Source organism: Aquila chrysaetos, chromosome 4 (genome assembly GCF_900496995.4).
Source record: "Aquila chrysaetos chrysaetos chromosome 4, bAquChr1.4, whole genome shotgun sequence".
NCBI lineage: Eukaryota > Metazoa > Chordata > Aves > Accipitriformes > Accipitridae > Aquila > Aquila chrysaetos.
Window position 1 is genome coordinate 31,838,633 of NC_044007.1, and position 288,358 is coordinate 32,126,990.

Genomic DNA, 288,358 nt, shown 5'->3' on the forward strand with positions numbered 1-288,358 from the left:
GGCAGGTTTTGATTTGCTTCCAAATACTTGCTCTGTGGTCAGGCTAGACATTTGTAATGGGCTTCTCTGTGGTAATGGCTTGGTTTTCTTGATGGGGTTTGTCGGTGTGTTTTTAAGGATCATTTCAGCCTCTTTACACACAATGCAGCAGCATCTCTGTTGATATTTAACAATGGGAAATTGGTCCTTTATTCACCAAAGCCAGCAGTGTGTCCTGAACTTTGCTGCAGCAAACTGAAATTGCGTGGTTATCACATTTTTAATGCAAAGAGTGGGAGCTCAGATAGACTAAGTAATTTGTAGATTCAAGCATGATGGTTGTGACATTAGAAGCCAGTCTGCCATCCTAGTAATTATGTTCAGATGGATTTTGGTCAAACTCACTTACTATATTGTTTCTCCTAGAAAATGAACACTATGATCCTACATGTTCTCAAATGGCAGTTTAAAAAATATTGACAGAGGATTATATCACAGCAGTCTTAAAGATTTTATTTAAGGTAGTTATGCAGGAAAAAAAATAATTAATGAAAATAGTTTGTAACTGTGAATGTAGACAGTCATTACTTTTAATACTAGCAACCAATTTTCTGACTGAATAATTCCTATGCAGACTTCTAATACTTGTGAAAAAAACTTGATTTTGATGTGATTTTCTGAACCAAAATATTTTCTCAATCAGTTACGGTCATTAGTTTTAATTTATTATTTTCATTCTCTTTCCCAACCATCATCTATAATCAATGCTGCAGATGAATCATTAGTACCACTTCTCCAGTTTCCTATCAGCACGCTGAAAGTCTGACGGATGAAAGTCAGTTTAAAGGTGCAAGTGTTTTCCTTTGTCTCGTTCAGGCCATTCCAAAAGCTAAAACCATGTACAGTGGTAAAAAATCACCATCTTTTCCAGCAACGACTGAAGATATAAAGAACAACCAAGTGCTCCTGAATAGCAATACTGCAGCACTGTCAGCTAAAATGCTGCCATGGACACCTGCTCACTCCCTCTAAAAACAAATTGCTGGATTGTGTCACCAGAATTGATGAGCCTAAAAAATCTAATGTCTCATGACAGTAGGATTCCTGGCTGGAAAGCTGTGTGTGGAAAAGTGCTGGGCAGATGCACCGCAGACCTCGCTCTGCTCCCCTGTAGCTGTGCTGCTGAAGAGCAATCGCAGCCCAGTCAAGGCACTCCAAGGCTGGCAAAGTGAGTCAGAAGCCACTGCCAGGGTCCCGGAGCCCACCCCATGGTGGGGAACAGTGGTCATTTGCTAAAGCTGATCATGGGTGCAGGTGCTGCTCAGCAGATACAGCAGCTCCTTTGGTTTTCTCTCCTTCCTCCTTGACGAGAAGCGTGGAACTGGGCTTCCCTGATGGTGGCATCACAAGGAAGGACTTTGTCCATTTAATAAATTCCTCTCCTTTGGAGGAAGGCTAGGCCCAACACTTCTGTCAGAAGATGGCTTACTTGCCAGCAAGGCCTCAGCGTTAACCAGGAGGCAGAACTAACAATGACCATCTCAGATCAATGGGCCACACTAGGAGCCATTCCTCTAACAGAACTATTTTATGCACCTCAACCACAGTGCGATCTGTCATTGATTTCAGAGATGTGGCACGTAGCCATCCGGGCTTTCACGGGATTTTTTTTGGCCTGTAAGAAAGTTCTGTTAGATTATTTATTTTGTTGCCTTGCCGATGGCAGTTTCTTACTGATGTGCTCCTTGAATGGAAGCAATGCTTTCCTACCAGCCCCCACACCTCCTTTAAAGTCCCCTTCCTATCCCTAATGGCTTGATTTCCAGAGGTGATGGTACCCTCAGGTCCTTTTGCTCCTTAAAGAAGTAGGACTGCTCAAACCTCTTGAAAACCAGGCCAACAATGTATCTATAGAGGGGTAATTGTTATCTCTGTGGGCAGCTCCAGGCAATGTCATAATACGCTCTGTTAAGTGAGAATAAAGTCCACACTAGATGGAGTGGGTGAATGAGAGGCTAGGAGCTGAGGCAGGACTGGCGTGAAGAAAGAAACACATGCCAGCCTGTTCAACTTTTTTTTTCAGTGTGCAGGGAAAGGGAGCTGAGTGAGGATGAGCCTCTCCCCTGTTGCAAGGCAGACAGAGCACATTAAATCACACAAAGTGGCATGGGTGAGGGACACTGGAAGGGCTCTTTTAAGCCCACGGTACTTCTCTGCGTTAGTCACCTATGGGAACTTTACACTTGTGTAGTTTAAAGTTGCATTCTCTTTATAATAGCTTTGCTTATACTATATACAAATGAGAATTTGGGGATATACCTCAACATATCTTCAAAAGAAACTTCTGTTTCCCCAAACCACAGAACCCTGCAGGCTGAGAACTCAGATTTTTCCCCAATTACTTACTAAAACTTCTTTAATGAGTATTTCTACATGAATAAGAGATGTGGAACTAGGACCACGCTATATACTGTATAAAATAAGAATGAATTTAGGGATTGCAGCAAACTGCAGAGCTGCCTGCTCCCGCAGGGCTTGTGCATTCCTGGGTTAACGTGCGTAAATTGGCCTCTCAAGATGCATCTGTGAGCACCTAAGCATATCCAATGGCTTGCTCTTGCCATAAGGGGGAAGTCTTGTTCCTTCTCCTCCTTTTCTTTCTCCCCTAATCCAGACCTCTTCCCAGCCAAAGACCCTGCCTCCTCACTTGTGGTGGCTCTGGAGCTTATTTGACTTTTCTGTGAGCTGATTCAACTCACTGACCCAGCAGAAAACTAGGCAGCTGGTTCTTTCGGGGTCACGTTTCTGCTTGGTTAGTGAACAGCACTGGTGAGTGAAGGGCTTCATCCATTCACAGGTAGCAGAGCTGATAAAAGAGAGACGATGGGATCGCATGGCTGGGAACAGGGCCTCCTCCTTTTGGTGGAGGTGAACTGCCGTCTTAGTGCATACCACCCTACGAAACTGAAACCCGAGGTGTCTAAATTTGAGCACCTAAACCCATTTTAGACATCTGAAAATGCAGTTTAGTAAAACCACCGGCTTTGCATGAGCGCAGCTGAGGCCAATACTGTGCATCTGGAGCGTAATGCTTCCAGCAGCTTGTACAAGTCCCGCTGCCCCCCTGCCCGCCCCCCCTGCCTGCCCCCGCCACTCCTTCCCACACTGGCCGGCCGGGCGGCCAGGGTACTTGTATGCCTACACTGGGACCTGGGCTGGGAGCTGATCCCACTGAAAAATAACTTCTGCATCCAGCTCACTTACAAAGAGTTGCGCCGGTACGATGCGGGGCAGCGCAGGGGCTGAACAAGGGACAGGGGTGGGCTATTCCAGCCAGGGTCAGAGTGAAGGTTGTACATGTCCAGCTGCTCCCTGCCGCTGCTCTCTCAAAATGTTACAAGTCAAGGGCTGTGACCTCCAGCAGCTCATACGCCTTTTGCTTCAGCTATTACTGTGTTAGCCTGCTGCCCTAACTACTACCAACAACAGCCGTTTGGGCAAAAGGTTAAATCGGGTGCTTGATTTTTCCTGGTTCTCAAATGGGGAAGAAAAAGCAATGGAAGTGCCTGAGATGGAGGGTGGGCTGCTACTACGTATGTACATTATTCTTATATTATTAGCATATGATTATAACCACGAAGTTGCGTAACGTAGGCTTGCAAGGTTTCAGCTGCCCTTCCTCTCCTGGTCCCTTATGCTATTTTTTACATTCCTTTGTTGCATTTTGCCTCATGCTAAACTGTAAGGCCCTTGTGGCAGGGACCACGTCATTTATGTAGCAGCGCAATGCCTCAGATAATGGAGCTCTAGCAGCGATGGGTGCCTTTGGGAGCGCCTGTCACAAAAATGACAGGAGGGAATAGTTTCACTCTTGTGGAGTGCTGAATTAATCATGTCTAAGAGTGCTTGATTTTTGCTAGCCTTTTTGAAGGACTTCATCTTTGCCTCTTGCCTACCCAGTTCCTTTCCCTCCATCTCTGCCAGCTATCCATTGCCTTTACGCCCTACCCCTGCATTTTGACTCCATGGCTGATCTTTCCCTTTTGTCAAAAGATTGCAGGCTGCCTCCTTTCCTTCATTCTCTGCATCTCCCCTTTCCTTCCTCAGCTTTGCCTGCGTGCTGAATAGGGCTGCAAATAAAGGTTAGTTAATGAGAAAACCACTTCCCTAGATTTAAAAGAGAAACATCTAATAATTGTTTTCTTCCTAAATACAGAGCAAGATAAATTAAACCAAATGGTATTTGGAGCTGGAGGGCAAAGGAGAGAGAGGAGGCGGGAGAGAAGAAAGGGAAAGGCAGAGGAGGGCCACCCCTCTCCTTTGGAGCTGTCTTCAGCTTTGTTTACATTTGAACAGGAGTATAGGTTAAGATGAGAATACAAATTGTTACAGCAATACCCCTTTTATGCTATATGTAGTGACTCTGGTTCAAAAGCAAGTATATGGTTTTGATTTAGCTTATGTTTTTTGGAAGGTTTTTCAACTAATTAAATCCAAATAAACTAAGTATCTGGAGGTTCTGGAATGTCTACAGTAGGTTTAAAGAGATGGAAACTTCCTGTGGGTTTCAGTGTACTGGCATGCTTTGTGCATCCCTTGTGAAGACTCGAGGAAAATTACATTTTGCTGATTACATCAAACTGTGCCAAAAGATACAGCTGAAGGGGAGTAGCTGCTAGAGCATTGGTTCCCAGTCTTTTTGGACCTGCACACTACTGTTGCTCTCCAAAATTTCCTACAAATCAGAATGTGATTTCATACTTTAAACTGAAAACACTACGGAGGCACCAAATGGCTATGATGGCCTACCAGGGCTTTATAGGACATCTGTGACCCTTGAGCAGAGCTGGGGAACCGCTGGTCTAGAATGAGGGAGGACAGAGGCAGAACAAAAGTGCTCCCTGCGTGCAAATCTTCATTGACTACAATGACGAGAAACCAACACAATTGGAGGGGAAAGAGTTAAAAGTCATTCAGATAGTTGGGCTCATTGCAGAGTCACCATGTGGGATATGGATGCAGATGTCAGGGGTTTCACAAAGCCTGCTTGTTACTAATGGAAGGATTAGATGGGGAACTCTCTGCAAGAAGGATGGGCAAAGGAAACCAGAGAACAAAGTCTGAGAAAGACATCATTAGGTCAGCTACAACGTGCCAGTATAGTGGCACATTAGGAACAGAGAAGAAAAGCAACACCAGATTGGTAAAATGACAATGATCAGCTGGATATTACAAGGGCTGGCAGGCTACATGATAGAATAATACACATTTTGTTGCAGGAGCCATGCGGATGAACTGAGATGGGCTGGACTCTGCTAGACGTGGACTACGTTGCCCAGTGAGGACACAAGTTGTTGGACAAAGAGCTTAAAGAAGGCTCAGAACTAAAAAAAAACAACAAGCAAATCAACAGAGGAACCCAACAGCTGGCAATACTGAAAGATGATGTGAAGAACGGATCAGCTCTGAGGATTCGTTGGGTGGATGCGCATGGAGATAATAAACTGAGCTACAATCTTGCCAAAGATTAGATGAAGATGAAAATGCTGATGATAGTGGTGTATTTGGATTATTAAAAAAAACAAACAAACAGGCAAACAAAAACCCCAACACTTCCCTGCATAGGTAAATCCTTGCTTGCTAAGCATCAAATGCAGATTCAGGCTCAACCCTTGAGCCCGCCACGTATGTGACGTGTGTTACTGCAGAATGGAATACGGGGTTTGAACTTGTTCTCAGGAAGCAAGAAACTCACTGGGTGTTAGGTCAGTCCTTACATCTGGGTGGAAACTTATAGTAATTGTGCAATTTCCCTAAAAAATCCCCAGAGATCTAAGTTAGGCGTTTTGCCTTTGCAGCCTTTCCTGCCTTTGCTCTTACAGCGCTTTTCACTCAAAGTCCTTGCACTTCCCTACGTCGTGTAAAATACGGTTATTTCTTTCACTTAAAGACCTCGGTACCACATTAAAAAGCCACCAATAACTACGCAGAGGTCCCTTTTGTCATAACACCTGTCTTCATTAGTCATGCTCACTTAACGGGGACGGGACACGGGAATAATAGGACGCCTGGATTCATCCTTTTTTCCTCCTTTTCCAGGCTGCCCACCGGAGCACCCCCCAGCCCAGCAGCCTGCAGACGGGGCGCCCGTGTGCAGCAGCCGGGGGCGGCGGCTCCAGCAAGCCGCTGCTGCAGCCCCGGCCGCCGGCCCCAGCCCTCCCTCCGCCGGCGCTCTCCGCTGCTCGGCGGCGGCCGAGACCCCCCTCCACATCCCCCTCCCCTGCCCGGGGCCGCCGGCATCGCTGCAAAGCGGGCAGCCCGGCGCCGGCTGGCACGTCCGTGTCCCGTCGTTCCCCCGCCTCCGCGGAGCGAGGCGCTGCGGCGGCAGCCTCCGCAGAGGCGCGCTGCGGTGCGCGGGGGGGCGCGCAGGGGGCGGCGGGCCTGCGCTGCCGCCGCCGCCGCCGCATCGGTCGCCTCTCGGCGGCGGGCGCGGGGACATGCGCACTGCCGCGCGGCTGCCCGCGCCGCGCTCCGCGGCCGCGCTCCGTCCCTCTCGGCCGCCGGCCCCCGGCCCGCCTGCCGGGCGGAGGAGGGGGAGGGAGCGGGAGGAGGAGGAGGGAGAGAGGGGAGGGGAGAGGAGAGGAGAGGAGGAGAGGAGAGAGACGCGCCGCAACTTGCTGCTGCTCCTCCCTCGCCGCGCCGCGCCGCTGCCCGGCCCCTGCGGGCTGCGCTCCGCGGGCAGCGCTCCGCGGGAGGCGGCATCCCCGGGCGCGCCTCTCCGCGGGGCCGGCGCCTCCCGGTGAGTTGGGGGCGGTGCGCGAAGTTGCCGTGTCTGTGGTGCTGGTTTGGGGGTTTTGGGGGGGGGGGTTGGTTTTTGGGGGGTTTGGGGTTTGTTTTTTTTTTTTGGGGGGGGGGGGGTGGGCGGTGGGTGCTGTCGCTGCGGGCGCGGGTCGCTGCGCGGGTGCGGGAGGCTGGTGGCGGGGCTGCCGCAGGGCTGCGGGGCTCGGCGCGGCGCGCACCGCAGGGCTGCCCCTGTCCGGCCGCGGTCCGCGCTGCGGGCGCGGCGGCCATTTGGTTCTCTGGGGTCTGATTTGGGCCGGAGCGGTGGGAGGTGCGGGGCACGGTCCGGGGCGGGCAGGACCCGGCCCCCGGCCGGGGTTCTTGTGCGGCATCCCGCGGCGGCGGGGCTCTCCTCCGCGTCCCCCGGCTCTGACTGCTGCGAGTCAGCCCCTTAACTGTATTTTCATTCAAATCCTATTACATGGTGACAGACTCCAGTTTGTTTCGCAGTGGCATCTGCTCTTGGTCTTGGAAACTCTTTAAGAGGAAGGGATCACCAGGGGAGAGCAGGGGCTGCTTTTCAAAGCGTTGCGAAGAGAGCTGCAAGCACAAATTAGTCCTAACACCTCATTTGCCGTGCGTGCTGCTTGGAGCATTTATTTACCTTAGTGCTTCTAAGGGGGGAAAGAAGAAACTGGCAGCGTTCATACCAGAAAGTTGTGTAGCTTGAACGTTACCTACGCCGGTGGCCCAAATTATCTAAATAAACAAACATAGTGATTTATAGGTGTCTGAACCATAATGCTTTGAACGATAGAGCTCTTTAACCTTTCTTTCTAATCTATCCCTCAGAGATTTGGTTTTAAGGAGAGTAATATATCATCTGTGGTGCTGAATACTTGAGTTGATTACGTTTGTAAAAGGAATGGCCTTTGAAACAATACCGTGCCATTAAGCAACAAATGCAGAAAAAGAGCGAGAGAGAAAAAGCAAAGATAAAATTTCGGCAGAAGATTTTTTCCCCCTTCTTAGCAGCCGTGCTCGATTAACTTTTATCCGGAGTTCTTATTTTATTAAATTAAACTTCAAAAAAATAAGTGCGCTGTGTAAAAGCAGAAGCAAATCCTCCTTAGTCCTCTTGAAGTCTGTCTGCGTTGCAGTTAAATGATGATCGGAGCAGTGTCTGTTAAGAGAATTTGCAGAAGCAAGCACTGCTAGGGATACCCGGTAGGTAAATGGAAGTACGTCGTCATTGTGTACGTTTCTCTTACCTAGACAATACAGAAGCAGAAATTTCAAATTCCAGCGTTTCTTATTTTACATCTTTAAAAATGTTGCCCTGATAAATATACCTATATGTGAGGTGCGCAGCTTCATTATAGCAAAAATGCTTCCTCTTACTGGAAAAGTGATTCATTCAGGTGTTAGCTTATTTAACACGGGGCCAAATTATGCAACCTGTGGAGCATCTCCTGTAAGGGGTGAGCATCTTTTGCCCTCGCTGAAAAAGAAAATAGTGAGTACAGTATGTGCAACATCATGCAGGCCTGAAGTACAAGAGCAATTTTATCTTTAACCAGTATTTCAACACAGGATCTTATTAACATAAAATCAATATTCAGGTCAGCAGTGGGGATCTGCAACTTTCAAATGAGAAGCTGATCTGAAGGCAACACGTTGCTCATATGAGTAAAGGTTGTGGGATATGACACTCAGCAAGCTCACCTATCTTTTGTTCGGTTCCTTTCATGAAACGTCATTTAATGAGGAAAAGAAACAGGTAATCCATTGCATTTTAAGGCACAGTGCTCCTCATAAGCCTCATCACCATGCATTTGAACATGAGTGTGGCTTTAGATCATGTATTGTATACAAATGACTGCTGCTAGATAACTTAAGCTCTAAATTTATCCTACTATTAAAGTTATATTGATCAGAAAGTGGCAACTGGATTTCAAGTCCTAAATAAGAAGTGCTCAATAATCTAGAGATAATTTATATTTTAAGAAGCACTGTTCTGAGGAATCCACAAGCAATGCAATCGAGTTTTCCTTACTGGCTGTGCAGTGGCATTTAGTTAAGGAACACTTTCCTGGGGCCGTGCAGGCTTCATTGACACACAGAGGACTTAAATCTGTTTATCAGCTCATTGATGCTGATGGTGAAGTGCTGTAGAGTTCAATGACTGGAACAGGACACAGTCTTTTTCCTTCCAGTAAGGATGGGGATGGAGAACAGAGGGGCTTTTTCAAAGTAGTTCCAACACCGTATCATTTGTAACTGCAAAATACAATGTAAGAATAAGATTAATAGACCAAGAAGGCTTGAAAACATTGTTTAACACTTAACTGAAACAATAAATCATTCAAATAACATCACCCAGGCTCCTATAGTGATGCCTCTGCTTCCAGGTGTTGAGAATGGAGCGGATTTCGGGTGCGGCGTGCGAGGGTAGCTGAGCCCCAGAGCGGTGGCGGGAGGGCAGGCGTATTGCAGCCTGGTGGCTGTGCTGCGGCCGGGGGGGAGCCCGGGAGGGAGCCCAGGCGGGGTGAAGGGGCAAAGAGAGCCCCCTCCCAAGTTTGAGTATCTGCTGAATGAATGGCAACTGCTGGCTCAGGACCTGCGTGGAGCCAGCAGGGAAGATGTGCTGGATGAGGCCCTGGTTGTACAGCCTGTAGCTTGCAAGGAGGCTGCACTGGCTGCTCGCTGCCCATCCCTGCATCCCAAGGATGCTATCAGTTGCAGGTCTTATATTGTGTATAACGATGCCAAAAAACTTCTGTTCTGGGGAGGGGAGAAGTTCAGGACGGCTTCTTCCTTGGGAAAATGGTGTGTTTCTAAACGTTTGTATCATCAGATACTGCTTACATTGATTAAAACGTGGAAGAGGCAAGCAGTGCACACTCATTTGTGTAATACTGCTAGTAATAAACTCTAGACTTTGAAATCGCTGTGCATTTTTGAGGGCTCTTGGAAGTCCTGTAAAATCCTGCTATGCAGATGAAGAAGCTGAAGCCTGAAGATTCAGCTGCAAATTTACCGAAGGGAGTTGAGGTGTCCTTGATTGCTGTTCCCCCATCTCCATCCTGATATCCCTCATGCTCTGATTTGCCACACTGTGCCGTGGCTTCTCTGTAGGTCTCACGGGCGCGTGTGCCATGTCCGGCTCACCTTCCCCCTGGCCCCTCACCTCCCGAAAACCCCGTGTGCCACGCAGGCAGCACTGCCCTGCTCATGAACTGGGGTAAATACCAACCCACAGGTGCTCGATGACTCACTTGAGGCCCCAAGCTGCAAACCCCTCTGAGTTTCACTCTGCTTTTCTTCTGTGGTGAAGTGGTTTTTACAACGCTTTGCCCGCAGTTACCTGGGCTGGGGAGGGTGAGCTGCAGCTGGTGGGACCTCCAAAGGTTGCTCCTGCAAAGGTGCACCAAGCACAGCTGTCAGGTGAAAATGATGAGTGACGGGAGGCGTTCCTTCGCTTTGTGGATGTGATATAACCAAGTTTTAATTAAAGCAGTGGCGGTAGATTATTAAGGCAGATAAATACTGCCTTGTTACAGCCCTCTTGGGTCGTATGTAAGCAGTACTCGTTCTAGAAAGGATGAATGAATAGTCAGTGTGAAGGATAAAGATCAGCATTGTTAATCACTCTGGAAGTCTTCCGTGGGAAAGTGTAAACTCACGAGGGAAGATACTGTCCATAAATGTCATTTAAATATTTGTATAACTTGGGGATAAAATTTTGATACTAAAGGCATGCAAGTACCAAGTCATGTTTGGGTTCCTGTCACCGATAGCTAGGACTTGTACAGCTGGGGTTGGTCAGTAGTGGGCTGTATTTCTACCTAATGGTTTGCTAGCAGTTATGAAGAGCTCTTCTTCAACTATGAAAAAAAAATCAATTGTTCTTGTCAAAGTGCAGATAAAAAAATTAGAAACTTGTGAGACTGCATTTGCTTAAACTCTTGTGCTTCAGGTGGGGTTAACCCTTCACTTCTGGTGTCCCTGGGTAACCAGCGTGCCAGTCACCGTGATCTAGGCTAGGGGCATGGTGGCTTGTCGTGGTTTAACCCCAGCCGGCAGCTAAGCCCCACACAGCCGCTCGCTCACTCTCCCCAGGTGGGATGGGGCAGAGAATTGGAAGAGTAAAAGTGAAAAAACTCATGGGTTGAGATAAAGACAGTTTAGTAGGTAAGGCAAAAGCCGTGCATGCAAGCAAAGCAAAACAAGGAATTCATTCACCACTTCCCATGGGCAGGCAGGTGTTCAGCCATCTCCCGGAAAGCAGGGCTCCATCACCCAGAACGGTTACTTGGGAAGACAAAGGCTGTAACTCCAAATGTCCCCCCTTTCCTTCTTCTTCCCCCAACTGTATATGCTGAACGTGACATCATATAGTCTCGGATATCCCTTGGGTCAGTTGGGGTCAGCTGTCCCAACTGTGTCCCCTCCCAACTCCTTGTGCCCCCCCAGCCTCCTCGCTGGTGGGGTGGGGTGAGGAGCAGAAAAGGCCTTGGCTCTGTGTAAGCACTGCTCAGCAGTAACAAAAACATCCCTGTGTTATCAACACTGTTTCCAGCACAAATCCAAAACACAGCCCCATACTAGCTACTGTGAAGAAAATTAACTCTACCCCAGCCAAAACCAGCACTTGGCTGATCATCCACTTACAGTTTGTGGCTGTTGATACATCTGCAAGGTGAGAAAGAATGACTCCAGGTGGGAGGGGGTGGGTTTCCCCCGCCCCCCATAAATAACTGGAAATGGTAGGAAATGTTCCTGTGCTGATCCTTGGTTTTGTAATTCTCGCAGAAGTTTCTTTTGTCCTTTTCCAGCTCTCAGAATGTGATACAATCATTGAAAAAAATCTGCGTGCTTTCATGTGAATGCAATGAGGATGAGCCTTTGAAAACATATCTTAGCTCATGTTGATGAATAAACAAACTTGGCCAGAGTAAATCTTTTCATCTAACTTCAAGAGCCACACTGTAATGAAGTAAATATAGATGTACTTAATGGACTCCTTTCATCCAAATACATAACAAACCCTCCAAAGTAATGCAAACAAATCCAAAATGGATTTCTAAGTGGTTGGGGTTTTTTTTTTTTGGTACTGAAGCAGTTTAGTCTAGCCAGGCTAGGACAGCAGTGGAGCTTGTTCTTGGAGTTGTGGAGGTGCTGGGGTCCATCCTGGCCTAAATGTGAGGTGGCAGAGAGCGCACCAGAGACCCAGCTCTTCTCCTGTGGTTGTTCTGCAAAAAAGGCGGAAAGTGCTTGTTCCACGTGTGGTTCGAACCACCTTATTTGATGAGCTTCTCCCTGAACTCATCCGGTTGGAAGGCAGCTTGCGGATGAGGCTTCGAGAGGCCGGGGAACCTGCACTTGCTGCTGTCTGCTCCCCCTTGGCCGCAGCCCGGCTCAGCACCCCGTCGCTGAGCCCAAGCTGCACCAAGAGAGCCCCTGCAAGCGCGGGACGGCTGGCAGCCCGCCTCTGGGGCAGCCTGCGCGTGGCGTGCCGCCGCTTGGCCAGACCCTAACCTGTGCGGGGGGCTGCTCTGCAGGGCACGTCCTGGCGGTGCCCCAGCCTGGTTCCTGGGTTCACGGAGTACCTGAACTTGGTGTTAAAGGTGGCCTCGGGGCTGTCGTGGCAGCTGCCGTAGACACAGTCCTTGAAGTATGACTGTGGTGGTGGCGTTGACTTTGGCAGCGTCTTGTTGGTTGGAAGCTGTGGGGAAGAGGAGCTCAAAGAACAGTTCCGCGGATCCGGATGTTCACTGTGTGACGGTGGGTTTGGTTTCATTTTGAGACTTGCAGGATGACTGTTTCCAGTGACAGCGTTGGCAAATAGATTAACGACTTCTTGTGGAAAGCGTGCTGAGCAAATGCAACTGTTTGGTTTCACCGTCCTAGCTTCATGGAGAATACCAACGTCTAATGTTTGTATTTCCCATATCACAGAAAGAGTCTTTGGATCTTCTCTTTTTAAAAGCACAGTTATAAAACAATTTTACTTTAAAGATGAGTGCTTTGTTTTGAAAAGGAGAAACCCTGTTTTGGAGAAAAAGACCATAACTTGGTCTTATCTTTTCTCGATAGGAAAAGTTCAGGTCCTTTTCATTCCGTTGTGGAATAAAATTCCATTCAGAGCTGGGCAATATGCTTGTAAGAGTTCGAATATTAGACTGTTTAGACAACTATGTCAGCATAATTACAGAAATTCTTCAGTATGAGCTTTTCCTTTGCTGAGATCTTGATGAGTGGGAAATACTATAAAGAATTATTTCTGTGAGTGTTGGAGGAATTTTGTGAAAGAGCTTTAAATATAGGAGACTGTTGTACTTTAAAAAACATAACAGTGATTTAGTAAAGTCCAGATTCAACTCACTATTTGACACCTGGAATAGTCAGACATCCAATTTAGCTCGCATCTGGTTGTGTTGTGCCATGTGTACAGAAGTGAAAGTATTAAAAGCGGTTCAGCTTTGGATGTGTTCGTCTGGGGATTTACTCATAAATAATTGATAACCCTCTGGAACAAAATCTCTTCATTACTCTGTGGATTGCTCACCTCTTCCCTCCCGTGCTTATTGTTCTCGCAGGCGCGGGGGAAGAAGGAGGCTCGGCTTTAATGAAGGTGTACATCAGCCTCCACTGCTCCTTTCAGAAGGTCACCCAACTAAAGAGCGGCAATGAAATGCATGACAAAAGATAAACATTTTATTGTCCTACAGAGATATGTGGCATTCCAGTGTTTTAGAGGAACCACTTAGCTGCTGTATTTAAGACTTCTTTTCATCCTAGCATAGAAGCAGTGCTTATGATGAATTACTAAATCAGTGAAATGTTTGCATCTAGTGCACTACAGGATAGGACATCAAATTAAGGGTTGTTTGATGTGCAGTACCAATCACAGCTGTAATATTCGGGCTTGATCTTTCAAGATTTTACTGCTGTTAAGTATCCTTGCTCAGACTGCTGACTGCAATGGGACAAGTCTTTGAGAGCAGTGGTTTCTCATTTGACCAAGGGTTTGCATGACTGAGCTCCTGTTTACCAGACATTGTAGCGTAGTGATGAATTTCCTTTCCTGCAAAAAAGAAGAGCTGTTCTGCTACCTGCTGACTTAATAAAGTGTATCTGAGTTGATCTAACAAAACCTCATTTTAATGGAAAAAGTGTCTTAATGTAAGATCAGTTCATCTTTCTGATGACTTGATTGCTTTAGAGTTATTAGCCAAGTTCTGTAACAGTCTTTAAAGGTGCTAATACTTGCTTGCAGTTTAATAGCCCTAACTATGGCTAATGTACAGGAAATGTTCAAATCACATCATTGAGAGAGAACCCTAACAAATCTTAAAGCTATTTTAATGTGAGGTTTCAGATGTTACTCTTGTTTAATTGAAAAGTGAATGGTATAAAGGCTTTGTCAGTCTGCTGTTTCCAGGTGACAGCACTTTCTATGGAGTAACTGTAAGTCCCAGAGTGTTGATCCCAGCTTTCCGCTTCAGGATTCATAGCTCCAACTCTTCCTTTTTTACCTGGCAGAAGTGTGCATCTGTGGTATTGTCTGGATTTGTGTCTTCCAAAAAAATACTGGTTTCAATCAAATAAAATGAGAAAAATTTTCTGAAATAATAGTCACATTTTGCCTGATATTGGGGAAAAGGAGGCCTTTGCTCCTTCTTCTATAAACCAAAAGATTAAGCTTGCTTATAAAGGATTAACAGAGCTCTCTTCTGTTAATTCGTAGTGGTGTAGTCGAAGTGCCTGATTCTACATCAGTGGAAAATCCATTATCAATCAATGCGAATTTTGCAGCTGAAGCCAAAGGGATTAGAGGCTTCGTCGTTCGGAAGTGACTGAAGGAGAGAAAGACCTGGATATGCTTGTTGCCACATGGCTGTGAGCCACCACTGGGGTGTGGCCACAAAAAAGGCAAAGGAAAATCTTCAGTTGCCTCAGGTGGGCTATTGCTAGAGGTGTATGAAAGGGCTAGTGCCACTGTACAGGGCTGTAGAGAAACCTCACCTGGGGTGCTGCTGATAGTGAGTTGTTACGTCCAGGCAAGATGATTTCAAAGTAGAAGAGGTACACAGAGAAAGATGACCTGAAGTCCTCTTCTAGGGATTGTGCCATGGTGGGGGAGTGTTGAGGAGGTCAGATGTGCAACAAGAGCAGGAGTTAGGAAGAGCGGTGGAAGAGGGGCACAGATTTAGCGGTGAGGGGTGTGGAGAAGTACTGGTGCCTATACCACGCTCTCTTACCCGCTGCCCCTCAGGCTTCCACCCAGGCACGCTGGTTTAAGAGACTGGAGTGTAAGGGAGATGCAGGAAGAAATTGCTAATGAATTTGCTACTGACGGTGTTGAGGGTGATGCTCTAACAAATTGCATTGCTTGCAGAAGTTTCTTCCTTTAGTAAATAATAGCTACTTTTCCTTCTAGTAGAGTATATAGACCAACACTCAGACTGTTAGGCCCTGCACTGTAAGAAAACCTGCGGTTCCAGACTTACTTTAGTAAGGAGTGTTCACCAAGCACATTACAACATATAATTTCACTTTCTTTTGAAATGCTGTCATAGAGCTTAGCTTAACAGTAGCTCTGATCCAGAGCCTAGTTTTGGAGAAAAGCATGATCTCCATGACCACTGCTGCAACATTTGGTATGTGCTTTTCCAGGGATGGAAGCTATTCAGAGTAAAAATTACACTTTTTACAACAATTTGGTAAATGTAAATGTATTGGTTTGATCTGTTATAATAGGCAAGATTGTGTCATTTAGTTTGGCAATTACAGAGATTAAATTAATTTCATTTTCCTTTACTCTTGTTAAATGCAAAATAATTGAGCACTCATCATGGAAGGTTGGGGCTCCCTTGTTTGTAGCTTCATCATTTATTAATCTAACACATTAGATGAGAGGCTTTATAGATTTGCTTGCCTAAGGAAGAAGAAGAAGAAAATATAGAAGGGCCAAACTAGATATATGTATTCTGTCTCACACTTTGAGGTACTGTCAAATATTGCCTCATTTTTAGTACACTTTGTAAGAAAGGACACTGCTTTTCCCCCAGAAGGGTAAATTGTGACCTAATGCTTAAATAGTCTGAATAAGCTCATATTTGGATAGGCAATGTTGCTTGTGCAGTTCCTCCCCCTCATGATATATAGGGATATAACATTGTAATTGGGCAGGCAAAATAAACTACAAATAAGCACGCTGTGAAAAGATATGTTTGGGCACTATCTTGGCCATGTTAGTTGGCTGTCCTAGTTACAGGAGGAAGCCGTTTGTGACGTGTCTTCCTCTAATTTAGCCTTTTCAGAAAATGGTGTTTGCCTAATACAGGCAGCGGTGCAATAACAGCTCGGTGGTGGCAGAAGAGCTCTTCTTTCTTACCTTTATGTAGCTGGAGGGGATTTGAAAATTGGATATTTCTCTCCGTCTCTGCAGCTCCAAGTAGCCCTGACACTGCCAGCCATGGATTAGTGAAATAAATCCCTCGCGTTCATAGTGAAGTGGAAAGTATAAAGAGCATTTTCTGCCTTTTTTTTTCCTTTTTAATGTGTCATTTGCTAGCTGGCACAGTGACCTCCATTTCATGACTCTTGTGATGTGACTTGTCACAGAGCTTTTCTGTGTGGATTAATTCATCACTCAAGGGAGTAGTAGCATGAGACATTATGCGTGTGGACCTGAGGTAAACAGTTACCTATAGACCACCTATAATGAATCTGTACTTCAAATATTATCTGTTAATGCAGTTTGATTTTCTTTTTGATGTGATTTCCTTTCCTTTTTGTTTTATCTCTTCTCTTAACTATGTCCTTGGTAGTCAAATGGGATGTATACATATAGTCACGTTCTAGTGTTGCCAGTGTAGCTGAATTTGGGGAAAAAATATTCCTGGCAATTTAATACATGGAATTGCCAACGCATTGGGAAATGGTTTTATGCTAGTTATGTAGAGGTATGGTACAACAGTTCAGTTTTCCAGGGTATCTTGGTGAACAGTCTGTCAAATCTTTTAAATTGTTGTTCCAGTCAATTATATTGACTGAAGTGAAAGCAAGAATTAATCTTTTTTTCCCCTTCTTAACATGAAGATTTAATTTCATACTCTTGATTTACATTTCAGTATCAATTGTGTATTGTAATTTGTGTGAGTGAACCCTGAAGCCCTTACTCACTTGTGACTCCATCTTTAATTTTGCCTAACAAATCAATCTCATTTCTGGAAAGCACGTACACCAGGAACTGATTAGTGTTAACAGTCGGGTAAATGGTAGGGAAAGAAGTGGTGTCTGTGTCTGGTTATGGGAGCGCGTTATGCTGTGGGGTCTGACCAGTTACGATGAATTGATGGATGCTGGTTTCCAGGTGATTTCTGTTATCATCCTCCCCAACAGGTTTGGTTAAAAACACCCCTAGGGAAGTACTGGAGAAAGCAAACTAGCCCAGAAGCAGAGGATTGATTTCCCACCAAAATGGGAGGTCATTATTATGAGGAAATTAGCTGAATTATTCACTTGCCAAAGCAGGCAGATAGCCAATAACTCAGCATTTATGTGTTTCCCATTTATTCAGCGCTCAGGCGTAGGGTGGACAAATAGCACGGTGCAGTTGGTTCCCGACAGGGACATCAACACCTGTAGTTGGCCTGGGAGGAGAAGCCTGGTCTATGAAACAAGTGATGGGACCCCCAAACTCCTGCGGGGTTGGTCTTGACAGACCTGCCTGGCCATGTTCTGGTTTCCAGCACCTGCAGAGATGTTGTCAGGGTAGGGCAGGTGCCAGACCATGGAGCAGGGGGAGTCTTCTCTTACGGGTTTTCTGGAGGCAGGCAACCTGGGGGTTCATCCCCAGCTGTGGAGCACAGAGCCTGAAAGCGCTGGAGTCATCCGGCACCATGGGACTTGGGTCCGTGCAGAAGCGAGGTGGCCTGAGGAGCTGGTTGTAGCTACTCCGGGACATCAAAGCCCTGGATGTTTCGACCTCATGGTTGGCAGTCTGGGAACCTGGAAACCCTTGGCTGATTTTTGTCACTTCTTTGCTTCTCTCAGCTGTGAGAATTACTGAAATATTAGTTCTTGGGCAGTGGTAAAATTAGCACGAGTTATCAGTTTTAAGCAGCAGTAAATAATATTTTATTCAGGAAATACAGTAATCAAGAAAACTTGTTTTCACTTAGTTTTCTGAACTAGGCAGAAACTATACATTGCAGTGCAGTGATTCCCTGGGAAGGAGAATTTCCAAGTCTTTGCAGTTTCTGTGTTCCACCCGGCACGATGTGTGCCCTGCTCCACATAGCAGTTGTATTTTCTAGATTAAGTATTAGCCTGTATAATTAATGACACTGATGCTTAAAAAAAGCATGAGCTTTAAACAGAAAAGGCTTCCTTTCACTGGAGTCTAGAAGAATGAAAAAAAACAAAAAACCCTCAGGAATTTCTCTGCTTAAGCTATCTGTCAATAGGTGGTAATCGATTTTCTGAGGTGTAACTCTGAAATGTTAGTGTTCATCATTTAATAAAAATCATGCTCCCTGCAGTTCATCAGCAACTGGCACTTAGAAAGATTGAATTCAGAAAAAATAAGTGTGAAGATTGCTGTAGGTAAATGACCAGAGTTGAGAGATTTATACCTTTTAAACACCTAGCTACCTGGTTTTGTTAACACTCCAGTACCTGTGGCGTGTGTCTGTATCAGCCTGATTTTATGCAGATAGGAGCAAGCTCTTGCAAAAAAAATTAGTGCTATTAAGTCAGTTGTATGCTAAAGAGCGAGGGTTTGGTGGCAGGGAGAAGTGCAGTACTGCTTTCTCTTCCTGCAACTGGTGTTTCAGTTTAGCGGTAGAGGAGTGTTGTGGCTGATGGCATGCACTGCAAACTTAAACTTGCCTTTTTCTCACTCTCCTGCATGATCCTCTTTAGTGGATTTTTGTCCCTCAGCCCTGGTAGTGATGAGTGTTTGGTACAGGAAGGGGTTAACTTCCAAAAGTTTAGTCTGGCAATTCGGTGCACGTGGAGCTTCAAATTAGGGGATGCTGATACAGTGCAGATTGTAAAGTGGAGCTTGCAGAAGGATGTAGCCAACATGGGATTGAGGATCACAGGTCATTTACATGCTGACACGAGTCTGGCTTCTGGTGGGGCAGCTGTACCTGTGGCTGGCCGCAGCTGATCAGTGCTGTGTCCAGGGGATGTCACCTTCTGCTCTGCTACAGAGAGCAGCTAGGAGTTATCCCACATCCAAAATTTGAATTTGTAAGTGGTAGGTACCAGAAGCAAGGGGAATTGCAGAGTCCTGCCCCTGGGGAGGAGCAGCCCCCGGCACCAGTACATGCTGGGGTCTGACCGGCTGGAAAGCAGCTTTGCAGAAAAGGATCTGGGGCCCTAGTGGACACCAAGTTGAACTTGAGCCAGCAATGTGCTCTTGTGGCAAAGAAGGTGAATGGTGTCCTGGGCTGCATTAGACAAAGTATTGACAGCAGGTGAAAGGAGGTGATCCTGCTCCTCTGCTCAGCACTGGTGAGGCACCTGGAGTGCTGGGTCCAGTTCTGGGATCCCCAGTACAGGAGAGACATGGACATACTGGAGGGAGTCCCACAAAGGGTCCAGGATGATAGAGAGGCTGAAAGAGCTGCGTCTGTTCAGCCTGGAGAAGAGAAGGCTCATGGAGAATCTCATCAATGTCTATAAATACCTGAAGGGAGGTACAAAGAGGACAGAGCCAGGCTCTTTTCAGTGGTGCCCAGTGCCAGGACCAGAGGCAATGGGCACACACTGAAACACGGGAGGCTCACTCTGAACATCAGGGAACACTTTTTCACTGTGAGGGTGACCGAGCACTGGCACAGGTTGCCCGGGGAGGTTGTGAAGTCTCCATTCTTGGAGGTACTCAAAAGCCACCTGGACATGGTCCTGGGCAGCCTGCTCTGGGTGTCCCTCCTTGAGCGGGAGGGTTGGACCAGATGACCTCCAGAGGTCCCTTCCTACCTCAACCATTCTGTGATTGTGTGACGGCACCAACTACACTCTTAAGCAGCTGTGCTGGATGGGTGGTAGGACCACCTCTGTGCCACCTTCTTCGCAGACAGACTTTTTTTAAGAGACCCTGTTCTAAAATAACAGTTCTCTAGTTTGTTCTTTAAAAATTTGAAAAAGATTATCCATTTTCACCGAAAAAAGGATAGCGACGTATTCTTGGTACCTTATGTTGGCTTCTCAATTCACTCCCACTTTTTCATATTCAGTTTTTAAAACAGAAAATCTCTTATATGCTCCCTGGATTGTACAGCAGGGATGCAGTATCCATTGTTGTCTTCCTGTTCCTGCAGGATGTATGCAAAAGAGCAGTTATTTCATCTGTTCTGACCATGTGTGTGAAAAAAAGCAAAAATCTTATTCTTTGCAGCGACTTGAGCCTGTAAATGTTGGACAAATAATGCTTATGCAAGCCACTTGTCTTGCTTTTTCTATTTCCTTTCCTTTAAAGCTCAGTTCTTACTAGCTCCATCTCCGAGCCATTTGTAGCTAGTGTCATGTCCCATGTGCCTCCACAGAACAGCAGACAAGGTGCTGAGCTTAGCTGTTGTACTAATAGGCCTTAAGTGGTATCATATCCAAGACTCAAGGCCGGAGACTTTTATCAACACAAGCCTACAGAGAGGGCTTTTGTTGTAAACCACAACGGTACAGTGTGCCACTGTGTGTTTCCTCCTCCTGGTGAGTTAACAGCCGCCTGGAAACAAACCCCACCAAATGTGCTGCTTTTTATGCACGCGGGAGCAGTGGAGCTGTTATCGGTGACCTTAGCCTTCTTGTTTTGGCTTGCAAGCTAATTTTGTATTAATTACAGACATAGCTTTAATCTTTGTCAGTGGGGCAGCAACAGTAGAGTTATCCTTTGACTATTGATGTCCAATTTGTTTTTATCCCCTGACTCTCTGTTTGCAAAATAAAGACTGAAGCATTTTTCGTATAAATTTATTTCCTATTCATGATTTTTAAAATTCACAAAGAGCCTGATCTTAGATATACTGGTGCTGCCTTCTCAGTCTAAATGCTGTTCCTCTAGTGCAATCCTTGGAGACCGTAGGAGGCTTTCCAGGTCAGGGATGAAGTTTTTTGAGGTGAAAGAGGAGCAGTCTTAACATAAGTTGTTTGATTTTCCCCAAGGAGGAGTGTTCTGGTTTTAGGAGAGGATGAAATCCAAGCCGTTACAGAGGTCCTCCCCAATTAAAGGCATGCAGGAGAGCTTAGGTACCATTTAAGTTTTGAATATCAGAGACTTGAATAGAGAAACAGCTGCATGTGTGATAGAGTGGCTAAGACCTTAGTGAGCTGCAAAATGGGTGAAAATTGCTTCTTTTAAAATCTGACCTGGGAAGTGGATGTAGACTTAGGTAGGAGCAAGTTTAACCAAGAGAGATATTCCTTCCTACAGAAAAGAGATTTTGTTCTTTGGTTTTGGTACCTAAAGTCTGTGGTGTGGGAAGAAAAATGCTTGGCAGGATAGGAGTTCACACGGCATTTTAATTCATTTTAAAATATTTAGAAAGGTTCAGAAATAAACTCATTGTTAACCAAAAGGTTGCAAAGGTTGACAGGCCAAAGTGTACATGAACAAGAGCTACTGAGAAGATTTCCATAACTGAAAATGTAGATTTCTTACCACTTTGGCATTTGCATGTTCATACCTGTCCTGGTTTCGACTGGGATAGAGTTAATTTTCTTCCTAGTAGCTGGTACAGTGCTGTGTTTTGGATTTAGTGTGAGAATAATGTTGATAACACACTGATGTTTTTAGTTGTTGCTAAGTAGTACTTAGCCCAAGTCAAGGACTTTTCAGTTTCCCATACTCTGTCAGCGAGGAGGTGTACAAAAAGCTGGGAGGGAGCATGGCCAGGAGAGCTGACCCAACCTAGCCAAGGGGATATTCTATACCATAGAATGTCATGCTCAGTATATAAACTGGGGGGAGTTGGCTGGCGGGGGGGGTGATCGCTGCTTGGGGACTGGCTGGGCATCAGTCAGCGGGTGGTGAGCAATTGCATTGTGCATCACTTGTCTTTCGTGGATTTTATTTCTCTTTTTTTTGTTATCTCCCTTTTCATCATCATCATCATCATCATCATCATCATCATCATTATTATTATTATTATTATTATTATTAAATTATTAAACTGTTTTTATCTCAACCTATGAGTTTTACTTTTTTTTTTCTGATTCTTCTCCCCATCCCGCCAGGGTGGGGAGGAGTGAGTGAGCAGCTGCGTGGTGCTTAGTTGCTGGCTGGGGTTAAACAATGACAATACCCTGTTGTGGCTCCAGAGGGATTATACATTCAAACCCCTGGTCCAGAAAGGTGACTGCATGGATAAAGTGACACTTCGTGCTACATTTGCTCTTTTTTATACAAGAGGTATGTTTATTTTTAGTTTTGCTTATGTAAAAAATGCGACACTCCTAAAACTGAGAAGAAATATTCTGGTATTTCTATCTTTTTATTGCAGCTAATTGGTATGAGGCAGTGATGCCAATATCTGTAGCTAATAAGAAAATAAATCAGGGTTTTTTTTCAGTTTTATATTTTAATTGCCTTATACTGCATGTGTGGCATGAGCAGTGAACTCAAGAATTACATTCCTGTTGCATTTAGGCAAACTTACCATTTATAATACAAAGAAAATATACACCAAGACTTCAAAGAGTTTCAGAAGAGGTCTGAATTACATGTGTACATATCTGTCTTTTAACTTTTAGGGGTTTTTAGACACTGAAGTACCTTTCCCACACCTGAATAACAGCAGACCAGTTGAAAACAGGAGAAAGTCAGGGGGGAGAAAATTAATATCCTCAGGTTTGGCACGGGAGGCTGCTTAAACACATTGTAAAAAGTCACATAAGGCATCTGCATCTGTATATAAGCAAGCAGAAACAATGGCCAGCTGAAAGCACAAATCTTAGGAGTTACTCAGACTACAAAGATACCCTCAAACATATGGGTATCGGCCCCTAATGATTCCAACAAAAAAATCAGCCAGACTGTGTTGAGTCAAATGCAAACTGAGTGTGAAGATCTGTAAAGGACTTTGAAGAGCAAAGAATCTGCAACATAAAAGTAAATGATGAACTGTATATATATCTTTCAAAAGTTGGATACCTGTAAGAGCACGGGTGGGCATGCAGGGTCACCAGGCAGGACATCAGAAAAATGAGAAGTTAGTTGAATTGGTCATTGCAGAGGAAATTGGGCAGGTGCTGTGTTGTGTAATGAAGATGAGAGGGTGTCAGACTGCTGAGGTATCACAACAGAAGTGCTGAAAGAAGCTGGAGAACTGAATATGGAGGTGTCACCATGTGTTGTACAGAGCATAGCCAGTGCTCCAAAGAGGCAGTGCTGCTGACAGAAAACACGCCACGTGCATGGATGCCACAGCTGTGATTTGTGAATCTGAGCACTGGATTTCACTTAAAAAAACCTGAAATTTTTGGCAGAAAGCAAGTGGTGATTTTGAACAGGCTGGCAGTGACAGTCCTGGGAGGGTGTGAGCTCCCAGGTGGACAGCTTCTCTCCTCAGCCCACTCCTGCTCCCTCCTTTTGACTTCTGCTGCTTTGCTCCCAGGTGGGTGGGCACAGCAGTCCTGCTGCCTTCAGTTCCTGCCATCCTGCCTGCGAGCCCCTAACTAACTCCACCATCTAAGTCCACCCTGCCCCAAAACTAGCTCATTCTTGATAAGGTATTCATCTTCAGCTTCCCTCTGATTTGTGAAAGTGGAGAAAAATAATGGGAAAAATAGGTGCTTGGCCTTTTGGATATGTCATGAGAAGGCTGTATTATTTATAAATAATTTATGACTTTGAAGCTACACACTGTCTCCCCAGGTTATATGTCTTGTATAACTGAACTGTATGATTTACCTTAAATTGCCCATCTGCCATGCATCATGAATCTCCGTACAGAGCTGTTTCTTCTCTCCTGTATGGCCTTCGCTCGTGGATAAGAGATTTGCATAAAATGATTTCTTCATGTAAATGCGATTGGGCTGCGACTCCAGCATCTTGTTATAACGCATGTACCAATCCTCTTGAATTGGGCTAGCATCTACTTCGGTAATTGCATCTATTTGTTTGTTGCTATAGTTTTGGGAATTAGCGGGGAGCAGGATGCGTGTACTGACATGCTGTTGCTGCAGCCTTCGTAGCCTTACCTTCTCCTAAGGCTTCTTTGAAAAAAACAACAGGCGAGGGTTGGGATGGGGGTCGGCAGTGCTGCAGCTCAGGCGGGGGCCGGGGCGAGAGCCAGGGGCTGAATGGGGCTCCCCAGGGACACCCCGGTTATCTGCGTTGGTCCTGAGCCAGGCAGCCGGCCCCCGCGGGGACAACCCGCCCAGGGCCCGGACGAGCGGCGTAATTAAAATGGTGCATAAGCCAGAGAGATAAGGAGCCCTGCCGTTTCGGTCAGTGTCATTCAGGCTATGATGTGGGGCTTGCTGGGGGTCCGTGAGATGGCGGGGGGTGTGAAGCCCCTGGCCAGGAACGGAGCAACCAAAGCACCTCACAGACCTTTCCTGCACCCTTCTGCTCCCTGCGGTTTTAGCCTTGCATTTGTATTTTTTTTACCCCCAATTACTCTTCTTGGCTGAACCTCTTCATTCGTGGTCTCTCCTCCCTGGCCTCACTTTCCTTGCTCTGTTTCATTTGTCTTTCCAGCTCCTTTTGTAGCCATCTTGTCCCAGCTTCTGCGATCTTCCTGGCACCTCCTTGTCTCCCTTTACCTGAAGCATGAATAAATGAGATAATGAGACACAGGCCAGTCATCCCAATTACTTTGTGTACGTATGCATATGTATGCCCTCACCCTCTCCCTTGTCTCTCATCTTTCTGTCCTTTTCTACAGCAGTCTCTGGAGAATGGGATTATCTTTTGGTGTGCATTTAGCATGTTGACGCTGCTGCAGTATGAATAGCACTGACTATTGGTATACTTATTTTGAAAGACTAGAGCTGTATTGTAGTGTTCATTTGGGCTAGTAATGCCCCACAAATTACCATGTAGCCTAGCTTGTCATCACCATCAGTAAAATGTTTTCCTGCATTCAGGTTGTCGTTGCATAGCTTTATATTTTTGAAGTTGGAAGGGAAGATAAAATATAGTCGGTACGGCCTCTAATAATTATTTAATGCTTTTTGTACTAATGTTAATGTGTCCTGAATAATGGTTTATGGGAAAGATCTGCTAATTTAGGTAATGGTGATAGTATTTTGATCAGGTATGTAGTAAATGCAGAAGTTGGAGGGTATTTTTTTTGAAAGCTTCTCCATCTTTCTATAATTACCAGATAGATAATATGAACTTGCCAGATCCAACATATTAATGATTGCCTTCCAGCTTTTAGAGAGACAGAAATTATACACTAGCAGCGTCTGAACAAGATTCTGCTTTGGTAGTGTAATAAAACATACAATACTGTGCTCTCTTGCCATTGCGTAAACATCCGTGAATGTGTCCCCAGTCTTTCAATAAAGAAAATAATGAAGATGAAGCTAAATTTACTTTAGGAGTACTCGAATGGCTATTGATGGCTTGGGAATGCTGGGTTATCAATAGTAGATGAACTGCTTTGCTGTTGTCTGACACTTTGTACAGGTGTCTCATGAATCATTTTCAGATAAAAGGTAAATGCTCTTACTGTCCAATTTTGCTCCTTTTAAATTGCTGCATTTTTCAGCTTCGTCTGCAGATTTCCTAAAGCAAGCTCTTTGTGGCTAAGATCCAGGGTATTTTCTTAGCGAGATGCCTTTTTTGAACTGGCTCTGAACTGTGCTGCCTGATGAAAAGCAAGTCTGCTAAGATCGTAGTGTGCGATGATCGTCTGCTGTGCTCTCTGTTTCACAGGCAACTTAGCGTTGGTCTGTGCTGGGCCATTAGAAGGAAGGTAAAGAGAACTGTGTTTGGGTAATATTCTTAAATATATCACATACCCTCAGTGCCTTGCAGTTGGACCTAGACTAGTAAGGAAGAGAGCACCTTGGCTGTTGTGCCACTAGCCATTTTATTAGTTGCATCTTGCTGTATTTCACTTTAAAGGAATAATTTGCAGCCCACTAATCCCTCTGTGATGAAGAGAATTCTTTCCAGTATTTCTTTTCTTCTAAAATGCAGTCGGTATGAGAGATTACTACAGAGGAACATGGAGACCTTTAGTCTTTCATACTTAACTACCATCGCATAGGGACCGTGTAGGCAAAGTAGCAGTCTGAGGTAGCAGATAAGCCTTTGGATGAAGAAGGAAAAAAAGCAAAAAGTGGTAGAAGCTGTAGCAACAATATTCCTGAATCTGCAGGAAATCATCTAATCCCTAGTTAATATAAAACACTCCTAAAATTACCAGAGCTTTTGAAATCGGTTTCTTTGTTTCAGAAGTAAGGTGCAGCCCCAAGGCAAGGAGTGGTGTGAATTTACAGGGATAGTGCTACACAAAGGTCTCTGGAGATATGAGACATCTAAGTGTATTGCTGAGTTGCTTTAAAAACTACTTCCGTACTGGGTCATGGGAAAGGTTTTCAGTGCAGTATTTTACCCTGATGCATCTATAACTCTAGCAGCAGCCATCAGCAGTGTCACTTCTGCAGCTTTTTCAATAAAGAAATAAATCTCACCATCATTTTTCCTGGGCTCTGCACACCAGTTCCATGAAGTAAAATGTACAAAGAGAATACAGCATGAGGGGGGTGGTTGTATACCTGCCAGTTACCATGGAAATAATTAAGGGCACACTGAGACTAGTGGACCCAGAAGCACTCAGATCTGGGTATACAATGTGTGTGACCCATCAGGGTGAGATTGGGGCAGGTGTCCCCCCGCTTCTTGTCTCTCTCCCTCCCTTGCAGAGTGGTTTCTGCAGGAACAGCACCTGGGAGTAGGGTTCAAAGGGAGCCCCCCACACCCCTGCTTCGCTTGTCAGCCTCTGGAAACCTGGGGAGGTCAGCAGTGACAAGAGCACCTGCGTATTTCTGGCAGGTTTGGGACCTTTGTTTACTTAGGTGGGTGGTTTTTCTTCTTCAGTCACAAGCACCGAAAAGATCTGGCCACCCATCTTGCTTGTCTCTCATGCGGTTTGCGAGCCTTGTCCCTGTCTTGTCCAGCAGAAGCTGAGGGTCATTTATTCCATGCCCCTGGTTGTTCCTGGAGAGCACTAGCTGTGCTGGAGGCAATGCAAGGATGGGAGGCATCAACACCCTGCAGAGCGGTAGCTGACTCCTCACAGCCTCTGGCAGACACTGAATGTGAGAGATTACAGGGCAGGCCAGTCTGGTTTTCCACTGGGAGTAAGCACTCCCTATGGCAGACCCTTGAGCTGTTGGTGTGTCTAAAGAAGACAGTTTGAACAAAATCCACAGCTCGTATGAATTGGTATCGCATCCTTAACAGGCACAGAGCGTTATCATTTCATATTTTGAAAGAACTATCCTGTAATATCAGTCCATTTTATTACTCTACTGCTTTGTGCTATCGGTGCCAGCAGAGCTGAGAGATGAGGTAACGCAAAAGATATGTTCTAGCCCATTTGTCCCCCAAGTGCATATTTTGCTGTGGCTGCGTACCTGCACTCCATGGACTTGGATTGGGAGGGGAATATGCTTTAGTGGTACAGACTCTTCTGCGTAGTTCTGCCAAAAGATGGTCTCTTCTGACCTTCTGCTTTTGACTAGACCCGTTTCTTTCTACTTCTGTGTTGCTTGTCTTTTCCTAAGCCTTATTCTTGCCTCTGTTCTTCACTCTTACAGCTCCCCTAGGTGTATTTCCCTCCACAGCCACTCTTCCCATCTTTGCAATCAGTACATTTTGTCTTTTTGCCCAAAAGGACTTACATTACTTTCCTGTCATTCACTTGACTCTCTCTTGTTGCCAGTGTCCCATCCAACCTCTCAGGCCTCTGCTACTGCCTCCTTAGCTTCGTGTCCTCTGGTCTCAGCCAAGCCAGTATCGGTCTCCCCTTGTACCAGCTGCATGTTGGATGGGTCTCAGCTCACCCTGTTTTCATCCAAGTAGTTTCCTGATCTCACTCTCCTTTTCCACCCATTTTTTTCTCCTTAGCTTTTGTTTAGATTGACTGACTCTCTCACCCTCCTTCCTCCCTACTCTCTCACCCTCCTTCATCCTGCTTTTCTCCCTGACTCCCCAGCCAAATTTCCTTGCCTGTTCTTATCCATCATCTTCCCCACATATCTCTCAGTCCCAATTTTCCCCATTTTTCCTTACTCTTCTCCCATTTCCTTACTCTTGTTCCTGTTTTCACAGGATTACACCTTTCCCATTTCAGAAGGCAGTAAAAAGCATTTCTCTGACATAAAGTTTTTTCCTAGGTCATGTCAAGTCCCTTCTTCAGAGAGTAGAGATACTCAAGCTTCTCAAAGAAAAAGTATGCCAAGACCTTTTAACTTAGGCAGTGAACAGTACTTTTCTTTGGCTTTATTTTCAGAAATATGTGCATCATTTCAATGGAGATACCCAAAATTATATTTAGCATGAGCATGCATTTTTTAACAGTAGAAAATGGCTCTGGAAAGGGGAAAGTGCCAGACAGCTGTAATAAGCAGCGCTGCTGCCAGCCTCACCTCTGGTACTTATCATCAGGAAATGCCATTACAGTCTTCAAAGTCCTTTTTCTCAACATGTTGGCAAATATGTAGCCTTGGGAAGATTTAATACGATGCTGCAAATTTTACAAGGCTCCCAGTAGAGTCAGTTGTCCAAGGAGAAGGAGATGCATGAGCAGTGAACTGCTGCCTGCCGTGCTGGTTTGTAAGAGTTAGATGAGGAGTGAGAGCCTCACTTTGGAGTTGGGCATTGTTTGGGAGTCCCTTGATGGTAGGACTGCATGTGTCTCTGTGTGTGTGTGTATATATATCTCCTAATCATCATTCCAAGACTAGTTCTATATATGTAAATCAAAAAAGACACCTCACAAATTACAGGAGCCTGTATCACTGTAGGCCTCCCATTTTATAGAAGGGTCAGACTGGGATGCTGATATCCAGAACAGGGTTGGTGATACTGCAGAAAATTTGCAACTCTTGAAGTAGATTTTTGGATTTTTAATGGCTAAACGTGGAAAGCAGTTCCACCAACCTTATATTATACAAGTTCTGTCTGTCACGTTGTGCTTTTTCCCAGATAGTAAAAGGAAGACATGATCCCCAGTGAGTTAATAAGAATAATTCTTTCATGCCGGGGAAAAAAGTGAAAGGAAAAATGAGCTGCATAAGATTTGCCTGTGACATTTAAAGTCTAAATCTGAGTTTGACTGAGTAATTTATCCTTGGGTATTTGCAGGAGGGAGAGCAGGAGAATATGAATGAGTGCATCTCAGTTATGTCTGAGCTTTCTGATAGATTAAGAGAATTTTTGGTGACTCCATCTGGCTGGAAGGTCTATCTGTGTGATCTCTTCTCCGGCAGATGGAAGATAACACTAGCAGGAGTCCTTTGATTATCAAAGCATGGGAATTACTCCAGTGCAGTATCACCCTGAGACACCACTTTCTTTCAGAGTGACAGGTGATGTTTCTGGGATGTTAGAGAGAGCTCATTTCCCCCTGCTGCACTGAACATGTGTACACCAGATTTTCTTTGGCAATATTAAACCTTCTGTATCTGTTGCTGGTGAGGAAAGAAATGAAAATACAGAGTATCCATGTAGAGAACATAGCAGGTACAAAGAGACTGAAGGAAGAGGATATGTTTATCAACTTCATTAGTATTTCTTTTACAATCTGCTTGGATTCTTGGAGTTTCTATGAACTACTTTTTGAAACATGTAAGAGATGATTAAGCTGACATTAATTGAAGTCTTTCCTGAATGTAGAGGTTCTGTCTCAAACCATGTAGCAATTTTTATTTCCCACTGCTGTTGGCTTTCTGCTAGCACATGTCTTTGCAGTATCCCACTGAGCAACCTCACACTTCTGTCAAGACTTCTCTTTGCAACATGCAGTGTTGCATGTGAACCTACCAGCAGTCCTGCATCCAGACCTTTCTTTAATTTCTAAGAATAACATTCAGCTTATTCTTATGAGTATCAGGAGTTAACTAATGGAGCCAACATCAGCCTTCTGTGAATTGCTTACCACTTTGGCGTGTTACCTCTGTTTATCTGTCAGAAGGCAGCTGTGAGTGTCAGTCCTTGCTCGGAGGGAGGATGAGAAAGGACTGTGCAACCATGGAAGTTGTGGTTCAGCAGGGTTTTCTCTGGTGCCCAGGGAGATGTGGGCTGGGGAAGACCGTCTCTACCCTTTTCAGCACTGGAGCATGTTCTGGTCCATAGGAGGAGGGTCCGCCTGCCGCATGGCAGTTCTGGGGGATTGCTGTGTTTCCAACAGACGAGACTGGAGCACTGTGTTTATTCTTCAGCCTGTGCTTGTTTCTCATCTGCTTTTCCCCACAGTTGCACATCACGTAGAGTCACTTGAAATACAGCTGTTTTCACCAGCTGATTGCTGGTGAAAGGGCTGGAAGGGATGTCCTGTGAGGAATAGCTAAGGACTTTGGGCTTGTCTAGTTTGGAGAAAAGGAGGCTGAGGGGTGACCTCATTGCTCTCTACAGCTTTCTGTGGAGGGGACATGGAGAGGGAGGTGCTGACCTCTTCTCCTGGGTATCCAGTGATAGGACGTGTGGAAATGGTTCAAAGCTGCATCAGGGGAGGTTCAGACTTGACATTAGGAAGCTTTTCTTTACCAAGAGGGTGGTCAAACACTGGAACAGGCTTCCTAGAGAGGTGGTCGATGCCCCAAGCCTGTCAGTGTTTAAGAGGCATTTGGACAATGCCCTTAAAGCCATGCTTTAACTTTTGGTCAGCCCTGAATTGGTCAGGCAGTTGGACTAGATGACTGTTGTAGGTCACTTCCAACTGAAATATTCTATTCTATTCTAATATTTTACAGTCTGGACACTGGCTGTGCAGTGGAATTCACCTGTGCTAATGATAAACAGCAGACCACAAGGTTAACAAAAGCTGTGCTTGTGAGAGCATGTTTGCCTCAGTCACTGCTCTGTGGAGGAGGTTAGGAGTAAGTCATCTGAGGTGGCAGTTTCCCACATGCAGACTGTGCCTTTCCCAACTTATCCATGCATATCATTGCAGATCAGGGTAGAGAGTTAGTGATCTGAGTCACACCTCAGTGCAAATTCATAAAGATGTGTAGAGGTCATCTCTGTTGATAGGAAATACTCAAGTCTCGCTGTCCATCCATGTGGGTCGTTATGTATGAACTTGCCCCTTTTTTACCACATAACTACTGTAGCCTCATCTGTGACATTAACTTATGTTTGTACAAGCAGTCAGTGCTTTGTTCCTCAGAAACCTGGGGCAGATCAGGAACAGTCAGGTTTTGGGTGTTTTCTGAAGTGAGATGCAGAATTACTTTCTGTGGAGCTTCCCTGCATAATTCACAGGTGCATCTTGCTATCTGCCCGATCACTGCCTGTTTCATTTCACCTCTTGCTCAATCCTGGTTTTCAACATGAAATTCTTAATCATAGCTCATGTCATATCTTCAGGAAATGCCATTGTGGTAATCTCACTGTTGGTCTTTTGCTGTCTTTTGGTGCTTGCCAGCGCTAAACAATACAGAGGGGACGCTGTAAACATCTGAGGTTCCAAATGTCAAACCTCAAGATCCTGTTACAAAGAACGTAGGACAGCAGCTGGGTTACTCTACAAGCTTTGATTAAGATGAGCATGTTTACTGCTTCTTAAATATTTTCTTTGTTTTATTTTAATATTTATCAAACTTTTCCTGCCTTAAGTAACTTTTGTAAACTTATTTTTCTATTAATACCCTAACATGGCTGTGCATAATTGGCATGTGATTAATACATTTAATGGAGTTTCGGTCTTGAATGTGATTCCTTTGGCAGTCTTTCTGGTTTTTTCTCTTTGCTATTCACGTTGGCCACCTGAGACACTTTCTGATTTTTTTGGCATAACATTCGTTTTGATTTCATAGTTGATAGCATTATTATTTTATCAAATAACCTGATAAATTGTTACAGCAAGACTGCAGCAGCAGCCAAAGCACTGATGCTTTCTAATGGCGCACTTTACCTCCTCTCTATTATCACTGCCCATTTCATTATTTGCAAGTTGATTACAGCTGCGTTTCTCAAGGGCTATGAAATATTCAGCAGCCCGGACTAGCCTGGGGAGAATCGGAGTCTTTGCAGTTGAACACCTGCCCTCAAAGGCAAAGAGGAACCAAAAACTTCTCGTGTTTAAAACTGATGGGGAAATTCCTTCTCTGCTTTAGCTTTCCCACAACACTGACTTAGAGGTGCACGCTAATTTAAAGTTGCCACTTTACTTATGCTTGTCATGGGATGGGGGAATAATAAGAATAAATATACAACTACTGCATTTCTGCCATACTTGCCTGGCTACAGCAAAGAAGGAAAGAAATGTTGGTATAATTGGTTGCCTGTGTGTCAGTGTGAGGCAGTTGGCATTTTGGGTGGAGTTGGGAAAAAAGCTCTCCGTTAAGGGCAAAAATTAACACTACCGGTTATGTTCTCACACTTTGTCTCTCTGGAGGACTAGCCCGCAATGATTGACTGAAATGTGCAATATTTTACCAAGTAGGAAACAGATAAGATTTTTATAAACAGGATACTTCATCATTAAAGTAAAGAAACAATTGCTTTGACCTTGACACTGAATGAGCAAGGCCAGCATTGTGATAATTGAGAATGTAGCTAAGCAACAGTTCTCCAGGAGCTTGCACTGCTTTATTTTTAGTAGACTACACCAGTAAGGGGGAAGGAGGGGGGGGGGAGCCAAATGAGCAAAGCAACTGGTTAATGCTTACAAAAAAAGAAACTATTTCTGTCTTTGTGCAAAAAGTTTGAGTTGTAATACGCGCTTATACAGATTTTATTTGGGTTTACATCAAAAAAGTAATTGAATCAGTGTATCCTCCTGTGGACTGAACAAGCAGATAGCCTGACAGTATCCCTGATTTCTTAAGCTGCTTTAGAGACTTGAGTCTCTTCTGAAAATTAATGGTGTAGAAGAAATGGCATATTCCTCCAGAAGTAGTCTATTTTATATCTATTTCTGCTTGCTTTGGCAGTAATTAGATTTCCTAATCTTACTGGTTAGCACTATACAGCCTAATTTATTTGAAAAGTTGGACAGTAATTTTAACTAAATTAATTTGGAAAGTCCTTTAAATAAGTTCTTGCAACCACTTGCTGTAGATATGCTCTAACTTTGGTTTAAACTAGTCTTACAATACTGGAGCAAGCCAGTTCCCTACAAAGTAAACAGTGTATGACCCTTTAAATCTGAAATAAACATCCAGGGAAAGGAAGGTATTTTCTTCTAGCTAAGTCAATTTACAAACCAAGTTGTTAGTTTAATTTTTCATTTAGACAACGGAAAGAAAATCAGTCTGAGAAGTTCAACATTTTTATTATGTAGGCATTGCAGGATTGATTGCAACCACATGGCTGCTCCATTATCCTGTAACTAAAAGTATGTGTTGCAAGGCTGGTGCTAATGGAAAGTTTGCAACCTCTTTACCTCTCCCTGTTCCTAGTAAATCTCTCATCACTGACTTGGATGATCTTTCTTTAGATACCAAACCAATACAATTACTAAGTAACAATGAGTTTCTGCTCGTAAAACCCAAGCAGTTACAGAAATCTCTCTGAAGATACTGTCACTGCAATGGTATGAACTACCCTAACTTTACATATAGGAGCCTTTAATTCTGACTTGGTCTATGAAATCCATTACTGGCAACATCACAAGTGAGAGAATAAAAATGTCCTAATTCTCAGCCTAACTTCTTTACTGGATCTTTGAAAGTCAGAAAATAGTAAACACAAAAATAATTAAAAGGAGTTTAAAAACTGTATTAGTTACTCTCAGGTATTTTAAATACAGGAAGGAAAACTTTTTTTAAAGTACTTTTCTCTGGATAGGATTTTAAATTTGAAGAAACAAGAGATAATGTATATTGTCTGTTATATTCTCGTAGTGGAGCATAATTGAATTCAGAATTGTGAACTTCTTTTTTTTTTGCCTAGGAGGAAACGTTTGTCAATACTGTACAGCCCTTGAACATCAAGCTCTACAGAGAATCCAAGGTAATTGTTTATGCAACTGCTTTTTGTTTCCTGTGGTGGTCAGCTTGGCTTTAGTTCAGTTTTGTGAAGACCTCTGTAATTTATGAAGGTGCCAGTGCAAAGCAATTAAACTGGGTAGCAGCAATGTTAGAAGTAGCTTTTGCAGAAGCTGTTGCTTACAGCTTCATGATCCATGATGTGCTGTGTGAGGTGCCAGCGTGTGTGTGTATAAAATAAAGATGTGAAACATTTTGAAAATGCAGTTGTTGTTTTCATGTCTTAAAAAGCAGCTGTACCAGTCACAGCTAAAAGGTAGAATCAGCTGGATATGGTTTAGTATATGGTCATTCAGAAAGCCTTTCCTTATCCCTCAGCATTCCAGTCTTCTAGCTGGTTGTCTTCCTAGAGCTGTGAGAGGCACCACGTGCTCTGCAGCGCTGGCACAGGCTTTCCTGCCCTGGATGATAGCAGTTTTGGTCAGTGGATCTGTTTTCATCAAGCAGAGCGTTGACTGCCTCATTGGAAATTGCCATCTTTGCTCACTTTGCCAAGTTCTTAAAAGCTGGTTATGCTGTTGCAATTGCTGTAGATGCCACAGATCTATACATCGCATTTGCTTGTTCCAAAGCCTGTTTTGAAAGCATAGCAAATGAGGTCTTCATTGGTATGGACAGAAACTAAATAACAAAATAGACAGCTGGGAGTTCATATTTCATATTTAAGTTACAAAGCTATCCCACTGCGGAGGGTATGGAAAAGAATACTGTGGTTAGGAAGTTAGTCTGGGCATGCAGTCTGCAAGGCACATCTGGTACCTTTGCATGGAGACCAATCAGATCCTGTCTTCAGTATGTAGACTGGTGCTGCTTGCATTCATTTACTGGAGGTCTGATGAGATTTGAGCAACATCAAATTTATATTGGGTTGCCACTTAAATAATTAACATCTCCCAACACCTGGCAGATGGTGAATTTTCAAACACTGCAGTTATTTTTTATTCCAAGTATCCTGGCCCTTGCTGGGTGGCTGTTTCTAATATGTAATGAGATGGTACTGGACTGGATTGCATTGTATGTAATGTACTCAATTTGTGGCTGAGTTGAGAAATACTGGGAAGATTTCAAGTCCCTTCCTTAGCGCAATGATAGCCTTGAAACTCTGTGGAATCAGTGCTTTGCTAATGCATACCAAGCAGGTGGTCTTTACTTACAACATGTTGGTAAGATGATAAGTGAAGAACCTTGAAGGTAACCACATTGCACTAACTGACATGGTGCATGTTCCTAGCTTTTCCTAAAGGAAAGTTGGTTTGCTCAGACAAGCTTACTGGTTTAACTTTGCTTTTGCAGAAGCTGTGAGCACACCTCTGGTAACATACTGGGTTACCACAATTTGTCTGACCAGGTACCTCCTAAGCTACAGTGACTGGTTGTACAAGTTTGTGTGAATATACTCCGAGTCCTCCGAGTCCCTCTCAGTCTCTTTTTGTTATCTGTACAGAGTACAGACATGCTTCAATCCCAAATCTTGAGCCCATGAGAAGTGCATAAATATAACTGACATGACTGATGGAAACATTGCTTCTTGGTAGTATTTATCTTTAAAAAGAACATAGAAATCAACGAGCTCGACCAGACACCTTAAAGGTGGTGTTAATGTAAAATCAATTTGATATCACACATACTTCTGGAATCTTACCTTGAGGAAGCCAAAGGACTGTGATAGTTGTCTTTAAATCTGTAAAAGATACTCAGATCTGGAAATGAAACACCTCTGAAAGGTCAGGGGTTTTTCTCTCTCTCTTCCCTGTTGAATAGCTCATCATTTTGGAAATTCTGTTTGCAATAAAAATGTGTTGATGACTCAGTTGCATGTCTAAAGGACCTGCGTAACCTGAACTCTTGCACAGGAAATCAGAAATTGTGAACAGGTTATCATGCCATGTAATCCTCCATCAGCGTTAAGGCAGCCACACGGTACCCTCTGAGGACAGCTGTAGGTCCAGCAAATTCTCCTTCTAGTTCAAAAAAGTTGGGAATCTTAGAGCTGAAAAAAAAGATTGTTTTATTGGGGGTTTAAGGTCTTTTAAAATTCTGGATTTACTTCTCTGATCCCATTTATGGTACAACCCAGAGACAGTTGTTTGGCCTTGAGCGAGGCTGGAAGGTGAAGACAGGATCCTTTCAACCAGCTTTGATGGTGTAGAAATAGTATCAGACTTTAGCCTGGCAGTGTGGGATTTTTGACTGTGTAAAAAACCAAACAACCCACCCATGGATCACCTTACAGCTATGGTGTAGAGAGTGGCTGAAAGAAGTACCTTCAGATGGAGGCAAGTGTGGCCAGTGAAAAAGGAGGTGGGTGGACTGAGGATTTCTTTCAGCCAGTCAGGCTGCGGAGGGTCCTTCAGTGTGGAACCACATCTCAAGGTGCTGCATGCGTACAAGGGTCTGGGTATTTCACTGAGGGGTTCCTCCCCCAAGGTTGGTATGGCTCTGCCACATCAAGGTCGAGAGGTTACAGCCAGTGTCAGTTTTAGGAAGCATAATTATTCATTTGAATAGCAGAAGAAACGTTAAGAAAGTGTGTATCAAGTAGTTGTTGGTGAACTGTCCAGGGTGAAGTGGTCCTGTCACCCGAGGGTTGGCAGAAATACGTGTTGTGCAGTCATTTGGTTAGAAGTGGAGGAACGGCGGTTTCCTGCAATAGGTGTTGTGGGGGGGTGGACATGTGAGGTGAAGAGCAGGGCAGGGGTCTCTTGGGTAGGTCTCTGTGGCAGGACAGGTGTTTGCAGGCCTCCCCTGCAAACCTATGTCTTGCGCAGGATACGCAGGCCTGGTTTGACACGTGTGGTGGTCGTGTCTGGGCTTCGCAGTGGTCTGCCATGTTCCCTGTGTCTCTGCTCTGGGCTGTCTGGCCTGGCGTTGGCTTGGCAAAGGCACAAGGCATGTGGCTGAAGGAAAAGTTGTGAGCTGGTGAGCCAGGTGCCGGTAGGAGATGTCAGGCTTGCTGACATCTGAGCGCTCATCAGGACTGAGGGAGCTCCATCAGGAGCTTGGCCATGCCCGCCGCCAGAAAGGCAACAAGAAGGGGTGAAGAGGAGCTTCTCTCAGAGCTGCTTCAGTGTGCGGGACACGTGGTTTGGTGCTTAAAATTTACAGCTTGCCTGTGTTGGAAGTAATTCAGGAATAGCTGCTCTGCTTTCAGTTTCCATCCTGCCTGTTTCCCTAATAACGTTCACATGCAAATGGTCCACCGCCGCACACAGGGGTTGGGGTTTGTATATATTCAGCATGAATAAAAACCATACAAGCTTCACCCTGAGCCTTCTCCTTTTTGCTTAAGTTGGGTTTTGGGGTTTTGTTTGTTTGTTTGTGGGTTTTTTTGTTGGATAGGATTTTTTGTTTCTTTTTTTCTGGAAAGCCCCCTCTCTTTGTCTTTAGCACTTTACTTTGTTTGAGCTGGTAAAAGCATTTTCTATCTCTGTTGATGCTAATAGGCTCCACCATGTTGGCTAGTGTGAGCCTTAAGACACCTCTTATCTCCAACGCCGTCAGTGGTAGCTTCTGCATGTCTGCAGGTTTCCTTCCCTGAGATGTCAGGTTTTCCCTCTGCTTTCTTTAGATTGCCCTTCCAGATGGCCGGCTCTTCTGCAGGAGTAAGCACCCCTGGGCAAGGGCACTCAGCTGCGGCTCCTCAATCTGAAAGGGTCATAAATACATGAAGTTTGTGCTTTTCATTACACTGAACGTAACAGGAGGAGCTGCCTTGTCAGCATGCTCCCAAGGGAAGGATCTGCACTAAAAGGTCTGCATAACAGCGGAGGGGGGGCAAAAAAAACCCCTCTGAGAGCAATGTCCCTGGGCTGGATGTTGGTGTCTTGGAGTCAGTGATCTCACAGGTCATCCGTGGGTCTGACTACAACTTGCCATCTTGCCTTTACCTCTTCGTTTTCTTCCTCCTTTGCTGTTTGCGTGGCCGTGCTGCTGAGCCTGGATGCCCAGGGCTGTTGTGAGGCTTGCTGGCAATGAGCGCTGTAAGCTTGCCCCCTGTCCCGAAATAACCCAGCCACCTCCTTACGGGCTTCCAGCATGAGGTCGGTGTTTGCGAGGAACACAGTGGGAAGCAGGCGTTTTTGAGGAGGTGAGGATCCGTGAGGCTTCGGCCCCGCTGGCCCTGGGTGAGCCGGGAAGGGAGGTGACGCGCTGTCGGCGGGGCTGAGCGCTGCCGCCTGGCACAGCCCAAGCCTTCCTGGCGCTGGAGGACACAGAGGTGGAAGGAGAGCAGTGCAGGAGTCAAGCTTGTGCAGGTCCACCTTCAGTGAGGTACAGGAAAACAAGCGTGTGGTGATTCCTACTGATGCTCCCCACTATATGGTGCGTTCAACAAAACCCACCCTTCTCGGATGTAATGTAAAGGAATTAAAGAACCGCCTCGCGACAGGAGTTAAGGTCATTTTATGTAGACCCGTCCTGTAGAAATGGAGCGATTCAAATATTGCTGCAGCGGGTTTACATCTGTGGGGCGACAGTAGCAGTGTCAGACCAACGAACTGCGCTGACTGCGAAAATAGGCTAACGTTGCAGGAGTGACTAAGGCGATTATGGAGCTGCATGAATGATTAATTGACCGTGCTTTTGTTTCAGTTTTGATCCCAGGCCCTCTGCAAAAAAATAATAAGGCAATTTTGGAAGAAGGTGTTTTTAAAATAAAAAATAAGTCAGTTGTAATAACAGCTTTATTATGCACATATGCACCAAAACTACTCCAAGAGGAAGAGAGTAAAAAAGCAGTTGCTACTGAATCTCTGTAATATGACTATTTGAAATTTGTAGATAAGTATTCACCAGACACTTTGCAGTCAGAATATCTATTCACATTTTAAGAGGACAATATTACTGTTCTTCAGATAGGATATGCAGCGACATAGTGGTAGTGCTTTCTTAATAACCCCCCTTTAAGCTCAGTTTAGAAAGCATTTGTTTTGTTATTAAAATTACCCTACATATTTGAGACAGACTTCAGCTGAACAACTGCCTAACACGTGCTAGACACATATTGATTTTTTTGTCTTAGCCTAACGTTTCTCCTGGGCATCATATTATTTATTCATAAAGCAGGAATGATGTCTGACAGGCAGTTAGAGGGGTGTAGAGCTGTACTCCAGAAACAATGTGAAAAGCTTTGCAAGGACCCCAAGAAATCAATGTGCTGATGCTAAAGAGCAGCCTTTTAATTCTGAGCACATGTTCATGCAATCGTTCAGTGTGGAAAAGGAAATTTAAATAACAAATAGTTACTATTAAAACTGCAGGCCTAAATTTTCATTCATCTTTATTCCAATTATCCGAGCCAAGGTGGAAGTAGGCAAAGGCGGCAACTAGCCAAGCCCAGACACCTCTCAGCCATAAAGCTGTCTCACTACTCTAGCCCTAATTTGCACATTTGTATGTAGATTTTTGTGGGAAGTAAGACATTTTTATCAATAAAGATTTAAAACTCAAACGTTGTTCAGAGCGCCAGATACTCCTAAAGCGTGCATGATTCATAACCACTTACTCTAATTGAGTGTTAGACTGATGTCTGTACAGCAGATTAAAATAATAAATAGCTGGTATTTTTAGAATGTGAGTTGAAATATTTTGATAAGCCAGTCATTGTGATAGACCTGTTTGAAAAAAATTAGGCAAAAGGAGATTTGTTCTAGTTTTGTTCATTCAAAATTAGATCACAGCATACTATCAAGCAGTATTTGCTGGTGGAAGATATATTTTATTTCCAAAAATGTTTTGCCTACTGAAAAAAAAATAAGTGAACTCACAGGTATTCTTAGATTCTTAGGAAAAATTTTATCTGACCTTATATGTCTCTCAGCAAGATAAGTAACTTTAATTATTGAAGTATTATATTTGAAGTGCAATAGACATCTGAATATCTTGTCAAATCAGGCGACTATGGAATTTGTTTCTTGTTATTTAAAACACAGATAATGCAGTCGAAAAAAGGAGCACGTCATCATGTAATTAAATATTTCATTTTAATGTATAAACAAGGGAGCTGAACTAAATTTGTTCTGGCATTTCTTGACTTTCTAGTACTTGACTTTGAACCTGAATGTTCTTTGATATATAGGGTTGGGAATTTCAAAATTTGCTTTGTGTATTTTGAGGGGGGAGGGGAAATGTAAGAAAAGAATACATTTCTACTCTATAGACATGAAAGTTATCGTCTTTCTCTTGGTTAATAAGAAGGTCATGTTATTTACGGTGAAACCAAGGCACACATTAACCTTGTGAAGCTAAGAACTTAACACATATTCCTTAAATTGGTCTGCAGAACACCTTATAGCTGTTTTCTCCAGGGAAGGCTTTGACCTCTTCAATCATGAAACATCACAATAAATGCAATTTTAAATCACTCAACTGGGACAGCATAATCTGTGTCCATCCAGAATAAGTAAGAGTGCCTGAAGCATGCACACGTTTATATTTTTTTCCCAGGAAGCGGTCTTTAAAAAGAACGGGAAAATGTGATACCTCACTGGTATCTTCTACGAAATCAAATGTATGAACTTTCACATTTAGTATTCTGACATATAAAGATGGCATTGGGGAAGCACTACAGTGTTTTCAGATGACTGTCTTTCATGGATTTGAAAATCTAATTTCATTTGACTTGATCTGAAGAAAGTGTACCAAAAATGATGTTTTTCTGAGCTATTGTACATGTTGCAATGGGCACAGTTTTTATGGTTGCTATCTGATGAGAACATGAAGTTTTGAAAATACCTCATTTCTCAAAAATGGATGCATTTTGATTTGCTCTTGCCAATACTTTTGAATGCTGCTGTTAAGTCGCAAGAGTTACCATGTATTTACAAGTAGGTTTTAAATGACAAATTTACTGCATAGAGTTAAGGATGTCTGAATGTTAAGTAGTGACTTTAAATGTCACTTTTCCAAATTGTTAAACTAGAGCTGTAATAATAATTCTTTTAATCTATTTAGATAGCTGGTAACTGGTCAGTTAATAAGGTTTGTTCATCCAAAGCTCAACTGCATCTTGCTGCCTCTCTGAGCTCTATTTTCTTAATTTAGTTCTGTCATTACTGTTGTCAGGAACATAACTCTTTGCTTTTGACAGCAGAAGAATACCCAGCCCCAGATAAAGCACTAAAACATGAATGCATGCATTTTCTGCTTCACCAGCCTGGAGTGCTCTTCAGGACACTCAGACAGAGGATGTCTGCACCAGAGCTGGTCACCCGAGGTCTCCCTCTAGTCAGGGGAGGGAAGTACCTACTTTTAGGACATGGTCCATTTAACTTATAGCGGAGGCTTATTTTGTTGTACTGTATGTTGCATCTTGTAAGAGCCTTATAGGATGCTGTAGTCTGAAGGGAGTGTAGTTACCCAGTTGTGGGGTAGAATTCAGCTTCAGGCTGAGACATGCACGTTGAGTTACTTGTGAGCAGCTGGGTCCTCACGTGAGCGCAGCATCCCCGTTCGAATCAGTGGAGATGTCATCCCTGTAGCTGGCGGAGCCTGGAAAGCAGTGCTGCTCTCCCTGAGCCAGGCTCTGCTCTGTGGGGTCGCTTGCTACGGACGACTGATGGGGCTGGATGGGACACAGTGGTCTTGTTATCATGATGCTGGGACTCAGCGTGCTCTTCCAACCTACAGTTATTTAGGATAGTCGTACATTAGCAAGCTAGTATGTTACCTACTGGCTTTCCTTTGGGTGTTGATTCTTACTAGTTTTTAAAAGACATAGTGAAGAGCACTAAGCAAAAAAATGAAAGGTAAGCCATATTTTTAACAGGCATTTCGTTGTTAAGGTTTATCTAAATACAGTACAGCAAAAAGAGTTTCCTTAATTTTGTGATGCTGTTGTGTTCCTAAAATTGCTTTCTTCTGATGCTTTGTTGGAACTTTTGATGAAAAGTGATTGGTTTGGAAACCACCATTAAAAAGGTCGTGTATGGGGAGAAGACATGTGTTGCCTTTTTCTGTTTTTACCTTAAACAATAATTTACCTAATGTCAACATGTCTTTGGTGAAACACCTTGCCTCACCAAACATATTTTCAGAGGCTTACTAAGAGGTTGGCAGATGCTGGATAAAAGGCAGCACTGCTGTTGACACTGTCATCTACTGAAAGGCAAAAGTGTTTTAAGATCAAGGTTTGTTACTGAGCTCAAATGAACCCCAGATGCCTCTGGTCTCTTAACTTTGTAAAATGGCTGAGCTAAGGAGACGACAGAAAAAATATTATCTGAAATATTTTCTAACATAATTAAATAGCAAGTACATATGTAAACTAGTTTATAAAAGACCAAATTAGCTGTGGAACACAGAAGTTTCCAACTGTTGTATACAGATATTTTAGGAGCCATTAGAAGATAGTAACTCATGAAAACAATCAACTTAGCTAATGATGTCCTGGGCTTAAAAAATCAACTGTGTAGGATGTTGAATAAGGCATGCTTCTTCCTTCAGAGATGTCTGTGGACTGAGAGGTGTTTAGGAGCCAGCCCTAGGAATGCCTGTGGTCATGAAGCAATGCCACCCCTCAGCCCACTGTCAAGCATGGTCCACATACAGCTTGTGTAGCTTTTACCTTGTTCAAACTTGCTGTAAAAAGAAATTTGTTTTCTTGTGAGCATTTCTGTAATACTCATCTATCTCTCTTGTAATAATGGTAGTAAGAAGCAGCCTGATTTCATATCCAAAGCCCTTCTGGCCCATCCATCCACACATCCCTCCGGTTCACCAGCAATATCAGCTTCATCACTGACCTGCCGTGTATTCAAACTGGCATCTGTGGGCTTTATTTGTTGCTACTGCTGAAGTTAAGGATGACCTGTGGGCAGACATCAACACATTTAACCTCATTTTCTCCTTTTAAATCCCTTCTTAAAATCTCCTCTGCCATAATCCCTGGAAAAAAAAAAAAAAGTAGGTTACTGATGTGTTACAGCCACTGGCTCGTGTGTTGACTGATGCTGTCTCTTTGTTTCCTCCTACTTCCTTGTCAACCATCCATACCCACTTATTGGACTTATTTTTATGTTTAAATGTGACTCTCTGAGGCAAAAACCATCTTTTCTGTTCTCTCTGAGCACAGCCTCCAGCATACCTGTATCCTGACCTGGGACTTCTAGATGCTACCGTAACACAAGGAAGAGAAAATAACTGTGATGGCTCAGTGCATCACAACTTTCACAGGCTTTTTCACAGCACCATGTGAGGAAAATTAATAATGTTATCATATGGCAAGGGTGAAAAATGAAGGCATATGTCCTTAATAAGGAATTCTTAAATTCTTAAAATATTTCTATTAATTTTGAATGTCTGAGCTGAAATACAGATATCTTTTTTCTTAAGGGCTTGTGGCGTTCCTTAGTATTTAATATCAGATCTCCCAGCGCTCCATTTGCAGGTGTACGTTCAGCATTGCTGCTGATCAGGAGCTTGGGAAATGGGAGGTTTGAGTATGGATGGGATGTTTGCTCAGTGTTTTCCCAAGCATCCATAGGAGCTCTTTGCTAGAACCTATATCACCAGTTTAATCATAACAATTCCTCGGGTCTCCTGCCCTGGTGACTTTATGCCTTCCAGATTATGGAATGAAGGCAACGTGATCCTATGGGCTGGCAGTGCTCAGAAAATCAGTAATACAGGAGCCCCTCCCCTATGCCTCTGTTCATATACCGCTGCTGCGTAGACCATCAGCTTCACATGAGGGCATGGTGCGTGCCCGGGCCGTAAAGACAGGCTGGGGCAGGACCGCAGGCATTAGGAGCTGTGCTTTTGGGGCAGCGTGTGTTCTGTGGCAGGCCGGCAGGCGCGTGTGGCAGAGTCGCGGGCTCCGCAGCCTGCCGCAGTGCTCGGCTGAGCCCGGGTGGCCGCTGCTGTTGCGGGAGCGACAGCCTGGGCAGATTTGGATGGGTTTGTGCTGGGACCACAAAAAGGTCCTCCATGCCTGCCACATGTATGGAGGATTTTTACACCAGTACTATTGAAATATAAATAGAAATCTAAAATATAAATATACATATACGTATAAATGAAATTTTTTTACATAAAATACCATACTGCTGTTACTACTCAGTAGTTTTCTTAAAATTTAAGTTAAACTTCAGTATCTTTTATCATTTCAATAAAGGTCATATTAATTGGAATAGCACATTTAGTCAACAAATGTTTATTGAGGGACAGTAGTCTTCCTGTAGATTGCATATCTCATAAAAACTCTCCACTGTGCTGTTAAAAGCATTTGCTACCTTTTATTGAAATGTAGGGCCTACACACAATACATGCCAGTATAGGGTGGGATAAAGTTTTAGCTACCATTTGGGACAAGAATATTGTAATTGCTGTTGAATCTATTTTTTAATGTCTCTGTTGGCAAATCTGGGTGTTGTACTCTTATTATACAGGGTTTGATGGCGTTCCCTTCCTGAAATCATGCTAAATCTCAATGTATGACCTTTTTTGGTATACAGGAACATCATGATTTTAAATGTCACTGTCTGTGACACTTTTGAGACAAGTAGCATATACCAAGGAGAAACTAAACTTCCTTTTCACTGGTGTAAATCCTCTTTGCGATATCTTTAGATGAGCTGTTGCTCTCTCTCAGTAAAGCAGGTATTGTTGGAGGTCCAGGTGCTTTGCGTCTTTGGCATGGAGTGTATCTCCATTTTGCATGATAGACAAGAGGAATGTATCCATGACAGGTTGACTCATTTGATGATGGTGGATTGATGATTCTGGCATGTGCTGCCAGAAAAGTTAGTGAAAAGGAGATGTACATAAATATTATTTACCTATCTTCCATATTTGTGGGATGTTTGTCAGTATGTGCATGCATAATGCATTTCTAATTGGTGCTTGAACAAACATAGATGGGGCTACACTACAACACTTTTTACTGGTGTGAAAGAGGTTGTAGAGTAAAAAGTTAAAATATACAAAGCTCAGTCCCTAAAAATACATTAAATAATACATTTCTTGCTTATTGAGGAAGTCATATAAAGAATCTAGAAATAGAAATAATTTAAAACCACAAAACCAGAAGTATTAGGTCAAGCTTTTCCAAACTGAATTAGAATATATTTGAAAGGAGGAACTCTAAGATGCAGCAAAGTTAGTTTATTTTTGTTTCTCCGGAGAGTATGACCTGGACATCCATGTTCAGAGTGGAACAGAAGTTTGGTACCTGTAGGACTCCAGCTGCAAGGACTTGCCTCCCTGCAGACACTGTCAGCAAAGCTGCCCATTACAATGGGACTTTCTGTAGTGCGGGCGCTGGGCTACTCTCTGCCGTGCTCAGACCATCCATTCTGCTTAAGCAACTGTCAGATCATAGCAGCTTGGTTCAGTAGTGACTTGACCCCTCAATTATATTCATTACTATGACTAAAACCTACTATATTCTCTTCCAGTTATTTTATACATGTCATAACTTAACTGCTACTTAGGAATTTAGATTGACTATTGTTAATCAGTTTGATCAGTGAAATATCCACATAATACTTACCTAGTTCTTCTAAAGAAAGTGTTGAGTGCACTCTGCCTTGACACCACCAGGAATGGATTTGGGCTTGGGCTTTCAGCCTTACCTCTGCATGTTCTTATGTCTGTATATTAAGAGACTATATCTTGTCTGAAGCCATCACAACCTTTTAACTTAACTTCATGGCCATCCATTGAACTAAGCAAGCTGCAAACCTCCCATTGAATAGAAACTTTCTTCAGAGCTACCGATGGACTTGTTTCAGAGCTGGTGAAGCTGTAGTCTGCAACTTGCTTTGAGCTAACTGAAAAAGAAAATGGGAAGAATCAGTCCGATCAATATACCATAGCTATGTTTCTATTTAGAGGCCTTTTAAGCACGCGTTTGCAAATGATTGCCTTAGAGCTTTTAATGTTCTTGCACTGCAAGAAGCTGAGCAACATTTTCAGTTCTTATTCACAGCATATACTCTTGGCATATATTCCTGCAGTCCACATCAGGCAGAAATCCCCCTCGAATTAAATGGGCTTTTTGCCTGATGCAGTCTCTCATTCTAACTAAATTAGCAGTAACAGACTTAACTATAAATTATTTTTTGCTCTGGGTACATTCCCTAGTAATTACCCTCCACTAGTAAATACTTCACTGTACCAGTGAGATACAAGAGCTTCTAATTCTTTAAACTCAGCAACCTTCTTTTATTTCAGGACTGGTTCCATTGGAAGAGGAGTTTGATTTGTTTTTATGGTGAGAGAGATCACTCTTAAAACCAAGCTTGAGTGTATAATTAGGACATTGCCTTATGAAATTACTACCTTATAATATGTGAAATTTGAAGTTCTTCCCCACTGAGCACCTTCTGCATTAGAGATTGACGTGGCCAGGTCTAGGAGGGCTGGGGTCTTTTTTAAATGCTTTTATTTTCCAGGTATGTATTAATATTGAGTAGAGGCTGATTCATGTTAGACTACATTTTTAGTATGGATTTAATTCCACCAGGAATCAGGGTAGTGAAACGTGCTGCATGGCAGCTGGCACAACAGCTTTTTTAATCAAATAATAGATTCCAGCTGGTAGGGAGTCAACTGGGTTCTGAAGCAGACGTGACTTAATGCAGATCGTCCTTATTTCTTCAATAAATTGCATTACCTTTGCATATTAAGCAAATGTAAATGGAGGAGGGGAAGTGAAGGAAAGCAAATTTGTAGGTTTGCTAGAAATAAAACTGATCATTATAACCTCATAAGGTGAGTTAAACAAGGGAGAATAGGGGGATTTGTGTTCTGCGTGATAAATTATCATGGACTCTTCTCGCATATCATGAAATGATTTCTGGGTTGCAGGTGTGCTGGTGATTACAAGGTTCATTTTCTATACTCTGTCCTTGAATACCACATTTAGTGCTCTTCAGCTACCTACTACTGTCACTGTCACCAGAAGTCATCCTCACATTAGTTGTCAGTCTCTACACAGTACTTACCTGGCCAGTGGTGTGAACAATTAACCCCAGCAGCAAAGTGGGGGTCTTTCTGGTGTCACTGAACTGACACTTGTTTCAGACAGACCTTTTTCAGTAATGTCTTTCTCTCTGCTCTCACTAAAAGTGTAAAGATTTTGATAGGATTCAGATAATGAGGATCTTATCGATATGTAGAGCTGAAACAATGTGATTGTACTGCACAGCCAAATGTAATGGTACTAGAAAGGTCAGTGCGTATTGGAAAATGTCAACAGGTGCTGGATTTTCAATGATTTTTCTTGATAGCTTTTATCCCACGATCTAAGCTCAGCACTTAACCAGGACAAACAACTCATTCATCACTTGATGCTTACCAGGGCTTAGTTCATGGTGTTGAAAGAAATGGCAAATGCCACAAAAAGAACGTACAGTGGCTAAGGCTTTTTCTTCTCCTAGTTTTCTCCCCATCTGGAAGCTGAAGCGATACGCCAGCTAGTTGCCTTTCTGTTATTTTGCTGTTGGGTGTTCCTCACAGAACTGAAGTAAAGTTCAGCATCACCCCACCAGAATCAGCAGGGTCTCGGTGCGTGAACCTTTGAGGAGCTGCTAACTCCCATCCCATTAGCTAGAGCTGCAGAAATCTGGTAGTTCACACAGTCCAGGCTGAAAGTAAATACAGTGTGAAAAAGCATGTCTGATGTGAGGAGAGCCTTTCTGAGTTCAGTGATCCCCACTCCCTCCCAACACCCCTGAGGTCACTTGTTTCAATCAGGAGCCGCTGCATGATAGCAAGATCAAAGCCATTGGAAGCAATCACACCTCTTCATGACATCTGCTGGAAGTGTGCTACAAGGTAAGTTTTCTTCTAAAAAAAAAAATCGTTTATTTTTACTTTATCTGTGTGTTCAGAACTTCATCCTCAGTAAAAGTCCTATGGAAGAAGAATACTAAGGAGTGGTTTTATGTATATGGCTGAGATTAACATAAATCTATTAATCCAGGCTAGCAAGAGAGTATTGATTGCAGTGTTTTTGCACTAGCTTCTGACAAGATGTAAGTGATGAGAGAAAAACAAAGCCAAATTGATCTCATAATTTCAGGAGGTGTCTTGAAAATAAAAATAAATATTCACATAGCTTCGATTTATTGCCTTTATTATTTCCATGATGTTTCTGTAGTTATTGCCTGTTTCTGACAAGATTACAGTATATATTAGAGACTTTTTATGTTAGGTTTGGTTTTGCCACATCAGTCGCCTTGTTCCTCATGTAGCTTATTGATGCCATAAGTAAGTTAAAAATGGTTCTGAATCTGGAAAATGCACAGAAAAAGAAAAAGTAATCTGAGATATGGCAAATATTAATAGGAGTTTGAAGGAGATACTTAGGTAAGCTATGTTATGAAAAGTTCATATTAAGCTTCTGTTGTGCATTGTATAGTACAGGAGGTGCACTGGAAGCCTGGTTGCTTGTGTCTGTGACTGGTCAAAACCCCAAATTTATTTTGGTGCAAAATGCTAGATTTGAAACTTGCTTTTTTTCATACAGAAGCAAAACTGGGCCTTTTGGAAGCATTAATGAAACAATATGGAGAAAAATTCATCCCAGAACAGCCAAGTGTATTTTGGCCTGGCACTTTCCTATAGCACCAAGAACCCAGCCTCAGGTCTCTTGTCTGGCACATCCTGGACAAATGCTGTTTAATGAAGTCAGTCAGTAGCTTTTGGTGAGGAACACGTATCTCCCGCTTTCTCCTGCTCTCTCTGTTAATCTGGAAATCTTAACCACATCTGGGAAGTACTTCAACATCAGCTTTTTTAGGAAGTGACATATTACTGCAGAACATTTGAGTTGCCTTCAGTTTCAAACTGAATTTGATAAATTTAGAGCCAGCTTTGGTAATTTAAACTAACCTGGGTGAGCACTGGGTATGTTCTCATTTTTAGAAGGACCAAATGAGTTAACAGGCTTTGCGTTCTCTAAGGTATATGCTGATGTGCATCAAACAGTTGAGGTTGTGATGACCAACTTAAAGATACGGGTTTGTCTATAGCCTTATTGACTGGAATGGCAGGACACTGGTTTTCATTTAGATGCATTGAGTTTCATGTACCACCTGCAAAGATTTGACCAACAATCTGGTGGTGTTAATGAAGTTGTGTCAGATTTGCGGGATTCATTTCAATGAAAACTGATAAATGAAGGGTAACAGATTACATATTGGTCATGTAGTTTAAGAAAGCAGCTATTTCAGAACTAATTAGTCTATTTATGAAATAATCTAATAAATATTTAATGATTTGTTTGATTCTTATAAACGAATACTTGTGCTTGTAGACACTAATTACGTGAGCAGAGCCCTTCACTTTGCATGGGCAGAGTTACATTTGTGTTGAAGTGTTTGTTGTATTTGTGCCAAAAAACAACCAAAAAACCTCATTAAGATCTGATCCTTCAGACGTGCATGTGCTTAACTTGACTGCTCAAATAATGTTGCTTTGGCAGTGTTGATTTCAATACTTTGATCATGAAATACCTCATGTAAGGGGGTGGTGGTGGAGTGGGAATTAATACAGCGGTAGTGTTGATCTGTATAAACAGTCATTAATGAGTACGTGTTGCACCTGGAGGCAGAAAACCATGTTTCTGCTGAGTTGACGAGTAAAATGAAAATGCTCTCCAAAGATGCTTTTTGTCTTGAGATCCATTTTGAGGCTGCTATCTTAGCCTGAACTCAGACTTCAGAGTGACTGTTTCTGTATTTTCCTGTTCACGGATTTCTCTGGGTACTGCTCTCTGGTGTGGAGTCTCTTGCTCCTGTTCAGGCTCAGTTCCCTGAGCTAGACTGCGGATAGCACTAAGACATTTATAAAGGTAAACAAGAATATTACTTGAGTGTCTTTACAGATAACAGAAGATAATTTGTGTGCCCAGTGGAGGAGGAATGTTTATTATCTAGCAAGGAAGGGAGAAGTACTTTCCCTCCAGGCTTTGCTAAGGAGAAAAAATTACTGCAGCTTAAAGCTGACTGGAGCTCCTGAACTTCCCATGTTAGATAGCAGCAAATCCTCAGCTGAGGTTTTTGGGGTACAAAAGAAGAGCCCTGGGATCTAGCAGGGGATGGTCTAAGGCAAGATTAAAAGCAAAATACGGGAAAAAAAAAAAGAAAAGCCATATAAAATTCATGAGGGGTGGGGAAAGGAGACCCAACAAGAAGATGACAAGGGTGGATTTCTGTGTTGCTCCTGAAGGATAGTTGGCAAACACTCCACCTGACAGCATGTCATATGCCTTTCTGCCTGGCCAAGATCTTATTTATAATTATAATAAGGTATTTGAATTTCTTCTGCACTACTCCTGTGTGGAGTTCTTCCTGCATTGGTTTTTATGTTTATTTTCTCAAAGGAGAAAAAAATTTGCAGGCTCCCCAAATATTCTAAGAAGAAAAGCCAGCCGTTTATTTAAGCTGGCTCTCAATATGCAGAAAGTTGCCTCCAAAAGAAAATGCTAATGTTTAGCTTTGGGCTTTCCTGGGAACACAAATAAACCGTTGTTTATTTTTTGTCTTTGGAGATTTTGTAGGTGTTTTTATTTCTTCCTTGTTCTTCTAAGCCTGTTTTGCTACTTATCTAGCATCTCACATAACTTTGATATTTATCTTTGCTATAGAGTAATTTACATGAAGATATGCAGGGTTTTGAGAATGTTGTCTTTACCAGTAGACAGAATAGGAAGTTAAAAATCATCTGTTTTCCATTCAGTGTCTATTTTGTAGTGCATGTTGAAAGAGACATATGCTGCTGCATGTGTGATGAGGCTAATTCTGTCTTTGCCTTAGTGGAGTCGTTCACACTGAGCTTCCATTCTGATGAATTAAATGGGAAATTATGAATTTAGGTTCACAGTGGGCTCTCAGGAGATTGCTTTGTTACAGCACTGACTCCTTCCTCAAAGATCTGTGAAACTCACCCAGCCCCAGGTCCACGCCAGCCTGCTGCTGCCACTGTGCTCTGTTTCTTGGGGATCATCCAAGGGAAGCTAGGGCTGATAGAAGGCTTCAGGAGGCTCCAGCACTGCTTCGGGTACAGCCTTGCTGTGAAATTAAAATGGAGTGTTGGTAAAATGACAAAAACTCATGTAGGTCAGAGTATCCCAGTCTATGCAGTTTTGTTTTCTGAGGCTCCTGATGGCACTCCCAGTACCTTTCAGCATCAGACTCATGGAAAGGGAGTAACTGCAAAGGTGAATTTTTGAGTGGGTAAGTTCATCCTCGACTCCACAGTATTTGCAGATTGTCTAAGTCAGGGATATTGCTGAGGGTGGGCTGTGGCCAACCATATGGTCATTTTGCCTATCTGCATCTGAGTCTCAGTGAATGGCATTGAAAGATTTCTTTTTAATGGGCATGTTAAACATAGGACAAATTTAATTCTAGTATTGTCGTTTGAAGTCATTTCTGATACAAACGATTTGTTGGCAAATGAGACGTTAGGTCTACCATAATTTGGGACTCATCCAAGTTTCCATTCCTCTGAACACAACTGATCCAAGTGATGGTTCAGCTGTGCACAGTGCTCTTCAGTACTTTAATGCAGATGAGTTGTTCTGACCGTGATAATGAGTGCAATAGCTAAAACCCCTATACATTAATAACAAAACGTGCCTGCCATCACCTCCTTTAAAAAAACCTGAAACCCCAGTGTGGTAGGCTGTTACTTTCATCCGCTGCAAATGGAAGCTGCTTTATACAAACACATATCTCAAAGCTCCTTGTGGGCATTTTTAGTGCAGAATATAGTGTTACTATTGAATATCTGAAAATACCACAAAAATTTTATTTAAAAGAATAATGAAAAATTAGCAAAAAATCCAAGTTGGTATTGAAGAAAAGAAACTGAAGCTTAGAATAAAACCCTCTATAATGAGGCATATCGTATTTTATACAGCAATCACAGTGTATAAAATATTCTGGCAAAATTTCCCAATTCAGGTAGTTCACCATGCACTGGTATGTTCACAAAAATACTCATCGCAGCGTTACTAAAGTAACGACGCTAAAATTCTTGTAGAACGTAAATGTGCTGTGCATGTATAGTAGAAATGTCTATCATGAGATTACATTGCATTTAGGTTCATGATGACCTGTCTTTTCCTTTTACTTTGATTTTCCCCTGACTTGTAGTTACTGAAGTCCCCAAAGATTACAGGGGCAGAATGCCTAAAAGTGCTCTTTAATGCGTGACAGCAAGGCTCTGACAGTGTTACTCACACATTTTAAGCGGGCTAACAATTGAAGGATAATGCTGTATGCGGTGTAGAGGGTTTACAGAAGAGGTAAATGGGGATTTTTGCGGCTTATGATGGAGAGTCTTTGATATAACAGTTTCAAAAATTAGATTAGGGTGTATATCATTTGAAACTCTTTTTCAGTTGTGCTGTAAATTTAATGGCAAGGTTTTGTTGAAATGAACTCTTGTGGTCTGCAAGGAAGAAAATCAATCAGCGTGCACCTTATCATTTTTCTGTATCCGTGGTAGGGATGCAATTAAATTCAGTCTGAAAGGTCACAGTGTGGGGTATACATTAACCTCGCACTAACCCTGTATATGATACTGCCACTGAGAACAAGTTAATAAAGTTATCAGTTGGAGCTGTACGTTTGTTGTCTTTTTTTCAAATGTATCTGTGTACACACACACACTTCTAATTACATCTTTGTGCATAATATTAGCAGATATCTAGAATATTTGCAGTGCTGCTAATTAGGTTGTGGGCTAGCGTACAGTGGAATATACAGCAGAGTTCCACAGTTGGTGGCCGAAAACAGTTAAACTGATTTGTTGAACTTAACATTAATGCAGGGATATGTCAATGAGACAAGGCTTTGTTTCATTTCCAGGCTGATGATGTTTAAAACAGCAGCTGCAAAAAGTGGGTTTAATTCCAAAGTGCAGTAGAGTTTCTGAATGCCATTTGCATTACACACATTTGCTCTAGATGAGAGAAATTAAATTTCTTATTGAGAATTGGACAAGTACCTTGGTGGTAAAGAGAATCTTGACCTTTTTAACCTTTTAAATTAAGTTATGAGGAGGTATTTGATTTTAGGTTTGATTTGGGAGCCCTCTTTAAAGAGGAACCACATGTTTCCTGTATTAGCTATTAAAAAAACCCCAATGAGTACAATGTGACATTAAGAACAGCAATGCAGTTTCAGGACAAGTAAGAGAAACATGATATCCAACACTTCTTTTCCAGAGACTAGCAGCGAGATGTCATCAAATTTTACTTCTAAAAACATTTATGCTCCTCCCTGGAAAGACATTTATTGTTATATGAGATTGCAGAGTTTCTAATGAATATATTGAACAATGGGGCATGAGAATGAGAAATATAAAATTTATACTTCAATTTATGAGATAGAGCCAGGGGAAGTGGGTTTGAGCAAATAACAGCCTGTTAGGCCAACCTGTAGAGTATGTAATATTTTCGAGTAAATTTTGAACAAGATAATAAAGTCAGGGAAGCAAATGGAAAATGGAATAAAAAAAAATTTATAAATATTTTGTGCCAAGGGTAGCTGTTTCATCTTCTTCAGTTCTGTTGCTGAAGAAAAGCAAAAGATGTAATCCATCTCAGTTTTGATAAAGAATTTGAATATGGTACCCACATGGAGATTTATCAGTATGGTAAGAGAAGGAGGAGATTTATAGAAGAAACTTTAAAGAGGTAGAGAATTGAATAAAGAGGAGATGGCAACATTGGTCTTGTAATGGGAGTGTTGGGCCAAAGGGAGGCTGCTAATCAAGTTCCTCAAAGGAGATGAAATGTGTTTAATATCTTCCTATCATTGTCACAAATAAGCAGTAGTACGCTTATGAATTTGCAGATGACTCAAAGGTAAGAGTCACTGACATTTCAGAAGAGGATCATAACATCATACAAGAAGGATTAGGTTTTCTTCTGAGTTGGTGTAATGGATATGGCATGAAATGTAATTGTGCAAAGTACAAGGCCGTGATTTCGGGGAGTAAGCATCTGAATTTAGTCTGTGAGCTGGGAACTCATCAGCTGAAAAACATGAAAAAATAAATACAGCTATATGAGGTCATCTAGGACCAGGATCTTAGATCTATGGCCTATTGTAGATCTAGGATCCTAGGACTATCCTACCTAGGATCAAGCAACCAGTATGATGCTGCTGTTAATAAGATAAATGCATGCCAAGAGGATAGCGGGTGCGGTATTTCTAGCAGGGAAAGACAATATTAACAACATATTTCGAAGCCTTGACAAAGCGCAGTGAGAATAGTGTGTACCATTTACATTAAAGAAAGATGAGTTCAACCTGGAGCAGGCTCACAGAGGGGCTGTCAGGACGATCAAGGAGACGATGGATTGCGCGTTGTACCAGAAAGCACTATAAAAACCTTGGCTTGTTTGGATAGCAAAGCAGAGGCTGAGATACTGCTGTCTTCAGGAGGGTACATATACAGGAGGAGAGTAAACATCAGGGCGTGAAAAGAGCTAAGTTTTAGGTTAAATGACGGAGTGGGCATCAGGAAAGTAAATGGACCATGGATGAAGCGAGGCCAGGCAATAGAAGACAGTCCCTGGTTATCTCTGAGGTTTGTGAACAACCTTTTCCCGGTGTAGCAGAGGTGAAAATAAAGAGCAGCTCTAGGATGGAGTTTCTTCAGCTGATGGAAGGGACTTGGGAGTTTTCTTGCAGTCCTGTGCTCCTGTATTTATTTAAGGTGTTTCTCTTGAGGAATGGGATGTGCCCGTGCCTCTGTGTGTGTGTATGTTTTAATTAAATTGCTAGCTGCTTCCATGTGTTTGAAGCATTTCCCGGTGGTGTATGTGTCCGTGCGCTGAGGGCAGCGTGAAAGATGCGTTCTTGCGCACGCAGCTGCAGCCCACAGAGAAGGGGAACGCTTGAGGCAGCAAACCCTGCATCTCCTGAAGGGATGGCTGTCAGTCATGTCCACTTATCCCAGGTCCTTTGCCGTTGTGGGAATGTGCTGAGTTTCTGCTCCTCTTTGGATGATCAGTAATCACTGCTTGTGGGCACAACCTAAATATTGATCTGCCTGCAGAGAAATAGAAAATCTCCCTTTCTACAGCATGTAGGTTGCCCTCTTGGAAGACTAATTATGCTGTGAAGGAAACTTCAGCAGTTTCACAGAATCACAGGAGGGTAGAGGTGGGAAGCGACCTCTGGAGCTCATCTGGTCCAACCCCACTGCTCAGGCAGAGCCACCTAGAGCCGGTTGCCCAGGCTTTTGAATGTCTCCAAGGATGGAGACTCCACGACCCGTGGAAGTTTCTCTGTGGAGTTGGATTGAAATCATGCAGACAGGCATTAGATGGGAAGATTCCCGGCAGTTGCAGGAAGGTTTGGGGTTGGAGTGAGGTTTGGGTAGCTCAGACGCAGGAGATGAGACAGAGCCGAGTCCTGATTCAGGGTGGTAAGTGCCGTGTCCTGCATCTACATCGTTCCCAAAGGCAGGCTGGAGCTCTTAAATTGACTCTTTGGTCAAGTTGACTTTCCACAGCAGGCACACTATGGGTAGGTACCAGCTCTGCTGTGCCGCCTTCCAGCAGCGCGTGCCGCCAAGAGCAGGCACGCAGGTACCCTTAGGTACTGTAGTTGTGCCATCAGTGCTCTGAGCAAAGCATGCCTTCTCTGCTGCCTAAATGCTGCCGTTGGGAGAGGAGGACCTTGGGCACGTGAAGGAGGGAGCTTGAGCGTGAGAGGAGGACGTAGCGGGTGGTTTGCTGGGCCCCAGAGTCAGCCTGCGGCCGTAGGGGCAGGCCCGGGGGGCGGCCGCTCTGCGCCGGGGCCTTGCTTGTGATCCTCGGGGCAGAGCGGGACCGCTGCTTCTCCGCTCTCGTCACTGCTCCTCTCCCCTCCTTGCATCTGGTCCTCCGAGGTTCGTAGGGCTCTGTGGGTTTGGGGATAAAGCTTGTGTCATGATTTCTGTTCTCCCTAATCTTGAAAAAGCAGAACTTAAGATTTCGCAGGAAATCCAGCCGTTTGTTTCATTCGTTCATATGCTAATGCTTGTGTTTCCTTAACTGCCACACAAGGAAAGGGTGGAGGTGACAGTTTATTCCACGTAGGGTATGTAAAGCTTGCTTTTTGGATTAACCGTAACAATGTTCATCGGTAGTGGGGTTGTATCCTGAAGCATCTGCTTCATTTTTTTTCTTAAGATTATTCTCACCCAGTTTCCATGCTTACCTTGTTTACCCTTGTCATGAATGACTATTTCTTCCAAATATATTAAACACTAATCACGTTTTCGCGGCTGAAGCAGGTTTAACATGCATTTTTAGGAAAGCGTTGGACAGATTTCACTATTGTTATTCCAAGAATTTTACTTGCTGATTTACTCTGCTTTGAGAGTAAGATTGTCTTTTGTGTCAGACGTGCAGCATGGCAAGCCAACAAACGTGAGAATCGAGAGTGACTTGATGCTACAAACAAGAATGTGCGATTTTCTTTCCTTCATCTAGTTGTGTTTAATACCAACAGAAATGGCACATCTCCCACCTTCGTGTGAGTACAGCTTCTGCATTTCTGCAGTGAATCCAGAAAAGTTTGATGAGGGCTTTCCCCAAGGGGACAGAGGAAGCTGTGGCACTGTCCACCAAACCCACCGCTTCTCTGAGAGAAAGCTGCTTCACAGTCCAAATGAGCAAAAGGGCGTAATTTTATTTTTCATGGCATAAAGACCTATGAACATGCTCAGGGATTATACACTTCACTATGTAATTTTCTGGTTGATAATGCCTTAAAATTGTAGAGCAGTTGTATTAATTTTTATATAGCAGGATGGTGAAGGTTCAAGAATACTACTTAACCGGTATTGAACTTTAACTTGAACACTGAGGTTCATGGGTTTATTCACTTATTATCTCTTGAATTTAGTACAGGTGATAATCACTGCCAGCCTTGTCATTGCCTCTTCTCGAGGAAAGCAGAAGGAAATACAAACTAGCTTGTTGAAATGTGAGAGATGAAGTGATGATGGTCCTCATAAATTCATTACACAAAATGAAGAAAACTGGCCCAAAAGTTCACATCCTAATTATTGCTGCAGTTATAATGTAGTGTGGGAACTATTCTGTTTCAGGGAATAAGGGAATACTTGCTCTTTCAGTCAGAGGCCTTATTATTTTTGTATTATTACTATCAGCATCATGATTCTGCCAAATGAAAATATGTGTCCAGACATTACGTGGTCTTCTGCTTTTCACAGTTCATTTTTTCTGTCTGTTGATGAGTGCAAGTTCTTTCACCATGATTTGGAACTTCTTAATGGTGTCGACAAGGAAATGTCCATTCCCACACTGTTAAATGGGAAATTTGTGACTATCCTTACCCTTGGGGTGGGAGAGGATCTAAGAAGATTATATTATGGAAGTCTGATTTCTGCTCTTCATGTAAAAGGGAAATCTGTTTTTAATCTGGTTTGAGATATGAATTCGTAGTGACCATCTGCATGAAAATTTTACCCATAGTAATTTAATTTAATAAAAAAAAAAAACCTGGCTCAAAATAGGAGGGTTTGTTTTTTTTTTTCCCTCCCTCAATAAAGTTTCCTAGTCTGGCATCTCACAGAGGAGCATCTGCTTCAAAGATGTCTTTGGAGGTTCTGAGTTATTACTCTTTACCTTTTTAAACAAGTTTTTCCATCATGTTGCCTTGTACAGCCAGTAAGAAGTCTCCAGCTGTTGCGGGCAAGCTCTGTAGTATAGACATTGTCTATTTTCATCTGACTTCATTAGAGATATAACCACACTTCACTCCTTAATATGAATGTCTTTGTTCATCTTTCTCCCTAAAAAAACCACATTTGACATTGTGATTTTCTTTCATTCTTCACAGTTTTGACAGAATCTTTTTACTGAAAATGATTATGCCTCACATTTCAGCCTACTAAAAAGAAAATTACAACAGTCAGAGTCTAATACTTAGAAAGTCCAGTCTGCGCTTACATTTTTCATTATGTTTGACAACCCGTTTAGAAATTCTGTGTTTGTAAGTTCCAGCCCAGATTTTCAGTAGGTCTCAATGAATATATTTATTGTGATTTGCAAATACTTTGTACTTAGGCTGTATTCTATCACCACAGGAACTTTTTTCTGCTGGACATTCAAATAATTATCTTTTATTCACATAAATACTTACACAAATATTTAACATTAACATTACATTAAATAATGTACTTACATTAACGTAATATATTGGCATTAAACTCAATACAAATGTAAAATGTTAATTGCATGTGCTTGAATAGTCTCACTGCAGCACTGTATTAGGTTAAGGATGCAGCCGGGTATCAGAGGGGAGCAGTGTTCCCAAAACTCCTTGACCTGGTTCACTGCAAGAAAGCAGTTAAAAGCCGATTGAGGAGATGAAAATATCTTTCACAGCTGTGACAGTACAACATATGTTACTACTTTGTGTGAAAATGAGCAGAGACAATTTAAAGTCTGCATTTGGCCGATTAGTCTTATGGTGTCTTTTCTTTGACAATAAAGATGCCGTTGGCAAAACCTATCCAGAAAGGATGGAGTGGGTATTCCTGCAGAGACTGCCTAGTAGATTGGGATGCTTCTGGCATACAGATATTTGTAGCAGATGTTTCCAATTAACTGTAATAATTCTGAAAAATAAATGAACTTTCTTCAGGAACTCCTCTATGAATATTGATGTGGCAGTGGTCTCCTCAGCCTGGAAGGGCTCACAGTATCGGCACTCAGGATGGAGAGGATAAGAAATGGAAAAACAATGATTTGGCTCAAAAGCCGAAGCTCCAGGTCCTTGTATGGGGGGAGAATGAGGAGAGAACTTTTGTCTCAGTTTCTCTCTATTTCCTGGCTTTTCTCCTCCGGTAAGCCTTCCCTCGTGGTCAGCCCCAAGCGCCTGCCCAGGAAGGCAGCCTGGCTCCTGAGGCAGTGCCTGGGGACGGTGGCAGTGCCACCGCCTGTCCACGATGCATCATGCCGGGGTGTCGTGCCCAGGAGAGATGATAATTTCTGCAGGCCAGCATGGACAGGTGTATTAAGCACCTAAGTGAGCTTAGTGCCAAAATTAAAGGATTTTTTCCTTGGGTGCTGGTGCTTCTGAAGAGCGGTCTGTCTGTAGAGACTTGTGAGCTCCTCAAGCGTCCAGCAGCTCTCCACGTGGAGCTGCTCGGTTTGCTTGGAAACATTTTCAATGACATATGGAGAGCTGAACTTGGTGTGGCTGTGCTGTGGGACTCCAGAGTAAGTGTGGAGGTTTCTGGTACGGATCTCGTCAGGGCCTCAGGACCCTTGTTGTCTGCTGCCCACAAGCAGATGGGAAGCTGTAGTATTTAAAAAAAAAAAAAAAAAGGCAAAGAGTCTTTCTCAACTTGCACGGAATTTCATATGGCTTTATTTTAGCATAATTATATTTCTTGTCAAGTCCGTATTGCTTTATTTTCTTCCTTATAGGTGTATTTATTTTCATACCTGTAGCTAAGTCTAAGTAGTTTTAATTTGAACTTGATGATATAAATATTTTTATTGTTTTTATTTTTTGGAGTGCACCAGTATGTTTGCTGGTTCTATTTATTACTCTTTTCATAGCTTTGTTGGAAGACACATCTTTGCTCTGATTTCACCTAGTTCTTCCTACACTCTTAAACTCTTATGTTATAGTTTTAATTTTTCAGCTCATATGGTAGATTCCACTTTTTGGCAGTGGTTGCAAGCATCACTAGTGTCATTTCTTTGCTTTTATTTTTGCTCCTTTCAAAAGCTGAAGCCATGAATGAGATTATTTGAACTTGGTATGCTCTGTTTCAAGACTCCCAACACAAGCTCCATGAGAGAACGTGAAAGCTTTGGCCTTGTGGAGTTCAGAAGTGTTTACCAGGCAGAAGCTGGATCTCACTGCAGAAAGGGAACTGGTGCAAGGTTATCTTGAGGTTTCTGAACTTTTGTTCCGGTAGAAAGAGATTAAATCTTGTTTCAGGGGACTTTTTCCTAAACTATGTCTGGAAGGCTACTGGACAGAAAGCTCCAGCCTGGCGAATCTCAGGTGGCCATCCAGCCTAGCCACCAAGCACATTGGTCTCACTGCTTGTTGTTTTAGCACAGATACACATCTAACCTGCTTATCTTGAGTTGCCTCTATCTTTCCAGAGGCTCAAAAATCCATCTTTCTCCTTTCTAGCTGCCATACCCTCCTGCAGTGCTCCAGGTAGTGCGAGCCTGCAAGAAATGTTTCCACACTGACGATGGAGAAATGATGGGCTGGTCCAACAGCTAGAATCAGGTATCCTCAAGCGACAAGGAGAGTGCAGCATCCTTATATATTTTCCACATTCAGCTCTCTGAAGCCTCCTCATCTGTAGCACTTGCGAGGTGTCCTGCGTGCAATGCTGCAGAGTCAAGGTCCCAGTTCGGAGCAGGGATCAACCTAGCCATGGAGAAAAACTTCCTGGCTGATGTTGCTGCCCCAATGGTATGCCTGTTAGCTGTAAAAGCCACCAGGAATTAATCTTCCCTTTCATTCCCGTTTATCGCTCCTGCCCTTTTATGAGACGAGGGTATTAGTGTGGTTGCAATGCAAACCCATTGTACGGGATCCTGCTTGCTGCTGTCCTTTGACACAAGCCTTCAGTTACTCCACACTTCTTCTTTTAGCTTCTAGAAACTTGGCTTCACAAACTGTAAAGGGTCCGTGTAATGTTTCTTTAGAGAAAGCCCAACTGACTGTGTATAATCTTAAGCCACTTCATTTTCCGGCACTTTACTTCACATTATCCGCTTTCAGTAGAGAAGTGCATGTTTAAGAGACAAAACCTTTAACACTACCAAATAGTTCCTTGCAAGGCCTTTTTAAGGGAATTGTTCGCAAAGCAAACTTTCTTGCTAGTTTTCACCATTTGGGAGTGTCTTTAATTTACCGCAGAGTCAGGAAAACACGGAAGATAAAGCTCTCTGCAGTGATAGGAATCCTTCATGTTGCACGTGTGCAGCTCTGTTTTGTTTTCATGCATTCATCCGCCCTTCAGACACTATTAATAAGAACATAAAATTATATGGAGTGGTAGGACTTTTGCTTTTGTCTTTTTTTACGTTAAGGCAGAATTGAGGATGGCAAGATGATGCTGAGTCAAAATAATCATGTCTGTAACTCTTTTAGGGCTAGCACCAAAATAAGAATGAGACATGACAAGGAGTCTTGAGCAAATGGAAATGATAAAGCAGAAAACACAAATGTGAAGGATAAATGGTTCCTATGAACTCCGTCTGTATTGAAAAAGACTATGTCAAGAGCAGGGTTTAAATTTTTTTGGCTGCATGCTTGCACGGGACACAATGTAGTTAAAAGAATTCCTGTAGAAGCTTCATCCTAAGCAGGCGGATGTCTGGAGAAATAAATTACTGAAACAGCCCTGCAAGCTCATGGCAGGTGAAGCAGTGGTGCTCCTGCACACTGGATCAGGTTCTGGGCTTTTCCACCTGCACAAAGCCAAAGCGTTTCTAATTATTTCAACAGAGCAGTATTACACAAAGGTTTATATAGGCAAAAATAGGATTTAAAGTGGCAAACACGATGGCAATACAATTTTCAGATTATTTGCAGTGGTTTTCCCCATCCATTTTAACCACTTCCTGGCTAAAGTGCAACAAGAACAAAGCCATGATCATTTGCAATGATTTTCTAGGCATTTTGAGAGATGCTCTTGCAGCGCAGCTGAAGTATTAATGTAGTGTTGCTTTGGCGTGCCTGGGGGATTTATGTTGTGTTGATTCAGTAATGAATCAAGTAGGCAATATCCAGTGCTGTGAGTGGTACTGCTAACGCTGTGAGAGGAGAGGGCTGGAGCAGCCAGCGGGGGAAGAACAGGGATGCGGCTGCAGCAAAGGGGTGGCTGAAGGATGGAAGCACAGAGCCAAAGTCGGAGGTGGTGGGGCACAGGTAACAGTGGTCCTTAACTGGTCTTGTCTTTCTGTGTGTTAACAGTGGGTTTGTACATGCAGTTATACTGGGTGGTAGATACGTACTTTATCTGGAGGCATAAATTCATCTGCTTATTCTTTTATGCTCTCCCCCATGTTAAATATTGTTTTAAAAACCCCAAATAGCACTGGGAGTATTTTACTTTTTAAAAAAGAAGCTATTGGCAATTATAATATCAGTAAGAAACAACATGAAGGCCAAAGCATTTGACACCTCCTGTGCTTACCGACAACATTAAATTCATGCAAAGAATGGCCTCCTATTTAAAAGAGCAAATATCTAAAATGACTGCCTTACATATTCACATATTTGCATGGAGCTTTTCTTGGTCTTAAGCTCATGAAACACAACAATGGAGTTTTTTGCTGGTGTGGTGTTTTTTTTTAAATCAGGATTGGAATTAATGGAAATTCTGAGCTAAAAAAAACCCCCAAAACTAAAACTCAACACCCCCACTGAAAACCCCACCGAAAAAAGCAGCTTCGTAGAGAGACACGAGGAGATTTCTCAGAGTGTGTACAAGACCTTTAGTTTTTGAAGGCCTATCTGCCAGCCCGCTTATAGCTCTGTTCTAATAGGATCTCTTGGAGAAGATCTGTATAGGGCTCATATTTCACATTCTTAATGTTGTTGGTTTAGTTTTGAGGGGGCTACACATGTGAGATAACCTGCCCTTATTTGAGTTTATTTTCTCTGTGTTCTATAAAATTAGGAAAATAAAATAATTAAGAGACCCACATTAGTTGGCCTGATTGGGATTATCAGCTGTAAAGTTTCCAGTGGCAGGGAATAAGAATTGCTTTCCCACAGCATGCTTTCCGAGCTGGTGTTCCTAGGAGATGATTTGTCTGAGCAAAGATTCAGGCTTTGACACCGTGACTTCTGGTGTCTAGTACAGAGAGGATGCTAACAGCCACCCTGAATATCTGATTTTAAAAGTGATGGAAGAAGAGAAATAATATTTTGTCTCTCCCCTCCTCAGACAGTAAAAGCAAAGGCAGGGAGGGTACAGTTACCATTTTTGAACATTATTCCTAAAACACTTCAGAGGAGGTGAGGCTTTCCTAAGCATATTGCGTGATTAATTTGTTTCCTCTGCCCCACTGATTTCAGATGAAATGTTTCTCCTGCTTGCACTGTGTAAGGCACACTCATCTCCCCGGCTGTACGGTGAGCAGCTCTTTGCTGCCCAGATTCCCACAGCAGCGGCAAGTGATCTTGTCTGAAGTTAAGATGCTCTCCACCATCTCAGGGCTGTTACTGGTGTCTCAGAAGCAGCAGTCAGGGTCTCTGTGGGGAGGTTCACAGCTGGCTGCAGCTGCTCTGATGCCTGCGTTCCTTGTGGGGGGAGAAATGCACATGAAAAAGGAGAAAAACTGTAATGAAATCCATTAACTACTGTTAGGAAGGAAGCAAGGTAGGGAAGATGAATTTTAGTAGAACAAAAACTATTTATACAAAGCCACCTTCTGTGTTGCAGTAACTGACGGGTACAAAACAGGGTGACCTCTCTTCCCGTGCTGGATGGCAGGGCAATGGAGGTGAAGAGCCCCCCCAGGCTTGCTCCCCACGCCGACACAGCACGGAGCACCCCAGGAACGCTTCCCGGCTGTGGCAGAGGTGCTGGCAGGAGTACTGCCCTGCCGGCTGCCCGGCCCCTGCTCTCTCTGCACTCAAGGGAGGGGAGCTCTGTGAAAGCTAGGCTCTCAGTATGGGAGGGAAGGGGGGGTTGTATGCTTTGGATGGGGGGGAAGCACATGGGGGCTGCTTTACTTGTTCATCTCCCCTCAGGCTTAATGGAAAATGTTTTTCTCACATCCCTGTCTGTCCATCTGGCTGCTTTGGTGTGGGAGAAAGCACATGCTAAAGCCCATACAATTCCCATGGATTTAATGCAAATACTGAAGAAGAATTTCAGGATTTGGTTAAGTGTGAGGTTTTTTCTAAAGGTAGGCTAATGTGATCCTCTGTGGTGTGCAATTACATCTTCTGGCAAAGCTTACTTGATTAAGCAAATCCCATCTCTGATCTCTGTTCTAGGCTTTTATGCTAGCATCTCTCCCAGTTAAATAAGTTGGCATAGGCAAAACTCTTTACCAGCCTGTCCAGCGTATTTTGTCCAGCACGGAGTCTGGAGGTGGCGAACAGGCTTCTGCTAACCCAGTGGCTGTCTCAGCAACTTAGGTAAAAATGACAGAGGTCATATTCGAAGATTAAAAAAAAAATATTGTCATCCACAAGTTATTGCAGGATTCCTTAAGCATCATGTTCAGTTCCCGCTGGCAGAGTGGTTTAAAGGAAGTCCTCCTTGTCTGGGCACTGGCCAGAGCGGCGATGCTCTGCGCTCTCTGTCCATCAGTCTACTCCGTCTGTCACCTCCCACGCACGGGAGGAAGGTGGTAGGTGATGGCACACAAAGAGCAGGTAGCTGCAAATCTCATCCACTGAAATGAAGGCATCACGGTAGACAAAGGCTTGTCGGACGTGGTCTGTCTCAGCAGCTTTGATTTGGCATCGCCTGCTTTGTTGAGCCGTGGTCCTGTAGGGGCTTACTTAATAGTTACAGGGTAAAGTCTCCATTGCAGATACCGGCTTTCATATATCAAAGGCTGGTGGAGTGGAGGTGCGCTGAAGGCTGAGCCTTTGCTTGCTGGCTGTGATTGATTCTCGATGCTCGAGACAGTTTTCATGATGTTGTTATTAGTTATCAAAAAAACCCCAAAAAACCTAAACCAACCAGCTTCTGTCACAGCCATGCTGTGTGATCAGGGCAAACCTTGAACAGATACTTTCAGAGCTTTCAGAGAGCTCACCTGGTGGTCAGACACCTCTGGCTTACTGGGCCACTTCACTCTCAGAAGTGTTCGTTGAAAGTATACTTGAAAATCAGGGCAGGGTCCAGTTTCTCAGCACCCTTGCATAAGCCTGGCTTTATCAGACACTTGAGAGATTTGCTCTTTTAAGTTTCCTTTTTAATTACTCTCTAAATTCTTTCAGTCCAGCCTTGTGGACCAGGTTTGGGTGAGGCTTTCAGATATGTGCCAAGCCACCCATGGCGAGTATGTCAGAGACATGTCGGAGAACAAAGTATCGAAGGACAATATAATATTAGATATAAAACCAGGTCTGATCTGTCACAGGTAGTGTGGAGTCCAGGAAAAAAGCATAAAATCCCAAGGCAACAGTAGCAGAAAGCAGCTGGAAATCCCTTCTCTTACTGATCTGTTGTTCATCTGCTTCAGGAGCTCTATGAATTTGAGGTGCCGGCAGCTTCTTTAGGCTGTTTTTTTTTCTTTTATACCAGTAACATAGGTCAAACTTTGGGCAGTATTGCTAGACTTCAGGCTAGTGCCATGTGAAGCAGGTGCATGGACAGCCAGGTCTCTGCTCTGTCCTGTGGATACTTATGAGAACAGCACAAACAGCCTTGGTCGCATTAAGAAATGTTTGACGTAATTAACCAACTTTATATTTATGTTTTGAAGGGGATTAAGGTTGTTCATCTTGGTTTTCCTGCTTTTTAAACCAGTTTTCACTGTGAAAGATGTTGTGATATTCAGAGAGACCAAGAACTGTTAGCTGACAGTCTAGATCCCATTCTGTTTTTCCTGAAATGAATCTTCCAGTATTAAACACTATCTCAATTCACTGTGGTTAAATAGAAGTTTCTAAGAGTGGTTTCTTTTTCTACTTTCTATGTTCCTTGTTTTATGAATAAATAAATGCTACAGACATCTTTAGCACTGTTTCAATACTTAAATGTGCTTCCAACAGTTTCTACAGAGCAGTAGGTCTGGTAAGAGGACTTGTATAGTTCGTGCAAATGCTTTTACAGAGAAAATTACATCTTAATAATTACTTATTGTATAATGCAATTTCCTGAATACACTTTCGTCTGGTATGCTTTTCCTGAGTATGATGCCACCACTCCTGGCAGCAAAACTGGGATAATTCAGATAGGTCTGACAGGATCAGGACTCAGAAATGCAAGTCAGCTGTAGGAGGCAGGATGCAGAGCAGTCGTAGCTGGTGATGAAGTAGTGACAAAGGTATCTTTCTTCTCAGCTGCTCTGTCACAGCTTGTCAACAAATGACAGGAGGATGTCATTCTTTGTCTCTTGCATTTATAATCTCAAAATGAAATCCTCAAATCATAAATAGATTTATATCATCTGGTGGCTGTTTTGCCAATTAGCATGGTGTCGCTTCCATTTCCAGAACTTCTGCCCACTAGTATCCTATAGTCTGACCAATTATTTTGAGCACACTTTAATCAGATTTGACTTTTTGTTAAAAAAAACCACATACTCCCTTGTGCATTTAGAGTTTAGCAATTTGATTTAGATAATCAGATATTGTCCATATATCCAAATAATTCAGGAGAGTCTCTCCTGGTTAGCTATGACAATATAGGGTAATGGATTTGCACAATTTTTTAACCAAATCTGAAAACATTTGAATGTCATGAGTCAGAAGGAGCTTTGACCTGAAATTTTATTAAGCAGTGGAAAATAGGAAAAGTGGGAGGATGCAGGGGAGGGTTAAACAAAAAAGAAAATCCCTGGTCATTCAAGAGTTTGCTCCTGTTAAATGGTCTAAAAGCTCTTGTCATAGAATGGTTGGGCCTTATAAATGGGATAAACTTGAAAATTAGGAAGAGTGGAAAATGAAAACTCAGTAATGTGATTTCTTTCTTCATTTTTAATAAAAATGAGCAAGCTGCAGGGAAGAATAAAAGGCAAGCTGAAGTTGAAGGAATCACATTTGTAGCCATCCATGTCCTAATGAGTAGCATTAGGAAACCATATGTAAGTATTTAGTCTTGACTGTAGCAGATTGAATATATGTGGTCTTGTCTGGATGAAGCAAGCCCAAATCTATCAAGTATTTGGGTGAAAAAACAGTTGGAAATTCTGGCTACTACAAACGGAAACCAAAGAGCCATGCTCAAATGCTTGATAAATACTGGAAGCAGATGAGGTGAAAGTTTCAGTTCCATTATCAGTGCTTGTACTGGGTTTGCGTGGCAAGGTTTTGGTAGCAGGGGGCTACAGTGGTGGCTTCTGTGAGAAGCTGCTAGAAGGTTCCCCTGTGTCTGACAGAGCCCATACCAGCCGGCTCCAAGACAGACCTGCCGCTGACCAAGGCTGAGCCCATCAGTGACAGTGGTAGTGCCTCCGGGAGAACAGATTTAAGAAGGGAAAAAATAGTTGCTGGGACACAGAAACTGCAGCTGGAGAGAGGAGTGAGAACATGTGAGAGAAACAACTCTTGGTGCAGAACCCCAGGTCAGTGAAGAAGGAGGGGGACGAGATGCTCCAGGTGCCGGAGCAGAGATTCCCCTGCAGCCCATGGGGAAGACCATGGTGAGGCAGGCTGTCCCCCTGCAGCCCAGGGAGGTCCAGAGTGGAGCAGATATCCACCTGCAGCCCCTGGAGGACCGCATGCTGGAGCAGGTGGGTGCCCGAAGGAGGCTGTGACCCTGTGGGAACCCTGTGCTGGAGCAGGCTCCTGGCAGGACCTGCGGATCTGTGTGGAGAGAGGAGCCCACGCTGGAGCAGGTTTTCTGGCAGGACTTGTGACCCCGTGGAAGGGACCCACGCTGGAGCAGCCTGTTCCTGAAGGACTGCACCCCGTGCAAGGGACCCACGCTGGAGCAGTTCCTGAAGAACTGCAGCCCGTGGGAGGGACCCACGTTGGAGTTCATGGAGGACTGTCTGCTGTGGGAGGGACCCCACGCTGGAGCAGGGGAAGAGTGTGAGGAATCCTGCCCCTGAAGAGGAAGGATCGGCAGAGACAACGTGTGATGAACTGACCCGAACCCCCATTCCCTGTCCCCCTGCACCACTGGTGGGGGGTAGGTGGAGAATCCAGGAGTGAAGCTGTGCCTGGGAAGAAGGGAGGGGTGGAGGGAAGGTGTTTTGAGATTTGGTTTTATTTCTCATTATCCTACTCTGCTTTGATTGGCAAAAATTAAGTTCATTTTCCCGAAGTCGAGTCTGTTTTGCCAGTGATGGTAATTGCTGAGTGATCTCTCCCCGTCCTTATCTTGACCCACGAGCCTTTTGTTATTTTCTCTCCCCTGTCCAGTTGAGGAGGGGAGTGACAGAGCAGCTTTGGTGGGCACCTGGCGTCCAGCCAGGGTCAACCCACCACAGTGCTAATCAGACAGGTGGAAAGAGGAGAAATAAATTTGCAAATGACATCAGGTGTTCTTAAAAAAATGCTTCTCTGAATGTGTAGTAGTTCATAATTACTGTAATGCTGCAAACCAACTTCCATAAAAAAAAGATTTAAGAAAATTATTTGCATTCTTGTAATATAGAATATTAAACTTAGATTGTACTAGTACACTTCAAATCTTTGTAAGGCTTTGACTTGTCTGCTCTAAGAAGGGGCTTTAGACACATGCTAGATATGCCAAATTAAAATCCCCATGGCCACAAGTCTTACGTAACTTGTATAGATGATGTATTGACCTGAGTTAGTCAAGAGCTTTTAGCAGAGAACAGACCGTAGACCCAAATGATCTGTGTCCAAGTAAAATACTTCAGTAAGATAGATAGCTCAAAATGAAATACAGCCCTCTTATCAGTGGAGGCAGTCCAGCATGTGCGTGTCTTCAGCATGCGCAGGAGATACGCAAGTACTTCCCAGGACTGACAAGCTCCCAGCCAGAGCAAAAGGTGATGCTTGATTAAGTGTAATTATGTGTTTAGTCCCTGGATCTCCTGTAGATGGAAAGAACCTGGTACATGCCAGCATTGGGCTCGGGCAGGTGGAAGGACCTGATGAGGTGCACATACCGATGCCATGCAGTGCTGCAAATAAAACTGTCACTGGAAGCAATGCTCTTAGAAAGTTAATGCAGGAAGGAGTAGCAGTGACAAGTTTGACTGGAATAACTGTAATTAAGGGAAGTCTAGAAAAAGCAATGTTATCAAATTGGTTTTCATCAATAGCTAATCCAAATTTAGCTAAGATCTCTAGGGTTAAGGCTTATCACCTGTTGCAGGCTGAGCACATCTATCTTTGACTAATTGAAGATTTGATGTAACACCTATTTAGAGAAGTAATTTACAAATGTAACTGCTATCTGTATGGACAGAGATGTTCATAATTTGCTTAAAGATGTTTGCTTTATATTTGTAAAGATTGAATTTGATATCAAGGTATTAGAGTGGCTGTGACTAAGTCTCGGCATACTTCATTGGAGAAAGAAATTCTTGGTCTTGTGTTTTCTAAAAACTGAATGTTGTATCCCTCTGTCTCTTAGCTGTAGATGTAAAGTGGGAGTGTGAGAGAGTGTGTGTGTTGTAAAAGCCTGTGAACAAACCAGATTTTTCAGAGTAGCAGCATGCTAAGAAATCTAATAATCTTTCTGCAACTCCAAAGACACATACTGCACCTTACTGTCCCTACCAGAGTGCACGCTGTGCTCCTTTCTCTTACATGTTTTTATGGAAAAGATCTTCTCTGAAACTTTCATTCTGTAGTTCCTTAATCCATCCCTCCACTGAATGACAAAACTCTTCTTCCACCTAAACTGCCCTGAGCAATTTCTTTGTGGTTTTATACTCTTTGAGAGCTAGGGACATGTAAGATAGGGGTGAGGGACATTTCAGATGGATGGTGTTCATCCAAAGATACTGGAAGTTAATGGAATTACTGTGGGGTTACACCAGTGAAAATGAGGTCATCTTCTGTACTTTTAAAATAATTGTGAGAATAGCCTAAAAGTATTCCTTTTTCCTGTGACACTAAAAAATAATGGCTGGATCTTTACATGCCATAAATGTGGAAAAAAAAGGCAATAAGGCCTTAAAAAAATCAAAATCAAATAGAATCACAAAGATCCGGAGAGAGAAGGATCTCCAAGGAAAATATCGATAAACTATGATGTCATATAAATCACATACATGTAAACGATAAATCTCTATACATCTGCTGACCAGTGTAAATACTATGGATTTCCATTTTCACATTTGAGTTTGTGTACACTAATTACAACATGAGCCCTTAAGTAAAATCTAGAGGTGCAAGTTGTTAGAGATGAAGTGAGGTGGCACAGGCAGGCTGTAGCACTCTCTTCTACTCCAGACCCAAGATTTCCAAGAGAACTAACCCTCATTAATGTTCTCAGCTACTTCCAAGCCAAAGTATACCATGTATTAGACATTTTGCATTAGGCAGCCTATTGATGCTATGTTGCCAAACATTGCACAGTAAAGGAGGAAAATGGTACGAGAAGAGTAATGCTGAGGACCACTGTTCATGTGGTCTAGGAACTTTGGAGAAGCAGAAAAGGGAGGAGGAATAAAGCTGGCCTGGAGGACATTGCACTTGATTATACTTGACCTGTTTTGGTTGAAGTAATTCTGCTTGCCTCTAGCAACAAGCATTTCCTAATGTATTTTACCATTAGATGTTGCATCCTTTACTAGTTATTGAATGGTGTGTGTAGGCTGGCCTCCATGCCATTCTCATTTAGGGCACCTTTTTGACTAAATAACTGCCTCAGCACTTCTTTTTTAAAGGATAGAAGTATATGGGGGTTTGAGATTACTTCTGTAATTCTGCAGAGCAAAAAGAGATCATGTTTGAGATCAGTCAGCTGTGATACTGACCCTGGAAGCTACTCTGAAATATGTTTTAGATATTGATGATGTTCTGTCAAAGAACATCTGATTTGGTTTATTGCCATGTAATCGTGGGGCTCTGCTGATATAAAGCAGTCCTGATCCTGTTTAAGTCCATTTGGCAAGATGCTTAAGACAAATAACTTGATCTTATTAATAGATAAAAAGAAAACGTTTCCATAAGAACTGTTATTAAAGAAAAAAATTAGAAGATGTGGTTGCTCATTTACAGCTCTCCTTTCCCAGCTTAATTTTGAGTACAAGATGCAGCATCTTACTGGGCTGTTACTATCCGCTGGCACTGCCGCTCAGTTCTCCTGAAAACAATGGTGGAATTTGGCCTCAGTGAAATGCTTTGAAACAAGTTATTTTCAAAAAATGTTTATAAATTCCCTCTAGAAATCTCCCTCTTATTTTGCTGTCTCATGTTACAAGCTCATATGTGTTAATTTGGAAGTGACCTATCTGTGACTGTTTGTTACTCAAGATAACACTTGCCAGTTGCCCCAAACTTTTAACAGGAAAAACGAGCCCCGAGAGCTGGGGCACCAGTGATAGCTGCCTGGTCCTGATGATGATCCTCAAGCCTGACCTGGTAGGACCTGCTAAAAGGGTGAGATAGGGCCCCTGGGGGATTGCCAGCAAGTCACCAATTAATACTGATTGCATGGGAAATTATTGTAATGCTGCGATGGTTCATCAGGGACCTGGAATGAGTTCACAGCTGTGCTGCACCCTAGGGCTGCGCGTCCCTTGGTGTTTGATTCTAGAAGAAAATGCATTGTTGCTTGCTGCTCTGTTCAGTTGCAGTGTTTTAAGATCTGAACTGTAATTAATGTGGAGGAATGTGAAACAGCTACCATCTATCGTGGAGCTTGGCTTGGGAATATTTGAGTTAAACTGTAAAATTCCAATTGGTTTCAGCAGGGATCATCACTGACTCCTCTGGAGCCGGGCCAGGTCGCTTCTCATTTTCTCATAGGAAAGAAAACAAAGCTGAAGTTATGCAAAATGTGTGCAACATGCACATGATAGTCCTTTCAAAACAAGAAAAATACAGACATCTGATTTTAAAAGGACTTTCTTCTTTGCCTCTCCGATTTCCAAGGGGAGCTTTGTAGAAAATGGGGATTTAAGATGCTGCCGTCTTCCCCTCTTCCTAGTGACAGCTGTAAACATCTGCTGAGGATGTCATTCATTGTCTCATCCTGCAGTCGCTTGTTAAGATCATGAAGCATCGTGCCTCCTTGAAAATTAGACTGGTAATGCCGTGGGGAGAGAGGAACCACCAGTGTGCTCAGAGGCTCTCCGGAGTGTGGTTTCCGAGCGGTGCAAGAGCAGCTGCAGCATCCGTGCTCCGTCCCGGGGATGATGCCTCAGCAGGGAGGGGAGCTTTCCCAGCCAGTTTGGGAAGGCGGGCGGTGGCAGGTGGGGTGTGTAACGCACGCTGCTGTGTCATCGCGCTGCGATTTCGCCTCTCCGTCCTGCTCTCGAAAAGGCAGACAAGGCTTCAAGTCATAAATTGCGTTTCGTGTAACTCCTCCCCTATTTCGGCTGCTTGCTCACGCAGCCACCCACGGATCTGAAACAAAAATGTGCGAAGCGAGGCAGGGAGCCCTCTCGCCAGTGCAGATTTCACCTCCCCTCGCGGTGCCGGGGTGCCCGTCCTGCGCCGACACCGTCTTACTCCTCCCGAACGTAGCAAAGCTTTGGCTAATCACAAATACATAAGCATTTTTCTCCCATCCGTTCTCATCAGCCTGTACTCCAAGAAGAAGAGGGGCGGAAAAAAAAAGTGCGGGGCTGTACATGAGCGTGTCTTTGTGCCACTGTTCGTTCCGCGGGCTGACAGAGGCGGCATTGTTCGCGGGCTGTGGCCGGCTTGGCAGCCAGAGAAGGTGGGGATCTGCGCCGCGCATACCGAATCGGCAAGCGGCCGAGGACAGGGGTCGAGAAACTCCTAGAGCTGCGTTAACAACAAGAGGGAGTTTCATAGCACCTCGCTAATAGTTTCTGCTGGTGTCTTCCGCAAAATGCAAACGGGGTCCAGCACGAGGAGTCCTTGTTAATCGAAGGTAAGGCTTTTATCTTTATAGTAGCATGGTAGCGATTGCTGCTGTTTGGTTATTAATTAAAATATGGGTAATACCACTGCAGGAGAAGTTGTGAAGTCTGCCGTACTCCTTAGGAGAATAAAACTTCATGGTGGCATCATGCTGCAGCTGAGGGTTATTGAAGTTTGTCTGTTCCCCTTTATGCAGGCTTAGGTTGCTTTACCAGTAATGAGAAAATCTGTATGTGTTCCCATCAGAAGAAGAAAAGACCGCTTAGTCTCCTTCTCCAGCTTTCTTACTTTTTAAGCCAGAAGCTACTATGTATATGCAATATTAAATGGATTTTGCTACATTAGCATATAGCCATTAGGCAAGGCAAATACTTCTTCCTATTACCAGAGACAGTTCCTCACCCCTGCAGGTACTCCCTGGGGTAGAAAATACCCTGTACAGTGGTAAAAAAATTAACATTTGTTCCACACACCTCAGCAGAAAGAAAAATTGGTGTTGTATTTAATTTTTTCAGCCTCTTTGTAATAACTAAGATTACACAGATTGTGCTAAACAGATTTTATGTTTCTGTGTAGATATTTCTCCTGTGTTCTTACTACTTCAATGATATTTTTAATAGGTTTTAAATTACTGTTATTTTTCTAGTTTTAAAGTAAAGGTAGATTTTGTCTGAGCACTTCTCCAGGTCTTCTGCTGTTCTTATTGCTGTCCGTCCCTTGTAATTGTTAACTATATTTTTGAGAGTGTGTACTGCTATTTGTGGATGATAACAAATGTGGTCTTAAAAGTGCATGCCTTGGAGCTGCGGCTGTTGTTCATTTTGTGTGCCCAGGATGACATGCTTTTGGGGTGAATGGGCTCAGCTGCAGTGGGGACCCCCCAACATAACTCCAGATCTGGAGCTCTTAATGTCACAAGCAGTGTTTGAAAGATATTGGAGGATTTAGGGGGTTTTTTTTCTAAGGGGTGATAAAAAGAGGAGAGTGTCATTTATGTGCTGAAGGGCCTTACTTTCTTCTGCCAGTGCACTGTTCGTTGCGTGTAATTCAGGAGAACACAGCTCATACCTCCTGTTTGCCCGATGGCACGTAGCAGCCCCAGAGGACACGCTGCTTTTGTGCTCCCGTTTGGTTTTAATCTTTAGGGAGCAACTGTTTCAAAGAATAAACACATTGCCTTGTAGGAGGAACTCCGGAAAACATCCTGCTAGTGACAGCGGCAGCCGCTGCCCGTCACACTGGACGTCCCTCTGCCAAAACCGGCAGGGCTTTGCTCGCCGGCCAGCCAAAGGCTGGGAGCCGCAAGCTGTGTAACCGCGAGGATAGCTGAAGGAAATAACAGTTTAAAGTGTTAATTAAAACTGCAAGGCTGCTAACTGCTTGTTCAAAACGCGGTATCTGGGTTTATCCTGGCCCTCAGCCCAGGGATTTGCGGCATCTCCTTTGTGCAGCAGCATCCACCCCACTAACCCGTACGCAGCCCCCCAGGCTTCTCGGCGGTGGGGCTGCGTCGGGCGCTGGGCGGGCCGGTAACGAGCGTGTTCTCTCCCTCCGCCCAGGCGTTCCCCGTGCACCCGTCCTCGCTGAGGGAGAGGGAAACTGCGGGCTCCAGCTTTGGGGGAGCCGGGTCCCCACTCCCCAGCCCCCTCAGCCGGGCAGCGGGGCTGGAGGGATGCTGCTGGACCCTGCATCCTGCCATTTAGACATCAGCATTTTAACGATGCCCTTCTCATCAGGGAGACGTGTTCCAGGCAACACCTGTTACAGTAAAGAAGGACATTGTAAAGTAATAATAAGCGTATTTAGACCCGCCTAATATTTTTTTTTGTCTCTCAAATGAGAGCTATTTATGGTCATTACCTCCATGAGAGAAAGAAGTGAGACCCTAGGTTAGATTCTGTGTCTTTCAATGATTTTCTTGCGCTTGTCAGGGACCAGCAAGTGTGGAAATCCCAAATCTGAGCTTGTCTGCACAGGCAAAAAAATGGAACCAGAATAATTAAAAGGGTTACAATTCACAACCGGTTTTCAGTGCATGCTGTACTAAAGGCAATCATATCAGGAAATAAAAATACATATGGGTAAATGCAGTTTTAGGTTAAATCAAAATTGGTCATTTATTATTATGAACACACTGCCTTATTCTGGTGTAGAGCCTGTTACTTTACTTTTAATGCTGTGTTTTAACTGGCAAACACTTACAAAGTTGCATTTGTTGTTAGTTTAAAAAAGTGGAGGAAATATGTCTCCCACACATAAAATAATCCTGCTTAAAGTTCATTTACTAAATGTGGCATGCCTCATTTATACAATGACTTTTATAACCCATTTCCTCCAGAGTATACGACACTAAGCAGACAGGGTCAATGTAAAATAAATAGCTTTTGCTTACACAGTCAACTTTTATCTATTGTATATGTTTCTGTAAACAAAAAGATGCAGCAGAGTTTGTGATGGACATAAGCACAGGCAGGGCCTTTGCAGTAACTTCTTAACCAGCACTTCATCATTTTTTCAGCACAGAAGCTTTTGCTTCCTCACTGAGAGAGCCTGTATGAAGACCTGTGTGGATGGTGTTGTAAGGTAAGGAATACACCCACTGGGTTTTTTAAGTTCTTCTTCCTAATTTTGCATTGCTATGGAGTTCCCATGTGAGAAGTTGCTTCACTCTGCACCTGATTTCTTCTCAGAAGGACTTGCATATGGTGGTCCTTCACTGTTCAGTAGTAACAAACACGTGAGCAAAACTAACTGTTTACTGTGGTGATGATAATGTCTTAAATGATGTTGAATTTCACTTTTGTGTGAAGTTTTACATGTGTACTCTTTCTCTCCTGTGAGCCTCAAACAGTCCCTGTGGGGAACTGGGCACACTGCATGTTCAGTGCAGCTCTTGGTGCAGCAGGCCCCTGTGCAGCATCACTTGCAGTATTTTATTCAACTTTGAAGTGCTAAATTAAAACAGGAGAGTCCGTTGTGTTTTCTACTTCCCAGAAATACCACCACTTTGTGGCCTTCCCCTGCCAGCTTTAGTGTCACCTTTCCTTCTCAACTTCTCTTTTCTCCTGCTGGGTAGCAGCCCCCATCATCTCTGGACCCCTTCAGACACAGCGCGCTCGAGGCTTTTATCCACAGGCTGATGATCAGCAAGCAGCATCATTCTTGCCTCCTCTCCCAGGACCTACATCTGTCGTGGTTTACTCTACCTCACGCACCGAGTGAACCAATAAACGGTCAATAAATGAAGAATCTATTTGAAACATGGTAACTGGAAATGGTGTAACTCTTCCAATTTGGGGTCCTAAAAGACAGGCTTTCATGCAGCGCTAGGCAGATTACACAGCCTGCATGGATATTACAAAGTCCAGCAGTGTCAGTATAGTATAGCTGTGCTGTTTGTTCGCTTAATCTGCTTGTTTAGAGACACCCAGAATATTCATCTTAATCATCTGTTTCCGCTGCATAGTAGGTACAGGAGGAAATACCACAGAGAGCCCTGTCACTAGGAAAACGCATCATTTGAATGTGCAATGTAAATATTTTAACTAACCAAATGTAAACACTGTTTTGCCTTAAGGATGGGAAAAAGACTGTCACAGTCAAAAATGAGCTGACATAAGAGTGACCCGGTATAGATGAGATACAAAATTGCATTCACACATTTTGGTAATCAAAACAGAGCCCTTAATGAATTGCCTAGTGTGAAAGGAATTACAAACACAAATGTGCCTGACACAAGATGATCGGAAGTCGCTGCTGCATTAATGTTAGAAGGAAGGACTTTCAGGATTCATGGGGATCCAAGGTCCATGGGAGGGATGGTGTGAGATGAGAGAGATGAGATGATGAGAGATGTGAGATGGTGAGAGCTAGAGAGAGGCTGGAGACCCTGCATGACAATCTAAACTGTAAGTATGCTCTGAACATCCATGCTCCTCCACGCCTCTGGCTATGACTTGTGCTCACCATGCCAGGACAGTTAATTCAGAAGTTTCCAAGGGTTAGAAGATGGTAGAAGCAACAAAGATACTAGATACAGCAAGAAACACCTTATTTCATTCACAGATGTGCTGTGGGTTTTTCAGCTGGTGGATTCAAAGGAAAGCAGAATTCTTAGGGAGCTCAGAGCGGTTGCTCATTAGCTCTGCCTATACTGGCTTCATAAGTGCCTGAAGAATTATGGTCAAGCGGTACTTGACAAAAAACAAACATGGGGTTTAACTTCTGGTGCTGAATATGGTCCTGAAAAATAGTGCTATAGGATAGGATACAGAATCCTCCAGATACCACTTGACTTTATCATGCAGTAGATGCTAAGAAGTAGAGATCCTAAATGGTCTTTGGGTGTTCATCAGATTGCTAAGCAGAAGAAACATCTGGAGACTACTTCATTGGCTATGTGTTCTAGCCCATGGATTGTTAATAACAGAAGAGGAAGAAATGACACAGAAGATTTGACTAGACTCCATGGATTGCGAGAAACTAGTTAGATCTTATTTCTGTAGGCACAGGTCTATGTAAATGCCCAAGCAAGTAAACTTTCATTACTGGAATAGCTGGGGGATTTTTTAAAGTTGATTTTTGCTTGTATTACCAACAATAGGTAATATATTAACATCTGCCTCACATTTGCTATTTCTTTGTTCTAACAGCTGGAAATTTACATTTACACATAGGCCTCAGAGCTAAAAATGTCATTCCCTAGGTTAAAAACCCATACTGATTTTTGTCATTCTCCTTGTTAGGAAAGGAGAACTGGAAACACAGGAAAAAGACAAATGGGAAGGGTAGCCCCTGGATGATAAATGCTTTCAGCTGGAGCACAGATTAATCATATATAGCATAGCCTAAGAGTGTCATGGTCTGCCATTACTGCAGCAATTTAGCTGTAGCCAAATGAGCAAATCTATTAAGAGTAAAAATTATCCAAAGAAAGTAAAAGAAACCAAATACTTAAGTCATCAGTGAAGAGAAAAATGCAATAGCATTTTTTCAGTATACAGGAAATTAAGAGCCTTTTTTGTGTGGATGAGAAGTGTTTTGCATAGATGAGAATAACTTTGATGTTATCCTTGAATAAAACTTCTGTTGCTATAAAATCAATCATTTTATGCAATAACTTCATGTAACTATTCTCTCAAATATAGGTAATCCAAATCTTGTTTACCTCCCAGACAGATGTATCCATTTTCATGGGAAAGCATGAATACATTCAAAAGTAAGAACTTCATTTTTTCCCTTTAGGAGCAGGAAGCTCATATGCTTTTGCTGAAGTGCTGTATTGTGCTACCCCCCCCCCCCAAAAAAAAAAAAAAAATCTAAAATGGCTTGTTTTAACACAGGAAAAAAGGTAGGAACAGATTACTTTGTGCTGCTGAATTCATCACGTTGTTTTTTCTAAAACAAAATAGCATTACTTGAAGAAGGGTTTTAGATGGCTGATGAGAGATAGGGAGTTTAAGAGGAGGGAAGAGAAGTGCAGTTGAAAAATGTTTGGAATGACAGTGTAAACTTCAGGGAGGAAGGGAATTAGATAAAAGAATCTGTGAGAGTGGGAATAATAATGTGAAGGGGAACAGACTGTGCTGGTGAGATCTTTTGGCCTTGGGTTTGAAAAGAATTCAGAATATGATCTGCAATCTCTGTCTTTGGGAGGGGGAATGGGAGTTTTTCCATTTACGGTAAAGTGGAGTAATAATGTCATTGCCCCAGCTGTTAAAATATTTTAAAATCTACTTCAAACTGGTTATTTATTGCAGTGTTAAAGTATAGACTGTTGTGGTCAGAAGAAAGAGAGAAATTGGAATTGATCCCAAAAAGTGGAGTGAAAGTATAATTTATGCTTCCCTGAGAGGGAATGGGACCACTAGTCCAGTCTGGCTCATTCTCACTGGTTTTTAGGAAGCCTTTTTGGATATAGCTGTAAGTGAACAAATCTCAAGGTTCAAATCTACAAGGGGAACTTGGAAGCCTCCATCAAAGCCACAGATAAATAGGATGCATATTTTGAGTCCCAAAGTGCCATCTGAGGGTGGCTTTGCAAAACACGTGAGGACCATGGCATCCCAAGCATCTCTGGCATACACTTGAGAACTGACTTGTGTAAGGCAGTGTTTCTGCAGAAGGTGGATGGTCTACACAGGAGCTCTCATGCCCACAGCTGCTTCAGAAGCCACTTTTTCATTGTGGTACAGAGTAATCTGTGATCTTTGCCTGCTTAGTCATTTCTATGTAACACAGTCTTCAAATTCATATCTACATATCACCTATTCCAGATGAACAGCAATAACTTTCAGTGTTAGGTAAATCTCTCTGTGAGATGAATTTATACTTGCACTGGCGTAGACTGTCAGTAGCCTTAGACAATCCGCTCTCATCAGACTAACTTGGTTTCTTAGTTCTGCTCTTGTGGCACAGCCAATTCCATTTCAGTGTACGTCAATTAAGGAGAGTATGCTCTAGTAATATTTTACATTTACACAGCACCTCTCATCCCAGAGCACTTTATAAATCATATATATTCAACACCACTGACCTTTTGCAGGCCCTTGAGAGCAGGAGAGCAACCGTTTTACAAAAGCAATACAAACCATATGAATTTTTTTTCTATAATACTGGGGGGAACCCATTTATTACGGAATGAATTACATGTTCGCTAAGCTACAGCTTCAGTTTTTAAAGACCTTTATTGAAAATTTCCTCAAGATAAGGTGCATGATCCTACAATTTGTATACACCATGAACAAAGATAATCCATCTTTCCAAGACTGGACCCCTGGAAACATTTCACTCTTGCCTCTAAATGAACATAAAAGTATCACTACCTCTATACCTTGGCTGTCATTTTATCTGTAAATTGTCACCTCTTCCTGCAGGATCTGCCCAAAATACTATAGTCTGCATTCCTCCTCAGCTGCTGAGGATCCTCCCATCTCAGTGTGAGAGGTACAGCACAATAAATACATCAGAAAACCTATTTAATTGCTTTTAAGGGATTCAGATGTAACTGATCTTCTTGGGGTATCAAGCTGAAGAAATTCAGTGTGGCTGTGCATTGGGCCAGCATAGGCAGAGGAGAGATGAGCAAGGCCAAAGGGACAAAGAGGAGGAGGATGGCGATGAATTAATGTTCCTGGCATTCACTGCCCCTTCCCATAAACATTAAGAGGACATTCCGAAGCCTGCTGAGGTCAGTTAGTGTCTGTCCCTGCACCACTGGAGCCATGGGGAATGGCAGTGGTCAGTGAGGGAGCGCGTGAGGTCCTCTGTCTGCCGGGGCATCCTTCTTGTGATGTGCAGAGGCTCAGCTTCTGTGCAGGACTACCTCGGCAGGGTCAGATTCCCTCTACTTTAAGAAAAAACTCCAAGGGAGCTGCTTTCCTTATTTTTAAAGAAGGAAATAGATATGCAGCCTGTCCTAGTATAGTATTTGCCAAACCAGCCATTCTGGAGGTTAATTTGGGCCTTATTTAATCTGCTGTTTTAAACAGAAGGACAGCAACATTTCTATTTTAGTTGTACAATTCAGCAAATGGATTACAAAACTGTAGTTAGCTATGAATGCCATGGATGGTAACTCAGTTAATAGTAGATTAAAAGAATCTTTACGTTTTCAGTGTATTGTTTTACCATTTATCTCTCTTCTTAGTTTGTCTGGGTTTAATGTAGTTTATTCCATTTAGGACCATTACTGAGACAAACCCCATTAAAGCAGGCATTATAGTCCTTGTTTTGATTAGCACTTAAGGCCACTAGATAATGATGCTTAAAAAAATAATCTCGTATTTCTCTCATGGTCATTAGCACTGTGATCACCACCAACATTCCTATGACAGTGTAAGTCTTTTATTTTTTTTCCTTCTAAATCCCAGAGCCGATTGTGAATGCCTTTAATATGGTCTGTGACATTTGAACTGTTATGTTTACCTCAAAAATAACAGTTCTTGCTCTTTCAGTGCTCATACTTGCAAGAAATTGGATCTTTGTATGTAAGACTTGTGGTCAAAATCTATCATTACTAGCTAATATTTTGCAAAGCTATTTTATTGGGGTGATTCTCTTTCATTTTATTTCGTGGTGAGGCTTTCTAGACATTCAGGTATGTACATGTTCTTCTCAAACAACACCCTGACCAGAGAAGGACATTTGCATCACTCCTACCAAGACAGTGACCAGTATAGGACCATTTCAGTCTTGGACTGTTACAGGCAATTAAAATAATTTCCTCACATCATGTTTGAAGCAGTGACATGTAATTCTAGGACAAAGCCTCTCAGCACCTCTTTCCGACACTCGTCTGCACTCAGAGGATGAGCAGCTGCTATTACATGCTAATGTCTTTTGAGGGTGAATGGCCATTTTAGGACATGTTATTAACTCTGTGCAAATGGGTGCATTTTCCATTCTAGTGTACAGAGCTGACCTCACATGCTGTTCCCTTTACAGGTTTTAGTTTTGTTAACCAAAAAGAAAAACAAGAAAAATTATGAGTTCGATGAGTCAGGCTTGGCATCTTGAAGGATGGGGAATGTTCATCTGTAATTACACTCTCTAGCTGTAGGGACAAGAGCCCTCACCTTACAGGCATGTGAAGTTGCAGGTCCCTAAGGACAGAAGGCTAGCCAGGACAATTAACATTTCTAATAACACAGCCACCTTATTTTACCAGTATTGCTGGATTTTACCTACTGTAGATGAACGCTGGTGTACCTGAAAAGAGGCATTCACCCTAGTCTTCATCCTTTATTCTTACAGACCAAAATTTCCCTGTGTTTTCACTAACTTGCCAGCTTCAGGTGCGAGAGCCTAGCGGTCTTCTGAGGTGCTTTCAGCTGCTCATCAAAGCCTCAGAGCAGGCTGAATGTTTGTTTTCATGAACATATTTCTATATAGGGATAAAAATTGTCACTTTTTTCTTCCTCTCTTCCTCCTGAAGAGTCAAAAAATGTGTGCATAAAAAAAATACAGCATTTGGAGCTTTATCATAGACTTGTTTTGGCTTATGACTCTGCCGAATTATTAGTGACAGTCTGTTTCTGGTTGTGGCCATGATCCCCTGGCCCCTGCTTTGATGTGTAGGGGACTTACAGGGGATGAGTGGCCAGGAGTGCCAGATTTACAAAATATTAATTTTTGTGGGACTGTTTCATGATTCTCCAAACCTTCTGAGCACAGAAGCCCTTTTTGCCCTTTTATCATATTGCAGCCCAAGCCACCTAATCCATACTCCTTTGGTTTAGGTGGGTTTTGATGAATTTTCCTCACTAGACCATCCAGTTCTGCTCTATTCCTACTATTTGTTTGGTCTAGCCTTGCTCAGAGTAGATAACTAACGCAGTAGTTAAAATACCATCGTGTTAATGCTCTTTACCAAGGATGGAAACTGGCTTGTCTCGGAAGCAGTTACACATGAACCAGGCTGAAGAATGAGCTTCAGCATGGCATAACCCTGTATTTAGCATTCAGCCAGTCACCACACTAACTTGATTTTTCCTGTTATTATTTTTACCTAGATGGTTGCTGCAGTTAAATTAAAAGGCATATCCCAATTTCTGAAAAACAGAAGAGAACCAGATCTCTGGAAGATATTACCTTCATAAAACCCATTTTAAAAATATGTAAATCCTCACTTGTGAATTCCTGATAAACACAGAATAAATTCCTACAGTTCAAGATTTCTCCTTATTTATTTAATTTATATGCCACTATAACTGTGAATGAGGCTTTACAAAACCACAGGGACACAATCTTTGCCCTACAGAGATTGTAGCTGAAATTAGACACAACATAGAACCAATGGCTTCAATAGACAAAGCAGGATTACATCAAATAAAAATGGTTCATATTGTGTATGTTGTATACGTTGTAAGCTTGTGATAATACAATTATTTGGAAAAGACCTGTTTGTCAGCCCTGAATGTGGTGATTAATAACAAAGCTCTGGAATAAAGCCATCATTAGTGTTTGCTGGTTTAAACCAGAAAACCTGAGATACTAATAATTAATCATTGCTTTCCTAAGGGCAATTTAATTGAAGAGCTGGATTTAATAGAGGATATACTCAGTGGCGTATTTGACTTTCTAGATGCTGTGGCCTCCAAGGATCTTCACTCTGTTTTTAGACTGTTCTTCTAGACTAATGATATTGCTTGCCTTGCTTGTTTTATTACATGATGAAGGTAGAGCCTCTTGGAGGCTCTAACAGGACTTCCACACTTTCTTCACCCTTCATTTTGGGTACACAGCGGATAATAAGATCTCTCTGAATTTTAAGTAAAGGAGTGTCTTACTCCATACATGTAGAGCTCTTTTTCTACTATTTAGTTACAGGTACCTGTGTAATATATTGTTTCTGGGAATAAGCCATAATTGTTCAGTACATCATTGTTTGAGTGTTCCTCAGCAGAAGAGGCTACCATCCTCATGTAAATACTGCTTGTACATGTATCAAATCCTCAGGCTTTATTTTGACATTTGAATATCTAGACCTTTTGTTTAACAGGACTTTGGATAACGAACTGAGGTTTGGCCACTATTTCCAGAGCTCTGCTAGTACAGAACTCATCTCATCTGCTCTGTGGAAGAGAGGAGCAGGTAACACACCGGCGGTGGGGGCAGCGTGGGCTGGGCAAGGGGCATGGGGCTGGAAACCTCCCCACCTTTTCAGCCCCTTCAGTGGGCGAGGGTTGGCGTTTTTTTCCCCAGCAATTTGCTCAGATAGAAAAGGGGCTTAGTGTACCTGCTCACCTACCTCACAGGATTCTGGTGTGGCTAATTAGTCAATATTTGAACAGCTCTGTGAAAACGCTTTAGAAGTGCCAATTATGAATTATAATTATCTTGTGAATATGATTGGGAGTCCACGTTTGCATGTTAATTCAGGCCATGGGAGTAAGCCTTTCAAATAAAGGCTCTTATTTAAATGCCTTACCTATTCCTTATCTCTTGTTGTGTGGGTTTTTTTAAGGATGATGAGAAACATCAGACCAGGTCTGACTGTTTTTAATAATGAGTTATGTAGTTAGTCACAGTAGGTAAATTTACAAACCAAGCAGGACACATTCGGAGATCGATTCTGTCTGTTCGGCAGACGGTTTTACATGATGGGCATCAGGACGAGCCTGCCGAGACATTAGAACAAATACTTCTAAGTAACATTGCCATAAGCCTGTTAATACAGTGGCAATTCCTGTTTTAAACTCTGCAGAGTTCCTACTTTATTTATATCCCATCTATTTACTGAAGTATAATAGATTTACTCTGGGAAGAGACTCAATCTCAGCAGACTTACACTGAAGGCTGACATTTAAGTTTCAACTTACTTTCACAAAACAGTAATTAATGCTTAGCACTAGCTGCAGGACACTTACCTATTTTTCATAGCAGCACACCAGTATTAAAAAAAAAGCAAGAAGAGCCTGCAAAAGAAGTCCATGACTGGACTTACACCTTTTGAAATTCCTGGAAACTTTCTGCTGCAGCAAGAATGCTTTTGTATTTTTCTTAAGGTCTCTGCATTTTCTCGCAACTTTATAAATGTTGCTGGTCTCTCTAACTGGATAATAAAAGGCTTTATTATTTATTCTACTTTTATATAAATTAGTTGGGCAAATAGTGCCTCTAATGCAGTGTAGATGTGTATGTTAATGTTGCATTAAATGAAAAGAAACCTAGAGTTGCGTGTAATCCCACAGAGGGGACACCGTTCTGCCTGCAGTTATTATACAAGGGCAGCTGGGAACAGAATTGGGCCAGAAGTTCCCTGCATACCTATCTCTTTGCAGTAACATAAAATTTTAATGGGGAAAAATTACAGGGAAATGAACACTTTATTTAAAAATGTTCATGAAGGGAGAAGAACATTTTTTTCCCCCTAAATGTAGGTCTTTTGATGGTTGTTTGCTAATTTTATGCTTACACTTGCATTCTGTAGCTGCATAGGGATGTTTAATGCAATGTTGATATGAGCCCACACATTGATGCTCCAGTAAAGGGGTCTTAAATATTCATATGATGACCAGATTCATGTGGTTTTATTTGATGCTTTTCTTCTCTACCCGGACTCCTAAGCACCATCAGATAATTAAGCATTATAGGGTCTGTGGTAGTGAACAATTCTGAAAATCTGGACATTCATTTTTTGTCCTGCCAACAGGCAGGAGTGTGATGCTCTGGTATTGTTCTGCTTGGAGAAAAGTGTTCTTCTGCTATTAGACTAAAATGTTTCATCCCTTTATAAATCCTTAAGGCTTTCTGAGATGGATTTAGTGCTAAGAGCATTTAGCCTTGTGTGGGAAATGATTGTAGAGGAAGATGCTTTTATCTGTGTAACAACTAACAGTATGAGATTCAACTGCAAATGAAAACTCCTAAATTTAGGCAAGTACCTGCAAGGCACCTTCAGGCCTCGTTGTAGTCAGTGGTGATCAGAGTCCCCTTCAGCTGCCCACCCAGAAGCAGCTGGTGCTACTTGAGATGCCCTGGGACATTTCTCATAGTCTCTAATTGCTATTTGAGAAGCATGAAAGTTTTCTGTAGGTCCTGTGCCATGTCTGCCAACCACATCCAGATGTGGGTTTCACCTGCCTAAAGAGAGGGCATTGAATGCTGTTTCAAGTGCCATAGGCTATGCCCCTTGGCCTCCAGCTGCCACCCCAGAAGGGCACAGATCTCCTGCAGTTCCTGCATCAAATTGTCCATCTCCATGGACATATCTGCATAGACATCCAGATAGCTTGGATGTCCTCAGGTAACTCAAGTGGTCCTAGCTGTCAGTGTTTAGGCAACCAGATGGCATCCCTGGGGGCTGGTCAGCTGCATCCCTTGGGAGGCTCCATTACCTGGTACCCCTGGGAATGCAGGAGGCTCAGACACATCATTCACACATAGACACACTTGGGCATCTCATACATCTCATGATGGGTGGCTGACTCACACCCATTACATCACATGTGACATTTCACTGAGCCTGCAGTGCTGCCTGGGAATTTGTTGGTAGGAAATAAAAAAACTATGGAAGGGCTGAGAGGAAGAAAGGAGAGAAAACTGTAGCTGCTGCCCATATTAGTGCTCTGCTGTGCTCTGTAACTCAGCTGGTGAGATGCACTGTGGATTTGACCCATGGTCTCCCAATCCTCCAGTCTCATCTGCAGAGCCACAGAACAGCAATATGGGCAATCAAGCCAAGTCAGAAAGCTGCACCCCGGGGGGGAAATCAGTGGCCCTGAGGCTTGATCACTGGGCAGCACCAGCACAGTGGAATAATTTGGGCGTCCTGAAATGGGTCAAATGACTGTCCCTCTGAGACAGCAGTAGGTACTCTATGGTAACTGGTTTGTTTTCTCCATCCATCTGGGCTGACCTTTGAATATTCCATCATCATTTTGCCTTTTCCTTGCCTTCGCTTCACCTGGGTTTGCCAGCAGTGCTGTGTTTGCCTGTTAGCAGTTGTGTACCAGCTGCTGTGCTTTTTCTTTTTTTGGCAGTTTCCATGCAGATTTTGCTTGCTTTTTTGCCCCAAACTTTTTTGGTGCACGTCAGTATTTTATCTGTTTGCGTGCACTAGGGAATGATGGGAGCCATGATCTATTTGGGTCAGTGCATGCCTCTGTGTAACCATTTCAAAATGAGGGATTTTCTAAGAATAAATTCTCCCTCACCAATCCGGTTCTCATTCTTGCCCACATAATACTTGTTAGCTCCCTTCTGCTATTTTTAGACTTCTGAAACTCGGGTAAAGAGACTGATGAGTCTTTCTGTTGTTTTTGCTTTCTTCCAGCCGAACTCAGTCTTGCATTTCTCTTGTTAGTTGAATAACTCATGGAAATACATAGGAAAGCAAGTAGTTTAGCAGCTGCCCCTAACTAAGGTCTACGGTCATGTGTTACAAGTCAGCTGAAAAGTCAAAAAGGATTCTCTAAAAGGATGGCACAGTTGTTTTTCTGAAAGTAGCACATCAATTTGATATTGCGTCTAAGTAAATGCAGAGCTGGATGACCTCTGCTCTTCAGGCAGTTAGCCAGCTCTTCGTCATAGTCGAGAAAATCTTTCAACAAAAGGAAAAATTAATTTACTATTGCTGCCATCAAATTAACCTGTAAGCGTTTCAGCTTTCAATAACTAATGGTCACCCTCTTGATTTGTGCGTGGTTTCTTTGAAAACTGTTTCCTTCTGCAGAATCTGATTGCTTTACAGTAAAACTGTCTCCCTAAGTGATGGAAATGGATAAAAAAACACTTGTTCACCATATAGTGTTAGGTTATCCTTTAAAATGAGCCACATTCAGGAGGGTATTACAGCAGGCCTGAGCATGGCAAATTTCTCAAAGAATAAAGGTAAAGCAGATGAAATCCGGACTGCTTGGTGAAGGAAAATCAGACCTGAACAGGGTGTTATAACAGTGATGTGATGGTAAATTGTAAAAGATAACTAGATGTTGAAATTCCGGGGTGGACTGGGAGGGTGTATTGTAGCTGTATATGTTCTTGAGTTGACCTCATTAGCACGTATATGTTTGTGTCTTGTATATTACTTAATGTTATTTATCACATTTTAGGTAAGCAGTCCTATTACTTAATTCCTATAATTTCATTCTCTTTCTGAGAGAGTGTTTTCATTTATTTCTTGTCATCTGCTCTTTCTATTTCTGACATGCCCTCCCTTTTCCCACCACTTGGGCATCCTAATATTAATAGGCCATAACCAAAGTAATCAACAGATGTTGATACCAATACCGGTAATTTTATAAGGAGTTTGTATGACTATGTTTGATTGGTATATAACTGTAGAAAAATAATTCGGTGGGAAGAAGTGCTAAAACAAAAACGTTTCCCAGGGTGAGAAATACTCAGCTAACGGCAAGGGTGGCAGTTCCCTGCTAGAAGGACCAAGCCTGGAGGTGGGTGGAGAACTGAGGGGATCTGGTGGGCGGGTGGGAGAGGGTGGGTGAAGGTACCAGAAGGAGGCAACACAACAGAGGTTGAGGCTTTCTGGCCATGCAGGAGTGGAGGCAGTAGCTGCTTTTGTGGCGTGCATGCACGTGGACGTGGGCCCAGGCCCCTGGTGCATGTGCATGTGTGTGCTGTGGTCACATCTGCACAGCTGAAAGACTCTTCTCACTTGCTGTGAATGAGACGTGCTTGCTACTGACCAGTCGTACAAAGGTTTTGAGCTTGCTGTCTGCTCTTGCCCTCATACATCACCAGTGAAAGACTGTTGTTCTTCTTACCTGGTCTGTCTTGACTGTCTTTCCTGTCCCTGGAGGGCAGTTATCCTGTATCCAGTATGGGTTTTCATCAAATTCCAGTCTTATTCTTCTCGTTCAAAACCTCAACAAGACCAAGTTCTGTGGGTAAAAAGTAATGATTTGGGTCAGCACAAAACCGAAACCTGGAAGAAGAAAAGCCAGGCTGGTTATTGATTGGGTGAAGTGATGTGATGCTCTGTTTGTCCTGTCTACCAGCAGTTGCTTCTCTGTCACCATGCTTTGGCAGCTCGTAACTCAAAATAGCAGCAAAACTTTTTGCAGGAGGCATGATGTATTTATCCTTCTCTCTGCAGTGCTACCCATACTGTAGTGCTTCCTGCTAAAATAATGCTAATGATAGTAACATGGGAAAGCATAGAGGCAGGGGAAGTCTCACAGCATTAGTGATGCTTAAATTGCAGAAAAACTGATGCCAACAGGCAGCAAAAAGAACAGACTGGAGGAAGGGGAAAAAAGGATTATTTTTTTTAAGTCATTTGTTGTTCAACAAATACAAGTTTACAAGCTATAGGCCAAATTCTGTCTTCTGATTCTTGCTTAGGTGCAAGAGAGGTGTATTTTTATTAGGGATCATGATTTATTCACGTTGAGGAAATGTTCTGTTTATACCAAGTTCAGATTGCAAAGTGGTATTTAGTAGATGACATTCAGACTGGAGATTTCCCTTGAAACAATGTGAGAAAGTATTTATTTTCTGAAGTCCGTTTCCCTTCACAGATAGTTTCCTACCATTAAATATCCAGCGGTCAGGAGAATGAGCCCACAACTGTGACAGGCAACTGCATTTGCTGCACATGTAAATGTAATATTCATACATAGCTTTATGGAGGGTTTCTTTTCCACAACGTATGAACCAAACATCTCAATTAAATTGAGAAGGGGAAGACCTGGTTTTCATTAGCTGTAAAGACTTTCAGAATTACATTAGTTGCAGTTCATTAGATCTTGTAATTGTATTTGCTGTGTGTCATGATGAGGGAGTGAGGGGTTTGGGTGTGCATGGGGAGAACCCAGCTCACAGATCGTTCCCACAGGACCCATGATTAGCTTCTGCTGCCTCAGTACATCGGGATCAAGCCCAGAGTTTATATTTCCCTCTCCACAGCAGGAGAGCTGGCGGATAAAATGCACCATGTGCCAGGACGTTGGTGTGGGGGGCAGGAAACAACTGGGTTTATTTTGCCTCGCTTCCCCACACTGCTACAGCTGGCAAGCAGGGCAATGCCTGTGCCTTGGAGCGGAGGGGAAGCCGCAGGATATGCTGGACTGTCACAAGCAAGTCGTGTTTTCATTTGGCCCAGCTCTGCTTCCAGTTGAAAGGACTGAATGACATGATAATGCTAGTCTCAGAGGGAAATGGCAGTGAAGTGGTGCAACAACATGAGGCCATGAAAAGACCTGGTCTGTCAGTGCTGCTCCCACCGCACAAAGGCTTAGCCATGTTTTCTGTTCTGATGTGTCAAAAAGAAAGTCAACTCAAAGGAGTACGTCTGAAGACAAGAGTCCAAATTGTATCTGTTGTACATCACCTTTCCCAGAGGGTCACCACACACTAACCTCCCCTGCTCTTGTCCGTAATTTATAGGTATCTCCTCTTCTAATTCCAGGTGTCTGAAAGGTCACTGGTGTGTAAGAGGAGACTAGGTATGACCTTCAAAGGTGGTCCTACCTAGTCTCCTCTACCTTTGAAGGTACCCCCTCTCCACAGGCAGAAGTTAGTCTTCACTGACCATGCGGAGCATACAGGCAGCCATTTTAGATTATTTTTAGATGACTGAAGTTAAGGTAGCACTTCCCCTCAAGGACCATACAGCTGTGTTTCCAACTCGAAGGAGAAAAGGAAGATCACTTAGATGCAGCACTGGCTGGGGACACTGGGTATCCGGGATCAGTTCTCATCTCTGCCGAAGAGCTCTTCAAAAACTGACGAATCCTTCTCTGTCTTGGACATTTTTTTCATGAAAAGGAAGTTATTTACACAGGGATTCTCTGACCTGCTGTCTTGGTCTTATCTAGATAAAATGTAAACTCTTCAGGACAGGGACTGTCTCCAGCGATGAAGAAGGCTCTGCATATATGCACCAAATATTTAAGAAAAGTTGACATTCCTAATGAAATACAAACACTGAAAAGTTAAAAATCACTTTATTGAATTAATTAGAGTTAATAACAAGAAATTTGAGCTTGAAATAGCTCTTCATCTTTACAAAGCACATCACAGGATGAACACTGTTTTTTTAAAATTGGTCTGTTGCTAAGTTAAATGACTGACTGCTGCCTCTCTTGCTGTAGGATATTACACAGGTCAATTCTCACTAATTCCTTTTGCTTCAAGATTAAATAATCTTAAATATAACAGGCCCTTCTGATGTAATTTGTGCTCTACCTCCAAAGACCATCACTTAGCTTTCCTGGAACACTCCTGTCTTCCAGACTTTTATATCTATAGATTATATGCTAGTGTTGACACTCAGTAATCTGGGCTTTTTAGATTTACAATTCTTTTCATTAGGTTTTTCACAATTGGAATGATTTTGGTGTGCTTCATTTTTTGGGGCGATCTCACTTAAGGCACATTAAAAGGCTGTAATGTCCTGACAGTTGGATACAAGGCATTTTTTAAATTTCTTAGTTTAGGTAGAGTTAATCCCACTGTAAGTACTAAAATTTTAGCAATCTAAAAGTTAAGTATCAGTGGAGGTCATTTGGTCTTCACCTGTGATGAGAACAGAAGTAAGATCTCTCAGGTGGCATCCTGTAGAGAGCATCTAGGTAAATAGAAGCCTGTTTTTAGAGATGTAAACATACAGAAGTTGAATCCCACTTTAAGTAGGAGTCTTGTCTTTTTGTTTTTTTTTTTTAATCCTTTTTCTTCAGCAGCATTTCACTGGGGATAATCAGAGTATTGTGTTTTGCTGCTGCATATTTTGCAATCTTCTGTATTTTTGTAAGTTCAGGGTCCTTTGGAAATGGGAAGTAGCCTCTGGAAAAGTACTATCTATCTGTTGAGTTTCATAGGCCTGATTCAAACACAGTTTGAGAACAAGTACAATTGCCCTGGATTTTAGCGGTCTTTTAGGTCAGATGACAGAGGCAATCGCTCTGTTTGCCCACTTCCCGGGCTAGGGGGTATTTCTCTATTTCCATTATTATTACCTGAGTTTACAAAAGGGTTGCTCGAAATGTTGTTGCACTGCAAAGACTGAAAGGGGACTCAGCATGGTAGAATTACATAAACGGCAAAGTGCAGTTATAAACAGGCTGTGTTTAATATGAAATAGCATCTAGTTCCAGGAAAAGCAAAGCTATCAGGAGTAGTTGTGTCAGAGCTGGAAAACACTTCACAAAGACAGCTTTCATTTCTGTATGCTCTAAAGTATGCAGTAATCGTGGTCTAATTACCTCACTGCAGCCAGCAAGCAATATGGGATGTTGTGGGGGTGTGGGAAAGAGCATAATATGCTACAATTAAGCTGTAATCTTTGGCATGGTCACTCATCAGATAAAGCTTTTCTGCTGTCACATTCGAGACAGTCATTATTTGGCTGCTAAAGCCTGGGGAAAATATGTGGTGGTGTTCCTAGGAGCTGTTTCACAGAGGCGTCATTATCGGTTTCTTCCTCAGCAGCTGGCCAAGCTCAGCCGATGCTCTGTGTTGGCAAGCTGTGTCTGCAGTGCTCTGCTTTTCCCTGCTTGTGCTGGGGGGTTTTGTACTGCTGGTAGTGAAATGGGGGTAATGTTATTAACCACCGTGGAATGAATTTGTGAGCTTTAAGTTATCAGTTTAAAAACCTGTTTGCTCAGGACCTGATTTATAATGGAAGATACCTTTGGCGGAGATTTGTGAGCGTATGGTTTATGTACACAAAGACCTTGTGAATGTGGCAAATAAATGTGCTAGCTACGTGACAAGTTAGGTGCATAATTATGCACATGCATTAACCCCAGGATGCAGACTGTGTTTCGCTGGGACATAATCATGTTCACCTGCAATTATGCTCACCTTCCTTTGAAAATCCAGTTTTACGGTCTGCTAAGAAAACCTTGCTGGTGACATCTCTTATTTTCTAAAATTCTCCACCATTTTAATAGAAACTATTCCACTGCCTTGAAGCGAGCTCTTGAATTCACACGCTTAATTGTTCATACTACTGTCCGGATTCTTCCCACTTTCCCAGATGTCTTTCTGAGGAGGAGAGGCAGGCTACAATGCAGGCTCGTGTGGAATTGCTGAAGTTCTAGTAGGAATAGAGAGGAAAGCATGGAAGGAGAAGTCAGGTCAACTTTGAATATGTTGACCTTGAGGTGACATGGTCTGACAAGGCATGAATGAGTTGACTGGAGTATGACTGCAGACTGCGGTGTAGATGAGCATTTACTGCTGCAAAGGCCTTTTTTAATTTTTCTGCAATGCCGCAGATAGATGGTCTCAGAGACACTTGGTTTCTCTTTAGGACATGTTAAGACTTAGAAGGGGTTAAAAGTGACCGGTGGTTTGGGACTGTTCCGTTTTGTCTTAGACCTGGTTTTGCATTATAGAGCACACACATCCTTTGGTAAACCAGCTATGATTTCTGTAAAAGTAGATACAGTGGGGAATGAGATCAGAACCTCATTATTCTGCTGCTTCACAAAGCAGAAACATGAGCTATTTTGAAGGCTTACGGCACGCACAGTCTCTGCAAGGCTTGTCTGACAGCCTGCAACAGCAGCACAGTCCATGTCAGTAATTCCTTCCAGCATCAGGCTTTCAGGACCAGACCTTAATTATGTGCACATCTGGTCTCCTGCAGCAGTTCTTCAGTGCTTGGAATAAGACGTGTCTGCCTTTAACTGTTCTCGTTAAATGGGTGCTGCCAAGCCAGGCAGCTCAAAACACAAATGCACCAGAAGAGATTTAATCTGTTGTAGGAAAGGATTTGTCCTGACATAGTGCACAGGAGCCCCAAAAGTGAACTGTAGTAGGTACTGCATGAAAAGGGTGATCTCAGCCTTAAAAATGCAGTAGGTGTTGCATGAGAAAGGTGATCTTGGTCTTAAGGTTTGTGTAGTTCAGTACTGGATCTACATTTAAACAGCTAGAAGCCAAAACAACACAGATACAGAAACAGTAACATAAATCAGTCTCAAAACTTTTTTACAGTGCATTTGGAGAAACTCCACAATCTTGATTCTGGTGACACTGTGGTGTGAGGAGAGGTTCTGCCAAGCAGGACCTCAGTCCAGACAGCAGTCCTGTTGCCTGTTGTCTCCAGAAGTATTTAATTGCAATTGCTCTTACGCACCTAGTGCCAATTTAAAGCAAGGATAATGTGTGTATTCAGGCTGTTCCATAGTATCATCCATTTTGATGTAGCAATGCCTGAGAATTGCCTGAATTTTCTTTTTGATAAAATTTCAAGATCTTTGTACTTACTTTGAGGTACTCATACATGCTTATTGCTATTTTGATATCTTAATATGGTTTTTGTCACTTATAACAGAGTTGATTGCCCCAGGCAGCAAATAGAACTGGGAACTGGGAGAGAGAAGCTGGGAGCTGGTGAGAGGAGCTGGAGTGGGTGGAAAGCTGGGCAGTCCTGTGGTGGAGGAGTACTAAGAGATGAGAAGGAGCTCTAGCACAGGGGGATCGAGGTCAAAAGGACCCACAGTTATCAGATTCTCAGTCTGAGGTACGAAGGATCTGGTTTTACCAGGTTAGAACAGCCTGGAACATAATTTTGGCTGCAGTAAAATGTTTTTTTCCCCAACTAATACCAAGCACAGCTCAGGAGTTAGCTCCAGTCAGGGACCACTCCTGGAAGACCATTTGGATACAACCACCATTCTATGGAGAATAAGAAAGTTTATCAGTATGGGCTCGGGCTGTACCATGCCAACTGACTGCAGTAAAAGACAATTATTGCCGACATGTTTCATTTACTGCTATGGATGTAACCTTAATGCTCAGAGCACAACTCCCATCAACTTCTGCAGGCAGGCTCCAAACCAGGACCTGCAGTAGGAGATACCTGTGAAAAGTTTGGCCCAAGTATTTTGCCCACACAAAGACAAATGCAGCCCTGATGGTGTCACAAAATTTGGGTGTAATGCTGTATCAGATTGTGCTGTCAGGAATTCACCAGCAGTGGCAAGCTACAGAAAGGAGGCAGGAGCTGCCTCCAGCTGCTCTGCTGTTAAAGCATGGTGAGGCCACATGGTGGAAAAGGTCAGAAAACATTTTCCATTTAAAATCACGAGGTTTAGAGAACGTCTATTTGGGTGAAGTGTGCTTTTAAGTTCATTTTAACCCAGTTCACCATAGTGCTACACTTAAGCTCATGCCAGGAGCATGAATGGCGTTTCCCGGCCAGTGGCATGGTGTTTCCATGCATGCAGAGAACAGTCCTGACATGGAAATGGTTCTGGATTGAAGCGCATCTGCCACGTCCTCCCTCTTGTGTAAATCAAGCGCGTAGTTCGGTGTGAACTCTTGTTGGTGCGGGAGTTGTGGTAAGGGATTGCCCGCCTTCAGGTGTTTTCTTTAGGGTGGCCTGAGGATGTTACATACAAGGGACGTGCTCAGTCTTTGGGCACTTGGACATACAATGCCCCTGCTGATGCCAGAGCTGGGCTGAAGTGGCAGAGAGTTTTCTGGAGAGGAAGTAAGGTAACAGGACCTCATTAGGTCTCCTGTAGGACTCTAGCTTCATAGAGAAAGTCTGTTTTCAGTATCTGGAGGAACAGAAGATAAAAGGATCAGCATTTATAGATGTTACTTGTACCTGCAGGACTGTTTCTGCTGCTGCCTCTTTGTTGTAGCCCGGGTTTCTGTTCCATTTTTGGGTTTGAATGACAGTGTTTGCAGCTGGATGTAGGCAAGAGGACATTAGTTTCATAATTCTCAGCTCCTGCCTCAGTTCATGGTTCCACTTATCTTGTACTTCACCATTTTCTGGTTTAATGCAGCTCGCTGGGGGCTTGCTACCAGACCAATAAAAATCTCCTTTAAAAATTACAACCTTCTTCCCCGCTTTCCCCTCTCCCTCCGAGGTCTGCACTGTTGGGGTGGAGGGGATCTTCCAAACTGGGTGATCTGACTGATCTGTTTTGAGTTTAGCAGCAGATGACTGAAGGCACTGGGAACAGGAGGGGTGGGAAGGAGAAGAGGGCAGCAGGAAACAGAGCAGCCTGAGAAGGAGCCCTGTAACCAAAGCTCAGCGCAGAGGCGAACACGTGGAGCTCCTGGGCAGTGCCCCTGTTAGCCGAATCCGGCCTGACAGCCCAGGACAGGGAGTCACGATCCCGCGGCCCTCCCCGAATCTCTCCTGTCCTGTCGCGTTTGGCTTCTCACACTCAAAGTCGCTCAGTTGTCAAAACAATTTCTTCCCTTGCCTACGCTCCATCTATAATTCATTAAGAAAAGCAGAGAGGTGAAGCCGTCAGCTTTTCCCACTCTTTCCCCTCTGGAAAGCGTGGGCCGAGCGTGGTTTGCAGCAGGACATGAATGAATGGTTGTAAAACCCGGAGGCCAAGGGGAAGGTGGTGGGAGAGGGACACGCTGCCATCTCCTGCCGGCCGTCCCGGGGCATGGCGTCCACCTCTCGCAAAGGACGTCCCCTGTGCGTTTCACCATAACCTCAGGCAGATCTTTGCTCAGAAAACCCAGCTCAGATCCTGGACCCGAAGCACGCTGGGTCTGTCTGTTCCGGGGCTTCAAAGGAGTTCAGGTCTCAGTCCAAGCTTTTCCTCTCTAGTTGAAATTGTCCCTCCATGTGCTCCCTAAAATTGCAGCCTGTATCTTATGCACAAAACTGCTTCACCCCAGGTACAGTTTTTTATCCGTCAGTTTGGCTACAAATTTGCACTTGCAAGTCCTACGTTCAGGCTGAACTGCCTCAGCTCTGCTTTATCCCCGCAACAGCTGTAAGGAAAAATAACACATTATTCACCATGAAAATGCAGGTCATGCAATGAAATATCTGTCTTTTTGAAACTGCAGATGTAATTGTGCGTTTAAGTACAATTTTGAGGAAATGGCTACGGGTGTTATTTGCCATATAGGTTCCACTAATGGCAAATATTGATGTCTAAAAAGCAAGAGAAAGTTGCCACAAGAAGGAGACATTTTATTCAGTATAGTGTAAGGCTTAGTTTTCTGAACTGATAATGACTTTGAAATGTGAACGCAAACCGTGGTTTGCATTTTGCCTTGAATGAAATAACTGGTTTTCTTATCCAGGTATTCCAGGCCTGTCTCTATTACTCATTTGTGGAGTTCAGCATCACCAGCAACTTGTGTGGAGATTTCTGTGAAAGGGTACAACAAAAGACATTTTCATCTTAAAAAGATCACATATGAAAAAAAAACAACCAACCCACAAACCAGTTTAGTTGACTGTTGCTCTGTCTTAGCGATGTCTCTCTGCAAGCTTAAACTATTCAAGTCTGTGAGTCTTTCAAAGGTCGAGGTAGGGCTCTTTTCAAGCCCAGCAGATGAAAGGCCAGGCGTAAGCTCCATCTTTAGCAGCAGGGTTTGCGTTCAGCAAGAGCCACAACTCCCTGTCCCCGGATGGAGAGATTCACCAGAGGGCAGCACGCCATCACTTTTTATTGTAAAAGCAGGAGTTAACCATGTCAGCTGTCTAAGAGCTTTTTTGAAATTAGCTGCTTGTTGTTCCGTAGTTATGATTGCAAATAAGTTTCTCTTTAAAGCTAGCCTCTGAAGCCACTCCAGAATCCATTATATTAGGCATACATTAACGTTTTAGTGTCCAGGCATTCACCAAGAGGAAGCAGAGGGAGTCCAGACAGTTGTATTTTCGGTGTATCTCTCTGCCAGGTTTCTGTCCAGGGCTGGTCCGGGCAGCTGATGCGTTCTTGTCCAGCTTCAAGTATTTCAGAAGCTCTCCTGTGTTAAAGGCAGCACCTTGAGTGAATACTATTTCAGCCTCATTGTTTCGGAGGCATTAAACAGTAGGAGTAAGCCCTCTGATGGCACTTCATGAGAACAGTTCAGAGAGGGTGAATGTAGGCATGCTTTTTTTGTATTATAATTATATTTGCTTCTGGTTGTCCTGTATGCTGAGCAGCTTCTAGGCCCTCTAGCACTTATGCCAAACTCTCGCCATTCAAGGAGCTGAGAGGAGTCACTGGTTGCATTTTGCCTGCTCAGCTTCCCTCACGCAGGGCTTCATCTGTTGTCAATCTGTTCCAATTTCTTACTCTATTCTGCTTGCACAGGTAACTGGTGACTCCGGCAGTTGCATCCCCTGGTTCAAGTGCCACTGTACTTTTCCGACCTTTTCTGACCTCTTTCTCTCAACTTACAGTCAAATCTTTGGTATCTGAATTCTTGCTCTTTTGCTGTAGATTAACTACATCTTCTGTCCTTGTCTTTCTCTTTGCTCCATTTGGCTTCTGCCTGGTGGGATGTCTCATGTCTAGCTTCAATCTTGCACTTCACTCTTGACATTCACACGTAGGTCTCCCTCGACTCTCTCCCTCTGATCTCACTCCTTTTTAAGCTCAGTCTCAACTCCGTCTGCTCCTGCTCATCCCAACACTCCCTAATGCTGCATTGAAGTCTTCAAACATGCAGGTTTTCTATGGGGCTGCTCCTCATGCATCCTTAGCTTTCCTTAGCTCAAATATTATCGTTATTTTAAGGCCAGCAGCCTTAAGAATGTATCTGTAGAATAAAAGAATATCTTTTCCTACCATATTAGCTTTTGGTACATTACTTAGTCTTCTGAGAGGAGTGTAGTATTGTTCTTCAGAGTAGGTATAAACTTATGAACTTAGTAGTAGAAATAATTTAAGTGATATCTTTCAAGACAAAAATAAATGTGATTCTGTTTAAAGAAAAATATTTTTAAATCCCTGTTCTTTTTCTTGTATTTTGCTTTGCCCAATATTTGAAAAAAACAAAAGAAAGGTTTCTTTTTTTCATTTGCATTCCCTCTTTTTATTTCTTGGGAAAACTAAGGAAGAAAATACAACAAAAATGCTGAAAAAAGATTTGATTCCATTTTCATTTTTTCACTTTTCATTTCATCCTTTTTTTCCAAGGAAGGAAGAAAATTAGTATTTTTCAAAGTCAAAAGGATAGGAAAAAAGAATGTAAAAGATCTTTTAAGAATAACTTTTAAAAGCTTGAACAGGGCAGAAAATGTCTTTGAAAATTCATAAAAAATAAAAGTTGAAAAGAAAAATACTTTCTATTGAAAACACTTTACAAAGGTTTGGAGCTAGTTAGGGCAGCCAGTGCGGTGTGCTTTGTAGTGTTTTCTGAATGAGGACAGTCCATCACCTCTACAGGAATTCATCCCAGTGCACGGTGCCCTTGCACCTAATCAGAGAGGTTTTTGCGGGCATTACACCAAGTTTTCTCCTGACTAAATCTGATTCCACTTCTCTTAAGGTCTCTCCATTTCACAGCCCGTGATGTGACTATGACTCAGTGTAGAAGTAACCTGAGTTTTGCTTTAAAATAGGGATGAGGCAGGTCTGTATCAGATTCACATCTGCAATATACATCATTTTTAGAGTGGTCTGCCATTGCTTTTAAATAATTTTTCAAGCTCTACCAAGATAACCACAGAGGCACATTGCGTGGCAGCGGTCGTCCCCAAAGAGCAGTGGTGCTTTGGTGTTGGTGCTCAAGGCTACCAGTAAGTCATATCTGTGCTTTGGCAAGGTGTGTGACACCTACTCTTCCCATCCTGTTTATTTAGGGGTTTGGAGAAGTTACAGATTATCTGGCTTTCTTATAACATGGCCAAACTAGAAATATTTAACTACACTTTGAAGATTGTCTTTCTAGGCTCAGCAACTTTTTCCATCTTTTGTTTGTTTCTTCCCATTTCAAGTTATTGCAATGACATTAATATCTAAAAGAAAAAAAAAAAAAAAAAGCTTTTATCTGCCATGGATGAATTAATAAGAATTGGTTCTTCTTGGAAGGTGTCCAGAAGTCTGATCCTGCATGGTAGAAACCAATGAATGAGACCATTTTATGTAGGAACAGAAATGTTACTTCTAAGAGCTACCCAGTCACATAGCTTAGTTGTTAAGTTTCTTCTGCTGACTCACCAGATTTCCTTTGATGTGAATGGCCTTTTTCTGGAAATGAATCTTTTTTCCTTTTAAGATTTTAATAACAAAATGGTGACATGGTCGGTTTTGATACAGATATGATATTAGTACCTAACTGAATTTGCTATTACAAAGTGTGCTTCTGCTGCAAAGAAAAAAATATATGTATATACATATTTTGTATATAAATATATATATATGAAAATATATGCATGAAATTAAAGTAAGTCTTAGTGGCTTTTACATTATTCAATCTTATGTTTGTGCTACTGTTTCATTCCCAAAAGATAACTGCTCATCTCTTCGCCATTGTATTCTAGTTCAGTATTTATCAGTCTTGAAGTCTAACTGAAAGCCTGTAAATAGACTTTGCATAACCTATTCCTAAATTACAGAGAATCTGGTATCTTCAGCAGTGCAGAATGAAAATCTTCTTTTTAATTTTGCCATGTTAACAATGTATTACATTAAAAATATGTATAAATTTTAGAATATATTGTATACCAAAACTTATATATCGTAAATACTGTTTACCTGGGATGTTTCTCCAGGGCCTGCTGTGCTGTAGCAAAAGTTGTGTTTACTTACACACCACTCTGTCTACTTTTCTTATTGTTTTCTTAGACTCAGGTGGGGAGAAGCAAAAAAAGAAAGTTCAGTATTACTACTCTCCAGACATACTATTAAGAAAGTAAGCATTTCACATAGAAATAAGATTAGATCTGATCCACTGTGAGAAAGGTCTTTGTGGTATTCCTTTCAAAGACTTGCCTAGCTTATTTTTCCCTGTACTTTAAGCACTGGATCATGTGCAGGCAGGAGATGTTGAGAGAGAAGGAGGTGAATGCCTTCTGCAGCTCTCTTTTTGGCTTGTAAATTTTGCAGAAGTTGTAGTTGGTTTTGAAAGCTCACTTTTCAATGAAGTTAACAAATATCACTGCAAAACAGACTGCTCTGTCCCTCAAAGTGGATTTATAAGCTTTTTCCTCAAAATACAAGTACAGAGATACTGTACTACCTTTTATTCATGTTGAGATTGTAGATAGGTAACACCTTGCGTTAATATTTGACGTTTGCTCTGTGTCACTGTCAGAAATGTAGCTGAAAATCTCTTTGGCTGGCTGGCTGGCTTGTACTCGAAACTGTTTTTTTGTAAGATCTGGATTTGAAAATCTCTCCTGCCAGATTTGTAGCTGTCAGATTCATTATCTTCAGAATTTATATTAACCTCTAATGGTGTTTTTCTTTCTGCAGAAACAGAAGGTGCACACAGCACAGATGCCAGCCTTCTGCAAGGAATAACCTCTTCAGCCCCAAGTGACGCCAGCTCCTCCTAGTACCATGGGGCCAGGGGGTGGTTTCTTAGGCAGTGGACTCCAGGTCCATGTCATCCTGTGGGGAAGTTTGGCAGCCATGACAACACTCTTGTTCCTCACCTTCCTCATCTTCCTCTGCTCCAGCTGCAACAGGTGAGGCTCAGGTGGTTACTTAGCAGGCAGTAACGGTTCTTGAGTCAAATAGTGCGGGGATTGAAATAGCTTCACTGATAACTAGTTAGCAAGAAATACTGAGGACTTAGGTACAGAAATAAAAAAAGTACAGTACAAAATCTGTTTTCAGAGCAAACCTGAATTGGAACAGTCCTGTTCCTTCTAAATTTTTTTTTTTTTGCTTTTGCTGCGAAGGAAAAACACAGTTGTGTTTGCTAGGTGCTTTCTCCTAAGCTGAAGCCTGGGGCACAGGTGGACAAGGACCGTTAGCAGATCACACCGCACCTGAAACTGAGAAAATTAGGTGGGCTGAACAGGACCAAAAAAGTATAGGTAAAAAGGAAAGGAAAACAGTTTCTAAGTATTTCAGCTTTGCTTTGGCCATTCCTGAAGACTAGGGAGTTGATCCTGCCGTTCAAGCCCAGATGAGTAAGAATCAAACGGTGATACTAATTAATGCCTTGTACTCATACCTTATCCTTTTCATTTCTCCGTAAGAGGGTTCGATTTCACCAGTACAGGCACTTCTACTGACTTTGTTTATTCACATTTCAAGGCCCCTTCGTGGCACATAAGCTGAGCCCTGCTGATTGCACGGGGGAGCCGGGCAGCCTGTGCTCAATCCACGGTGCCCGTCCAACAGGTCAGACCTTTCGCGAGGAGGAGCGGGACTGCTGTGGTCCATATCGCTACATTTTGCCAGCATAGCTCAATCAGCCAAGTGTATGCAGGGGGGAAAAAAAACCCTATCCATAACTCAGTACAGCAGCAAAATCTTTGTTTTGGACCCTTACGCCTACGGGAGCATGTTCTTTCAGCCATTCAGCATTGAGAACATTGAGGAAGCTGTGTTGCCGTAAAATACGCTATATTGGCATAAGGTGTGTCTACAGTGGAAGGCCCTGTTTTTCAGCAGGATTTCTCTAATGCCCACGTTGCAAAAAAACAGTCATGGGCAAGACCAAACCTCACAAGTTGGTTGAAACCCTAAAAAGCGTAAGTTGGAACTTCATGTGATTCAGGAGAAATGTTTTTGTAAGCTGTTAGGTGACATTGCAATATCTTCCTATTCATCACAGTTTCCTATGATACCTGTGTAAAAATATGTAATTTTTTAATTTCTTTACAAGTATAAAACCTATCTTAAAAATCTTTAAGCCCACAAACATTGCATTTAGCTACCATGGTTTGTCTTGTAACACTCCAGTCTTTGAAACATCTCTAGAAAGATGTTTTTAAAACAGAGTCAAACCACGGAGTATGTCTTTGCAGTTACAGAGATACATTGTCAGAAACTATCTGTTGATTCTTTTTAACAAATTCTTGTGTTGGTAGTCTGGACACAGTGTCTTTATTTCAGGTCATTCTGTAGGGCAGGTTGTTTATGCATAAATGCAATTATGTAAAATTTCTTCCTAGCTTACTCTTCAAAAATGGTTGAGGACACAGAAAACTGAACAAAATCTGCTCCTTCTAAAATGTCAGAGTCAGAAAAACTTCCAGAGAGGAAATTAAGTATTTGTAAACGTTAACTCCACTCTGCATTGGTGGAGCCTTACTTGCTCTGTTTTCTTATTTCCCAATTACATACAATTTTAACAGTTGCTAATGTGGGAAGTACGGTGCATTGCAGACTTCAGAAGAAGCACAGATTTCATACTGTCAGTATTTTCTCACCTTTTTACTTGCCTTTTCATTTAGGGGAAGGACTATTATTATTTTAAGCTCATAGTTTATTACAGTATTTCAGAATAAGAGCTGTATTTCCAAAATGGTAAAAACTAGAAGCGTGATTCATACTTTGAGTCCTGTGAAGCAGGATTCATTTTAAAATGAAGGCCTCTGCTGCTATGAAATTTGTAGGCCTTCTTGAACTGCTCATGCTTATTATTATCACTAGCCTCCTGAGTGGGAGTAGGCTAGATTTTTGTGGGCCTTTTCTAATTCTTCATAGGATAAACAGCTTTTTCTAATGCAGTTTAAGGAACTGCCCAGGTAGTCTGTCACCAAAACATGTATCTCATGTATCTCTGAGCATTTCAGATATGATTAAATTGAGGATAATAATATTTTTATTATCATCAGTTACTCCTTACTGTGATCTTACACTGAACGAGAAAAAGGTTTGTGTGTTTGTTGTACCTCTTCAGATGTGTTTATAACCACCCTGCCTTGATGGTGACCTTACACAGAGGTCATACCAGTCCCTGTAATAATTTTCAGTTATTCTGTTTTCAATATTGTTGTGAATCACAGTTCTGTTCCCTGCAGGTACGTAAGGTCTATTAATGATTGGCATTTGTATATTAGTAGAATCTGTAGTAAAGGTTTATACATCTTTTTCATTAAGGGAAAAGAAGGCCAAACATCAGAATGGAGATCATGAAAACCTGATGAATGTGGTAAGTATTTATTTCTGGCAGCTTGTGTCTGTCTTGTGGTTGGTTTGTACCAAGCTCCTTGCAAAATACTGCAGATTGGAAAATAGCTCAGGAATTTGGAGATGGTTGAGCAAGGGCAACTTTAAAAGTTGCAGAACAGGAAAAGAAGGAGAACTTGTGTAGACCCTGATAATCTGCACTTTCTCAATGCTCTTTCTGCCACTATTGTACTCCAGATCTCCTGCTTTTCTTTCACTCTGTTTGCAGCACAAGCACAGTGTACCCTTTGTCAGCTGCCATCTTCTCATGGGTTAAAGCCATGGTGATGTCTATTACCATAAAGGTTGGAAGGGACATCGCTCTGTACATAATTGCATTTATTTGTTTTAACATCTGTAAACACAGGCACCTAAATCTTTGCGTATAGTCGGCATGGTTTGACTCTCCTGCCAATAACACCTGTGAGTCAGAGCTCCGGAGATCAGAATGAAATTCATTGTGTACCTATTTATGCAAACATTTATTCTGATCCAGTGGTGATTAGATCTCACTAATTTGTGTTGCAGCCTTCCGACAAGGAAGTGTTCAGCCACTCGATCACAAGTTCGGCTACAGAGCCCCCTCCAAGCAGCGACCAGAACGGGGCACTCAGCAATGGCGAGGGTGAGTAGCGCAGCCCCTGCGGGCGGGATGAACGAACGGTGCCGTCCCCTTGCTCGCAGCTCGCACGTTAGCTGCACGTTGGTGATCCCTCAAGTCTTCGGTTTCTAGCCTTCAGCTTTCCAAGCACGCAGTCGTGCCATTTGTCAGAATACCCTGCGTTTCCCCTCCGCTCGCCTCTGGAGGTCTGACATGAGATCAGCTGCTGTATCCCTGGGCAGTGGCCAGGCATGCAGCTCTCCTGGAGGGCAGTCAGTCTTCTTCGCAGAGGACATAATTCACACAAAACTTATGATCGAGTTAAAAAATGCAGTGAGCATGTTTGCCTTGCTGGGAAGTCAGTAGCCCATGCCATGGAGATGTTGGTGTTTTAGGCTGCATCTCCACTTCCCTGTCGAGCGTGCTCTGGCACAGCCCTACACCCCAGCTTCCAGTCCTCCATGCCAGCCAACACTGGGAAGGTGCTAAGGTCCTCCTCTGGGCCACCGAGCTACACCTGCAGATTGACCAGGCCATCAGGTAAAGACTGCGGTGTTCCCTAATCTTGGCCAGCTACCGAGTTGGGATGTGACCAGAAGATGCAGTTGTACCTTGGAGCTTCACTCTTGGAGGCTGTGGAAATATTTCAGGTCCTCCTCCAGGGACTACAGCTTTGTATCATAGTCCCGTGCTGTGCAAGGCTGTCACTTGTTTTTTTTGTATTTTAGAAAACAGGCAACATAAATAGGCTTCCTTTTTTTTCTGTAGTCTTTGCTTTGCTGAACGCTCAAAATGATTCACAGTGAGGTATCACTGGAAAATATTTTACTCAGCTGCACTTAAAAATAAACTTGGTCTCAGCTCAGAGCCACCGGGAGCCAACTGTTGTCTCCACGCCAGGCACCGACACTGGGGGCTGCGCTCCTCATCTCCTACCTCCTCATCTCACTGTGCAGCTGGGGGCTAAGCTATTCAATCTTTACCCCTCAGAGACAAGTATTCAAAGGAATTTTTAAACTTTGGTTTTGCAACTAATCGCTGCTCCTGTCCATTGGCTTGTTGCATATGTAGGTGTGTGGCTCACCCAGGGACTCGATGCGCAAAGCCCTGCAGAAGGGAAGCATTTCTTTTTGCCATGAGTCACCACACATGCAGCTGTCAAAGCTGCTACTAAAAGGTGTGCTGTCAACCAGCAGACAGTTTTCAGACTGTCTGATATTACTGAGCTTATGCTCTGCATAACGACCCTTCTGAATAACAGGAACCAATGTGCTTTAATTTCTTATTTATACTTTATGCATTCTTTTTGTTAATAGTTTGTTCTTTCACCAATTCTGCTAGCCTTTTGAGCAGGGGCAGGGCTATAGAAGCAACAGCATCAAATGTTGGGGTTTTTTTCCTTTACACAGCCTGCCAGCATTGTGTTTATCTATGGAAACCCCTTATCTATGCCAACCCCTTCTGTGTCACTACCCATAACCACAGGAGCATGGAAATGCGAGCTCTCATTACTTCTGATTATCCCCCTCCAGGCTGAATGGGGTGGGTGCTCTCTGGAGCCTGTGGCGGTGCTCTGCATAGCACAGAAATCCCTGAGACCGAGCACCACTGGGGGAAAACATGTTCCACCTTCTCCAGGCCAGTTCCTGATGTTCCTCAGGAAGTCTGCAGGCATCCTGGGTAATGACCAGGACACCCTGAGTCCTAGTCAGGATGCAATAGGACACTGCCTCCTATTCTACCTATTCCTTCCTAGCTGTATGCAGGAGCCAAGTGAATGGAGAAGGATGTTTTCCTTTTCTTCTCCTCCCATCTCCCATTCAGGCAGCGATTACCATCCCACACCTCCAGTTCCATCCTGAGTTTTGCTGTCTGGGTACAGCTCCCAGCGGGTGCTGACTGCGTGAGTCTGCATGCCCCGAGCACAAGAGAAAGCAATGTCCCTGACAGGCCCCAAATCAAGGGTACTGATTGCTTTGGCAACACTTTATGACATCATGTCAAACACACTGAAGGAAATGGAAGAATGAGTTGATTTTGCTGAGAGAGTACCATGGGAACTGTACTAAGAAAAGTAAAGCTATTCAGAAGTCATTTTTCAAAGAAATGGTGTCATGTAAACTTACATACTGTATACTACCTGGAACATGCTTGTATGTGCCCATGTATACATCCCTGAATGCAGACAAATGTCATACGTGTGCACTGTAAGATAAGAAGTCCATAGATTTCAGTCCCTAATACCCTCTAGTGACAGCGACGTGACCTGCTTCTGGGACTTAAAATAACATGTTCTGCCTAACACTACTTTCTGAAGTCTAGTCTTCTCTTTTGTGCATATGGCTGGCTCGTTAGTAGGTTGTCAACCTACATTATGTGCTGCGAGACTAAGAGAAGTATGGCATAGCCTTCCAGTGAGGAGCTTCTGGTGTAGTGTGCAGCGAGGCTGGCTGCGGCAGGGCTGAGCAAAGTGTGATTCAGACGAGAATTTGGCCAGCACGTTAAACAAGGTGAGGGCTGGGTAGGGAGGAAGAAAGAACACTTTCCTTTTTGTTTCCAAAGGATAGGGAAATAGAAAGGAAAATCTAACAAAGCTTTTTTTAAAGGCACTCGGTTTGAGGCCTCCCACCAGTGTTCCCCATCTGAGACTGAGCAGTCTGTAAGCATTCAGTATAACTGAGTACAGCTGAATATCCATGCACACCTGCACCTGCCCACCAATGGTTGTTCTTACTGTGAATGCTGTTGCTATATAATGTGCCTTGGGGGTGCACAGAGTATTTAAGATGTTGTGAGAAAGATATTTTAACGGTAGAGTGCAGAAATCTCTGAAACTGAAATCTTTTGATAAACAAAAAGCATGATGACCAGTAGACATTTCCAGGCATTAGTATCATTTATCCTTTCCAATGAGACACAAAACCAAAGTGGTGTAGAGAGTACCAAATTGCACTCACCGTATAGTTATGCATCTGTTTTAAATACTTCTTCATAATTTTCTCTAGTACTCTCAGAGGACAGTACAACTGCCTGTATTCAGCCTTATGAAGAAGTACAGACATCTGTCTCTGATCTGCTAGATCAACAGGATAGTCTTGGAAAGCCTGTAAAATGTCACCAGAGCCGGGAACTACCCAGTATTCCCCCTAACACCACCATGGAAACCATCATCTCAGCTAGAAATGCAGAAAATGATCAAAGTCTTGGAATGGAAGGGCCTTACGAGGTCTTGAAAGACAGCTCCTCTCAGGAGAACATAGTTGAAGACTGCTTGTATGAAACTGTGAAGGAAATTAAAGATGTTGGAGCAGTAGCCAGCATGGAAGAGAGCTGTAACAGCAAATCAAAGGCTTCACTGACCGTTTCTGAAGGTCAGAATCAGATTCCTGAGTGCAGAATTGAATCAGCAGAATATGCATCTGTTGACCGAAATAAAAAAAGTCGCCAGAGTGCTAATTCAGAAAGCCCTCTTGACAACACACCAGATGTAGAGGATGAGCTTCCCCCTCCAGTACCCATGAAGCTTCTTGATGAAAATGAGAATGTGCAAGAAAAAGAAGTGGAAGAAGTGACAGAAGGAGCAAGTAAACCAGAGAAGGTAACTACTGCAAATACTTGACCTTGTCAAACAGCCAAATAATGATAAAGAACATACAGGTGGGAGACGATTTTTTTTTTTAATAACAAAAATAATGCCAAGAAAGAAAAACACTCAAGGTGACACAAGACTGTAAAATATGGAAATACGAAAATGTACAGTATAGTCTTTGCATTATAGGCATGTATTCATTTTATTGCAGCCTATATTTTGGATTGTTGCAGTATGTACTTCATAAGGCTTTTCCCAAATATTTTCCAGAAATTGCATAGGGGGCCTCTGCTTCTTTGTTTAATGGTATTATACTTGTGGGAGTTATTACCATAGGTATCCAGTATCTCTGTCAGCATCTGTATCTTGTTCAAAATTCCCCCTTTGTTTTTTTCTAATGAAACCTCAATTTACAAAAAAGAGAGGGGGGCATTCTTGGGGGATGCCCTAACTTTAGATGTGCCTCCTTTGTTGGACCACCTTGACTCAGCTGTGCAAGTGTTAGGTATCTGCTCAAAGCCACTCGTCTCGTCTCTCTCTGTAGGAGAGAGGGACAGAAAGAGAGAGAGATTACAACTGTAGGCTTTTATATTTGTGAAATTCTGTATGTATGTCACACGTAAACAGAGTAATGAATTTCTGCCTGCTGAAATCATGGCCAAAAGTTATGTTTTCTCAGCAGCTTGTTCTTTCTCCCAGCCTAGGGACAAGTTAGTGGGGAACTCCTTGAAAATTAGAATCGTGACATTTTCAACAAGTTATTTTCCCATTTTTAGTTTTTCACCAGAATTAATTTTAAGGATGCTTTCAGATCATTGCACAGAGTTTTCATAAACTGTTGAGTTTGCATTTTTCTAAACTACTTTAGATAACTTATTATTAATTGTGAATGAAAGAACCGTGATTTTAGCAGATTAATATAATTCTGGTGTCTGACTCATCAAATAATATTAGGTATTGATGAAAACTTCCAAAAAATCTTTAACATGCGATGTGACATTTTAGTGTAAACATTTACCTGAAAAATCATAGCAGAGCTGAGGTATTGTTACTTGTTTCTGCTAGTTCTCTTATATGAAGTATTATTTCAGTAATCCAGGCAGAGGGCAGAAAAATACCTTGTTAAATAACTGACTAACCATGTAACCTATAAAGCACAACAGAGCCAAAATGAATAAACTGAAGACTACTCATAATATAAAAATGGTTTTTCTGGACTCTTCAGTGCACATTCTTACAAATAACGAGCTCGTTAAGTAAAAAATTAAGATGTGATTGTCAACAATAATCCACCAACACTGCCCCCTCCCAAATTCAGGCCATATGTAGTTTCTAATTAAACTTTTAGAGAAACAGCTTTCCGTAACAGTGACATTTTTCCTACCAGGTGTGAAAAGACTTGCAGAAAATCATTGTATTTCCCAGGCACCAATACAAAGGAAAAGCATTTGCTGCTCTGTAGCTCCCCAGCACACTGTGTATACAGTGTCAGTAACTGCAAGGAGTGGGAATTGATTAAAATGGTTCAGGTTTTGAAGGATTAATCAAGAGATGACACATGCAGTCCCCTAAGTGCCAGAAAAAAGGTGTTTGTCTAATTAAAATTTATTCAGAGCTAAAGCCATCCTGAGTTAAAGCTTCAGCAGCATCAGATCATTCCCGCGTTTGCTGCTAGGTACATGCATTATGCATCGAAGCGTGCGCCTGTCCTGTCCTTGAGAGCTACAGCTGCAGCAGAGTTGGAAATGGTAATTGATGGAATATATAAATGTCATTATTGTTGGCATTGTGTGGGGAGGTGGTTGCAGGATTGTTTTTCTGTTGTGATGATGATAATTTTTCCCTCTATTTTGCTGCATCAAACAATGCAGAGCAATGCCTGTTTTTTCCGACGTGGCAACCAAAACCAAGATGTTTATGGAAATGTATGTTACGTTGATAACTCTTTTAGTTAAACAGAGTCCATAGGTGTCTCTTTTTGCTTCCTCTCTTGTGAGGCTACTTAGCTGCCTTGCTTAACATGACATCCGTATCCCAAACTTTTCAGCCTTCTGCCCTGACCCTGGTGAAGAGAGAGGTTGGGCGTAAGTCGTGCAAGTCTCTCTCACTATAATTAGGCTTTGCTTTAGTAGGGCACAAAGAAGGGACAGGCAGGGAGGCTGCTTGTGTAACCGAGACTTGTACCTGCCAACAGACAGGGAACAGACCGTCTCCAGGCTGTTTCAGTCTCACCCTGTAAAAGAGGGCAGCCAGGATGATCCCTAGCCCATGCCAGTTCCTCAAGCACACTCATTTGGGAGAGAGCTAGGTGGACCAAGCCAGAGACCGTTCCAGTATAGAACAGCATGAAAAGGATAAAGGATCCTTTCAAGAGCCAGAAGTGCAATAAATGGGTGAAAATTAATTATCTAAATTGGTTATTGGCCATGACCCAGCCAAACCCTTTGGAAGGTTTTGGAGAAAAAAGACACCTTTAATAGCATGAGGTCTCTTACAGGCCTCTGTCACCTGGAAAAACTTGGGCATAGTTGTTCTAATAAAACTGGAGAGGCAGAACAGTTTTTCTTTAGTTCTTCGTTTTTAATTAAGAAAAAGGAAGTACAGATCTCCTTTTTCACCCATGTCTTTCCAGAGTGAGCACTGGTAGAAATGCTCTCTGTGTGTACATCTGGTTGCTGCCATCTGATTTCAGATCTGCACAGCCTGAGGATGGGCAAAGCCTCTCTTACAAATGCACCCGAGGAGAATGGTCTTCTTGTTCTGGTGCCCGAGTCAGGAGCAGTAGCTGAGCCAAAGAGCAAAAAATCAAGTGCTGTCAAGGAACAAAAGGAAAGTGGAAGGGAAATAAGGACATACGCTGTTTGTGTTGCTGCTGTTGAGGTTTCAAGCATAATTTATAATATTGCTAGGTACAGCATGTTTAGGAGCAAGTATTTTTTTCAGTTTCCAAGATGACAATATCCTTCAAAATTGATGTCTCACAGGTTTCACATTTAGAAGAAAGAACATTAGGTCCCAGGGAAACAAGAACAGGATTGCCAGCACCCTGGGTTATTTGTCAATACTTGAGTGGGAAACTGTAGAAGGGGTCCTGACACATGGTGCTTATAGACGCACTGATGAGAGAAAATAACTTTGCTGAAGAATTTTGCAAGTGCGTTTGTTTTAATGTGTGAGGATGCAATTAGTAACTTACTCCTCAACACAACAAATATCCTGCAAATAAGAAAGACTAAACTGAGCTGCTGTAGTGAAGCAGATCTAATAAAGGGCCAAAATATATTTGAATTTCTCCTTTTTTTTTTTTTTTTTTGGTGAGTAAACAAACCACAGGTTAAAGAGCACGTTCTCCAGGCAGTGAGAAAGAAGCAGGGAGTTGTTAGGTGTGAGGGAGCAGCAGGCAGACTTCAGTGCGCTTTGGGTCAGGGTCTTCATCAGAAGTGCCCCAGGGGTTTGAAGCTTGGTATTTACCAGAAATAAAAACACCAAGAAAAATGGAAGTAGGAAAGAATCTGTTGTAATGAGCCCCTGTGGAAAAAAAAAAGTCTTGTGTGTCTAGTATGTGCGTGGAAGCAGTATTTGATTGGCTGTGCTAAAAATAGCTCTAATTCTCCTCCTTGGTCTGCACTGGAGGAGGTCTGAAGTATTTTAGGTGGAGAGTTTTTATGAAACACCAAAATATGGCCCATTACAAACAGTGCTGGAAGACTCCCTCTGAATCACTGTGGAGCAGGAGTCCAGCAAAGCCTTCTCGCCCCAGCAGGGAGGAATCACACCGCCGCTGGGAGGTAGCCAGGGTCTTCGTTGTCACAAAGGTCCTAAGACATTTTTCATAAGAGCAAAACGCTGTTCCCCCAGTGTTTTGTGACCTAACTTCTACATGATGCTTTACGTGCTTGAAGTTAGACTCGATACCAAACCAAGCCCTCCATCCTTCAGTAACTTTGCTATGTGAACTGGATCCAGCCAGATGCTTTGAGGGTCGAGCCGCCCACCTCCGGGTGGGTCACAGCAGGTCTTTTCCATGCTCGCGGTCGGAGCGGCTGTGAGGCGGTGCTGCTGCGCACCTCTGCACCGCTGCTGCATTTGGGGGGGGAGGAGGACACGGTCCCTCCCTTGCAGCACTTCCAGGAGCCACTGCATGAAGGATAACAATCGTCAGGAAGGTGCCAGTTGGGTATTGTTCTTGTGTCATCTAAAAGCGTATCTGAAAATCACATGGAAGGCCAACTAGTGAGTCGCAACAGCTGACTTTTAATTGTTCAAAAGCCTTTGCAGACTCTTTCTTGCTTCACTGGAAGTGTAAAGGCAGGGATACAGTGGAGCAGAGTTTGTTTTAACCATTACATTATTTTTACCCTTTTCAGGTCAGGACAAGAGCAGATACATTAAAAAGCTCTACTAACCTCGGGGCTGTTATCTCCAGAGATGTACTCTGGATATTAGGGATATTAGCTACGTAAAATGGAACTAGTGAGCAAATGACCATAAAATATAATGTATTGATTGTAATGGGAGGCTTTTATTATAGGTTTCACGCTGTTGACTGGTAATAAACCTTTTTTTTTTTTCTTTCTTCCTTTTTTACAGAGGCTTAGTTCGATGTCTTACAAGTCTCGGGAGGAAGATCCATCTCTTACAGAAGATGAGGTGGGTTTCTTGCACGAAATTCAATAACTAACTAGAGACCTTTTTTCAGGCAGAAATTAGCATAAACTCTGCATGATTAAACAGAATCTAAGAAAGGTGAAATTTGTCTGAAGGGAAAATGACAGCCAAAGTTTCTCTGCACAGAGTTTGTATTGCCACATTGCTAAAATCAGAACTATTCCAGCATATGGCTATATCAGGCCAATAGGTTAAAAAGTGGTGTCAGAAAATAACAGGAGGCCACAATTAGCTGATCGTTAGGGCAGCTTCTTGGTTTGGAAGACAAACTCTACTTAAGAATAATAATCAGCAGCCTTTTGAAACATGCTCCACCTTCTCCATGCAAAGTGTTTGGAGCTCTGGGAAATAAACGGAAGCACAATAAAAGCACTGGAACATAAACTGTTCTTCAAAATGTCTATTAGTCAAATAAATTGAGGAGATTGAAACAAAGACAGAAAAGTTAAACAGAAATAAGGTTGCTTGTGATCGTCTCCAATACACCCGTGCAGTTTATAAATACATTCTCCAGACATAAAAGTAAACATAAACTTGGCAATGACCTGAGTGAGCTAATGCTTTCTGCTGGGAGAAGCGCTCCCACACATTAGTGAATAAATTGACCCTTAGACTGGGTTCATGTAATTTAATGTTGGAAAGGGTTGAAGTATGGATGAGCAGAAAAGCCGTTTTTTTGTTTGATTGGCTGAAATCAGTAAGAACTAAGAAGTATTGCCACCTGCAGTTGGATGTCTCTCTTTATAAAAAAAAAAACCTAAAAAATACAGAATTAACAGAAGCGACCTGGTTCATCTGCATCAGTCAGTGTTGCTTAATGGTAATGGACATTTTTGTGCCAATCTACTATTATAATTGGATTGATACAAGTCCGGAGTGGCCTTGCACACTTGGGAAAGTCTTTAAATGTAACAGGAGAGCTATGCTGCAGTTGCGATATTATGTACCGGAGGAGCAGCGCAGGGAATTTCAGCTGTCTGCCCTGTGCAAGGGGTAGTATCCACCTGGACTGGGAGAGGGAGTCAAGCGGCTCCCTGTGCTTGGCACCAGAGCCGCGAGCCCTGAGCGAAGGGACATGTGTGGATGTAGGCTTCTCCTTCACCTCTTCATTAAGGGCCACCTTCATGCACTTGTTCAAGCATACCACCTCCTCAGAGACAATTTTTAGAGCTAGGAGTGAGACTCCAGCTCCCTCTCTTGTGTTTGTAGTAGCTGAGAGGTTTCAGTCTCTAGTCTTAAGTTCTGATACGCAGTGACTGAGATGCAGTTCCTCTTTGTAGGCAGAGTTTAGTCAACAGAACAGACCTTGCATATCAAGATCGGCACTATTTGCTATTTTCTGGTGTGGGGAATTTATCTCCTGATTTTTAATGTTCTCTTCACATGACTTGGTGCCTCCTTGGTTCTGCCTATAAACACAATAAATAACTGCTCTCCTATTGGGGTGTCTCTAAAAGCAGAAAAGTAGCTGCTACCATTAAAAATAATAATAATTTTTAAAACCCCAAGGTTCAGACAGCATCCTTCTTCTACATTACAGCAGCTAAACCTGATGCTTTTGACCTTTGATGCCTGTCTCACCATTGAGCCCAAGCTGGCTCCAGGACCATAGCAAAACTTGCAAGAGCTCCTGCTCACAAAGCCATTCCCTTTTGTCCTGGGTCTAATTTGCCTGCTGGGGATTTCTGTTCAAAGAATTTTACATTTATAAACTTTTATAAAGCATTCTTTTTTGAAAGAAAATCAATATATAAATGCATGCCAGAAAAGAAAGGATTTGTAAGAAATCCTTTTTTTTTTTTTTTTTTGTAAGAAGGGATCTGTTTTTATTAGAAGATCCTGTCTTTTCTTAAGTAACCGACATCCTTGTGGTGGAAGAGGTACAAACTGTCACACAAATTTTATGTCATGCTTAAATACTCAGCAGGTGTCTCCTTTTCCTAGATCTCAGCCATGTACTCATCGGTGAGTAAGCCGGGACAGCCCATCAAGGCACTGGATTCTCCTTACACCTGTATTCAAGAAATTGCATCTCAGAGGTCCCCGTCTATTTGCAGTGGCCTCTATGCAAGTGTGAAGGACTTTGAAAACACCCTAAATACTACCACTGTGCCTCAGTCAGCGGACAGACCAAACGGGGAGCTGGAGCCTGACTATGAAGCTATCCAGTCAGTGAGCCAAGAAGAAGACAGGACCTTGTCTGTGCCTAACACAAACCACACTGCTCTTTCAGGAGAGAATGACTATGAGAGCATAGGGGACTTGCAGCACCACAGAGATCTCACCAGACTTTAACTACTCCGGCAGGCAGATTTCTCCGCTGGTATTTTCAAAGGAACATGTGAAACACAGAGAGGGGGATGCTTCTCCTTTTGAGGAACGAAGCTAAGTAGAGAACAAAAGTTGTGAAGAAGCGGCATACGTTTCAGCCAGGGTGTGATACCTGCTAGGTTATTCTGGGTGGTGGATGGAGGCTCCTGGGAAAGGGTATGTCAGGTCAGAATGACGACCAGGACAATGTAAAGACTTCTTTATTGTTAGCTCCAAGACGACCAGAATTTGGGAAGGAGTGCTATGCTTGTTGTCCCAGTAGGATTACATACCAAAAAGACTGCCTTTACACAAAGCTAGCTTTTCATTTTAAGAGATTATTTTATGTCATTTGCTTCAAAGTGTTTTTCAAGCATCATTTTTCATTCAAGTTCGGGCATCCACAACGTTGAGCAAATCACGGATCATTGTACCTCAACTCAGACTTACTTTGCAGGGCTGGAGAAGGCATGCTCACTTCTGTGTCTTTTGGGGACCTCTGTCCGCATTCATTGCAACTAAAGTGCAAACAACAGCACTTCACAAGGGACCTACTCAAATGTACTTGAATTAATTCTGTCAGCTTTTTTTTTTTAACGTCAAGGGCTGTAGAATGTGACTTGTAATATTTGAGATGTGTACTGGTATTTGTAGGTTTTTTGTTTGATTATTTGTGAAATACGCTTTAACATGGCAAGTGACACCCTTAGCGTTCTTGCTCTGTTCCCCTCACATGCACACATATACCAACACATACACACACCAGACAATTGTCATGTTGCAAAAAGTTCTGCAAATGAATGCATTGGCATAATGTTTAGCCTAACCTTAATAGTGTTGAGTCATTTTTTGAAGAACTTTGCCCTTTTTTAAGACTTAAAGTATTGTAATATGTTTGTCTAGTTTATTGTATAGGAAAATTTACATACTGTGTTGAGTGGATAATATTTTTTATTTTTACAACATATTTTTCATCTTCAAAGTTTTTGTAGATTAACTTACTGTTTTATGTAACAGGAGGAATCCCATTCTTTGGGCTTTATTTGGTTTTCTTTTACATTTTTTTCCTATTTCAGAAGTATGTAAATGAACAATTGCTTTTTTCTTTTTTGTCTTCTTGAGCAGGGGTGTTGAACATGCCTTGCTGTTTTTAAGCTCAAAATAATGGAGTCTATATAAAAGAACACTGCCAAAGGGCAAAAAAGAGGCAGAAAAGACAGTGGGATTTAGTCTGTGATAGCCACTGGTCCTCCTTGTTCCTCGGCTGAAAGGAGCAGGAGGGCAACCAAGAACTTCTTGGGGCTCTGACAAGCAGTTTGAATGCCACTGGCTTTTCAAAGATACCAAGTTATTCTCTTATGATTAAAAACAAAGTACAGTGCTTGGATTAAATAAGTAGGTACTGGGTTGATGCTTTTGTTTTCTACAAGAATAGTACAATGAATAGTACAATAGTGCAAGAATAGTTCAACAGTAGAGAACTGACATTGTGCGATACGCATCTGTACACAGTTACGTGTATGCATGTGCATACAGCCCCCTGTATATAAGCATACACATGTAATTTGGACACAAGTATAAATTATAGCCCAAACTTGCTAACATTCAAATACATTAAGATACGAAATATCTAGCATGTGCTTGAAGAATAGTTTATTTTTAATTCAAAATAAACAGCACATAAACTGAGGTTGGCTTATTCCATAGTAGCCAAAACAGGTTTAGTTTCAGCTCAGTTGGAACTGGGTTTTGATATACCAGATGAAGTCCTTCTCAGATCACTGGCCAGCACTCAATATTACTTGGTACTATAAAAAGCATACACAGATCTGGTTACACACATTTATTAGAAATAACTTCATAGGTGAAAGTAGTATACTGATTTTTGGGCTTCGCCTGTAAGTAGTACAGCTCTGAGGAGCAGTGCAAGTGCTCAGTCAAACTCTGCCCGCAGGGTGATTCAAACTTCATGGATCCTGACCTCATGCGACAGTGCAGCACACTTGATCTATGACTCTCTTCCTTTGAGGAGAAGCAGTTCAGACCAGTCTGCATCCATCTTGGTCTTGACCATGTTGCCATGCTTCCACAGCTGCACTAAACCCTTTGCTTCCACTTCATTGCAGCGCTTTTTAAAGCTGACTTCTGTCTTCCTTTCTGGAGTTTTTCCCTCAAAAAAAGTTTCTATTTCTGTTCCCTTGAATGTGAATTCATGAAGTTCACCTTTGACTGTTCTCTCCTTCTACTTCACACTGTTTAAGGCCAAAGATAAGATGCACCGTGTTTCAGAAGATCTGTTGTGCTAAGTCTGGAGAATTTCTGAAGTCTTTAACTATGTGTTTGCTGTCTGTTCCTTGCTCAGGGGTACAGGTTTATATATGTAGTCCTCACTCTGACTCCTGCAACTTAGTGGCAGGCATACCTCAACTCCTGAAATTCCCAAATACATCTCAAGATGTAGTTATCCCTTAAGGATTGTCTTACTCGTTACATGGATGACTGCTTGTGGAGAAACAGTAGCAACATGAGGTTTGTCAGGTTCACCAGATTCAATTTCAAGACCAATTTAAAGGTATGAGATAATGCCAGTTAACAATAGCAAAGAATAACACTGAACTCTTGATTGTAAAATTCTAAGGTGCAAAAGAAGAAATCAAACATCACTCTGGAAGTGCCCCCATCAAGATCAGCAAGTCAACGGAAGGAGAGCTTCCTGGTCACTCTTTGCAGTCTTCCAGAGCAGGATTAAGAGTGTTGGTTTGGAGGAAGGGATGTGAGACTTGGCTCCTTTCTTCCTTTCTTTCCCCTGTTCTGACAGCTGCTCCTTGAGACACCCAGACTTCCCTTTTCCACAGTGAAATCCCTGCCCCTCTCTTTTTCTTTTTTTTTACTATTTTTAACCTGCCTCATACAGCCTTGCACTGGGAGCTGGTACTATGTCTGCAGTCCTGTGGTGCTGGCACATCCCTTCCCGTTTAAATGATTCTCAGGGTGGTCACAACCTTTTCATCGTCCACCAGACCCTCAGCATGGTGGGGAGGGAGCTCAGATTTTGGATTGCTGCTTGCGGGATGTGTACTTGCCCTCAGCCGTTGAGACCCCTGCACATTGGACTCTTGAGAGCTGCAAAAACAAATTACCTTCCTGAACAAGGACGCACAGGGGAGTCTGTAACTCCCCTACAATTTCCATTATATAATCTAATGCTAAGGCAAAATATTTTAGAATTCAGTCCAAGGTTCTTAAGTGAATAATTACATCTCTTGACAAAGAATCAAGCTTCTGTTTTAGTTTCCTCTTCCCAGAAGTAAGATCTGTTCTTTTACAGCTGTTGCCAATGCTTTCTTTTCACTAATACATTGGATGGAAAGATTTTTCCAACAGTAATCTCCAAATAGATTAATCTGACTGTAAAGAAGAGGGAGTCTCTTCTGCTTGTCTCTTCATTGCTATTTTTTCCCCTCTCACCATACCCCTAAAAAAAATATCAACATCCAAAATGAAGTATTTGTTACCTGGCAATCTTTTCTGGAGAAGCTTCACAGTTTATTTCTTTGCCTCTGTGTTTTGGCAGAACTATATAATAAGATCTCGCATCACATTGCTACAGTAAGGCCAAGACAAGCTGTAATGTGTGTATAACTGCACTAGTGAAAAGGTCTTTTCTGATTTCCTTGTGGGAACTGGTAGAAATAGGAAATGGAGTTTGGATGTCTCTTCCATGAATCTGTCTCCTGTGGGAGTTGTTCTCACCACATACCTAAACCAGTTCTCACCACATACCTAAACGAGTGCTAACCCCATACATAAACCAGTCATCCCTTTCTACCATGATAAGCACAGAATTGCTTTCTCAGTCACAGAGAGAAATAGATTCTTTACATATATCTGTAGCGCAGGCGTGTACCTAATTACCATGGTTAGATCAGTTATAGTGCCTTTTTTACTAAGTAGCTAGTACTTCCATACTCTTTTTCACACTGTGTTTGTTTTAGTCAAAAGTACAAAGGGACAACCCCAACATTTACTTTTCTAAGTTGGAAACAGCTTTATAGAGACACATTAAATGTATTGGACCTTAATTAGCCCAACAATAGCAATAGTCTCTCACAAACATCCTCCAAAAAGCCCAGTGATGTAGCTACGATGACTAAGCTTTGCAATAAGAATTATCAGTCTTCTTTTGAAGAATCTAAGTTTTTCAACAGTGAGCATTCAGGGAGGTAGGTGGTGGTCTTTGTCCACGTCAACTGTGAACAGTTTAGTTGCTTCAGTCTTTCTATTAATATCAATTTTAAGCTTGCTTACATGTAGCAGGGTTCATGGGGTGAGGAATGAGTAGGTGTGGGGATTCATACTCATGAATCACCCAGAGCTGGACCATCCCTGCAGTAGCAACTGGCTGAGGACCAGCTACCTTGTTCTCTAAGCCCTTGTCTATCGTGCCTTCAGGGAGTCCATCCTGCAGGGATTCTTCTGGGCTGCGTGCTTCTCCATGACTCCCTGATCAGCTCCTGTCCATTGTCTTGATCACAATTCTGTATACGCGGTGCTCTCTGTTCAACCTTTCAATGGTGCTTTTATAAGATGCTGGATAAATGGTTTCAATGTGCTTTCTGAAAGCTGATGTGTAAAGCTGTGACACGGAGTGCTCTCTCTAGTATTGTCTACTTCCCAGAACTTAGCGTTAACTGTGTTACTCTGACTACAAAAGGCTGACAGTGCTGCCCTGTCTCTTGTTCATCCCCCACACAACCAGAATGGAGTCATCATGTGAACAAGCCTAGGCTGGGCCACAGGTGTTTAAAGCAGCGATTCAGGCCAAGTGCCTTGGCTTGAAAGCAGCTAGGCATGAGTCTTATCTGTACAGTGCGGGATTGGAAACATCACAGAGCCCAGCTCAAGGACTTTTTTCTGTCTCCTATTGTGCGCATACGTTTGTTTGCAATATGACTGTAAGAAATCTGTTTCTGCAACAAACATTTTAATTTGGGCCACACTCCAGTGAGGGACTTCTGCTGTTAGGCAAATTACCAGTTATTTCAGATAAGTGTTATTTATTTAGGTTGGAACATGCTTGAATAAGGCTGTTATGTGCCTCACAAGTAACTTGGTGTGTGTAGTCTACTGCAAAACAGGAGAACGCAGAAAGATCCTCAGCCTGTCAGATGCTCCTGTGGTGGTGTGCTGAAGACTTTCAAGGGCAGGGCTCTTTCTGGGAGCAGGGAGCATAATTGCTATTAATATGATTTCATACCCTGGTGGTGAAGTTGATTTGTAGCATCTCTTTTGGGATGATCATGGTGGAATACATTGCCAGAGAAGATCTCAGTCTCAAAGAAACAAAAACAAAAATCCCCCAAAAATTATTTTTGTATCCCTTGCTAGCAAGCAACATGTGGTAAGGATTATGCTAAAGATAAATGCTATGGATGGACCGTCACAGAGATAAAAATGCAGGGTTCCCTTTCTTCAAGGAGAGAGAACCCCTTTGGTTGGGTCAGTATGAAAGATCCTGGGCTTACAAAAAGTATTAAACAACAAAAGTGTTAAACAAATGAATTGCCTATGTGGTAATTTTCCAGGAGTAGATTAGGGTATCACATATACTAGACACTGTTCTTTTCCTGTGGACAACAGAAAGATGAAAGCTTATTTGTAATACAGGGTTCCCATTGATTAATTGATAAAACTCACTTTACATGTAAGCCAAAGGTCAGCAAGAGCGTCTACAGAATGTAGATGTATTTAAGCTAACGCTAAATGCTCCAGCTCAGGTGTTGTAAGCAGAATCACTGGAACAATTTAATGCTCTGCTTGGTCTGACCTGCTCACATAGCTAACTCCAGCACTCCGATTTCCATAGCAGATGCATGGGTTATCTTTGTGTTACATACCCATTGGCCTGTGCCCAGTCTACAGATAACATAAAACTTACAGTTCTGTTTTTTCAAGCTGTGAGGTTTTGTTTCTGGAGGTCTTCAGTTTGAAGCTGGCAAGAAGGACAGTTACTACAAACATGATAGGAAAGTGCCTAAAAATAAAGATGTTTCGGTAAGGGTAAAGATGCTTACTGTTAACTGAACAGCAACTTGTTTACTGTATGTGGTACTCTCTTGCCATACACATTCCTAAATACTGGCTTTCATTTGTGATGATCATTTATTGTTATAATAGCACAGTCTGACAAGGTTTCCATCTCTGCAAATTCATTGTCTAATTTTAACTAGCATATGTTTGTTGCAGAAAACATAAAATGAGATTCTTTGTTCAGTTTAGAGGGCAGCTATGTTATTTCTTATAGTTTATGATAATGCAACAATCTGCTTAGATGATTTACAAAGTATGTAAGTATCACTTGACTTCAAAATGCTTCATTTGAGATTTCAGAATGCCTCCTCTTCACTACAAGACAATGTTACCAGCTCTTGTCATTTTAATCTTGTAATATTGGGGAGGGGGTTTTAAACCTTACAAATCTTATTACTTAAAAAAAAAAAAAAAAAAAAAAAAAGACGACAATGCTGATGTTTTGACTTCCTAATGTCTACAAAGAGACTCTCATATTTCAACTTTGAGCATAGGTTTTGGTGGATTTGGACTACCCTCTTACTTATGGAACTGCTCCTCCCCACCACATTCAGTTGTCATGATCTGAGTATCTCTTTTGTCCCTGATGAAATATGGCAACTGTCCAGAGGGCACAGAAACTGCATCACATAACACTTCTGAATGGGACCTTTTGAATGTGCCTGTGAGATTTAGGAGCCTGGACTTAAGTCAGATGTTTTGGGGAAGTCACATCCTGTCTTGCAGACTTCTGTGGAGGTCTTTCTTTCAAGGCAAGAAGTTCTGTAGCTTGCAAGCACTCAACTGACACGGAAAGATGTATGTAAAAGAGGTGGACTGGTACAATGTTTAAATAACACCTAAGAGCACAAGAACCTTCTTTCTCACATGTCTGAGGGTAGTGGAATTCGGTCTTTGTCTCTGAGGTTATTTGAGAACAGTCACGTAACCAGTCTTCTTGGAACATCCTACCAGCAGACAAGCCTTTGAATGAGCATCTGGATCACTCTGGTGGCTCCTGAGTTTCCACACGTACCACCTTCATCATTTCCAGCAGGGCCTGTCTCTACTCTGTGGCAATGCCTACTTAGGAATTGCCCTTTGCTTCACAGTCCTGACCCCTTTAACTTAAGAAAGGGGGATATGAGCTGATTGTCCTCAGTCTGACTTGTCTTTCTAGATGAAAGTGTGCTAAGACCCTGCTTGCAAACCCAGAAAAGAGCATTTGCTGTCAGGGCAAGACAGGTATAGCCTACTGCAGCAGCTAGGAAGAGAGAGGTAAAAGGAACAATAGCTAAGTTTCATTTGCACTTCACGCATGTCACAGACTACCTGTTTAGATTTTTACAGTAGAAGAGGTTACAGTTAAGGGACAAGTTGCCAAGAATCTCACAGGAGATGAAGGGAATTGTTTTTTCTTCTCAGTATTCCCTATACCCAAAGAGGCAGGGGCAAGTCCTCTCTGCCCCACCATGACGCAGTTTGCTGATCTTTTATCAAGCCTCCATATCAACAGAAATGAAATGAATAAATAAATTCTAAACACGTGATTTTGTTCTGTCATAAACCCAAAATGGACAAATGTAGATGCGCTAATGTAAGTACCATGTGCAGATCTGGACTTGCACACATAGTTTTTAACAAAAAAAAACCCAAACCCTAACTGGATTACTTTATTTAAATAGAATTATCTGCATGAGACAAGGGTGCAGGATTGGACCCTAAGACAGAGCTTAGAAGAAGTTTGGCTTGGTGCTAGGTATTTTTTGTTTGTATTTTCAGTGAAATATATTTTCTTTCTTTTATGTTAGTGAATTGATACGACTTCCACAGGAACAACAAAAAATAGTCTGGTATATGGATAATCATCTCTAATAGCTATTACTGAAATCATGCCTCAGTAGGAGTCACTTTAAATTGGGTGCTATAGGAACTTCAGCATAAAATTGCTTTATATATGGAACATTGCATACTTAGAACATAGTGGATAAATATTTGTAATACAGACACTTTCATTTATTTTATACATTGTTTTATAATGGAAAAAATATTTACTACTGGAATGGTTTTCCAGCAATGTTCTCTTACATAATGTTCTAGCAACAAACTGTGTTTCTGGACAACCATTTGATTCTCTGGTCACTGACACTGAACTGTGAAACATCCTCAAACCAGTATGAGCTTCTGAAAAGAGAGGATTAGAACTGTTTCTGGCTATCTTAGTGTGGATACAGTTAAATATACTGTGTAGTTCAGATCTGTAGGCAGTGAGAGCAGTTCAAAGGAATGACTGTGCTATATAAACCTGGAGTCAGTGCATGCAGGCTTCCGAGATGGCACTAGCTGGGGTTTGTTTGCTACATGATGGGTTATTTGGCTTGCTACCTGTTTGAAATCAATATAGTTTTATTAACACCACTGCAGACACTGAAATACTGTAGTTTTGCAGAATGTACGTTCCATAAATTATAGCTTGACTGTAATTGCAAGGCTTATCCTACTGTTAGTGCGGTTCAGATCCAACACTACGTTGCATTTTGTAAATTGATAAATGCCATGAAATTCCTCTCAACATTTTGTAGTAGTATACACAAGTTGATGTAATTTAGTCATACCATTATTCCAAGAATCTTCATCGGATATTTCTAGCCAATTCAGCTTTTGGCTGCTGAAAGCACAGTAGGTAATTATGGTTATTTACTGTAAATGTAGACAAGTCTTATGTAAATATTTCAGGGGAAAAAAGCTACATAAACATATAAGGCAGTTATCTAAAAGTAAGAACATAGGTCAATGATATAAAATACAGGTTTTATTTATGTACAGTAGTATCCTAATATTGTTTATATGCAGAAAAAAATCTTAAGATTCTGTACTGTATTCTCTGAAAGCTTTTAAAAGAGGCTCTGCCATTTTCTCTGGTTAATATATCTGCAAATAACTTTTGAATTTATTGGAAATCCATGTAAATGATGTCAAATGGAGAACATGTTACATTGCAATGAAATTAGTTTAATTCAAAGATCCTGGCAAAATTCATTGGATTGAAATCTATATATAAATTCAATAGCCAGACAGAATAAAACACAATAAATAAGCTTTTTCTTTTGGTTTGGTTTGGTTTTTTTTAACCTGTGCCTCTTTTTGTTGTTTTCTTAACAAATATTTTATTCAGTCCTTGTAGTCACTTCCTCCTACAAGTCCTAAAATCTGCATTATTTGATAGAATTTTATTTGTTCTGGGCATTTTGTGCTGATTTCATTATCTGACAAGAACTATTAAGTCTTCTTTGTGTTATATAGCACCTTACTCCTCCCAAAGCCACAATCCTGTCAAGATTCAAGCATGCACACAACAGCACCAATTTTAAGTTGTCTCTAGACTAAAGCAGGAACTCCCATGAATATAGTGGCACTATGCTCTTTAATGCAGATAAGAATATTGGATTTGAGCCTTTGAAAGTTGTGCAGCTTTCAGCATTTTTAAAGGGCTGCAATTACTGGCCTTATGGATTATCTTCTGAAATTGCCACAGCATTCAATTCCTTTTTCTTTGCTAAAGATGCTCTCTAGGTAACGTTCCCCAGCCATTTGCTGCACTGCTCTGTCAATGGCAAGACTCTAATTTGTGTAGAAATACTTTGAGAACATCCTGAAGCATTTCAGAGGCAGCTGAGTTAGGACCACAGCTGAATATGTAACAGATTCTGCATGTAAGTCTAACACAAGGAAATGTCATCTTTTAAGCATGCCACTGGAGTAAGGCTTCTGTGTACATTAGAGCATGAGGCTGAAATGGTACCTAGCTGCTGGGACTCGCATTCTCCGTGAGTTGCGCCTTCCTCCTCATTAATTACAGATAAGAGAAGAGCAGCTTTACCCATTTAATACTAAGTAGTTACTGGTTAACAGGTTACTGGAAAATTCACAGTGCAGCCACAGATTAGTCATGCTGAGCTGGGAGGCTGAAAAATTTAGAGCAGTGCAGGCAAACAGTATCTGTTCACTGTCAAAGTGATGGCTCTTTAATGGTTAATCTGGGTAAGTATATTTTAATACTTAAAGATATAAGGTTATAGGCCAAATAGGGGACTTGTAAAAATATGGAAAATGTCATTGAAAAATCATTCAGGATCTGATAGTTTAAAAGAAGATTGCTTTTTACTGAACATTTCATGGACTAAGAAGCTGCAAAATATGTAATTAGATATAAATTTTTTATGAAGTAACTGCTGAATATTACCCAATACAGGCTGTTCTGAAAATGCATGCATTATTATTATCAAAAGAACTGTATCACAAATACTAATTTTTTTTCATTCTTCATTCCAAACAGTTGCTATCAGCCATAAAATAGTTCTATTACAATGGCTAGCTTCAGGTTTGAGGCCAACCACGCAGAACTATAAATGTGACTGGTTGAAATATTGAACAATTTGCCCAGATTCTGGCTAATCATGTAGCTGCATGCACACACTTGGGAATAGAAAGTATGAGCATCTTTGTTCTCCACTGATCTTTGACATCGCTTAAAAGTAAAGCTTTAACCTAACGGGAGCTTGGTATGCAATCAGGAGTATACTGCAGTGACACCTGGTGTTTAAAGTAGAATTATTCCCTCTGAAGTGTGACTGTCAATTTACTTTTAATTGGGTACATATTCACTCAAAGGCTCACAGTTCACCCTGTGTTCATGGAGCATAGCATTATGTTGAACTAGAAAGCATTGGAGCTAAAGAGTGGCTTGACATTACTTGGTAGAAAATGTATCTGACAGATTTGTTTCAAAAGCCCAAAATTGCAGTGACATGATCTTTCATGAATGGTTGTTCTTCCTAGCACTCTAGCTGACGTGATACTTTATCACTGCTTCTCAGTTGGCTATTACACAAATGAGATTGACCCTTCATATAACTCACACAACTGGAATTTCTGTGCAGCCTTTGTGGAAGGACTGATAGGCAAGAACAGAGAACTGCCAGTTCAGGCAGAAACCAGGGATCCCATGTGTGTCGTGGTGCTAGCAAGCATATTAGAGCTACAATAGATACTTCTGAAATAGTCCTCGCTAAAGAGCTTATTGACCAAAGTAGTCAAGATCTGCATATTTACAGATGTGACTGAAATGGAATGTAAATCCCATCATTGGTTAACGTAATTAAGGATTACAAGGCTAATATAATAATAACAAAGATCATTATTATTAAGGATTACAGTTCACCACAAGATGAAGAAAAATTAAGATCTGGTAGCAATCTGTATATTTAGACTGCTGGACAATTTCTATTATGTAAAAGTTTTTTGTGACCTGTTCTGAGAAGTACATACATGCTCCACATTTATGTAGTTTATCTTGGAATTCTGGCAAGAACAAAACTTTTAAGGCTATCATTGTGGTTTTCCTTTGTCCCATAAAATTCTGTAAGGGTTTGGCTGAGCTACAAAAGCCAGATTATCCTGAAAGTCCTTGTTTTCCTTCTTTAATTTTTCTGGGAAATGATGGGAGCCTGCAAAAAAAACCCAAATCCTGAACCTGAGCTTTCTAAGGCTGCACTTGTGCCTCAAGTCAAATGGCAGAGAGCCAAACCTTGTCCAGCAGATACTCAAAGGCTAGCACTCAAACTAGCATTCAGAGGTCTTCTTCCTTTCTCCCCTGCAGCTTCTTTTCAGCAGCAAAGTACAAAGAAAAAAGATCTGGGCAAAATGAAGTCTGGATGGGATCTGAAGGGAGCAAACAGCTGCTGCTCCATGTAATGTAATGAGTCTTGTAACCCAGCAGCAGAACCAGCATTGTGCTGTTTCTGGGTTAGAGGGCTGAGGCTGTCACAGGCTGAAGAAGAAAGTTATCAGTAGCTTGTCTTTAAAATACCTATGAATTGATATAAAAAATGCCTGTATTAAAATTTAAGTCACAAATTCAAGCACTCAGAACATGAGGAAATGCTAGATTTCCAGTTGTTCGGATAAGCTCAGTTCTTTCCACAGTGCACTCACAGAATGGTTGAGGTAGGAAGGGACTTCTGGAGGTCATCTGGTCCAACCCCCCGCTCAAGCAGGGACACCCAGAGCAGGCTGCCCAGGACCATGCCCAGACGGCTTTTGGATATCTCCAAGAATGGAGACTCCACAACCTCCCTGGGCAACCTGTGCCAGTGCTCAGTCACCCTCCCAGTGAAAAAGAGTTCCCCGATGTTCAGAGGGAACCCCCCATGTTTCAGTGTGTGCCCATTGCCTCTGGTCCTGGCACTGGGCACCACTGAAAAGAGCCTGGCTCTGTCCTCTTTGTACCTCCCTTCAGGTACTTATGGACATCAATAAGATCCCCCCTTAGCCTTCTCTTCTCCAGGCTGAACAGTCCCAGCTCTCTCAACCTCCCTGACAGGACGGATGCTACAGTGCATTCATCATCTTTGTAGCCCTTTGTTGGATGCTCTCAGTATGTCCATGTCTCTCCTGTACTGGGGATCCCAGAACTGGACCCAGCACTCCAGGTCTGGCCTCACCAGTGCTGAGTGGAGGGGCAGGATCACCTCCTTCCACCTGCTGGCAATACTTTGTCCAATGCAGCCCAGGCTACCATTCACCTTCTTTGCCACAAGTGCAAATTTCTGGCTCAAGTTCAACTTGGTGTCCACCAGGACCCCCACGCCTTTTCTGCAAAGCTGCTTTCCAGCTGGGCAGCCCCCAGCATGTACTGGTGCCTTGGGTTGTTACTCCCCAGGTGCAGGACTTCACATTTCCCCTTGTTGAACTTCATGAGGTTCCTGTTGGTTCCTTTCTCTAGCCTGTCGAGGTCTCTCTGGGTGGCAGTATGACCGTCTGGTGTATCAGCCACTCCTCCCTGTTTTGTGTCACCTGCAAACTCCTCCCAATCACTTTCTTGTCCTACATGGGCCTGGAACACGTTTCCAGGATTAATTGCTCCATGACCTTCCCAGGGATCAAGGTGAGGCTGATGAGCCTGTAGTTCCCTGGATACTCCTTCAAGTTATTTTTAAGACCAGAGTGACATTTGCTTTCCCCTAGTCTTCATGGACGTCTCCAAGTCACCATGATTGTTCACAGATAATCAACAGTGGCCTTGCAATGACATCAGCCAGCGCCCTCAGCACCTTTGGGTGCATCCCATTGGGGCCCATGGACTCACATATGTCCAGTTTGCTTAAGTATTCTGTAACCTGATCCTCTTCCACCAAGGGTATGTCTTCCTTGCTCCAAACTTTCCCTCTGTCTCCAGGTCCTTGGATTGCTGAAGGCTGGTCTTACTGGTAAAGACTGAGGTGAAGGCGGCACTCAGCCTTTTCCATGTCCTGTGTCACCAGGGCCCCTGCCACCTTCAGCACTGGGCCCAAACTTTCCCTAGTCTTCCTTCTGCCATTGATATACTTACAGAAGCTCTTCTTGTTGCCTTTGACATCCCTCACTGGATTTAATTCCAGTTGGTCTTTGGCTTTCCTAACTGTGTCTCTGCATGCTTGGACAGTGTCTCTACATTCCTCACAGGTTACCTGTCCCTTCTTCCACCTTCTATAGGCTTCCTTTTCGTGTTTGAGTTTTGCCAAGAGCTCCCTGTTCATCCATGCAGGCCTCCTGGCTTTTTTGCCTGACTTCCTGCTCCTTAGGATGGACCACTCTTGACCTTGGAGGAGGTGAGGCTTACATATCAATCAGCTTTCTTGGACCCCTCTTCCCTCCAGGGCCTTATCCTATTGGACTCTTTCAAGCAGAACCCATCCAGCCACCTCATTCACCAAATAAGGGGATTCTTGTGGAAAAGTAGTATTGTGACCTTGTTTTCAATGACTTAATCTTTAATTGCTTGATCAGATGTGGTTTTTTTTCGCCACAGAAACTGTCTCAGTGAGTTTTAAGCATATAGCAAGAAACTGTATGAAGTATGTGAAGGTATTTGTAAATCTGAGATTTCTTTCCCTCCAGATTTTGAAGCCTAGGTAACACTTAAAGGTTTGGTACATGACTGAAAGATGTTGATTGCCACATGCCTGTGACATGCCTGTAGGTGACACTATAAAGACTGCTAAGTGAAAAGATAAGCTGACAAGGATCCTGTCCTTTGTAATTTGCAACTAAAATACTCATTGGGCAGATGAGTGCAAAGAGATGAGTGGGAGCAAAGGCCATTCTCCGTTGTTCATTGTAATAGGATCCTTATGATACACTGGACAGTGGGATTATTTTTTTCCATGGCTTCCAAATCCCTGCTAGGTCCTCCTGGGTTCATCTACAGTGCTCTCCAATACATGTGGTGTCTAGAGAGCCTCCTAGCTCAGACACAGCCTGCTTTTGCAGCCCACATTAACAGAACATACAGCTGGCTCTGGCACACAGCCTGACATCTTCTGAGCTGCCTCAGCACAGCTCCAGCCTTGGTCCCACAGGTCTAGCACCAAGCCCCAGCTAATGAGCCTCCTTGGAGCCAAGCAAGCCTGTGCAGAGGGAACAGGTATGTCTCTGCACCAGCACCGTGGTTTGGCCACAAACTAGGTAATTTCCACACATAAGGGAGATAATTGGGTGGGTTTATTTGTTTAATTATGTGCGTGCATGTGTGTCAAGGGGGAGGGGAGAAGACAGAGAATCACAGGTTTGATATCATGTAACTTCTCTTTTCAAAGCTTTTCTTACATACTTTTCCACTTTGAATTGTCTGAGCAATGGCCTATAGTGAAAATTGTCAGAAAACTCAAGATAGCATGAAAATGGGGGAAGAGCCTCCCACTCTGAGAAAGATTTCCGGTTGTTCGTGGTCAGTTCAATGTGGGTCACAGAAGAGAGTTTGGAAGCAGAGAACTCTACCACTGAAAATGTGTGAGCTGGAGGCAACGCCATCATGAGGTGCTACAGCAACAGAAACACCATTCATGAAGGGAAGAAGGCCTGGGGATTATCCTGCACCTTTCAGACACATATATGACAAAACTAAAACCAACATGACTATCCTGGTGCCTGAGGTGGCTGTACAGGCATGTTCTTAATAAATTAAGTAATTTTAGGTTAACCTAAAAAATCTTCAAAATACAAATTATTCCTTTTTGGACCTGAGCTGAGCAACTTTCCATTTGTTTTTAAAAAAAAAAACCAACAACTTTAACATGTATGGAGAATACTTGTGAGGATATTATAGCCCTAGGTGCTTAACACAACTTAAGTGTCTGGGTCCCCTGTACCACTAACGGAGTTACGTGCCTTCAAAGGAGTCTCAAACACGCAATGTACTGAAAACAAACTGCTTGAGGTAGTCAGTGAGGAACATAGGACAATATTAAGGGTTTGCCAGCCCCTTTCAGGGACCAACCTAAAATAGGCAGGTACTTCCTGGTAGTCATCTTTCACAGACACAAACCATTCCAGTTTGTTCCGACAGCTTGTGTCTTGAAGCCTGTGTGTTAGGTGAGACGATGACAACTACTATTTGTAGCATGAAAAAAAAAATTAGCCTGAAGAAATACTTAGAACATGTTCTCTTCTGGAGAAGTGCAAGTATGAACTCATTCAGAGACTAAGCAACCATGACTGCATCCATATGGGGAGCACAAGTCCTTTCAGTTAAAAATGTGTCTACTTGTGCACCCTTGCCCTCTTGGCAAATCTGCATAAATCCAACGCTTTAAAGCACATGTCATCTCCATTATAGTATATTGAGAAATGTAAAGTGCTATGGAACACTTTAGACTGCATTCAGAATTGATTAGAGGAGTGCTTGAACTCATTTGAGATGAAGATCTGGTCAGACCAGGACATCCCTCACTTATTTCAGTGAAGTCCAGATTTCCCTCTAGTGTTTCAGAACTAACAACAGAAACTGCATATTGAGTGACTTGTCTCCAGTGATGTGTGTGCAATTTTCATACTTCAGGAAGAAGAAACTTACAACACTGAAAGCCAGGCAAGTCAAATAGTACCATTTGAAGTGTAGTTAATTCAGGAAGTTAATTCACCTGTTCCTCTGTAAAGGAGGTTCCTCTGTAAAGGACATTTTCAACAGAGGAAAAAGAATGAGAATGCTAGCACATCACAAGGGGTTCTTGCTACTGCTACACTTACTCTTCATGGCCAGAGAGGACAGTTTGAGGTAGGTGAACGAACTACAGGAATTTTCTTCAGACAGACTTTGCCGTCATCTGATTGATTTATATTTAAGTACACATTCACTGAAGGGGACTGCTAACCCGACAGCTCCTGTTCTTGGCTTGAGAGATCCAGTTTGGTAGAATGCAGTCATGTTAGGCTTGGGGCTAGAGCCGAGGGATGACTTAGATGCCAAAAATCACCCAAAATCTGGAAGTGCAATCCAGACCCACTGCTGTTTAGCAGCTGCTTGGTTAGCCCTAGAAATATGTGAACTCACTACATGCTCCCCTGTATAACCTGCAAGTCCTCTGAGCACTTGCTTGCACACCAACAGGACCATCCCAGCAGTAACGTAATTCAAGTAATTATGTAGGTGCCATTGGGATCCAGAAACTAGACAGATCCTATTCTGAGGGCAGTGGTCCAGCAGGCATGTGCTGAGCACACCTACTGCAACTCCATGTCATGGAGTTCAGCATAAAAACAAACAGCCACAGGCACGTTCAGAGAAGGTGGGACATTTTCTTGTTAAATGCTAGGCAAGGTGATGTGCTCTATTCCCAGGCAAAAGCCTCCCAGGAGGCTTTAAAACCACCTCCCTGCCTCCAGAAGAGATCTTCAACCATTGTGTTACCTGACATGAGGGAATGCTTCACCTCTCCTGTTGAAACAGGGCCATGTTACTACATCCAGCTCAAGGATTTGACACCAAAGGCCTAACCAGTAACTACTGTTGTATGTTTGCCCTTCCTCACCATACTGAAAGTGTTCTGTCTTTCCCAGACAGCTGAAAGCTCTTGGCATGACTGGCTCTGAAATCCATCAGTGGTCTCCACAGGGTCCACGACTTCAAATGCTCTTCTCAATGCACTCCTGAGGGTGCTGCAGTCCTTGTTATGTATATTTTGGGGCCCCCACATAGCTTTCCTCAGGCACTAGTAAGGTACCTTGACTGTTTATTTCATGAACTGCACTCCGTGTTGGGGCAGAAATAAAAAGTTTGCCATTAAGCTGCCAATAATTCCCCAACCCATTTCTGTATCTGATGAACAGATTCTGTAGCAAAAGGATGAGAAGAGAGGCAATCCCCAGAGTCCATGGTCTTGGACCACTTTAGTGTACTTACTGTTTACACAACATACATCCACTTGTAATAACAGCCGCTAGTGAACAAGTTCTGCTGCTGCCCATTTTATTGTGAGCAATATTTGTGCTGCAAGGGATGCACCCCTCACTCCACCGAGTATAAAAGAAAGCATGCATCCCAGAGACAATTTTGGACCAGCACGGCCATCCAGGGAGATTGCCAAGTCTTCTGTTCCTAACGGGAAGAAATGGGTACTGCAGGGTACAAGAAACTCTATTGTTTGTGCCTGATGGGGTGAAAGAGCCAGGAGGGGAGGGAAAAGAATGGGAGACAGAACACGGTCAGGATTAATTTTTGTTTCTAAGATTCCAAAGCTGAGTCTATGATTAAAACTTCAGTCTTGGGTTCTGGCAGATATGCAGGGCAGCAAGCACCCTCCATACAGATGTCTCAGAGTTCTGGGAGGTTTTAAGTTCAAAACAGTGACTTCAGTATTCAATAGCCCTGGCAAGTGTTAAGAGGAAAGCTTTGGCATGTGTTAATGATCTCAAAAAGGGGGGGCAGGGGGAGTGCTGCCAAAAGCTCCCCATTTCAATCTTACTTTCTCTCACAAACTCAGTTTCTACTGCTGTTCATTAAAGCTGCTATTCCTACACCTGGAAAAGAAAAGAGACAAAGGACAAGGAGAGGATGAGGCTCTTCATTTCGAACAACTGTTCACCTCTTGCATTCCCACCCCTAGGTTTTTGCTGTACATTCTTAAGTGAAATAATTATTGACTATGCTTCCCAACTTGAGTTTGGTTTAGGCAGTAACAAAGGCTTTTTTGGCAATTGGGCTTAATCTAGACACTGAAAACAATGCTCAGTGTTTCTTAAAAACAAACAATGTTCTTACTGTTTGTTAAGGGTGGGGGTTTTTTTGTCCTCTGGTGCTATTTTGAGTTCTAGCATGTCTATTGTACACAGGCTGGAGCACTCACGCTGGTTGTTTACAACTATTTCCCTCGTGTTGCCAGGCTTTTCTTCTATGAAGCATAATTTTGTAGGCAACGTACAAAACAAGCCACAGTGTAAATAAACCAAATATGTGTGAAAAGTGTTGGCTCAACACCCCTCAAAATTGTCTCTAGCCCTAAAACTGTCATGAGAGCATGAAACACTCATGACAAGTCAAAAGCACAGTTAGGTACCTACCTGGATTCAATGTTAAAGGATTGTTTTATTTGTGCAAAGCTGGAACTGAAAAAATTTCTCTAATTTCAGTGTCTTTAGGATAGGCTCTGGTGGTTACCCAGATTTCACTCTGGCTCTGCTGAGCTCACTGTGGTCACAGCTGTTGTTGCCACCAACACGACTGAGACCACTGATTTCAGGGCTGGAGGAGACTTTTTAGTTTCAGTAGCCAGAAACTGTTTTTGTGGGGCAGCCATGTCTGTCTGGCCGCACCTGGGAGCTAATAGGGGACAGAAGTGCTTTGTACCATTGTGCTTCCACGTTCTCCCCAAAAGGTCTACCTAGCTCACATGATGCACACCTGGGAGTGCCTTATGGTCCTAAGACAAATCCAGTAGTTTGCTGACTTTTTTATTAAACTTTCCTGGAAGAGGAAATAGTAAGCAATACAACATCTCACTGTGATGTGGGTTCTCTGGAGAAACAAGCAGAGAGTGAAGCATTGGGGAGTGCTCTTCTTATCTGTTCCCTCAACCTCAAAGATGGCTTGGTAGGTGGCTACAGCACAGCATCTCCCCAGCCATATAATCTACCACACACACATCAGGCACTTCCACCAGCCCAGTCCTGCATGGTGGTCCCCTCATCAGACACCACTTCTGCAAGGAAAAGTTTTAAGAACCATTGTCTGAAGTTTAAAAGGGGGAAAAAAATGTTTCCCAGCCCCAAAGAAGAGTGAGGACAATGCAGGACTGGAAGAAGAGAATCTCCCTGGGCTAACAGCACACTGTCAGTAAATCAGTTATTGGTTGTGATAGTAGGCCAGCTCCCACAACATATCCCACAGGTGGTTCCCAGGAACTGAACAGGGCAGTTTATGTACATCTTGAGCTGCTCTTTTCTAGCTGCTCCCTGACTGCAGCTCCAGAGAATAGTTCTGCAGGTGGCACATGGATTCTGTCTGCATCATTAGCTCTGATGTGCTGCCAGGATTTGGGCTTCAAAGCACAGTGAAGTCGGTGCTCGTTAACTTAGTAAGCTGCGCTGAAGAACTTTTGTGTCCTTGCTTCAGAAAGACCAAGATGAGACCAAGGACAGTTCATGAAGTGTTTCACAATGTGTACATACAAATTACTGAATGCTCCTGCTCCCCGCCACTACTGTAATACTTGCCAGCAAGCACCATTCCTTGGCTAGGACCATCCCTTGCTAGCCATTTTTCACTGCATAAAACAGCTCCTGGAAGGCACTTTAATGAACACAGCCAATCTATGTACCAAATACAGTGCCAAAGAGGGTCAATCTGTGGCTGGACAAACCTACCGCCTAGGCTGTAAGGGCAGGGTCAGTTGCACCTGATGCCAGTGTTGCTGTTTTCTCATTGGGTTTGCCCATCATGTCACATGCGTTTTCACATGCTGTGCTGGGGGTCCCATATCATTCCTATATCTTCACCACCCACTCGTGCCTATGGCTTGTAGCCTAATCCTCCAACCAGGTGAGCCACTCAGCCACTGGTGAGCAGACAAACAAATCCAAGGCGAAGCAAACCTAGCAGTTTACTGCAAGTACTGCTAGCAGTGCAAGCAGAAAACTCCAGCTAGGATATTGCTGAGGGATCCACGTGTACTAAGGGCATCATACACAACCTTGTATCAGAAGAGCATTGTGATGACTCTAAGCTGAACACTAGCAAGTCAGGAAAAGCCTGAGGTAAGGTTGCCTGTGCACCCTTAATTTGGCATCCTTGTGTGCCTATGTCATATAAAAGTCTTTAATTATAGTCACATGCTGTCTTTAACCACTAGCCCTTTGTTTGACTCAGTGCGCAGAATGGACAATACTCACTTAATGAGCAGCTAGTCACTATTTTATTTTTTGCTTGCTGCTTAGCATGTGGCCCCATCCTTTGTTTACCACATGCTTCGCAAATCCTGCTATGAAAACCTAATGATTAAGTCCCTTGTTGGGTGCTTCTGTCCTGCCCATCATTAGAGCATTTGATTGTTTCATGAACATTAATGGCATTCACTTCCCTAACTCTATGGCATACTTATTATTTGGTGATTGTGTGTGTGGTACAACAAAGCTGAATACAGTAATACTAAAAAAGATAAAATCAAGCATGCAAGGAAAAATTGTCCATGAAAGGGCCACACGTGAACTGCTGAGTATCTTCAAGTTAGAAGATTGTGGTCTAGAACACATCCTCAAGCCAGTCTACATGAAAAGGGCTGCTGCTTAATGGATGTGTTATTCTGACCAGTGACAGCTCTAATTCTTCTTATCTAGTGAGTATCTAAACAGAAAATTTGGTATGTGCATGCAAGTGTATACGTATAACACAAGGGAGATTTAAGAGAAAAATATTGCACAAAATAATATTAAAAAAAAAAATCCTTAGAGCACTGAAGCATACAGTTATACTGTAAATTCTCGCTACTAGCTTCATGACCAAAATCAGGGGCCAGCAGACAGGAGCTGGTGTCATTCTCCTGTGTGCCCCTTTTCACAGTTAGAGTTGTCACATGCTCATCCTTGCAAGCTTGGGGACAGCCTCTGAAACCCTCACTGATGGCTACTGCACAGACACATTTTCATTTGTTGTCATAACCACACTGTGTAAAAGCCAAGAAATGCAGCTCTTGTGAATGGGTGTCTTATCTCCTCCACATGCTAACACGTGCACCTTCTTCTCAGCATTAGAGAAAAATCTGACACAAACAGACAAGAACACTGTCATGTATTTAAGAGCTCGGAAATTTGTTACAAGTCATTATTAAAACAGAATGACAAAGGAAGGTATTAACAAGTCTTATAAACTTCTCACTAGGATGGATGCCACTGTCCGCAAGGTAAGAGCTGCCCCAACTTGAACATACTCTCAGACTTCAAGAGCAGTTTCTGAATGCCCAGAAGTAGTCATTGCTGGAATTACCTCCTCCTGAATCTGAAACAATTAGGCTGGCCCCAAATATGGTTAAGTAATTCAGAAATGGTGTTTTGGTAGAGTGTATGATCACGCAACCCATCATAGAAAAGACAATCCCTTTCTATTTACCAATTGCTTAAGAGATAGTTAATAACACTGTCCAGTTTTCTGATGAGCTGGTGAAAAACTGTGTCCAGAACCTCTGAGAAGTGGCAGTTGTAGTGCATCTTAGATTGCCTCAAGAAAGAGGTCAGTTGCACTCTGACACCTAACGTTAGAAAAAATTAGGGCTGCTGCCGGTGGGATTTCCCAAATAGAGTATGTACATATGCTATGTGGAACACAGGCAAGATAAATTCAAAACTTCATGGACATCTTAATTTTCTGGAAGGCTACAAGAAACCCTGTGTTTCCTAGAGGTGTCAGAGGCATTATGTGTACTGCACTGCTGATCTGCCCATGTGCTAGATATAGCTGACTTTGACCAAAAGAAGAGATGTTTTGTTTACCTCAAATTGGCATGGATTCTTTGGTGCCTGTTTGCTCATGTTAGTCCAGTTTCCTAGCCATAATTCTACCCATCTCCCCAAATGCATGCTGTAATTTACTTTCAATATGCACTTTTCCACTTCTGTGGAAAGCTAAGGGGGATGCTTTGCTTCTAGAGGAGGAAGCTTTCCAGGAGGGAATTGCAGTGAATTGCTTGAGGAAGCCATTGGCTTGTCAGTTGGCTTGCCAACCTGAGGATTTCAAAATGGCAGGGAAAATGGATTATTCCTCCTCCTTTTTCTTTACTACTGAGTCTAAAAAAAGAAACTTCTAACCACAGTAAGACATTGATTTTAAGTCTATCATTGAGTCGTTCTCCAATTTTTCAGTTGTAAGAGCTACCTAACTAGCAGTGACATAGTAAGAGAACTTTATCTCCCCAGGTACCACTTGGTGTGGTTAAAGAATACAGTAAAACTGAGACTAATTCACTGTGAATGCTGGTGCACTAGACCATGAGGTTGTATGTCAGCAGAAAGCTGCATGTGACATGCAGATTACAGGCTATTTTTTATTGTCAAACTCAGTCCTTCATTCAAATGAATACATAGTCAGAACCCTAATTATTTCTTAGAAATGCTGCAGCTTGTTAAAAAAGGGGCATAAAGTCTTTCTCTGTAAATTCTTGATCATTACATTACAATTCCAAGCCATTTGTGAAATACTCCATCATTTAATTTACAGCCTGTTTCTCTCTGTGTGGGCTCTGATTACAGAATCATCAATCATTGTACAGTATTAGCCGTTTGATGAACAATGCACTATTTTTTTTAGCTCTGGCCCCAAAATAATGCCATTTCTTCCTCATTATCTCCTGTTCCTCATAACTGCTGACAGGGAAGCTGGAAAATCTTGCCTTTTATTCAATCGTCTTGCTCTTTTTCAGCAGTGGGAATTTTGGACAGATTCAGTAACAATCCTTCTCGCTTCATCTAAAGCTACCAAGTTTCATGGACAGGTTTTAAAATTCTTCATTATCAAGCAAATGTTCTGTGCATGCATTGGAAGCTGCTTCCCTGATTGTAACTCTGAATGAATTCAAGTTTGATCAACAGAAAAATTTCAATAGGCCCAGCCCCTATTGATGCATGGCTACATGCAAAACTTGTAGCTTAATTATGCTTTGAGGGAACAAATGCACCAAAATAATAGTATCTCTTGCCATTGCTGGTATCTTCAGGCCAAGTCAGCGTACCAGAATTGAGGTGGCTGGAGCATAATTAGAACTCAAGAACTAGAGATCTGTATTTTTTACCTTGGATGGAAATGCTGACAGCTGAAAGATGTTTTAGCTACAAAGTGACTTGTGCTGGAAGCTATGTAAATCTGTAAATGTGATGTGATTCCAGTGGAGCACAGCCCAAAACAAGTATGTGGAAATGCTGGGTCTGGTAAGAAGAGCTGGAGGTGGCTATCTGAGTAGCAAAGACCAGGGTCACACTGCAGGAAACTGTCTATTTGAGTACAAAACCAAAAGCCAGGTTTTTAACACTTTGTAACGATGTAAATCCCACTGAGCAAGATTTACTACATCCTTGGGCAAGTAATGATGCAGAGGCAACCCTGCATTGCTGGGTGGCAGTTCAGACACTGCCTTTAGTGAAACCTTGCCCTAGATTTAACAGCCCAAGGCTATGGTATCTTTCCCACCCAACATCCTGAGCACCTGGTGGAAGTGATCAGTGGCTCACAGCTCAGGCTGATAGGACACTTGAAGCGAGAGTGAAGTGACAGCAATTATCCCAGGCAGGGGGCTACAGTGAACACGTTCTTCACGGCTTATTGCTGTGAGTGTAGCATAGCACTGACATAGCTTTCTTGCAAGATTTTTATGCCAACACCTTTGGTTTTAGGCTGCTGATGTCAGAGTGTGTGTTATATACAGAAGCAAATGCCCTGACTGATCCATTGGATTCATTAGTGGGAAACTGTACCTCAGAGGACAGCATAGGCCTTTGGAATGCAGGTAAACATACTGAGTAGGACAGATCTTCAAAGACTGGCCTAGAAGAAGCCTCTGAAATACTATGAATAAATTATATCCTTTGCTGCGCACAGATTGGGAGTACAACAGCCAAATCCTGAACTGGGAGCAACTTCCCTGTAAAGAAATTACCATCAAGGTCTATTTGCGTTTTTTTTCAGCATTGCTTAATACTCGCTACTTCTCTTACCTGTTTTATGTCTGTGTTGGTTGTTCTGGATTTTCTATAAACTAAGAGCTTGGAACACTTTTACTTTTATTCTTTTGAGAAAGTTGGTTTAGTAAATTTCTTTAGTTTAGTAAGAAATTCACTGTGCTCATCCATTTTCTGAAACGAAACCCAGCTTTGGAGATTAATTGCTGTTCTCCTGCAGCAATGAAAAGACAAGTCTACAGCTTGACCTGGCAGCAACACAAGGCTTTTGGGGTCTGTTTGCTTCCAGAAATTTAACCTAGTATTTTTGAAGGGTTTATAATTTTCTGTCTCATACATCAAGATAAAATAATACTCCTTGTGTTAAGAAATTTTTGGAAAGGAGAAAGACGCTGATCACCTTTCTTTGAGAAAATTTAAAATTTGTCATTCCAGGATCCTGCTTTATTATACAAGGTTGTGTTCAATGCATTGACAGAAGTAATGTGATAAACCGATATAAGATACTGTTTAGCTACGTGGTATTTCTTACTAACATGAATGAAAATAACCCCAAATTGCAAATACTCCTTCTTCAAAAAAGGTTAACTCCTGGTTTTACTTCTCTATTGCTGCCTAGTTCTATTCACTGAAATAAATGAACAACATAAGGCCATGTTTCCACAAGGGTTTTCTCTAAATGAACACATTTTCGTGAGTTAGGTGATGATGATGGTGATGCCCTGCTCCAGCTGGAGTAAGAGAAATACACAAATGGAAGATCTTTTCATACCTAGACCACCATACTATACCATCATTACTCATTAGAAAATCTTACCTGTGTGACAGTTTTGCAGTGAGTAATATGAAATAAGGATGAGTTTGTGAATACTTATTTTTAAAGGTATGCTATTCAGAACTGCTGAGCTCTGACTACACAAGAGCGCTTTACCTCTTAAATATCTTCATTTCAGAAAATAAAAACATCTTAAAACTGGGGGCAAGAAGAACTTTTAAACCCAAATGTTCTAGTGGTCAGGAGTCCCTAGAGAAGACTAGGGACTACAAGTATAAAAGAAAGCCTCTGGAGGTGGCAACATACAATGTGGCTCATGCCCATGACCTTAATCAGAAAATTAGAAATTAAGATGATGGATGTCTCTAATGTTTCTAGACTTCACTGCATTTATTTTGTTATTACATCATAAAAAATAAATACCCATCTATTTCTAATATCTCTTTTTCTGAGTAACTCAGACAAAGCTGAGGTGTGTATCTGGGGCAGGAAGATGAATTTGTTATGTTGCAGTGGAGAGAAACCTTTACAAGAAAACAATACTAAACAGATGATTTGAAGATAAAAGATCCCAGTTTGAAAAGCATGCTCGGCACAAATACTTTGGTCAGACTTAACAGCTAAATGAGGTCTGTATGTGTTACCTGCTAACATGTGAAGAGGTCAGTGGAGACGTCGGCATGAAAAAAAAGAAGGGTCTGCTGATGTGATGTCACTTAAGGTTTTACTGTTGCCCATTCTCTAATTCTTGTGGCCAAATGAGACATATGGCCACATCAGGACATGTAACTGGGACCCCCCTACTTTAAAACCACCGGCCTTTTCCTGCTCAACTGAAGAACAATTTCTGTTAATCTTGCCTTGGGAGAGAAAGTTTTATTTGTTTCTACTGTGAAGAGGGAAGATAATACATAGACATTTGCAATGTATTCACCCAAAATAAAATCAAAGAGGGGGGGTTGCATTCAAGGATTAAAACCACCAACAGATGTGTTTATGTATCTCAAAGAAGCAACATAAGAAGAAAGAGAAGTTTTGAATGTAAACCCTTTTGAATGGGATGGAGAATCAAACAGCAATGGAAAGCAGAACTACTAAGGTATTATCCATTCAAAGGCAAGAACACGCATGAAAATGACTACTAAATCCATTGTCACAAATGTCTTTGAGATCAGTGAAGCGGAGATATTTAGTGAGTTGGCATTGCTCAAACCCCACTAATCTCCATGAGCAGACTGAGATTCAAAGCAGACCAGAGAGCAACCCTTTGTTAATCATAATAAAGAATTTGCTGTATTCAAATGAAGTCACAGCAAAGTGGATGCGTGCCAGTGCAGCACCAGTGTTCCAAGAGAAAGGCAAGCTAGGAAATTATAGACCCTTCATCTCAATGTCTGCAATTTGCAAAATAAAGAGTACAACCGAGGAGTAAGTTTGCAAAATGCATGTGCAAATGGAGTATCATTCTCTGTAATCTCGTTGCAGATAACTAGCAGGGATGGATGGTGTCGGTTAATTCATCTCCTTTTTGAAAGAACTATGCTACACTTTAGTTATTAAACTTAAAATACTCAAAATAATAATTCACATGATAGGCTGCTCACCTAATGCTCTGTGGCAGAAGAGGTTAATTCTCCTCTAAAATCAGTCTCTGTTATTCTGTAAGAAGAATTTCATGCTACTGTAGGAAAATGGTAATCTAGGTCCCAAGTCTCCTAAGTTTGGGTTTTGCAGACAGCTGAACTTGGGAGCAGCATGAGGGGCAATGTGACCACAGAAATAGAGACACAGAAAGAAAATTATCCAAATTTTAACAAAAGCTGTATCGGATATCTTCAGGACACTTACCTGTGTCATGCGTAATTATCCCAAGCCTCTTTCACAAGGGTGTAATGTCAGTTTGATTACCTACTTCTCCTCTGTCCCAGTAAACTGCCTATGAGAAGAGTTGTGTTCAAGGGAAAACTGAAAAAAATTATTGTTTCACCAACATCTCTGCTATCATTCACTGCCCCAGGGCTACTTTCCCATTCCTACTACTTGATCCCCCTGCCTCCCCCTCCTCTTTTGCTGTCTTTCCACTGTGACTATAGCCATCCTCTGCTATTCCTGTTGCTCCTTCTCTATATTGTGTTTCCCTGAGCTGCTTCACTCTGCCTTTGTTTTCTGCTTTCAGACTGTGTTTATCTAAGTAACATGTTCCAAATGACTAACTCAGACAAGGCAGTAGATGCTTCATTAAACTGTAGCTCAAGTGAAACTCATTATCTTGCCATCTACACCAAACTTGTGCACTGCGTTAGCACCTTTTGACCAAATATCTTTAACGCCAAGAGGAGGGAAAGCCTCCAGGAGGACTCGGGTGGGCTTCTCCCTGTGCTCCCCTTTTCCCTGCTGCTCCATTCCTCCCACAACAAAGCCTAGCATAGCTGTTCATTCATATTAAAAAAAAAAAAAAGTTTATACACAAATAAGTTTGTTCTATAAACACTGGAAAAGAACCCTTTGTATTTAGTAACACTTTCAGTTCCTGCAAGGTTTTCTTTTCGCTTACACAAATGAGATTAAAATACAACACACCTCTACCAAAGGAAGCCAGCAAAACAGAACAGCTCTAGTGTTTCTAAACAAAACCCAACCATTTAGAAACCAAAAATTAATTAAAGGAACTTAGAAAATCAAGCCAAAACATCACACTTGAAAAAATAATCACAAGAAAACACTTAACACAGTGCCACTTCAAAACTTAGTTTTGCTAGATCTTCTGTCTCAAAACAAAACCAAAGCCCTAACCACCAGCCAGAGAAAAAAAAGAGATTTAGTAAGTGAAATTTAAGAGCTTTTGCCATTTCCCGGTGCGCGGGGGGGGGGGCTGCAGTTGAAAAACTGGAACTTGCCACAGCAATTAGTGTGACCTTGATTGCATTTTATACTAAATGTATTCTACCCAAAACCCACAACGTGTTTAATATTACATGCTTACATTTGTATTATGTCTGTAAAACAGGTAACTGCTGGAGTACAAATTGTCCCGACCGAATTCAAGCCATAGGTTCCCAGTTAGTCAATTTTAGCTCAACAATCATGAGGTGTGATTGAGCCACATTTTATATATTTGCTGGTTTCTGAGCTGTTTAGTTGTGTCAAGTTTCCAAACTTTTTTTCCACATAGGAAAATTACCAAGGTTTTATTTGTGGTGGTTTTTTTTTTTAAGGAAGCTGACACTCTTACACAACGCTCCGGCTCCAGTAACGGGGGCTTGGAGATGTTTATTTATAACCAACTATAAACCCGACTACCGCAGAGACCGCACCTCACAAGGGAAACGGAGAGGGCTTAAAGGAACGAGCTTTGCAGAGGAGGGGTGTGCTGCAGCCAGGAGCAGAGCCCGCCCGCTCGCCTCCGCCATGGCGTAGGAAATACGCAGTTACTAACAGCGGCGGGACAGCACCCCGAGGGAGCGCAAGGCAAGGCGGGCGGCCGCGCCCCCCCTCCCGCTCGGCAGCCCAGGCCTTAACGCCTCCTCTTCCGAAAGACCGGGCGGCGCCGGGGGCGTCCCGCCGCCCGCGGCAGGGCACCGCCGCCTTCCCCTCAGCGCGGCGGGCGCCCCCCCTCCCCCTTTCCCGCCCCGCTCGCCTTGTTCCCCTTCCGCGTCGCTGCGCAACGAGCGCCCCGGCGGCGGCAGCTGGGCGGCGGGGGCGGCGGGGCGGGCGGGCATGGCGGACCCCGCTGACAGGGCCGCACATGTTTACGGGCCGCGCTCTGCCGGCAGGAGGAGAAATCTGAGGCAAAAGCTGAACAGGATCGCGGGCGGGAGCATGGAGCAAGCGCTGTGGGAGCTGGCCCGGCCCTCACACGCCCAGGGGCAGCGCCGGGAGCGGCTGGCGGGCGGGTCTGTGTGGAGAGGGTGGCCTGCCGGCTCCCCGGCTGCCTGCCTCCGCTCATCCTCGGTGTGACAGCAAAGGGCATGCGTGTTCCTGGAGGGGGAACGTCCGTTTTCCAAACGAGTCCGCTCTATCTGTGCCTTTCCAGGTCCGTGGGGTGGGCTGTTGGGGTTTTTTTGTGGAGGAGAGCAGGGTAGGAGAGGCAGGAAGAGGTCAGCCGCGTTTCCATGTGGAGAACGGGGCGGCTAGTTCCTGAAAGAGACGGGAGGAGAAAAGCAGAACAAACAGTCCAGAGTTGTCTCTTTCAGCCTTTTTTTATTAGGGAAAAACAGGCTGTCAAAACCGTCAGTTTTTCTGACGACTCCTAAGGAGTTGACTGGAAGCAGCACCTCCAGAGAAACTTCCATCAGGGAGCTTCCCTGAAAAACCAAAACCAAAAAAAAAACTTTAATGAACCCTCTGTACTCACTGGAAAATGGGAACATGTACAACATGGAAAATGTCTCTTACATTTCAAGCTAGTGATCTGGCTTTCAGCTGATTAATGAAGAAATCTTTGAGGTGTGGGTGATCCTCAAGTTATCTGGCTATCTGGTGTTTCCTTTAAATTTTGGTTACAGTGCTATGTACTTAGCCTTTAGGGTTAATGTCAGTGTGGTACGCAAGCCAAAAAAAATGCAGAATGCCGTTTGCAAAGCAGAGTATTCATCTCCAACATTAAGAATTTATGCAAATAAAACTATACTACCTTATGATAGGTAGCAAGATGATCAAAATAAAATTGTAGCCATTGCTTAATTTATTAGAGTAAATATTTTTATTGCTGGTGTTGACTGACAGCTATGTAGTTTTTTTTCTCGGTTCCACAAGATTTACAGTGGAGTTCCATGTAAAAAGTGAGTCTGTAAGTACTGTTTTATGTGGTCCTGTAATATTTATGTTTTCCTGAGTGCCTGATCTAATTTGTTCATTTTGAAAGGAACAGCTAGTTTCTTTGTAATTGCTACCTCAGCAAATTCATCCTTCGCTCTAAGAATCAAGCTGAGTTCTTTGACACTTCACTGAGGAGGAAGTTGACATGCCAAGCTTGCATTTTTCTTAATATATGTTTAACTTACAGAGGACGTTCCACCTAAATTAAGACAATTAATGAATACACTTACTTAAAGTAATATTTCAGTTATCGTCTTTCCTTTTCTATATCCTTCCTTTAATTGTGGTGTCACCTTAGGGGTCATTATTCACCATGTTGCTGTTACCACATATGAGTGAGCGCAAACAAGTTTGAAATGCCCCCAAATAGGGTTTTTTTGTGTAAAAAAAGAAAAAAATATTTGTAGTATGTGCTCAAACATTCGCATGACAGAGGCCTATGTTTTCTGTGTTTCTGCCCTCAGTGTAGACTGATTATGGTTTTTTTGGTCCTGTGCTTCTTTTGTTAAGGAAAAGTGTTTTCCCTCTCTCTCTCTCTCTCTCTCTTCCCTACCTCCCCACCCCCATGGTGGTCACTCTGGGCTAATTAAGTAGGAAAATTTTACTTACTGTTTTTCAACTTCATCCCTTTGTCTTCCTCAAACTAATTAATTTGAAAAAAGCGGAACTGTAACCATTGTATTAGTACTAGCATGAAACTCCAATAAGCTGACCTGTTTTTCTGGGAAACAAAGCCTTCTGAGAGACATAAACATGTAAATTGCGTGAAATTACTTCGGGATAACAGCAGAAACTTTGGGGAGGGGTTTCAAAAAAGCCGTGCAGTTCTGGTTGATGTTCCTTCTCTCACAGTCCAAGGACAGACTATCCGGAATTCCTTTCCGTACCAGTAAGATTATTCAGAACTAGTAAATGTTTCAGAGCAGTAATTGAAAAGAGTAATGCGTAATGGCTGATGAATTTTGCCACTTCATTCCAATGCATGGCTGGCACTGGAACCTCCTTCAAGCAGAAGGCGTAGCCTTGTCTGCAGGGTGGCATTTTGCTGCACAACAGCCAGACGCAGAAGTGACCTTGTGCTCCCCGCTCAGTTGATGAGTGGGGCAGAGGCATGTCACAGAAGCGACGATTTCACTTACTGAGAAGGGGGTCGGAAGGTTGCCACCTCTCCTTTTGAGCAGCATCTGGTAGACAATTTTCTGCCTAATATTGTCAATCATTCCCTTGTTCTTGAAGGTGCCTGACTGTCCTCCCAGCTGGAGTGAGAACTTCAATGATCACTATAAAGCAAAACAAATGCAAAGTTTACAAAGGGGGTGTGGAGAAGGCAGGTCCCCAAATAAAGAAGTTGGCAGGGGCTCAAATGCCTGGGATTATGAGAGAAGTGGAACACACACATGGTTAGTGCACATGCTGGTATGAATACTAAAGCTCAAACAAATGCATTTGTTGCACGCTAAAAAGTGAAAGACTACTCGAGCAGGTTATGTTTTTTTAAAAAAAGTGGTTAAATGCATAGAAAATTGAGGGTTCTTTGCTTCCTTTTGCTGCTAGACTTTTTTTAAAGTGAGGAACTGTAGCATAGCATCAGTCTGGGAGGAGGTTGGAGCAGAGGGGATCTTGCCTCTAGCGATAAAAAGTTGGCACTCATGGACAAGGGGAAGAAATTTTCAGAGACTAAAGAAAATAAATCAAGAAATGTATTCTTTCCTGGCAGGCACATCAGAAAAAGAGACCAAAAAAAAAAAAAGCAGAGCTAGCAGAGGTAGGATTCTGGGTGGTCCAGCAAAATGCACACTGCAATGTATCCGCCTGCTCCTGTGAGGCAAACTAAAGCACACCCGTACTACTGGTTGTTAGCCGTGGTGCGTTGCTGACTGATTGTCCCTGATGGAAGCAGTTCTGGGACCAGCAAGCCAGGTGGTTACAGAGCAGTGCTTCCCTGAGCTTTATGGAAGAATCTCTGCTTTTGGAAGCAAAAGGAACTCTCTCTGCAATGTGGTGTCAGGCAAGCTTTGCCTGCAGTCACGATCACAGTATAAAGTAGCAGTGGCTGAATGGAACAAAATGTCAAACAGATCAGTAAATAATTGTATTAAAAATGAGAGGAATACTTCACTGAGAGATAGACTGTATTAAATGTTTGGAAAAAGTATGTATCATAAGAAAACTCCACCAGACATTAATCAGTATAGACTAGTGAAGGCTGTGCTAGGGAAAGCTAGATCTTCTTCTGTGGCTAGTGCATAGAACTGCCCAGTGGATTTACTGAAAGAAGTTAGACAATAATTATTCAAGATGAACTGCAAAGCTGTCACTGTAATTCACCTTCACAGGTTGTTCTAGAAGAGCTTCTGGAGGGAGATATATATGCTTATATATACTTATAATTTGAATTGTCTCATGTCTTTAGAGAGGCATTTCTTTTTTGGAAATATGAACTGATTGCTAAGGTTAGAGGCAAAGAAGCATCTGAAACACTTCTGCTGTGTTGGAAAGCTGTATACACACAGGGAGTGCAAATGTGCACATTAACTTTTAATAAGCTTGGAAATCATTGACATGTAAACAGCTATCATTACAGCCAGAGCCTGTGCTTTCGTTAGAGGCATATTATGCTGTAGTACAATCATGAGATAGCTCTGTTTAGCTAAGTGATACCATATTACCCTGTATATCACAAGAATTTACTCGATGTCAGGATGTGGCTATGGGCCAGAATTGTTCAGCAGTTCACCCCAAGGGTGCCAAGACTGAGTCTCGGGGAAAAAATGTTGATGGGTGGTAGGGGATTATGGCTTGTGTTTGACTCTTAACGGTTTGTGAATGTGAAGATACTGAAAAGGACTGTATCTAGGACTCCCTGACTATCCTTAGAAAACTTTCACCACAATTTAACTCCCCTGGGAAGCACTGAAAAGGCAATATGGGTTCAGCTTCAGCTCCATTCATACTGCAAGTCAGACAGACTGGAAGAAATGGAGCAAACAGTCATTTCTATCTTTTGTTTGTATCAAATATTGTGAGAGAAGTTATTCTTACTAGAGCTCCAATCTGGCTTGCCTGAGAAGTGCTAGAAATCTTTAACCAATCTGTTGTAGAGTTGTCAACACTGGCTTCTCATTGCATTTGATAACCTAGCAGGAGTAAAAAGCATTAGCAGCTCAGATTACTAATCAAAAGTCAGCAGTATTCTCTAAACCCCTTACTGGGATTGCCCTGCCCATCAGCCCAGTGAACTCTGGACTGCCATTCCTTATCCCTCCTGACCCCAAAACTATTTTGCCTCCTCTCCCTCCACTTGAATTTGGTTACACTCTTCCTCTGTCACCCTGCCCACCTTTTCCAGGGCTCACCTGCTGTCCTGCTCTGCTTTGGGAGCTGAGGGGCCATGACCTGCCAGAGTCCCGGAGGAGAAGAGGGAGCATCCTGGAGGATGGAGCAACCTCCTGCAGGCAGGCAGGCCAGCAGGCAGGCAGGCTGGACAGCCTGGGACATTTTACGTGTCCCTAAGAACCTGTCTGAGCCTCTCTTCTCTGCATCCTGCCACCATGCTCCCAAACCAGAGAACCCAGCTAGTAATTTTTGAAACGATTGTTGCTGAACTGACAACTAAAAGCCTGATTATTGGTTAACAATCCCTGCTTTTATGTTTACCCACCAAAACCTCCGGGCAAGAGGTGTCCGGTCAGCTGTATCTTAGAGCAGGTCCTGGAACTAACCTGACAAAAGAGCTGAATACAGAGTTCGAATACAGAGTTCAAATACAGGCTGAAGCATGAGCTGTCCTGGAAGTTGACAGACGTGTCTGTGCAAGCCCAACTATCCTTTATCATCACTATTTTCTACAAGAGATCCTTTGGTCTCCATTCTGTTATTTGCGGTGTCCATGCTAGCACCTATTATCCAATTCAGTGATAACACATTCGGTGCATATAATTTCTAATTTTGGTTCTGGTTTTGCTACAATTAAAACATACAGACCTTTGAAAACCTCGAGGAAGTCTCTCAACACGTACCCCAGTGTCCAGCATATAGGAATGGGACCTTCAGTAAGGTGATTATCATTCAGATAACTGTGAACACAGGCCACTACAGAAGATCACAATTAGATTTAGGTGGTATTCAAATGATACAAAATATTTAAAATAATTTTAGTACTAGGAGGTATTGGAATGATTCCATTTATATGCCTTTAAGGTACAAGTATGAAGGAACTGAGAATACCATTTAAATTCATGGTGGAATCTATGTTTAAGGCAAAACTTAAGCATAACTTTTTTGTCCAATCTAAACCTTTGAATTCTGAACATTCAGTGTAGGAATAAAACTAAAAAGCATTTATCCTTTTTTTTTTTCTTCCACAAATCTATCCTTTATGCAACATCAGCTTCAAAAAAACATGACTGATCCACTCGACGAGGTATCAAGAAGCTAAATACTCATGCAGTGGCAGGAAAAAAGACGGGACAACTCGTGGTGGTGCGTACCAGGGGCTTTGACTGCTGTTCTGCTGCGAGATGGGCTGTGCCGACATTGCAGTGCAGCTGATCAAAGCTGCAGTAAAACATCTAGAAGTGTCATTTTTAGCTGGATGGGGAAATACTGCTGGAAGGCCTGATAGGCCAGAATTTGCCAGCGATTCTGTTGCGGATCTTGTCGGGAGATGCACAATCTCCGGAAACCTTGAAAGAGTGAACGAAAACAACAGGTTTGTGGGACTGAGTTGAGAAAGTTGAAACAACTTCGATGGTTTGACATGAAAAGTAACTTCATTATTTCTTTAAGAGTGGGTACTGTATGATCTATAATTTCTTGCATAGAAAGCGCTGCATGCTATGTTCCAAAATGAATAAATGTAATTACTTTTTGACAGGGACAAATTAACCTAGCGTTAGAGGTGAAGCTTGGCCCTGTGCCAGCATATTACGTGTACGTTTGGCCTGTTGGCATGTCTCTAAAACAGAGTGTGTGGGGAGAAAGGTACTGAACACTGAAAAGGGAATTACTGTAATTCACTTGTAAATGGAGAAGAGTATATATATGGCTGAAAAATAACATGTAAATGCAGACTTGAAACTTATTTATAGAGGAAGAGGTTAGGAAAAGCACGTGACAACCTTAAGTATAACTCAATTTCAGGAGGCTTTAATAAATGGTATAGAAGCCTGTAATAAATTTAAATGGTGACTGCAATAACTTAAAGCTCTGTTTGGAAACTATTTTAATTTAAAAAACTTTTCAGAAAGGTATTTCAAAGCTTAAAGTGCATAAGTACTGCAATTTAAACTCGGAGTTATTTCCCTAGCCATCCTGGAGAGTTTTCTCCTCAACAGAGCGTAGATAGCTCTGCTTCGAATTTTCGTCTGGTAAAAACCCCAGTTTCTTCTCAGCTTTTTTCCCAGAAGTTCCATTTTTTCCATCAGTGTTTTCTGGGGAGGGGCGAAATCGTCTTCCTTCACCCAGGCCCGAGACATCTGGCAGCCTGTCCCGCGGGCGGAGGCTGCCGGGCACCCCCGGCCCTCCTGCCGTTCGAACGGACTAAGCGCCGGCGGGGGTGCGGCGGCGGGGACGGAGCGGCACCCCGCTCCCCGCGGCGTACCCGGGGCGAAGCAGGTGGGCGGCGGGGGCCGGCGCGCTGCCGCTCCGCGCCGCAGGGAAACCCGCCTGCGGCTGCGGGCGGAGGCAGCGCGGCCCCGCGCAGCGCCTGGCGGAGCCGCGGTCGGCGGGAATCCAGTCCGGGTTTTGGTGCCGGGGACCAGCGGCGGCGAGGAAGGGCGAGCGGGAGCGGACCCCGCGCCGCGCCCGACAGCCGGGCCGAGCCGGGCCGGGCCGGGCGGACGGGCAGGCGGGCCGCCGGAGGAGGAGGAGGGAGGGCGGCGGCGGGAGCAGGTGGGCGAGCGGCGGGGCGGCCGCGCCGGCACCGGGCCCGCTTCGCCGCGCCCGCGGGCCCCCATGGCCGCGGCGCGCCGGCCGCACACACCCACCGCCGCCCCCCGGTGAGCGCCGCCGCCGCCCCTTGGGCTCGGCGCTGCCGCGGCGGGGCCGCTGCCCGCAGCCCGCAGCTGGGGCTGAGCGCGGCGGGAGGCGGGCCGGGCCGGGCCGGGCCGGGCGGGCGGGCGGAGGCACCATGCAGGCGCGGCGCTTGGCCAAGCGCTCCAGCATGGGCAGCCGGCGGCTGAGCGCGGGGCCGGCGGCCGCGCAGGCGGACGGGGTCCGGCCCCCCAAGGCCGAGAGCGCCTGGAGGCCGCCCCGGCGGGAGGGCTCCGCCGCGGCGCTGGAGGAGGAGGACGAGGACGAGGACGTGGTGGTGGGGGTGGAGGAGGAAGAGGAGGAGGAGGAGGGCGGCCTGGGGAGCCCCCCCCCCCGGCGCCGACCGGCCACGGCAAGGGCCCCCTCCGGGGGAGCCTGAAGGTGCGTCCCGGGAGGGCGAGGGCGGGAGCGGGGCGGTGGCGGCAGCCGCCCGGCCCGGCCCGGCCCGGGGCCCTTGGAGGGGCCCGGGCGGGGGTGCCGGGCCGGCGGGGCGGGGCAAGCCGGGCCGGCCGGTGCCCCGGGCCGGGCCGGGGGAGCGGTGGGGGCGGCCGCTGTGGCCCGCCCCGGCCGGGCGGCCTGCGGCTGGCGGAGGGGCGGCCCGCGGCGCGGCTGGGGTGCTGCTGGAGGGACTGCGGGGGGGCCGGGCGCGGACGGGCCCGCGCTCTACAAGTCCCAGAGGAAGCGGGTGCCCGCTGCGGCCCGCCGGGAAGGCGGCGGTGGGCTGGCCCCGGGGGTCCGGAGCCCCGGGGCGGCCGGGGCGGGCAGCTGCGCGGCTAAAAGGGGGCGTGCGCGGGGAGTCACCGGTATCTGAAGTAGTTTGAGTGTTGAGAATGAAAGAGTTTTCCTGGGTGAAGTGCGCGGCAGCGGGGCTGCTGGCGGGGGTAGTGGAGGATGTGCGGGCTGGCCGCTTGCACAGAGGTTCCTTCAAGACCTGGAGTCGTGCCTGCGGCGTGCGTGGGTTACACGGTGCTGGGCAGGGCGTTGGAGGGCTCCTGCGAGGGCAGGTGGCTATGCTAAGGAGACCGGGATGGGCGGTTCGTGAAAAGTTTCTGAACGGAGCAATACTGTGCAGAGGCCCTATTAAAATCCCGTCGAAGTGCGCTTGGGCAGTCCTCTGAATTTGGTGCGTTTTGGAGCAACCTGCTGAACACACTTGCAGGCTGAGATCCTGCAGACTTAGGCTTAATTATTTTATCGTGAGGGGTTTCCTGTAATTATTTTTCTCTTGGGATAACCCAGACAGTAGGGTTAAGTCTGTGTGTAGGTCTGTGGAGGATTCATGTGATAGATGTGCACTGGTTATGGAAAATAAATGTGTATGAAAGTCTAAAGGGTATCCATTTGGATTGATTTTTTTTTTTTTTTTAATCTAGATAATTATTCTTACTTAACAAGAGATCAGGGTTGGCCTAATGGTAGTGCCATATTAGCATATTACAATTGGGGTCCTCCCTGTATCTACAGAAGGAAAAAAAAAAAAAAGGAACCAAAACTAAACCAACCAAACAACAACAAAAAATCCCTAAAGGAAAGTAGCAGCAGAATTACAAGTTATCCCCATATTGCTTCAGAGCAAGTTTGTTATAGCAGTGACAGGATATATCTGACCCGCTTGAGTCATTGGACCCTGTCTCTGTAGCTCTTTGGTCAGTCTGTCAAAGGCCATGAGATGTAGTTATGGTCTGGCTGGGTCAGACTGTCCGTGCTGCTGAGGCCCAACAGGCTGGGACAACTTTGTTGCTACAAAACCTTTTGGCACTTGACTGGTAGCCTAAGGATGAAGGGTGCCGTAATGGGCGTCTGGTCCCACCAGTCTCCCCATCGCACTGAAACTCCAAGTGGTGGAGGAGGCTTAGAGAAACTTCCTCTGTGTGCCTAATAGGAAGAAAGTGTGAAATTCTCAAATGGAGCACAATAATCTGAAATATCAAATTGCATAGGTATAATCTGCATATAATATTGGTTATTCTCTTTGTCAGCCCTCAACATGCTTTTGAGTAGTAGGTCTGTTAGTATAAGTAAAGGTTGCTGGTATTTCTGCCTTGCATTTAAGACTATATGTGCATATAAGAACATTGTGCTTGCATGTATTTACTTCCCTGGACAATAAATCTGCCTCATAGATGAAGTGAGCGGAGTAATGCGTATTAGGCTACTTTTAGTGTGTGTAATAAACTCTCAAGTCATCTTTGGTAACCAAGTGCAGGTATTTACCCTCTTTGGAAGAATAATTTCTAACTGTCATGACCTGCTCGGTTTTTGCTTTCATTATTTATACTTTTGAGTACTATAAACTGAGAAAACTCTTATAATTTAACATTTTAAAGAAATTGTCTTTGGCTTCTGTATATTTCTTTAGGGGTCGTTGGTGTAGGAGTACGTAAAGCTTAATCTAAGGGTTCTTCCAAGTAATTTTAAAGCAACAGATTAAACGTGAGAGAAGTGGACATAAAATGAATGCAGAGGTCCAACTGTAAAACTGTGGGAGGGTAATACGACTGGCACGATCTGGCTGTGGTTTGTAAAACAGGATTCCTGCCAAATGGAGAACTGGCATGGGGTCAGGAGCATTTGACTCCTTGACTTGGCCTTCAGAGTTGGGGTCCGGGAGCAAAGGAAATTGAAGGGGTGTCTACTGATGAGAGAGAGCATAATATGTTGTGGTGTCCAGCACTCTTCAGAACAAGAAATGTCCTAGAAGAGCTTCAGAATTTAATCAGACTTGGAAGCAAAGTGGCCTGGGTGCTGGTTTTGCAGTATACGCTATCCAGATAATGCAATTAAAAAGCAGCACGCAATATTTTGGTATGTGGTATAGATACAGATGATGCACACATACACTTGATGTCTGTGCCCTTGTTTGGAATGGCATTTTAAAGCTAGAGGTTTCATGGGCTCTTCACAAAGTCACTTCCGTGGAGTGCCTGTGATACATGGATGAATGCATCATAGGATCTGCAATGGAATGAATATTTTTTAAAAGTGCCTGAGAATTTGGTCAACTAGTCAAGTGGAAAAAGGTACCTGCACCATCAGAGCTTACAGCCGTGTTGTCTTCACCAGAAAGAAGTCCACTGTGTGGTTGCACCGCAGGTGGTCTGTTTTTGACCCTTGCTCTTAAGCGTGGGGGTAGAGAGAGAGAGGAAGAAGTACTTTATAAAGACAAATCTTATTTTTCCAATTTCTAAAGTCTTGGAAGGAGAGAACAGATGTGACAAAAAATAGAGTGAGTGAGACTGTTGGTCATGGGGAAGATACAAAAATTGCTTCTTTATATTGCTGTAGCCATATAGATGTCCAAGTGGAGGACACTGGAGAACACTTTTTTGCTCTTTTTTCCCCCTGCTATTCTAACACGATGCTGGAAGAGGCATGAGCGTGCTGTGTGTAGCTGGTGGCTAATGGCAGGAGAGCCAGAGAGACTTTGAGAGCCTGTAAAGCCTTGTTGAGAAGTGCTGGGTTTTCTTACTTTGTCAGAACACCAAAGTGCTGATTATACAGACTCATTTTGCACTTGAAACTCTTTCTGTGCAACCCATACTTGCTGCTTTAGCTGCATCTAGATTTCCAGCCATCTGAAATTAGATGAAAAAGAATAAATAGCATAATTACCAGTACATTGTCTTGAAGCGTGGATTAATTGACAGTCCTGTTTATTTCATCTTTTGTATGGAGCTTGGTTCAGATACCACAGGCAGCCACATTAGTACCGTGCTGGGGTTAATTCACCCTGTGGAAACTACTGGTTTTGGTGATACAGAGAGAAGGTTTTGAAGTAGGGTCCATCAGCGGTCTGCGATGCTCAGTTTATCTGGTACTTAGAAGCAAGCCCCACTGCAAGTAGCAGAGCTATGCTAATTTCCCGTAAATCACTAGAGCGCTATGATTGAGGATTTGGGCTGGTAATGAACATAGGCTTGTGATAACTTGCCAACATGTTGCAATGTTTTCTCTACTGTGATAAACAGTAAAGGGGTTAGTGCTTTCTTCTGTTTAGCCCAGTTGAGCTGCCACTTTATCTCCAGCCCAATTTCTGTTGCCAGGCTCAGAGTATGGACAGAGGACATTTCTAACCCAGCTGACTATGGGGGCTGCTCCTGTTCCTCAAGCGTTATGTTTCCGTGGTCTCTGCCCTTTACCTTACCATAACCCCCCGTGAAATTATCCATTCGAGATACTAGCTTGTGTGTGAGCACTTCTTGGTAGTTCAGAAGGGTGAATTTCCTGCAAATGGATTTGTTCCTGCAAATATGCAGCTCCCAGGATCATGGGAAATGGGCAGATGAAGAGTCTGAAAACTAAAGGCCCAGAGAGCTGTGCCGTGATGCCGGAGGAATATGAAGGCCCAAGCTGCGTAAGCAAGACTTCAACTTAATGCACATTGGGCTCAGTTTTGCCCACCTTGCAAAGTGGAATTTGCAACAAGTACGAAGTATGGAGCACATGCAGGTCTGTGCCAGAGGTTTCAGCGTGGGGATGGCAGATATTGTTAGGAGTCTCAGTTAATCCAGGAGAAACTATGCTTTTGGACATGATTTTTGTGGTTTGTTTTGTTTTGGGTTGGTTTTCTGCCTTTTTTAAAAAGATAGACATCTGTGTGGTATATGGGATGTAGAAGAATCTTCAGAGTTTGTCTGGAAGAAATCAGTTGCCTGTTACTTACGTGCGTTGTTTGGCTGGGTTGAATTTGCTCTCTGCTTCTTTGCTCCTTTTCACTGCATTCTTTCTAAAGCCAGGTGTGAATTCATTGTTGTCCTTTAAATCAAACTTTCAGCTTCACTGTTTGAATGGGCTATAGGCTCATCTTGGGCAAAACAAACTTTTTTTTTGCTTGATTAGCAAAGTGCTATTTAATTTAGCTTTCATATGTGTGTGCAAATATATTTTAACAGGCAATTTGCAAAATGCAAACTTCAGATACCACATTTGCTTAGTGGTGGAGAGATCTCCAAAACCCGTTAGGAATTTGCATGCTAACCTAAGAGTAAACTGAAATGTTCCCTCTCAGACTAATAACGATAAAGATATTTTTATAAATCCTACTAGTTATTAGAACACCAGAACTCATGTTCTGATCTTGGAGCAGGATCCTGTTAGGCTAGGCTATGTACAAACTCGGAACAAGCGTGATCCTGCTCTACCCTCTTCTGTGAAGTTGAAGAGTAACACAAGAGATAATGAATGGATACTGATGGACTGTGGGGAATAACTAAAGGGTGAGACAAAAGCAGCAGATAAACACCAGCAGCTTAGCCATATTTTTGTAACTAGATAATTAATTTTTAAATTTCAAACTTCATTCAGTTTCTTGCAGTCCTTGAGTGAAAACCTGGCTAGTGAAGTTGGTGTGGAAACTGCATGACTAGACTTGGGATTTTTTTTTCTTCCTCATTAAAAATAAAAAAAGTTTATACGTAGTATGTATTACTGGAGGCAGAGCTTGGCGTGGTGAGATTGTAAGATGGTATTTTTTCTCCACTCTCCCATAAAAAAGAATGGATGGGAGTAATTTGCTGAGGATTTTTGATGTAATCTTGTTGTTGTTGTTTGTTGGACACAGACCAAACATCACCACTTTGCCCTTAAAATTAATTGTATTAGAAAACTGTAACTATGTGAGAATAATGGGGTACAGTGGAGCCACTAAAAGTTTTGATCCTTATTTGCTGGACTGTTTTCAGTCTAGAATGAGTTCAGTTGAGAATGATCAGTTGGCTGCCTTCAGGTGTGCAGTACATACTGGTGGATAGAGAAGTGTTGCTCAGTCTTTATCACACAATCACAGAATGGTTGAGGTAGGAAGGGACCTCTGGAGTTCATCTGGTCCACCTCCCCTGCTCAAGCAGGGACACCCAGGGCAGGCTGCCCAGGGCCTTGTCTGGATGGATTTTGGATATCTCCAAGGTGGGAGACTCCACAGCATTCCTGGGCAACCTGTGCCAGTGCTCAGTCACCCTCACAGTGAAAAAGTGTTCCCTGATGTTCAGAGGGAACCTCCTGTGTTTCAGTGTGTGCCCATTGCCTCTGGTCCTGTCACGGGGCAACAGTGAAAAGAGCCTGGTTGTGTCTTCTTTGCACCCTCCCTTCAGGTACTTCTAGACATCAGTAAGATCTCACTCTTCTCCAGGGTGAACAGTTCCAGCTCTCCGAACCTTCCCTGACAGGACAGATGCTACAGTGCGTTCATTGTGTTTGTGGCCCTTTGCTGGACTCTCTCAGTATGTCCATGTGTTGTGGTTTAACCCAGCTGGTAACTAAGCACCACGCAGCCGCTCACTCACTCCCCGCTACCCAGTGGGATGGGGTTTAAAATCAGGGGAAAAAAAGTAAAATTCATGGGTTGATACAACAGTTTTAACAGAACAGAAAGGAATAAACTACTAATGATAATAACAGCAATAAAGTTACAATAATAATAAAAGGATTGGAATATACAAAACAAGTGATGCACAATGCAGTTGCTCACCGGTTGACTGATGCCCAGTTAGTTCCCGAGCAGTGATCTCCCTGGGCCAACTTCCCCCAGTTTATATACTAGGCATGATGTCACCTGGTATGGAGTATTCCTTTGGCCAGTTTGGGTCAGCTGCCCTGGCTGTGTCCCCTCCCAACTCCTTGTGCTCCTCCAGCCTTCTTGCTGGCTGGGCATGAGAAGCTGAAAAATCCTTGACTTGGTGTAAACACTACTTAGCAACAACTGAAAACATCAGTGTGTTACCAACATTCTTCTCATACTGAACCCAAAACATAACACTATACCAGCTACTAGAAAGAAAATTAACTCTATCCCAGCCAAAACCAGGACACCATGTCTCTCCTGTACTGGGGATCCCAGAACTGGCCCCAGCACTCCAGGTCTGGCCTCACCAGTGCTGAGTGGAGGGGCAGGATCACCTCCTTCCACCTGCTGGCAATACTTTGTCCAATGCAGCCCAGGCTACCATTCACCTTCTTTGCCACAAGTGCAAATTTCTGGCTCAAGTTCAACTTGGTGTCCACCAGGACCCCCACGCCTTTTCTGCAAAGCTGCTTTCCAGCTGGGCAGCCCCCAGCATGTACTGGTGCCTTGGGTTGTTACTCCCCAGGTGCAGGACTTCACATTTCCCCTTGTTGAACTTCATGAGGTTCCTGTTGGTTCCTTTCTCTAGCCTGTCGAGGTCTCTCTGGGTGGCAGTATGACCGTCCGGTGTATCAGCCACTCCTCCCTGTTTTGTGTCACCTGCAAACTTGCTGAGGATGCACTCTGCCCCATCGTTCAGTTCAGTAATGAAGATCTTGAACAGGACTGGATCCAGGATTGACCCCTGGGGTACACCACCATTTACTGGCCTCCAACTAGACTTTGTGGCGCTGATCAACACCTTCTGGGTCCATCTGTTCAGCCAGTTTCCAACTGTCCTCACTGCTTGCTCATTCAGCCCATATATCAACAGCTTGTCTATGAGCATGTTACAGGAGATGGCATCAGAAGCCTTCCTTAAGTCTAGATAGAGAATATCCACTGCTCTCCTCTCACCTACCAGGCCAGTCATTTCGTCCTAGAAGCTCATCAGGCTGGCCAAGCATGACTTCCCCTTGGTGAAGCCATGCTGACTGCTCACGATGATTTTCTTGTCCTTCACATGCCTGAAAATGGTTTCCAGGATTAGCTGCTCCATCATGTTTCTGGGAATCAAGGTGAGCCTGACCTGCCTGTAGTTCCTTGGGTTCTCCTCCTTGAAGATAGAAGTGACTTTTTTATCTGAAAACTTAAGTATTCAGAAAATGCTTTCCATGGTCTGGTAATTAACATTTGTAATGTGTCCTACAACAAGTGCAGATGCACGGACCATTTATGCCTTTCCTGACCCTGTGCTCTTCCAACCTTGCTTCTGACCCAAGGTTATGGAGAAGCCTAACAGTCTTGTAGATCAGCTTTGAACCCTGGAGTCCTACTCTGTGTTTTCCCAGCTGCTAGATTAGAAATGCCAGTGATAGGAGAGCACCAGAGGGATCTTAGCAGACTGGGGGATAAATCTGTGCCTCAAACTGTGCTATTTGGCCATCTCAAGGATGGGAGCTTTGACCTGGCTGGTGTCTGCTCTGTAAATGCTGCTGTGGGTTGAGCAATGATGCTCTTTTATCATTTGTTTCCCTCAGAATGAGAGAGCCCATTGGCTTTGTAATACTTTCAAGTGATTTACTGAATTGCTTATTTCTAAAAATAGTGAGCAGCTTGAACCATTCCCGCTGCTTGAGGCCAGCCCAAAGACTACAGAAGGACGGCAGGCTGAGAGAGACACTCTTATTAAGTGTTTTTGTTTATTTGTGAAAATTGAACAGGAAATATAAAGTGAATAGAAAGAGTGTTCATTAGCTCCTGTGGTGATCAGCTTCAATTTTATGAACTTGTGTTGTTTCTCACTGTAGCATGTTGCCAAACAGAACATGTAGGAATTTAGTGTTATTGGTGTTGCTGAACAATCTGTGATGGGATCACTTTCACCGCTCTGGCACCTTGCCAAACTTTCCAGTCCCAAACGATGATTGCAGTGACATTTGTTTCATTGTATTAAAAGTACATGTGTGGGTGGTATTTGTTGTTTGACAACAAAACTAATGAAGACAGGAAACTGAACAACTTCTGTTGCTTGAACTTTGGATAAAAATACCAATCTTTTTGTTGGTGTTTTTGCAAAACATAAAGAATCAAATTTCCATAAAATCCTGAGCCAGCTGAAGTTGATGGAGAAGTCCTGGAAGTTTAAGCAGATTTGGGATTTCAGCCCAATTAGGTAAACCACAAGGGTGAGTCCATTAGTCTCCTAAAACCTTTCCACAGTAGTCCTAATAATTTTTCAGTGTTGCTTCAGACTATAGAAGACCGTTATGATCACTGGACACAGAAACAGAGGGAACGTAAAATGCCTCAGTGATTAGATACTCAAGTGTGAAATTATATAGTTTATTGTTTTACCATCTTTAATGTATTTTTTTAACAGTGGATAAAAGGTTACTTGAACTTTAGATAGGCAGCGCAATTATGGCAAGCAGTCATAAGACTGGATGGTTACTTAATTTTTTTTTCTGCTTCAGCAGATAAAATGGCTAGTGCCTGCATCATACTGACGTAGAGAACAAACTGTACAATCACCTTCTATAAAGTGGACTTTGTGAAGTTGGTGAGCTAAATGTTTGAGCTAACCTGATCTTTTATGTATACATGCATATCCCTTTGAAATGGTGGTAAGAACTCTCTTTGGATCAAAAATGCTTTCGAACTCATATTTCTCAAGAAGTCTCTTTTTTTTTTTTAATGTAATTGTGAGAAATGTAAGTACTGCCAAAGGAAAAAAATCTGATTTTTCTACTTTAAAATACTTGTAAAGAGAACACTGTGATCCAGTTCTTGCTGCTCTTAGGTCTAGGTTAGTGGTAGTTCCTCTTTAGCTTATGGTTCATAAGGCTATGGAAAGTGGTCCTCATCTGGCTTAGAGCTATATGGAAAAAGCAGAAAAATGAATAAGGGTGAACTGGTGGTTGCTAAGGATTTATAGTGATATTTTACTTCAACATGCGTGGCCACCACCATTCTAGACAATTGTCCTTAGTTTGTCAGGGCAGGAGAGAAGTGGTTGTTCTTGCAGGTGTTCCCCTTTCCATGCTGGTAGGTCTCTCTGCTGGAGCAGCAGCCTTTGCAGCACAGCACGCTTTGTGCCCGGGCACTGGGTAAAACCAGGCGGCATTTGTGGAGTCGCGGTGAGATGATTTAATGTTTTGTCAGTTCCAAAAAGGGTAAAGCATTCCCCTCTCCGGCCTTCCGGCCTTCCTCCAGCTCCCAACCATGCACTAGCTACCTTGGGCTTGCGCCAGAATTCGGTGTGTGTTTTTGTGGGCTACTGAAACAGCGGGAAACATGTGCAGCAGAGAGTCTGTAGACTCTGTAACTTCAGTAAGTTAGGGTGACTCAGGGAAGGGCTTGTCAAGCATGTTGATAGTGCAGAGAAAAAAATGGGCTATCACAGCTAGGGCATGCATAGTAGGGAGGAAAAGAAAGGCAAGAAAGGGAGCAAGCCTTCCTCCTTTAGAGGACAGCAGCCATTTGACTGCTGGTTGGGCTCGGCTTGACTTCGGGCTTGATTGTTCTTCAGGTTCTGTGTGAAGGCTCTTCACCCATGAGACATCGTTGCATCCCTCTAGTGGTTTGAGAGAGGGCTGGTTTCTGGAGTGGCTGAGGAGGAGAAGGTCACGTTTGGCCTCTGCAGGTTTCTACTAGTGTTACTCCATTGCTTCCAGGGATAATGAGATGTAACTCCGTGATACTACTTCTCTGTGTAGTCAGACCCCAAAATAAACTCCTTTTTGGCACCTCTCCCACTCTGAACAGGAAAACTGCTAAATGTTTTTGTCTGGAGCTGAACATAGATTTGGGAGAATCTCTTAACAGGGGACAGCGCTCCTTGCCTGTTCATCTCCTCTGAAGGACCATGTTTTCTACTTACAGGCTTGAGATTAGTTAGAGGAGATAAGGATGTGCACTTAATTGTGATTTTGTAATATCTCCTCCAGGCTCTCAGCTTCAAGGATCAGCACAGGACCTTGAAGCTTTCATTCACAGTGCCTATTTCATTCAGAAGTTACAGCATTTGAATACATCTGTGAACTACCTTGGTTTAATTTCACTGAAATCCCATCATTTAAACAAACAAACAAACGAGCAAAATCTCTTTATTCTCAGGATGTTAAGGCAAATGGATTACATTTCCATACCCTTTTAAAGTGGTCTAGGATCTGCAGCATCTCATCTCAGCTGGCTGCTTCCAAAGTCAGACAATAGCTTCTGACCTTAGAAATCTCACACCTCTCTGCACCTTACTTGCAGGAGATCTTGAAAATAAAGCTAATCTGTTTTTCTTTTCACTAGACACACTCCACTGTATATCTATATCCAGCCAGAGGAGGAGGGCTTTCAAATGCAGATGAACTGATCAAGGGTTTCTTACTGAGAAGCAGTGAGGCAGCATTTCAAAGTCTTCTACTAACTGTGGGGAGCTCCCCACTGCCTCTTGTGTGGTCTGATTTTTGGGAGCTCTGCTTGCTTGATCCTGAATGAGATGATAGAAGATGTGATGGTATTTCTCCCTTCTGCTTTGAACCGCTGCCATCCTTGCCAATCCCAAATCACCAACAAATGAAAAGAGAAACAAGTGGAGTTTCTCATACATCGTCAGCAATGGTCTTGAAATAGTTGAATTTAAAGATACTTTATTTGCACATGAATTTTGGGAAATACAGGCCAGATGGATATTTCTGTCCGTAAGACAGTCCATACACAAGGCTGTATTAAGCTACTTAAAACTTAAGCTGTTGTGTACAACTTCTTAATATAGACAGAATCAAAATTAGGGGCAGCAAAGACAGTAGATACTTGCCCACTGGCTTCTAGGTCCCTCTTTGCATCTCTGGCAAGTAGGAGAAATTGTCATTTCAGAGAAAACAGATGTTTGTAGGCATATCATAGAAAATACCCTGACGTGAGGTTTCGGAGCTTCAGCCAGTGCAGTAGGAACACCTGATTTGATGGCTCTCACTAATTACAGCTTGTAATTACAACCAGTAACGTAATAGAAATAAGAACAAAAAAGTTTGTTTGAACTTCCCTGCTACCCTGCATTAGCACGCTCGTTTTTATCTCCAATTCTAGTCTTTTTAAACTTTCCCAGAGGTGGCCAGCAGCACCCAGGTGTATCCTCCTCTTCTGTCCTTCAGTGCTCCTTGGCCAGCCCAGGGCAAACGTTTCCAGTCCCTCTCCTGTCCCGTGCGTGGCCACAGCTTGCCCTGGCGGCACTGGGCACTGCTCACGCTGCTTTTGCCGCAGGAGAGGCGAGGGGAACCTGCTTCCTGGCAGGCACCCTTCCCGCTTGGATGGCCAGGCACGTACGTCGCTGTGAGAAGAGGTGGTAATTGTTTGAGTTCATTTTAAACTCGCTGTTTCTGAAACCAATAATTGGGAAGGCAATTATGGCTGCCCATTCTTAGCCCTCCAAGTCCTTTTTAGCCTGGTGGATTACGCGAGTGCTCAGTGGTGAGCGTGTTTAGCAAAGCTTGAAGTGCGGCAACAGGATTGCTAAATGAAAAAGAAACCTGTTTTTAGCAACTGTGATCTGCCACTTTCCTTCTGTTTAAGGCTTTCCAAGCTAGCTTCTTAATTTTTAGATGTTTAGAGGCAATGTGTTTCTCAAGGTCTTGTTTTATTTAAGAAAACGAGGCTGAAAGACCTCTGCTGAGATCTTCCCAGAGATGCCATGCCGAGGGGCCATTGTCCAGTTGAACCAGCTAGCTGGGTTTGCAGAGCGGTGACTGCAAGTCGTCTACTGGCATGCACAGCATATCCAGAATATAGAGCATGGAGTCGTTTCTTTGAGACTTAAACATTGCAAGCAAATTTTGAAGATGCATGCATTCAATAATTAGTATTAATATTTGGTAATTGTTACTAATTGGTGTCTGATTACCTTAGAAGTCATGTCATGTACTTTTCTGTAAGGAACTTACTATGGCTGTTTATGGGATGGGAAGGGAAGCTGCCATACTTTCACAGCGTCATCCCTTTGTTCATGTGGTGGAGAGAAAAAGGCTCAAATATCTTTGAGACATTTTTGTTTAGACCTGAAAATGGTGTATGGGAAGGACCATGGATTCCCAGTGTTGCTCGCTGTCTTACCCAGTAGTCTTAGTAACACCTCCCTGTCCCGTTTTAACATCTATGCTTCTTCTGCCAGTTAGTGCAGAATTACAGATGTCACAAGTTGGTCGTTGTTTTATTTGGGGTACAACAGGTACCTGGATGGGTACTGAATTTCAAATGTGGGAGTGAAAGTTTCTGTCATTCATCTGGATAGATGCTGTATAATTCAGAAACACCTTAGGCTGGTGCTGGGGTACACGGTTTTTGTAGATGCATTCTATTTAGTCAGATAAGCACTGATGTACACGTGATGATGAAAGCATAGAAACTTCTTGCTGACTCCAGTTCTTGCTGCCTAACACCGTATTGTGAATCCTGGCAACATAAATGTTTAGATTTGTATTTTAATATCTAGAAAATATATTCTATGGATCGTTTTGTATATTCAGTGAAATAAGGGTTTTGTCCTAGTCTGGTTGAAAATGAATACTACATTACTGTACATTAATGTGTACTATATATTGTAAAGAATACATACAGTGACCTTAAAATGCATTATCTTCTGTATTGTTAAGAGAGCAGCAGTTTACAAATGCTTAGAGTGATTAGATTGACATGGTTTATGTGTAATGAGCAACCACTGGTGAAGCGAGTAATTAAATGCAAAGTATACTTGAAAATGTAATAATACATTGAAATTCAGGGCAGATTATTTCCAAGCATCATTACGAGAATCTGTCTTATCTCTTTGTATTCCAGTATGAATAGAGATTTCTGGCGAAATGGAAATTCAATGCATTCTTTCCTTCCAGTGAGGATGCCGTTTGGGGATGGCAAAAATTAGAGCCTTTTTACGTAAAAAAAACTCTGTTACAGGAACTTGAACTGGAAATACTGTACGAAGTAGTACAAATAAACCAAAACCTTTGTCCTTCCGGGGATTTAATTTAAATATTTTTTACTTGCATGATGTTATCTTGGTAATAAGTTTGGTGTTTCTCATTGCTGCTTGTTGTATTTTGCTGTGAACTTTACTCCTGATTTCTTTCTTGCTCAGAAAAGTGGCTTATTCCTGTCCCTAGAGCATAGCCTAGCTGTTCAGACTGGCCTGAAAAGAGTCTTGCAGTTATTGAGCTCTTGTTTTGGCTGAACTTTTGAAATGTGTATCATCTTAAATATATACATTTCATTATTGTTTTCCATTAATATGCTAGGCTGAAATATACTGATTCCTTCTTTTGCTTCCCCCATTGAGCTGCGTATTTGTTCTGTAGTGGATCAAAAATGTTGCTAAAGCCTTGTTTAAAAAAAAAAATCCTGTGACTTTTGTGTTCTTACCAGATGGAAGTTTTATTGGCAGTCCCTAACACTTAGCATGCTTACATCTATTTCAGAAAATGGAAAGAGATGATCACAAAGTCAGAATGAAAAAATTGTTTATAAAGAACAACGGAGTTATATGGCAGGTTGGCTGGTGCTAAACTGTCTTGTAGCTATTGGTGTTTTTTTAATTGGTGTTTAATCAAAAGTTTTTTGATGGAATTACACCAACTGATTACATAGTAAATCAGATGAAAATCAGAAATCCTCATCCTGAACTGTGTCTTCTTTAACAGCTGTATAGTGTTAATATTGCACAATTAAGTTAAAATTATTTATCTGTTGACAATGCAAATTGATCCAGAATTGGAGCAGTGTGTTGGGTGACTGTTGTTGGGGTGGGGGTTTTTCGTATGTGTTTTTAAATTAGCATATTCCCTCCCTCTCCTGCCTCCCCCCCCAGTCTGGAAAGCAGCCAGTGTGGCTTGTGAGGAATATTGTTGTTTTTGGAATGAAGTGACACTGGGGTTGAGTCCAGTTATGGTGGCCTGTGGCTGAAGTAAAGGAAGTACAGCTTTACGGGTTGAGGGAGAAAAGGAAGTTTGTACAAAAATGGAAAGGTGGCAATGGCATCAGGATTATTAAGATAAGCATATTAAGTTTTTTTTAAGCAGCTAGTTTCCCAAAGCATATTCCCACTAGCGTGGGTTTTTTTACAGGGAGTTTTGGACGCAGTCAGCTTTTGTACGGATACTTCCCTCCACCCTTGTAAAGTATTTTTAGTGGTTTTTAGAGGTACTTTAATGCTGTCGTTGTAAAATGAGCTCTTTTATCTGTACGAACAAAACATAATGGCACAAAATAGGCCATAGTCGCGAGATTATTTAATTTATCCCGGCCTCTAGGCTTCAAACTGTGCACGGAGGGGACGTTCTCAGGCACCTCAGTCCTTCCAGAATCCCAGTAGGCAGCGTGAGGAGAAATAGGAGTTAGCCGGTGTCCCCCCAGAAGATCAGGGGAGCCTGCGGTGCTCTCACTGCCGTCCCGCTGCCTGAGAGCGTGACGCAGGCCGCGCCGCGCCTCCGTTCGCTGCCCTGCTCCTTGGCAGGCAGACGCAGTCACACGTGCGGCCACATCTTCTTCGGCTGACGTACATCGGCGTAGCTCTGTCGAGGACGACGCTGCGTCGCGTTACAGGGTCGGAGGCAGTGCCGCTCGGGTGAGGGCTGCGCTGCGCTGGGCAGCTGCCTTCTGCCTCTGCGCTTCGTCACAGCGAGCGCCCGCTGCCCGACTCCTCGTCGGTAAATCAGCCCCCGAATTGTTTATGACGCCGTCGGCAAAGCAGGCGTGGTGTGTGGCGTGGCGAGTCTTTCAGTGGCTTTTTCAGTTGCCACCTGTCTGTGTAGACCATTACTGTTAAAAATGAGGTCTGTCCTCCTGGTGTGCCCACCTGGATCCACAGCTGCTGCACAAAAAAATAGGAAGTTTGAAAGAACGTAGGTGGGAGTCAGTTTTTACATTTGAAGGCATATTTCTGTAGGTTTGGGTCACATACAGGTAAATGATGCTAATATTCTTGGGAGTTTAATGCTTGCCATTGTATAGCAAACACAGACATCTTGATGCCTGTTAAATGCTAGTGAACTATTTGAAAATAAGTAACTTCAGTTTTTAGGCAGCAATGCACCAGAAGCAAGGGAAGATGCTAAAGCCCAGTCAGGTTGTACTCAAGAGATGACATATATAGTCTGTCAAGTGTAAGTCTCTGCATTTGCATATAAATATGATAGGTCTGCTTATTCTAGTGTTTGCTGATCCTTTGACTAGGCGGTTCAATACTTGAGCTGTCTGTTTGATCAATAATTTTTTTGCTGTTCAGGGCAAAATCCAAGCTGAAATTTAACTGAAATTGGAGAAGACTGAAGTTTGGTTGCAACGTGAGCATCTTATCAGGATGTGCTTTTCGGCATAACAAAAATTGACTGCGGATAAGTTAGGGCCTGAATTACTGGAAAATTGCAGTCTGTACATCCTCTGTAAAGAAGAAAGAAAAATTTCTCTAAATTCCTCAAAATTTGTGTGGATGTTGAGCATGCTTTAATTTGGGCAGGACTTCCGTTGCAATGCATGGTCTTGATTGGGGCGTGTGGAGTTCAGGACTAGCAACCTGGTTATAACAAGATACCACCAAATACAAGTTTCTATAGGCTGGTTAAGACAGCTTTTGGTATGAAAAAATATTGATACACTGCTGAAAATATTAACTGTGGTAATCATTTAGCTGTCATGTGGAGTATTAAACTTCATCACTTAAATAATAAAAATGAGTCAAACAAGAACTTAACTTAAAAGTAAAACCCTCAACCTAAATATATACCATTGACACCTTCAAAACAGAAACTAAAATGCTTTCCTTTTTTTGTTTAGTAAAGTTTCTGCTTAGAAACCAAAGCAAGAAATTACTTTCAATTTTTGCAGGAAGATTACCAAACTCCCTGGTTGGAGCGGCACCTGTCTCAACCTGCCGGAGTAGGGCTGCCACAGCACCGTGCGAGCGAGAATATTTCAAAATGAGCAAGGGAAGACCACTCTGTGACCCAGCTTTTGAAGAAGTTAATGGAAGTGGTCATGCTATGAGGTGTTGACAACTCGGAGGAGAGTGAGGGGAAGGCCAGTGCTTGCTGAGAAGCAGTGGAAGGAGTAAAGCCAGATCAGACCCCAAGTGTGGGGCAGTGACAGAGCTGGGCTCCATGGGGGAAAGGTGCAGGTAATACCGAGCTGTCGTTTCCAGGCGGCAGCGTATCAAAAGTTTCCCTTGCCCAAAGCTGATGGGAGGGAAGTTGTCAAAGGCAGATGAGGGTAACTGCAGACAGAAACAAAGCTAGTTTTTAAAATTTGCAAATGGTTTATAACTCCTGTTTCTGTGACTGAACTTCCAAGCAACGTTCGTTGCCCGAGGCCAGGTTGCAAAGGACTCGGTTGAAAGTAAGCTGAAGGTTGCTAATGGCTTAAGGGTGAAAATATGCAATTAATTGCATAGAAAAAGAGCCTATTAAAAAACGGCTTGTATGAGCAATGATTAATCAAGTGTATGGAAAAAACTGTAAGTTTTTATCCGCAGTTGATAGTGGAGGCAATAAGGTGGCAAATATGGAGGTATGATGATAAGAAAAGCCAAACCATTAGGGAACAACATGATCGTGGAGTTTGAGAACAACTAAGGAGAGAGAAAAGCGAAGTATTGGAAGTAAGCTGAAATAAACTGATGTTACAGTGTTAACATCTGGCTGTCTGTGAGACAGGCTGCATCTGCTTGGACTAGACCTTCCACGATATTTTTGCTGAAACATGTTATGGACTTAGAGGACCACCACAAGCCTCAAAGTGGTTAAAAGAATATGAAGGATCTTTGGCAACAAAAAAAAGTTCCTGATTAGATATGACAGAACAGTTAACTTATCTAGAAAGATATATTGGAAGTTGTCTGTGTTACCTCCAAACTGTGATTGACGGTGAAGCAGAGCTTGAAAGCAGAGGGGTCCTGGTAGTTAACGTGTTTGCCACAAAGCAAGGAACCTGATCAGTCAAGTGACTGTGGCCCTCGGCGCTCCCCACATCAATGGCTGCTTGCGTAGGTGGTTGGATTTCCAGCAAAAGACCCCATACCCTTCCAGATAGGGCAGGTGTCTCAAGCGGAAATAGCTCCCGTAGACATGGATGAATTAAAATAGAAGAACTGCCTGTAGAGCAGGAGAAAGATACCGGAGAGTGGCCACCAAGGGAAACTCTTCGCTTTCTCTCATGATCACCTGCTTTTAAAGCAGAAAAGATTCTTTATCTGCAGTTGCTCTCAAGGGAAAGTTTAGAAAGAGGTTAATATTTCCGAACATCTGTTGAAAACAGAAGGAGAGGAAGAGGGTTAGTCTGAGCATTGGATATGGTCTTCTGCTGTTTCTGGCCATTTAGCCAAAGGACCTGAACTGCTTGGCGGCAGCTCTGCAACCTGAGCGCTTGCTTCTGTGGGTTTTGTCATTCCTCACTACCATACGCTTGCACAGGGCTGGCTATTAATTATGGCGCATTGACACATGAAAACCAAGCTGTTATCTGAATATATCTGAACTGGATGTGAATAATTTTGATCTGTATGATTAGATTATCTGGTATCACAGTACAAGTATTCTGCTCTTTATGTTTTAGGCTTTATTTGTACAGCTGTGGTCTGAGTCTGCAACCTTTTGTCGTTACTATTTAGGTCTGTAAAGAAAACTTAATAATATATGGCACAATATGTTTGCTAAAACTGAGTAAAATATTACAGTTCCACAAATTGAGGGAAAAAAACAGGTTTTTTTCCTTTGGTAAAATGATGGATTTATTGGGTTAAAAAAGATAAAAATCATCCAGATGAATACCTTGTTCAGTCTGGCATTGGAGAGTAGGGAAGGAGGGAGGCTGCTCCTCTCCCATGCTTTCTCCAATAAGGGTTATGCAGAGCAAGGAGGAAACTGCTGAGTCCTGCCTCGTACGTTTGTGCACCAGCACCCTACCGTGCACAGAGGGTGTAGCTGCTTTTGCCCTGTGCAGCACCATCCTCTGCACCAGATAGGGTGGAAATCCTGGGAAGAGAGAAAAAGATGTGTGGTCATGCAATGGAGGAAGTGGAATTCAAGTCGTATACGTACCTTCGTTTGGCATTATGTAATTTCTAGGGGCTGGATATTGGAACTTGGCTGTTTTCAGGCTTTTTCTTTTTTTTTTTTTTTTTTTTTTGCTTTAGTGCATCACTTCTAAGTCAATTTTGGTGAAAATTGAAGGCAACTCAGCGTCTCTTAAGATCTTCAGACCCTCAGAAAAGGGCTTACTGTAAATCTAAGTTTTTAAAGAATTAATCATTAAATCAGAATTAAATTTATATTGTTTATATGTCTTCAAATTCTGTGTGACCACATGCTGACTGTTTTGTCTTCCATTCAGATTTTCTTGGTAATGTGTCATCTGTTTGTGTGTGAAGATGTGTAAAATGACTAATTCTTCCTACTTTTTACATTCATAAAGTAACAATTCTGGTTTTGCTCTTGAAGGAACTGCTAAAAGCCCTTCTGTGGAAACGCTAGAATGAGACAATTAAATCATAGGTCCTAAGTGTTTATGTGTTAGTGATGACATGTACTTTACCAAACAGAACAAAATTACCTTGGCAAGATTGACTTTCCTGTGAACTTATAATAGTTTGCAGCATTTTTATACTTGCCAAGGTTTGAAAGCTATAAAAGGGGAGATTTGTGAGGAGAGAAATATATTTTTATTTATCTTTGTTCATAAATATATACACATACATATTCATTAATTTTTTTGGACGATGAAAAGGAGGAGGAGTAAGCTGGAAGAGTTTACACAGGAATTCCAGCTTATTGGTGCTGTTACTATCTGAGGGTGACACACCCTGGATTTCTCCACTGTAAAGATCATCGATAATTTACAAGTATATAAAATCCAGTTTGCAAGTCCTAGAAGGCTTCTGGATTTCTCCAGGGTGCTGCGTGTGGCATGGAGTACCTCTGCTCAAGGTGGGACAAGCAGACATTTTGTTGGGATGTATTTTGCTCGGCTGTTTGGGTTGCGTGGAGGGGTTGCCACCCTAGTGCATCTCCTGGACTTACGGAAAGTCAGTAGTTGAAGCTCCTGATATTAAAAACACAGATATCTAGAAATTACTCTGTTAGCAGATGCTTCTGGTAGGCTTTGTCTCTTCCACATGTGTTTGTAGGGACACGAGGAAGCTAACCGGCTGAGGGCTGGAGGAGCTCGGCCGATGTACGGTGGGACGAGAGGCTCGTGACAGCCTGTGAGATGGGTCAGCCCCCCTGAAGCTGGCGAAGCCTAGCTCGCCAGGGAATTGTATTTCAGAGGAAAATGAAGATACTGGGTTTTGTTTTGCTTGCTGGGGAGGCGGAGTGGCTTGGTTCTGTTGGCTTTCCATGCTCTTCACTGCAAGCCTGCAGTAGTTTGCTTTATAAACACCAACACGTTGTATTCCAGAGAGGTAGGGTATTTGTTAAGATACCTATTTGCTTGGGAAGTCTTTGCTTATGGGAAGCGGCAGGCCTGAAGATCTGGGAAGCGCTGGCAGCCAAAGAGGCAACCTGACACTGCTTCTGTGCGTGTCCATGGTCCTCACCACTGGCTGTCGGTGGTGGAGCTGGCCGGGCTCTTTGTGAAGATCCTGCCGGCATCACTTGCTCCCCTTTGCCTTCTGGCAGCTGAGTTGGATCATAGCGAATTATTTTTATGCTCATCAAGAAACCCTCTTTACAAATACAACTGTTAAAGAACCCAGTAAGTGGCTGTCAGAAGCGCTTTGATTTCTTGGTTGCCTTTTATCTGGATAAATTCTGCCTTTTTTCCTGGAATTTTAGGAGGAGGGCAGCTAGGATTTCTTTCGCGTAGTTATGCAGTGCAGGTGTAGCTACATTAAATACATGTGTGTATACTGTGGTTTCTGATACTCCAATTCGCATACCTTTTTGATTTAGCATTAAGAGGTAACCGATTGCTTTATCAAATGGTCAAGAATTGCTTATTTTCCTGGATAGTCTTCAACACTGTTGAGAAATTAATGGCAGTTTCAGACTTTATGAAGGGCAAAGAAATGGTATTCTCCGTTTCAAAGAACTAATTAGAAGTAAATGCCTGTGGGTATTGGATTCCCCCTCTTACATTTTAGGAGAATTAGATGAAAATTTAATAATTGCTTTTAATTTTACAGGCAGCCAGCATCAAGCGTGAAATGACCTTCTCTGCATTTCAACAGGACGATGTAAAAAGTGACATCAGTCAAAAACTGCCAGACCAACAGTTTCTCCTGTTCACCACAAAGGAGGAAGATTTAAAAACAGCAGAGACCAAAAAACCAAACAGAGCTCATGAGTATGAAAAGGAAAACACTCGCTCTGTTTGTCTTCTGGAACAGAAGCGCAAGGTTGTTTCTTCAAATATTGATGTGCCTCCAGCAAGGTAAGGAAAGTTGGGGGTTTTTGTGGTGTTTTGTTTTAAGCTTTTTTTTTTTCTCCCTCTTTTTTTTAAATAGGATATTAGAGGCAAATTTGGTAAGCAGTATAATGAACTGATAAGACTAGTATTCGTCTCTAAGCAGTCCAAAGTCAATTACAACTGCACTACTTGAGAGATCTGATAGAAAGTTGAAAACACTAGTAGCAGAAACTGGGACCATCTGCAGCGTAGGACTTTGTATTGCTTTTGCAATGTTTTTGCTTTTCTGACATGCTGCAACTGAGGTACTCCCAGAAGAGGACGTGTCTTAAAAGGAAGAGATTGTTGACCCAGTTTTACCCTGAGAAGTAATCTTCTAAATTAGACACAGAGTCATCTTACCTGCTAGCAATTGTTTGTTTGGTTTGTTGTTTTGGTTTTTTTTTACTGTTATACCTGCAGCCACTTTATACTCATGCAGTGACTTACGCTGCATAGTGAGGATGTAGTATCTTATGTTCTGTTATATCCCTGGATAGGTATAGAGCTGAATCATAATGTGGTCTATGAAATTAATTAATAGAAAAAAGTAGTGAGGAAAAGCCAAGGCAGGGAAATAAAATTTGTACAGAATGTGGATTTGGGGATTTTGGTATTGCTTTTTAATTTGTTATCCCTTGAGGATCTGTTGTGAATGCACGTAAATGTTTGTGTCTTCAGCATTCGCATCTGGGCAGTTACACTTTTAATTATAAACTATTTCTAGGGAATTATTTTGAGAAAAATAATTGTTCTTTATCTGAGACTTGACGTATATCACAGCAAGAAATTCAGGGTTTATTTGTCTATTTTCTTCCTTCCTGCTATTTAAGTGGAATAATAGTGAGAGAAGGAAGAACCGAGAATTTCATACTGGCTAGTGATTTAAAGAGAAGGGGCTTGAAAATACAGAGTCTAGAACCTTGAACTTTGGGGAAGGACTTCACTTTGAGAGGGAAAGGGAATGACTCCTCTAGGAAATGCTGAACGTTATTATAAAAGAAACATATCCAGTAATGCTAAACACGCACTTGTATCAATGGTGGAAAACTGACAACAAATTGGATATTCTGCATTGCAAGATGACAAGTGCTTTTTCTTTTTGTTGTTTGTGATTTCATGTTGGCATCAGTCTGTCTGCAAAGATTTTTTCCTTAACCTGCCTGATAAATTCACTTGCACATAATATTCAGTGAAACACCTTCCAAGTTTATAGTGCCACTTAAAAAATATGTAGTCAAACTGGATGTTTTGTTGTTTTTTGATTTGTTTGCTTTCTAAAAGCCAACATAAACCAGCAGGTTCTGCCACATCATCCAGAACAGGATGACTGTCATTTTCCTCTGGCTCTCATAGATGACACTTGTGAAAACTGCAAAGTTCACGAGCATTTTGACAGGATTTTTTTCCCCCCACACATATCTAGTAAAAAGCTATGCGTTAAAAGCTTGAAAATGTTAGGATACTTATTTGAGATTTTCACCAGTAATCAACCTTGTTATGGCTGAGTGCCCTTCTCATTCATGCTTATGTGTCTCAAAGCATATAGGATCATCAGAAAATGCAGGTCAGCAGGGACCTCAGGAAGTCACCTAGTCCAACCTCCTGCTCAAACTATATGTTAGCATTTTCATTTTAGAATTCAGGCAGCCAAGGTACAGGATTTACGTGCCTCTCTGTGTGGCCTCATGCAGATAATCCACCTGAAGGAGGAGTCGGGCTCCCTTTTCTGTAACTGCAAGATCATCCCTCCTTGGAGGGATGGACATTTTTTCCCCAACAAGGTGGAAAAGAGAGTGAATAAACATCTTTAATGCCACCTTAAGACTAATTGTGACACCAGTTGTGAGCACAAGATACTTAAGATGATAGGAAATATGTTCATTTGCAAAGGTATCTTCTAAAATTGTTCATTGTTCCTGTATTTTGTTGTGAACAGATAAATGATCATATCTTGTTGCATGTTTTCAGACATGCAGGTTGAGCGGTGCTACATTAGCAGAATTAGAGAACAAAGTAGAAAACAAACCTAGAGTTTAAATTTGGTAGTATGATAAACATCTCAGTCACTATTGCTATAGTTTTGAGGACAAGTTTAAGTTTCCCTTTTAATCTGAGGTGATTTATTGCACCATTTGTCCACATGGAACAGGATGAGCACTAAAACCTTTGCTTGGAGATCTTACTAAATACTTGTTGTTGTATTGAGGGGAATGCCACATCTCTCTTCCTCTTCAGCACGGTTTGATCTCTTAAGTCATATTCTCTGAGAAGTGAGAGTCTAGGCATTTGATGTTCTCCTGCCTCTTTATAAGTCCCTTCCAGTCTTCTGTCTAGGACTGTGCTGATGGAGTTGCGTGTTCCCCAAAGGTGAATTCCTTCTCTGTTCTCCTCCTGCCAGGACTTGTTGGGTCGACTGTCCTCTCCTCTGATGAGAACATCCATCCACCTTTGCAGCTTGCTTTCTTTGCCTTCACACATGATGTGTTGTATCCAGTTGTGAAGGGTAATCTTGAATTGATCAGATGATGTTTACAAATGCATGGGAGAAAGAAGGAGTTTAATATGATCTTCAGTTTCTTATTGCTACATAATCCCTCTTTACAAAAAACTTTCAGCTATCATTTTGAAGCAGAAAAATGCTGTGGAAATGAAGCTTGCTTTTTTTTTTTTTTTTTTTTTTAAACCTTAGTGGAGCTGAGAAGGCTACCCACTTTACTTCAGATGCCAAGGTAAAGGGTAATGTTAAAATTTGCTGTATCCTACTCAGGAAAACAGGAAAATATGTAAGGGATTTTGAGACAGAAGTTTATCATACTGCAGAATCCTTATTAATAAGGACATATGAGTATCTCCGTAAGAGCTCTGAAAAAGTGTGTGCAAAAGAGCTGGTAACATGGATAAGTATACTTCACTTTGACCACAAAATGAAACAAAGTCCATCCCATTTTACCTGTTTTTAAAGATCTCAATGAATAAGAATGAAAATCTTTGTGAGGCGTTGTATCCGAAATAGCTGACAGTTCAGAAGACACCAGCATAATAATTGTTGCTTCTGAGGCATTCAGCCGCAGGGCTTTCGTTATTACTTAATAGACTCTGAAATTTTAGAAATGTGAAAATATCTTAACTGAGTCCCTGATGTTTCAGGTGATTGGTACTCAGGTGCAATGAAATTACAGTAGATGGAACTGTAGAGCAGGGACAGGCTGGTGGCTGTCTCACGTGCACATTTGGGAAAATGGGAAACTAATGGAAATTGTGGACACTTCAGAATTGTGTTTGTTAATGAAATCTGGAAAGAAGGGGTAGATCTAATTAATTAATACAACAACAAAAGAACCTGAACCCACACCTTCCACGCTCCAGGCAAGTACGTAACTGTTGGGCTAATTAGATCTAACTGATAGTCCAACAGTTACGCATTTGCCTGGAGCATGGAGGGTTGTGGGTTCAGGGTCTTTTTTTGTTGTATTTGGAGCAAGGACCTGAACTAGGGTTTGTGGTGTACAAGGGAGGTGTCTTAACCATCAAAGTCCTGGCATATTCAAGGTGCTTCACAGGGCAGCTCTTCAAAGTAATAGTGTCAGCTTAAATGTAGCAGACCTGGAATAAATATTTTATTGCATGCAGGAGAATTTTAATATTGAAATTAAATTAAATTTTAAAGTTCATTGCTTACATTTGCTATTTCGTCTTGCAAAAATACTGCAGACCTTTCTACGTTATGTGCTGTACTGGAAGTGTCTTTTGGATTAAAATAGGAGGAGACCATGACTACTTCTTACTGATTTTTTTGTTTTGGAATGCAAAAACGAAATGAGAGGTTAACAGTATTAAGTCTTTCCCTTTTCAGATTTCTTCATTTGGTCATTTTGAACAAAATTTGTATGAGTTAAATAGCTTTCCTACTTCTGAAACTCAGATGAGCATAAATGAAACTGTTCAGCTTGAGTAGATGAATTATTTAATATAATAAGGAAATTTGAATTCCTTACTTTCCCTTTAAAGTTTAAATTTATCGGTAGTTTTGGTGCATAAAGGACTGCTGTCTTGGAGAAAGGGGCCTGACCACTCAACTATAAACTGCAGTTATCTCTGAGTATTGAGTTGTTATCTGTACAACAGAGGAGAATATGCTTTATAAAGATTGACCTCCAGTTCAAACACGAGTGATCAAACACAGCCCAGATCCCTAGGATCTGAGTAGTGAAAGGTCATTTTCTAAAAAGAGAGTGGTGTCACTGAGGGACTATTCGCCTTGTCTTGTGGGCAGAAGCAAGCACAGGTCTACCAGTGTTTGAGGCAGCTACATCTGTAGAGGTCAGATGTAATCAAAGATGATGTCCCCAGTGGGCAGCGGCGCGGAAGTTAAGAGAGCCTTTTTGCTCATTTGTATTTTCATCAGTTACTTACCATAATGCATACTTACTCCCAAAGCAAGTCAACAAGAAAGGTGAGAAAAAGCCTGGGCTGCTGATACGGTGGGTTTGAGTCATGATGTAGGGACCCAGTGCAGGTCAGGCACATGGGGAATGGCTTCTGCCTCTTGGAGGATGAGGATGGAAGGGCGGGCAATGGAGAGCAAGGGGTGAAGTTTCCTTTTTTTGAGTAAAATGTGAGAATAAATGTCTGGAAGTAGTGATGGGGTTAAAGGTCCTTTTAGACAGAAGTGTTTTGACCACCTGTAGCTGGAAACCCTTCAAAATTTACATGCATTAGTGTCAGAAGTGGTGTCCTTTCTGGTGTTCCAGAAAGGAGTAACTGGAAACATCCGGAAGGTTAAGAGAATCAAAGAAGGAACTAGGCAGGCATCACTCCTACCCCTCTGATTCGTGGGAGTGTTTGAATAGTTTTGCTTTTGTTAGCCTCTTGCTAGATGACCTCAAAATACTGTGAAATTTGTTATTATCCCCTTGCCACATCATCCTCCTTTTCCCCAGTCCTCCTGTATCCTATCTTCTCTAAAAAACCAAAAGAAATATAAACTTTTTAACTGCCTTTTTCTACATTAAGTTTGTGCTCTTAAAGGACAAGCCAAAGCTAAACCTCAGCTGCTTAAGCACTTCCTATACTGTGAAAATAGCTACTGTGCAATAAAACCTTCTAGTTCCTGTGCCCTTCTGGTTCACTGCTATTAAGCAGGGACATTTGCCATGATAATAATATATTGGATTTTGCTATCTTCTGTTTCTTTCATATAAAAAAATAGTTGCTCAATTACTGCGAAATTAATTTTTATTCATGTACCTATACTTTATCTACTAATTAGTTTATAATTTAATGGAAGAATATGTGAAATAATTGAAATAAAGTAAATGAAAGGTCTCTAGGAGTTCTCACCCCCATTGCCTCTGTAGGTCCTTCTAGAATAGCTACAGAAAACTGGGGCAAAATGAATTGTAGCTGTGTTTTCTGACCATCATTATAAAGAAACAGTATAGGCAGTGCTGCATTTTCATCCCTAAATGATTTTCTTGCCTGGTCTCTCCAGGATCGTAGCTCTGGGCAGCCTTCTGATTAGTGAATATGTTGTTGATCCGTAAGGCCTGCTGGGCATGATTGATTATGCACCGTGCATTTTAGTGGAAACATTTGCATATTTTCATAGCCAAAACTCTCCAGGAGCCTGACTGCAAGATCAAAAGCAGTATCTGCTTAACTATGATATCCTCACTAGGAGGACTTCCCAATCTGCTTGCAGAGGGAAGAACCTGATGATCAAGTTGTGCTTTTCTGTTTATGCAGAGGTGATGTTTATTCGGAGATTGTCTTCTGTTATTCTTCTTCATCTGTTTTAGAAGGCTCCTCAGTTCTCCTTGGGGGGGTGCTCCTTTCCTGTATCTCTCACAGTTTTGGCAGAGGGGATTTATGGAGCAGCTTCAGAGGGCATCAACTATTTGCTGGCTGCTGAGGCTTTTCAGTCAAATTGGATGAAAACAAAAGGCCAAGAAACCAGGCTGTGCTTCAGATTTACTGACTATAGCTCTGCGAGCTTCTGAGCTCTCTAGCTTTCCTTCTAGCCCCAAAGCACTTTTCTCCCAAGTTTTTTCACCATCCTATAGGTTGAGTGCTCCTGTTTCTTACGTTTCATTTTCTGTGCATCCATGATAGTTAGAAACTTTGAAAATGTGGTTGGGTTTTATGTAACGAGAATTACTCCCAGAGTTATTCACGTATTTCAGGGCTTCTGTAAAAACGTTGGTAGATGGCAATACCATGCGTTTAAAAGCAGTTTCTCCAAATATACACACCAGCTAATTATTGAAGTCATAAACTGTTGCTTTGTTTTGCTAGACTTCTTTAGTTAAATATGTGTGCAGCTTGATTGGATTTTACCCAAGCAGTCATTAGAGCTTGATTATGTTTAATATTGATGGTAAACTGCTCGTCATGGTCTGCTGCTAAAAGGTGTGGTGCCTTCTAGGATCTAACTGTTAATGGGAAAAAGAGGCTTATCCGAAGAGCAATCAGAGAATCGGTCTGTTAGCACATTTTGAAGTAAAAAACTATATATTTCTTGATACTGTTTTCTAATACTAAATTTTCTTTGCGTTCTAGAAGGTCTGTATACGTGCTTTAAGCTCTAGATGCCTCTGATCTGCCTGCAGCATGCAAAAGCGGTGTAGCAGAAACTTTTTTGAAAAGTGTAGGTTAAATTGCAAATGAAAACTCTGCAGGTAGCTACCGCAGAGCCAAACCAGAACTCCAGAAGTCACCTTTCTCATTTAACTGGCACGTCATCTTCCAGATTACTTGCCTGGGTGTGCATAGTGTTTGTTGCCACGATAGCTGAATCAGCTTCTCACGATGCTGAGACAGATGATAGCATTTGTGACAGCTTGCAAACTGTTGAAAAATCACCTTTGAAGTGGTGAGATGGATCAAGTCTTGAGAGCGCTCAGGAACAGAGGACACACTCAGTAGGACTGTCCCATTCAAAGGGTCACGGACCATAGGGGTGGTTGAGCTTGCTCTAAATAAGATTGAATTTCATAGCTGGGTGATACAGACTCGGGCATTAGCATTCAGAAGTCCGCACTGCCAGAGAGCAACAGCGATATGTTGGATTAGGATCATTTGTTGAAAAAGGTGTAACATCCCCTGCTGTAGAAAAAATTTACTTTGAAAGTGTGCTTAATGTATCCTTATTTTTCAGTGGATTTTTGTCAGTTGCCCCATTTTTCTCCTTTGTGTTGTACTGTGTGCATATCTGAGAGTTTTGAGATGCCTCATGCTTAACTGTATTACTGACATCCCCACAACAATCATGTTCAATCAGTTGCAGCTTGTAGAGGAACCAGTTATGTGACTAGCACAATTTATCCTTTCATCACCAGTCTTAGATATGCTGGCTAGCCTATCCAGCAGGATTTTGCCAACATAATATTCTTGTTGAAGTGTGAATTTTGGATGAGTTAGCATTACTCTTGAGTTGTTTTTTTTTTTTTTTCCCAGTAACATACAAAGCAGAGGGAATATGAATCTCATTAATAAAGCAAAGTGCTTTTTCTGTTCTTTACTCATTTTGCATTTGATAGTGATTTTCACACAATTTGGTATAATGGCAGCTACATGTGGTTGTGGTCTTTGAGCCTGGCTTACTATACTTGATCCTGTGAGAGCAGGATGCTATTTAAGAATGATGGACCTACCAAGAATACAGATGAAGTTTACTTCTAATGAATAAGTGGCTTTCTGTTTGGTGGGGCTTTTTGTAGCAACTGGTCATCACATAGACCTCTTAGTTCATTGTTCCTGGGTTTCCATAATTTTCAAATTTCACCCTGTCTTCTGGTCTGTGCAGTAGTATTAATATTAGGAAAGGGAACTTCTAACACCAGCTGGTGTCTTTAACCATCTGGATTTTTGGCCAGTGTTATTGTCCAGTTTTTAAACTGTGGACTTGCAATGGCATTCCCAGGGAATGAAATGCCAGTGAAAAAAAAAAGTGTGAAAATTTGATTGTGCGGTTAAATGTGGTAATGCTAAGTTGTCCTACTGCCTGATATTGGAGTCTGTATTATTTTAGGTAATTATTATTTTCAAAAGATTTTGCTTGTGCGTGTATGCATACATATGCACATACATATGTATATATATGCATATAAATAAGTTTCCCATTTCTCTGGAAAATCCCATATTCAGAGCACTGCTGAGAAAGATTTGTCTTCATCTATAGAAGTAAACTACTTCTCTTTAAAATCTTCTTTCACTGGTAGCCAAGACAAAAGGCTAAATAATTTTATCTGTGTGATGGAAGTTGCCAACGGACAATGATCTCATTACCAGGCAACTTTCAATGAATTCTCTAATGTGGCATAGAGGAAAAATGTGTCCTTAATCTGCAGTGACCATTAGGCGCTGCTTCTTGAAGTGCTGCATTCAGTCAGCATTGCTGCTTTATCTGTTAGCCATTGATGTGAATGCACGGCTTGTTCTCAGCTCTTCAGTTCCCTTAAAAAATGGAGTGTAATTTCAAAACACTCTTCAACAGCAGGCAATATTCAATAAGAGTAATTTCTTTGTGGTTTGTGTTAACTGTGGCACAAAAAAAATTCCTCTTGAAATGCCATCTGTGCTGAGAAAAAGAAAAAGTCAATGGGTACGTAGTTTTTAACTTGTGTATCTGTGAAATGTGCAAGAATGGGCTACCATGTATATGGTTACATGGATTACATACATCATAGCTGTGTTCATAGCTATAATTTTTTTTAAATGCTATAAAATTAAAATATTCTAGTTTATGCAGTGGTATTTGATGTTGCATCATTGAGGTCAGCAAAGACACGAAGCCTGCCTTTCTGAGAGAAATTGTATCGCTGATTGTTGTTTGTAAAATATTTTTAGAAATTTCTGTCTTAACTCCTTTAGCATCATCTCCATGAAAACATTCATTTTACACATTTTTAAAAAAAAGAGGACGTAAGAAAGTGTGACTTTTCTCCATTTATAGTAATATGCTTGCATTATGTGTACAAAGGTTTTTAAGTGTTTTGTTTGTATCCCTAAGACAGCTACACTACAATGAAACTCATCTAACCCTATTTTTTTATGCGGTACATAAAGTGTGTAATTGGTTTCTATAGATGAAGGGCTATTTTAAGATGCCTGTTATTAATTTCTGTAAGACAGATTTTCTAATCTCTATTATATGGTGGTATATAGGCCTCAGATACCTGTTCTGCCTATTACTGCTTCAGTTTTTGTGACAACAGGAGCATTGTCAAAGGATGGAACACTTAATCACTTTGAAATATCAATATCTAGATTAGGATATGTACATAAATTAGATTTTTCCAATGGGTTACTTTTATTTGAAGGAGAACCACATCTTCTTATGGTTTTGGTAACCTGCACGGTTTAATGTAAGCTCCAACTCTTCCATTTTTACTCCCTGATCATTTGGGGAAAACGGTGGAACAGAACTGTTGGTAGATACACAAGGTCTGCATGAAGCAGCTACAATTTTTGCTAAGTTGCTAGTCTTTCCAAATAAAATATCCATTGACTTTGTTAATGAAGCACTCGATGGCAGTGTATTGCACTGGACGTGTACTGCATGTGACTTGCAGCATAGCTTTTGTTCCCTGTGGAAAGCCTAGCTCCATACGTGGCTGAATGGCTGCTTTTTGGCAGCTTGCAAGAGTTAGCCTGCTGTGTTCAATGTATTTTTAATACATACTGAATGACTAGTTCACAGTTTTCTCAAGCCAACAATAAAAAATAGTTTTTGTTCTTCAAGTACGCTTGTCAAACTCACTACGTAAGGAGTTTTGTGATTTTGCACGGGTCTGTATTTTAAATTTTGCCACAGCAATTCCTGCAGGTGATCTGATACTGTGTCTGACAAGTGACCTCGGGCCGTTTGTGCTTGCTACCCCATGAATGGAACAGAGGTAGTAGCATCTTCAGTGGACCAGGGGGAAGCTGTGTGTGAAGTATGAACTTCTGCTATTAGTGGTCCCAGCAGAGAAAGTATATCCCGAAGTACCTTGCTCTTCCATCCATCCATAGACTAAAAGATGAAATGAGATGGGACATTTTGCTAAAAATATTTAACATTCCCAAGCAAATGTATGTTTACACTTTGTATAGAACCAACATTTAGAAACATAACTTTGTTCTCATTTTGGGATAAAACATTCACTGTTAGCGGCTGTGTATGTGAAATGGTTTGTTTGATAACCACATCTTCAAAATAGCCTCCTTGGGGAACTGAGGGAAAAAGTATAGAATAACATTGCCAGAATACAGCAGCAGAGTGTTTCTTTTCTGTAATTATACATTATAGGTATCTGAGAGTTGTCCTTCCTTCTCTCCAGGAGCATTCCAGAAGCCCACATGTGGCTGGCCTCCTGAGCTGTGTTGTCCTGTGGAAATAGTTATCCTCTGCAGCATCAAAATTGGCATACTGCATTGAGGCTGCTACTGTGTTGACATATGGATGTTTTTAGTAACAGCAGTATTCCAGATGGTAAATGGAATCAATAGCCAATTGATGCTTTTAATAAGTTATTCTTATAATGTGATACTGTTGCTCCTCATTTGATTTGGTTTGTTACCCAAAACTTAATGTCTTGGCCATTTCTTTGAGGAGGGACAGAGGGTGATACTTCCACCAGCAGCAGATATACTGTCATTATGGTCAGCTTTATAATGAAGTAAAACCTATGTGTAGGTAATGCTTTCCCCCAGAAAATGCTGGTTAAAATACTTTATAGTCTTGTACTTAATTTTGTATATGAAGGACATTCTTCATCCCATAACGTGCTCCCAAACTTAAGCTCCCTGCTGTGTCTGTCTGCTTTTCCCCGTTATCTTAATTTGGATCATCTCTTTTGTTTTCACTGTGAATGTCCAATTGGTTCCTCCCTTGAAGCTGAGGCAGGCAGTGAAGTAAGGTTTAAAAAAAGGCATTTAGGGCTTTCCCATACACACACACACAGTGCCACTCACCGTGTGGAGCGGGAAGCATGGTGCATCCAACGGCTTGCCTGGCTGGGTGAGGAGGGAAAAGGTGACGAAGAGGATGTATGTGCTGGGCCTATTTTGATATTTCTTTCTAAGGAAAAGCATCTGTGAAAAAAGGTTTGATGCTACTTCCTGATAAGTCTGTGTCAGTGATTTAGAAAGTATATTTTGGTTGCTTTTTCCTAGCTTGTTAACTCCTGAGAACTGCATCCTGAAGTCATGGACTTTTGTTTTGTTAATGTCCTCTTGGATTAAATGATTTGGCCTTCTCTCTTCCCTCTTCCCTCTCCTCTCTAAATTGGCGATAGTGGGGCTACTAGTATAGGGCATGCTCATGCTATCTCTTGCTTCTCAGTGTTGCTTAGTTTATTTTACATAATGGCGGTTGCTTTTATAGGGTTCACTTAGCTCTTGGCTCCAAGATTACGGATGTGTAATTCTCATCGTAAGTGCAGAGTAGCTATTAAATATTATTTTTATGTGTATATATATACATATACATAATCAGAGGGTAAGCATGTGTTTGTTTGACATACTTGTGCACTCATCTGTAGTATCCTGAGAAATACCTTGCTGATATTTAACCTTTCTAAACTAGTGTTTCTACTTCTAGTACCTAGCTAGAGTACTTTTAGATCACAGGATTAATAACAACAGCAATAGTAAAAATCTAATCGATGTTGAAAGCCCTTTAAAACATGTCACATAAAAAGGCTTGTGGTTACACTTATTTATATTTTGTGGTATAAATTTTATGATGATGTTGACAGAAATTCAAAGTATTACAAAGGAAGATACATTACTATCTCTTGCTAATCTCTGAAGCAAATATGTGCAGGGGAATTTTGTCATTTTATTATGTTTTGATCTGAGTAAGAAGCTTGGAGAAAAAATCTACATTGAATGTATAATATGGGTCTTACCAAAATAAACTAGATATGTACTATACTTATAATAAATCATTAACATTAAAGCAGTGCAAACCCAAGCTTTCACATCTTAATTTAAGACATAATGTGTAACATTAATAAATATGGCTTGTATTGGTCCTACAGATAGAAGCTTTGAATTACATTATGCAGCAAATGTTCTTAGTTATCTTTGGGTGGGTTTTTTTCTTTTTTCTTGGGAATTTTTTTTTTTTTGGCAACCTGTTTTGCAGACATCCAAACTGTTCACAGTATTAATTGAGTTTGCCTGTCATTATTATGGCACAGGAATTGGAGAGGCAGCATATCTGCAATGGGGAGTTGGATATATGAGCCAGGGAAAAATGTAGTTGCTGTGAAAGAACCCATGAGGGGTCAGTAGATGTCCCGGGTACCAGCGCTACCCAGCAGGGCTGAGGCTTCCTTCTGCAGGACAAGAATTGAGGTCTCCGCAGCTGCTGCTGCTGCTCCTCAGCGTCATGGTCGCAGCTGAGCCTCTGCAGCAGTAGATGCTGTCCTTGTTTCACTCATGAAATCCCCCTGAGATGGAGGGGACTGCTTGGGTACAGCTGAGGAGACCCTGGCTCCCAGCTAGTTTTTATTTTATGTGTCTGGTAAAATACAGCCCTCATAAAGGAGCTCTGATTCATCACAGTCCTTCAGTGCCATCTGTGCCTTTTAAAGTCCCGTTGGCTCTATCGTTATTTGCCTCTCTGTGGTCCTAGAAGTATGGCTTATTTACCTGCTATCAAATCTATCAGAAACAGGAAATATGGAAGATAAAATCTTTAGTCAGACTTCAAAACGGGACACAGCCTGTCCTTCTGTCCATCCCTACATCGAGGGGCAAATATTAAGCCATTCTATGTGTTTCTGCCTTTCTTACCTATTTTTTTAAATTAAAGCTTGTCCGAGCTAAATGTGTCCCTTGATGGCATGGGAACTTACAAAGCATCTGGCCTACATTGCCCTCCTGCTTTGTAAAATCAGCTGTTGACTCACTGTACTGTACAGCCTCCTACCTACCCATCTATTGCTGCATATTCTCTTCCTCCCACTTGTTCTCCTCGTGCTGTTTCTTCTGTGGGTATGCCTCTGCTCTAGCCATCCCTTAAAAACACCAGCGACTCTCCAAACCTCACCTTCTTTCAAATACTTTACATTTTTCACAGTTGGACTTCTAAAACCTTCCCTTCAGTTCCAATGAGGAACACATTTTTCTTCCTCTCCAAAAGATATACTTCCAAATAATCTGAAATTACTCTCTCCTCATGATTCTATGATGTATTCTATAAACAATGTTTTGGATAAATTGTATTGTGCTGAATTAAGGAATTACATGGTTAAAAGCTCCTGTTCTCATATTATGCACTGAGTATATTTGTGTGCCTGGAAAATATCCAAGTAACCTTTGCCTGCCCTACCACATTGGGAAGGAAGGCTCCTGAGAGCAGTGCAAGCTCATGGAGGTAAGGAAGTATCTGGGAGAAAGCAAATCTGGCTAACCAAACAAGTGAGCCCAATTATCATTTTTTCACTACTATTTTTGTGAAGTTATCAACATTTGTTGTGTAAGCTGATTATATCCAATATTTGGGATGGGGGGAACAGTGAACAACAGACTGAAGTTCAGAATCTGCTTTGCTTCGTCGTAAGTATCGTCACTTCTGTGATCTAGCCAAAAGTAACATTTTCATAAGCAAGGGCAGATGTGTATACATGCTAGGATATGTTTCTATACAACAGTAAATCACCAACAGGATAATTAAGATTTGCTGAGTAATGCCTGTGGTGAGGCCACAAACAACATGCACATTATTTTCTTTATATAAGCAATGATGGACAAATTGTTAACGATTTCTGTCAACAGTACAACCTAAAGAAAATGCTAAACTTTGAAGAAGCTTATCTTTCTAGTTTAAAAACAACAAGCAAACAAGCAGAACAAAAAGACCCCTAAAAAACCCCAGACAAAACCAACCAACCAAAAAACCCTAAACGAAAAACCCACAAGCCAAGTAAAAGGTAGACAACAAAAATCCCGGAAAACAACCATTATAAGCAGGTGGCTAATTTTCTCTGTTCCTAAACCAGTTTTGTCAGTATGTATTGCTAAGTCTAATGAGTCGTTTTTTGTTTACGCTATACTTGAGCCCAAAATGTGCATAGTTATCTGTAGACCATTACAGGAGCCTGTTCATAGGAGTATTTTACCCCATTCTGCCAGTTCTGCACAAACTTGAGTGGGTACCTGTAATGGAAATTACGTTTTACAGGGTTGAGGGTACCTTGGTTCCTCCCTGCATACAAAACCAGACCCTTTTAAGCTATCAGAAAGCTTTCTTCATTACTCAGTAGGGCAGCTACCTCTAGAGGAAAAGAACTGGCGATGGAGTGAGCAATGCCAAGCTGCACATGCAATGGGCTGCTCTTGCAACTAGTGTAGCTCCGCTGAAGCAAATTGGCTCTGCTACCATACATCTTCCCTGATTTCAATGAAAACAAGGTCTGACCATCATCTGCAGTACCCAACATGCATAGAAAAAGTTGTGGGATTTATAAAAGATGTTACAGAAGGCTACGCTGTGGTTGGTAAAGATTTATTTCTTTCTTTGAAACATCTGTGTATGTATGTACATAGACTAAATTCTTATTTTATGTTAGAGTTTATCTTGATGGGAAAACTGGATATGCTGTCATTACCTCAGAGCCTTGTCTTGTTGATAGAATTGCTGTTGTTTTAATGGAAAATATTTGAACAGATTTTAACAACCTTAAACTCATACCATGTTCTGTTTAAAAAATATGCTGAATACTTTCCCAAACTGTATCTTTTAGAAGATGCATGACTGCGTGTTTTATTTCTGGTGTATTGCCAGATTTCCTGTATCATCATCTATGCCAAATAATTGCTCACTTATTATACTGGTAGCTTAAATACTGTTGCCTCAGAGATGTGTTTAAAAGATATGATAGGTATTGGCCTATTTTGGTTTATAGCATTGGAACAGCAGAAATACAGGTGGAAGGTCCTCCACGTGTCATATAGGTCTTCACTTGCCCCCCAGCAAGATCAGTTGTATGTATCCCTTTTGATAACTGTTTGTCTAATCTGTTCTTAAAAGTTGGTACCTATTGACAGGTCATCGTTCAGAAGGACTAGAATTTTTTCCAGTTACAGCTAAAACCTCCCTCGTTGCGTTTTACATCCATTGCTTCTTCCCTGTACCCCAGTTGGCATGGAGAACAATATACCCCCTTCCTTTATTTTCCCCTCCATCATTTTATATAGTGGAAGACGGTCTCTTTTTGGTGAGAGGAAGGGACACCTTTTATCCAATTGCTATTTAATACGGCTTGCATGAATAAAGTTGAAAATTAACATCCCATGGGTGAATATCCCATTTCATGGTGGCACAGATGTTCAGGCTCTGGCCTCTTGCTGAGGGCAAGGGATTGAGGCACCCTCTGGGGAACTGGGGGTCAGTTTGGGGATGGGATAGGGTGGGATGGGGGGGGATGGGAAGGGGGCTGACGCCGGTCAGCAGAGACACACAGTGGCAGAAACCCTTGACCATGTCACAAGCAGGAACCGAAGGTGCCTGTGGCTTCTGTGTTGCTCATGAGGAATTTGTGGATCGTGCCCTTTAAGCATCAACATTTTCTGTGGCTTTATTATTATTTTTTTCCCCTCTGCCTCTATTCTCCAATTTTAACATAGAAGGTAAAATATTGATGAAGAAGATGAGAGGAGCTCCACAACTGGTCAAGTTGAGTACCTCTGTGAAGTTAGTGAGTAGAATAATTGTGTGACACTGCTGGCGTTTTCATGTGGTAATAGAAGTAACAGGTTCTGAAAACTGAATCCAGCATTTGTTTTCTGGGAAAGGGAGAGTAATATTTTCCACATTAATGCATTGTATGGGCTCAGCATTGGACCCGACCCAATCTGCTGTAGTTCGTGCATGGCTGGAAGCCTAGAAATGCCACTTTTGTCCACTGAAGGATGGCACTAAAACTAGTTTAGAGAAGGCATATCTGTTGTTCCCTTATAAAAACAAGTCTTATCGCCACTGCTAGCTTTGCAATTTAAACTGAGTCGTCTCTTTTTTATAATGCTTAATATACTTCAGCTGCTCCTTCTGCCCACATCTCCTTCCCTCTGTGCTCTCCAAAATGTACGTAGGCTCCTAACAGCAGTGCCGCTGGAGGTATGGAGGCTTGGTTTGAGGATTCGGTGCTTTGAATGCCGTTTGTTTACAGCAGGTATAAAGCAGATGCCTTTGTTTATGCTCTAAAGGAGGCGGGGGGAGAGGCTGGCAACCTTCCATCCGTGCAGCTTTGAAATTTGATTACTATTCGTTTGAATAGTGATGCAATAGATAGGTTTTGACAAACTCCAGATTGCAAAACAGTGGTGATGAAGCATTCATTTTGTATAAGTATATATTTTTGCATAGTATATATAAAATATATATGCATATCTGTAGAGCCTTGTGAACATGAATTCAAAAAGTCTGTGGTTTAGATGAGCCTCAGAGGTCATTTCTATTTTCCCTTCCCCTCCCAAGGATACTTTAATTGTTTTCTGTGGGAATTAGGTTGAAGTTAGACCTGGGGATGGTTGAACAGATGACCCTCTGTTAAAAGTGAAGGACTGTTTCCTACTGAGTGTTTTCCGGTGCATCATCCAGTTGAAACACATGGAATCCAAAAATTAATCACTCGGAGAATGGCTTTTTTGCTAACTACATTTGATACGAATGGTTTCCCCTGTACCTTCCTTCATCCATGTGTGCGCACTGTTATGTACTTACGTACTGTAGCGCATCTTATTAGTGTGCTGTATAATTTAGAAGAGAAGATGCTTTCTGCTTTATAACTGAACTTCATGTGTGCACAGGGAAATGACAATTTATTTGGGGGATAAAAAAAGAATTACTTAAATGGTGATACCTTCAAAATTTATCAAGTCCACTTCAATGCGTGCAGGATAGCAACTCTGCTGACAATAAAAATAATAATGCTTAGTACAGCATTTTTATGATTCATTGCTGTACAGACACTAACATGTTCTAAAATAGCAGAGAACAGTAAGCAAAACTGCTTTAAAGATGTTCAAGAAGTGATACAGCAGGAGGAAGTGGCTGCCCAGCAAGGTGGGGGCTGTACCAGGATTAGAAGTGGAGACTTCCTCACTGCCAGCCCTGCCCTCCTTCTTCTGACTCCCAACAGCCGGCTTCTGTTTCTAACTTTTACGCCCCATTTATACTTCCTGTCTGAGGTCTCTCATGCGAAATCTTGCCTCAAAGTTGAGTTGAAAAATAGGGAAAAACCTCTGATCCAAACCCAAAGCAAAATACTTTCTACTCCATATAAAAGCTTACACCTCCTCTTATAAAAGATCTGTTTCGTTCTTGCCCTGTATGCCTAATAGCCTTAAAAAAAAAAAAAAAAAAAAGCCCATATTTTCTTTTAGATCTTAAAATGCTTTTTCTGTTCTCATGTTTGGATTCAAAGGATGGTCAAAAGCATGTGTTCTTAAAATGTCATTTATTTATTTAAAACCTTTTATCTTTTGGTGATTAACTCAAGTCATGGGACTTGGTTGTCCGGGACATTTTGCAGTGAGACCTGTGCATGAGTTTGTCAAACTGGGATTCATCTGCTTTCTGAAAATGTTGGGGTAAGTGAATTGTCTAGATGGACACAACAGAGTTGTTGGCCTTGATAGTGGATTCCAACTATCCGTCCTGCTGCACTAGCAGTTTTAGGTTATTGCCAGTCTCTGATCAGTCCAGATGAGGTGTTAAACAGCAAATTTTAATAGTGGTCTGGGGATGAAGAACTGAGATTTTTATTTTTTCATCTGGTTTAAAGAGGATTTTGCAGTCAGGCTGGTCTTCAAACAGAAGAGTGTGTTTCACAGCAGTAGAGATCTAAAAGAAGAATAAAAGCATCCATCATTCTTTTTTTTGTAGCTTACCTTATGAAGAGCTTAGTGTCTGTGATACCAACCCTTATACCTCACTTACCCAAAATATAAAAGTGAATAGCAGAAGAAAGGAAGATTTTTCGGGTAAGAAAACACATGTTCATGAGTTTGATGTTCTCTACAGCTCAGGCTACAGGAATGAGCTGGGTGACTCCTCTGCTACTAGAAAGTCATTCAAAGCACCTGTACTGTGTTTTCAGCAGTTACACGCTTATCAACCTAAGCCTCATGAAGAATTACTAAAAATGGGACTTAGGCTCCCATGTCACTCCAGCTCCTGAGGAAAACCTTAAGGGAAGCAGACTCCACATAATCTCTTAGCTCCAATGATTAATTACATCTAGTTTGTTTGTTTTCAATTAAATAACAAATAACAAGGGAAAAACCTGTGGACATTGATAATGTTTAGAGTCTGATGGTGCTTGTAGAAGAGGTTACAGCTGCCAGAGACTGTTTCAGCTGTCTAAATTAGCACTGTGTATTGTAACTGAAATGCATTACAGAAATGAGGCACAAGCAGTCCTGCTGGGGGAACATGCAGCTGATCACCTCTGAGGAGCACGACGGGCTGGGCACTTTCTACACCTGACTCTCCACAGCCTTTGAAAAGCCTTTTTGTGTGCTCATAGGAGGAAGGTGGGAGCTCAGACGTCACCAGTTTCTTGCAAACATGTTTATTCTCAACGAGATCTTTGAGAGTAAGTCACATTCAGTCATTGCAGATTTTATATGCACATAAAATTTTTTAGTATAACATCCATCAAAAAATGGTTTGTTTTTATAGATGTAGAGCTCAAACTGCTGAACAGATTTAGCTAAAATGCTCCAGATAAACAACCTGCCTGTCCCTCTGGGTCAAACCCAAACTCACAGGTGTTTGGGCCAAAGTGAATTTGTTTGAGAGGTTTTTTAGAGGAGCTTAAGAAGGTGGGCTACCTTTAAACTTTGAGATGAGTTTGTGATTCACAAGTAATTGTTACCAATCACCTATTAAGTAAATTGTCGTTCTAGGAGTGTTGTCACTGAGGTTTGGGTGATACCTGGGGAAGAGGAGGAGGCAGTGCCTGCAGTGAGCAGTCTGGCTTAGCCATTAGTCATGCCGCTGTTACGCCCAGTTGGACAAAAGCTTGAAAGGTGTGGGGGTACTAAGCCCCTACTCTTAGATCTCCTTTAAAAATCAGTGTAACGGATTCGGAAGCAGGAATTGATTTGGAAGCATTTTTGCAAGGTGGTTGCAAGGACTTGCTGTGCAGCTCCACGCAGGTTGCTCTGCCTTGCGAGCCGCAGCGTGAGGAGCACAAGTGTGCTGGAGGTCCAGGGTGGTTGGGTAGTTGAAGCTAAATGAAGGTCTAGATAATTGAGATCTACTGCATTGCATCATGTATATTTTTTCTCTTACTGTGCACCCTTATCTTAAGGCTAGAGATGTAAGAGGGAAGGTGAATAAGAATTTCTTCTCAAAGCTGTATGGGCAATATAAATTTTTGTGCATTAGGCCATTTCTCAACTGTATAATAATTTCCAAGCTCTTGTTCTAATTTTCCTGTCTTACTTTCGGCTTATTCAGATCTTCCTTTGTTTGCTGCATCTCCAGTTGTGATACAGCTGCAAATTTGGTCATCCTTTAAATGTCTACTGAAGAAGCATCTAAGAATGCTTTGCAGAGAGAATTTTTTAGGTTAGTTTGCTGAAAAATAGCTTCTGGGAGACTTAAAACGGGCTATACAGCATGTGTGTGTATTTTATAAGTATATATAAATAAATGAAACATTACTACAGAAAATACATGTCAATCACAATCAAAGTGGTAAAAGTGGCTCAGTACAGCATCAATGGTTCCTACGCCTTACGTTGCCAGTCTCTCACAGTGCTTCACTTTTGTTCAGCAAGACTCTCCAAACTAAGCATCACATCGCAAGGATCGAATAGCGTGGAAATGCTTAAAAGACTCTAATCTCAGCATGATAAACTCCTCTTTCTTGTTCCACATAGTGGAAACCTCTGAGTCCAAAGAAAACAAAATTGTGTTTGAAATATAACGGTCTGCTGTTAGTCAAAGGAAACAGAGCTAAATAAATGATTATTTAAGTGCATGGTTCAGCTGAAGAAAACGTATTTAATGACTGATGTGATGATCTGAAATAGCACATTGGTGCCCTGCAGTTCTTGTCTGTTGTTTATCTAGCAGCAGACATTAGATGAAGTTCCTTTCTTTTTACAGCAGATGTTAGGGACAGGAGGAGCTTAGAAGAGCAGAGTTAGCATTCTCCTGATTATGCCAGTGCTGTTTAACTGGAGAATAAGCATTTTTAGAACAGGCAGTAACTTGACTCTATTTTAAAACCCTTTTTTAAAAATATTGACTAGAGCTGTGCTTTGGTGAATTGGTGATTTTCCCTGTTTAACCAGGCCAGCACAAGACCTGGGCTGATTTTCTGTCTCTTCTTTTATCAGTAATATTTTATAATGCTTCAGTGGCACATCGAAGACAAACTGTACAAGCAGAGAAATGAAGTAGCCGGTGAGGAAGTGCAATTTTGTCTTCTCTGATGGTTTCTGAAATCCTGCGCTAGCCAGGGAGCCCTTCCACTCTGCCCACTGGCATTCCAGCACCTCTGCTGGTGTGTCTGCATCTCTGAGCTTTGTTGTACAGATTGCCCATTTTGTTCCCTGGGGATCTGTTCCCTCCCATTTTCACCTCTGGATGTGTTTTCTGGTCCACTGGGACCTACATCAGTGGTGAATGCTCTGTCCTCTGCCGTGATTTTACTTCCACCTCTGACCTGGCATATAGTCCTCTCTTTGCTGGTTATCCTTCTGTTGTCCAGCTCCAATTACTTCTGACCATCTTAGCTCTTCAAGTCTTTCTGGTTATTTCATCCAAAAGTCCCTTTATTGCTTATTCTCCATATACTTTCCTTGTGCCGAGCTGCCCGTTTCTTGTGGTTTGCACAACCTGATTTGTTCCACAGGTCTTTAGATATTCCTTAAAGTGCCTCTTCTGCCCGATATTACACAACAGATTGACCACCTCTGTCCGTTTTCGGGCATGCACCTTCTTTTGCAGCTGGTGATGGTGCATCTGCCCGTCTTGCATCAAGTTTAGATCCCTGCCTGCGAGAAACTGGCAGCAGTCCTTGGGTCTGATCTTGTGTAATGCAAATCAAAGAAATGTAAATTAATACATACCATTATGAAAAAGCCACATAAGGAAGTCTTGCATGCAATTAAAAGTTGTAAATAGGTTAAGCTTGCTGTCTATATATATATATAGTAGCAGTGTCATTGAAACAATCCCCAGAAAAGATATTGTATATTTCATAGGTTTTCAGAATAACTTTTACAGAACTAGATTATTTTAAAAAAACATTAATATTAAGTAATCAAAGTGCACCTATCACTTTGACTGTCCAAGTGGGAATCATTCTGTGCATCTTCTGAAAGCAGCAGAAATACAAGTCTTCTATGTGAATAGAGTTTTTCTGTTATTGTAACTCTTCATTTACATATTTTCTGCCTGGAGAGGCTTATTGAGCACTAAAGACTAAAACTGTGTGCCATTAGTCACTAAATTGCATTAAATCATTCTGCTGCTGTGTGCAGATGGAAAGAAGATGAGGAAGAGCTTAGGTAAAAAGTTTTTTTTCTAAATTACAAATCTAAAATTACTTTTTTTCAGCAGCATTGCTGACGCATTTTGTTAGCATCTTCTGGGGCAAAGTAATAGCACAGTGTGATGAAACGATCTGTTGTTTCATCTAAACTTTCTGCTTAGCTGCTGTCCAGATTAATTCGAAGCATCCCATTTGGGGGGGGGGGTGGAGAAGAGAGAGGTTCAAGCTGTTTGACATTATAAGAAGAGTAAATATTGCAGGATAAGGATGTATCCTCAAACTGTGGTAGAATCAAGCCACAGAATTTGGATCTGGGGGCTAACTGCCGAAGACTTTGATGCTAAGATGGGAGATTTCCAAACAATTCTTTGCAATACAAAGTCTGTTTACAAGATTCAAAACCTGTGCTTGGATCAGAAGGGATGTTTTGACTTGTTTTCCTCTGCTGAAATATTACTTTTTGAAAACTTGAGCATGTCAGTGTGCAACTGTTTACATAGGAAGGCTAGGCAGGATTCCTCGAAGTGGAAGGAGATTCAAGGAAGAGCTGAAGCATTTGTGCAGGCGTTCCTTTACTGCATCCTGTGTTTGTACATGTCCCAAAGCCCCCCCACTCCTCTGAGGGCGTCAGGCCTTGCCTTACTGTGCCCTCTTGTGATATGAGCCTCTGCTGTTTCACTTGCCACTCACCAAAAGGGCTTTGAACTGCTCCACCTGATAGCCCTAGCAAGAGATGATAGAATCATAGAATGCCTGCAGTCCTTTGCTTTGGACTTGGTGTTTTGTAGTAGCGTTTGTCTGTGCAATATTATGGCTGAAGTATGGTTTTGTTAATGCATTTATTCTTTTCTGGGTATATGTATTTTAGTTTTCTTAATCTCATATCTGAAAATGTATTTGGGACTTGTATTAGTTTGAAATTCCTGCTCGTTCATGGAAAAATTACTCCGCAGTTCAGTGAGCAATGAACCTCTTCTGTTTTGTTTTCATGTTATTATCTGAAAAAGGTCCTAGTCCAGGAATGACACCACTGTGCTAGACACTAAAAATGCTCTACAAAGTCATAGTGCTAAAGTCCTCTAATCTAAGAGTCTGGCTTGTTCCTCTTCTGCTTCTGCACCAGGCAGGTCATGTCAGGCTGTAACGGTCCTTTACCCCTCTGTATCCCCTCTCCTTGTGTCCTCTGACCAATTCCTTTCTTCTGCTGGTTTTTCCAAGTGCTCCTCAGACACTTCTAACCCTTTCAAAACACCCCAGTTGTGTTTCCCTCTGAGGTGAGCAGCCATGCCTCCTTGGTGACTGGAAGACCCCTCTTGCTGTGGTGCACCTTTTTTCTTGGCTTATGCTGGGTGGTACTGGCTTCTGAATGCATCCTGCTGCCCCACATCCTTCATCGCTGTCACGTGTGCTGCTTCTCTATCTTGTCTGTGTTTGGTTACCTCTCATTTTCTGTTTTTCCTGTGCATTCCTAAAAAGGAATGATCTTTATCTTCAGAGGCCTGTGTTAATTCTCCTGTATGTTGCTGTCTGCAAAGCTCTTCAGATGTTACCGAGAATCCACTGTGTGCCTTGTTTTTCCTCCAAACTGTGGATTTTAGATAGCATAGTTCAACAGGCAACATGAAGCCTAGAAAATCCAGCAATTTGGAATTATGACTGGCAAGCCTGTAAACCTCCTGCAGCCATATTCTGTCACACACACACAGCAGAAACCTGGTCCCTTGGTTTTGATCTGGACTACAAGGCAAGAGGTGATACTGCACATTAAAGCTACGTTACTTAGCTTTGGGTATGTTAACTTAGGTTGTTTTTTATAAAGGCTTTTATAAGTGGACAGAAAAAAAACCTATCTATAATTTCAAAATTGCAGAAAGTGTGGGGGGTTTGTGATTTATGAGAAATACATAGTGATAAGGTTTAAAATTTTTTGTAGATTATATTTCTTCCCCATTACATTCTCATATGGGGGTTTATATAGTATACCCTTATTCAACACAAAGAAAGAAACCTGATCTTTGCATGGGCTGTTTACCAGACCAGTAGATGCTATGAGACTGAGAGATGTTTCCAATTTTGTTTCATCGAGTGGTATGTGGACTGCACCGGAGCTGTGCTTTCTACTGCAATCAGTAATTTTATAAACTTCTCCAGTAAAATAATAACTTTAATTATTGAAGAGTATGAAATAGACCTAAATGAGCTTGTTAATATTAATGCTTACTGTACTTGCTGAAGTTACTAAGCTTGTTAAGGACCTGGGCTAGCATATTCATCAGAGTAAACAAATGCAGCTGCCCTTTCTGTTCATGGACAATTAGGAAAACACCTTGGATTTCTGCAGGTTAGTATCAAAATCATTCTCCGAACATTTCATTCCCATACATTATTTCTGTCTATGGGCTTTTGGGTAACTGTTTAGTTTGCCTGTTAAATTATCCATTATTAATAGGTTCTGACTATTCACCTATGTTGCATATTTTTGTATCTGCACCTTAAGTGTCTGATGGCTAACTGAAACAGGGTTAGAGAAATGAGATTTCAACAGTATGGCTATATGAACATTTTCTTTTACTAACACATCTGTTCGAGACCTGGTTTTGAGAGTGGTTTTGCGAGCTAAAGGTCATGAAGTTGTACGCTCAATGAAAATCAAGTAAAAGCATTGAGTAGTCCTTTGAAAAGTACTTGTGGATCTTATTCAAAGGCATGTCTCTAATACTTTTTAAAGTATTTTTTGAGCTGGACTGATAAATATGCAGTTTCATTCTTTTCCAGATAGAAAGATGTATCTTTTGTGTCTGTACTGGAGCTGTGACAGATCTAACAGGACTAAACCCATGGTTTAGTGGCAGGTCCTGCAGCTTCTGTTCCTTCTACCTAGGTATATCGGTATATAATGATCTTTTTTGGAAAAAAGCTATGTGAAAAAGTAGCAGAAATCCTCGGTGGGGAGCAGGAGACAGTGAGTGAGTGTGAGCGCGCGCCCGCGGCTTTGCAAGCATGATGTCATTCTAATTTGCACTGCTAGGGGATGAGCTCATCGGGGAGGGGTCTTGCAGATTTACAGCTGTGCCAATTCATCTCTGGTTTGATTAACATTCTCCAAGCTCCCTCCTTGAACTAAACAACAGGCGCTGCATTATGAATTATTTAAAGACCTATGAGAGCTTCTACTAAATAAAATCAAGCATCAGTGCAAAACAAAAGAGTGAACTCTCTATTTTGCTTCCACAGTGTTGTTAGAAAATGGCATGTCTACCAATCCCAAAAGGATAAGCAGGGTTGTTTTTTTTTTCCCCCTCATTCCTGCTTGTTAACATTTTTGTGCTACTAGTTTTCAACAATCTGAGTTGCCTTTTTGTGGAAGGTGGGTATGTAGACCCAATATGTATATATGTTTCTTGTTTAGATACAGTGTAGCATTGTCAAAGCTATATTATTCCACTCTATAACTGGGTTTTCATTTCTAATAGGAATTTAAATGTAAAACTTGGACTGTTAGAAAAAACCAAGCATATTCTTATATTTCTAGAAGCCATGTTTAGACTCATTATTTAATTTTGTTAAAATAATCCATGAGAAAATATCTGAGAACTAAATAGGTTTGCCCTTCACTGTTTTCCCAAAATTGACTGCATTTAATGTATGATAGTTAGGATTTTCCTTACACAAATTCAAAAAAAGAGTTTAAAAATTCTGCCTCCACTGTGAAAGAAGTTGGCCTCCTAAAATGGCTGAAGATCAGTCTGGGTTTTTTCACAGAAACCATGCCATTTTGCAAACGGGTCAGAGCAGCCATTTGAAAATCAGATAAAGTACCTGGGCATTGCTGCTACTGTACTCTGCTCCTACATTGCCATGGGCTAGAGGTGTTAGCAGTTTTGCATACTTACATGCAGTGAAATTCTCCTCAGAAATACGTTTAACAGGTTTTTCCAAAGATTAAGATACTAGGTTGAGATGTTGGGTGCAAATGGTGAGAGCAGAATTGTGCCTAGCATCTGGAAAATACTTTGGGACCCCTCTAAGAAGCGTAACACAGGATAAACGTTCAACAGTATTTTGGTTTCTCATAGGTATCTGGTACTTTCTCCTTCAGTGCAACACCCACCTTCTGAGACGAGGATAGGGAGAACTTTTCTGTTTCTAAAGTCCTAATTATTGCTACTATCTGTAACAGCTTTATAGCGTTATACCCTTCTGATGTAAGGTACTTTAGCCAGTTCCTTTAGATGCACCTATCTTAGTAACTGTAGTACAGCAAGCAATACAAATACAGGGAAATCTGAAATTAAGTAGAGGTTGGGCTTGAGTTATGACACCTGGTTACTCTAATATCGCTGTGTCCCCCTATCATATTTGGGTTTGGGTCTGGGGAGAGTCTGGCTGAATAGCCCAAAAGTGAACAGCTGAATATTTTGCTGGGGAATAATACTAAAAGAGCTTGTTGCTGGGGGAAGTAACTCAATCCAAAGGCCAAGCTGGTTTTATCAGTAAGATGACCAAAAAGTGGCCCAGTAAGAAAATAATCATTTTCTAAAAATCACTGCAGCCAGTTAGAGTATGGAAATTCTGCACTAGCCGCCCTGTTCTCTGAAGGGAAAAGAATAATATTCTCTGTATACAGTACTACAGGTAGGTTTTTAATTAAAAAAAACCCTGCTCCTGCTACTGAAGGTGTAGAAGGACTTAGTGTAATTCTTGTAGTCTCTATAACTCGGAACAGATGAAGCAGCAGGTTTTATCATCTTCCTGAAAATATTCTAGAAGCATGGGCAGCAGGTAACAGCTCTTCAGCGCCTATGAAATGCTTCATCTGGGAGCCTGCTAGTGTTCCCTGTCCTTCTCCCACTCTGGGAGCTTTAGGAAAGTCTGGAGTAAAGCAAACAGACTTGCAATTTAAGTGCCTGCTTCCTTGTAATCAGCTTTATCTGCAACAGACAAATTGTGTACCATGCTAGCTTGTATACTTTCAAAGTAGTAATCTTTTAATTTCACACCATGAATGGGAGCAGTGCCAAAATACACTTATTCAGAGGTGAACTCAAAATACCTTCAGCATTAACAACCCAGCATGTCCCTCTGAACAAAACCCATAATGTTGAATAAACACCATTTAGTTTCCAGTATTTTACAGCACTTTATGTATAGCTGTGCTCAGGAATGAACTTAATTTTCAAGACAGCAAGCAGTTGCATTCAGAGACAAAAGCAAAAATAAGCCTGCTACCCAAATTTAGAAGTGTTGAGACAAACCTGCACCTTGGTTTTGTTAAGTAAAGCTTAATTGTTTTGGAAAGTTGCCTTGAAATGCTGTTGGTAATGCTGCTGGTTCCAGGAGTAATGATGGAGGGGGATCTGCTCTGGGTTTCACTGCTGAATTGGTAGCACCAGCTGATACTGATGGTGTAGCTGATGCTGGTCAAACTCCTTCGCTCTTTTGCCTTTCCACGTGTAAAATTGGGACTATTTTACTGTGTTTTGGGGGGTCTAAAGAAAGAGCTAAATATTACAGGATAGTAGGGTATATCTTAATTTTAGGAATGTAGTTTTGATTAAGCATGTCGGTCAACAGCAAATACCTTGGTAAAAGTTGTTGATTAAATACAGTAGATTTCTTATTCTGAAAAACTTAGTAAGAATAGGATTTTCCTTTCAGATGGTGGAATGTAAGTGTCTCATGTAAGCCGTCACTGTGGTCAGGATATCTCCTCAATACAGAGGCCAGTTGATTTAGAGATCAGTTCATCTCACCCCAAAGGAAGCACCACGCGGGAGATGGAGTTGGCTAGATATAAGCATCCAGTGCCGTGTTACATGCCATCGGGTATTTGAGGCACCTGTGCGGAGCTCTGGATGTGACGCGGGAAGTGCCCGAGACCTTGTTCTGGGCGCAGCAGCTAACGGCCAGGGGATATATGCTAGGGCATCTCGAAGATGCTGGATACCTAAATTTAGGCAAGCCCAGTCTTAACCATGCTGGTAAATGGCTGGTCTCTGTGCTCTGCTAACTACTGTGACCAGGTTTCTGTTGACAGTGGTGGGAGTGCAGGCTTATAGTCCACTTGTGTACGTAAGTATAGATGTCATAAACCGGAGCTGAATTCCACCCTGTGTCAGCCAGCTTTGTGTGTATTTCTAACCTGTCCTTTAACTGAAGCTCAGTGTCATGTATCCCAAGTTTTTGGTTTAAAAATCCTCAAAAGGAGCATTTTAAAAGCACATTTATTGCTTATGGCAATGGTTTGTAAAACTTACTAATGCTTTAAAGACAATTTGTTTTAAAATGCAAAAAGGCTTCTGTGAGAGAAGCGCTTCTTGACAGAAACCCGTACTTCCCTTTGCAGATCCTACAGATGGAGCAGCACTGGGTGTTGCACTGACAAGCACACAGTTCTAGGCATTGAGGTTAAAATGTAGGTTTTTGAGCAGGGGGACTTGGAGGGAGATGTAGTGCTGCTTTCCTGCTAGCCCTTATAAGGATGCAAAATTGTTTTCAGAGCTGCGACCAAAAAGCATCCCTCAATTATGGTAGTTAAGGAAGCATATGGAAACTACAAATCAAGCATGATTGCAGGTGGCTTGCGGGAGAGTGAGAATAATCAGTGCTCTCAACTATACCCTTTTTGTTCCCAAGAAACTGAATTAATCTAGCTGGAGGCAATATTTTACTACATTTAAAAACTTAAATACAGGCATGGGTGTCCTAGATTTGTTACCAAAGCCTTCTGAATATTTTTTGTTTTCTGTTGTTTGCTGTATTTTTTAAGATACTGCTGACTATAGGGTGGGAGGAGATAGGTCTGAGGGTGGAAGGAGGGAAACCACCACTTGGTTTCATATAGTAACAAACTCAGCAGAATGAGGATTTTAAATTTGGAGCTGGGTTTTGATTTCCTGAAGTGCAGCCGAGACTTCCAGGTTCCTGCGGATGGAGGAGCTTTGCCGGGGAGATGGGGGGTGCAGGTTTGAACTTCCTTTGCTGGCATCACACCCCGTGGTCCATTGCCTGGGCCTAATCCTGAGCTGTCACGCTAACGGTGAGCAGCAGCACCATCGTGCCGCCTTCTCCCCAGCGCCAAACATCCTACCTGTTGGGACCTGTGCTAGCTAATTTGGAGCTGACTTGTGTATATATGTACACACACATTTATATACATAGAATATATATGCATGTATATTGTATGTAATATAACTCTGTTGTGTTGTGTTGTGCCATACAGATGTATTTTAACTCATGCTCCTGTTTAGTTATTGATTATTTCAGGAGCTCTCATTTTGAAAATGATTATTTGGAAGTAACCGGACATGTACATTTTCATTTGGCCGTTTCTAGTACATAACTTCCAGAACTGAGTTTTAAATTGATGGGAACTTTTTTCCCTCATTTGGAAATGTAAGGCAATTTATCCACTTAGCTATTGCTTAATCCTGCATTTCATTTTCCAAAACAAATAAATAAATAAATAAAATTGAAGTAATTAATCACAGTCCATTTTATAGGCCTAAAGTCATAATACAGATGCGCTTTCATCCTATAATAAATGCCAAACAGGCACTTTCTGGGTGGTTGGAGGTTCTGTTCTAGAGAAAAAAAAATGATGAGTTTTGGTAAGATTCTTGGCACAAACTGAATTTTGCAAGATTAGACCCTCAATATTTATGGCAAGTATAATTAGAAGTAAAATATTTGAAAAAAAATACATAGTTTTCATTAGCTGACCTTTTGATTTTTCTAATCTGAGGACTTCTCAAAGCATTTCATGCAGTGCGCTGGTGGTACCCTGCTTTTTGGTGGTTTCCACAAGGCTTGGAATAGCCAGTCATGCACAAAAACATTGATTTTGGCACATTTGGCTTAAAAACAGCACAAGGAAAATGATCACTTGGCTAAAGGAGCCAAGTATTTGCAGAAACTTCTTGGTGAGTCTTTTGTGTTCCCTGCTGGGAGTTTCTCCCATGGAAAATTAATGGAAATTAAATCAAGTAGCAGCTCACCAGGGCTGTCAGCTGATTTCTGAGTAGAGCAGGTATTTATTTTCTCTTTCCACCAATAACTGTATTCTTGTCACTGCTATAAATGAATTTTAAAAAGCGTTACATAATCAATTGCTATTGCACATTAACAAGCTGTGGTTCAACCTGTTAAACTTCCCTTGTCAGATTATATCTTACCTAAGAGAAGAAGGCAGCAGCATATAACTTCATGAAATATTTCTGGAGTGCAAATACAGGGGGGAAAAAGGGTACCCCTTTTATCATGTCTGCTTTTTGTTTAGTACAGTGGACTGTGGGCTACTGAAACAAAATCTCAGCTAATGAATTCTCCCAGCAGTCCAACATGGGAAAATGTAGTCTGTAAGTGTGCTGAAATCCTCTGGTCTATACATACAGCTTTGCTATGTCATATTCTAAGGCACGGCTTGAAGATGCACAATTTCGATCTGATAAAGTAGTAAAAATCACAACTTTCATGGGAAAAAAAGTGGAAAATGGATACTCTAAAGCTTAATTTAAGAGTACAGTTAAAATTCTGCCTGCAGAAAACCTCCTCAAAATGTTCATTTTTCACAAACTTCTGTTCATAGAAGGTGAAGCTGAAAAGAGGCTCAGGTTAAAAAGATAAATACTGACCCCACAGATTTTGTCCCTGCAATTTAGTTTTGGAAACAGACTTATTCAGATCACTGCCAGAAATCATTAAAGAAAGTCTCTCTCTTTTATAGCTGTCTCTCTTCTCCCAGTGTTTGAAGCAAATACCTCTTTTCAGAACTGACATTGTAATAACCCCCAACCCACTCATAACAACTCACAAATATTGGATATTACTATTGCAAACATTCTGCAGTGTTAGAGAACCTTTTACGTATACTGTAGAAGTACTGTTCCATGTTGTGTTTGGTGAGAACACAGCCCTTGCTTGCTAGATTATACTCTCAGCTGTAAGGTACTTGTGAAAATTTTTGTCAAGGCAACTTTTAAAACATTACATGTTTCTTTGACTCTAGTGAGTCTTCTGTGATTTTTTTTCAATAATGGTGGTTTTAAAAAGACAGCTGAGAAAGAAACTGCTTATTCTTGAGGAATAAAAAATGAGAAGGCTGTGCTTACTTTTTTGATAACTGCATTTGGATTAACCAAAACCTTGACTGTTCATGTTGGCAATAATACTGCAGCAAAGTTGTGCTAGATATTTGGGCTTCCCCGTATAACTCAGATGCCCTTTAGGCTAAAATGTGAAATCAGTTTTACTTCTACACATCTTGGATTCAAGAGTGATGCGTGAAACTGTGTTGATCACGTTGCCAGGCTGCAACAAGTTTTTTGTTTTTTTTAAAAAAGTTGCTGCCTTAATATTTTCTGAAAAACAGGTCCTTCCAAGGACACATGCAACAACATAGTTTTATTTTGCTTTATATTTTCATGAAATATTTTGGAAAGGTGATATTTTTGACAGGTCTTCCACCATATAGTGGTTTGGGTGGTTCAAATGCGCTCCTCTGATTCTGGATACCAAAATAACATCTGCCAGCTGGGATTGACAGCACATGAGTATGTTTAAGCAGCCCTAACACACATAGCTTTATGCTACAGTTGTCTTTTCTCACATCAGTAGACAAATGTTTCAGTTTGTCTCAAGTATGTTGTTTGGGAGTGAGGTATGCTGGAGGAAGGTGTGAGTTACAGAAATCGGCCAAAGCTTTTTTCTTTCTTTTTTTTTTTTTTTTTTTTTTTTTAATTTTTTTAATATATTTGACTGTGTGTTTGCACCTAGCACTGTCCATTTGAAAATCTGTGTTTTCTAGTTATTCTTCTTTGGCTAAGGCGTAGGTGTTATTTAGGTGTGTGTTTATCTGAACGCCATTTAATCTGGGACAAACCTTTGCAGTTACCAACAGGTCTGTTATCCAGGCAGAATCGCAGAAAACAGACCAGTTCAAACCAGTGGGAGTCTTGTGCATCCCAGTGCCAGGGCACTTGGGCCCCTGACAAACCCGTGGGAGCAAGAGGGAGCTGCTTTCTCTTTCTCCTCCTGGGTTGGGGTCTCCGCTGTGCAGCTCAACCACAAACGTGCTTGGTCATCACCTGTCAGCCTGGATGGAGAGTTGGCAAAATAAAATGGTCGAGGCTGAAGCCTTTGCTTTTTCACCTTCCATTCCATTTTTTTTGCTGGGTTTCTGCTTTGGAAAGGTAGGATTTTGCCAGTTCCCGGTACCACAGTCCCAGAGGCGACGTAATCAGTGTGGTACTGCCAGGACTCCATGTGCTGCTCCTCATGAGCCAGGTAAGGCAGTGAGGAGTCACACAAACGTCATCGTTAGAGTTATTTAAAGAACTGGGAGAGCCTTTTAAACACAAAGGGAGGGTGCTGACAGACCTGGCTGTTCTAAGGCGAGCAGTTAAAGCCAGCAGAGGAACCACAGATGGACGCGTTGCGTAACAGCCTTGCTGGTGGGCCGGTTGATGTATCCCTTGTGACAGAGCATCCCTTCAGCGCGGCAGTGAGCAGGGAGGGCAGGGAGGGGAGCAGGCTTACAGACACTATCACAGTCTGAATCTGCCCTTGAGTTTGTTTTCAGTTCTACAAAACACGGCCCTGGTTGCAAAGCAAGACCAAAAAAAAAATCAGTCTTAAAGCATGTGTTACTGTTCTAATTATATTTTTGCTTGTGGAATGTTTTTTGGAGGCTGTGACATTATAGATGCTTAGTTCAAAGTGATTTATCATGTTCTGCATGTTGCTGTTTATAGCTGAATACCTTTTGTTAGCAAATCCTGTTTGTGGATCATGTACAGACACAAACATGTGTGACTATGATTTTTTCCTGGCATTAAAAGTTAATGGTTCTCTTTTAAGATAGTCCTTTAACTTGAAGAACAAATATGCATCTGTTGCATGGTTCTTTATCTTATTTTACATGAAAGTAATGAATCAAAAATTCAGCTATAAGGTCCTACGCAGGAGGATGGAAGATGAGATGCAGAACAAACAAAAATAATTGTGAATGGTAGAATGATGCTTTCCTAATGTTCTGTGCACATGCGCACACGTGCTCGCTCACTCTCTTCCCAGTTTACCCCAGTTCAGTTGTGTACATTACGAAAACACTGGTAAAACTTCCAGCCATTGCAGTTAATGCAGGCTCTGCCCTGTATTTTTTCACTATTAGCAGTCACCCCTGCAGCACAGAAGGGCCACTCTCTCTCCAAACTGTTTGTCATGAATGTTGTTTTAATCTCTTTTGGTTGGCTGTGAGTCCCACAGTTCTTGAAGTCCCACGTCAAGCTGTTTGAAGTCCTTTTTTTCCTTCCTTCCCTGTGGAGTAGGGCCTGAAGCACACTCATTTTTTGGGTAGGTTTCCTCTGTATGCTGTCTGTGAACAATACCTTTCTGATAATACAAACTGAGGAGCGAGTTGAACCTACTGCTGAAGCTGTAGCCACAACTATCAGGGTTATAAGAGTTAGCATCTTCTTTCCTTGAAAAAAAGGAAGAGTTTTGGATAATTTCCAAAATGTTCAACAAGCCACAACTATCAGGGTTATAAGAGTTAGCATCTTCTTTCCTTGAAAAAAAGGAAGAGTTTTGGATAATTTCCAAAATGTTCAACATCATCGACAACAGGACGGTAGGCTGCAGTGGTCCGGGGTCATATTTTTATCAGCAAGCTATCGTTGCACTACTGCTGTAATGCGCTTCAGCTCACACCGTTCCCTACCAGAGCTTGCTCCTGCCAGAATGAGAACCTGACTCTTGAGTGTTTCAGCCAAGTGCTTTGGCATTAGCGAAAGGCAGAACTTCACAAATTGAAGATGGCACAGCCTGCTAAGATAAACTTGGGCTTCCTTACTCACAGCATGCTGTAAAGAAAGATGCTGGCCTAGATTTGCTCATCTGCTAAGATCTGCTGTGCAAACAGCAAAAACCTGTCACGTAAAGGATAGAGAGCAATTCCCACTGCCCAGGGAGCTCTTTGCTGGGCAAGTTGTCAGATGCACCTCCGTAGTCGCTTGTGTCAGCTCGACCATGCCGGTAGGGTTGGGAGGGCGAAGGGGGGCTTTTAAAGGGAGGAGGAGGTGGGATGGGTAGTGCATCCAGGAAAACTTCCCTACCTGCATCTTTGCCTTAATGTCAAGTTATATAAGGACTTTGCGCTGGAGGTGAAATGAGGCAAAGATTACCCTAAGCAAGCTGGGGGGATCAGTGACCTGCTGAGCTGTGCTGAGGAGGGGAAGAGAATCAAGGTTGTGTGTGTGTAAGAAGAAATTGTTGAAGGGAAGTAAGAGAGAAATAATATGATTCATCTGTTTTGAAAAGCCAAAAGGTGATGGTAGAGAAGAGGCTGCCGTTAGGCTGTGCTGTCAGCTCCACTGGGGACTCGCAGCTGCATTGCGGTTTTTACGTCTGTATTGAGATGTGCAAAGGAGAAAGAATAATTTCAGTTGCCTTAATTTTTCTGGGGAAGAAAAAATCAGAAATTGTGGCTATTCTAAAGACAGCTTATTCCTTAAGTAAAAACGATAAATTTTCAAAACACAGTAACGTGCTGCAAAGATAGTGTTTAGCTGCAGTGCTCCAGGTTGCACAAAACATAGTGTATCTACAGGAGAGCAGTGTAATCTGCCTCTGGAAGGTCATGTTTGTATTGTATTAAAAAGTGCTGTCAGGTGAATGCTGCTTTCAGACAGTGACTCATGGAGAAGTAACTACTCTCCGTGAAGGCCACATCTCTTTTGTCTGAAGTAGGTAACATCCTAACTGGGGGCTTCCAGGAAAGCAGTGAGGAGGAGGCTGTGGTTGTGCAGTACTGCAAAGAGGACTCGATCAAAGTGGATGTTAAGCAGGCACCAAACCTTGACTGCCAGCTTCTCACAGGCTGAAGCGACTCCTTTTCATCTCCTTGATTAAAAGATGTATTTATTGTTAATGGCTTTATTCATCTTCACCTTTGAATTTTCATTTAATTGCAGCAGAATTTTTTTCCTCCCAGAAATTCTCTGATGGCTGTAGAAAAAGGCAGGTGTGCTAGGGGAAGTCCAGTGTCAAGAAAAAAGGGGAGGATAGGGAAACCAGAGCAGAGCATCACAAGACAGAGGGACTAGCATGACAGGGGAGAAGTTGAGGAAGAGAGGATGTCTGAATTTACAGAAATTATGGACCATCTGCCTGACGGTATGCAAAGTGGGATGTTTCATATTTGCAGTTCCCTTTGACTCTCCAAGCCTACGCTTCTAGTGGGTATGATTTTAAGACTAAACTAGTAACAGTGCTCTGCTGCTCCTCTGAAACTTCCCTCCATTCTGAAGAAAGAGGTGCCATTTGCTGTGTTGTGTGTGAAAAGAATTATTTAAATATTTTTAGTGAAAACTTTAAATGTCAATGCCTCTGTGACTGCAAGTACCCTCTTTTGTTATCATGGAGGATTGCATATGCTCAGCCACTTCTTGGTTTGTTATATGAAGACAAAGAAACTAGACCGTTAGGCCAGTGCTAATAGTATGGAAATAGAAAAAAAAGATGGAAAATGTTGTGCATCGTTGACAAACAGTGGAAAAGAATCCACTTCTCTATATGGGAGTACGAAGCTAATTGAATTCTGTAATGGAAAATGATGCCATCTTGTCTGTTATCTTTGGTGGATAGAAGTAGAAAGAAGGTTAGTAGTATCAACTGTAACATGGACATTTTATAACTATTCAGTAAGACCCTGGTAAATTTTTACAACGTGCATCTGTAGTTTAATGCAGAATACAGCTTCCAGGGGACAGTATGGAAGGTGGTGAAGATGGTATCTTAAACTTGAAGAAGGTATCTTCATCACAGTTAAGTTTTTCCTGTGATTGCTTCAGGTGACTGTTACTGTTGTTCATGTACCTCTCAGTATCAGGAGTAACTTTACGGAAGTGTGAGATTGGATAACGTGAGCATAATACCAGACCCACAGTAAGTGACTGGCTGTTTTATGTCATGGTAATTACTGCTTGTAATATTTGTTACAGCAGCATTTTCCTAGACAAAAAAAAAAGCAAAAGCATGCTCTGCTATGTTATTTAAAAATGTACAAGAACAAATTTCACGTAACTGAGTCGTACAACAGTGTTATGGCTTCATGAACAGTTTACTAACACAAACACATGTATTACCAAGAAGAGTGTTTCCGTTTAACAGAACAAACTGGAGAACAAGTTGGACCTAGTACTAGCCAGAGGCTGGGCAGTGTATTCTTAATTTCCCTTTGATATCTGCAGGCCACAGTTCAGTTAGTTTCTCGTCATGAAAAAAAAAAAAAGGTTGCATTTTGGACAAGAACGCTAAAGATGACAGTAGAGTTAAGCCAGGTGCATTCTTCTGCTACCATGTATTATGTCAGTGGTTTCATTCTTTTAAATGCAAAGCATTCAAGTAATTAAAAATAAACAAACAAAACCCAACAAAAAACCCCACACCTGGACTCACAGAGCAAACTTATTATAGCACAATGAATGTTTAATGTTAAAAGCACCTTGGAAAAACATTTAGGTCTGGAGTACTTATAAATATTCCTGGTACCTCCTTTCAGTTTTAATCCATCTAAATTAACCATCTTTTATGCTTACAGTGGTTTATCAGAAAACCAAACAAGTTTCATAAGACTTCCTAATCAACTTTTATTTTCGTAATATCTCCGCACTTTTATAAAGTTCTGTCTTTATTTCATTCAAAATATAAGTATCTATTTTGGTTACCTTTTCCTATAATGATGATACAGATCATAGGTAAACTACTTAGAAACAAATGGCAAGGCAATGAGTTGCAGATTGGGTTTGCCCAAATCTCCCACCACCCCAATAGGACCATAGGTGGTAATTGCTGCCCCCAGCTTTTTCTGGGTCCTCTACCACTTTGAAGGTGTTTTCTATATTACCATTTGCAGATTATTAAATATAAGTCTTTCCCTGCTCTCAAATGGTGTTATCCCCCCCACCTGCTTCACTGTGCTACCTATATTTTTTTGATGATTTGATATTACTGTGTTGCTGTCATCTCAGTTACAGGGTCAGATTCCAATTTCAGGTCAGTTTGTTCCACCAGGATTGTTGCATGTATTTTGGAAATATAATCAACATATAAAAACTATGATTTTTTTTTTCATTGCCATCTCTCCATAAAAGGGCAATGCTTTCCCTTCCCTCAAAGAAGGGGATCAAGGGTGAAAAATCAGAGCTCTGAGATTTCTCGAGGGTTTGCATGACTTCCCAATGGCTTTAAAGAGAATCTATTGTGTATCCATAGTTGTCACAAATCACCACTTGTTTGCTGCTGGTTTTTAAATACTAGGACTGTCTATAAATGAACAAATCTATGTTAATTGGTGGCGAAGGAGTCCAAAATAAAATGCTTATTTAGTTTAAGGTAGATCTGAAGGTCTGATATAGATACAATAACATTGCACAGTATAAGTGAACTATGGCAACTTGCTTGATGGTCTTTAGTGGGGTGCAATGCAAAGTAGTGGTGCATAGTACTGTTTGCCCTACCATGGCCAATCTTTTCACTTCATGCTTTTCCAGCAGGCATGATTATTCCCAACTGCAACGTCACCAGATTTGTGCGTGAAACATCACTTTTCACACTGGGACATGTGCCCATTGTGTGTTTTGAAAGCACAACTCTACGTCTAGTTTTGTGATTTTTAACTCTCATAATTTGAGATGCAGGACGCTTAACAAATAATCCTAACACGAATGAAACGAAATAATGACTCATCTGCCACCAGTGCTCATTGCAAACATCGGTTAGAAAATTGTACCCTAAGAGAACATCCTGAGTTGGGAAATGTGGAAACAATTTTAATTGTTTATGGACTAAAGAGGGGCCTTCCACGGGAGATTATTTTGAAGTCATCATCAGTGGGATTGTTAAGGAGGAGCATCTTCAGTATAGTAGTTAATGTCGAATAATGAAGTATGTATAGTAATGGAGTCTAGTGTCTGACATCAGTGAACGCTGGTTGCCATCTAGAATAGATAGTCTAGATGGTCCAGGCGGTCTCATTTTCTTGTCGAAATCATTCTGCTTTACATAGATACCTAAGTCTTCTTGTGAGGTTGTTCCTGCCTGGGGTCTCTGGGACAGTCACGTGCCCACGCCGTACAGCACGCAGGCAGGGGTCGAAGCTCCGAGGAAGCCGTGACCTTTCCGCGCGCTGACTGTGCAGACAGCTTGTTCAGCCGCAGGAAGCTGACGGCCCCGGTGATGCTTCGGCATGGCTCTGCGCTGTCAGTCAGTCGCCTTTGGCTTGTGCCCAGTAGGTCCCACTCTGCCCAGAGGCCTCAGAGGCACTTCCTTACTGCACGTGCATCTCCTCAAATGGTCTGGCAGATTTTAGTTGTTTTGTAGTGTCTGTTTTTATATCCACCGTTCTTAAAATATCTACAGTTCATATTCGTGCAGCAAATGTTTAAATCATGGGATGAGAAGATGGCCATCCATGAGGTTGTATTTGGTTCCTGTGGAAGAAATTAAGTTGTTAAGGATCTTTGAAAGGGTTGAACAATTGTTTTAAAGGCAAGAAGAAAGATTGGTGTTTAGCTTAAATATATTTCATCTTTTTAAGAGATGGTTCAGAGAAGAGATGGCTTTGTGCCCTATTTGTTTCAAGACCAGGTGCCCTTGTTGAGACGCTCTGTGTTGGTTAGGCCTGGAGATGCTCCGGTGGTGGTACGTCACAGTTCATAATGTAACGTTCAAATTTCAGGTGCTAACTGGACAACAGAAACCTCTCGTGTAATTGTGAGATTTAAAAAAAAAACAAACAACCTGCCTGAAAAAATCTGAAAGACCTAATGGTAAGCTACATGTCACCTGAAATGAGATTATACAGTGGAAAGGGATTATACAGTGTAGAGTGTGTGCAATATGGTTTTACTTACTGCAGAATGTATTTTTAATGTGGTGGTATCTATTTCAGTCTGTAATCTAGCATGCTCTTTTCCTAAAACAGAAGGACCCAATCCTTCTTTTGGTCTTCAACACATCACCAATCAGTCAGAACATCAGCTTGTCTCCTGAATTGTTGTGGCACAGAATCAGTGAAGGCAGTTTCTTGCCACTGGAATAGCCTTGGGGGCTTTGCTTTATATTATTCACGTTTAATTTGGAGCAACCGTGGTTTGATATAAATCATGTCAAAGAGTGGCCACGTCTCTGGCTGACTGAGACATTATCATTCAGAAACTCCTGTTACCTTTTATTGCTTGGCAATGGGGCATATCCTGAACTGTGGCTTGATAAACATAGGAAGAGCTTGGTGAAAAGGAATAATGAAGTTACTGTGTATGTTCATGTCAGAAAGGAAATTTATAGGAGGGGTCATCATAGTAAATAAAGCAATGATGAGCAAAAGTTGCTCCGCTCTTCATGTCTGATAGTGTGAAAACAACAGGACAGTCAGAAAAGTAGCTAAAATCAAACCTGCTAAAAGATGATATTCATCTTCTGAATAATGTGACTGTATTACAGTGCTTCTTGCCGTCAAACAGGACTGAAGCCCAGACACAAGGACAGTGTACAGAGAAGGGAGATACTGTGGAAGACTATCCCAGAGCCATAGCTGATAGAAAACTTATTGGAAGATCTAGAGCATTTTGTTTGTGGTTTTTTAATCTGGTCACAGAGTATAAGGAAATCCATAATTCCTGGAAATGGGATAGTTTATTGATCATGGGAACGTCCCTATTGCATCTTCTTTGAAACAGTCAGTGCTGGCCACCGAGTACCAGACCAAATGGTCTGTGAATCCCCACATATAAAGCGTGAGAGTTTATGCATCACTGATATTTGCACTATATACCCTTCTGCCCTACCTGAAAAGTATCTGGAAGTGCTGTTATCTTAATAATGAACTTTCTTGCAAAAATGAAAACTGAGAAAGGAGAATCATCAAAATTTGGCCTGCAATCAGGTTGGATGTAAAGATAAACGTCAGTCATGTTTGTTCCTTTTATTTTAAAGGAAACATTTTTGTCACCCTTTCAAAATAAAAAAAAAGTCTTCGTTAGTACCAATTCCATTTTCATTAGCTGTAAACAAGTGACAAAGAGGACAGCAGTGGGGCTGTATTGTTCATTACAGGTGTCCTGGTTTTGGCTGGAATAGAGTTTTCTTTCTAGTAGATGGTATAGGATTATGTTTTGAATTCAGTATGAGAAGAATGTTGATAACACACTGATTGTTTCAGTTGTTGCTGAGCAGTGTGTACACCAAGTCAAGGATTTTTCAGCTTCTCATGCCCAGCCAGCAAGAAGGCTGGAGGGGCACAAGGAGTTGGGAGGGGACACAGCCAGGGCAGCTGACCCAAACTGGCCAAAGGAATACTCCATACCATGTGACATCATGCCCAGTATATAAACTGGGGGGACTTGGCCTGGGGCGGGGCAGATTGCTGCTTGGGAACTAGCTGAGCATCGGTCAGCAAAGTGGTGAGCAATTGCATTGTGCGTCACTTTCCAATTCTTCTATTATTATTATTGTCATTTTATTATTATCATCATTATTATTATCATTACTATTATCCTATTAAACTGTCTTTATCTAAACCCATGAGTTTTACTTTTTTCCTGATTCTCTCCCCCATTCCAGTGGGATCTGCCCTGAGGCTGGATAATTATGAGTGGCAGGGTGTGTGGGGTAGTATCCTTGTAAGTCAAATCATAGAGATTTCAGCAGACACAGGGAAATAATACTGTCCTTGTAGAAAATATGGGCAAGACCATACCAAGAACACTTGGAACAGCTTTGTTCATGATGGATGTACTCGCATCAGCAAGAGACGAAGACAGACTTGTAGGATGCACAGGGAAATGGAAGGACAACCCATCTGAAGAGCCGTACCTGGATGCACTCCAATGGAACACGTGTGCATAGACAAAATAACTTTGAACTAGCTATCACAGGTACTGTTGTCAACGTAGCCCTGCAAAATTGGTCCAAGGACATGGTGATAAAGGGAAGGCGGGAGCGGAGAGGACAAGATGAGCTAGCACTAATGCCTTCCCTGTTCTGAAACAGGTTTCTAACGGATTGAGAGGAACGAAGCCCCAACCACTTAGGAGGTGAACCATGGTGTTTGTCTCCTGCATCGCTGCAATAGCAAGGAAGACCCTGGAGGACACTTTACAGTGCTGTGACCTATTGGCTCACATATGCCATAGAAACTATGGCTTAACATTTGGAAATTCTACTCTTTGGGCTATGATATCTCACCTTGGCAGGAAGCAGAGGATCATCTCGGAGGTGATCTCTTTCTGCTTCTAGTCTCCAGATCTCTTTCAGCAGTACTGGCAGCTGTGGACAGCCTTGTCCAGAATTCGTGGCTTTTTTCATTTCAATTCAGTTTACATCTAGCTTGAAAAAATGAGGAATCGGAAAGCTCAACTAGACATGTAAATACTAACAATAATCAGAAACTGGCCCCATGAGTCATTCTTGAGACTAATTTGATTTCAGCAAAATGCTTGCCATCTTGTTCACTTTAGTAGTTATATGTGGCAGCAGGACAGTAAGCTCGTGGTTCTTTGATTTGGTGAGAGGAAAAGGGGATAAATGTGGTGTAGAGTTGCAGGCTTTTTCAAATGTTTCATCAATATATATTTTATTAGGAAAAAAAATGTGTATTTTAATGTGTGGAGGGAAAAAAGCAGTTAAAAATTATTTTAGAATTTACTTACAGCAGCTTTTTATAGATAAATTGTGCTAAACAAATTATCCATGTAGATGTGTTAGGACTGTTTATAGGCATTGATAATATAAAACATATTTTAGGAATGTTAGAATTAAATACATAGCAAGTGGGAATCATACTGTTTACAATAGATAAAGGGGAAAGAAGAAGGAAGAACAAAATGTTCCCGGCCTTGCATTTGGTATTTTACTTTGGGAAAGACAAAATTGACATAGTATCTGCCATAAGGATGTCTTCAGCTAATCACTAGTAAAATAATTATTCTCAAAGGTTAAGGAAGATTTATGAACAAAACTGTTTTGCAGAAGGCTCACTGAGAGCATTGTGAAAAAGAGACGTCAGACACAGTAGTGTTTGGGTGGCTCTGGCTGCGGGGCCAGGTGAGGGTAGCAAACGGTGCTGCTCTTCAGCAGCAAGCTTTGTAGCGGGAACGCCAGCTACAGGGAGAGGCAAGGTGTCCTACCCTCTCTGTGTAGGGTATCAGGTGGCATCAGCTGTCCCCTTAGCACATCACAGTGCTTCTTGGCACTGTTCTTGTTAAATTTGATGAGCTGGGACATTTGGGGTTTTTTTAATTTCCGTCTTTTTCCATTGTCAGCGTGATAGTTTGCGTTGCGTTGAGCAGCACCTCTTGGGTGTTGTTGTAGCAAGCAGCCCAGCCCCTCTCCCTGAAGAAAGCATCAGTGCTCAGAAGTCTGAAATTTTCTTTCTGTACACAGTACCCTGTTGAAGCGATCCCATTTATGAAAGGGGGTGTGCCTTGTAAACAAGCTAAAACAGTAGCTAAGGCAAAGGCAGAAGAGAGTTGAACATGAATATATTGGATGATATTTGGAATAATTGGTTTTTTGCTTCAGGGTGCTATTGAGACTTGTAGAGACTGAGTTATTTATCACATCAGGAAATGGCCTTTAAAGTAGAGGAGATGGAACAGAAAATTTTCAAGGTTTGTGGGTGACCATAAGGGATAACTGTTCTCTGCAGGTTCTGTTATTCCTTTCTGAATTTAATTTTTGCGTTGCACTCATAATCTATCGAGTGATTACCATTTATTTGATTGCTCTGTTTTGAAGCAGACAATTTCTATGTCATGTTCCTACTTCAGCTTCTGTCGTTGCCCCCAGGGCTGTTTGCCAGATAAGTTCTCCTGATGTGTTGCAGCTGTTTGAAAAGTAAAAATTATTCATTGGATTAACTTTTTCAATATATAGAATAAATTGTTCCTGTAAACTGCAGCTTATCTCCCAGTGTTGAATTTGGCTTGCTTAACTGTTCCCATTTATGCAGAGCATTTAAAAACTGTAGATCTTATCACTGAGCAGTAACAAGAGCAGTGTTTTACTACCCATCCTCTCCCTCCCCGCCCCCAACAAACTCTATCCTGTGTTTTGTAAATCAGAGAGCGAGACCTAGAGTTCAGTCCTGTTCCCATTTGGATAGGTTTGAAATTTCAATTGCCTTTAAGGAAGGCAGGCGAGTTGCTTAAGAAGTGGTGATAAAGAGGCTTCTGTGAAAAAGGCATTTTCCATCTGTTTTGCAGGCTTTGCCTTAAGCAAACTTTTCTGGGGAGTCTTAGAGGGCAAAGCAGCTATTCTTGCCACTGGGCTGCAGAAGGGACGGTGGCAGCAGAGCGTGTCCGTGGGATGTGTTTGCACCGGACAGCAGAAATCGCTGTAATTTCGCATCCTTTTTGTTGCTGGTGCAGCTCTGCCAGCACTCCCTGAAGAGGTCTGGTGTGGTGGTAGCCTACAGAGCAGCCAGGGCAGCATCACTGGGTTGTAACCCCGTAGGGAGGAGAGGGGCACCGGGAAAGGGTGCTCCGGGTGCTCCCGGGGACATGCCTGGCTTGGGAAGCCGTCTGCTGTCCAGGGGCTTCAGGAGGAGGCAGGGACGGCAGAGGGAGAGACAGGCGAGACGCCCGTGTATAGGAGAGTACTTCAGCCAGCCTTTGGAAGGAAATACTGCCTTTTCTTGGTCAGCTAAATCTATTAAATGGTTGTAGCAACAAACAGATTATTTCCCGTCAAGTTTTAGTGCTTTTAGCAATAATGGCCAGAGAAATATCTCATTTTACAGAGTTCTCTTTCTGAGGAGCAGGGGAAAAATGATGCATTGTCTGACGCGAGCTAAAATAAAAGACTTTGAGAAACATGCCTGCATTACACGCTGCTTTCTCTTCAGTTTTTCTGTTAAACGCATTTTCTACTCCAGGATGCTGAGAACCACTTTGTGACTGTCTCCCGTCTGATACGACTAATTTGCAGAGACTTTTTGTTGTCTTTAAACCATTACGGTCCAGATAGAAAGTCAGTATCTGCGTTACTGAGGACTCTATCAACTCATCTTGGGATCTAACACACCAGCCAGATTTCCAAAGGTCCTTTGAATAATTGAGTTGCAAAATCTATCAGCTTGGCCAGGGGGAGGTGGAGAGCTTTGAAGTGGCCTTTAATGCAATTTTCTTTTTACCTTGAGAAGTTCAGGTATATGTGTTTTTTAGAAGAAAAGTTCCTATGTTTGTATAGTAAAGATTTTGATAGTAATTAATTTCTAGTAGCTGTCAGTATCCAAAAAAATGGCTTGCATATAGCAAGGACAGCAGAGACAGAATAACTGGCCTTTCTTTGTCTGTGTATGAACTAGTCTGCAAATGTCACAAAGTTAGTGTGGAAAAGGTTAATTTTATGTTTGGCCATGATGAGCAATGGCTGAAATCCCTAGCTTCTAATTAGTATTAGTGCATCATAGTATTGTATCTCTGGTTCAGATATCAGACACCAGTTCTCTTTTTAGATGTGTGTTGTGGTTTAACCCCAGCCTGCAACTAAGCACCACACAGCTGCTCACTCACTCCCCGCCCTCAGTGGGACGGGGGAGAGAATTGGGGGGAAGAAAAAAAGTAAAACTCGTGGGTTGAGATAAAGATAATTTAATAGAACAGAAAAGGAAGGGAAAACAATAATAATATGATGATGATAATAATAATAATACAACAAAACAAGTAATGCACAATGCAATTGCTCACCACCTGCTGACTAATGCGCAGCCAATCCCTGAGCTGCAGTGTCCCCTGGCCAACTCTACCTCCCAGTTTATATACTGGGCATGACGTCACATGGTATGAAGTATCCCTTTGGCCAGTTTGGGTCAGCTGTCCTGGCTGTGTCCCCTCCCAATTTCTTGTGCCCCTCCAGCCTTCTTGCTGGCTGGGCATGAGAAGCTGAAAAATCCTTGACTGAAAACATCAGTGTGTTATCAACATTCTTCTCATACTGAATCTAAAACATAACACTATAGCAGCTACTAAGAAGAAAATTAACTTTATTCCATCCAAAACCAGGACAATGTGTAAATAGTAATGCTCCTTTGTTTTCAGATGTATCATTATAGTATTGTACTGATTTAATACAAACTTTGGAAATACTTCGCTTTGCTTTTTACTTTATTGTGAAAAGTTACAGCTTTTACCAAGGAGTGTTGAGGACCTCGGGCTGTTTATATGGATCATTCTCTCTATAATTTTTGCTTTTGTCTTTGGCAAGCAGGTTAATTTTTAATCTTCATAATTAACAACCAGTCATAACAGCAACAAGCGAGATCATTTATTTATCTGTACTGTCAGTATTTTGAGTTGCTAGATGGTAATCAAATACTGTTGTAAATGTAGGGTATTTTATGGATTAATAGTAATTTTCTGCACAATATTTTAGATTTTTGCTCAAGGCAGAAGAGAGTGTTTGTAGTTACTTTAGGTATCTGGAGACACAGCCACATGCATGGCTTTCCTTGCTGGTTCCTTGTTAGGAAGTTGCCTTTGCCATTAATGATGAATTGAAGAAACCTAAAATCTTTTTATTTTACCTGTAGAATGTAATTTAGGATTTTTCCTTCTTTCAGAAGTACTTCTGTTAATACTAGTGCACTGATTACAATGATTCATTATATGATGAATCATATTTTTGGTGTACAAAAACCTGTAACAACATGTTTATCTATCAGTATTGATACAGTGCTCAGTATGACAGCATCAGTGTGATGTGTTTATAATCAGGTGGTCAAAGTAAGTCTTCGGAGGTCTCTATGAGCATTTACAAGTATGGGAGGGAGAGAGCAATTTCAGTATACAGTCATTTTGTAGTATAATAATGCATACATATTTATATGGTACTTTCTTAACAAAAGATCAAGGTGTTTTGTGAACCACTGTCATAAGCTGGTTTTGGGGTGGAGGTCAGTAGCCGGCTAACATAGCATATTAGCATTTTTGTGCTTGACTTCCCCTGTTCTTGATCAATCCTAGTTAAAACTTTTTATTTTATTTTATTTTTACTGTGTCCCTCTGGTGACGATAGCAGTAGGAAATAGGTAAGCACATATCTCTGCCAAAACAAAGAAAAATGTAAGCCTTTTAATAAATCTGAATATTTAGGGCATATGGGCCTCAGGTGGTTGTTGCTTATAAAGTAGGACAAAGAAAGGCAAGCTCAACACTGCTGGAGCAGCAGAGGGACATGGCTCTGGAGAATAAGGCTGGATCTGTGACTGTCAACTTGTGGAGCCAACCTCCACTTGAAGTAATTGGAAATACCCTTCCCCTTCCCTTCTCCATGGGCTCATCTACTGGTGCTGGAGCTTCTACCCCAGTGCAGTCAGGTCCTGTTGGCTGCAGGATGCTGCTGTCCCCACTCCCCCATCTCACCTTCTTGGTGGGAGTAGAGCTCTGGTGAAGAAATGCTGCGTGGTCCACACTCACACTGCGCTGGGGCAGCTCCAGAGCATAGGAGGGCACTTTCCGTGTGGTGAACCCGTGCCTCATTGCTTTGAGCATCATGTGCTGGAGTTAGAGGTTGCTGGTCAGGGAATTAACTGAAGGCTTTGTAGTTGTGGGCAGGGAAAAGAAATTTGTTTGGTTTTTATTTTTTCTTTGCTTAAAATGAACTGAGTTGTCCTTTTGAATAAGGTCAATTTTATCAAAAACACCTGCTATCACTACCAGTTTCTCTGCTCTAAGAATATTCTCCAGAACCCTTAAAATATGCTTGGGTAAAGTACTGACCTAAGATGTGGTCTTTCTAAGAGGAAGAACTGCAGGCTTTTTGATCTAAGCCAGGCAAATAATACAGAATAGACTACAGACTTCAAAAGTAGAATAAAGTCTGTATTTCTAAGGACTTTTTTGAGACAAAGTTTGAAAAAATAGTTCCAACCATGGATGATGGTGTGGCTGATAGAGAGAAGAAAAACCAGAGGTGTGGTATAGGTGTGTCCAGATGGGAGTAACACTTTAATAGGGAGAGTGAAGGTGACAGTGGCCAGAAGAGGACCTGTGCACCTTTCCCGAAAGGAGGTCAGGAGGACGCCCCCTCACCAGAAAGTTGTTAGTAGGGCGGAATTGCACCAAGAGCTTCAACTGTGGATTCAGTCCCATAAGGAAACACAGGTCCTAAGGGGTAGTCAGCAGCTGGCTGAGGAAACAGGACAGTAGGGGATAGGGTGTTGTGTTGATTTGGGACACTTGTGTAGCCTTGGACTCGTCTTGGACCTGCTTTTGCTCATCTTTTGGAGCTTAAACCCAGCGTTCTCTTGTAGAGAGCTCAGACTGAGGAAGATGTGGTAGTTTCTTAACACCGTTAAATGATTATCAAAAAAGCAGTAAATTCATCAGCAAAACCAAGGAAGGATTGAGCAAGAGTGAGGGTAGTAACTAAGTTTAATTTGAGCTTGGCTATTAAAGAAAAGGACAGTTTTAAATACCAGGCTGGCTAGGTTAGGGTAGTGCAGGGATCAAGGGAAACCATTCTCCCTGCTGAGGAAGCAGGGAGACGTGAAGCTATGAGACATGGAGTGGTGGTAAAAGATCTGTCCCCAAGGTCCTCTAACTTCCGCTGCTTATGTCTCAGCTGGTTCATTGTATTTCAGCTATTGGTGTGTGTTTGGATTTACAAAGACTTGAAATAAAGGATCCAAAACTGCTTGGTCTCATGTGCAGACTGGGCTGACACAAATATATCCGTCCAGAAGTTGGGAGACGGCATTTGGAGACTGGGGTGTGGGATTAGAGGAAAGAAGAAATCTTCATGCTGATGTAGTAGATGATCTTACAACTGATTGAGATTTAATTACACCTAATAATAGTATAAGCAGCATCAGGGATTATAACTTCAGTCTGCAGAAAATCACCTTAGCAATGGTGGAATAAATGGTTTGTGAACAATCGATGTGTAACAAACAAGTTATTCTCCCCTCTGAGTGCAAATACTGTTGAACAGCTGTGTGCAGGTTCAACTTTCCAGCAGAGAAAGCTGGGAAAGTCTGGGGCAGTCTTAAGGCATCAACTCACATGTGATGCTGACTAAATGCAGATGGCTTAAGTGGTTCCTGTCTTCAGTTTTATGCTTTGCCTCTCTCTCAAAGACTGCTGTTGCTGCAGTGGTGCTGGCTGAGTGATATATGAAATATGTGTGTTTACATGTATAAGCCAAACTGTAAAAATGTGTTTGGGAGCAGAGTCACACAAGCCAGCACTTGTAGCTGCTAAAATTCTTGTGGCTGGGAAGTACAAGAGGAGCATTCCTTGTTTGCTGGATGCAGCTGAGAAGCGGTAAGTGGTAAAAATGACTGTGATTCAAAATGGGCAGACAAAAAGTCCAAAGTTTTATTTATTAGGGCTTTCCATGTTGAAAACCTGTTAAATTGGATCAGGTAGAAAAAAGCATATCAGTAATTGCAAGAGTGTGGTTTAGCATGGCTAGAAATGGCAGGGATTCTCATGACTGTTCCTGTCCTTTGCCTACATGTGAAAACTTTCATCTTAGGCATGAAATGCCAACAGCTGGGGGCATTATTGACAAAATTATTTGGAGCAAACGTTGGTTTTTCAGAGCAGCAGTCTGAGTCACTGTAGAGGGGGGAAAAAAAAACACATCGATACAGAAGAGCTAGAAGAAGTTAAAACTACAGACTATTTGCAGGAACTTTGGGATTAGCTCTGGGTCTAGACTCTGACATCTTGACACCAACTTGGCAAACGCTTACAACAACTGCTGTAGTGTGATTTTGCTATTCTGTGCCGGGGCCTGGGCAGGAGCATGTTAGTCCTGTTGCCACACACATAGAAGAGCCTTGTTGGAAGGCTGATAGCAAACACTAAGGATCAGCTTCTCCAGCGTTATCAGGAACTTGTGGTCATTTTTTCCTCATATGTTGCAGAAGTGCAAATATTAGTGATTCATCCACAGCAGGATAAAGGAGTAGGGACAGTCGGTGTAGTCTTGCAGGAGTGGACTACAGAGCATCTGAATCCTTCTCAGAGAGTGGATTTTCATACTGGGATATTAGGTAATTGGAAAATCATCTGGCAGAGTTGGTCTCCGGAAAATGTAGCATCTCCATGTCATCCCTGGGGAAGGGTCTTCTGAGTCCAGAGGAATTTGGCATTATGAGTCAAATACTCCTCGTCAGGTGAGAGGACCTGCTGGGTGACGGATTCAGGTATTAGCTGATTACAGCAGACATCCAAGACCTTCCCAGTACTCGATGATGGCCATATGGCTGCTGTGCTCTTTGCAAAAGCCTTGGCTGAAGGAAAGGAGCGTTTCTATGGATATAATCAGAGCACAGCAGGAACCGTCATCAGCGTTTCAGTTCCAGGCACTGATGTGTTACAGGAGACAGTCGTGAGAGCTAAGCTGTTGTGCGGCATGGGAGAGTGTTCATCGGCATCTGTGTGGGTTCTTGCATCAGCCAGAAAGCAGCTGTGAACTATTTCATGGACAAGTTCAAGGTTTGCTCGCTAAAATATCAAGAAGCTTTGACTGTAGCACAGTTTCCAGTTAATTAGCCTTCCAGCTGATGGGTAATATGGGATTCTAGAAAGGGGACTGCAGCCAGCATGTCCTATTCCTCTGGGTGGCTTACTGATCAACAGTTGATGGAAAACATCAGGTAGATGAACACTTCTCATATTGGGCTTTAAATAAAGACTTGATCTGATCGGTTAAATAGAGCTCCTGGCAAGACACAGAGGAAACTCTAGAAACCCCACAATGCAGAATAGAGGGGAGAAAAGTGTCCTTTTGTAAGAACAAATTTAACTTGATCTCTAGGAAATGAGAAGATGGTTTTGGATGATCAGTTGTATGTTTGAAAGCAAACGTTTACAAGAAGCTGTCTGCTTTGATTCCACTGTCCTACAAGGGTGGAAAGCAAAAGTCTGCTCAACCTAGTGGGTTTAGTAGTTTTATTTTGGTACATTCACTCTTCAGAAATTGTACATTGTCGGGAATAGAGTTACTTTTGGGGGAAAAAAAAGATAGTATATACATTTTTACAGACAAAGAAAATCCTGCATTGTCAAAAAAAACATGACTCCTTGAGCGATGGGTCACTGAAGCCTGGTTTCTGGTGGCATCCATTGTTCTCCAAATCCTCTCCTCCCTGCCCTGGAAAGCTGGCTGTCCTCCTCTCCCTTCTTACCCCTTCCCCATGCCCTGTCCTCTGACTTAGGGCTGGTTCCCAGCAAGACCGAGCTAAGGCAGCGATGGGTCCCTCTCTTCCTGCTGCACTGTCCTGCTGGCTCCAGTGCCGATCACACCTGCAAAAAAAGTCTTCTCTTTTTTTTTTTTTTCTTTTTTTTCCCCTGCACTGTTTTTCTGCCAATTTGCTGATTATTTTAAGTAACTGGTTTATAATCTGACCTGCAAAAATTTAGGATCAGTCTTTTGGAGAGAGTACAGGAAGGTTAATAGCGTTAAGCAGAAGCAACAAAGAAAAAATCGCATCCCTTAGCTCCAGTTCATAGTTGTTCCTCACGCTACAGAGAGCAGTGTGTGTTATTAATGCTACTACTAATCTTACCTGATTTTGCATCTCTATGTCTTCATCCGAGGGACAAAAAACCTTAAGTACACAATTAGCTCTAAGGATATGAATAGCTGAAATTCTGAAGAAAAAGAAAAGGGGAACAGAGTCAAATTTATGGAGGGTCACAGTAATCCTGACAATTTTGTACGAAGATAGATTCTCTTTTCCTGCTACTTTTCCTATTTACACTGAGCTGGTTTGCCTAAAGTAGCCACTTGACATGCTCAGCTTGCCAGAAGACAAAAGCTTTGAGAACTCTGCTCGGCACCTTGCTTTCGTTACTGTTCTGGCTTAGGGTTTGGGCTGGTATTAAAAAAACAAAACAAAACAAAAAACACTAGAAAAAAAGTTAAATATTTGCTGATGTGTTTCCTGCCTCCCATTCACTGTGTTTCAGAAAATCTTCAGAAGAACTGGACATGGATAAAGTAACAGCAGCCATGGTACTCACCAGTTTATCCACCAGCCCCTTGGTCCGCAGCCCTCCTGTCCGACCCAACGGTAAGCCTTCAGAGCAGTGCCTGGGCAGGGGCTGCAGGGAGGGGTGCCAGGGCTGGGGCGGGGGGGGGGGCTTGTTTCCAGTCGCGGCTGTGGTGGAGGACAAAGGGTGAGTGGCTGTCTTCGGGCAGTGACCTGTGCATGCTGGGGATCATCCTGAGCTTTGCTCTGACCTAGACCAGGTCTTTGGTGCAGCGTTGGCAGAAATGAGAAGGAGTCTTTTCCGTAACTGTAGAGCGGCTCCAGTTTATGAAACGGGAGATGCCCTGTTTCATAAGTGGAGATGAGCACTGCAGAAGGTCTACTGACCTCACTGAAATGCTAATTTTTCAAACAGCTTATTTGCATTTGCACATACGCAGTAAACATGACAGCAGTTGTTCTTGTCCCCACCCCACGGAAATCAGCACAGATTTTACTCAACACTACGACGAGGCAAAGCACTTCCAGACCACAGCCCTTGGCTGAGAGGCCGTGCACTAGTGGTCTGCACAGTGACAGGTCTGTTTCTGCCGATGCAGGATTAGACCCTCAATTCCTGTGCCCTTTGTAACTCTCTGATGGTCTACCATCAGGGCCATAATCCCTTAAAAGACTACTCCATTCATGGTATAGCAGAAGATACACAAATAAAAATAAATCTAAAAAGTTAGTGGTAATAATGAGATTGCTAATGAAATATAATTATTCTGTGCAAGCTTGACTGGAGTTACAAGAAATTTTTAACAGTGTTATATTTTAAGGAATAATTTAAATTAGGACACCCTTGTTAAGGATGTCTCAGCGTTGTTTGTATGACTCTGGCTTTTCCTACTCACTTGTAACTGTTAAACAGCACTAGATGGCCTCCTACTGTAAATAACTGGAGGACTTTGAGGAATACTTACAGATCCGAATTAATAGGGAAGTAGTCTTTGCATTTCTGCATGGAAGCAGGGGCGATCCACTGAATGATGTTCTTAAAAGGAATTTGAATCAAACGTCCCAGCTTTAAAGATTTTTGAACAAATAGTCTGGTTTTTCCATTTCTTTCCAGAAAATGTAAGTTTTACCCATTTAGCTGGAATTCTAGCCATGAACCCCCATGGCTGCTGTTTGTGTGCTTTCCAATGTTGAAAACCAGAAATATTTATGGAGTACCACTGCTCTGAGGAGCCCTGGGAAACCTCCAGCAGTGACATCCCTGGTGACTGTCTTGTCTCAGGGCTGCAAGTTGCTAGCGCCCAGGGAAGGCCAATGGAAGGGTGAAAACATACTGCTATCCAGCTGCTCAGCTCACAGCCGAAACCACGGATGAAGATGGATTTGTGCTGATGTGCCAGGCAGGGATTTGGAGTGGCCGAGGCACGCACATGTCCCACGTCGCATCCCTGGTCACGAGGAGCTGCTCTGGTGTGGGGCAAGGCAGTATCTGCCACCTTCGACAGTTTGAGCAGCTGACCCTTGTCAGGAGCCGTAGTGCACATTAGCTAGCAGCTGTCAATTGGAAAGATCTTCCAAACAAGTCCTTTTGAATTGCTAATAGGTAAATGGTAGCTGTTAACTGCCTTTGATATTTCTTCATGCAGTCTGAGTGCTCTTTGATGTTTCTTCACATAGCTTGTCTGCTTGTTTCCTGAAATCTGGGAAGACTAGCCTGAAAAAGTAATTCACATGTTTTCAGTAGTCACAGGCAAGATTTTGAAGCTGTTGTTGGGCACCTTCTCCCTTAATATCTTAGCTTTGCCTGAGTGAAGACTTACTAAAGACTTAAATAAAAGTGCAAAGATTTGATAATTTAAAGCTCATTTGGTATTGCAAGTCTAGGCTCTGATCTTAGTAATATGAGCTACAAGTGTACTAATGATTAATTCTTTCTACATGCTTTTCCAAAAAAGGGCAGTAAGTAGCAGTGTAATTACAGGAACATTTGTTTAAACAAATGGAACTTTGCCTAGAAGTAAAAAAAAATAACATCAGCATTAATATTAAAGTCTGATCTGTGCTGGAATTACTGGGGACGATCACCCATGTAAACTGGATCAGAGTTTGGCCCTTGTTTCCTTGCAGCTGAGTAATACTTGGTCTGGTTCTCTTTCACGCAACTCCAGCAATGTGAAAAGAGCCCCAAAATAAGAGTAAGTTGCATTTATTTATATTTTAAACTTCTTTACATTGACAGATTTGTTAGTATTAATGAGAACCAGTGTTTGGTTTTTTCTGTTGTCAACCTCATTCAGTCTTTTCCATACTACTTTAAGAATGTTCTTGATTTACATCTCTTTCTCAGCAAGGTGAGGAGAAGCTGTAAACCCTGAGAATACAAAGTGCCACCATAAATGTGTCAGAAAGTAGTAGTTGAAAGAGTGCCGTTTCTTTTGTTTTTCTGAAGAAATGGAAATTTTAAGCTATGCTAAGGTCACAAGTTGATACCAGATGTACTTCTTGGCTTTGGCACAAGACTCAAGTACAAATACTTAAAAGAAACAAAAACCACCTCCATTACAGTCACATGAAGGCTGTAACCATGAATGAAAACACGACATTTTCGTATGTTAACTTATTAGCTACTGGAAATGTATATGTTCTTTTCCAAAGAGGAATTTGGGGGTGGAGAGAGGGTTGATCCCGTTTATGCTCTGTGGCCCCCATCAGCTGCCTACACAAGGGGGTATTTTCATGCATGTGCTTACGTGATGAAGCACTGCATTCTGTTTTGTGAGCAGCTGATGTTAATGATTAAGGGTTTCATCCAAAACCAACTGAATCAGGAGAAAGAAAATAAAAATTCATTGGTTTTGGGTTAAGCTTTTGGTCGCAGGTGGTAGACATTATTTTCTTGCTGATGTCATTAGTTAAATTTATCTGTAAGAAATTGAGAAGGAATGAAGGACTGACTTCTGCAGAACTCTTAAAGGCAGGCGCTGGCTTGAAAAGACTCCTGTCTCACACTGTAGAGTTTCACAAACAGATAAGATGTTATTTGCTTGCCAGCTCCAAAGTTGGGTATTGCATAGTACTGAGGCACCTACAGTGTCATTGGGAAAAGCTTCCAGTGCCTGACTTGAGGAGTTGCTGCACCTAAACCATCCCTGCACGTGTGCCCGAGCCCTGGGAGAACCTGAAGCTTTCGGCAGAGCCACCCATGGTTGCACTGCTGGACACGCTCAGGCCATACCTTTGCAGAGCTGATGACCTACATACTCCTCTCCTGCCAAAAGCCCTTTAGGGATTGGGAAGAGTGACACGCCAATGTCTAACGCCTGAGGACCTCAGGAAGTGAAGCATGGCTCAAGCTGTGCCTCAGGCTGCGAAAGCAATGCCATTACTCCCACCCACCATGTTGTAGAGTAACCTGTTAGTTTGAGTGTCTGCTTACCACCTAATGTCAGGGGAACTGCCGCAGTGAGGAGGGGGTTCCTCCTCCAGCGAGTAGGTGTGGAGGTGTGCCAGTGTCTGTGCGTCCCACTTCTGAAACCAGATGCCCAACAATACACCTGTATGAAGAAAAAGGGATATCCTTCCAAGGATACATACCACCTCATTTAGAGGTTCAGAGTAGGCAGAGGCATGTGCACTGGGAGATTATGAGAAGACAGAGTGTAATTATGATTTTCTTTGGTGTTTTAGTACTGGGATGACAATCATGGTTTTGCAGATCTGCTTAGTGTCCTGGGGCTCAGAGTGTATGTCCCCTTCCCAGGGGATCTCCTGTTGGCCCGTGTAGTGGCTTGGAGCTTGCTCTGATGCCCCACCACAGTCGTGTGTTCCTGTTGAAAGTTGAGGATGGATTTGAATGTTTTCCCTTAATCATGCATGCAATATCTGACTGCTTATTGCTGTTTGTGCTCCAGAACGGGTTATTTTTCCAACCCATCGTTTCTTTATAGAAAAATAATTTGTTCTTTAAAAAAACCTGAAAAATCAAGTGTGGAAACTATAATTCATGTGCAGTGGGATAGATGTGGTTGTCCTCTCTAGACCCAATGCTTTTGTTTTCCGTTATTGAACTTCAAGTTAATTACCAACATGGCATCTAAGCCTTGGATAAAAGAGCTCCTTAGCCCTAACACATGATACTGTTGTAATCATGGCTCTTGTTGTTCTTGACAGAATCCCTAAATGGATCTTGGAAAGAAGGAGGATTTGTGCCTTCTAGTACCAGCAGCAGTGGATACTGGAGCTGGAATGCTCCCAGTGACCAGTCCAACCCATCCACCCCATCTCCACCTCTGTCAGCTGATAGCTTCAAAGCTTTTCGGACACCTTCTCAGCCAGATGATGGTATTGATGAAGCTGAAACAAGCAACCTTCTCTTTGATGAACCCATTCCTAGGAAGAGAAAGGTTAGCCTCATGTTAAATTCCATATGCACGGGCAGGTGGGATGTTGGTAGACTTATTTTGCCATGAGAAAGGAAGAGGTCACCCAAACAGCTCTGTACGTGTATCCCTCATTGGCATCCAGTTAACGTAGGTACTTAGCTTAGTCACTATGTCTCGGTTCAACCTAGTCACCTACCGCACACACGTTCTGCCATCAGCACCACATATTTGCTGGCAGATGGTGAGGTTCTACAGAGCCTCCTGCTCAGAAAACACTAGAGTGATTTCCAGAAGGTGTTGCCTCTGGCCATTCAAGGGATTTCTGTCCTACTTTGGCAAATTCTTTGTATGCAGGATGCAACAGGCAGCCTTTACATGTCATCACAAAAACTGGATATGGCCTTAATACTTCTTGTTCCCTGAAAGTGCTGTTTGTCTGACAGGATGTCAGATACCTTAATACTGTGAAGCTTTCTCTGCGCAAACATATGGAGTGAAAAAAGGAGAGAGAGATCAAACCTGCTGGCTTTTGATACAGTATTAGCAGTGGCCAAATTTATCCTTAGTAGGAGTGCAAAAGCAGACTAAATAAAACACAATGTAAAAAAAAAAAAAAAGTCCAAAACTAACCCCCAAAAAGCACCGTTATGCTAGCAAGCAAGCTCCTCTTGAAGAAAAAAGAAAACAAAGAGATGGCACTAGTCCAAGTTTCCTTCCCTCCCAACGCAACAGGACAGATTTTACATAGCAAGATGAAAAAGGGCTTTTTGTAAGGAGAAAAAACAGAGAATTTATTCTTCTTAGTGACTTTGTTTCTGGCTCAGTCTGAGACAGTTAATTGCTTCATCACCAGCAGGAAGAAGTTTTAATGATTGTTTCAACCTGCTCAGATTTATCCTTTTGCTCCAGAAGTTGCTTATTTGCCGACCCACGCTGTTCTGCCCTTGTTTGTGGAAGAGGGGTGTAAAATGTTTGTGCTTCTTGCTAAAAAGGAAAAAAAATATTTGGAGGAAACCTTTGGTATAATAATTTAGAAGTTAGAGGTGAGTGTTAAAGTAAAGACAGAGATGATTTTGAGGGGTGTGGGACAGGAGGAGTAGGAATGCAGAAGTGTGTTGATTTGCCTGTTACTTCTCAGTTAAAGTTCAGCTTATTAGCATCACTCTTATTGCTCAGCTGTGATGAGACAGATGGGTTTGCAGCTGCCATCTTTATTGTTTTCTAAGTTGTCTTCGAATATTTCTATTTATGTACCCACCACAGATCTATTACACTATCTGTTCCGGTTTGCAGGGATTTTGCCCTGTATGGCAAATGTTTAATTTAGATAAATAATAACACTACCTGCCAAACTTTGTTTTATAAATGAACTGCGTTTCCTGCAGGCTTTTTTAGTCTGGCCCCAGCATAGTACTTTATCTGAGTACAGCTTTGCACCTTTAGAAGCTGAAATAAAAATGTTCAGGTTATTTCTTCTTCCAGGCTGCAAAAATCAGAAGGAATAAACTTGGAAATAGAGTGATTGGTAACCTTACTTTTACTCATTAAAGTTTCTTCCATTTCATGTTTGGAAAATGTCATGTTAGCAATCACTTCCCATTAAGAAAGTTGTTTGCTTAAAGGTTTCCACTAACGTAGTTACTCCTCACCAAACCATTTATGTTCCATTATTTTCTTAAATAAAACATTAAGCCTGATTAGGCAATTTTTGGACTAGTCAGAAATGGAAGCATGGTTTATGTTCTGTATTTCTACTGAGTGAGATTTCATTGGGTTACATTAAAATGCATGGGTTTTTGCAGACTCCTAGCACTGACAATAAAGCCAAAAACACGGTGGAGCTAGGAGATTGGTTTTACCATCAAACTGTAGATTGGTATTAAACCATTCTGTGTTCATAAAGATGCATATGGTGTTCATGATGTCATATCGGAATTCCTAAGATGTAAATGATAAGCATGGTCTTCATCTTGTTGCTGTGGTTGGTTGTGGGGTTTTGAGCTGATGATAGTATTTAGTATTATATAATAAAAGTAAGAAATGTATCATATCAGAATTGCTAGATAGATTATATTTAATTTTAGGAAAAAAGAGTTCTGTATCTATTTGAATGGTATTTGTATTATCAGGTCAAAAAATTATAGAGGGAATTTATTTGTAATTTATTCCAGAGTAGACAGTTTTCATACAAACAGCATGATCAAGTAACTCAAATCTTAAAGCCCTTAGCATCCGTACTTTCAAACAGATGTTAGACTGCCAAGTAACTATGAGAACATGCTACTACAATCAACTTACATTTTAAAAAGCCCACCAACTGAGATTTTTAAAAATTATATTTTAACCATCATCTTTCTAGCAAAGGCTGAAACTTACCATCTACTGGCATGCAGTTCCAAAGGGTCCAAATTGAAGAAAGCACCAAGTCAACTTCTGTTCAAGACACAGTGAAGCATGGACTTAACTCTAAGGATGTGCTTGTTCCCTTATTTTTTTTTTCTTTTCAAATGAGCTTTATATGAATATATTCTTCTAATCTTACATGTAACTGAAATTATAGGATACAGTAATTTGAAGCTCTTCCTCATGTTTTCTTTAATGTCTTCTGTAACAATAGAGAATATTGTTGAGAAGCACAAATCATTTAGATTTTTTTTTTTAATTTAGAATTTACAAAGTAGATTTCATTTTGGGGTAAAATTAGCTTTTAAAAAAACTATACAGTTCTACACCTTCTGTGTTGTTTGTTACCCCGTACTGTGCTTTAAATTAAGACGTTTTCTCCAGAGTCTTCAAAATATTGAAGATTGGGCTGGTTATAGCCTTGTTGGCTGTGCTCTAAATCAATGATAACTCAGTTTAGACCAATGAAGTTATATTAAAGAATATAACAAGAATATTAAAATGAGATTATACACATATTCTTTTAGAAATGCTGAACACAGCCAGATGGCTTCTCATTCCCCTCTCCATGTAGGGGTCACAGCAGCTTCTGAACAAAACAAAAGGAGGTTTTGCCAGCTCATGGGTGAACATCGTCATAGCAGAAGCTATGGTTTTCTGGCACAATATTTTTTGTGTTGCAAAATTCACCAGCAGAAGTATACATAAGAGCTTGCTTTAGGAAGATCGTAATTTAAGAAGATGCCTTGCATTAAATGAGAAGTCCTCATCAGTTGTTCTTTGAAAGGCTCCAAAGAAGTGTAGGAAGTTTTTATATCATCTACCTCCTTTAGCAAGGAGACAGAAACTGGAACTTGTAAGTGAAGAAGCCATGCCAAAGAGCGGAGAGGTAAAGTTTTGTCACAAGCTGCTCCTGCAGCTTTTCACTGGGATTCTGTTGAGTTCAGTAGGATGACACTGTTGACAGAGACTATTACATCATTGCAAATTTGGAGTTAGAGGCTCTGAACCTTCACAGTGTTTTGTAACTGTATATCTGGTTTGGGTGGTTTGGTTTTCTTTCTATCTTCCATAAAACTAATATTGCTTTACTCATAATTTTCAGAACTCCATGAAGGTGATGTTCAAATGCCTGTGGAAAAACTGTGGGAAGGTACTGAGCACAGCTGCAGGGATTCAGAAACACATACGGACCATTCACCTTGGGTAAGAGAGCAGTCTCTTCGGAAGTCTAAAGGATTTGGTATAGAAGGGGAGGGGTCACACTTGGCTGGGGAGATGAACTGGGTTGTCCTTGGCTTTTCTATCTGACATCCCTAGGTTTCTGAGGAAATTGCGGAGTAGTGCGTCAAGGTGAACAAGAACTTATTCCAACAGCGAGGCACTTTCTTTCCTGAACTTTTGTGAACTTTGCTAGAAGGTCAAATACAGCTCTGGGTCACACTGCACTTTCCTCACGGCCACACAACTCAGTGGCATTTACTTTGTATGTGTTATCTGCACATCACATCCGAGCTGACGCTGTGCGAAAGACAGCAGGTTTCAGAGTCTTGCGTGAATACTTTCCAAGCCTTGTTTCACATCAGATCAGGTGCTTGTGCTAGTTCTGAGCCAAATTAATGCAAAAAACCCCCAAACAAACCACCTAAGAAACCTAAGAAAAAGAAACTGAGCTGCAATTCCATGAGTTACTTGGACTAGAAGCAAAAGTGAATGAAACTTGTACAACACAAGCTTGTTTCAGAGCTTTAGTTTGCAACTGGAATCTGTGCAATTCACTGAGTGACCTAGCTGTCTCATATATAGTTATAGTGGGGACTCATGGTCTTCACCTGTTAGTTATGTGGAAATACATCTCTGTTGTGTAAGTCTGTGTTACCCAGTGCTTAAAAATTAAAGTGACCATGAGGAAGTAGTCTGGTGTGGAGCCCAGGAGAGTCTTGCAAAGGTCATAGTAATTGCTGTTGGGGTTAGGCTTTGAAGAGTAAGGCTATCAGAAACAGAGAAAACCTCTCTCAAAATGCAGTTACGAATGTTGCTTTGTCCTGTATATTACGGGGACATCCTTTTCGTGGCATGGGAGAGGGAGAAGTAAACAGCAGAACTTCCCTGGAATTTGGAGTTTGTAACTTTGCCAGAGAGAGGAGTTCTGGTGAGTGACTGGCTGTGGTCTGATGGATGGCACTTCTGGTAGAGCCTTTCAAACCTGCTGAACCCGTGCTCTCTCAATGAGTTCTATTGAGTAAGGTGATGAGAGGACCACAGGTAGAGGTATACAGGCAAGCAGGCTGAAGAACTGTCATGGGACTGGTTTTGGGGTGCATGTCTGGAAAAGGAGAGGCCCAGCATTCAGCTATGATAGGGACATGCAGGCAGGAGGATGCTTAGGGCTCTCAGATTTTCCATATGGAATATCCAGGAGAAAATACGCATGTATGAGCTGTGAATTACCTCTATAACATGTGGATTATGAATGTGCTAAAATAGTGGTTTGTTTTGGACTTCAAGATAATGTGTAGCCTACTGGGAATTACTGCTTGGGCTGGGCTGCTTCGCTCCTAGCACTTGCACTCAAACACGCAGCAGGTAGTGCCAGGGATGCAGGGGCAATGAAACCTTTTACATCTCTTCCTTCAGTAAGTCTACTTCTGGAGAGTAGGACCAGAAAGTCCAGCACTGGCAAGCCAGCCTGTATATGTCTTTTCTCTACCTGTGTCCGAGTGAGTTGCATGGTGAGACTGTTTTCTAGCAGCTTCTTCTGTTATGCCAAGGAAAGTTACGGTGAACCGTGGCCATAACTATATTCGGTTTAATTAAGTAACCTACAATGAGATTACATATTGTTTGCCGTGACATTAGTGAAGTATATCTTGCCCGTGTTTGTTATCTTTACCCGTCCTTCTGTGGCTGCTCTGTCATTTCTGAAGTCAAAGTGCATAGAGCTTCTTGTTAACTTCAATAGTTAGGAATGAGAAGCTGATATTTAATCTCAAGGATAGAAGTTAAACATCTACTCCAAGGTCAAAGAATTAGTCAAAAATAACACAGAGAGAAAAAAAGTCTAATTCCTACTTCTCTTCCCTTCAGACTAGATGATTTTCTTTTCCTCTTGTCCTTCCCTGCAGCCAGAATGCTGATAAAGTAGGTAGGGTTGAAACTGGGAATATCAATTTATTGACAGTATGAATGTATTTTGCTCATGCATCTAGAACTTAAAATTTACCTTGGGGTTCTTGCTTTCATTTAATCAGTCCTTCCTTCTTTTTCTTGGTACAGACGTGTAGGAGAGTCTGATTACAGCGATGGAGAGGAGGATTTTTACTATACAGAAATCAGGCTCAACACGGACTCAGTAGCTGATGGCTTAAGCAGTCTCTCCCCAGTCTCTCCATCTTTAGCATCTCCTCCTTCCTTTCCCACCCAAGACGCAATCCGTCCTGAAACTTCCTGTGCCAAAACCGAGACTAAATTGATGACACCTCTGAGCCGCTCAGCTCCTACCAACCTCTACCTCGTACACACGGACCATGCTTACCAGGTAACGCTAGTGAGAGTGAACTCCGTTGATTACAGTAATGTCATTAATGTATAAAGAAATGTCAGATCACAGTGTTTGGGTTTTAAAAAGCCAAGTCTAGTTTTAATGAGTTGAAAAGTTTTCAGGGCAGCCGAAGGGGTTCGTCTCATTTAAATTTAGATGTCCACTTCTGAGCTAGTTGTTTGTTTGTTTGTGCTCCCCTTAGATTTTGGGGTGCTATTTATCCAGCCACACATAGGTGCATACTTCAGGTTGAGAAGAGTTGCTCTGTGTATCCCACTGCCTACAGCAGTTAATTCTCCACTGACCATAAAGAGGGCCCAAGGTGATGTGCTCAGATATGGTCTCGGGCATTGTAAAAATTCTCATTCAGTCAGCCGAATCCCTCCCAGAGTCTTCATTTCAGCTCTGCTTGTACTGGATGTGTCTGTAGGCAAGTACCCAAGGGATGCCGGGAACAATTCATTTCCTTTATTTGTACAGTGCGAGATGTCAGTTTGCATATATGAAGTAGAGCAGGAAGAATGAAAAGGCATATATGGTATCCTCCTACTCTTAGAGGTAGTGCTTTGCAAATGGCAAAAATCCAATCAGATCCAAAAACTGCTGTTCCAAAATCTTCCAACTAAGTTCAGACAGAAAGCATTAATTTTAAAAGCACACTAAAATTTGACATGTTTTGGTCTGGATACCATATGAGAAAAGAAGAATGGAGGCTTTGAAGTAGTGTGGTCCATGACCTGCGTATGCACCGGAGACTTGAACTCTGTTAAATTTATCAGATGCAATAACTTTTGTATACAGCATTGTGCAGATGAAACCTTTTTGTTGTGTGTCTGGAGCAGGCCCACTAAAAGGGCAGAGGGAACCACAGAGAATTCACAGGCTTGTTGTAGACTCTTGTGCACGGTGGAAAGCATGGGTGAGTCTCAGGTGGGAGCTGCATCGGGTGGCACACCATCCTCAGGACTGATCAAGCCAGCTAGGAGAAAGACTTTCTTCCCAGTCTAGCTTAAGCCCTGCCTCTCAGAGTGATGCTCCAAGTCTAGGCTGCTGAGAAGAGCCTCACTTCATTTGGGATTTGCAGTTATGACAGTCTTCCCTGCAATTTGGAGACCCAATCCTTTTTTGTAAGCAAGCAGCCTTGGTGTAAAGCACTTGCCTAAGGAAATCCTAGTTCAAATGTTTAAGCCTCTTGAATTGGATTTGAATTGATGTATTCCACGACACAAGACTGCAAGTGTCTGATCCCTGTCTCCTTTTCAAGTTGCTCTGGTTTCAATACGTCATTTCATCAGCGAGGTGTGACACAGTCCACGCTGTTCAAGGCTTTCTAGTTGGAAGCTGGAGGTGGAGTCCCTGCGCAAGTATTCCAGTTGTCCTTGGAGAGGAGGCAGCTTTTGCAGGGCAGGGCAGCGGCATCCTGTGCGAGGGTCCGTCTAGCCCAGCAAGAAGAGCACTCGCCAGGAGGCAAGCTGGAGATTCAAGTCTCACCAGGAAGAGGAGGAATTGAGCCCAGCTTTCACTCACAGCATTTAGGCATTCTCGGGAGTAATTTGTTGTGTAAAAGGCAATAGAAGAGAAGGTGACGACAGCATCTGTAATACCACCATATTTCCTGCCATTTGCTTGCTGAAGTGAGCCATGTACAGAATTTCAAAACTTTTTTTACTTCTGGTATCTGTATCAAAACTGAAAGTATTGAATGGGAATGTAGTGATGAAGACAATCTCTCATATGAATGAGAACATGAAGGTGGACATCACTGGCAGTGAAGAGGGAAAATTCACAGCTCAAGGAACTCGGATAAGGGAGGCTGAATAATGTTAATCCCAGGATTCCTGTTAAAAAAGGGAAAAAAATATGGAACCCAAAGCTGGGTTGCAAGAATCCTAAACAGATCTCTTAACTGCCATTTCCCATATGACTGGAAAATGGCAAATATAATACCTGTAGTAAGAAGGGTGTAAAGGGGAAGTGAGCAGGCAAGTCCTGACTCTCTTCTCTGACCCAGTCCTATGGATGAGGAAAGATTTAGAAGAATAACTGAAGAAATTGTGGAAAGTACAGCAAATGAGGTGAACTGCAATGGAGGAACCCCAAAGAAAGATTATGCTAGAACAGTCTAATCTTCCTTGGAGAAGGTAGCTTTGTAAACAACAAAGAAGCAGTACAGAAGAATAAATCCCTCTGGATTTGAGGAGAGCATTTGATCTTAAAATATATAGGCAGTATTTGTTGGGCTAGAGATTAGATTTAGTGTAGGAGGGAGAGCTGGGGAGTCAGGGAGAGCAGTGGTAAGTTATTTTGAAAGGACTATTGAACGTTATTAGTGCAGTTGAATGAAAAGCTGTATTTGGGCCTGATCTCATTAATCATTTTGGTACTAGACAAATACTATAATAAACTTTGCTGATAAAGAACTCGGGAGACGTCAGCAGTACGGGGATTTGTATAGCATGCTTACGTGACTGGGTGATCTTAAGAATAATGGGTTTTGGATGCAGTTTTATGGTAGAACATGCAAAGTCCTGCACCTTAGGAACTAATGAGATTTTTCTGCTCTAAACTGGGGTAGTTAGAAAATTACGTGAGGAGGAAACCTATGTTCATTAATCAAGCACAGAATGATCGTGAGCCAACAACAACAGAGTTGTGAAGGAAAAAAAAAGTTGTCAGCTTTCTTGGTTAAGAAATACCTAGGAGAGACAGGGATTTTTAAAGCCATTTTACAAGACCCCTGGATAACTTCAACTGAGATCCTGAGTAGAGTTCTGGTCAACCAACTTCAAGGATGGTGGGCTCCAATTAGAAGAGGTAGAAAGAAGGTGATCAGAGTGAAGAGGGAGGGCAGGGAAGACACGGAGGGCCTCTGCAGCCCAGGGACTGACAGCTTGGGCAAAGCAGGGGCAAGGAGAGGATGGGATTGCTGCCTGGGAAGAAAGTGAGAGCACAAACGTGAGAGGGGAAGAGAATGAGCATGTGCTATCTCAGATATAAGGGCAATTGGCACAAATAAATAATTATAAATTAACCATGAATACATTTTGATTGAAAATTAGATGGAGGTCTCTATGCAAAGTGCGATCAAGGTGTAGAAACTCTTCAGTTCGTTGTAATGTTATGGTTGCTTACCTTAGGGAAGAAATTGTCTAAAATGTTAGCCTGAAAAAGGTGACTGTGGTTGATCAGCAAAGACGCACGTCTGGGAAACAAATGAACAAGGTGATAGACTGTCTAAATCTGATCATGTCTGAGGTAGATATTTAGGCACCGAGAAAAAAGATTGAGCACCATGGTATTTTAGGCAACTGCAAATTACAACAATTTTAAATTTCTCATTCTTCATGTTTCATTATGAAACTAGTGCCTGTACCTGTTAAATTTAGCTACAGAGGAACGGGCTCTTCCAGCATCGAGGATTTCCCTTGCAGGTCTTATTCAAATACGTGAGGAAGTCGCCATGCTGACCCCGGCTTTGAGCTGATGTCCTGGTGGGATGCTGAGGAGGGGCAGTGCCACCTCGCTGACCACCCAGCTGCCTCCAGTTGTTTCTGGCAGGAGTGCTGTGGTCATTCACTCCTTCCCGTTTGAACAGGACTGTGATGAAGCACTACTGGTACCATCTGGAGTTGCCAAATTTTTCTTGATGCCTTTCAGCAAGGTTTTTATGTTTTATGGAGCTCAGTGGACGTTAGCTCCACATGTCTGTATGGATTCTCTTGGAGCTGTCAGCAGGCTCGGCAGCCCGCAGAGCATCGCTGCTGCAGACGGAAGCATCCGGTGGTCTCAGTTTCTTTTCCTTGGAGAGACTCCAGGGATTGCTTCAGCACTTGTTTACTCTGAAGATTATCTTTAATGGGGACTATCAGGTTGTAGTTTGTCATCACTTCTCTCTGCCTGGCGGCTCAGGGAAGTGCTCTCTTCCCTGAAGTGGTGAGACAACTTCAGCAGCCTCAAACACAAACACTACTTAAATAAGTGTATTGCGTTATTGTCAGGCGCAGGCAACTGAAAGGCGGAAGTAAAAGCTCATTTTTAATAGCACTTTATTTATAAACCAAGGAGCCTTTTTTGTGGTGAAAGCTTGAAAATCAAGGGTCAAAGGGAGCCTGTGTTCATGGTGGCCACTCGTGCCCCTGCTAGGCAGGGTAACTGCAAAGGTGTGAATTTCCTGACTCTGTAAATTAAATGGGATTCAAATAGGGTCAGGGAAGAATTCTTGAGGGCTCATAGCCCAGTGAGAAAACCAGAGAGAAGGCACAAGATGAAAGATGCTCAACAGTCTGAGCTCATTATCAGGTATTGCACCCCAGGGCAGCACTGGGTATTACAGCCCAGCTGGGAAGAACATAAGAGTTCAAGGGGCCCAGGGGTCCTTCAAATGCTTGCTTTAGCTTAGTCTTTTAAGAGCTGGTTTTTTGAATCCCAAGGATGATTTTCAGCTCCTTGTTTTTAATAGGAAAGACTGTTCTAATTGGGATGATTCTTAACATATATCTAATAAACAAGAAATGGCCATCCCTTACAGTTGAGCATTAACCCTATTGTCCAAGAAGCCTTGCCAACCGGTCTTCAGTTGTTTAAACCAGCTGTCATCAGTTTCAGTACTGCCTTGTTTATCACAGTGGAACAGGTCATCATTTGTAATATTTTTTGCTGCTAGCTGGCATTATTTTAAAAATTATTTGTATGTGATGTTTGATTTTCTGTGGGTTTTTATCAGATCTAGCTTTTAAGGGTTTTGCATGGATTCTTATGAGAGCTATCGTCTTTCTCTAAACAAGGTTTTAAGAACAGTGATATATAAATATGTCCCTTCTTACTGGCTTATCCATGATTATCCCTCTCATAAGGGTAAAATGCTTGTCATCATGCAGTTTTTTTCCACCCCAGAAAGTCTCTCATAGCTTTACAGTTTCAAGGAGTGAAAGATCCCTTGAAATAGAAGAGGAATGGTTCTTCTTACTGGAATAATATTTTCTTTTCACACAGGCCACTCCTCCGGTGAACATTCCAGGGTCAGCAAAATTCACTCCCAATGGCAGTAGCTTTAGCATCTCTTGGCAGTCGCCTCCAGTTACCTTTACCGGCATTCCAGTAAGTGAATGACAAAAAAAGAAAGAAAGAAAAAAATAATAAGCTTTTAGAACTTTTAGTTTTGTTTCACATTGTCTCGCGATAGAAGTAAAATTGACATAACAGATACTGAAAAGAAACAAATTAAATATATGCCTAGTTTGCCAGCATGGCTGATTTTAACACTTTTGCCAGTCTCTTTAATTCAGTACAGTTACTTTTTTTTGCATCAGTGTCTACAAGCAGAGAATTGGATCTATAGTATATATTTTTTAAACTATATGCTTACAAAAGACACTTCTGGTAGGTGCAGAGCGTGGCACTATAATATGCTCCTTCTTGTGCCACTAAAAGCTTTCTTACAAAACTAGATGGAAAATCAGCAAGGTGATGGTTATGTTAACAGGCTAAATGGATTCAAGCAGTAGGGCTTTTACCTAAATGAACTCTGAAGATGAAGCATATTTGAAAGGCAACTGAAAGAAACAATAAGATAAAATGCAAAGTCTGATTCTAGGAGGCTACATATATGTAGCCCCTACTGATAACAGAAAATTGTTGCTTTATACAGAAAATACGTTTAATACATATCGCACTTTGATATTAATACATATTGCAGTTTGACAACTCTTAATGAAGATGTATTAGATGTATGTATTAGATGTAAATTCAACTCTGACCCTTTCCTCAAAAAAGCTGGTGTACAAGGCCTAATTTCATGAACAGGACTGCAGACATGCGATGTTTGCTTAAACATGGACTTTCAGTAGTCCTAAACGTCACGCAATATAGGTGTAGATACTGTAGGGGGAGTTAAAAACCTTTACGATCAAAGGTATTAGGCTTCTAGTGCCTAGCATAGCGAATACTAAATGTAAATGTGAATCACTATTTATGGGTAATGGAAAATCTTCTGTACAATAAATAGAAATAAATATTAATGTAGCGTATCCTAATTTTTATTGGAAAGCATTTTTCAGTATAAATTGATATTCTCTAATCATAAACCTTTTTGATATCATAACATCTCACTTTAATATTACACTTTATGAATTTATGAATTTTAAAGTGTGTTATATACGGCACATTGCTCATCCAAAGAACCATATAGCTTTTTTTTCTCCTGACAGTGAATACTAGACATGGCAATAAGAGATACTGTTTCCCTCCCTTTTCTTCACCAAGTGAATCTCTAAAGCTTCTTACTGTCAACCTTTGGCAAATCTTGGAGATTTTCTGCAGAGGCTGTGGCATCCTGCAGGGCTGATAAAAAAATGAAAGTGGCTGAATCAATTACACTGCACTCTGCCAATGAATATTTATTAAATTCCATCAAGGAACAACTAACAGTGAAAGACATCATGCTGGCAGCAATTTCAACAAGAGTGCCTTGACAGAGCGTGCTATCCATAAGTTCCTTGAGAATTTGATTTCCCAACAATGGGGTTGATACGGAGTAATTATGAAACTGGCTCCTTTTGTGGAGTAGCAGAAATTGGTGCCAGGAGTATTGGGAATCTAAAAATGCAATTAGCCACATTGTAAATCAGACGCTTAAGAGGACAGGATTAGACACGTATGCGTTGAGTTTACTTGTTCGACCAACAATGTTGATCTGTGGCTGTAGAGTTGAGAGTTCTCAAAAGAATTTAAGAAATGCCAAATCACTTTCTGAGAATTGTATGGAGATGCCAATGATTTAAGTACAATTTAAAAATAATCCCAATACAAAAACCTGGGGAAGCAGTGATGATGGCAGAATTATAAACCGCTTAGGGAACCATATGAACTGCCTTTATATCTCTGTCTAACAACATTTATAAGGCTGTTCAGAAAAAAAAAAAAATCAAAAAAAACCCCTTGTAGGTTTACACACATTTGACTATTCTGTCACCAGTGAGATCATTTATGAATTACAAAGGCTTGCCTGCAGTGGAAAATCATGTGCAGTGTGTGAGGGTGCAAATGCAAAGTGATGTTACTCTATATTAAATGAAAGTTTAATTTCTCCTGTTTCAAAGTAAATTATATACTGCCTTATAAAAACAGGGCTCTGTCAACTCCTACCCTTACACTGAGTGTAACTACTTCAGGAAAGCTATAGTATAGGGGACTTTCTCCTTCTCTTACAAGGTTTATTTAAGCGCAGACTATGTGACAGAGCCAGCATACTATAAACTCATGCAACTGTATACATACATGGTCCCTGAGATTAGGTGCACATCTGTAGCACCCAAGGGAACTTCAGAGAGTAAGTCCAAACCATTACTTTCTGCCTGACCCTAAATATTTATTCAAACAGTTTTCTAAAATGGCTTTGGGATACTTTTTTGGCCTGGACGAACCACTGAGCAGTAAAGGATTAGGTACAGATTTGCAAAAGTGCGTAGGTCTACACATTTCTTCATTTTACTAGTAATGTTGGAATGGGGCCGTTCTGTCCTTGACCCATTAGAGGGCTGTTGAATCCTGGTGTTGAACAGGCTTCTTTCTAGACCCGTAGGTCAGCAGTTAAGTTCACGAGAGAGACAAAATTTCAAAATAGTTTTCTTTTGTGGTTTTTTTGACACCTACTTTAGGTGTTTCCCCATTCATTCCTGTGCACATTGAATTTTGATGACACTGAGCACTCCCTGCTTGCTGTCCTGGGAATGGGGGTGTTCAGACAGACACCATGACTTGCATTAAGTCCTCTCTTTTGGGCAGTCTTTAGCAGAGCAGCACCAAAAGGCCTTTGTGAACGTGAGTGTGCTTATCAGCAAGTTCCTAAGCGCCTCAAAACAAGCTGTATGTACAGCTGGATCAGTCGGGGTTCAGTGTGTGGCTGCTTTAGGCTCAGGGGTATTCACAGTGTTTAACCATAGGCATTTATCTAGAAGAATAAGGAGAACCTCCAAAGTTGTTATACTTTGTGCTCTGAATCACGCGTAAGTTAGATTCCCAAGGCAGATGGGAAATACACTTTTTCTTACCATTTTCCCAAGATAACTTTGCAGGTGCAAGAGAAGGTTGAGTGTTGGCACAGCTGTGAGTCATTGCTAGTGCGATTCTCTGCATGAAGCAGAAAGGACAAGTTCATGTTTGCTCTACCACTTGAGACTGAACGAGGAGAAAAAATAAGGCACAGCGTGGGGATGGACGAGGAAGACGGATTAAATGATGCAAGTAGGATGAGCAACAGTGGAGTCTGTATCTCTTGCTACTGGAGGACTTAACATAATGACCATATAGTTCCACTTTTATGTAATGTAGGATAAAAGTCTTCTTGAATGCCAGAGTGATCTCTGCTGTGTGATACTGATTTTTACCTGCCTGCTAATAAGACCCAAAAAGGTTGAACAGGAGAGAAGATATCTAAGTTCAATAATCTGTTGTTTACAGATCACAAATCTTCTCTGTAACCATAGTTTCCCCGAGGACATGTAACTGGAAACTCCAGGTCCTCACTTCAAACAAACACTATGGTTTCCCATTCATTCTCTGTGTTAGACAACACTTCAAATGTGAAAAGCCTCGGAGGGCAAGGATTGCCTTCTCACGCCCTCCTCTTAATCTGCTCTTAGTGTCACCTACAAAAGAGTACAGCTAAGTGGTACTGTTTAGACCTACTGCAAAGTGTATCAAAATACACTAAAGCTAAACTTCAGTGCAGTTTAGCTGCCTTGGTATGCCAATCTGTGGAAACCATTGTGCAGAGAGACCCTCTCTGGAGAACGCGAGGGGAGACGCAGTTTGCACACTGCAATTACTGCTCAAGCCTGTTCTATGTTTAGAAGCAATCAGGATAATTGCTTATAACATAGAAGGCCATCAAAGTACTTCTTTGTTCTATAATAACCGAGGAATATGTTGAGTATCAGTTAGTAGTGGTAGCTATAAAAATTTTCTGGTTTTTAAAATGTTTAAGAACCCTAGCAGGATTGACTAGAGATGTTGCTGGCAATGACTGGAAAACCAAGCAGTGTGTGGTAAATGCCAAACACTAGAAAAGCATTACTGCTTTGCATTTTATCTTCAGTGTTTCAATCATTCTTAGGTAAAACAAGAGAAGTGGTTGATAAAAGATAGGAAAAAAGTAGGAGACAACAAGCTGCCCTCAATAATCTGGAGTGATAGGACAGAAGGAGTTAGTGTGGTTTCTGGATGTATAAAACATGACTTAGGGTAAGCAGGCAGAGAGAGGGGAAACTTCTTTCAAGTTTTGGAGATATGTGTCAGTAATGGTCTAAATGTGTTCAGAGTGTGAGCTGCACATGCAGTTAAATCAGAAATTTCTGTAGTTACCAGCCAAGAGTGAAAGTTGAAAGAGTGACTGCACTCCATTACAAGTATTAGTTTTTTGCTACTGTGGAGTAGCTATAAAATAGACTTTATACCAAAAATCAAAGCACATTCAGTAACTCTCTTCAAGTCAGGTCAGTTCCCATTCTTCCAGGTATTATGAGACTTGAAAAGGACAGGAGTGAAAAGTCATAGCAATGCAGGTAACTATGACAGTATCTGCAGTTCCTGGCTGCAGGAGGCAGTGAGGCAGTGTCTCTGTGCGGCAGATGCCCAAATGAAGCTTGCTACATTCTGTACATAACAAAAAATGAGTGTTCATAAATTTTTTCTGGTGTTTTAGATGTAAAGTGGTTGTGGCCTTCACCCAGGAGCAAAATAAGACCCTAGCAGTAAATAATTTAGGAATTATTTAAGGCCAAGCTTTATGCCATGTGATTACTCAAATAATGTTGCCAACCCGCAGGCTCATGTAGGAGGCTTATTTGGAAAGTCTCAGAAGACCAAACTATACCCTTCACTCGGGAACATTCACAAAGGAGGACACCTGCTGAGAAGGTTTACAGTGCAGAATAAAGGAAATAATCCAGTACATCTTGTTAGCTGTTAGATCAGAGGGGCTGCCTTGCACTCCTATTAAAACCTTGAGGGCTGCATCGTAACTGCCCTGCAGCAAACCCCCTGCTCCAAGGCTGTCTCTCTGCAAAGAGTGCCAAGTCACAGATGGGAGCAACATGTGAAATCCCTTTATTTAACAGGGGGTTACTGGTATTGATCTCAGCACAGGCCGAAGTTTATTTTTCCAATTATTTTCTTTGCTTAAATTGGAGAAAGTTTTCATAAGAGCTATTCAGAGTTCTTAAAGAAGAATGAATGCATTTTCTGTATTTCCCAAAATCTGAAATGATGCCGATCTGTATTCTGGTTTGCTCTGTTTGGATGACGGGAAGTACAGGGAAACATAATGAAGCTAATACAATGTACCTAATACTAAATGGTCATCTTTCTAAATAGACCTACAACTTACTTATGTTGTATGTTACGTAATAACCTTCCCTGGGTATCCTTGCCACCATGCATCATGAATTGCATTTTCTGGCAAAAGTGTTTATACTGCATTCATATGTGTATGTTCTTCATAAGCAGCTTTTTTGTCTGTATTGACAGGTCTCACCAACTCATAATCGTCCTGCAGGGAGTGGAGAGCAGAAACAGTCCCACACAGTTCTTTCATCACCGCCTAGAGTAGCATTTGGCTTGAGGTATGGGACCATTAGCTCCTGCTGACAGACCAGCAGCCTCAGAACCTGGAGGGCATTTAGTAAATAAGATGTCAGTGGCCAAAGAAACAGAAAAACCACACCACCAACTGTGATTGCAGTTGTCAGGCAGTTTCTTACTAGAATCCTTTAGAGTAAGTGTTCTGGACCTGTTTTGCTTTTCATTACCATCAAAGGTAAAGTTCAGGGGAAAAGTGAGTTGTTGCAAAATGAAAAAGGCAGACTGTGAAGCAAAACTGCAGGCCTTCTGCCAGGCGTGTCTGGAGTTCAGATGCAGATCTAAATCGCCCTGTAAAGCAACGCTGCCCAGATTCACTGCTCCAGCTGAAGCATCCTGAACTGCATTATGTGGCTTTGCTTTTTTCCCTGAAAGACTGGGCTGTCTTGCGTGTTCACCCCCATTCAGTCAGTATGGTATTTGGCTTCAGCTGAATTGTAAGAGACCGTATCTTACAATAAATTAGATCAAAGCAAAGCTTTTTATACCTTGTCTTCCTAGACACAAGCTACATTCGATTCCGTTAAAGCTAACTGATGTTTGAATGGAGCCTGCTTTAGAAGTGTTCAAAACATTATGTTAAAAAATCAAACTGACACGCTAAATTTCTTACAGTAAAGAAACTCCTTGTTTCTCACAGTCCTAAAGGTGACTGTACCCTAAAACAAGACAAAAGGAAGATTTCATGCTTTTCATTTTCTTCATGACTCTCAGATCATTGCATATGCTACAAACCAAATTTAGGATCTTCCCAATTCATGGATTGTGCCCATTAATGAACGTTTGGTACAAAAAATATATAGGTATGCAAGAGAGGAATCGCCAGGCAATTCCCATGTGTGCCATGCAGCATGTAATACAGGTATTAAACAATTCTGTCTGTACAGTTACTTGATTTAAAGATGTCAGGACAGATGGCATTGCTGTAGCGAGTGTTGGGCTACTTGTTGTAGCGTTGCTCCTCAGGTTTGCTGGCTTGCTATGTGTTGAATAAAAAAAGTTCCATTTTAACAGTTACTTTGATCATTTTCTAAATTTGTGACCTTTTGTGTGTGGTTATAAGATGGAAAACCTGACAATCGTTATAGCTTTAAAAACGGATACTGCCTGCCTTGCTGACTTGGGGACGACAGAGAAGCAGCACACGTGAACATGCTGCAAATGAGGGCAAGGGTTAAAACTTGTTTTCAATCACTTTGTTGTTTTTCAGTCAAGGAGCTCAGAGCAAACCATGAAGGAAGGACTGGCAAGCTTAGGAGCTGGTAGCTTTTCCCCTCTTTTGCATAGCTGCTACCTGCTGGTAGTCACAGTCTGCTGCTCAGAGCTATGCAAAATATTTGTACCACAGCTCTACAGCAAAGAGGACTTCTCCCTGACGTGACCTGGGCTGTATTGTAGAATAGCGATGACTATCCATTACACCTTGGCACTTAACGTGGCTAAAGTACCATTTATCTAGACTGGGTTTAGTCGCTGGCTGAAGTCAGGGCTGTATGTTCCCGGGATCATCCCTGGAGCAGAGGAGCCGGCTCAGCAGCTGCTGCAGAGGCTGTAGAAGCCAGGCAAAGAGAGGGACTGATCGGTCGGAGCTGTGGAGACACGGCCGTATGTCTGCCTGCTTCGTCATCTCCCAGTTGACTCGAAAACAACCCAAATCCCTTTGAAACGCCAGGGGTTCTCTGCCTGCTTTGCTCCATTGAGATAGTTGTCCTGATCTTAGGGTGATAAAGCAAAGCTACAAAAGCATCTCGTTAACAAGCTTCCCTTTCTTTCTGACAGGAAGCCTAGAGGGGAGGGGAAAAAGTGTCGGAAGGTCTATGGGATGGAGAACAGAGATATGTGGTGTACTGCCTGCCGATGGAAGAAGGCCTGCCAAAGGTTCATCGACTAAAGATTGAAATTATGCAGAGGATTTGGGGATGGGGGAGGACAACAGCAGAACCAGATTGCTGCAGCCGCACTGTATCACTTCCCATTTTCCCTCCAGTGATGTGGTGTTGGGGGTTTTGGTTTTTTGGGGTGTTTTGGTTTTTTTTAAGAGCTTTGAAATACAAAGTGAAGCACTTGTAGCCAAGGAGAAGCAGTAATCAAAACCTGTGTGGAGCAATAGAGCAAAAAAAAAAGAAAAGCAAAACCAAGGACATACAACAAAATTCTGTCTTACTAAGTATGGAAACCAGAGCAGCTATTAGTGTTTTTCTGTAAAAGAAAGAAAAAGTTAATTTTTTTGCTAACTCTGTGAGCTATCTGCTCCTTAGGGTCATTTTTAACCATTTCAGTCTCTGTGCTGTGAACGTCTGTATTTGCTAAACTGAACAATTTTTCTTTTCCTGAAACGAAGATCCCTTTTGAAAGCTTTCTAATAAACACTTCAGAGTCATATAAGCTACAGTTTTCTCAAAAAAAGCTGTACTAAGACTGGAGACTGCTAAATAATTCTCCTGATACGTATGATCATGATTATATTATATTTTTGGAAAGGGGGTGTGGGGAGGAGTTGGGATTTTTGTTTGTTTGTTTATAGGAGAAAAGCAAAGTCTGAATTTGCAAGAAGGACAGGCAGTGCTCCTGGAAGATTTTTAAACCAGGCACAGACCAGTGGAGTGGAACAAAGTAATTTTAAGTACCAAATTGGATTTTGATCCTCTAGAGGAAGAAAAGCAGCAATGGAGAGTCACCAGCAGATATTGTCACAACAAGAAGTTGAGGGAAGAAATCCAGTGATGCTTGATTGAAACCCATAAGAATATAATGGGGGGCCAGTAGCTTTTCTTACCACTCTCCCATTTCTGAGGGAGGATGAACAGTTGGACCAGCACGTCTGTTGCTGCAGGAGACCTATAAAGAACTGGTAAATGCATCCACTAGGATTACACGTAGTACCTATTCAGGGACACGATCCAGCCCAGCAGTTCTGTTCTTGCTTCCTTTTCTCTTATTTGAGAGACTGTTGTTAAGATAATGGTTTGCTCAGCTTCCCCCCCGCCCCCATTAAAGTGTCTAAGATTTATTTGACACAAACAAATGGTAGAGAAAAGAAAATACCCCCTTTCCTCAACATCACCTCAGTAAAAGAAGTACAACAGCAAAGGAGCAACGTATTTATGGTAAAAGTCCATTTCTTAACTCATTTTGATATATGAATTAACAAGTTTCTCTACTTGCAGTACTTGGATAGATTTGGGTACTTCAGTTTCTCTGTCCATTAGAAAGTATACACCAGAATGTGGCAAGCTGGTGTCCTGTCTCAACTTATATTGAATTATCATTAATTAGTGATTATTTCAATGCAAAAATAAAGTAAGGTTTTATTAGGATATGAATGTATATGCTTAAACAATACTTTCCTATTAAAGGAAAAAAAAAATCAAAGAAAGACACAGAAGCAAAATTTTGCCTATTAATAGAGGCATGGAGGCCCACAAATTCCTGGTTGTTTTTTTTTTCCATACCATTTGAAATTAGACCAGATCTTTTTTCTCTTTTTTTTTTTCTCCCCCACCACCACCCCAGCTCATCCTCACTGAAATAAGGGGACTCTCTAAGTATCTAAACAGCTTTCTAAAATCTGGTCCAAAGTTCACTTGATAGCTTTATTAAGCGTGCATTGACACTTATGCCTATGTAAAAGCACAAAATAACAATGCAGTTGTTGAGAATATACACTATGAGTTCAGTAAAGTAGTACTGAGAAGTAAAATTTATAATGGGAGCTACCGAAGATTATCATCTGTTTTTCTTTGAACAAGTTAATTGGGCAATCAGATGCCTAATTTGAACATGCTATTTCTGCAGTTGTTTACAAATTGTGTAATTTACATGCACAAGCAGCAAGATATGCTTGCGTGCACGCAATTACTTGATTTTTTGCCCAATTGTGTTCTCTAAGTCATTTAAAAAAAAAAAGAAGAAAAATAGACTCTGAAATCTAGTAAGACCCTGAAATATATAAACATATGTGTGTGTATGAGCATTTATATATATATAAAAGACTATATATTATATATATTATATAGGTTTTTATATATATAAAATCTGGGATCAACAGGGAGGAGGAAGATTGTTTTCTTTACAAATATAAAAACCAAGATGCTAAAGGTCAGTGGATATACATAGCCACTGTATTATCTTCTTTCCTCTTAATAAAATGAGGGTCATGGGGTTTTTTTGGATGTTGTATTTTTTCAATTTCCTTAGTAAAATATCTCATAGTAATTCATAGTCATTTCATCTTCGAACACTGAGCTTGCTGATGGTGTATTTACTTTGGTAGAACTTAGAAAATCTGGGACTTTTCCAAGATACTCCTGCCAATTTGCCCCCCCCCCATTTTTACAAGCACTCCAAGACTAATTATAAAGCGTTCCATAATTAATTTGACTTTTGTTAGACTGACAGTATTTGCTTGTATATTTGTTGTTCCCCTCCTTTTATATTTTCCCTTCTTGCTTTGGAGGATTTTTTGAAAATAATGTATCAGATTGTATATTGTTTCTATAATGTCATGGCATTGTGAGCACCTTTCCCGAGGGCACTTTACGAATTATTGTAATAAGATTATTCTTTATGAATTTCTGCACGGAAGAATGGTTTTGTCTCCAGACCAGATTGCCCTCTGGTACAAATTTGATATGGATTACATATAGGCACAAAAGCCACAAATCATCAAAACAGGATAGAAAGTTGGTGTTAACAGAACAGAGGACAAAAGATACTTGATAAATCCTGCCAGGACAAAGCTAAATTACCAGTATTTTTACACAACCTTTAATCAGCAGTTTATATTAAATCAGTTTTGCATCTTATGGCTGTGGCATTTTGATTCAAAAGTAGGCACTCTTCGAGTTATTGTGTCTCAACCATGGCCTGCGGTAGCGGGACGGCACGGCTGCCTGGACCTGCGTGAAGTGTTCACCAGTTGCTTCGTGCTTTGAACTGAGATTACTTCATGTTGCAGGAGCACTTCAGCGCCCGCTGAGATCCCCTTCGCCTTCCCGACACACCCAGCAAGTACAGAAATGTCAGCAAAGCCTTTTCTGTGCTGGCAGTACTGAGTGTAATCTGGAATAACCTCTTCAATTTTCGGTCTCTTGTTTCTGTGTTGCTTTAAGCTGCATCGCTGTTGTCCTAAAATCTGATTCATCTCATACTTCTGCACCGGCCTCTCTAAAAGTCAGATTTCTTTGTTTTCCCAGGGAAGAGCTAGCCTGAATGCCATGGTCATTTATTGTCATCAGTACACACCATTTCCCCTATTTTTGGTTTCTCTGTGGGAGGTAGGTCATTGTCTCTGACCTCCTGGAGGAGTTGGAAAGAACAGCCTGAATGCATCACGCAGTCTCTGTGTGCTACAGGGATTTGGACGTGGGTTCATTTATGTCAAGAGCCAGAACTTCCCACTGAGATACAAAAATGGAAGGATCTATTTTGTCGGGTTTAACCACTTACTAGTATTGATGCTGGTAACAGAAGTTGCCAACATCAGTATCAGAGTGGATATCAACTGTATAGATCCCAAATATTTTTCTTCAGGAGTTTTCTTGCTATAACAAAGCTATTTCCCACTTCCCCATTTACCCCATCCCCAAAAGATCTGGCAAAGGAGGTAATTTTAGAAGTGGGAAATTTTAATGGCAATTTTTAAAATGCGACTGTGCTCCAGCTGCTCCTGTATGAAGCTATTGGACAGCACAAACTCAGATCATCTTAGTCATAAAATGGTTTCCACCCAAAACAATGTGCCTGATTCTCTAGTGCCTTGCACAAATGTAACAGGATACAGAAGATGCAAAGTGAGCAAAAACTCTTCCATTCCAATTTGCAGGTTTACACTTACTCTTAACCAATACCAGTCATCACCTAGCAGGTATCTGTTGTCATGTAAGCCAGACATGTAAGCCCTGCTTGTGTGAATAAGCTGAGCAGAATGCCTATCTGTTGAATTACTTTTTCCAAATCATTAGCCTGGTATGAACGTTGGCTATCTAATGATCTACAGATTCCTTGCACACATTTGCCATCACTGACATCACTTTCTTCATTCCTCCTCCCCTTCATTTTTTTAAGATAATGACTAGGTAAGCAACACAACAGGAGGCAAAGCTTTAGCCAAAAGTTCTTCATGTAAGAACAGATTCCAGCTCCATGCAATATCACAGATGTTCTTGTCACTGACTTTTTATTTTTTTATTCATTCTGATCCAGTGAGTCGGGATGTTTTTTTATTTCCTGCTATGGTCTGGGACCATCTACAGTGGCCCTGCCAAGAATTCAGGACAATCACTGTAAATGTGGCAATACAAAGCAATTTCTTTTCTTCCCCTGCCTGTAAATATGTTGAAACACCATCTCAGAAACAGGACATGAAATTAGAAGCTTGCTAGCCATGTGCAGAGATGTAAGAGGTTGCCAGTGAGGCTTGTTTCTGTTGTTTCAAACTTCAGTCATCTGTTGGAGAAGGTTGTGCTGCGCCTTTTCTTAGAAACATTTTGATAAGGAAATGTTTGTAAAGTCTCATCTTGATCTTATTATTTATACTTGATTCAATCTTCCTGTAAGGTGACAGCACTGGAACTGAAACCTGTACGGAGTATGGGATTTAATCTGCATTTGTCAGGATTTTTCTAGTAGATAACCGCGGGCTGTTGCAAAGCACTGTAGCGTAGATTTTGTTCTAGTATAAGTTCAGGAGAGTTTTATGGCACCTTTAGCAAAATAGCTAGAAAGTAAGTCATGAGCAAAAATTAATCAAGCTGAGGGTTTAAATACATTCTGTATCTGCTAGATGTAAGCGGCCCTTGTCTGCATCTATGTAGAGCTTGAAAGCCTTCAAGATTGCAAAAAAGCCAATGTACACTTATAGTTGATGGTGCCCACTTGAACTGGTTTTTCCATCTTAGACTACAGTGCTTTTGCATTGACCACGCTCTCACTTATCCAAATGCAAGATTAAAGATGTGTATCTTCCACTTGCAACTTTTTGAGTTTATTCCTCAGTAAGAAAAACACTAATCATGTTCTTTGTGCTTCACATGGAGCATTTCTAACAGCAATCCAGAAAAACCCTGAAAACAGAAATCAGTCTGTTTCTGATGGCACCATGCAAATTAAAATATGGTTTGCTGCTATGCTTGCTCATACTCGCAGCAAGAATTCATTTGGCCAGTCAGCTGATGAAATGTAAAGGAATGGAAAAATTTTAGTATCAAGCCAGTGTTCTGCTTTTTTTTAACACAACACCAAGAATTTTTTTCCAACTGTGGTTGAATCTGAATGTGAGATCTCTAATACACCCTTGAGGGAAATTAATTTAGCAATAGAAATGCTGTTTCAGCTTTCCTATTACTTGGGCATATACACAATATTATACTAACGAGGTAGGGTTTCAAGATTAATTCCGAATTCTTGATGTAATTCAATGCTAAAGATGGACTTGAACATTTTAAAATGTTTGAATGTTAGTGTTTACTATTTGCCAGTCCTCTTAAAAAATTCAGGTTTGACTTTGGAGTCCTTATCTTAGTATGTTATACCCTGCAGCAATTAGTATATGCTGTGTAATGGTCAGATAAACAAAAGTTACTAAAATCGTTGTAAAAAACTGCCTTGGGAAGACAAAAAAGTTAATACAGATTTCCTCAGGGACCATAAGAGGGCTGCAAAGGCAGGATGTAGGTTTATTTGAATGGAAGATGGCTAAGAAATTGGGTTTTTTTTTGTATTACAGGCAAAATTTAAAAAGCAGTATGTCACTACTTGAATTACTAAAATTAGAAGGAAGTACTAATTAGTGAACATGCTCTTACTTAATGCTATAGCTTATGAAGTTCCAAACAGGAAAAAAAATTAATGTTAGATGATATAAAAATATAGAAAATGAGCTTGAACCATAACCTAATTATAATATAAATCTATACATTTGTATAAATCTTTTCAGGATCTACTCTAAATATAAAGGCTTCTTGTTCATAGCGGTGCTTGTTCAAAGCATTCTTTGTCTATAATTGGATTACTTCTTACCAAATTACTTCAGCAAGCAAAAAAATAATATGTTAGCATGATATCCTGGAGGTGTTGAGTACTCTACTTTGCAAAGTGCTATTTCTACGTGAAATTAAAAGAAAACATCCCACCACGGGTTTTTTTCATATCTGCAGAGGTATCAGCTTCAGTAAACCCAAGGTTTTATTGAACCATGTTAACCAGTATTTTGAAGAAATACATAGGCAAATTCTCAAATTTTTCTTTATTTGTATGCAAAGAAATTATTTTTGGTTTGTAATAATTTTTCCTATCAACTTTTTCCTGTGTCCAGGGACTCCATTCTGCAAATTCCCAAATATTTATACTGAAGTGAATAAAAATCAGAATCTTCAGTATTAGGACCTAAAAATGTAAATAGCACATGGCATCAGAATTCTTAGTATCAGTATTTAACTGTAGTAATTAATTCTTACAGTGATGCCAAGAAATCTGTCATGGTAGGGGTGCACATAACCTATAAATTATCAGGTACAGCTATGCAGAGGTAGAACCACTGATAGTCCAATAATAAAATGTGGGTTCATATTCATCAGAGCACTCAAGTATGTGTTTAATTCACTTGCGGAGTTTGTTGATGAGACTGTCTTTCTGAAGTTAGGCACACAATTTTACACTCTTCTGAAATCAGGCCTTGGCAAGAGCAGATACTCTGATAGCTTTGTTTGAAATAAGCACTTTGTAAGACAATCTATCTTTTTCTGATTTTATGCAATTTATCTTGTATTTAGAAGACCAGACAAACTTAGAGAATTCTTTTTTTAAATTATTTTTTGCATTGCAAAGGGAAAGTGAGAAAGAAGACAAGTTTAACTGTACATTTCAGCATGTGAAGGCATTGCTTAGGTTTGTAAAAGGTGTCTATTTGCCATTAAGCTCAAAGGAACTTATTTGAGCACATCAGAAAAAAAAATGCATGACAAGCAGGTCACGTTATATAAACCTATATAGTTCCATTTGTATTCCCTGTACGCTCAACACTCCTCCAGGCAGCTAAAGGCATAGGAGCTGAGTGTGCAAGGAAATAACTAAGTTTACCTAAAAACTTAGTGTGCTTTTAAGCCACAAATGATGTTGTCTAAGTATAATTTTTAGTGTTAAAAGAAAATAGACGGTAGCCTTATTAACAAGGTGCAATACTTACAAAGGGCTAAATTACGGAAACAAGTGGTGTGTGTTTGTACATCACTGTGAAACGTGCACTCTTTTAAAACTGACTTTTATAGCACTGGGATCTTATTACCTCTCTGAAATGATAATGTTGGTATAATTTTATAACCATTTATTACACATTATGAAACAGGATTTGGGATTTCCTAAGAACCAAAAGGAGGAGGGGGGGAATTGTAAATCACATAGAATAGTGGTATGTTGTTTTACATGGCAGAAGTAACATAAAACACCTTTACAAAGCTATACAAATTCTGGAGTACTGAAAGAAAAAAACATATTGCCCTTGGTTACAGATAGTTTAGTCTGAAATTTCCCATGATGTCATGAAAATGCCTACATCAGTGTTCAGTGTTTGCTTTGTCTCTTCCTTTTTATTATTGGGTTTTATTTGTTTGTATTCTGATTGTGAAGATATTCCTAAATTACCAATACTTAGCTTGAAATTGTATTCTTTTGAAAATAACTTCTAAAATGGAGAAATTTCTTCATTATCCTGTACAGTCTGAATGAAATTGTACAACATGATCTGCTCCAACTTATGTGGAGAGTTCATGCAAGCAGGTTATATAGGAAAAGATTATGTTGAGGGTTTGTTGTTCAGTTATAAAAAGGGTTTGAACAATTAAACTAAAAGCTCCGCTCACATACTTCTTCTCTCCATCTGCACTGTGGGGTCAACAGAATATAGGTTGCCAAGTATGGTGTATCTTGCATCTTTTTTTTTTTCTGTTAAATAATGACATACATGTCATTTTCCCGTCTCTCTTATTGGTTTTGTCTTATGCTCAGAGTCCAGAATTAACTGAAAGGCAGAATAATCAGATCTGTTGAACAGAAGACTGTTTGGTTGTTTCCCTGTTTGACGACTTCTAGCAAAGGGCCAAAGGACAAACTCAAATTTAGAGACATTAGTCGGAAGAGGCTTGAGCCAGTCAAGTAAGACCTGAAACAAAATTGCTCAGAATTGGATCCCAGTAGGAGGAAACTAGTGTTAAGCAGTCAAGTACAGAAGTTTTTTGTGGTTTTTTTTTTTTTTTAATTACAAGCCTGATAAAAAGTCTTTTTACACATTTAAGAGCAAAATGCAGATAGCATTGTAACCAGGTGAGCCCTCGAAGCATTACAGATTTTCTCAGGAGAGTTGCAATTATTCCCGTGAATAAGTGCATTGACTAGGACTGCTCACACAGGTAACGGTTGTAGAACAAAGGCACTTGGGTTTTCCTCTGTGTGATTATTTCCACTGTAATTGGGAGTGTGAAATTGTGAATCTTCCTTCCTGAGTGCTTGAGAAAAGAATTTTGCTGTTAGGCTTTGTAAGAGGGATGGATACTTACCGAGGCACATTTGCCTGGCTGTTGGCAGATGTTGGCTCAGTTTTTACTAATACCAACGTGGCAGGACTTTGGATGTATCACTGAGTGACAGATTTAAGGGCTGTTAAGCACATGGTGTTCAGCCTGTAATCCATCCTACTGATACCAGGCCCGGGGAGAGGAGGTTTTTCAGAATGGGATCCAGGATAGCCAAGCTGTTGTGAAGGGAGTTACCACCATAATCGTGTGCTGTCAGCTGCAGCAAGTGCTCCATTGGTTGTGTCCAGCTTGAGTGAGGTGGTTATCTGCATTCATTCCTGACCCACAGTACAGAATGCTCTTTTAAAGAATATTCTTTCTTTCAGGGATTAAAATAAAACTGTTGGAGAAGTTTTATGTTACAGAAGGTCACTGAATAAATTACAGTGTTGTCAGAGCTGAAATCTGAAGTGGTGGTTTCCCTCCTTCCAAAGCCATGCTGCAGCTCCCCAAGTAGCCGGTGAGAGTATGCTCTTGTGGAGCCCTGTAACCTTAACTAAATCCTTTTCCCAAGACTTGCTGGAACCCAGCAAAGAACCCTAAAACCACACCAATGTGAGTTTGACCCCCCCAGGTAAAGGAGGCTCTTTCCAACTCTTTCCCAACTCTTCCACTTCCCAAGCGAGTGTTTTATTAGTAGACTTTTATAAAGGGGACATTACCCCATCACTTTCCAGTGGCATTTCTAGCACAGCACCAGCTACCCCTGCATTTGCAAGGAACCAGACATTATCTTTGTGAGTCATGGGGTTTGGGGAATATTATTTTAGATTCAGATCTCTACATTTCACCTAACACTGTAGTTCCACAGCAGGTTAAGTTGGCATAAGCTTGTGCTACTGTTGAAAGAGCTGTTCCTACCCCCTGGCAGAGGCATTTCTAGAGAGAAGTATCCGGGGTTATGCTGGCTTGAAGCACTCCTAAAAGTGTAGGTCTGTATAAAATGCCTGAAGGCTAGATCAGTATATGGCTTGCTGGTTTGTACCTCTGCTCTTCATGTGACAGGCATGATAATACTGCCTTTATCCCACCCTGTCTTGGCTGGAGTCTCATTAAGGGCCTGGACTTGCACATACTCCCACAGCAGCTAGCTCAAGAGAGCTCTACTAACGGCTGGTTGCTTAGCACTACTAGAATACCATTAAAACAGCATTGATTTTGATATGAAATGGAGTCTATAGGGGAAAAAGAAGAGTTAGATCAATAATCCTACATGCAGTGAGCCTTAAAAGTACATCTTAACTGTGCCATGGTTTTGCTAAGCAGATACTGGAGGAGTTAAGCGACATGAAAAGCAACCCTACGGGACCTTGCTCCCCCCCTGACCCCGGGGGTGTCCTGGATCTAATCTGATGTTTTTCAAGGTAATCTCAGGCCATAAAATGTTTATTGGGGGGTGGGGAGACGTGGTCTCTGTAGTGCAGAGTTCTCTGGGCCACAGAAAACCAGGGTATACTTCTTACCCAGACTTGGTAGCAAATAGGAAGGATCCTCAGCTGCTTTGCTACTGCAGTTTTTCAGCCTCTTTTTATTCTAGCATCAGTGTAGCAGTGATGGGGAAAAGGTAACGGTTCATAAGGTAACTGAAGGAAGATAACTGTCAGCATCAATTGCACTACGTTTTTTTAAACTCTGTGAAAAAAGCAATTATGTTTTCTTGTCATCTGCTACTCATATTATTTCATATAAGAAAAGTATTTCCATCATAGAAGGGGATGAATTTAGCACATGTTAAGCAGCTGTAGGAAAACAAAAGCCCAATTGCCCAGTTTTTATGAAGATGGGATTTCTAATACACTCTGCTTGCCTAAGACTGCAGTATTTAGATCCATGCACCCTTTTGTCTGGCTTCAGTCACAAAAGGGAAATATCTGCCCACATACATTGTTCTTCCTTTGTTTCCTATCAAATATTGTTTTAGAGAATATGAAGTAAATTTAAGTTCTTTTTCAAAAACATTTTTTCTGAATTATTATTTTTAGAACCACAGCATATCCTCTTTAACTCAGTGTAAAATTACTGAGCTTTAATTTGCTCTGCATTGCACTTTATATATTTTTTCACTTGTTGGGCCAGGTATTTTTGATATACAAAACAATAAAGGTTTTGTTAATCTAGTTTTAACTAGAAGTTAACCATGAAACTAAGATATTTTTATTAAAATGCAAGTTCCGTAAAATACAGCAAATAAACTATTTAGGTCAGAGACATTTTTAATGATACATTGAGAAATATTATAGCTCCTGAAATGATTTACCATTTGGTAAATTCAATACATTAATGGATAGCATGGTTTAAAATGGAATATGAATAAGCAGGAGACAAAGGTCTAGACATTGGATTTGCTTATATGCAAAACCTGCATTAGTTTAATTGCTATGGGTCTTTAAAAAATTAGCCTAATCTAGTTCAAAGAAGTATAAAGCTATTTAATAAGCCAGGTTAAAATTAAAAGAGCTCACAGAAAAGTTGAAATCAGTTTCACTTAATTACCAAAAAGAGATACGTTTTTCACTATGCTAATGCAATGCTGTATAGCGGGCAGTCTGAGAAGCCCCTTGTCTCTGGAGGGGCTGAAATCATGCAAGTACAAGGCACCACCAGAAGCCGTAAGGGAGTATGTATTTTCCTGCTTTAAACAGCAGCTCTCCAAACTGTTGCACTTACAGGCCCGCTTCAAGGTTGACAATGGTATTTCCATTTGTTTTTTCCTGCCTTCATTCGCTCAAATTTTGGGAACTACTGTCCTAAAAATAATCGTCTTGTTCCTAAATGAGCTAATGAAGAGCTCATCTTCCCTCTGATTTTGGTGTTAAACTTAACAGCCCTAATACTGTTCCCCATAGTCTAGCTTAAGAATTTTTAGATGCCAGTTTCAACGTTTTAAACAAAGAACAGCTACTCTACCCCAGCACAGAATCCTTTCAAGTCTTGTGGAGGATATTGACAAGTAAAGACCTTTTTTACTTTTACTTTGTCCAAACTCTTTATTCCAAATCACACCTAGAAAGGTGGAAGTCTGCAGTGACTGGAAGACAAAGCACACAGCAGTAAAGAGAGGAGAGAGGGAGAGGGCATGCTCTCATTTCCTTCCCAGGGTGAGTCCTCCGTGGGCTCCCCTCTCCCAGGCTGCTGAGCATGTGTGCACAGACCATGCACAGCTCTGAAGTCCTCAACGCCACCATGTGAAATTCCTGCAAAAGTGCTTTGTCAACCACCTCCCAGAGTCCCCAGTTCCTTGTAAGACACTTTCAGACATTCTGCTTTTTCATTTGTACATCCATAGGTAAAAGTAAAAGCTAATCGCTGCTCCAACAGCATGAGTCAGTCTCACCTTGAGCTGCAAATATATCATATTGCCATTTTTAATCAAGCTTCAGTTTCACCTACAAAAGACGTGCAAGATCCAGGTATTTCTGCATGCTGTAAAGCTGGTTTGTTCTTTCAGGGACTAACAGGCATCCCTGGAGCATGGCAAGCGCACCACCAGTGCAAGCTTCATGCTTAACATTGATGAGCACCATGTTACCTGTGCTGAAGAGAAAGCATAGATTAATGTTAGCTATATATCCTACCACAGAGATGAGTGCTGCACAGCGCTGCTCAGGTCTTGCAATTGTGGAAAAATTAAGCTTAAAACCTTTGCACTAAGGACAGGTGTCAGAAAACTCAATTTGTGTTTGGCTGAAGAGCAAGAGCAGCAACAGGCCTACTCCAAGGTGATGGTCCATCAGGCAGCACAAATAACAGTTCTGTTGCCTGACTAGTTTCTGTGCTTTGGTATAGGTTTGAAGGAAATCTTAAAAGAGAAGACGACTTTTGCATGTCAGTGATACTCCTTTGCAATCTGATTTGATTCTGCCCTCTGGGGGCAGTCTGTGGACCAGCACAGTAGATTTAGATAAGGTACTTCCACTGCCAGTGACTTGCAGATAGCAAAAAACTGTTTCTTACTAGAAGCTGGTGCTTTTTCTTTACTTAAGATAAAAAAACCCCACAGAACAACAAAATGCCACCGTGCAGACCTTCATTAAACTATCACTGTCTCCCCGTAGCGCTGGCAGCTAGGGAGAACTCCAGAATTCAGAGGACCTTGGCCATAACTTGCCAAAAAGCCTCTGCAATCTACTGCCACTAAAAATGTTTTAGTGTTAGATCAAAAACATACAGACTTGGGCTCTCCAAAGCTCCTCTAAGAATTTTGCTGTTACTTTATATTAAAGAAAGTGTTAAAATCTTTGTGTCTGCATCTGAGTCGATTCTGCCTGCTGAACCAAGAGCACTTCCAATAGGCTTCAGATATATAGGGAGTCATTCTTGGTACAAGTCACAATGCTCCAAACATTTCAAATATTTTTCTTAAAAACATTTGTGAAATTAGCAATGTGTATATTAATGCCTGAAAGTCTATGAAAATAATTGAGTTATTTAAAATACTAAAAGAAGTATGTGCTTGCACTTGAAACTTGAAAGAAAGACTACTGAATTACTGATTTGCTAAGCACTGGCTCCTGCTTTTTATTAATGCACTAAATCAGCTTTGGACAGAGTAACTTTTTCTAAAAATTGAGAAGGAATGTTTTTTTCTCAAGTCATTCAGGTAATGAATTGTTTGTTTCCGGTCACTGGGTTTTAGTATGAGCAAATCTCATCCTCTTGCACTTCTGATATTCATTGTTTGTATGGAAAAAAGTATTTTCTGCTTTTTCATTTCCCAGTGAACGATCAGTTCACTAGCTACAGGCAATGTTTCTTCACTTAGATTGCAAAATATGCTTTGATAAATTTACTCTACCCCATGTGAATCCTGATTATCCAATTATTATATTTTTTCTAGCTTCAAAAATGCTTTTGTGCAATTTTCATAGATATGGTTGAGTAAAAATTGTGAGGAAGAATCTAAGTCATATAATAAATGCATTAACCACTTTTTTCCTAAGTAAAAATTAAGAACATGAAGAAATATGAAGTATCATGAACAAAGTCAATTAATCGCTGAATTAAATGTTTGTAGAACATCTTGATTAGTAAAAAGCAGTGATCTTTCTTTGTTAAAGTTACATTTAGTAGCAAACCATTGTGTTTTAGTAAGTATCACAAGTGAGAAAGCAATTTTTCTTCAGAAGGAGCACAAATGGAAAACTAAGATTAAAACAGATCATTTGAACCAGGGTTTACTCCTTGTCTTTAAGCCCATCCTGCCTGGTACATTACTGTTATACGTTCAGGGATGCTCAGGACAATAGACATTCCTCATGGGAAGCAGCTAGGTTCCAAAGTGTTAACTGAAATAAAAGCAAAAGTGAGCAAACTCATAGAATTTTCTAAATACTAGCTCAGCTATTGCCAAAAAAGCAAAAAAAGCACTACTTGCTACTGAACTAGAATTTCAGCATTTTAAAAGAATCGTGTTTTAATCTAGTTCACACACCATAGTTAAAACACGATTTCAGTTGGTTTGCTTGTTTGTCTTGCAGGGCTTATACTTGTTAATAAACCTCAGAGCAGGGTATGCCAGTACTCAGATGACCACGGTTGAACTGGAATCTCCTGAAATCCCCGAATCTATTCTACATTGTTACAGAAACAACCATCTTCGAATTAAAAAGTACTTAAAATTATCTCCAAAAAGTGAGAATAAAAAGAAGCTAATTCTTTATTTGGGAAATGCCATTCAGCTACCATTAACTCCCAAGCTGTGTGCCTAACGGGTCTCCTGCAGCTTTGTCAGGTTGCATTTTTGTTGAAAGCAGATGGTGATTAAACTACATAGCAAAGAAAGAACCTTTCTTTGATCTTTGTAAATGAATGTATACATACAAACTATGCATTTTCATACAGCTGCATACTGTATCCTAAATCAGTTCAACTCCAACCTTTTCCCCTAGGTTAGCAACTCCCAAACTTCAGGGGCTGCAGGTGCTCCCATGTCCTTCAGCATATATTTGTCTCCTGTCTTGTTTCTGCTCTCCAAAAACCCGAGGCACGGGACAGCAGAGTGGTGAGCTGCAGAGCCCCAGGAGCAGGGTTGCTGGGGGCCTGCGGCCAAGGCAGGGACCTCGCATGCTCCAGGGGACCAGTTAGGACTCCCGGGCCCAGTGTGGCCAAGCAGAGAGACATGTGGTACCTGTGCTCGCTCAGCCAGAGCTGCTGCTGCTCCGGCACCACTTGCACTTCTGCTCAGTGTCTCGCACGCTCAGGCAGCAGAGCAGGACCAGCAGCTGCTCTCTCACACAGGGTCAGTAGGAGTTTGCAGCAAGACTAGAACAAGCGATGCCAAGGAGGAGGCCACTGCAAACTGGGCTTGCCGCCGTGATCGTCCCGCTCGGGAGAGCGTTTTCAGCCACCCTACCAGCCCAGTTTCGTTCTTACCCCCACTTCCCCACGGTGCTCTGCAGCACACCACTTAGGACGCATGGACAGCTCCTTAGGGGCTGTGGTCTCACGGCTGAGACCTGCTGCCCCAGATGATACGTTGCTCAAAACTCTCAATCCTTCATCCTAATCATTGACTGGACTTCAGGGCTGGGGTGTGTAAGAGACGAAGGATCAGGCCTTGTTTTTAGTGTACTGTCTGTTGGAAGGGAGTAGGAAAGATGAAAAACAGATGTCTTGCTCTTGTAGCTGGTGTAATTAAATGAAGGAAAAAGGTATTGCGTGTAACCTTCTTACACAAATTTGGGGTTGTTGCTGTAATATATTTCAGCCCAGCCTGGTCAATGAATGAAGTGTGTTTCTAACAGTTTATCCTACAGGAAGAAAGACCAAAAAAATAGAAGTATTAAGAATAACCTTGCTTTAGAGTAAAGCAAGCCTGGACTCAACAACGAAGAAAGATTTTGTTTATATGCAAACTATTCAAATATTTGATACCAGTATGAAGGCAGTAGTATTCTTAGCTATCTAGAAATGTGCACTCATCTAGTTTATGTTTAATTGAAAAATATTTTTGCAGTATGTATTTGTATTTGATGGGCTAAGGCCTTTAATTTTATATTCTTTACAAGAATTAGTGTGGAAATTATGTTTTCCCATTTATTGAGCTACCTGTCCATGCTAGTTGTCCATTTGCATAAAGAATATTTCCACTACTTCAGAGGTTTGGGGTTGGTTTTTTTTAAACACTGTCCTTTTAAAAAAATGCAGTGCTTTTTGTATGTTGCTTAATAGAAAAACATATTCCTTACCAGGGCCCCTACAACGTGATCCACAGAACGCAATGACTTGAAAAAAGTCCTTGAGGGCAGGTCTTCAACGGTTATCAGCTGCCATATCTCCCATAGCTGTGGCCATTTATATCAGTGGAGGACCTGCCCCCAGGAGGGTTACGCAGAGGTAGCTGTAGGGATGCTCAGCGTGGTACGGGAGGCTCGCTGGAGCTGGCAGATCTCCGTTACCAGGATGTGGCCTATAACAGCAACAGAAAGACACTACTGCATTTCTCTGCAATCTGCAACTGTCCCGTGGGCCTGGTGTAGCTCCAGCTGCAGTCCCTCAAATCAAAGCTCTTGACTGCAACCATCAGTCCTTTGCTGTCACTTACTATCACAAAGTTAACTTTTTAAATTGAGGAAGAGCTTCCAATTCTGGCACTAATGGAAATACTGAATACTTTTAATATATATATATATATATATATTTGGAAAGAATTTGAAAAAAGTGTTTTGTCTTTTTTTATACAACTTTTAGCCAAATAGAAGTATTCTGATTATTACTTCTGTGGATACCTGTCCACCTGTAAATAAACTCATATTCAGGTACATGAACCTGAAGAAAAAAATAATAAGGACTGTTCACCAGCTATGCGCTTTGCTAGCTGTTGGTTCCTTTGTACATAAGAGGTAACTGTTTAAATGTTGGTTGGGGTTTTTTTTATTTAATTGTTGTTCCTCTAAAGAAAGAAGAAGAAAAAAGCTTTTGACTTTGTTTTCTCTTTTCTGAGTTAATACAAAGATTTTCTAACTTTTTACTGCAGAAATGGATAAATACCTGGTGCTATGTGAATTTGAGTCAAACTGGCCATAGCAGACACACCAGTTAGAATGCACTTTTCCTGTGGCACACAATGTATTTTCTCAGAAGGGACTTTCAAAGGACCATCAGATGTTTACATTTCTTCTTGTTGCCCCAAATAGTTTTGAATATTGAAATAACTCCCAAAAATAGAGAAAGTCATGATCCATTACTGATGTGACGAATCCTTACATTTAGGTATCGACGACAGGTTTGTACAAATACCATTTTAGAGATAGTTGAAATATTGGGCTTTCATACTTTGTAATGCTTTGATGTGACAATAAATATGCTGTTGCTATTTAGTCTAACCTCATTGTAGACCTGTAACTTCCTGTTTATGGTTATGTCATGAATTGCACTGGCTTGAATTGAGCCAAATACTGACTGTTCTGCTGAAATATTCCGACTGTTATGATGTCCACAAAACATTAATTAAATGCACTTGTATCTGACTGCCGTGGAGTATGTCAAATTATTCATGTAATAAAACCCTTGTGTATAACTTTTGCCATTTGTGTATGTGAACTTTAGTTCTCTTACAACCATGAATGTCAGAGCATCAACCAAGGACCACCTTGAGTCAGTGGTAGCCTTTGCATCGACTTCGTTACAAGCAGGACTGACTCCTTCCCTTCGATCTGAAGGCAGATATTTAGACACCATAACATGAGCTAAGACACACAGGACAGGAATGTGGCCCTTGAATTTTGTTTTGGCCCTGTGAATTTTAAGTGCAGCCTTTAGCTAGTGACTGTGGTTTCCCACTTCCAGGCTCATGCTATAAAACTGGCCTTCCTGATGCATTAAGCTAGCAACTCTTTTCCTGTCCTGCTCTTGCCTGGCAGTGGAGGAGTAGCCTCCCTGTGCACAACCAGGAGCACTCCTGATAGGCAAAGATTCATTTGAACAGGATATGCATTTCACATGGTAAAGCTAATGAAGCTACTGCTTTAAACTTGCAAGTTGGAGAGACATTCCTGAAACAGGAAGTAGTTTCTAAAAAAAAAGTATAAACTAGTACCATTTCTGCCCAAGTTCTCAACTCCCCTTCTAGCTTTATTAGGTCATATATAGATTTTCCTTTCGCTAATGCATTCCTACCCACTGCTGCAAAGCCAACTCCAATATAAATAGCAAGGCTATTAAATTTAAATGAGCGGTTTAATCACTCTTCTTCTCTTCGCATTTTCCTTCCTTCTAGCAACACCTCCTCACCACAAACACACTTGGTCATGCATCTCCAGTAAAGAAGATCTCTAAACTAATCTGTTCTCTAAGCCAGAGGCAAAACAGCTCAGGCAAAGCGACCCTGCCCTGCTGCCCAACAACATGTATCGTCCAAATGGTCCCTTCCTGAATGTGCGTGTAATCCAGCGGATACCAGGCACTGCTGGAGTGAGTGGTGCAACTTGTAGCTTCTGTTGGAGGAGTCTGTTGTCTTCATAGCCCCACTCCTGCCAGGCAAAGCTGTCTGACTTGTATCATTAGAGTAGGTAATCCCACAGCTGATTCCTCTAGATATAAAAAGAAAGGGATTTGAAGTCATATAATTAGCCAGGAAGCGTTTTAGTGGTATTTCAGATTAAATTCCGCTAATTAAATGCTACTTTAAGAGATAATAATCTCTGCTGTAATTGATATTTCTGATGACAGGTAGATGGACCGCTACAGTTCTCTTTATGCAAACAACATGTTTTCTACTTTTGTACATTAAAGAAAAGGGATTTTATTTTAGGCCAAAATTCAACACCCACAGTCACCCCTCTCCACTCCTGCACAGGCTTTGTCTCTTTTTGAACCAGTTCTAAACAATTTTAAGAAGTGACTACCTTAGGTGCATTTGGTTTAGAAATATTTCACACCCTCATGTACTTCCTTTAGAAAATTTTGAGACAGAATGACTCTTTCTCTGCCTGCATCAATAACTTCCTCTAACCTCATTTCTTTTAGCTAAAATAATGCACTAAATTCAAATGTGGGCTTCAAATACTCTTAGCTGCAAGAAAACAAGTTTTGTTGAAATGTCCTGTGCATTTTGTATTTCAAATGCTGCCATCGTCTTATTTTATGCCACTATCCTTGAGACCTGTTCTCCAAATGTGGCGTTACAGAATCATTATGTTATAATCTTACTTCTTCTGTGAGGTCCTACTGGGAACCTGCTGAACCAAAAGCAACTTTTTAGCAATGAAAATACCACTTAGAGAACAATAACATTATTTTGGTGCCCTTAATTGAATGTATTATTTCCTAGTTTATTTGCTTAAACTGCCAACTTTTTTATTCCTTTCCCACCCACTCTTTGTTATGATGCCAAGAAAAATATTTAGGCTATAAAAATTGCCATATTGGTTTGGAGACTAAGCTACATTTCTCTTTTTGGCTAACAAAATAAAAAACAAACATTATGCTAAGAAAGATTTATGTTCTAAATTTAGCTTTGGAGAGGAGAAAGAGAGAGAAAAAATTTGCATCTTCCTGAATTGTATTTTCCTGCTTTATAACCAGATGATGCCACCATGAACAGATGCAGCTTTTTTTTTTTTTTTTTTTCTTTTACAATTTTGGGAGAAGAAGAGTTTTCAACCATTTGTTTCAATGCAAGGCAAATGACAAGCAAATTTCTCATTACTCTCTGTCTCAGTTTTGCTTTGTGGTCACTATAATACAGTGTCTTGCTCTGAAAGAAAACAAGACTTCATTGATTTTTTGCCAGGTTGTAAAAACAAAACAAAACAAAACTTATGGATGGGGAGACAGGGAGGAACCACTACCAAAGACTGGGTTAAATTACCAAGCTTGGTTTTAACCAACCTTATGGCACAGCTCCGAGTGTCTTGATTTGACTCTGCAGATCACTGGTCCACCAAACTTTAACTGCAGTATTTCTCAGTAATACATGAACATTCCCTTTTGGCTAAAAACAGACTTACCCTTCCTTCCCAGAGTTTTTAACTGTTAGCTTTGCAGGCTTTTTAGCTTTCCTTCATAATACTCTAAGCAGCATTTTATATATATATTATAACATATAAAATATATGTATAAAAATATATATATTTGTGTGTGTGTGTGTGTGTGTGTATATATATAGTGTGTATATATATATATGGTTCAGAGACCCTTTTCACAAAATTAGTTTTCAAAATGAGAACATGCAGAAAAAGGGCAAATAACTAGAAAACAATACTTTTTAGGAGCGATGGGATTAAAAATATGTGCAAGCTAAAATTGTATTACATACAACTGTCACAAAGCAACTCGGTGCTCACCAGTTTTATTGAAACAGGTGGGAACTACACATCCTCGATAGCTCAAAGTTTTTTTAAGACCATTCATTGGAGGTGCAACCTTATCCAGTGCTGACCTCTTGTGGTAAGCAACGAATCTGCAGTGGCCAAAAATTGGCAAAAGTCAATACCACGGCGAGGTTGGAGAAATAGGAGCAGGCTGGCCCTCCAGACCCAGGCTGGGAAATCGGAGAACACAAAGAGCACATCCCTGAGGGCAAACACACCCACCTTTAAATTTTCATTTTTAACTCTTGAGCACACAAAATCCTACATCTTACACAATACTGAAACATGGCAAAGCTATCAGGTAAAAACAGTTCTTAAATTTGAGAAGGATTTATCTAAATTCTTCACAAAACTTTTGGAACAGCTCTAGCTGGGAAGCAGGAGAGTAACAGAAATCTCATCACAGATCCTTGAAGATCAGAGCTGTATTTGTATCATTTTATCACAAATACCGAACTACCTTGTTGTGTACAAGGCATGGAGCATCCCTCTCTCATTACTTGTGGTTGAGTGCATTTGACTAATTAATCTGCAGAAGTTCACGTCTCCTGTCTCTCTTCAGATCTCTTTCTTGTTGCCCTGTTTCCCACTAGCCTGCTATAAGCAGCCACAGTGAGGCATATATGCTCTACATTATTCACTCCTCTAAGCACTTGTCCATATCACTCAAATCACTTTACCCTTTCTATTTAGGCACCAGAGGATCAGAAAAATGAGTCAAAAAGTGGAAACCCAAATATTTTTATAACGTCCCTCAATGGTGAGTCCATTTAAGGTCACAGGAAGCAGACACTACTAGCTCTGCCAAGAGTGAACTGTCAGAGCCTGTGGGCTGTGACAAGGAGGACAAGATTCTTGTCACATTCTTACCCCATCTGAGGTCCACCTGCACTAGGCATGCTTTCATTTTGTTACACTTATACCTGTCCCACTAGAGCTGTTTCCCACTCCCCAGGATACACCTCGCCCACTCTCCAGCCTATGCAGGGCATCCCCTGCCCTCAAAGCAGCAAGGCTCTCACTAACAATACTTGTACAAGCATTAAACAAAAAGGGTGCACCGAGTCCTACCTCAGAAGAGGGAACAAAGTCATTCCTGCAGCCTTGCTCTTTTAGCGCCGTCAGAAAAAGCACTACATACAAAGGAGGCCTTCCCAGTGCAGCCTCAGAAATAGGAGCGCACCAAGGATGCCTTCACCTTCCCACACAGCTGGAACTGCTACTCAAACACAAACACGAGAGTCCAGGAGCTGAAGCGCCTGTGCTTTAAAGTCTCCCCCCCTCACAGTGAGCAGAGAGCAAGCCACCCCTACAAATCAGTGCCAGACATGCCTTTTAGTCCTTTTTAGGCCATCAACACACCTTCTAGCCACCTTAGAGCAGAAACTGGCTCTTTGTTTTCACTCCTCTTTATTTTTCCCCTCTTCTGTTCCTTGCAGGTTCCTTGCTCTGGTGTATATTAGTATCACCACTGTTATTTCCCATCATGCCTGAGGTATGACGTTTGTAGAGTGGTGACTCACATAACCAAGTTTAGCCTGAGCTTTTAAGCTAGGAGTGACCAGGCTTTCTGAAGTGCTGTAGTGTGGAGGTTTCTGTCAGGCAGTTCAAATGATGTCGTCTTTAGAAAGGGCTGGTTCCTTCCTTCTGGTCACAGACCTCTTGACCTTTGAAACTAAACAGGATACAGAGTAAGGGATGGAAGGAGGAAGGAAGATGTTTTTTACTTCCGCAGCTTTGGTAAAAATCAGAAATTTCCAAAAATACCTGCAAAATCCCACACCCAGGCTGCTTCTTTCTTGGGTTCTCTTTTCTTTAAATGTTTACATTTTCTCCCACAATGGTGGTCAGGAGTTTTGTCATTTCAGGCTGAACTTACTCCGTGTGGAGTATCACCCTGCATGGGGTGATTTTTTCAGAGCTCCTCCCTCTGCCAGCTCTGTTGCTTCCCAAAGTCAGCAGCAAAATGAGAAGTACAGTCTCTCACTGAAGATGTTTTGTATTTAGAATCAGCACTTGATAAAGATGTATCCTGCACTGCACTGCTACAAGACATGTGGAGGGAGGCAGTCCTGGTGTAGTGTCAGGGCAGGGGAGCTAGAAAGCTATCAGAGGAAAGCAAGATGAAAGTGGAAGGGAAATGAAGTAAGTGGGTGATAAAATAATTCTGTTATATAGGGAGAAAGCCAGAAGGATCAAAAGATCTCTTTTATTTGCATTTTATCCTAATTTCTGTTCCTTGCAGTTTCCTTCCTCTGCTGTATATTATTATCACCTCTATTATAAAACTTTCTGGTTGCTTGCAGTTATCCCCCCTTTAATCTCATGCTAGGCTCTTCCCCTTTGATCCAGCGCAGTACATGCCTTCTTGCCATATGACTGATTGTGTGACTGCTGCATATATATGTAAAAACATTTTTTTTTTTTTGACCTAATTTCCCCATTGTGTCTCCAGTTTAAGTCTATAAAGTCTAGGCAAAACTGTGTCCCCTTCACAAAATCCTTCCTACTTACCTCAGTTAGGGTGGATTCAGCTCCCAATAAAAACGTTACAAACAGAAAGCTCCTTCTAACATCTTTGTTTTGTTTTTGCACATAAGTTACAGTTATACTTTTATACAATAAAAGAACACAAGCTACAGAGAGGGACGTCTAATTATCCCCTTCATTGCAAGGCTAAGCTGAGTTCAATGAGAAGAGACAAACCTGTTACTGGCAGACCCTTGATCCTTTCTCTTCCATTTAAAAAAAACAACCCACCTTCTCCTGGTACGGCCTCCCTCCTACCACCCTCTCCTGGGACCACAGCTTTCCCTGTCCCCTGTCCCTGCAAACCAGGCTTGACAGCAGGGCTGGCAGGGCTGAGATATTACTGAAGAAGGCTGGGACCTGAGGGCCAGGACAAGAGCCCTGAGATGACAGGGAACAGGGCAGAGTCACTCAGAAATTCAATAGGAAAGATGCTCCTTCTCCGAAGGATGAGCCGGTGCTTCCTTCTCCGGTGGGAAACAGGAGGCAAAGCAGAGCTGCCCAGCCCAGCCTTGCCCCATTCCTCTGCAGAGGGCAGCTTCCCCACTCGGGAGCAGCTGCTTTCTCACAGGGCTGACACCAGGCAAGGCCAGGTGAAGCCGTATTCTTTCCTCTCCTTCTCACTGGTTTTAGGTCATATTCTTTTAGCTGTATGAAACACGCTGACCCTGGTTGGCAAGAAAGTCTCATCTTCATTCTTCTTCAAAGAGAACACTGAAGGAACAGTCTGGATGGTCTGAAATAGTCAACAGTATTTCTGAATGCTATAAGGAGTGTCAAAAAATACCAAAGCCCACACAATATTTAAGCAGTTTGTAGCATGAATATTCTTAATTAAACCTTTTTATTTTAAAAGGAACATAGAATCGTAGAACATGATGGAAAATTTCTTCCTTACCTTGTTCACACAAGCTGAATTCCTGTCAAACAGCTACAATAAGCACCCTGGTAGTTCAGGAAAAAGAGAGCCACTGAAAGGAGCCATAGAAAGGAGCTAGAAGAGCACCTAAACTGTAACTCTCATCCTGGCCTACACAAATCTTCCACAAAGCAACACATGTCCCAGAAAAATCAAACTTTCACTCTCCTTGGCTATAAAGAGCATCTGCTCTTCATGTCCTCCAGAGTATCAGTTCCCCTCCAGATTCATTCTCTGTCATTCCTTGACTTCCACATCCACAGTTACAAATTTCTATCCATCACCAATACCATGCTGTCTTCACTATCACCTTCCCTGTGAAGGTGAGAACTATTTGAGATTTTAAGAGAGCAACAAGTGATTTCATTTTGTTTTCCTTCACCTGAGTTTTGTACTCACTTAATAGGCACTGAACAAAGTACCTGCAGAGATGGGAATGACAAAACGTATTTAGATTTTTTGCTTTAAGCTCTTGCACATGCAGCATTGTGTCTCTGGAATTAAATGGGACCATGGTTGTTTCTTATGCTGCTCTGCATTCAAATAAATTCACTAGCAATAATGCAAGATGCAGTACCTTATTTTCCAGTATACTTAGATCACAACATGACCTTGAACAGCTTTCCACTGCCACCTTCACAGACTAAGCTGCAGAAACACAAACGATTTGCATATGTTATTGAGTTAAAAGAGAAACCTCAAGTTCTTGCTACCTCACTTCCTTCATATGCCCTACTCTCCTCAACACACTGGCATATCTCAGATATATGAGATACAGTAGTGCAAGTACAGCTTGCTTTTCCTCTTTTTAAAATCTCAAACAATGGTGAGTGTATTGATGCCCCCTTGAGCTCTGCCCTGGTGACTACATTCCCCTCAGAAATATATTTCACTTGATATATTTTTGGAGGTTCTAACATCAAGAGCAAGAAACTGGATCTTGCTATGCAGAACTGAAAAGCCCTGCGCTAAAACACCTTTCGCAGCTGTAAGTATCAACACCCACTCATCACATTGCCTTTTTCAACCTTCTCTTTAGTAAGGTGCATTAGTCAGGCTCCTGAAATAAGCACCTTCAGGGCTTATTTTCAGTTGTTGTGGTCCTCCTTTGAACTCAAGCCAGCCTGTTCCTTCCCAAAACATTAACAACCCTGGTAATAAGTATATCTGATAAGAGTTCACAGAACATTAACATCAGCGAGCCAACAAATGACTACCAAGTGTTGGAGAGCATTACATGTAAGGGATATATAACAGACCGTGGAGGCCCTTTAAGACCTCCAAAGGGCAGCTGCCCTCCTGGGGAGCGTGGATGGGCACAGCTGATATGAATTGCCTCTACAGGACTGGATGCCCAGCTCACAGACTTCAAAGGCTTCCAGTTTGGGAGAAGACTAGGTTGTTTGCCTTGCTGATTCAAGTTTCTTATGATTGACTTGAAAAAAGAAAGTAAGTAATGGGCTCTGTTGGTTTATTTTTATTGGGTAGTGGTGTTCTGATTTCCTAGGCTTTCGGAGAGAAATAATGTTTTGTATGCATCACTACTGAAATAATAGTGGTAGCAGTTATCTTAGTAGGCTGGTAAGAGGTATGATGCGTGGTCAGCCTGCTAGTTCACAACATGAACAAGAAGCTGTGGATGGGTTGTGGGGCTGGACCTAGAATATGTAGAGCACTGGTGAAATATGTGTGCAAATGTACTCTTTGTCTGATGTGGTGATGTGTCTGACATTCACAGAGGGGAGATGGATACACTAGGGGTAACTTCTGATGTTGCTCCCATGAGATGTGGGTTCTGGGGTTCTCTGTTTGGCCTTACCTGTGTTAGCAGCACAAAGTAGAAGGGCTCTGACAGGCTATGCTGGCAGCTCAGATTTCCTGGGGTGTCAGAACTTCATAGGCAGCCTCCAGCTGCCTGGAGCCCAGAGTTGCAGTGTGCAGAAAAATCCCTTAGTGGCCTGCTCTCCTAGGGTGAGCTGGACTCCAATTCCCTGAGTGTGGTGTCTCCCATCATAAGGGGAGAGAAGTGAACCACTAGATGCTGAGGTCTGTCTCAGGTTTTGATGTTTTCTCTTCTGATCTTAAGGTTTGATCTTGAGTCTGTGCGGTGCATGTTTCATCAGGAATCAGGTTTCGGCAGCATATGTAAGGGCTTTTGTTTTTTATAGCCTAAAGACTCAAGGCTGTGCTCAGTCTGTTCAGGTGCTGTTTTCTCTTGGGTGCCCACAGCCTATATATTTCATCTAGAATGACTTCAGAACACTTCAGATACACAAAGGCTATCCACCATCTTCTTGCTAAACTGTGTCTTAACCACCCAGCAAACTACATGGCAAGCTCTGGTGGGAAGGGAATTGCGCGCTGAGTCTAGTTACATCTGCAAAGGGGATGTAGACAAGCAGGGTGTAACTATCCAAAGTGGAAGCTGGCCAGGGCATAGGGCCGTGACTCCTCCCTGTTACTCCAGGTTACTTCTGGGGGAAGGGGAGAGTGTGCTGGCAACTGCAATCCCACAATTCAGAAAGGAGACTCTGCAGTGTGTGTTGTTCACCTGCTGACTTCAAACACTGTGTCAGAGCACAGATATGAAGGCTATGGGGGGAAGGATGCACACATGGACTTCAGAGGAAACACTTGGTTACCGTAGCTTGTCATCCAGGCAGACGGGAAGAATTATTGAATTCTCATTGTAGGGGTCATAACTGCAGGTGTCTCCGGGAAATTCAGTGCAGCTGTCTTAAGGCATAGACAAAGACAGTAAAATTAGGAAAGCGGTACCTCTGACTGAGGTACAGTCAGCAGTGAGGTTATCTGAACAGGAACTGATATTCTTAATGACTTGTGACAGAAGATGAAAATACAGTTTTTATATTGTGAAAGCTGCAGTACTGAGGACTTCTGCTTCAATTTCACGGTAACACTTCCCTGCTGTTTGGTCTATTTCAGACTAAACTGGCTTCTTGGAACGTCTGAATGGCATCCATCAACCTCAGCCCCTCTTCTGAGAGTTCAGTTTTATTCTGAGCTGACACAGAACTTGTGGCTGTGCTGATTTCCTTCTTTCACAGCAGAACTGTTCTTCTGCTTGTGCTGCAGATAGCAGGAACTCAGTTACTGGAGGGGAAGATCAACATCAGGGGAGAATCAAGTTGGAAGTGATATTTCTGTCTAGGAAAACTATGGTAGAGATTAATCCAGTTTATAGTAGTCCTGTTCAGTAAACATTTGAACACTTTCCTTTCTTTCCTGCCCAAAGAAGAATTGAGTCTTGGTATCCTTAGTCTGTATTAAGGTCCATAAATAAGAGGATGATTGTAAAATATATGAAGTTTTACAGTTGCTTTAAAACTTGCTCCAAAACACTTTTTATAGGAAAATGCAACTATAAAGAAGTTAATATTTTTTTTTTCCTAGAAAAACAAAGTTTTTGATCTGTGACTCAATCATCTTAATTCAAACATGGCTTGCCGGAACACACTGGAAACAAACTGGATCAGTTTGGTAGTAACTTGTTTGTGCCTAAGCCCCACAAGACATGTCTGGGAGAGGTAATCTGAGGTACTTAATCCTTTCTCCTCTGTGGGATGGTTGTTTGTCAAGATGTTTTTTCCCTTGATGCATTCTCTTCTCTGGCTGGAATGGAACATTGCACTTTAAGGAGAACCATGACTGTTGAATGGGATATAGATCCTGAGTTCTATAAAGCAGAGGTACTAAAACTGTGAGTATACATCACCATGTGAAACAAAGAGAGAAATGAACTGTTTTGAATTGGAAAATGTCAAAATGAAACTTTCCACATGAGAACATTTCTAAATATTTCATTGGGGTGGTGGTCATATTTTTCAGTCTTTATCCTGAACTTGAGATGAAAACATAGTGTTGAAATATTAGAACTTAAGTGTTCTGATTTCTTACTTGTTCAGCAAAACACCTGCAACTCTCACTGAGGTCAGCTCAAGTCAAAGTTTCTAAGAAGATTGAGAACTACAACAGCAAGAAAGCTCTACCCCAATGCTGGATTGTGCAGCCAAGCAGTAGGGTGGAAGATGTATTTTCTCCTATAACATGACCTGCTAGGAAGCATCCTTCCCTGTTACAGATCCAGGATTGCATGTATGCTTTCTTTGAACACTGACAGCGTATGTAAAGGGGTAACCTACTGCAGTCTATTCATGCTCACCTTGTCTTACGGTGCATTCACAGATAAGCAAGCCAGGTGCTGTCCTCACTTACCCAACCTACTGTGCAGACTGAGGGCTTGTCACCTGGGAGTTGGAACACATGTGTGGGACTAAAGGGTGTTCTCCACTGAGAAAACAGGGTGCTGCGGCTAGCCCAAAGGGCTGGCAGGTTGTGTTATCACTGCAGGGTTGCTGCTAACTGGCACTGCCCAGACTGCAACAAGTGCAGATCAAAACTCTTCCTTTGTAAGAAACCTCCCAGGTGTGGAAAGGCTGTGTCTCGAACCAGGCAGGAAACATGGCTTGCTTAAACCAGTGTGGTTCCAGCACAGTGAAGGCCAGCATGCATGTAAACCATCTCTGAGGATATTATAGTCTTTCCCTGGCAGGTTATAGCAGGCAGAGAATTCTGCCTTGTAAACTGAGCAAATGATTCTTTCCGAGGACAGGCCACCAGATGCTTTATGTCACCTGGTTTCTGATTTAAAAACAGACTTTTAAAAACCTGACAAAGGTGTCTGGCAACGTCTTTGATCTGTCCCAGTTAAAACACAATTCAGTTTTATGAATTAAATTTATGTGGAAGGCAAATCATGCTGTTAGAGGGCAAGTGACGGTCCAGATTAACAGGACTTGGGTTAGATGTCCAGGGTACCCATCTTGTTTGTTGAGGTAATCACAATTATTACTCCGAGAACACCTATTCCATTATTTGTGCCATCCATATGAGTATAATTCACATCTTTGTGCAATGCTCTGTTTGCTCTAGGGAGGTAAAACAGGAGGCACCCTTTTGTTGATCCTAGTTTTTGAAAGGCCAGTGCTTGTTGGCCTGCTGTAAAGATAAATTCTGAGCCGTTCTCTTGCACTTCATTATATGTCAATAGCTGGATCCTACTTTGGGCACAAGCTGAGGTAGGAAATTGTAGAATGGGTTTGTAGGGACAGCAGCCACAGGAAAAGAACAGACGAAAGATAAGATAGTCTGTGCTCATCATAGAGCTGTGCTTAGCTGCAGTGGAGATGTTTTATCTTAAGCTGGCAATGATTTCTGCTTCTTTGATCTACCAATGTACAGTTGGGGGAACTGTAACAAGAGAGGCTTCAAAACTGGAGGAATTTTAACATAGTATTTTCTAAAGTACCTTAAAGTTATCTGAGAGACATGATCAGACAGTCCCTGGCATGGGAGGGAAAAGGACTATAAAGTTGTGGACAGCTAATGAGCATCTTATGTGGAGAAAAAGGGAGGGACAGGAGGAACTTCTCAACGGATTAAAAAAAAAGAAAAAAAAAAAAAAAAAAGAAAAAAGGAGGGAAGCCTGTGAAATGTTTGGCTTAGATGGCAACATAAATGAGTGGGGTGGAGGCAAAGGCTTTTTAAATGTCTTCCTGATAAACTCTGTAAGGCACTGCCACAAAACACAGCACCATAATATAGATATACAAGCACTTTGCTGAAAGTGTCTTAAAATGTTCTTCTGTCTTTTCCTTTTTTCAACCTTTCTGTATTTGTCGTGGTTTAACCCCAGCCAGCAGCTCAGCCCCACTCAGCTGCTTGCTCACTCCCTGCCGGTGGGATGGGGGAGAGAATCAGAAGGGTAAAATTGAGAAAACTCATGGGCTGAGATAAAGATGTTTTAACAGGTAAAGCAAAAGCTGTGCACGCAAGCAAAGCAAAACAAGGTATTCATTCACCACTTCCCATGGGCAGGCAGGTGTTCAGCCATCTCCAGGAAAGCAGGGCTCCATCACCCAGAACGGTTACTTGGAAAGACAAAGGCTGTAACTCCAAATGCCCCCCCTTTCCTTCTTCTCCCCCCAGCTGTATATGCCAAGCATGACGTCCTATGGTCTGGCATATCCCTGTGGTCAGTTGGGGTCAGCTGTCCCAACTGTGTCCCCTCCCAACTCCTTGTGCCCCCCCAGCCTCCTCTCTGGTGGGGTGGGGTGAGAAGCAGAAAAGTCCTTGGCTCTGTGTAAGCACTGCTCAGCAGTAATGAAAACATCCCTGTGTTATCAACACTGTTTCCAGCACAAATCCAAAACATAGCCCCATACCAGCTACTGTGAAGAAAATTAACTCTACCCCAGCCAAAGCCAGCACAGTACTCCTTTAGCTGTCTTCTGTACCTGTTGGCTACACTGCTGTGCACTGTAGTTCATCCCTCTACCACGTTCATGCCTTCTCTTCCTGCCACTCCCCTTACACATCGTAAAAGTTCACAGAAACAGTTTGACAAGGTCAGCCCACCAGCCTTTTAAAAGTGGGATGGGAGAGGTTAGTAGTGTCTAAAATGTGGGCTGTTCCAAGGGGCTGGTGGCTGGGGCACCTAATGTAAAGGAGTGCTGTTTCTGTAAAGGACACAAGGTATCAACTCATGCCTGAAAGGCAAGTAGCAACCAAATAACAAAAAGATAAATAAAGGACAAGTTCTACCACTTTGTTTCTATTCAGTGCTTAATACACCAATTTCACCACACAAAACACAAGCTGTGGCAAGTACCCCAGGAACTGAGAAAAAGAAGAAACAGGCATATTTTCTTTTAGAAGTGGTTTTCATGTGAAATTCCAAAGATGAAGTGTATTTTTAGCTACTTATTAGCTTTAAAAATATGCTATACAAAAATCCACTTGAATTTTCTGTAAGATTTCATTTAAGTTCACATAGAGATTTTTTTCTACTGTTCTCATATTTGATTACTGGAATTGTTTGGGGAAATGTAACCATTTTTCTACATTCCACAGTTCTGAGGAAAGGCTGAAATAAAAAGGGTAATAAACAGTTATGTGGCTGTAGACTTGTGTAGCTCAGAGGCTTTTGACACTCACAACGCCAAGCACAGAAAGACTTCCACTTGACAGTGATGCAAAAGCAGTGACAGCTCATTTCAGAAGCGAGGCAGATTTCTTTGGGTCAAGCAGGGATGCCCTTCCTGTAAGATAAAGAGTAGGATCAACAAGCATTTCAAAAGAGGTTTGTCCTCCTCCACACTGATAAGGAAAACCTAGAACCTTTGAAAGCCAATTTACAAAAGCACAATGGCTGGAGTTGCTCAAGGACAGCACTCTCACTGAAACGGTGCACACCTATGGCCACTTCATGGGAGCTGGGAGCACACATTGGCATCGCTTTTGGTGAAAAAATGACTACTCAAAGTCACTTAGCTCTTCTCTTTGTGCCCTCACAGTAAGTCTGTACTAATTACTGCATTTAAGCACCCTGGTACCACTGAAAATTGAATACCTAAATCCCAGAGGCACCTTTGGAAATTTCAAACTCAAAAACCAAAGGAGTATATGAATTCAGTGCATTATCCACACAAGTCTGGATTAGCACATCCTGATTCCGCACACATCCAAATTTGTGCTGGAAATAGCTCTCCTTCTCTATCATATGCATGCATATAACCTTTTCCTTAACATCTGTGTCTTTCCTACCTTAAAAAGACCTGTCTTAAGTCTGTAGCAGGTGAGCTTGTTACTTGATTTTAAAGGCTGATCAGCTGCATAGCCCACCTGATCTTCCACAGACAGCTGTTTTGGGTTATAAGGCTACAGCTCTGATGAAGCTTCAAGTCAGCAAGACAGTTACTCTAGTGAAAGTCTCTGTGACTTAAACTCCCCAGGTATTCATATAGCCTAACAGGAGGAGAGAGGAGCAAAACCTCAGGGATTTTAAAGCAGAGCTGCTTTAGAAGTGAGAACTTGCACTCTCTGTCTTGTTTTTAAGGAAGGCAGTTTTAAGGTGCACATGGGTCCCCTTGTTCTGTTTCCAGGCTTAACTGGACTTCGCTGTTTTCAGATGTGGCAATCAGACAAATTAAAAGTGCTTTGAGTTAACTGCATAGACAGCCTTCTTGCCTGAACAAACATCATCCAACCCTAAATGCGGTCTTAACACTGCGAAACTGTCAGTAATTGCTTTCAGTCTTAACTGATGTGACAGTTCAGCATCAAGTACTGCCTGGCTTTTCTCTGATTCTCTACTCAGGCTACTAGGTAAAAGAGCAGTACTAGGCGAGGCCTCTACTTTCTTCTCATCTTTTTTGCATTCCCTATTTCTGCTCTTATTATCACAAAGCCATATTCTCTAGCAGTGAAGGAACACACTCATTCCTATAAAATGACTGTGGTAAGTGGAAACTTTGTAAGTAACCTAAATAGGTGACCACAGACATTATTTAGGGAGAACCCAGGGTGTGTGGGGAGGGGAAGGGAAGCTGGAATTTATTTTGTTGTTTTACAGCTGTTGTATCCCTAAGCTTAGTGGCTGAATAGCTGAAGCAGCATGCTGAAGGAGACAGGTTCCTGACACCTCCCTTCTCCTTCAAATTGACGTTGGTCTCTCACAGACAAACACTGGCAGGCTTAGTGGTAACGTCTGAGGCGTGAACACACCCAGCTGACACGACACTCACTGCCAGAGGTTGCAGACTTCCAGTAGGAGAAGAAAATACAAATTTTATCCAGCTTCTTTCTTCCTTTACCTTGTAGCTCATATTTCACATCCTAGAGGAAATGCACATTTTTCTGATGAAAAGAAGACTACTCAGATATATCTGGTGCACCTGAAATCTGCATTTTGTTACTTAAGTCACTGTCCACTCTATAAAGAAACCAGGCAAGCAGCTCCATGCCCCCTACATGTTCCACCGGCTTAAGACCCTCCTAATGGATTCTCCGGAGGACCAGGACCATTACACAGGGAAGGTGTAGGACAGCTAAGTACTTAATGAAGCTGAGATTTGTGGCAGCGCTTCATACTAGTTACCTGATTATCAAACCCTGAAACATCTACATTGTGAATCTATGGCCCTGAACCTTAATAAAAAGATTTGTGTTGTATCCCAAGATCTCCTATTGCTTGCCCTGGCTGCTTCACCTCACCGTTTGCTCCTCAGCCTTACATTTGAAAAGGGGGAATTGCCTCCTTTATAAATCATTTCAGTTATGTATGTCTGTATTAGCAACCTGAACAGGTTCAGTGCCTGTCCTCTGACTCTAAGGGCCAGTGACACTGCCCAGCTTGTGTCCATGTGGCAGCATTACCCTTCTGTGCTAAAACAAGTCTCCATGCTGCCTACCGGGAACGGTTTCTGGCTTGTGCCTGGGCATTGCCTGAGCATTACTGGCAGCATAGACCAAAGCCATGCCAAGAAGCATGCTATCAGCAGGAACAGTCACTCATCAGTCACCACTTGTGCCCTGTTTGGCTCATTATTTTTGTATCATAGTTATTCTAAAAAAAAGGGAAGTGCTGTTCATATTTTCTTATTAAAAAGAACAAAGTTATGAAAATGATTTCTTTGAATACAGACTTACAGGCAAATGTGCAACAGTAAAGCAGAGTATGGAGCGCTGTGGGGATGCAATGAACAAGTCCTTCCAAAAACATGCAACAGCTCAATCTGCATTTTAGGAGTTTTTAGACCATGATTTTAGGAACAACTAAAAAAACCCCAAAGTAACCACGCCTGGCAGCGTAACTCTTATTTACTGGGAACTGTAAAATAAACTCTGGAGGCAATGTTATGTTCTTAAAGAGTCACTGTCAAATTAAAAACAATAGAAAACACACTTGCATTTCAAACCTATTTGTCTCCTGGTGTTGTATGTCACACAAACTGCAAAACAGATGCTATTAGCAATATTTTTTTCTTTTCCCTGTTGTGCTGGCAATCTTCAGGGCTATTTTGGTGGATCTTCTGCACAGCAACAGGAAGGAGAAAACATTTTTGAAAGTGTGATTGTAAAACCACAAAATACTGGCTTGGGAACTTGGCCACTTGTCCCTGAAGCTGCCCTTATTTCAAACCAAAAGTAACCCAACAAATATGCACTAAACTCTCTAGATTCCCCACCCTTACCAGTCACCATTTCCCCAGCTATAGGCAACCTTAAAACAGTCTTTAAAAAAACTGTCACTGCTGGATGGGCTGTGCTACTTAGTAAATAAGGAGGTTATTCCCTTCTCTATATCCAGAGTCATTAAACCTATTTCCTTATCTCTTTTTTTCCATAAGACAAACACAACAAAGGAAACTTCTGCCCTTCTAACTTCTGGCTTTGCCAGCGCCTGCTGCTCCCCAGTCTGCTGAAGCTTATTGATCTCTGGTGGAGCAAGCCATCCTCTCGCAGGGCCCAGCTGACCTGTTCTCTCTCTGCCCTCCAGCAAGTCTCCCCCAGCAAATCAATAATGTATCCCAGAGGCTGCCTTTCCCTGGGGAATGCAGGCGGCCTCTTTCCACCCGCACAGCTCTCAGCTCACGTGCTGCTTTCAGGGGAAGGAAATAAATGCAGCAGCCCCTGTCTGGCTCAAGGGCTACTCTGGGCTGGGCTGCCCCAGCAGCAGGCAGGACTTGGAAGGCCCCTACCAGCTCCTTGCCACTCCTCGGGCACCAGGATACTGCTCACAGTGTGCAGCACCCTCCCAGGTGTCACAGGCAGGTTGAAATGGAGAAAGAGCCATCCTGACCAGATCTAAAAGGGAAAAGACGTATTTTTGGGTTAACAGAATGTCTCAAAGGAATTTAGTATTTTAGTCAAATGCTAGGTTAAGAGCTGTGCCCTTCGCTTAGCCCCTTGCACAATTGTGCAGTCTTTAACTACATGTGGTGCTCTAGTGGGTTTTTTCCTGTGGGATTCTGGCATAATTTGGTGAGCAGAACAGCCAGTGACCAATTGGTGAGTGCCTGGTCAATAATTTGATTTCTCCTCTGTTCTGCCTGTGCTTGTGTGTCCTTATACACCAAATGTTGCCCCAACTCTGCTCTGCACAGAGAATTATTCATCAGTGTTGCTCAGGGGCTCGATGGCAGAGTTATTCACCAACACCAATGTAGATGTTGTTACATGCCTTTTGGAGGTGAGGGGCAAGTTTTTACACCATCATTACTACTCGAGTGATGAGGGACTCAGGCTGTAGTTATAAGAAAATTTTCTACCATTGCAAAAGCAGTTGAAGACGTTCACTCTCTCGGCCCCCATCTCCAGCTGCCCAGTCCCACTCTCGCAGCACAGTTCACTGTCTCCATAGTAGCGCTGATGCAACCATTTATGAGATTGGCCTGTAAATCATCTGCACTGCAGGCCCACAAACAGTTGCATTAGTACATTTGGGGAGCTGGTAGCTGCCGTGCAGAAGCAGGGAACAGCATATGGGCAGATGTGATGTGGAGAAACAGAATCTAGCTTTGGTATCGCAGAAACTGTTAATTTAACTAAACCTTAAGGCTGGTAAATAATATGAACAAGGGACACAGTACTTTGGATTCTCAGTCTGATACACCTCCAATTTCTGTTTTGTTTGCTTTTTCAGAGTGTTTAGCATTTTTTTGCACTCTCTTTATTGGGACTAGAAGTCTGGTGATCTCAGCTGTAGCTGTGACAGCACAGGTTGGACATCCGAGCAATGGAGTGCATACCTGCAGTGCCCAGCACTGTCAGCAGCTCTGTCGTGCAGGCAAAGAAAGACTGCAGTTCAGCTAAGTTGTGTTTAGCTACCTTGAGCCTGAGACCATCCCGTCTCCTTCGGACCTCCCTCATATCATTCACTATAAGTGTTCCAGTTTCTGCAAACTGAAACAGAAGCCAGCCAGATAACATCCCCCTTCAGTGCACAGCTACAATTCATCCCCAGAGCACCATCCACCTCATGCACTGAGGAAGAAAGGCACCCTGTGCAAAAAAACACACAATCATGCCATTGAAACCTGCAATGTGATGAATATATGCAGAAGGAGGATAAATTAAGAACGAGTCCTGCAGCATAATTTTCAGGTTGTATTAAAGGCAATGAGAGGACACTCATCCCATCATCAGAATTCATGTATGTTACTGCATGATCATTAGCAGGCTTGGTGAACACTGTAACTCCACAACATGCCCTTCTGCCGTTTGAGCTGGAGGATTAACCTCTGCCCGTGGCAAATTGCTATCTTTCATACAGATGAGTGGTGTAGGGACTTGATGGTTTCTCGCTGTTATTTGTTGACAGCAGAGGAATAGCAAATCGTGGGTGCAGTTCCACGTTTCCAGCCCAGCTGGTCTGTCAGCAGGGGACATCCTATTCCCCTCAACTCTGCAGTAGTGACCAGCCTCTCCACCATTCTGTTTCCTTGCCCTGGTTTTGGGCAGGATTAGCAGAGGGCAGCACAAGGGATGACGAGAGACCGAGCGAGGCAGAGGTGGAGGGCCGTGCAGCAGCACTCCAGCAGCAGTTGGCCTTTGGGCCACCTCAGCTGTGTGGTCAGTTGGCACCCTGGGGGGCGATGGGCCCTCCTCCACGTTTGGGAGGGGAATGGCAGCTGATGAAGAGTAGCCTTGCTGCCTTCGCTCTTCCCAGGCAAACCTTAGATTCCTCCCCTTCAACCCACTGTGTTGCTTTCTCTGCCTTGCTCAGGAACCCTGTTTTACACTCCAGCTTCTCTGTCTGCCTCCCCATCCACCCCAGATCCCTTCCCGCAGGCCGCACACCCCATGCTCCGGGCCTTCCAGCTGCTGAAGGAAGAGATTGCAGCACCATCTGCCCACACCAGATCCCGCCCGACCTCTCTTTCCCGACCGCCACAGCTGCCCTTTCCAGCCCCCGCTATTCCGCCGCCTCCTCCAGCCCTGTCAGCTCCCGCCCGCCTTCCCGCCCCGTCAGACTCCCCTCAGCGCTGCCTCCCCTCAGCGCCTCGTCCCCCCCCTCAAGTACAATTCCTCCCCTTTCAGCCAGGAAAAACTCCCCACCAGCTCGGCCCGCCGCCGCTTTCCTAGGTTATTAAAAATAAATAAATACACAAGTGGTGCGCTGACTAAATTTGGACTTCCCCCCCCCCCCCCCCCAACCCAGCACTGCGTGCCACGAAGGAAACCCCATGACGCTGCGTTTTGGGCTGACTTCTCTCGGGTTTCTCTCAGCGGGAAGGGACGGGACGGGACGGGACGCGACGCGACGCGGGGGCCCACCGCCCCCACTCCCCCCCCGGCCTGCTGAGGGGAATCGCGTTTCCATGGCGGCAGCGGCGGTTCAGTCGGCGCGGCACCCTCCTTCCCGCTGCTGGCAGGGAGAGGGCGGGAACGGCGGCGGGGCCGGCCGGCCCTGTCATCCCCCCGGCGGTCTCCGAGGAGCCAGGAGGGAAAAAGTGAGGGAAAGGGAGAGCTGGTACGGGCAAATCTTTGTTTTTCATCCCAGAGGATCCTCTGTTACCCCACACGCAAGCTCTGGGGATGGCCTGTGAGAAGGCGCAGCCCTGAGGGCTACCTCAGTGCCCCAGTTTCCAAGCCAGCAGTTTTCCCCATCCCCGGGTAGGCTGGCAATGACAGCTTGCTTTTTCCAAGGGGAGCCTGGTCTTCCCCAGGAGATTTCCACGTCCCTGTGGAAAACACGCTGGTGCCTTCCCAGGACCTGCTGTGGAGTCGGGCACCAGAAATGGAAAGTATCGGTCAACACGCAAGCCTGTGCTGCATCAGGGAGAGGGGCTGTTGCCTGTGTCTTAGCCCCTTTTGGGAATGCTGGTTTCCAGGACAGCTCTTTTCCAAGTGCAGACTAATATTGCACTCTAAACCATTCCAGTTTTTACTAAAACATGTGTATTTCATGGAAAACTTGGTGATTAGGATCTCTCTGAAGGTTCCACTGCTGACCAGTGGGGGGATGATGTTGTAGTCAAATTGGTCTGAAGCAAAAATCGTTATTCAAGGATATCTCAATTTTTTTATACATAAACAACACTTCGGTCACAGGTGAGACCACAAACTCCAGCAGCAGTGTTAACTCAACTCTGCTTATTTTGCCCGCAACTTTGGTACTGAAATCTTCCATGAAAATAGAGAACAAAACAGGGTTGTTGAAATTATATATGACATCACTTAACTTAAAAAAATCAAGACCATTAAATATAGGCATCAACAGTGTATTGCTAGTGTGCGTGTAACTGCATACATTATGTCCTTTCTTATTTCAGGAAACTTAAAGAAATCCACTGCTTCCAAAATTCTTCACTCCTCCAACCTGGCACCCAGTTTCAAGTGAGTAGTGCAGAAGAGTAACACATCCTACACGTTCCCTGCAAACTTTGTTTAAAAATCAGCTTCAGGAATCCGGGGATGGGCAATGTTCTGCCACAGCCGAACTATATACACATATTGCCTTGTGCTGGAGCCCACTTGGCTATGTAATTGTACAAACTTGTTTGATATTTTGCCTATTATGTCAATGCTAAGAACTCTCACCCAAATTAAATAGTTTTGGAAAGTTGCTTTCCAAGCATGTGTGAGGATTAGAACCCCCTTAAGATTCCATTTATGGGCTATTATTATTATTATTATTATTATTATTATTATTTATGTAATACCATTCTGTGCTAAGTACTTGTGACTCCCTGTGCTTAAGAAGCTTACTGGATGGATTCCAAAGCAAGGATGTTGCAAAGCAGGAGAGGAAAGAAAAAGCCTGCTGCTTCTTAGAGGAAGGCAGCATGTTATGTAGGGCTCATGGAAGAACTTGTTGTATTTAAGCATATAGAAGGCAGAAAGCATAAGAGTTGGTAGGTGGGTTTCAGGTGTGTGCAAAGTCAAGTCAGTGGAAACGAGAAGCTAAATTCACTATGGGCATTTAAAAGGTGCCAGCAGTTGCTTTGAAGCACCTTAGCTTTTAACTGCTCTGATACCTAATAACATCCACAGATTTGAAGTAAGAGACCTGTTCCATCCTGAAATGCGTAGCATCAGCAAACTGAACGGGGATCTCTCTGAAATAGCTGTAGGAAACGCTAAGGAGAGAGCCACAAGTTAACCCCAAGGGACTTAGGCTCAGATTCTTAAAGGTAATTAGGTGCCTTTAAATACAAGTTAGACATCTAAATCTTTGAGGCTCAGGATCTTACTTAACTAACTCTGGACTGGAGGAAGTCTCCTTAACTGATTCAAAGCCATGAACTCTTTCCTGGATTTGGATCCTGTTTGTCTGTCAGAAACTGAATAGGGCATAGTTTTATTATCATGACAATTAGGCTGGCATGGTGGGGACTCTTAACAGTCTCCAGGAAACAAGGGATAGAAATGTGGGGTGGATAGGAAATGCTACAATCATTGGTCTCTTGTGGGGAAAAAAACAACTTGCTTTTGGTCAGCACTGAGGTTTTCCTAATATGAGAAAGCCAGTGAAAGTAAGGAGAGAAAGGCCTAATTTATCATGCACTCATTTCACAGCTATATTCCTATATTCCAGGAATATAGGAAACTTGGTTTTATTCATCTCAGGCATAAAGAGCCTTGAAATTGCAGTCGAATAATTTACACTACATGCAGGAGTCCTATAGTATTTTAAATTAATTCCTTGAAATATTTGTATGCGTTCCTTGTTTTGGGCCTCTGGCACATACTGCATTCCACACACGTCTTGAGGGGTTCAAAAGGATTCATAGCATATGTTTGCTGAGAGTTACATTATTAGAAATATAGTCATATATTTGTTTCTGCATAACGTTCAGCTTCTAATATATGACCTTCTCTCTTTTTCTCTCTCTGTCTCTCTCTTCTGTCCCTGCTGCCTACTGTTATAAAACTACAGTTTTTCTCTTTAGGAATCTTGACATTCATTGCTTTCACATTATTTGAGGTATAATACTCAATAGTTATGAACCCTATCCTGCTGTAATGTTATGAGGTAAATAAAGAAGAGCTAAATTTAAAAGCATCAAAGCTCATTTTTGTACAGTGTGAGAAATTCATAGTAATAGAAATGTTTCTGTGATTTAAGATCCAGTGCAAATAATTTTCTTTCAAGTTTCCTGAAGCATTTACAGCCCAGATACTACAGTTTTGCAATACTAAATAACATACCTGCTAGAAATAAAATGTAAAAATGTTTCTTTTCAGTTGCTGATGGAATGAGATTCTGGAAAATTTATTTCATTTTTTGTATTTCCATTTTTAATAACTTGGAATGGAGCAAACAGAACAAGCTACCTCCTGAATAATGATGCATTGAACTAATTCACTCCCTTTTCCACAAAAAAGATGTCAAGAGGGAGTCTGAAGTACACTCCTCTTTCTTGCTGAGCTTCCTGTGGAACATCTCTGCCCACAGGACCGCGGCCCTTTGCAGCGCCTTTCCTAGTCTCCACAGAGCTATACAGCTTGCATCCTCCTGCCCCTTCTCCCAACTTCTTTCTGTCTTAAAAGCCTTTGCACCCTTCCACACCTGGCCAGACTAGAGCTGTGTATTTGTACTCGTATTATGCACAAGGGAATGGCGTAAGGGCCCTAACAGTTTCTAAGGATCACATCAGGGCCAGGTTACTGCAGCTGAAGAATCATGAAGGATCACAACCGTAGTAGGAGAATTGTCATATTTTGAGAGCTGTGTAGGACAGCCATAAATACTCCCACACAGTAGCTGCTGTACAGGGAGTGTTTGCTATGGTGACTCTTATGTGCTATAGGGGCTGCTGGAAAAAATTAAAGGAATTCAAGGGCTGCTAAAACAGACTCAGCTCTTGATGTGTGCGGATCCCCTAGAATCCAAGCAGAAAAGAGAGCTGCCAAGGTACGTTAAGTCACTTCTGCATCCCTTCCCCCATCCGTGCCTTTGAGAGGTGATACAGCTCAGCATTTGGTATCTCGTTATCCAAGTTAGCAGATGTGGTATAAATCTAAAGGGTTTTCATAGCAGGAAGTGGTAGGTGGAGATATCCTAAGGGCTGGAGCAACGCTAAGACACATCTGCTAGGGAAACATGGGTGGGTGGGTGGGAGGAGGAGGCAAGAACATGGCTGGCAAGAGAAAGCTGTCCCATGGATGAACACAGATGAGAGACAGAGTCATAGAGTGTAACTGAGCAGCAGTGGCTGGGGTGGGATTTGTCCAGCGCTCGATTTAAGGCCAGATGTGGAGCACAACTCCCTCCATTGTGTTATAGAGAAGTGAAACGGGAGATGTGTGAATCTCTTGTCTTATGCCTCCCCACCTTTCCCCTCTCTCCAAGTAGAAGAGGAAACTTTATGGAATGAAGGCATTATTTCCTTAAAGCCAAAACAACCTTTTCACTCCTCCCAGTATTCTTTTCACAGTGTTTATTGATTGTGCTGCTGTTACCAGCAAAAAAGTCTGAGGAACTCCAGTCTCTGCTGGAGCAGAAAAATGTTCTGAATTGAGACCGAGCCCTCAGCTTAGAGATGGAAAGTGAGCGTCAGATGATATGCATGGAAATTCCAGCTGTGTTGCCTTCTTTATAGGGTCTAACGCTGTATTTGTTCTTGAAGCCAGCTCTGAGGGAGCATCACTAGGAGGCTTGCTGGCACCTTCCAAGGACTGAGCTGGCTGGAGCAGCTAGTAGCCACTGCTGCCCACAGGGGTATAGGGAAGATATTTAGGCTGTCAGCTGGTCAGAGGCCATGCCCCCTCTAAATCTGATTGCTTACCAACTTCTCGGAGGGAAAAAAATCACTAATAATTAGGTCCTGATTTTATTGGGAGATCTTGCAACAGTAATTGAGAGGTCTGCCTGTGGGCTAAAACAGCTCTTAGGAAGTTGCAAGTAAGAACATGATACAAAGCACTAGTACAGGAGAAAAATCCAAATTCCAGACAGGAACTGTAGATCTGCACATAACTGACGTATTGTCGGTTCTGTCCAGGAGCTCACAAGAGGGTGTTGCAAGTAACAGAGGTAGAGGTGGCTTTGCTGGAACTGGAAGGCAAGGGCATGTCAGCTAAGGGCTCAAAGGCATTTTTTTAAATCCATGCAAGCATAGCAATCTTTGACCTTGATTGTAAGAGGTTCCTAAAGCCTGTTACTCAGCAAAAGGCTAATAGAGCAAAAGCAGATTAGACAGTTGTTAAGGCTTTTTTTTTTTTTTTTTTTTTCCTAAATGAGTTATAAACATCTGGGTTTGGTCCCTTTGTTCTGGGAGCAGTAACAAATATTTGTCATATGAACATATTCCCTACAGACTTCAGAAAGATAGTTTGTATTTAAAAAAAAAAGCTTTTCATTCTGTCTTTGCAGACAGACAGGCTCTCCCAAATCAGCTGGAGCAGAGAATACAAAGAAGCTAGAGAAACAAGTCTGCCTACTGGAACTTGAGACATCTTTTCTATATCCTTTTGCAAAAACAAAACTGAAAGCATAGGAACTTAAAATGCTGAAGTGAATGTGTTCATCTAGGAAAGTATACTTAAGCCTTTTTTAGGGGAAAAATGATTCATTTGACTTAGAGTAGGGAAAGAGGATGATTTCCTTTGTTCAAGAATCCATGGAGAATTCCTTATTTGGAAACTGTGTGGAGTTCCCCGTATTTGGGAGAATCTGCTGTTTCCTAAGGGTGTGTTCCTCACTGTGAGAACAGCCTAGATTTTAAAGGCAGAGGACTTTCTTCCCACTAAGAATGCAATCTACCAAGCTGCTTCAGCTGCTTCTCTGTCCAACTGAACATTTGTCTTTCATTTGAATATATAATTTTGTTATCTGTTTGGAAAATACAGATTGAATTACTGTCTTGCTATTATGTCCTCTTTGGATCCTAAACTTAAAACAGGCAGATAGCAGTTTTAGCCATTTATCTGAAACAACAGGTGGTTTGATTAGGAAAACATAGAACATGGCAATAGGTGAGAAATTATGCAGCTGGAATAAATTAAGTGTCTCCATGTAAAAGTCTGCATTTACCATGGCTCCAAGAGTGTTTTGCATTCATTCACTAAAGCAACAGCATAGGATTTTGTAGAATGGGGGTTTTATGCATGGCAGCAAACTAGAAAATGTCAAAGTGACTGGGAAAATTCCTTAGGATTTATGTTTTGAGTTAATGCTTAACCAGACTTTGCAAAAGCCAACCAATCTGATAGAGTGGTGAGATAGGAGTCAGGTCAGACACAAAATCCCTATTATAACATTGGTAATAACATTATAGGACAATAACTAGTAGCTTTGTTTTCAAGGTAGGCTGTAAAATGTGCTCTGGGTTGAAATACAGTGTATGTAATTTGATTTTCCTGCAAAACTTGTTTCTGGAGGGCTAATATTCCCAGCTGCTCTGGGTCAAAAAAAAAAAAAAAAAAAAAAAAAAATCAGAGAAAAGCTATAGAAAAGATGTCAGAATTCCATGTGGAAGGAAAAAAAATTAAGTTTGCATTTTTTATGGTCTCATTAACCTGTAGGTACTTCTGACTTCTCCATTTCTGCAGTATGAGAGTACAGCTGCATCTCACTGCTCACCAAAAAGTTCTTGGGGTCAAATATGAAACAACTGTTCGACTTTGCCTGAATTGCATTGAATAATTGCATGTTACTGTTCTGAGCATTATATTTTCTCCTTGTGTGGCTGTGGCATTCCTTGGAGGGGATCTACATGCCCAAGAGCCGGGGTGGAACCTGGGCAGATGCTATCGTTTGCAAGGGCAGAGGGAAGTCATGCAGGTAAGTGGACTAGCGCGGGATTTCTCTTGCTAATACAACAGTTATGGTTAGAGGTCCTCTCCAGACCTAAAGAGCTTATGGGACAGAAGAAGAGAAGTTACAGGTCTTCATTGTGTTCTGGTACGGTTTTACCTGCAAAAAGGAAGCTGTAGGCCTTATTTCCACATTCTACATGTGGTCAGTAGCTGCATCTAAGAAAGACACAGTATGGAGGCTGCGCGTGGGCTGCACATTCTTCATCCGGGCAAGTTTCTCCTTGCAAAATGAAGAGCCATTCCTGAAACAGCTGTGGGCTGTGCAGTACTGTCGTCCCCCCCACCGAGGACTGAAGGGGAAATTAGTCATCTACGGTGGAGGAGTAGGAAGGAAGAGATGATAAACAAAAGAAAAAAAGTCACATGCATATTTTTGTCTTTATTTCTAAACCTGAACTTTCTCCTGATGGAAGTAATACAGCAGCCAAGGATTTTGAAGGGAGGAGAGACATAAAATCATTATTGTAGGTAACCTTAGCTCTTGCTTCCCTCCTTTTCAGTGGAGTATTGCGACTTCTTTTTTTTCCTGTCTGCACATCAGATCAAGTAAACCAGAGAGTGTCTGTACTGCTGCAGAGAAACGTGAGAAGTAAGCTACAGCCTCATGTTACCTGGAGCCCTGTGCTACAGGCCCACCCCATCATCTGGCAGCCAGGCAAAGTAGGGCTGTACCCACCCATGCTAGGGGCACTGTTTTGCCATTATAACTCTGTAGGTAAAATATAAATATGTTTCCTAGATTCCTCCTTATGATAGCATGAAAATGTCTTGAAACTTTGCAGTATCTAAGTGATACTTAAGTAGTCTGCTGCTTACACTAGGCAAGTCTCTTCATTACTAGTTCTTCCAATGGTTCATGCTTTCTCCCACATTTGGCCCTTTAAGTCACTTTTTGTATTTTTGTTGGTTTTTAATGACAGCTATTATTTTCCTTCCGAAGAAATCACATGCATGACTTCAGTGCAAAAATCTCACCATGTAAATCAGTCTCATGGTTTTTATGAGTTTGTAGTTTTTGCAGTATTGGTGATTTTCAAAGACTCTCAAGTCTTTAATATACAACTGTTAATTAGATTCTGCTGCAATTAAATCTAAATAAAGATTTGCTGTCTAAGTGATTTAGCTCTGTTAAGACTGTCCAGCCGTCAAATAAACCTGCTTTGTCATTATACCCAAAGACCCCATTATCGCAAAGATTCAATAAAATCTCTAGGACCATTGTTT

General features: G+C 42.1%; 3 protein-coding genes and 1 long non-coding RNA gene across 12 annotated transcripts; 3 read left to right on the forward strand and 1 right to left on the reverse strand.

Annotated features, from left to right (window-relative positions):
• Positions 1-6,632: 6,632 nt before the first annotated feature.
• On the forward strand, positions 6,633-123,183 carry PAG1 (phosphoprotein membrane anchor with glycosphingolipid microdomains 1). Of its 8 annotated transcripts, XM_030011987.2 has the most exons (10): positions 6,633-6,778; positions 24,482-24,603; positions 33,860-33,919; positions 75,112-75,176; positions 100,190-100,404; positions 102,776-102,827; positions 103,373-103,469; positions 106,451-107,043; positions 111,625-111,684; positions 113,647-123,183. In XM_030011987.2, the coding sequence occupies exons 5-10, from the start codon at positions 100,277-100,279 to the stop codon at positions 113,995-113,997; spliced, it is 1,281 nt and encodes a 426-aa protein (XP_029867847.1). In that variant the 5' UTR covers positions 6,633-6,778; positions 24,482-24,603; positions 33,860-33,919; positions 75,112-75,176; positions 100,190-100,276; the 3' UTR covers positions 113,998-123,183. The 8 variants fall into 8 exon arrangements, with proteins under 8 accessions (XP_029867847.1, XP_029867846.1, XP_029867852.1 ...); XM_030011986.2 differs by lacking the exon at positions 24,482-24,603; XM_030011992.2 differs by lacking the exons at positions 24,482-24,603; positions 75,112-75,176.
• A 26,532-nt stretch (positions 123,184-149,715) lies between these two features.
• On the forward strand, positions 149,716-156,981 carry LOC115340045 (zinc finger protein 704-like). Its single transcript, XM_030010838.2, is given in 3 exon segments — positions 149,716-149,996; positions 149,999-150,061; positions 156,829-156,981. Coding segments are annotated over 3 exon segments (435 nt in total). The 5' UTR covers positions 149,716-149,777.
• On the forward strand, positions 149,937-261,268 carry LOC115340206 (zinc finger protein 704-like). Of its 2 annotated transcripts, none has more exons than XM_030011404.2 (9): positions 149,937-150,061; positions 170,437-170,684; positions 221,194-221,297; positions 225,387-225,619; positions 229,107-229,207; positions 231,278-231,539; positions 236,535-236,639; positions 242,067-242,161; positions 243,957-261,268. In XM_030011404.2, the coding sequence occupies exons 2-9, from the start codon at positions 170,458-170,460 to the stop codon at positions 244,066-244,068; spliced, it is 1,239 nt and encodes a 412-aa protein (XP_029867264.1). In that variant the 5' UTR covers positions 149,937-150,061; positions 170,437-170,457; the 3' UTR covers positions 244,069-261,268. The 2 variants fall into 2 exon arrangements, 1 of the variants encoding a protein (XP_029867264.1); XR_005932192.1 differs by lacking the exon at positions 149,937-150,061 and having other exon boundaries at positions 243,957-250,570; positions 258,223-261,268.
• On the reverse strand, positions 260,049-265,520 carry LOC115340207. Its single transcript, XR_003922983.1, has 3 exons — positions 265,420-265,520; positions 262,088-262,275; positions 260,049-260,153 (listed from the first exon to the last, which is right to left on the reverse strand). It is a non-coding gene; the product is annotated as an uncharacterized LOC115340207 (long non-coding RNA).
• Between the last annotated feature and the right edge of the window lie 22,838 nt (positions 265,521-288,358).

Bases quoted from the DNA above. Each gene is read 5' to 3' on its own strand.
- PAG1 (XM_030011987.2), top strand. From the start codon at position 100,277: ATGGGGCCAGGGGGTGGTTTCTTAGGCAGTGGACTCCAGGTCCATGTC. The intron at 102,828-103,372 runs GTAAGTATTTAT...TTTGTGTTGCAG, and splicing joins ATGAAAACCTGATGAATGTG to CCTTCCGACAAGGAAGTGTT. The intron at 111,685-113,646 runs GTGGGTTTCTTG...TCCTTTTCCTAG, and splicing joins CATCTCTTACAGAAGATGAG to ATCTCAGCCATGTACTCATC.
- LOC115340206 (XM_030011404.2), top strand. From the start codon at position 170,458: ATGACCTTCTCTGCATTTCAACAGGACGATGTAAAAAGTGACATCAGT. The intron at 225,620-229,106 runs GTTAGCCTCATG...CATAATTTTCAG, and splicing joins CCATTCCTAGGAAGAGAAAG to AACTCCATGAAGGTGATGTT. The intron at 231,540-236,534 runs GTAACGCTAGTG...CTTTTCACACAG, and splicing joins ACACGGACCATGCTTACCAG to GCCACTCCTCCGGTGAACAT.